The 229,431-nt window shown below is 42.2% G+C and overlaps 7 protein-coding genes across 9 annotated transcripts; 4 read left to right on the forward strand and 3 right to left on the reverse strand.

Annotated features, from left to right (window-relative positions):
* The first annotated feature begins 13,387 nt into the window (after window positions 1-13,387).
* On the forward strand, window positions 13,388-96,245 carry LOC128770371 (potassium voltage-gated channel subfamily D member 2-like). Of its 2 annotated transcripts, XM_053884737.1 has the most exons (7): window positions 13,388-13,792; window positions 13,971-15,148; window positions 80,460-80,622; window positions 80,961-81,059; window positions 81,942-82,040; window positions 83,847-84,067; window positions 89,029-96,245. In XM_053884737.1, the coding sequence occupies exons 2-7, from the start codon at window positions 14,037-14,039 to the stop codon at window positions 89,204-89,206; spliced, it is 1,872 nt and encodes a 623-aa protein (XP_053740712.1). In that variant the 5' UTR covers window positions 13,388-13,792; window positions 13,971-14,036; the 3' UTR covers window positions 89,207-96,245. The 2 variants fall into 2 exon arrangements, with proteins under 2 accessions (XP_053740712.1, XP_053740713.1); XM_053884738.1 differs by lacking the exon at window positions 80,961-81,059.
* LOC128771383 (5-hydroxytryptamine receptor-like) lies at window positions 93,592-98,110 on the reverse strand. The gene is made up of 3 exons (XM_053886802.1): window positions 97,961-98,110; window positions 93,815-95,149; window positions 93,592-93,750 (listed from the first exon to the last, which is right to left on the reverse strand). The coding sequence occupies exons 1-3, from the start codon at window positions 98,108-98,110 to the stop codon at window positions 93,592-93,594; spliced, it is 1,644 nt and encodes a 547-aa protein (XP_053742777.1).
* A 1,298-nt stretch (window positions 98,111-99,408) lies between these two features.
* On the reverse strand, window positions 99,409-102,788 carry LOC128771191 (parapinopsin-like). The gene is made up of 4 exons (XM_053886423.1): window positions 102,446-102,788; window positions 101,026-101,354; window positions 100,655-100,900; window positions 99,409-99,561 (listed from the first exon to the last, which is right to left on the reverse strand). Exons 1-4 carry the CDS (start codon window positions 102,786-102,788, stop codon window positions 99,409-99,411), a joined length of 1,071 nt encoding a protein of 356 aa, XP_053742398.1.
* A 402-nt stretch (window positions 102,789-103,190) lies between these two features.
* nt5dc3 (5'-nucleotidase domain containing 3) lies at window positions 103,191-115,956 on the reverse strand. The gene is made up of 14 exons (XM_053886421.1): window positions 115,630-115,956; window positions 114,901-115,085; window positions 114,620-114,694; window positions 114,478-114,533; window positions 113,163-113,253; window positions 112,946-113,083; window positions 112,153-112,213; window positions 111,829-111,931; window positions 111,071-111,172; window positions 110,786-110,867; window positions 110,587-110,673; window positions 106,790-106,930; window positions 106,368-106,432; window positions 103,191-106,288 (listed from the first exon to the last, which is right to left on the reverse strand). The coding sequence occupies exons 1-14, from the start codon at window positions 115,898-115,900 to the stop codon at window positions 106,039-106,041; spliced, it is 1,707 nt and encodes a 568-aa protein (XP_053742396.1). The 5' UTR covers window positions 115,901-115,956; the 3' UTR covers window positions 103,191-106,038.
* Window positions 115,957-118,077: 2,121 nt separating this feature from the next.
* On the forward strand, window positions 118,078-132,945 carry hsp90b1 (heat shock protein 90, beta (grp94), member 1). Its single transcript, XM_053885234.1, has 28 exons — window positions 118,078-118,225; window positions 118,573-118,675; window positions 118,921-119,062; window positions 119,139-119,255; window positions 119,323-119,654; window positions 119,729-119,840; window positions 119,920-120,048; window positions 120,216-120,332; window positions 120,429-120,566; window positions 121,126-121,203; window positions 121,272-121,337; window positions 121,415-121,684; window positions 121,753-121,998; window positions 122,092-122,228; window positions 122,314-122,392; window positions 122,498-122,653; window positions 122,844-122,946; window positions 124,483-124,782; window positions 126,326-126,361; window positions 127,339-127,391; window positions 127,516-127,599; window positions 127,763-127,869; window positions 127,954-128,107; window positions 129,921-130,022; window positions 130,103-130,177; window positions 130,318-130,386; window positions 130,458-130,593; window positions 131,770-132,945. The coding sequence occupies exons 1-28, from the start codon at window positions 118,177-118,179 to the stop codon at window positions 131,901-131,903; spliced, it is 3,624 nt and encodes a 1,207-aa protein (XP_053741209.1). The 5' UTR covers window positions 118,078-118,176; the 3' UTR covers window positions 131,904-132,945.
* A 1,013-nt stretch (window positions 132,946-133,958) lies between these two features.
* Window positions 133,959-144,396, forward strand: hbp1 (HMG-box transcription factor 1). The gene is made up of 11 exons (XM_053886646.1): window positions 133,959-133,997; window positions 135,893-136,048; window positions 136,136-136,316; window positions 136,725-136,845; window positions 136,951-137,065; window positions 139,252-139,370; window positions 139,440-139,596; window positions 139,690-139,834; window positions 140,734-141,021; window positions 143,253-143,394; window positions 143,465-144,396. The coding sequence occupies exons 2-11, from the start codon at window positions 135,976-135,978 to the stop codon at window positions 143,480-143,482; spliced, it is 1,359 nt and encodes a 452-aa protein (XP_053742621.1). The 5' UTR covers window positions 133,959-133,997; window positions 135,893-135,975; the 3' UTR covers window positions 143,483-144,396.
* Window positions 144,397-213,289: 68,893 nt separating this feature from the next.
* Window positions 213,290-217,777, forward strand: LOC128770851 (G-protein coupled receptor 22-like). 2 transcript variants are annotated; one of them, XM_053885763.1, is made up of 3 exons: window positions 213,290-213,786; window positions 214,393-215,403; window positions 216,207-217,777. In XM_053885763.1, exon 3 carries the CDS (start codon window positions 216,211-216,213, stop codon window positions 217,525-217,527), a length of 1,317 nt encoding a protein of 438 aa, XP_053741738.1. In that variant the 5' UTR covers window positions 213,290-213,786; window positions 214,393-215,403; window positions 216,207-216,210; the 3' UTR covers window positions 217,528-217,777. The 2 variants fall into 2 exon arrangements, with proteins under 2 accessions (XP_053741738.1, XP_053741739.1); XM_053885764.1 differs by having other exon boundaries at window positions 213,290-213,715.
* Window positions 217,778-229,431: the final 11,654 nt, after the last annotated feature.

The raw sequence follows: 229,431 nt of genomic DNA on the forward strand, positions 1-229,431 counted from the left end.
TAATGTAAATAAAAAGTTGGGTTACGTTCTTTAGTCTATCTACAGAACCAGACTCACCACACTCTTTCTGTGGATTCTTCTTCTGCCTCGCAGTTCCTACCCACAGATAGCATTTTTTAACACTATGTTCCTCCTCCCTTATTGTTATTATCGCCCAGACTCTGTGATCTGTTCTTCCTTTTTCTTCCTTTTCCACAATCACATTTTACCCCCGGCTTCTCCAGCACTTTCCGTTGGGCATTTATTTCAATCTGTGTGTTTTTGGCGGGTAGGGTCAGTTGTTAAGTTTTCATTTTGTTTTACCTATTTGGACTTGAACTTTTCATTGAAAATATATGGACTCATTTTAATGCACAGCTTGGACAGCTTAGTCCTCAATTCTGGCATACATTAATACACACCCAGTGCAAGGCATGGGCAGACGGCCACTAAGCAGAGTTTAGGTGTCCAGTCGCTCGTATTTTTCCTTTGCGGCGGGAGAACCTTCGGCACACACATGGGTGAAGAGCAGCTCCTCAGAGATGGCGATGTCCTTGGTGGGCTGAAACAGGACGATGTCCCTGACTGCACACGGAAACTTCAATTGGACGGGATTCACGTTGAAATGTTTCCTCGAGTGGGTGGTCTGTCTCTGCATCTCAGGAAGGGTGGCAGACGTAGAGATGGCCAGGCCGTGATGCTGAGGCCTTTGGGGAAGAATAGGTAGCTCATCTCATGTGACTTGTAATCCATCATTTGCAGACCCTCTCAGATTTTCTGAAGGATGGTAACGGTGTCTCTAAGACATTTTCATAAGGCGGAGCTTCCTACAACACAACAGCATTATGCTGCATTATGCTTTACCACATAAACCACGACAGAAGTCACGACAGAGCTTCCCACAGTGTAACCCAACACCACAAAAACCTATAATACATGGTAACCTGAGAGGTGGAAAAATATTCTCAAGTCCCAATATGCGTTTGAAGTATTTGTCGGTGTTCAAAATTGGAGCATTAGCATAATCATAGCGAGAGCTACTGCATTATAGAGCATGTACATGCACGTGGACTCGTTGACCAGAAACCAGAAAGCGACATCAAACACTTAAACTTACTATTTCGAAATCTTTCACCATTTTCTTCCTCAGTCATTTGGTCCATGGCAACAGCAGTCCCAGGACCCGCCCACTAGCTTCTGTTACTTAGGTTGTGGTTGAGATTACTTTAGATCATATGGCCTTTATTCGTCCCAAAGTGGGGAAATTCAGCAATGCTTATGTGGTAATGTTGTGGTTTAATCTGGTTTCGTGTTTGCATACCTTGTGGCGTTTTGCATTTGCTGTGAGCTTTCCTGTAGAAATACATTTCTTTGGTTTGGGAGTGTTTGAAGTGAGAATTTCTTTGTGGCAGGTTGACTTCTGGAAGTTAAGATGCTGCATGGGATTATGAGTTCTAACACAACATTTCCAGGTGTTACATAATAATCTGAGGGATTTCCATTGTTGGCACACAGTGATTACTGACTTCCTGTTGTGCTGATCATAGAGAAAAAATAGACCAAACTGACAATACAGTAATTGTTTTCCTCTGACTGCCTCCAAATGAGGCACAGCAGCAGTAGCTAGGGGCTATCCCAGCTACATAGGGTGAGATGCGGGGAACTCCTCAGACTTCACAGGAGGGACTTGGGCTGCCCTGAGAGTAGAAAAACCCAGGTGTGCTTCAAACCCAGAGCATCCTCAAGGGGAAACCAAGACATTCTAACCCACATTTCAAACTCAAGGCCTTGGTGCTATATTCGTCTCGCCGAGCCTTTTTATGGTGCCTGCGAGAGCTTTAAATACACATGGTTAATTAAATTCAGTGGTAATTTAAAGAGCACCGAAAACTGGGTCATCTCCAACGCAATTCAATATTGTGACCCAACATGTGTTCAAGCTTTCGAAACGTGATGCAGATGGAAGAGAATTCTGTGAAAGATGGGAAAACATATTGTTGGTTCTGATCGTCCGGTCGCGGAGCAGCAACCATGGCCAGAGAGTTGAGTATTATAAACCTATATTTGACCAACAGCAATGATTCAGTAACAGCCAGTCCCAATAGTCCTGACAGAGTCCTCGAGCACAAACATCAGGACTCCCTCCCCCCTCACACCTGCAATGTAATAATGTGATAAAAAAAAAAAAAGAACAACATTATCATGAATATAAATAGCTGCACACATGGTTGTTTACCCACATGGTCACAGGGATAGAGACACAGACACCCCAGCTGCCTTGTGTAATGAAGAGCCTGGAAGACAAAGTCTATTTTACACATCCGCGGGGGGTCAATAACTCATTAGAGCCAAGGAAAGGAGCAGGCAACTGAGGGAGATGACGAGGTGGGAGATGGGCTTTGGGCGCTTCACCTGAGGAGATCAGCGTGTCATTGTGCCCGCAGGTCGTGAAGACGATTCATGGCTTCATTAGAAGAGAGCCATAAAGCAGCCCAAGTGTTAGCATCAAGTCTGATTTTTCTTTCCACCGCTAGGCCTTTTATTTCACTTCAGACTTCAGGGCTTTTTCCTTTCACCCTTTCATCATTTTACACTAGGCTGTGAGACTCACTCTCCAGTACATACAGTCTTGACTAGAGCACTTTCATTGTGTTCTTCAAAGAGATAAAAACTACATCGCAGGAGAGGCATCACAGAAGTGTCTTGCGATTCTTAATAACTGCACTTTCTGATGATTCAGGAGCAGGAGGAAGGATAAGCTCCAGAGGTCAAAAGGTCAAGATCAGACAAGAGCAGCGGAAGTGTAAAATGACAGACAACTACCTGGGATCACAGTGGGAGCTGATAACCCACAGTGAAAGTGAACACTCAAACTGAGAGCTACATGCAGCTGCATACTTACAAAACTTACTTACAAAAAATGCGTTTTTTTTTTTCATTTTGACTTCTGATTTTTGTCTCAGGTTTTGCAGTGCTTCCTTTACTCGCATTGCAGAACAAAATGTAGAAATGAACAAAAGTTCACCAGTGCAAATAAGAGTGTGGAATATCTGAAGGCACAGTGTTTTTACTTCACCAACAATGAAATGGCACCCTCATACTTTGTTTCCCTGGCACTCGACAGCCAGACCAACAAAGTCGTCTTTGCAACTGCTTCAAAGATGCGCAGTGACTAGGCCCAGGACCCGAGGGAACCGAACCTTCTCTGTGACTGGTCACCCACTCTGGAACGGTCTTCCTCCAGATAAAAACTGCACGATTACTAGAGCACTTTGAATAAAGACTGAAGCTCTTAGTGCAAAATGAGTGTCTATTTTATTGCTTCTAATATATCAGCATTTATTATTCTGTTATTATAATATTACTATTTGCTGTATTAAAGTTTCATTGCAGCTTCCATCTTTAACCTCTTCAGTCCCAAGTGTTTGTTGAATTCTGCTTTTTGCAATTTAGGTATGAATAACCTGGAAAGAATAATAACTGAGCAAGAAAGAGTGACCTTGTTTGTTATTACTATTAACAAAGCTGTTATGAATCATAATGCTACTATTGTTAAATAGTGTCAGATACCCGTAGTGTACGAAGCAGGTATTGTATGTGTACTGGATTCATCATGAAAACCTGAATAGAACTTTGTATCCTGCTCTGTTTTCTTTCAGGAGTCGTGTCTGTGCTATCGTTCCTTCCATCTTTTTTCTCACTGAAATGATGTGGCATCACGATCAAATGGTACAGGCAGTGTCCCTAAGTGTGGGACGAAGATTGATATTTTTTTCTTTTAGTATGGCGCTGAAAGGCAACATGTAATTTCCTTTTATGTGTTTTGAAGTTTAGTGTTACTGTACTCGACCTGGATATCTGTGTGTCCAGTTTGCAGACAAATCAGTGGTGGCACGGACAAAGAAAAAGTTCAAATTGACATTTGGTTAGACAAGAACAAAGTGCACGTGAGAAACCAACATTTGTGATCTTCTCAAACCCCAGCACAGAAAACAACAATGAGGATAAAAGAAAATTCAACACAAAGAGAAACAGAGTTGGGATTAGACGAATGACTCACACAGACGTTGCACAGAGCCCCGTCTGTATTTGCGAAAAACAGATATGACCAACAAAAGTAAACCATTCTTAAAAGAACAGCCCTAAAGACCCACTATTGATCTGGTCTTTTACCCCAGCAGGGGCAGCTAGCTGGGCATAGCATAGCTCCCAGGGTGATCGGGATGCTTGAATCCCTCCACCATGTCAGTTAGACTCTGATGTTGAGGAGTCAGCAAGAGTGAACGCTAGCTCTCAGGACAGTACTGAAGTTTGCCATGATGTTTTTTTAGAGACAGTGGCTTGGACATAAAAACAGGAAGTGAAGGTTTTTTTTTTTTATAATACAGTTATTCAAATCTATTCATTAAGTAGTTTCACCTCACATTAATACTCACTGAAGGAAATGTGTCTTATCATTACTTTAGCGAATGATATCCATATGGTTCTCATATATAATTTGAATACTATTTGACACAGCAAATATCGGAAACATCTGTTGACAGAAATAATCAGACAGTGAGTAAAAATAAAAAAACCTATAATCATCTGTAAAAGCAAATAATGACAATAATAATCATCAGCATCAGCATCATAATAATATTAATAGTACTGAATAAATAAATAATAAAAATGATTTTATCAAATTAGTTATTGTAGAAACCTGTCTTCAATAGGGTTCATGGATTTTGCTCTCAGTGGAATGTCATGAAATAAACTGCAGGCTTCATCGTCATACTCTCAAAACAAAACAGAAACATCTAAATTTGGGAAGCATTTTAATATGTACACGGAGAGCGACCTCAAATTGAACGCAGCAACAGTATACTTCTGAGGCGACATGAAACTTGAAAATAGAAGAAACAAAAAGTCATATTTTAGTAGCAGTGTATTCGTGTTCAATATCTGTTTTGCGTCTGACTTTTTTGAGCCCCTGGAATTGCTTTTAAAATTTCAATGTCTGTGTTGTGTCACTTGCTAAATAAAAGCGGGGACGGACAGGAGGCAATTGGATTGATTCCCATTCACTGGCTGGATACTGTATCCTGTCTTTAGGGCCCCTTTAGTTGGGTGAGGCGAGTCTGCCTGACCTGGCAGTCGTCAGACGACTGTTCAGAGTGACACAATAAATTGGTTCCCTCTTTATTCCCTCTACACCAAACTGATGGCAAACATATTATCCTGCGCTTTCACTACGCTTCTTCAATTTTACAAGAATAAAATTCAAGTAAAAACCTCAGCAAACTGTTGCAGATATTGAAGTAAAAGAATTTGCTGAAGCCGCTCTAGTCATGCTGTTTCAGTCCTTAAAGAAGTGAGGCGGGATTCCTCTTAGAATAACAGTAAAGTTGATGTACAGTGAAACATAATTACAAGTCATTTTACCAGGAATGTTGCTTCAAAGCCTCTTATTAGCTGCCTGGGTGATATAACAACTTCCTTCCCATGCTCTTCCACTATTAAGGCATCTGTTTTATCTTCTCACTCATTGAGCCCAACTTGACTAAATATAGAAATGTAAAAAGCAGTAGCCGCCCCAGAGAGGAACACCACGGCAGGCCTACTTACAGCGCATGAAAAACATAGTCGATGTTGCTCAGATCTTCAGCGCATGGATCAATGTCTAAAGCTTCAGTTGTTGTTTCAAAGTGTGTTTGTTTTCACCGCTGACTTAACCTTATAACACCAGGCAGAATTCAGATGGCTCCACAAAAGTCATCCTGTTATACAACCTAATCCCAAACGCTTTGGTGTCACTTCAGTGCTTAAATTCAAAATATCAGCAATCGGCCTCTGGCCTGATTATGTCTAGGGCCGAATTGCAAAAAAAAAAAAAAAAAAGGGATAATCTCATGATTGGATCAGAAAAGAAAATACAAATACTTCATGGGCACTTTGCTTGCCTCTGCTGCCCTCTTTAAGGGCACAGACATCCGCTCATACCTTCTGACTGTGTCTGGACTGTTTGTCACATTCAACACTGCTTCTCTCTATTGAAACAATTGGATCATTTTCCAACTCTTTATGCTTAATTATTTGTGTTCGCCACCATAGTTTATCTCCACACAGCTTTTCCCTTTAAAACCTTGCTCCTCTGGCAACAATCACTGGCCATGCAGAAATAAGGTTATATATTAAAGGTTGATGATGGAAATGTAGCTCTGCCAATGCAGCACTTTTGAGATCTGTTTAGTGCCCAAAAACTTAATCAAACTTAAAAGGTCATAATGTCAATCTGGGCTTGACACGATGGCCTGTTCATCTGGCTAATCCCAGTCAGATGGATATTCAACCGCTCCCTCCCATGTCCGGATTGCAAATCACATTGACCGTACAGCTGTTTTTACCTTCCAGCACGCCCTCAGTATACAACCTACCTCCACCTCAGCCCCTCCTTCTTCACAGATGCAGATCTTGCATCCAATTGGCTCCGTGGTAAGTAAGCACTGAGGCTGGCCAAATCTTGTACATCAGAAATACAAACCTTAATAACTCGAGATTAAGAAGAGCCAATACCCGGAGGAGGCGGGCGAGGATATGAACAGCCGTACTCTGGCACATTTCTGGTCAGTTCTGCGGTGCTGGAGTGATGGATAAATACAAAATAGTTAAATATAAAGGCATGCTGTAGGCCGTCTCTGCTGGCCAAACATCACCAGAAATCATGAGCATATTTATGACAAAAGTGAATTTCATTTTAATGTATTTCCCCCCCGCCCAAAAAAGTGTATATATATATATATATATATATATATATATATATATATATATATATATATATATATATATATATATATATATATATATATATATATATATATATATATATATATATATATATATATATAATACTCATGCCATAATATATCCAGTGTTGTTTTTCCAGGTTAGAGTTTTCATCCAATCAGAATTCAGCTAGCTTGTGTCGTCATGTACAACGCCTTCAGCAGCAACAGTGCAGGCGCAGGTGCCCTCAGAGGAAACGACACATATAGTTGATGGATAGTTGCGATAGCCCATCAGATCACAAGTTGGGGACAGTTTGGCCTTCTAGCTGGCCTCACGTTGAACGTGACTTGTACGGGCCCTGTAATTGGGTACTCATACCGCCATTTAAGGACTAACCGCGACTCACTCTTGGAAGCCTGTGGCTTAAACATATGTGGATATTTGTGGGCAAACTAGCTTCAGAGCACTCAAACCACAGATGTTTGGAGACATTCAAGCGTGTATCACACTGTTCTCTGCCCCTGTATTTCCCCGGCATCTACACCGACGAGATAACCAGGCGGAGAAAGTTCGCCACTTCCAATCAGGCGCTCAACGCAGGCTTAGCACTTGGTGAGTGCAAACGTTTGAGATATAAATTTTGTTCACCATTAACATGTTAATAATGTGGCGCACTGGCACAGCAGTATGATACTCTGACATGTTTCTTGTGCCGCTCTTGACAAACTGGTCTTTCTGATACGTAACTGAGACTGTTCAAACGAGAGTACAACAGGGCTTCCGCCACGCATATATAAATACAGTGGTACCTCGGTTCTCGACCACAATCCGTTCCAGACGGCCGTTCGAGAAGCAATTTGTACAAAATCTGAATCGATCTTTTCCTATTACAATGAATGGAAAAAGAAATAATGTGTTCCAAGCCTTAAAATAGTCTTTTGTAGGAGTGAATGTAGAGTGTCTGCTGCAGGTGCGCTGTTCCTCTATGTGTGTGGCCGCTGCATGTGGGAGGGGTTGCCGAGTGAGTGACGTCTCTCCAGAAGTGAAGAGGTGCCCGGTGCGTGTCCAGCTCTGAATGTGCGCTTCTGTGCAGTTTGGCTGTGACAAAGTCATAAACCAAGTAACTCTCTGTCCCAGACTCGCCTCATCCCTGTCCCAGCTCCAGCCCACAACAGGACATCAAACCCTGGAGTGAGCGCTCCAGCCTCTGAGGTGTGGAGAGCGAGCACCTCCCCTGTGACACTCTACCACGGTCCAGTGTGGAGACAGCAAAGGTTTTACACCTCAACAGTCAGTAAATGTAGCTAACGGGACACGTCTGCATACAGAGGCTGCGTTATACACAATAACAAAGTGGTGATCTCGCACGCTATGTTTGTTCCGGCTTTTTTCGGGGGTGTTCGAGTTCTGGATTTTTGTTCGAAATCCGAAGCAAAAAAAATCTCAAAATCTTTGTTCGAACTCTGATTTGTTCAAAGTCCGGGACGTTCGTATATATATATATATATATATATATATATATATATATATATATATATATATATATATATATATATATATATATATATATATATATATATATATATATATATATATATATATATATATATTATATATATATATATTTATATATATATATATATTTTATTTTATTTGTTTTTTGTTGCACTTTATTCCAAGGCACTTTCCTAGTCAGTGGGCTCCCCACTGACCATGGCAATAAATTTGATTCTGATTCTGATTCTAGAGAGAGAGAGAGAGAGAGAGAGAGAGAGATAGATAGATAGATAGATAGATAGATATAGATATAGATAGATAGATATAAATATATAGTGTAAAATGCATGGCCCGCCACTGCTATTAATAACCTGCTTTTGTCAAATAAGACAAATCTTATATCTAAAAGTTGAGGTTCTAATTTATGAACCACAGATAAACAATCTTTCTCCGCATAATAACAGATTTCATATTCTGCTTTCATCACACCATTTGAGTAACAGTGTGCGGTGTTTGCTTGTTCAGAATGCAGGCAGACTCGTCTATCCAAGGTAAATCCATAAACACATAGCTGATGTGATTAAAACGTCAGTGTCAACAATAATCATCTGAAATGACCTTGGCGCTTGATGCGAGGGAATTGGCTTATGATAGCTGGTCATCACCCAAAAATAGATCACAACACTGAAATGAAAAAATGACTGCTGTCTGTCACAGTAATAATAGCAGGAATGTTTAAGATATTGCTATGTTGACATTCTTATTTGACTCTTTACTTCTATAAGGCCACTGCCGCTTGTTAACATGCAGTAGCTAATGTGTCCGCCTATTTGAATATGTTATGTTACTTCTACTTGTTCTACTGTGTGCTGTCCTCACCACACGTGATACACAGCCAGCAAACTTGAAAAGAAACTCCGTACTCAAAGGATGCTTTTCTTGTTTTATGGAGGTTTCGTGGATATCGTAACTACAAATGTACAAATATAACACATTCAGAGTTCAACAAACACAACTTTACGAACATTTTTTTTTACCAAATACTCACAAAGACAAAAGATTCCTAAGGTTCAAACTAACGCACATGCAGTCTGATCTTGCAGCTTTCTACAGAGCTTTTCCTTTACAACTAAGAAAACACAACATAGATTATCTCGGTACAAACAGGAGCACCTACTCTACACACGTATTTGAACGATCCTTATTTAAAACGATGTCTCACCCTGACAAACATGCTCATTGTTTTTAACATTTACAAAACTAACTCGCCATATTTATTGAAACGTATTAACTTGAATGAATGATATTCAGATATTTTACTTTGATTTACCATTTGTATACCGAATGGCACCTTCTCACTTTCTCTGGGTGCCTCAGACCAACAGCTCCAAGAGACAGTGGACAGATGGAGAGATGACACATCAGCTTGCCTGAGGAAAGTTTGACTGACGTGGCTTGTGAAACTGGACAATCCATGATGTAATAGATGGTCTTGCGAGCGATCGATCGATGGCTGAAAATAAATGGATGAAAGAACCCACCTGCGGTGTTTCTCGTTTTGGCCGCCAAGGTGTGCATGGATGGCTTTGTCCCATGTCCCCTCACATCCATTCTATTAAAACAATTCCTCAATCCTCTCACTTGGAGCAGACAAGTGTGAGAGGGGTTGGGCATTGTGACAAATTACCTCCTGTTACATGAAGCGGGAGATATGTAAATACTAAAGAGGCTCTTTGACCCATTTAAATTAAAACCGTTCTGCTATCTGTGATGTGACAAGCTCGCAGCAAGTCTAGCTTTCAGCTCCATTGGGACCCATGTGTTTGGTGCCATTTGGCAACCGCTGGAATATTTAAATGCCCTGATGAATACATAGCCCCAGGGCCTGACTGCTCAAACTGAACACTGAGTGTACTCTGACATGCTCAGCATACACTAATAGGACTACTGACACTCCTGTGCATTCATCCAACAAAAGCTCTGGTATAGTGCCAGAGGCGGCCACACGCTGCCTGCGAGTGCAGTCGCACTGGCCGGAGATCTGAAGAGCAGAAGGCTGCAGGTTCAACTTGTCCAACATTGAACGTGTCCATCACTTTTCACTTATCCAGTGCCATTGTCCTTGAGCAGAGCCCCCTTTTTTCTACGCTCTCCTCGCAAATTACAGTACTTTGGATAAGAGCAACAGCTGCAGTACATTTACTGCAGAGAATGGATCTACACCTCATTTCAGATCGGGACAGGGGAGTCGGGTTAATGGTCAGAGAGACCATCTATTATGTTGTAGCTCAGCAGCTGTGTGTGCTTGAGCATGACACTGAACCACAGCTGACTCAGACAAGTTCTACTGCAAGCAGTGTAGAACACGCCAAGACGTGTAACCTGCTGCCACTGGAGACCAGCAGCTGCTGAACTGCTGTCCATGGTGCTGAAAGCCCAGACATCACAACAGCATTCTGGGTTTGATTCGCTGTGCTGCTGCTGAATGGAATTGACAGAAATAATAATAACAATAATAATAATAATAATAATAATAATAATAATAATAATAATAATAATAATAATAATAATAAACTATATGCCACTGAATAAAGTCCTCATGCAAGACATAATTTCACACCCACCAGTACTTCTATGATTAAATGTTCTGATGCAGGGGCACCAAAATTTAAAACACAGTCCAAGCCCTGTGGCGAACGCAGCACAAAAATTGCAAAGTATATTATGCAGTACTAGCAGATGTGATATCAACCTACATTTTACTTGTTAGCAATTTGTTTTAGCACTAAGTATCTCTGTGGTTCACCACCAACTCCACAACAGGACACAAGAGACACATCTCCGTGATAAAAAAAAAAAAAAACATTCACCCATGTTCCTTTCCAACTGGTTTTTGAAGGGTCCAAGTTCAGTGTTGACGTCTATACTCTTGCCATACCACAAAGCAGTTTGTCCAACAGAAATACTCAAACCATGTGGTCCTCATGTGTCACAAATACAAGCAACCACAAGAGGGCTGGATATAATCTTGAGCCAGCAACACATAAAAGCTGTTGTAGGCCACATTGTCTGACTTTGTTGGCCACCTATGTTCCACATCCATTGAGTTTTACACATGCTCTATGGGATACAGATAAACAGTACAATGCACATGTTCATTCATTGTCCTTTATCTCACTCCTTTCAGTCCAGGGCGACATGGCACAGCCTTGACCAGTGATATATAGACGTACATCCTCACACAGTCACAAATACAATCAGCATAATGCACCACACCACAATTTTGCACAAGCCTCAACGAGACAACACAAAAAAGAGAGGCGATTTAAAGAGGAACAAAACCTGGACCCTCACCTTTCAGACAAACATGAAAGGGGAAAGGGAGGAGCAAAAACCAAAACTACAGAATGACACAATGTGTGCATTGTTTGAGCAACACACTCAGTGCATCAGGTATAAGTGACCATGATGATGAAAATGTGTCCATTTTCATCCACATATTCTCAACTTTGGGTGAGAGACAGGGGACTCCCTGATCAGGTTGCCAGCCTGACACCAATGGACAATTTAGAGTCACCCATTCAGCGATGTATGTTACTGCACTGTGGGAGGAAACCCACGTCACGCACTCTCCAAGATGACGAAGACTAACCACTAGCACACCATGTCGCCAATGAGCATTTGTTCTTGTTCATGTTAAAAAGCCACACAAACATTACCAAAAGCAAATCAAAGGGAGGTTGACATCAGATCGCCTCTTGTTGGTTTGTGGCAAGGTGTTTCACCTTGCGCAAGACATGCTATCCAGCTTTACCTTTTAATCTCTTTAACAGTACCATGATATTGAGGTTGTTGAGCTGTAAAACTGTGTTGTGAAGCAATGAACAAAAATCAAGTTACACACCATCTGGTTGTAATGTGGAAAGCGCACAGATGTTTCTGCTAAAAAAAAAAAAAAATCTTCATTTAAGCCATCTTGAGGCAATAATGCTGACAGGGACAATCTTGTATTGTACTACATTCAAACGCCTGTTTTAGGCATTCGGTCCAGTGGCGTGGTGAGTCCTCATGTTTGTATCCCAATCCAAATTTGGTCCACGGTGTAACACATGCCTCAATGTTGACGCAGCTGTCTCGAACCCCCTCAGAGACCCGGCTGATTGTGTTATGGAAAATACGCCCGCAAGAGACATTTCATTGATTATGGTTGTTTTGGAAAATGTCAGAAGAGAAGTGTAGCCTGCTGACGTTGACCTTTCGCAGCGTAACTCAGTTAAATAGCGTCAGAGAAAGGAATTACAGCAGAATGATGATTGAGCATCATCTATACGCAAATATAAGTGGACAACATATTTCTTGTGAGAAAAAATGATTTGAAATGATTACGATCATTTTTAGAGTGGATGAAAAAAGCCCTTACTCCACTTTTTTTTTTTTACTTATATTGACTTTTTGATTTTGATGTTTGTGCTAATGAAACTACTACACAAATGCTGATTTTTATTTTATTGATTTTCATGGCTGGGTCTGAAAAAAAAAAAAAGGCTTTTCTCATAGAGCTTATAAAAGAAGTTTAGAAAAAAGAAGAATTAAATTTTCCACGCTCTCAGATGGGAACGCTGACACCCACTTATGAGTAGAAAGAATGTAGAAAGAATATGGTTGGTCTGTTCGCTACACATGATGAAATAAGACAATGCAGCAGCAAGGCAGCGTAGAGCCAGAAAACAGCTCAAGATGGTCGACTATGGTTGTCAAGTTGATCAAGTTTGCACTGCTTTTGTTTCTAGGTAATGGCACAGTCCAATAATACTACAGTTAAATTATTTATAATGTAATAAGTTGAATTAAAACGGATTAAATGAAATGTTTTCCGGATATATATATATATATATATATATATATATATATATATATATATATATATATATATATATATATATATATATATATATATATATATATATATATATATATATATATATATATATATATGCTTAAACCTTTATAGTAATTCATGCAAAGATTTAATGTCGCTAAAAACGTGCGTGAGTCATTTAGGACCGGGGCTCCGACAGAGACCCCCACGAGGACTCACCCGCCATCGCAGGGTGACGGGTTCCCTCACAGCAGCAGAGGAATTTGAGGGTGCAGATAGAGGACCACTCCTCTGCCCGCATATGATTTCCTCTCCTCTCCTCTCTCCTGTCTGGGCTCGCTGGTGAGGAGGGGGAGGGTGGTCTTGCAGTAGACGAGAGGAACAGGAGTTTATTGAGGAGTAGCTGCATCGGGTGGGAGGAATCCAAAACGAGCGTCGTCGCCTTGCGGATGATAGTAACATTCTAAATTGACAAATCATCACTTTTTCTTCGCGCGAGAGGCTGCGGAGCGAATTGTTTAACTTGTTGATGCGACGCTATTGTGCTTTTTTTTCGGGTCTTTCTCCGTCGTCTGGCTGCAGTGGCTGATAGATGGGTGGTGGACTATCTGAGTGGAATCTTTTTAATAAACTCCCCGCGGATGCTGTTTAAAGAGGTGGCATTTTAAGGTTGGTGTTATCTCCCCCCCTCTCACTTATATTCTCATAGCGCTGGTTGGTATTTTGCCGCAAAGAACGCACATGTGGTTTCTCCACTCCACTGCGCAGCTTGACTGGAAGTGTAGTGTGTATATTTGAAATAGTCATGATTCGTGAACAGCGGTGTCTCCATCTGTTCCCTCTGCAGATGCAATTCATCTCATAGCGCTGTGGAAACCGGAGCCGGGTCGCATCAGTTCTAACAGGTCACAGCATGGCAGCAGGTGTAGCGGCGTGGCTCCCGTTCGCGCGAGCGGCGGCCATCGGGTGGATGCCCGTGGCCAGCACCCCGATGCCCATCCCGCCGCAAGACAAGCGGAAAGCCCAGGACGGACTCATCATCCTCAACGTGAGCGGCACCAAGTTTCAGACGTGGAGAACCACTCTGGAGAGGTACCCGGACACTTTGCTGGGCAGCACCGAGCGCGACTTCTTCTTCCACGAGGAGACCAACGAGTACTTCTTCGACCGCGACCCCGACATCTTCAGGCACATCCTGAATTTCTACCGCACCGGGAAACTACACTACCCGCGCCAGGAGTGCATCTCCGCCTACGACGAGGAGCTGGCGTTTTTCGGGATCATCCCTGAGATTATTGGGGACTGCTGTTATGAGGAATACAAGGACCGGCGGCGGGAAAACGCGGAGAGACTTCAAGACGACGAGGAGATGGACATGAACAATGACGTCACGCCGGTCAACCTGACGGTGCGGGAGTACCTGTGGCGGGCTTTTGAGAACCCGCACACCAGCACCTTGGCGCTGGTCTTCTACTACGTCACCGGCTTCTTCATCGCCATATCGGTCATGGCCAACGTGGTGGAGACGGTCCCGTGCGGGAGCCTGCCCAACAGGTCCAAGGAAGTTTCCTGCGGGGACCGCTACGCGCTGGCCTTCTTCTGCCTGGACACCGCGTGCGTCATGATCTTCACCGTCGAGTATCTCCTGCGCTTGATCGCGGCTCCCAGCAGATACAAGTTCATGAAGAGTGTGATGAGCGTCATCGACGTGGTGGCCATCATGCCTTACTACATCGGGCTGGTGATGACGGACAACGACCAGGTGAGCGGCGCCTTCGTCACGCTGCGAGTCTTCCGGGTGTTTCGGATTTTCAAGTTCTCCCGGCACTCGGCGGGTCTGCGCATCCTGGGCTACACCTTGAAGAGCTGCGCCTCCGAGCTGGGCTTCCTGCTCTTCTCCCTCACCATGGCCATCATCATCTTCGCCACGGTCATGTTTTACGCGGAGAAAGGCTCCTCGGCCAGCAAGTTCACCAGTATCCCCGCGGCCTTCTGGTACACCATCGTCACCATGACAACGCTCGGGTAGGTGCCTGCCTCCGTCCGTAAGTCCTCCTCGGCGCATCGATTCCCGCCTAACGAGCCTCGTGTATTGACATATCTGAGGCGTGAATTAACGGTTCATGGCAAAAAAAAACAACATATTTCCTTTGTCTTGTTTTCTCATGGGGAAGTTCGTTTAGCGAGTTGCTAAGCGACCCAGGACCCAATTAGCTGGTCTCCGGTCAGCGATGGCGCTAATTGCACTGCGGCCACAGGTGTGCGTTGATTGACACGGAGCTGGCGCGTGCGCCGCTCAGCCAATCAGAGGACTCGGCTGTGCTGCATTCACTGCCTGTCAATGAGCGCTGCGCTTCTCCATCCTCCGCCTCATCTCTGCGCCGAGTGAGACTTCAGAAAGGCACGTTTAGAAAAATAACGCTGTCCATGACCATTTCATGACCCGACTTAATAGTTTATTAACGAGCCTGCTGTTACCTTTGTCGTGTCGACACAAAAGTGAATTTGAAAATGTCTATATGAGTGGATCAAAAAAAAAAAAATCTTATCTGCTATTGAAAGCACCGCAGCAGCATCTGCCAGCAGTGTGTTCTTTTTAAAAATGATCTGCCACAACATTGTGACCACGATCCAAATGGGTTGGTGCCACTTTTACATTGGCTTCCCAGTCTGCAGCAATCAGTGACAATGAAAAGTTAAATCTGTAAGATAATTACATGCTTATTTACTGCTAATAAGAGTAGGCTTTCAGTGACTATTCCAGGTCACAATATGGTCTTCAGGTACGAATGAACAGCAGGCTAGTATGTTGCTAATAGACGAAAACACGTTTTATTGATGGAAATATAAGATCCCTCATCTAAAGTGCAACCATTCTAATTTATAGAGGAGATACAAAGGACTATATGTGTGCAGCGACATCAGAAACAGCTTTATTCACCTGGTTTATTAACATACCTAACATGCAAGGACAATTTCTGTTGTTGTCTGTTTTGAAAATTTGCATTTTCCATGCCAGGATAAATGGACGTTGAAAAGAATATGAAAGAAATCCAATAATAATAATAATAGTAGCAAGAAGGCAATGGAATACACATAAATATGTGGGTAAGTATATACTGTATATATGCACAACCATAGTGAAATCAGTAGGTGTAAACCTGGGATGAAAGAGATGACAGTTGGAGGTGACCACACGCAAGTTGTCAGTTAGGATTGTTTCATTGTGACATGAATTGTTAAAACCACAAATAACCCATTTATGAACAACCAAATGCCAACAAACTGTTTAACATTACCGTCGAATCTCCGCCTGTTTTAATGTGTCCTAATGAATACATTCCAAATGGTTAAATATCAACCATAATTATAGGCAAACCATGTCTGTGTGAAAGCTGTGACTCACCGATGCTAATAACAAAATAACAACCTTTAATACATTCACTTCAGTAGGTCCAAATTAAGTGATCACTGCGGCATCTACTTGAAAATGCTGTTTATGCGTGAGTCTGAACTAATTATTACTGTTTTCTTTCGCGCATTTTAGAGCGGCCACTTACTGCAGGAAGCCTGTTTCAGGGTCATATATATTAGGCACGTCAAACTGCGACATAATTGAAAAATGTCCACCACTCTAACTGCATAGGTCAAATTGAACTGCGGTAACATCTGATGGCATAACTGGAGGCGAAGGTTTTAATTCGCACTCCTTGTTGACCCTGGTCAGTTTCATAAAACCTAATAATAAGCGCTAATCCGGAGACGTTTTTAGCCACGTCTGATGGAGTTTGACGCCTCTGCGCAACATTCTGACCTTCATTATCAAGTGCGGTGTGTGAGTTATTACAAACCAATTGGAGGATGAACTCACATGACACAAAGGGAGACAGTTCTAGATCAAGCACACGGACGCTTTAAAGTGGCCGCGAACCCTGATTCAATTATTCTGCCAGATTGAACTCCCAGCAACATCCCGCACGTTCCCGCCCACCTCTTCTGTCCCGTCCTGTACGGTAAATATTTCACCACTCCTGCATGAGCGATCCCTGCCTCGCTGAGAGCTGCTGATGTAGCATAAAATAATTAACCACTCTTAAGATGATTACATCAAATTAATTTGTATTGATGAGAGCACTCAAGTGCTCAGCAGCTCTGCGCTGGCGATGACTATGACTCTCATTGTTCCTGTTTTCTTTTCTGGGGCCTGCTGCAAACTGTCCACACTTCACATGTATCGGACTGTTTCAACACTATATGAGCAGACGCTATAATTAGACCACTGTTAATGTGTTTAAAAATATCCCCCTGCATCTTTCATATCGCGGATGCGTGCAGCCAGTGAACACGCCGCTGAAACCCTGACACTCTCTCCCCTCATTAATAAGAGAGAAAGGCGGAGCAGTGGAAATAATTTCTTTTAATTTGAAAGCCACACTGTCACAGATCAAACAGTGGGAAATAAGTCGCCACTGGCTGTGCGTGGGATTCAGTGTGGTCTGTAAACAGGTTCAACGTGCTTGTTTTGAGAAACTTTTTTCTTCATATTGGGCTTATTAAAACCGCAGGGATGCACTCCTCTAACTCATCTGTGTTTCTGCTGCAGCAGCACCACATTAGTTTAGTCGCTGTTTTCTTAATCACAAACAATGCTCACCACTGTTTCCAGTCAATACTGGTCGAACCAGCAGCCATCCTCAAAATGACAATGAGGATGCTATTTCACGAGGCAGTGATGAGAGCTGCCACCTCCGATGCAGATGCAAGGCGCCGATGAAAGATGAGTTGTGTAAGAGTGCATGTTGTTTAGCTTTGGGGAAAAAGAAAGACATCGGCGTATTCATCTCGGGATCCCCTTTGTGTTGCCTTAGATAGATTTGAAGAAGATGGTGTGACGCATGGAAACAAAAGCGAAACGTCCTCTGTAATGGCTACGTCTCTTTCACTCCATTGTGGACCGTGACAGCCCTGAGTTGATGGACTCACAAGCCTTGCAGTGGTGCAGGATGCTGCGTCGCGGACCACCGCTGGTGAGGCTGAATGGCTCTCACTGAAAGACAAAGTCGGCTCGTGCTAGTGATCCATCATTGTCCTGAGGTGTGCTTTTAAAATACATATCTCAAAGTTGCTGGCTGCAGGGTTGTATAATGGTTGTCACTGTGTCACAGATGTAATGAAAGTATAAGCTCATTCCCACCTGCCAACTGTGAATTTCAAAACTAAACAATGGTTTGTGTGAGAGTCCAACTTGGAGGATGATTGATCTGGCAAATAGTGTTTTAAGTATGAGTTTTAACAGGCAAAGATACTTTCTGAAGCAGCACAAGGCAGCATTTTGACAGAAGCTTCAAAGCACTTCTTTGGTTCCTCTATTAAGCGCAGTATTGGAACTGTTTTTCCTGCAGAGCTACCTTATCGCCCCGGTAGTGGACTACACAACTCAAATTGGGTTGAAGAGAGTGGCATATTTCTGCCTACTCAACGTTTGTCTGTGTTGAAACTGTGAAACCACTGGCTCAACATAATCTATGATGACAAAGCTTGATGTTCACAACAACTGGTTATAAGAAAAGTGACGTGGAAAATATTTTTCATGAGATTTAGATAGCCACTCACTGTGTTAAGTCAAATGATTTTTGTGAGTTTTGGAACTACAGAATGCAGTGTTTATCACACTGAGTCACCACATTTGTATGGTGCTTCATTTTTTCATTTATTTGCTCTGGTCGTGTAGATAGAGTCAATATTCCGACAGAGGGCACTTTTATAATAAAGCACTTTATAGAAAATATATTCCGATCACACCTAAGTTCAACATAATGGTTTGTGTCAAATCTCCTTAACTTGTCCCCATTAAAACGTTGCATTTAACTAATTTATTTCTGTAAATATTACTAAAATGTGGGAGGAACCAATCAAAAGACACCTTTTCATCTTGTAACCTGTTGGTTTTCAGTCTGATGTTGCTTGTTCAGGTGAAACCTCTTTGGTTAAACTGCGTGTGCTTGATCGGCTGGAACAAAAAACTGCACCACCCTGGCACTCTGAGGACCGGCTTCCCACACCCTCCATTAGGGTTTCGATAGTGGCCATGTTCTGCACATCCTGACCCAGAGAGAGAGACAAGAGGTTGGGGTTAGGGTTAGCTATGGGATGGTCCTCCTTTTCTTCTATATAGAGCTATGTGCCACTTCGTACATGGGTCAGTCACGCTACCATCAGTAAAGAGGAGGGCCACGGGGCAATAAATGCCAAGTGACATACGATATACTTCAGTGAGAGCTTCCTTTCATCTTCTGTGCACCACACCTTCCAAACACCCCCCAACAAGACATTTACGCACTGAAGGAAACACCTCCACATAAACAATCACCATGGAAAATCCACTTCAGTAACAATTTGTTATGCCATTGGAGAGATGATGGGATGACATTCATGGTGGTTTCAAGGCCGAAAAATAGTCTTTGTTTGGAGGCATTAGTGAATTCATAGCTAGCACAAGACATTAATATTGTATTCACCATTAAAAAGTTGAAATTTTAGAAATCATCATTGAGATATGAGGCCAAAATACATTTTCTATGAACTACCTTCTCCAGTTGGGTGAGGAATTTGTTAGTCAGTAAGAAGCGTAAATCTAAAGCCAGTGGTCTTCATCAATACATGCCAGTTTAGGCGGCTTGGCCGTGATGCGGCCGGAAGGCAGTTAAAGAGCTCTCATTCTTCCCTTGAAGAGTTTGAGGAGGTGTTGGTAGAAAGGGATTTGGGATCTGCCCTGATGACCCGCCCTTGACACTGTGAGGATGGCTGGATATGGTTTTTCCGATGTATCTTAGAGTCTTAGAACTCTCCTAATGGTTTATAAAACAAGTTAAAGCACTTCCCCTCCTGTAGAGGGACCTGAGGAGCCATAAATGTAAATCTCACCAACACAGCTTTAGAGCTTTAAAGACCAGCGGCTGCTCCTCTGCTTGGAACCAACGTCGGGCTCTTTAAGAGCCTTTGATTTCCGTCCGATAGTCAATGATGCCTAATGTCTGCATGGTATCATGATGCCTTTCCACTACATATATTTTCAATTTTCCCTGACTCACCAGCAGTGCCGGCAAAGAGTGCGGTGTGTGTTCTCTCCCCTGCTGATGGGCCATTGATTGTGCTTAAGCAGACGTGCAGACATTGGGAGAGCAGGGGTTCCTGTTCAGAGGCACTTGGCAGGCAGCCTGAATGAAGAGGAAAGGGTGCCTGGAGACCAGCGGAGAATCAATAGCAGTGTGCAGCTGCGTGTCACGCCTCTGTGTCTACGGCTCGGTGCCACCAAATGCAGGACAAGACCCACTTATCCTGCTTTATTTATTGAGTATAATCTTTGCGGCTCCTCGGATAACCAACATCAGCCCGAGTCATAACGCTCCTGGGTAGAAAATATGAGATTCCTATCTGGGATATTGTGTTTTGCAATATGCTTGATAAACGCATCAATGTTGGGAGGTGTAATTTTGTTTTTAATATGGGCGATTGAATGCACAAACAGTGGAATATAAAGATAGCGTTGGCCTTTATGAGATTGGAATCCGACGCTGCTGTTTGCTTGCACTTGTTTTTTTTCCAGATTATCCCCACAGTCAGGGTGAATTAGCTTCACGGGGACTTTTTTTTGGTGCTTCAGATCTTTTAAGTGATTTAAGGTGTAATGGAGTGCACTGCCGAGAGCAGCTGTGAAAACGGCGGAAGTCAAGCGCAACCCACGAGGGGATAGATGGGTCGAGGGAGGGGGGGGGGTGTTGGCTGTAGAGTGCCGTACAGACACGCGCTCCTCTGGATACCGACATGACACCACCGCTCAAATCCACAAACCACCAGTGTCCTCCTTTCAACAGTTGTACACATGATGAATGCTTCATATCTTGTAGTACTTGATGCTTGTTCAGACCCCATTGAGGTCAAGCAGGTATTTCTCCCTTTCACTTAAACATTTAAATTCTTTCCAACAACAGTGCAGTTTCCGAGCAGGGTTGGAGGCCTAAGTTAATAAGCTGACCTCCGTCATTCTCACTGTAAAAAACGCAGTGGTCCGTTTCAGTCACTCAGCAGAATTTATCACCATGTTGTTTGGCTGTTTGTGGCCGCTCCACCCATCAGGTAGCAGCACAAGGGTCTGACATGTGAGTCCTATAAAACCCTCAGCGTGGGATTTATACGACCAGGAAGGCAAGGTTAACGTACAGCTGGGTCAGCGTGAGGTCCATAAAGCAGCCTAAGTGTAACCATTATGAGGCTCACTAGCTTGACACGTCAACCCTGCTCGCTCATGTCTGATATTAAAAAGGCCATTAAAGTTTCTGCTGTTTGATTCCCCCACTTTCAGGGGCTTTTAATTAAAACCAATTGGAAGCCATCTCGTGCACACGCGCCGCTATCTGCACCCAAGAGATAACCAGAGATGATGAGCTCATGTGGCTCCCATGTCACCCGGGGCCAGTACAATACAGTGGATTTTCACTGTTTTTCCCCACTAACTTGAGACCATTGGTTCGATTATGCAGCGCTGTGGGTGTGTGAGATTTGTTTAGACTTGTCTGCGAGGATGATGAAAATCAAACCACCGTTATGAGACGGGCGAGTGTGACTGCTCTCCGATCGGCGCCATCCCAGTCGTTTGTTAACAAGGAAAGGTGTCGTGTTCGTAAAGCGGTCCTGAAGTGACAGGTGGCTTAATGAGGGGAGCTTGACACTGATGCCTCTTCCCAGAAAGACCATTTTGGAAATGCAAATCGCTGCAGAGTCTTCAACTGCACTCAGGAGGTTACAAACAAGCAGATTAGGATTTTATCATTTCTAAAACATGATGACTACAATATCCTTTTCTCTGAGCCAATTACTGCAATGTTCTATTCTTGGTAACAGTATCTGTTGGAAATAACTCGGATTGCCTTCCAGACATCGGCTCCTCACCCTGCGCCCTCAATCTCCTGCCTTCCTCCATTTCAGGATCTCGAGTAATTACTTGCAACAGGAAAAAAAATAAATAAATAAACATACACAACAATATCGCTGAAACAGAGCAGATTAAATCTCAGCAAATATGATGCATTTTGTGATAAGGACAATGTCATAGTAACATCCCCATGGTGTGTTCAAGGGAACAGAAAACTATCAATTTAAAGGTCCGGCTCTGCTCGAAGAGACCATGTCACATGACAAGCAACAAAGAAGACAACACATGGGGACTGTATGATTCACTTGATGTATTCAAGGTTTCAAAAAAAATTGAACCAAATTATGATTCTAGATTTGCCAAGAAGAGCTCGAAAGGCGAACTTGGAACATCCAGTTGCTAATCCAAGCCATTGGCTTGCTTCGGAATAAAGTGCTGTCATCAAAATAAATAAAATAAAATAAAATAAAATAACAAAGGCTGATCACGAATTCACCAGTCAGACGGCCGAGGGGAAGAAGCTGCTCCTGTGACGGGAGGTTCTGGTCTGGATCGACCGTAGCCTCCTGCCCGAGGGAAGAGGAACAAACAGTCCATGACCAGGGTGGGAAGGGTCGGCTCTGATCCGACCCTAAGCAAACGAAGCCCAACAAAACAATGCTCAAGAAGACATAGTGCCTTGATCACACCAGTAGTAGCCTCATCTTGCTCCCGCATCAAAACAAAAATGGCTGCAACAAGTGCAATGTGTTCCCCCCACTCTTCCTCTCATAAAGTTGCAGCTGTTGATTCTGAAAGTAAACATTTGAAAAAATAGATTACCTTTAGATGAGGCACAAAGACTTTTTTTTTTTTTTTTATTTGAGCTTACCATGTGTTGTTGGATTTATGATACTGTCATTGATGGCTATTCTTTCATCCGGTAAACAGTCACTCACACAACTAAGCTTTTACCGCACATTTTAGAGACAATATCTATAAATAGAAGGATCACACTGCTGAGCGTGACAGTGAGTTAGATAAGCTGTGGAATCCACATCAAACACCACGTTTGCTTCATCTGTTCCACTGAAAAGAAAAAAAAAAACTTTTCTTATTAGCAATTTATTTACCAGTCAGGGCTTCAAAGATACACACGTATTTGACAGGTTTATTATCCTCTGACTGCAAAGACGTCAGATTCTGATTTGAGATGGCCCCGACTGCCATCGTAAAACGTGAAACTGCTCCTCGCATAATGGGATGCACTTGCAAACAGACTTTCAAACACATTTTGAAAACTGAAAGAAGAATTATTATTAGAACACCGACATCATGTTCAAATGTATATTAAATTCAATAAACTAAGAAAGCTTCACAGTCATTATAGACTTTCAAAAAACATTTTTTTTTGGAATGTGCAAAGTTATCTTTTTGATGAAATGAAAAAGATGCTTTTTGGTTTCACCATCACTCCTGTTGCGGGTCTTGTTTGGAAAGGGTTTCCAGTCGTAAAGTGTAGATGAGGTTTCACGACACAGTATCAAAAGGTTGATGTGGTTTCATGAAGCAGTGTCCTGATTCACTGAGTCCACTAGATGGCACTGTCTCAAGTGAAACATTTGGACAACTAATTCAATGAAACCTCACATCATTTCTAAACCAAGAGCGCCATCTAGCAGCCTCTTATAATTTGGACACTTTTTCATCAAGCCTGCAATACTGTTTCGTGATACCTCATCTGCTCATTACTAGTTTCTAGCCACAGGTACGAAGACGGTTTCTAGATCAGAGCTCTGCGAGTTAAGCTATCTTAATTGGTTTATTCTATGAAAGGAGCACAATGCAGGGGCTTTAGGAAACATATGAACATATGGGAAGTTGCCTTTCGTGGAATACTCTATTTGTCATGGCTGTCTGAAGGTTAGACCCAGGTGCAATGTGTGCTGGATGACAGAAGGCACGGAGACGAGGTTAAATCAACAATTTAATGAACAAGACGAGGTTTTGCACAGACGAACAGGAACGATGAACAAAAGGTGCCGGAACCAGAACACGGACCGGGAATTGCACGAAAGAGAGGCGAATTATAATCAAGCCTAATAAAACGGGGAGAACACAAACACACTCGGAAGATACTCGCGAGGCACAATTTACATAAAACACACACACGAGGAAATAACTATATCAATGAGAAAAGAAAAAGTGAGATCTACAAAATACTCACACGCGGAAATCTACCATAGATTGAAAATGAAAGCAGAGACAAAGCGAGAAGAATTGAGAACTAAGGAAGCGGCTGAAAAGGAAATCAGTATATTACAGGTAGCTTAGACAAGAGAGAGGTCTTGGTAGAGTTTACCATGAGGAACGCAAAGAAACCATCTGGCGACACGAGCTGGTGTCGAGGAGTTGATATCCGTGGAAAGTCTGATGATCAAATGCATGCCAGCTGTGTCGCTCGGAAAGCTGGAGAGAGAACAGGAAAAGGAAACGAAGGAACAACCGGGAATCACAAGAATAAAAGCATGCAAAAGACGCGGACATTACAATAACAATACAGACATGGAGGAAGGGAACATGGCACCACTAAACCTTTCACCTGCCCCTTGAAAACACAATCCATTGGGTACTCTTGGCGTTAAATAGCGACTACATTCAAGAGTCCTCTGCTCCTATGTTGACGCTGAAGTCAGTGTTGACGCATCAGGTTTCCAAATGAAGCGCCACTTGATACTGTGGGCAGCGCGTCACATGATAGAAAGCTTGACAAATTGTTGAAATTGTTGAGTTAAGAGCACATGCCTCTGAGGAAGTGTCCACAATGTGATATTTTGAGCTTTAATCATCAGAATCTGGTTAATGGTGCGAGTTTTATTGACAAGTTGAAAACGTGCAAGCCTTGCGGTTCTTTCCATTTTTACTCTCATCGTTTTGTTCACGCCTGCGTTCATTTATCACAGATTTACAGCACCATATATATTTGTTTTACTATAGATTGAAAGATTTCATTTGCAGCCCCCATATTGCATTTTAGTGCGCGGCTATAAGTCCTGTTGAATAAAACAATGTCGTAAAGATATTGCATTTCTGGTCACTCAACCCTGAACTGAAAAACAGATTAGGGCCAGCTGCTAGGTTGATGTGGGGATATTGTGTGTGTGAACGGACTCTGGAAGCAGACACGCGTCACTGCGACTGGCCGGATTGATAAATAATCTATATGGCAAGGACAAAATGGGTGTCCTTCCTTTTCATTCGATTCCTTTGACAACCTGTCTCAGGAGCGGCACCAATAACACGCTGCTGCCGCACGGGAATTTTTATTAATTCACTCCGAATGTGCTGCATTAGACAGAGGAATGGACTCGCAGCCTCTGCAGTTGTGCAACGTAGTGTGGGGATGTAAAATATGGCACTGGTGTATTTCCCAGCGCTCAGCATTTTTTGTCCTCCTCTTTGTATCACGAGCCCCCGTCGAAGATTAATGGAATTTTCTGGAACAAGATTAAAGTTACTCAGAATGAATGCAGCATTACCGCATTAAGAAATAAGATGATATGTGAGAAAACACATCACCTCAATTTCATTGTTGTTAGTGGAGCATTTGCTCCGCCTGGCTTCACTTCCCTCCAATCTAATAGCATGGGGAGCTCGAGTGGAAAGGGAAATATTGTGTGACTGTGTCCTATCTTGAGATATGGGATGTGTAGATGTGCCAAAAGATCAGCGGATCAAACAGTGTACACATGATAAAGCCAAGCTCCGAATCTCCTCGTCGACTCGTGCAAGGCTTATTTACATGCTCCTCATTTGCATACAGATGAGAAAGGCTGGTCTGGTCTGGTCAATGAGATTGGTATGCAGATGCCCATAATGCCTTTTCATCAGTTTCTTGAAACGTACGACAAGGTATTAAGTGGATTCTGTTCAGTTTGTTAGCGTCACTTTTGAAAATCCGTTATCAAGATGTCTTTATCGTCATGAGATTGACTCTCAACTGTAACTTACCGGTGAAGTAACTGAAGTATGTATGAGTGTGTGTGTGAAGTATTTGTCGTTGTAGCACCAAGAAGGTCTGTAAGAGAACAAACGCTGCTCTTGAAGCGTCTTTGCACTCATCTAGAGTGCCATTCACTCATTGTAATGCAATGATTTATTCCATTTATCGAGGCGTGAGACCACACTCAGGAAATTGTTAACCAAGATTCCGAGACTGCACCACCAACTTCTGTAAATAAAGAGTTCAAGGAACAGAATCACTAACAATCCATGAAACTCCCCTCCAGCGCTATGAGTCATTTGCAAGCTATCGGCTCATTTAAAGGGCTCTCTGGATTATTGCCTGCCCTACACGCACAACTTTCATCATTTAACAAGAAAAATCAAACAAAAGGAAGCACAAAAAGACAGTGTGCTTATGAGTCCTTTCACAGAGTACTTGGAGAATTCATGAGAAGAAGTAGTCAATTCTGTTATTCTATTACATGTACATTGTACTACCTACTTGCACATAACTTCAGAGCACATTTCAAGCGTTTGAATAGTTACTGACAGTACAAATGGCAGGGGGTTGGAGGGTCTTGGACCCCTTGGGAGAATTCTTGTGAGAGGGGTACTCAGAAAGTGATGTGCAAATGAGGCATCATGAAACAGTATTGCAGGGTTGATGAAGCAGTGTGCTCATTGTCAGAGGCCAGTAGATGGTGCTCTTGGTTTAGAAAAGATGAGAGGTTTCATTGAACTAGCTGTTCAAATCCAAACAATTTACAGCAGACAGCGCCATCTGGTGGACGCTGAAAATCAGGACACTGTTTCGTGAAACCTCATCAACCCATCACTTGCTCTCAGTGGTTCAGTTTCAATTGCACACACACTTGAATTAAACTGACCCCTTGTGAATTCCCCCTAGTGTGTGACTCTGCCCTACCCAGCAGCACATGCTGGTTGTCTTTACCAATTTTAGACACTCATTTCACTCGCTATATTTTGGAGCTCAATTGGCTGTTCACAGTCATGAAGACGACATGGTGGTGTTCTCATATTTAGATTGGCGAAGAAAGGGAAGCCAAACGACTGACAGGAGCAGGAAGAGGAGAGTCATGTGATGCTAGTCACAGAAACGACTCTGAGCCACTGCGAGTAGGGAACAGATGGTGACAGCCATTTCATTTAGATTTCATTCAGAAATTGTCTTGATGTGAATCCAAAGTTTGTAATATGGGATGTACACGCGGTTACAAGGTGCAGTTAGGTACCTTGCTGTCGCACAGTCGTCCGCCCAATAGCTCCATTGTCCTCCTGTCATCATAACAGCAGGAGAACATTGGGATTTGTGTATTTCACCTGGGTCACTCCATTGAGGGTTTTCAATAATTTTTGCAATAATAAGCTTTTAGTAATATGTGGGGGGTGTAGTCAGTTAATTTAACTTGACCTTTGAGCACATGTTACATAGAATAGATAGTTAAAATAGTGCCAAAATTGTAATGCACTGTAACTGGAATAAGACACTAGTCTTATGCAATGAATCTATGTTAAAATGTCAGCAATAGCTTGAGAAGATAATTCTGTTTCTTGGAACCTTAAACATAAACATGGACTGGAATAAGAAGGTTCATTTCTTGCTCTGATTGGATACGTGCTTTGAGACTTCCCGACAACTGAATGCTATTTACGACTCAAATTGGTCGAGATGTTTACATCTGTGACTTGAGGGTTTGGTGTTGAATAACGCCAGTGCCTGGGCAGTGGTGACAGGATTACTCGATGATGTGCGATAAGGTCCAGGGCCAAAATGAAAGTGTGAGAGATTTGAGTTGTATTATGAGAGGGGTGACATGAGCTTAGTGTGACAGGTGATTTGAGAATGTTGTGGTCTTGAGCGGAGGAGGGGTTCAACGGTGATGGCACTGTGAGAAGAGCTGTGACACCTGCTGCGATTTTAACTGAAACGTCAAAGATGATGAAATAAGCAGTTTATTTCTATTCCCATTAGATCAGATTTTTATTTTTGTTGTTAATAGTTCTTCTGTGAGTCCCAGCATGCCAAGCGGTGTTGTTGTCTCTCGTGAAAAGTCGGTTTTAAATGTCATGTGTATTAGAATATCGCAAACAGAGCAGCTCATAATTTTACGGTTGGATATTGCCTGGTGGGTGGAGAAGGCTCATGAATGGGACAAACACATTAACAGTGTGTCGGGGAGAATAGAGCTTTTTGATGTGGAGCTGATGTGATAAGCTTCTTTAGCTTTCGGCAAACCTCAAAGTAAAATGGCAAAATATGTGAGTGATGAATGAGATAATTAATCAGATGGAAGTCTGTGGTCTCGATGCTTCTCTGTTGTTACGTAACTAATCCGTGTGAATGACTGAGCTGTGGATAGCAAATCTGATATGGGTTTTCTGTTCTTCGCGACGAAACCTTTCAAAATCATGCCGACTTGCTGAATTTTAATTTATAATATTAGTGGAGAACTCCTGGATCTAATGAAACCCCCCCAAAAAGAGAAGTATCAGAGTGTAAATGTGTTTGAATGTGTGAATAGAGAGCGAGGATGTGATCTCAGGCAGGCTCAAGGTTGCTCCTCTCTGTGTCTTCCAGCTGTTGTTCTGCAGCTTTGTTTCCCAGTGTGCTGTTTGAAGCTTGTTTCTTTTATAGGCCCTTTTTCTTCTTCTGAACCACCATCTGTTCCAAAACAAGATTCAATCATCCAATTCTCTATCGTCACAATAACTACACAACGTCGCAGCACGCGCTGCGATTCTAATTACTTCAAATATTTCCCCTGTTTTGTTGGGTCCGACTGCACTCTCTGAAATAAAAGTCTACCAACAGCTGGGTTGAGTTCAGAGCGACAATAGACTTGCCTGTAACTTTAACTTTTCTCTGGATTGTGTCAGAGCACATTTGTTGAGTTGTTCTCAAGAAATAAAAACTAAGATCCAGACTGAAAAAAGGTCAATTTGAAAGAGTAAAAAGTTGAAAATGTTCTGACCACGATTGCTCAAATATCAAGACTCTATGACTTGACAGCAGCTTGTTGTCTAAAAAGTGTTGCGGCGAGTGAGCGCCTCAACTACACAGCAAAACAGGGGACACCCTGAACAGGTTGCCAAGAGGTCACAGGGCTCTTATGGAGAGGCCACACATACACAGACAATTCAGAGGTCACTGTATTGTAAAATGTCAACGTACAAGCCATGTAGCTTTCAAAAGTTGTGGAGACCTTAAAACTCTGCGTGACGTTGCAGGCATTCAAGATTATTGTTCTCACTAAAGACCTAGTGTCTTTATAAATATATAGTGATGGAAAAAACACCTCGAGATTCAAATTCGATATAAATCTAAGCCATTATTCTTGTTATTATTATCATTGTCGGGATGAAGATCACTTTCTGTGAGTACAATCAACTGGGGAAAAGGGGATTGAGAGGGTCGGCGGGTGGGGGGTTGACAATAATCTCCTGCCCCAAAGCTAGGATTTAAGTATCTTGGGGGACGCTGAGGCAGAGCGCATGATTAACGGATAGCCGAGAGATTTGGGGAGTCACTGAAAGAACTCTCACCCCAAGATACAGGGTGAGGAGCTTGCTCACCCAGGAGAGGCTGAAGAGCGCAAACACAGCATTGAGTAAAGCTGGTTGAGGTGTGTACAAGGAGGTTTTTTGAAGAGGAAATCAGGAATTCATTGCTAAAAAAACCCTCCCTTGTTACACCTGGAACACAATGGGAAGCTGAATGGATGAACAGTTAGGAACTGAACATGCCTTTTAGAATAAAGGTGAAAGATCCAAAATCTAGTTTTGGGTACCGTTCTTCTTCAGAATACAAGGAAAGTGTGTCGGAATAACTTGCGAAAATAGAATTAAATAAAATAAAATAAAACCATGCTGTGTTCAAGGGAACAGAAAACTATTCATTTAAAGTTCCGGCTCTGCTCGAAGAGACCATGTCACATGACAAACAACAAAGAAGACCACACATGGGGACTGTATGATCACTTTATGTGTTCAAGGTTTCAAAAAAATTGAACCAAATTATGATTCTAGATTTGCCAAAAGGCAAACTTGGAACATCCATTTGCTAATTTACCGCTAAGCTATTTGCTTGCTTCGGAATAAAGTGCTGTCATCAAAATAAAATAAAATAAAATAAAATAAAATAAAATAAAATAAAATAAAATAAAATAAAATAAAATAAAATAAAATAACAAGGGCTGGTCACGAATTCACCAGTCAAACGGCCGAGGGGAAGAAGCTGTTCCTGTGACGGGAGGTTCTGGTCTGGATGGACCGTAGCCTCCTGCCAGAGGGAAGAGGACCAAACAGTCCATGACCAGGGTGAGAAGGATCAGCTCTGATCCGAATCTTGAAGCCCGTCATCCTTAAGACGTTATTGGGAATTGTAATTCAGCCTCACCGGAATAGTTCCCAGATTGATTTTGGAGCACGTGCTCTTTACCGGCTTTAGATGAGATGCAAGTGTCACCAAACGGTGAAGTATGACTCTGCATGTCATGCATCTGCAGAAGCCATTGCCCTAGGCTCAACCCAGAAACGCAGCTTTGCAGCGCAGATGTCAGAATAAGAAGTTGTGAGGAAGGTGGTGATCATCCCACCCGTCATGGTGAGGGTGTCAGGGAGGCGTGTATCACACTCACCCTCTCTGATTATTACTCGTCCGGCGCGTGGGCCAGAATAGCAAACACAATATCCTGAAACCGTGCCAGCGTTTAAAATCCCAGCATCCCTCCCCCTGACGTTCGTCTCTTTATCAAAAAATGCCCCACAGCCAGCGAGCCAACATCTGTGATCAGCAGAGATCCAGAGATTATAGCGAACAGCAATCACCAGTCGGCTGCTGGAACCAAACAGAATCGACTTCAAAGAATGATGCAACTTGGGCTTGTCTGACATCCCATCTCAGGACTGATTGGATATCAGAATCCTGGATTTAGGGGGGGAAGCTAGGCACCAGGACAAGTCAGTTCAAACGGAGGGTGTTGTTCAAATCTGGCACATCATTCTCCGCAGAATAGATAAACAGTGACATGATCTTATTAAGCGCCATTCAGCAAAGTCCTCATTTGACCCGAGAGAAATAGTTCTGCACAAGCATGAACAGAATGTTTGAGTTTCTCACAGGTTGTAATGTAATGCACCATACGGATCTGGGTTGTTAACCAACATTGATATTGGTTCATTTGAAGAGTCTCTCAAGCTGGCAGCACAGTGTTGCAGTGGTTTGTGTTGCAGCCCCATAGAAAGGCAGGTTATACAGCTTCAGGCAACTTGGGTTTAACTGCCAGTTTTGTAAGTTCCTCACATGCTTGGGTGGGTTTCCTCCTGGCCACACCCTTTTCCTCCCACAGTTCCCAAAACATGCTGAGATCAAATGGTGATGCTTAACTGTTTATATCTCACATGTCAAGGCCAGTTTATGTGGCTGGCAAAAACTTAAAAAAAAGATAAATTTAATATTATTCTGAAGCTCAGCAAAAACTAGGTTGCTGCCAAAGCGTGTGGTATGGTGACCTACAGCTGGTTTCTAGCTAACATATATCTTAAATTGATCTGAAACTAAAAATGTTTTGTTTTCTTAACTGATATAGATGGAAGGGAATTTGCTGGTGAAGTAAAATATGTGTGAGCTGTGGTGTAGGACGTAGTGTAGGTCATGTGTTTTGGTATGAAACGCAGACATGATTTATTCTCAAGTTCTCCTCCAAGAGACGACTTTTGTGAAATTCAATTATCATCTCCTAGAATCGCGGTGTCAATAACAACACATTCTCACTCCAGAGGTGTCGAGGTAACTATTTTCAGGTGGCAGTCAGCCGTGTGTTTCAGAGGAGTCAGATGTGCCCTCTCCCGCTGAGGTTGGGAGGAGTCTGGCATGAGAAAACATGGCGCGGAGTGACACAAGTGCCTCAACTGAACAACTAGTGCGTCAACATGCAATGCAGATGGCTGACTTTGGCGTCACTCTAGGATTTAAATTTCACCAGTATATACTTGTTATATGATGTATCAGCAGTGAGAATGTGTTTGGCTACTTTGTTTTGGCTCCTTTAACACCCCGAATCTGCCGCCCTGTGCGAGGTGTCCCTGCCTGCTGGACTACATGAATAAAGAGTTCAACTTCTTGAGATGGTATGTGTCTGACTTTGATGCTTTGAGTAACTGGTGATGTGAGCATGTAGGACATGAGAAGGTCCCAGCCATGCAAGTTGTGCCTCTTGGTGGTCCACCAGGGCAGCAGGAGGGTTTTTCTGGCCAGAGGTCTATAGGTCCAAAAGTCCTTTGAAAGGCTTTTAAGTGCCTGTCCACGGACCACGCTCAAACCATTGCGGGTAGTACATCACAAATGACTGTACTTTATGTAACGGCACTGTCTTATATCCGGGGAGCGTGTCGAAATCAATGTAAATGGTTGTGTAATACAGAAGGCGCAGCTTTTCATCAGTTTTACAGAGAACAGCGAATCACTGAGGTTAACACATTAGCTTAATCTTTGTTTACAGCCCATTCATAACACCTGAGAGTGAGCAGCTTGATAGAGCCGACAGAAGTATCAATCCAATCTCCTTTGCTTGTTTAAATCTCTGTTCAGCTCATTATACACCGGCTTTTTTTTTTTTTTGTCAAGAGCGAGGAATCCTGTGCCAGTTCACCGCGCCAGGATGCCACAATTAAAAGCTCCTCATGATCAATACCCATCCTGCCGGAATGAAAGGCGCGACGCCTCTTGTAAAGGCTGAACACAGATCCCAGTAAAGCAGCACGAGCGCGGCAGTGAATCACGCTGCCCGTCCTCGCCACTGTTAACCCAGTTTCATTGTCAAGTCTGTGCCGGAGGCGCTACAGATTATTAGTTTCTGTATGCAGCATGAATGATAAGGAGCTCTGTCCCATTTCGGTTTAGGTGTAAAGAGCTTCCTCCTGTCTTGGAGGTCCTGCTGAGATGAAGGATGTCAGACTGTCGCCCTGACGCATGGCAGCTGTTTCCTGCTTGGCCCAGTATCTATAAATAGACAAATACATCACCTCATGTAGGCCGTTTGGTCAAAGTGAAGCTGAACAGAGCCTGCGCTGGCGGCCACATTTCTCCCCTTCACCTTAAACTAATTTCTCAGCCACAGGTGTATCAGTGTCACCGCAGCAGTCCTAATATTTTCCTCTTTTTCAACTGTCGGCCGGTGGATTAATGACACCGTAATGGCCATCACACACTCCACTTCCATTATTCCATGTCAGCTCTAGACCTTCACACAACCTACGCCGAGGATTCCGGCGTCTCTGATGGGAACCTGATAGAATTTATAAATGAATCTGATAAATATTGTGTTAATATTCTGCCATCCGTCATGACTTGACAGCTGCTCATTACTATGCACTGGCGGCAGCGAGACACCACCACTTCTACATTGCAATCATTGTCACTGCAGCGCGCAATAAGCGTAGCTGGGGAAAGTTATAATTATGAATTGTCAGTGGAAATATAAGCCGCAAATAAACATTAAGCTGTGATGAAATTACAACCAGGCCGCACTTTGAAATCTATACTTCACAGCCCCAACAAGGAGTGAGTGATAAATCTTCACGTAGGGAAACGGTGATGATGCTTTTATTGTTGCCAACCCCCCTGTAAATCCACCCAAGTCACGTGGCTGCACATATAACTGTCTGTCTTTTTTTTCAGTGTTTCAGCATAATTTACAATCGGCAGTGATAAATCTGTTCTTCACACATTTCTGCGCGAACACCAAAGTGGTGATGTTTTGCTTGTGCAAGCGTAATGTTTGCCAGCTGGTACAGAGAATCAACCCTTGTTCTTGACAGCCTCCATTTGAAATGGCGATTTTACAACGCTGGCAAAACACTTTGTGAATACAACCATCACAAAAACAATTTCCAGCAGCGCGGGATAGACTTTTACACCCACCTTAAAAGAACCAACACATCACTTCCAATGAATTTTAGTAGCTAATTGTTCAGTCATTTCAAGTGCATATCTAATGAATGGAAAGTTGGATTTGACCCAGCAGCATTTCTGAGTTAGAATTCTGTAACACTTTAGCTTGAAGAACACGTATTCACTATTAATATCTAAATAGTTGCTTATTTACAGTTATTACTTGGTAAATAATGTGTTGTTTTGAGTGAACTTTCTTTGAGTATTCCAGGGTAAAGTTTAGTCAGTCTTGAACAAAATAATGGAAACACCTTAAAGCTTTTTTTAAGCTTTAAGGTGTTTCCATTATTTTGTCCAACACCTGTATTTTGGTGGAATTGCCATCAGGACCAGGGGACGCATTGCATTGATGCAATTACATTTATTTTGCATCATTTTGACAATAGCACAATAAATCACGATGGTGGCTATATTCATTTTTTTCATATCACCTTATTTAAACTAAAGCTCTTTTAATGTCTTGAATAAAATAAAAATATTTGTATGAGAATTTCAAATACTTTCTGAGTAGTGTTAATTAAGTATAAATTAAATTAAATGCATTAGTATTATTATTTTACTGTATATTCATTGTATTTTAAGAATGTCAATGTAGATCATAAATATCAGAAGATATTTTGTAGTGGTGAATATTTTTGTCATGAAATAATGGGTGACACATTTTAACATAGGATTAAAAAATATATATCTTTAGTTGCTTTTCAATACTTGTGATTTTATCTTGTACGGTACTTTTATTCTGAGCTCATGAGGGCTGCAAAAATACAGGTAAAGGTCTGTATGTGGCTCCCGGGCCCCACTTTGCCCACCATTGATCTGGACACATGATTTTTTTAAAATGAAAAATGAAATATAAAAATGTCTCTTTCTGTTGAGACTAGCACTGCAACGCAAGTGCTAACTCTTTTTCATTTCCTCTGTGTTGCTCCTCCGTCCTGCTGGACCAAACACATTTTTTCAAAAGCTAAAAAGTATCTGATAATGTGGACAGAACAGGTGCAGAGCTATAATAATGGGTATGAATAAGCAGTTTAGTGGACGTCTGTGTGCTGTGTTGTTGGTGCTGTTTTCACCTTTAACTAGTCATTTGGCTTTGGTCAGTTATAAAAGCCCTCCACTCACAATACAGCCAGAATTCAAATGAACCAGTATGCTATGTCCAGGTATCTTTTTGACTTCAACGTTGCTCCTGTGTCGTCTGAATGTACGAAGAAGAACGAAAGTCTGTATTAAACTGGTCAATGTTGCTGTTGTACTTATCTCTTCATTGTAATCCCATTGCTCGAGCTAACACGACATCTAAAATCATTATTATTATTATGAATTTGCATTTTATTACTGCGCTTTCCTGGCTTCCACTGACACTTCAGAGGCAACTCCATGCCAGTGTGGCAGTATAATCTCTCCATCTGGTTCTGGCTCTGACCGGTGCTATCAAAACAGCTCAGTGTGCCGAGGTAACCTCTAAAGGGGAGAAAGCAGGTGGCCTGGTCATTCATAGTTAAGTTCATGCTGATGGTGAGATTAAGCTTTATGGCAGCACTTGTTCACCATCACATCTCTTCCGGAATATGTAGCGCTTTTATTGTCCTACAGCAGCAGCACATCTTTCTACTTTAGCTTTACATAAAAAATATAATAAATAAACACATCATTGTGCTTGTTCACTGGAGTTCTCAGGTCAAAAGAGGCCGATACTCTTAAGAAAAACCCTAATCACAAATATTCTGGTTCATATGCAAACCATGGTTATTTAAAACAATTCTACATTTCTGTCATTTTTTTTTTTTTTTTACCCGACTGGATTGACTATTAAACTAACTAAGCTATTGAACAAATAACTGAAAACAAGTGGAACAAATTGATGTTTATAGATCACTTAAACTTTGAGGCATAACAAGATAAAAACATGAGAACAATAGTTTAAAAAAGTCTTTTGTTGAAACAAAAAAACATAAATTCAAAGTGAAGCAAATTCATTCTGGGGTGTTTATATGCAATATGTCCTTTTGGATCCAATTAAAATGAGGTGCCCACACTTTGTTGGCTGCGAACTACTTTTCAAAGGACCACGGTGTAGTTACCCACCCAGGTAGAAGCTTCGTCTTGAGCTTCATCTGAACCGCTACACTGGTTGTCCTGCGTCAGTCATGTGCCTTGTGTACGCTGCTAGGCTGTTGCTTTGAGAGAATGACTTTTCTGTTGAGTAGTGTTAGTTTTGCCTCAACAAATGTTCATCATGAGGGTGAAATATGTATCTACAGTATTTTTTAATACACGATCAACGACACACAGACCCCTGGTTTTACTGCCTTCATGACGTCCACAGGTCCCTCTGCTCAAGAAACTGACACCATTGTTAGGGTCTCAGGACTGGCTGAGATCAACACACAAGCAAGGGGCATGGCACGATCATCGTTTTTTTTTGTAGATTTTTTTGTAGATCTTTAATAATTGTGGGATGCGATTATCAAAATCATATTGTAATTGATCATGGAGGCATCCAGAAAGATTGTTGGCGCCACCCGTCTCTCCAGTCTCACCCAGCTGAGTGGGTTACACACCTTATGTGGTCACTCGTGAAAAGTGGGTTGAACAATGAATGACCTTTGAATTGAGCTCTGACAAAGTCCGACATCTGAGAGAACACAGGTCTAGTAGCTGTGAGTCAAGCAGTTCATCTCCAAAAAAAACTTGATTTCCCAGTTAGGCATGACTTTTTCTTACTTCAGTGCAGCAGCTACCAATTCATTGAATTCTTCTTTTTTTCATGAATAAAACTCAATTCACAGCACAGCAGGTTTGATGATTCAAGCTGAGCAACTGCGTTTAAAAAGTGTGGCGAGTTACAAAAAAAAAACATATCTTTAATTACTCAAAACAAGAAGCTGCATCGCAGGAGGTATTGTAAAGCTGAAAAAACATATTTAGGTATTAGCTTTTAAAGAGCAAAGTGGCTACTCCCTCTCCCCTTAGGAACACGCCGAGCATCCTTCCAATTAAATCTAGGAGTCTTCCCAACAGGAGAGAAGGAAACTGCTTCTTTGTGCTGCACATGTATTAAAGAAGAGCTTGTCTCACAGGCTCAGTGAGTTGACTTGTTAATCGAATAGGTTGATGTGTTTTCAGTCGTTCTCACATGCAAGCTGTATTTCAGTTTAAGCTCATACAAAACATTTAGAATGATAGTTCAGTCCGATCTGACTCTTGGATTATTAAGCAAAGCTGTTGGTGAAAGACCCTCTTGTTTTCATTACATTTCCACCAGCTATTCCACATGAATTCACAGTAAACCACAGGGCTTTATAGAAACATGCGCACGCTCAAGATGTACAAGCCTCTCACAATTATCCAGGTGGCTTCGAAGGCTGGACTTGAACCTGAGACCTCCTTGCTGCAACGCACAAGTCTCCATGTGTATCATAAAATAACCAATTACCGACACGATCGGTAACCTCAACTGGCAGTTGATTCAGAGGTCATGTGTCTTTTCACAAGCATATTTCCACACTTGAAAACTACTGCGGATCATTCAGAAAAGAATTCTGGCTCCAATTCGACGCTAAATGACCTGTGGAGACTATGGAAATAGAAGTCAGAATGAAAAAGTGAACTCAAGTGTTTCATACAGTAAAGCAACAGATCTTCTGTGCTTCTTAATCCTCCTCTGCTCAACAGTTTTATTTTCCATTTACACGTCTGCATTATTTTTATGGTGCTAGTCGGACCCTGGGGAATCTTAAGTGCTCTGCAGGTATTCAGACGCACGTAACAAATAAGGCATTGAAGGTACAGAGATACATTAAGACCAGCAGACAGAAGCTGCTTACATTAAAGCTGTAAATACCCAGAAAACAAAGCCATTAAAAGAGACAATTTAATTGCCGAAGCAAGGAAATAACTACGACTGATTTAGCATCAATGTAAAACTCTGAGTGGGTCACAAATATGGAACGACTTGTAATGTCTTTTACGCACATTACAGCTACTGAACTGAGCAGAAATGTTTCTCATAAAACATCGACTCATTTTTCAATCAAATAAGGAGAGGTATAACTGAAGTGAGAAAATAATTGTTATAAAATAGTCACTAAGATGCTCATCAGGAAGCATAAAGCATATATGCATTTTATTTTTTTGTTTTTTATTTTTTTTAAGATTAAGTTTCACAGCTGTTTTAAAAGCAAAAAGCGGTCCTGTTGGTGCATGACCATGGCAAAATAAAATATTTATTATGTTCATTATTTACGTTGTCTTTTTCGATGTTACAATTGATGTTGTAAGAACCATTGTTATACATATATACCGTAATTTCTGGACTATAGACGGCACCAGAATATCAGCCGCACCCACTAAATTTAAAACGGAAAATAGATCTTGTTCATACATGAGCCGCACCAGTCTATAAGCTGCAGGTTCAGTGGTTCTGTCTGCGCTGTGGACAGGTCAGTGATGCACTGGTTTAAAAATTCTTTTCAAAACTAGTTTTGACAACAGGGTCCAGCATGGAGAGTGAGGAAATAGCAGAAACAAGCTGTGTAATATGGAGCATCTTGATTTATCCATGCTGCTCTCACAATAGACAAGGTGTAGCTCTCCAGCCGGGATCAAGTCAGCGGCCAAAACCCCACTCGCTTGTGTTTACGTCAGTCTTTTGAGCCAAACGCACTGTCTCGAGACAGTGTCTCACATCTTTTAGTCACATTTTCGCCTGTGTGCCCTAAGTTCCGACACCACTGCTGGTCTCAGCGGCTGCTTCTCCAGTCCAGACCTCCAGGAGATTGACTCTGCTGCCGGAGCTGTGGACACACGGGCGGAATCAATGGATTTTGGGTGCTCTAAGGGTAAATAAGAAGCCTCTGATTTCATCGGCTCTGATCTGATTTCTGTAAAAATCCATATATTAGCCGCACTGTTGTATCAGCTGTAGGGCTCAGACCGTGAGAAAAAAGTAGAGGCTTATAGTCTGGAAACTATGGTAGTCTATATGCGTGCAAATGGACTGAAAATGAATTCATGAAACGTGTCAATGCTTTGCCAATAATTTCTTTTAAAAATTTACACTGGAGTCTCAACTTACTTTCCGGTTGTACTGCGTTTCACTGGCGCTGAAGACGTACCAAAAAATTGTGATGATCGTTGTCATGTCACAATAAACTCATCTCAGCTCACCACATACATAAAGTTTCTGTCCCAGCACAGATGGAGAAGGTCGTCCTCCTCAAAAGAAATCTTGTGTGGAAAGCAAAGTGGAACATTACAGCACGCAGAAAACACAACACGCAGCATGGAAGTGGACATGATGATGGTGTTTCCAGCAAAAAAAATCCAGAAACAAATACAACTAGTGTAAGAAAATATTGATGCTCTCAGGTATCCTGATGCTTGATTGTGCTACATTGTATTGTTATTTTTAGTGAAATCTTGCAGTACTTGATCGCATGATATTGTCTTGACATTTGTAGATGTTAAGTTGAGTTGAAGATGTTTTCAGTAAGAGTTATTTTGTTGATAAAGGGAGCGGTTCATTCCTCTGTTGGAGTTTAACAGAAAGTCTAAATGGACTGCTGTTATGCTGTAAAAATTGTTTTCATGCATATAATATTGTACTGCATTAGCTGAACTCTCCTGTAAGATGGTGGTTCTTCTTACAATATATTGCTGACTTTACAGTATCGGAATATATCATAATGAATCGTATCACCACTCCTGTATTGGTATATATATTGATACACCAGATAGCTGCCAATACACAGCTGTCTGTGGCACTAGAGTTTGAGCGCACTACACTTGACACCTGAAGGAACGGACCGAGTGAGGTCGGCTGCAGAATGGGGTGAGAATAAACATGAGTGTTTTTTATTGGAATCAATTCAATAGATGGCAAAACTCCCCCTTTGCTTCCCTGTTCTTCTCTCAGACTGCTAAATCTGGGCATCATGACCCTTTATTCTGTGGTGCAAACCAGCACCAGCTGATCCTTTTATTTAATGGCTCCGCATTTCTAATTCCATCTTTGCTCCTCATCACTTTAAATAAGTTTAATCATTATTTTCCAGTGTCTGGTGACAGACTGCCTGCCTCCTGCCGACCATTTTACGAGCAGTTTTTTAGAAGTGGCCAGCTTGAGATGCGAAAATAAAATGAAAGGACCGCAACCCATAGAAGGGATGACTGTACAAGAGAAAAAGACTTGCGTCAATATTTGTTTGATGTTGAGAAAGTAGGAAACCTGAAAGCGCTATCTGGAATGCCGCTAGAATATATTGATAGTTTCTCAAGGTGTTATTGAAGTGTGGGTTCTGCTTTCACCTTGAGGATTTCCTGTCTGCGTATATCCACCGGCGTCCGCAGCCTCTATCTCCACAGCTTGAGGATTGCATTCCCTTGCAGGGATTTAGCTTCTTTTTTCAAGGTATTACTGGAAAACCATAAACACATGATTATTATTTATGCTCAACCCATGAAAACCAATTGTGCCTAATCCCTGCGGAGGAGCTTAAGAAATAGATTTCCAGCCTGCATGGCCTTTTCATGCTGGAATGGCCACCGACAAATGAGACGTTCCTCGGTTTGACTCCGCCGCAGTTGGGACAAAAGGCGAGCGCAGCAAGTGGAGTGGAGACCAAAGCCACCTCAGACATTTGCTTTTATTAAGTCAGACACTGCATCAATTGAAGATCCAGCTTGGGCTCATTTGCTGGCGGACTCCGACGTTCATTCACATGCGAGCGGCGCACGTCATTTGGAGTCCTCGTGTGGAAGCATGTGCGCTGATGTGGGATCTCACTGTCCTCTGGAGGTCACAGGGGACTCATGGATGGTGCTGGTGGGAGACGCCGCCACCATCAACCTCTCGAACGTGACATTCCATTAACTCCTAAAGGTGAAGCTCCTCTTGTTCACTTCAGGAAATCAATCCAAATGGGCGACAGGAAACAGTTTCTGCATTTTAAATGGGGCTTCTTCACGGGAGTCTGACTTTGTGAGGAAACAATAAGGAATTGTTCATAAGCCAATGATTCTCTCCTTCTGTTTCATGCTGTCATATAAAGGCTCACTCTGATTGGCTGCTTAAGAAATTTTTTCTTCTTTAGGTGAATCTTTTATTTGTCACACAGTGGGGAAAGTCAACGTGTCACAGCAGCCAATGACAACAAAGACACAAAAAATACCCAAGACATTAAAGATACACAACAGACATAAATGCCCACAAAGCATCAACATACATAAAAACAAAACACATAAATAAGACAAAGACAAATAAATAAATACTCCTAATATATAAACAAATATTACGAATAGATAAATAAAATATAAGTAAAGTTAAGCAAATAGACGATATATAAATAGGTCATAATAGATTATTTAAATAATACATTCTATACAAACAAGGATAAAGTATAATAATTATCATTATTATGACTATTATTATTATTATTGTTATGTGGCAGCTTAGTGGTTAGCACTCTCCCCTTGCAGGAAGAAGGTTGCGTGTTGGATTCCTGGGTTGGACTGGTGGTTTTTCGGCATGATGTCTGTGTGTGAATGGTGCGGTCTTCCAGCACTCCCCGCAACCCGAGTTTAACTAACAATGTGTGGATGCATTATTATGCTGTTGTTGTTGTTAGAAAGGTTCATTTGGATTTACAAACAAAGATTTCTTCATTCATTTCTATTGGTACCAGTCCTGTGAACGACTGCAGCTAAAAGCAAGGACAAACATGGAAATCTGGCTTTGAAAACACACAAAAAAATGATTCACCAAAACAACTGGACTTTGTGCTTACAAATTGATGCTGAATTCAGAGAATTGAGATTGAGTAGATAAAGCTCCAGCAAAAAGGGCCCTTTTTTCTCCTGCAGTCCAAAGGGCCTAGTGCTTTGGGCACCACTGTGAGTCTGTGGGTGCACGTGATACAGGAATGATGTCCCTCATCATCGTGTCTTTACATCTGGTGACCTCCCTCAAACTATCCCTCAACATGTCTGAGCGGTTTCATCCCTTGTGTTGACCAACTGCAGTTGTTCAGACTTTCCTCTCATGGCAGAGTACAAAGATTGGATCACATGTCTCATGATACAGAAGCAATCTGCTCCATAGTAGACACCATGTTTATTATGAAGCAGGAGCATATCTGACCGGCGGTGGGTTCCACTGTGGACGCCTCTTCACTCTCCCTGACAAACCAATCTTTAGAACAGTTTTCAAACACTACAGACGGAGCCTATGTGTCCTTTGTCTGTGTCCTTGCCTGGGGGTGTTTCGCAGTTTTTATTTGTCTGTTTTATTTCACTATGACTTGTTACAATCCAACTTACATTACAATCTGTTCAGTTGCCAGCGTGAGGTTAGTCACTCTGCTGTACAAACTAGGTGCAGGGCTTGATAAAATAATTCAATCTGATTATTGAGAGGTTTTGAAAGTAAGTAGTGGCGATTCATCGCATTTTAATGTTTGACACCAGAAGGATGCCATTAAAGTTGAATCTGTGCTCATAAGCTAAAACATCAGGAAAGAACTGCTCACTTTACGAATGATTCACTTTACGATGTCTAGGCTATAACATCACGTTTTATAACATGGTGTACCTGGAACTGTTGCGCTATAAATGTTCCCTGTGAAAGAAAGGTTTGACAAAATAATTTTTTTGTTGCATCGATTGGTTATTTTCATCTGAAAACTATTAATCTAAATTAATCCTTTCAAGTTCCAACCCAAGTTCAAACACATTTAAAATAAGAATATACTGAATAAGAACATGGAACTGGGCAATAACAAACATGAGGAACCAATATGTAGCAGGCAAAAATGGTTGTGTTTCAGTAGACAGACTTTTGTTAATACTATTGTTTATCGCAAGGCACTTTTCTCAAACAGTATCTTGTACAGTATTGTTCCCTCTTTGATATGTTTTGTTGTCAATTCTCCTATCACTTCATTGAATAAAATCAACCACAATTGTTTTTCTTTTATTGTTTGTAGCCAAGTTTTGCCGGATATATGGACATTCTGACAAGAAATCAGAGCACAATTTGCATTTCAATGAGACGTTGAGATGTCGCACTTCAGTGACCCAAAAGATCCATCGTCATCGAGACGCTAACTCAATCAAATATCTGAGATCCCCTCGAACGTGACGCCCGCTCGACTTCACACCCACGGACTCCTCACAACGTTGTGTACACATGCTGGTGACAGAAAAAACAAGCTGTGCCACCATCGTTCCAAACTCCTGTCGCCTTCTCCTATGAAATGGCATCCATCAAAGTTAATGGGCTGTAATCATCGCCACAAATACACTGTCACACATCCCACTGCTCTCTCCTGAGTATTCAACTCCCAGTCAATGGGATGTAAAGAGCCACAAGCGCGGGGAACACAATTTGCCATGTCATTAACGGCTCCAAGTGAGAATTGCACGAAAAAGAAGATGATATTGAAAAAGTTTTTTCTCAGAGGATTTCAGACTCTCACCGGCTACGACAACAGGGAACCGGGCAAGACATTAGCATAAAGCCTTGTGAAATATTTAAGGTTCAACGTAGCAAGAGGAAGTGAAACATTCTTCTCTCATCGTTTTCTTCCTCTGTTGAAGCTCAGCATAACATGAAAACCAGAATCTGAAACTAACCACCTGTGGTTTCAAACCCCCTCCATGTCAGCAGTGAGGTGCAATTCACCGAGAACACTTTGACTTGAGCCTTTTCATTTACGTCACTAGAGACTCAAAACCAGTTCACTGTGGCTCAAACCTTGTTTTGATCGGAGTAGTATTCCTTTCCACACCGAACTATGTCTTCAGTTTTCGTAGTGTTGTCAAATCTGATATGATATTAAGTATTTCATTGACAAATTATATTAAAATTATCATCATTTGATCATTCTGATTCTCTGAATGATGCCAAATGGCAAATAGATTTCGACTCCTGAGTTTCATTCTATGAAGAAAACAATAGGTTGGTTAGCCTTTTGTGACACATTACAAACTACACACAGTAACACTAGACTTGGGTGCTGTCGATCATGGCTCCTGCTCGAGTTGGAGTGATGTCATCTGTTGTCTATGATGTCACTTAACTCACACATCACAGAGTAGTATGTGAAACTGTCAGACATAAATAATGATTTGTGGATGAGAAATTGTGTATACCTGCATACATTTAACAAAATGTGTTCATTGAATACTTTTAAGATTAAAAAAAACTACTACTACTACTACTACTACTGCTAATAATAATAATAATAATAATAATAATAATAAAACTATTACTGCTTCCATTACTGTGACACTTCTACGACCACAAATGTATTTTTATTAATTGTTTTATTTTATTTTTAAAATTCATATGTACTAATTCAATGCGGTACCTTCCGGACGTGAGGAAATGTCAAGTGACTGAAGAGGATTTAGCTTTAGAATGACATAGAAACTGAAACGACACCAATGAACAGTCCTTTTAAATGTGTTTTTGACATATTCCAGAGCTCGTGAAATTGATCCGACACAAAGGTCACCAGTTCAGCGAAATCATCTGAATCTAAATTAAATATTGATTTTAGACCAGAGGTAGACAAGTAAATTTAGGGGCCATTTTATAATGGTAGACTTAAATAGCGTGAAGGAAAAAAAGGATCTCGATAAGAATTTCAGTGTCACGACAGTGATGAAATATACTAACATTGTTGTGTATTGACCATCATTTACTTTGATCTATATTTTATTTAAATAAAAATTGTGAAAGAACAATGAACAGAACATGTTCATTGAACAGGCAATTGATTTCTTTTTTTTCGCCCTATTTTGAAAATCTCTGAAAATTTATTTTGAGGCATAAGAAGTCAAAAATGAAATGAATGAGAAAATTCAATGAATCCATTGTCTCTATTACGTTATTTTAAGCTGAAATGTATTGCTGATCACTTTTTCACTCTGACATCATGAGGGTTACTTGGACTTTTCTTTAACCCGATCCATACCAAAGATGTGCACTTGTTTTGTTAGTGCATGACTTGTTTCCCCATCCCATCCTCACTCCCGTAGCGTAATATATAGTGGACTTTTACACCCAGCGACAAAGTCACTGAATCATATTGGATGGTTTGAGCAGCTTGATTCAAAAGTCCACTTTCCCAGCATCAACATATAATGATATGGGAGTTGGGATCTGTTGGATTCCCTATGTAAGTTATTGGCGGGTGATAAGAGTCTACGTGAACAATATTGGTTCCTGTTTTATCATAAGAGCACAGGGGTCTGAGTAGTCAAATAAAAACTTGTGAGACATGAATCACGAAGGGTGTAACAATTCGACCAGTAGCATAATTTGAGGTAGCCAACACGACCCAAGCACAATATTGGTTCATTTAAAACAATATGTTTCCGTACAATTCTGCATTCCTGTTTTTTTCTAGTAAGTACACACAAATTCCTGATTCAAGCAAGTCCAACAATGAATGGCTAAATGCATTCACTTTATATTTAAAAACACCTCAGATTGAATTAATAGCAAGTTAACCACTACAATACTCATATATATTAAAAAAGTGGCTTGCACCTTGGTTTTTCAATCATATTTCAGTTATTGTTTAAAGTAAATATACAATATACATGTCACTATAGAATGGAACATTTCTTCAGGTTCAATGAATAGTGACTGAACCTACTACTCCCATTTTAATGACCAAACACCAACCTGCAGTTACAGTCTTGACGGTCGTAAAGATTGCCTTTATATTTACTTCACCTTGACATTTCATAACAATGGACCGGAATGCTGCACTTCAAAGCTGCTGTCGTGTTCACTGCTGAAGCGCGGTGATGACGTAGTGACGTCGGTGTCATAGTTACGGACAGACCAAATCAATCGAGCGCCGAAAAACACATTTATTTAGTTTCTGTCCTGATGAAATGCAATGTACTGTTTTCTAATATTGATACAAACGATTTATAACATTTTAAAACGATGTTAGATCGACATACGTGTTCAGAAAGTCAAGCTTCCGAGCACAGATTGATGTCGTTGGATCGTAGCGATATTAATCGATACATCGACCTACTGGTTGTATCCTAGTGAATCAAAACTTTTTTTTTTTTTTTTTGGGAAGAAATGGACCTTGGATAAAAGAGGCTGAAATAGGAAACATGGATGGCATATCCATACAGAAGGTGTGGAGAAGTCATCAGTCCGACACCCACAGTAGACGTGCCTTGAAAACCATTTTGCCTTTGACTTTTACACATGTAAGAGTCCAGGAGCCTTATTTATTCTGCACTATCTCTTTCCACAGACACATCTGCTTCATAGCACATCGGAAAAGTGGCCAACTGTGTCAGCCTGATGTCATTATGGGCTGTAGATCTGATCATTGCTGCTTAGAATGCTTCTGGACTAGATTATTTCATACACACGCACACACATGCACAGTGACTACGCACCGTGGCAGGGCTCCAAACAGCCTCTCCCTCATGTATTAGTGTGTATGATAGGATGCTTTAGCTGTCACATTCCCAGAAGACAATTTTTAGATCTCAGCAGATGGAGAAGTCCAATTAGAACGTAGGCGAAGGAAAGAGAGAAATGGATGGTGAGTGTTCCAACTCTCTCCCTCAAGATGGTAGATAATCCAGCGGAGCAGGTGACGAAGAAAAAAAAAAACACGGCTGTTTTATTTTACAAACATGTTGATAAGAACAAACCGTTGACTCTTGTAAGAATATCAAAGGAAGTGGGTGTTCCATTTTGAAACCCCCACAATCTTAACTTCTCATCTACAGCATGTAAAAATATCTCCTTCTGTTGTCTCATTCTTCAAGGGCAGACATCCCACAAAGCAATTGCCTTGCCACCAGCCAAGACCAAAATAAAGGAGACGAAATGAAAAAGTGCTTAAATATAGCAACCCCCAGGGAGAGAGGAGGGGATGGGGGGGGCGGTGGGGGGTGCTGTGGTGTGATTAAAATGAATAACCTTCATTCAGTCACGATAGTTAGCGGCAGATTGGACGGCGCTGTCTGTGGTTAAGGCGACACCGTCTTCACGGGGATCGCTTGAATCGCTGTTCGTCGCGTCCCTCGCGCTGACGTGGATAAAAGGAGAGATGTCATTACCTGAAGAGCCTTTCATGCTGCAGTCCAGTTGAATTCAGGCGTCAGCCTTCAGTCTTTGTGTTCGGAGCACAATTTTCATCTGCACAAATGACCTTTTCAGTCCTGTTGTTGCTGTTCTCTGCCCGTGGCTGCGCGTGATTATTTTCCCTGTCATTTCTCGATTTGACAAGAAGAAGACTCATGGAGTGAAATGGAAAAAGTAATCATGTGCCTCACAAGGTGAGAATTGGGAGTTTGACGTCGCCAAGGCCAGCACCTCTTCTGAGCCTGGGGGGAAGTAGGCTGTGACCGAGGGCTGGGCGCTCGCACCTGAGAACGGCCTCTAACATCACATAATCCACTTGTTTATTCAAAAAGACTAACCCCTGCTTCTTGGACTGGGAGTCTCCAACACAACAACATAAATGACTCTGAACTACGGTGGCCCTGACAGTCACAAATCAGCAACCGCAAAAACAAAAGCACTGCGACAAAAGTCGTATGAAGCTTGAGACAGTATTGTACACATTGTAAGTTCAATGGATTCATTCTCAAAATTTGAATACAATTTTCCTGCTGTGTTACACAAGTTGGAACTAATGTTGTATCAAGATCAAGATGGTGCAGGCAGTGGCCTTAAATGTGACAACTAGATCAGCATTTTGAAAAAACTAAGTATCATGGTATTGAGAGGCAAAGATGTATGGGGACATGAAGGGACCTAAGTGGATAATTTTGTCATTTTAGAAGACAATATGGTGACTTTTTTGTCTCCTAGTTTTTGCTTTTCTGAGAAATGAATGACATGTCAAAGAAATCGAGGCAATGCATAGCGAAATAATTGCATACTGTCAAACATCCACTTGACATCTCAACTGAATCAGTTGAATTAATATTTAAATTGAATCAGACGTTTCCTCTCCCACAGTATTACATGACATTAAAAAGGACGGTTAGGATGAGGACACGCTGCGGTGGCGGTTATAACCTTGCATTGTTGCTACATTTCAGATGTGATTATAGTAATATAATATAAGTACCTTAAACCAGTGATTCTTAACCATAGGGGCGGGGACCATGGTTGGGCAGTGAGCGCCACCTAGGGTCGCTAAAAGTTTTTTGTTTTATACCTTTGGGCCATGAGGGCTGCAAGACGCTCAGTTTTAATATATTAGCCACATATGGTGGCAGTAGTGTGTCATCGAATTGACTCGTTGCCAACTATGGAGAAGTTCTTGAAGAAAGTGATGCCGCCCCCAACAGTAAAAACTGTTCACGAAAGCACCTGTTGAAGCAGTTTTGAACACTTTTCTGATATCTTCTTTGGAGTTTAAATGAAATATATGACTTTCATTTTGTGATATTTAGATATAGTTTTATTATATTTATTTTATTCAGAATTGTTTTCAGTTTTTCCAATTTTCCCAGCAGTTTGCATCGAGTGTATTTTTTTTCTTTAGTAAATTTGTGAATATGAATATGGTTCTGCTGCTGGTTGGACATTTCGATGACAAACAAAGATCTTTGCGATGATCACACAGGCCAAAAAGGTTAAGAACCCCTGCCTTACACTATAAGCTTGAGTGACAGTACTGAGAGTTAAGGTGATGATCACACAAGGCACTCTATATACCAAGTGAACTGGACGTTTGAGAGAGGAACTGTAAGGAGCGCCACCCCATGGCTGACTCCAATCGCCCTCTTTTTGATGTGATGGACAGTGTGGTGATGCACTGGAGGAGAAACATGATTCAATTGAAAGCCACATGATCCAACAGTTGGCGCAGAAGTCGGACTTCCACATCACCCATGTGTAACAGTAGCATACTAGCTTGTTATTTATCTTTGTCAAGGAAGGATGTAGTTCATTTGTGCCAAGATCATGGTGTATGAGCAGCATAGCATCTGAACAAAAGACTGTAGAACAGACAATGAAAAATAAATAAACTTGGAAAACTGTGAAGTGAAGCCAAATAAAACAAAACTAATACAGATCTGACCCAAATATCAATGCTCTCTGAGAAAGAAGACTTGTCTGGAAGTCTGGTTCTTAAAGCTGTACATTTCAAAATGGCTGACAAAACAATGGGAAACTCTTGCTGCTTCAGACAACAGATTTCAGTTTTCAGTGTTTAGAAACAAGTGTTGCTACAAAGAGAGTCCATGTGATGTCCAAAATGCTTTTGGGGCAATTTTCGAGCCAGAAATAATAGAATTCATGACAGACGCTGCAGGTCATTAAAACCCGATCAAGCGTTGCTAATGGCCCCCGGGGCGGACGATGGCCATGCGTGTGCTGGAGGATGCAGATTAGTTTCTGCATCAAGCGACAGAATTGTTCGAAAAATATACAAGACAAAAGTTTTGTGGAGTAGTCTGGGTGAACTCTCAGAGTTGAGTATTGATTTGAGCTGCAGGTTGATAGTCACATGTCACAGATGCATCTCCTTCCAAAGGATTATAAGGATTATATGGCATTCACTCCGGTTTTTAGAGCGTCAACAGATTAAGTTGATAAAGGAGGTGGTTCAATATGTGTGTGGTGGTTCATCAATGGCACATAACTGTAACTGCATCAAAATAAATGAGATTTGAAACGCGTAAATTAGTGGAACTTTTTGGTGCATGTCATTAAAAAAAAAGTCTGCTCTTTTTTGTGCGGTTCTCTTTTGAACCTTGGCTAAAATGAGAGCCGGCGGCAGGAAGAGGAGTCGGCAGGCGCAGCCGAGAGGAAGGCAGCTGCTCCCTGGTGCCTCCGCACAGGTTCTCACTGATTTCTGGTTGTTGCTGTTATCAGGTCTCACTGCTGCTGCCAGTCTGGCTGCCGTCCACTCACTCCGACATTGTGCGCGTGGAACATTTCTGCGCTCCGCTTCTGTCTCCTCCGCTGTTCTCCTCAGTTTCACTCGAGGTGTGTTCTTCCGTCACGTCGGCTGCTGGAATCAGAAGCTTGATGTGCATTTCAAAGACTTTTAAACGTTTCATTTACTCAGAAGAGGACCAGTGTAATGTCTTGTGTAATGTCACGATACTTTTCAGTGCATAGATTAATTAAAACATTGACTGGGGACATTAAACATAACTAGCAAGTGAAAAACTTCAGGCAAAGATCATTGGTTTTTCATCAGACAGACACTGTCCTTGCTGTCCTTCCCATGTTGCAGCCCTGACACAAAGCCTGCTGCTCCAGGTGTATCTCTCCCATCCTCTCTTGACTGGTACCTTACCACTTCTGTTGGTGTCTGTTTCACTCCAGCAGTCTCGGTCGCTGAGTTCACATTCCACCCTGCCTGCACTCCCCTCTTCGCCTCTTTCTCCATTACTTGACAGATGATACCAAATACTTGAACTGATCAGTTTTTTTTTTCATGAACTACCATCACATAACACAGTTTTGCACATATAAAACAATAAAATAGAAATTAAACACATTTTATTTAGTAAGAATTTAGGTAGTGGATAAATAAAAATCTAAGGAAAAATACTAATGTATGTATTGAAAAAAAAAATATATATATACATACACTTGCACACACACACATAGTATTTGTTTGTTGTCATGACTGTACAGAAAATCACATTACTGTTGAAAAGACTACCAACATGTGATAACCTTCACCCTTCCACCTTATGGTCCATGTCAGACTATTTTCATGCTGAATCACTTTGATGTGTTTACATGTTGTTTGCAGTGACTCTTGTTTGACCTGTACAAAGTGATTTCTGGAAAACATTATTATCTTCATGCAACTCAGCGTTTAAGTTTTCACTGATCCCCACTTCCCACCAAAAGTCTTTGCCTCACAACAAATTAATGAAAGCGCTTGCTAGTTTGTGTATTTGCCTACGGATGTTTTGCTAATTTTCCGCCAACCTTAAATCTGCCTCGTAACTGCTGAATTGAGGTGTGACATCTCATCATGTAAAGCCAAACGTGCGTCAGATCGGCCGTTTCCACGGTTCCTCCGGGGACAATCATTTAGCCTCCAGCACTGGTTGGAAGCTCCTGCGATGCTGGCCAACGCTGGGGCTTCAATTATTAATTTGCTGAACAATGATGTTTTTGTTTTGTTCCAGTGGTTCACCACAGAAGTATATCAAAAGCGGGACAGTCTAATCGCGACCTTGTCACGATTCAGTGATGTGGGTAAACAACTGACACAGCCATTGAAAAGTAATTGTCAAAATAGTTTTGAGTTAACACTTCATATCAGTACTACACACGACTCCACCACGTGTGTGTGCAAGTGCCCGACATCATCACAGTTGTCCACCCTGCCAGCTGGTCACTACTGCTCCTTCATTATTCATCTTTTTCCTCGTCCAGTGAGCCAAACAATCCTTCTCTCTCACCTGTATATTCCTACTCTAACTACATTTCTTTCAATGTATTTTTTAATTCCTTTATATATATTTCTTTGCTGTATTTCACTCCAAATTGGAACACAGCTGTGGGTGTTTGTCCGGTCAGTTTGTACAGAATAATGTATTTATTTTCCCTTTTTCAAAGTTTTATTTTGTTCCCAAGAACTCTTTCCCAGTGCTGCGAGCCACAGTAGTACAAAAGAGCGCTGCAGAGGGCTGGTGCATTACGACGATCACCACCACACAGACACAGTTCAAGCGCTCTAATACACACACCAGAGCTTGACAGTCCAGATGCATCCGCCGGTGTTGGTGACTGTGCAGGTCTGGGTCTTGGGCTGACACACATCAACACACACACACACTTCAAGATTTCAAGTTTCAGATGAAGGTCAGTGAAGCCAGAGACATGAAAAAAACTTAAAACTCTCATGAGATGTTCGATAAAAGTTTATTTTTATAAGTAAAGTAAATTAATTGTGTTTTTCTCTGGACACTGGGTTCCCCCGACAGTCAAAAAATATACATGAGTGGTCAAAGCTCTTATGAGTGAACTCAGACATTCAAAGTTTTGTTTTTTACTATTTAATTTTCTGTATTTACTTTTTTGTCTTTTAACTATATGAGTAGCGTTCAGGATCAAAAGCAGTTTTTCTTTTTGAGTCGGTTGTTGTCCTCATCTGCAGCTGCTGGCTGAACAAAGGGGCTCATCAGAGCTGCAATCCAAGTATTTCAAAATCAAAATCATCTTCCTCTTGCCTTATTGCTGCCCGAAAAAGACTCACATTTCTTCAGCCACTTACCTGTTCTTCATTGCTCAGCCTTGATACACAGAGATGTACTGTAGCTGAGATGCTGACAGATGAAGAGACTGCAAAATATGTTTAAAGTGGTACCTTTTCTCAAATAAAATATCATTATTATACCACTTTGAATTGATCATTTTGTCATCTGAGCCGGAGGGAAGATATGTTTACCCAAATGTTGAATACAGCATTAGCCAAAAAGCTGCTCTGCAGCTCACGTACGTGCACTTGTCGCTGTGATTTATAGGAAACCATCATCTCGCGAGTAGAAGAGACACAAATCCATCTCTTTGACACCTCTGTCACACAGGTGGAGAAATTCAGAGTGTAATTTGGTCACAAAGTCAAATCAAAGACACATTCACAGCTGTCATTTATAAGGCTTGGGTTATTTGGGGACAGGTTAAAGATAATTTAGATGACTAGAAGGCAGATTTAAAAAAAAATAAGCCGTCCGATCAGCTTTTTTTTCAGTTTCCTTTCATCTTTGATGCAGTGTAAACCCTGAAAATCAGGTTCTTATGCTCACAAACATTTGATGTAGTCTGCGGTTGCTGCGTGTCATTCTAAGTAAGTGCTCTGTTGTAAAGGGAATTCCATGAGTGTTGAATTGAAGCAGCAATCTGGTTCAAATCCTGGAGGATTTTCTTCTTTCACAAGTCTTTGTTTTGTCTCACGTTGAAACACAATGTACGGCTTCATTCAGATAAGTTGCTCGGAGAGGTTTCCAGAGTCCGACACACGAGTCAAAGTTAGCTAGTTCAGACCTACTTTACACATCAATGTGATCTGAACAGAACATGCTCAACAAACTTGTGTTTGTTGATGCACTGAAAGGTTTGACCTCTCCGTCCCTTTTGGCGCAATATTTGGCTCAATACAGTAACTGAAACTGACCTGAAGGCTTCACCTGCACTCAACATCATGTGCCATTCTGCTGTTTTAAATTACAATTCAGTTTCCTCACCAGAAGACCAGTCAGGCACTGAAGTCTTGTCTTCAATACCTTACTGGAATTACCCCCTTTACTTTATTTAAACTAGACTTTGTTTCGAATGCTTTTAGCTGGAGATTGCATGTTCATTCGAGGTGTTATATATACCATCCATCCATCTATCATCATCTACTTATCTGTTGCCGGGTCGCAGGAGCAACAGCTTCAAAAGGCATCTTTTTTTTTCAAGCTTCTCCCAGGCAGCATCCACCAGCTCCAACTGGGGGATGCCAAGACGTTCTCAGGCCAGTGAAGAGATATAATCCCTCCACCGGGTCCTGGGTCAATGTCCCAGTCTCTTCCCAGCAGGCTGTGCCTGAGACAGGGGTTGGACAAAATAAGGGAAACACCTTCAAGCTTTTTTGGCTTTAAGGTGTTTCCATTATTTTGTCCAACCCCTGTATACATACCAAGTGAACAAATACATTTGCAAAGCTAGAGGGGTTTTAACCCTGTATCCAGACACTGTCTTTCTTTTACATTGGACACAAGTAGTGGAAGGTGAAACATGTGTGCCAGGGCTGTTGCGGTATACCGATATTGATATTGAGAATAATGGCATTAAAACAAAAAAGAAATTATTGAAGTTTTCCATTGTGGTAAAAATTGAAACCAGACTCCAAAGTGGGCAAGTTTGGCATCGACTGTCACGTTGCACAAGTCAGATTCATCTGTTCCAACCGAATTTCCACAGAACGGTCCGCTTTGCTCCACTCCGCCGCTTGCTGGTTCAGATCGGTTTTCAATGGAAACTCAGTCGAAACAGACCAGATCAAGTCCGAAGTAATGGCAACTTTGAAACAACAATTACCTCGCAAAGTGTAATGAGGCACAGGAAAGAAGATCAGAAGAGGACTCATTAAAGTGCACTAAAAATAGATCACAACAATATGCGTTGTGGACGCAGTTTACAGTGCAGTTTGCGGTAATCACTTGGAGATGCTGGTGACCTGGCCTGGCCTCCACTTTAGAGACACAACTGGATCACACGCTAGTTGGCAAAACTGAGCGAAAGCATCTGCGAAATAGGGCGACACCCAGAACCTCCCACTTTTGTTTCCATCATCCTCAGAAGCAGAGAGAGCGAGTTGCAAGAGTAGGGGAAGTAACTGTTACAACCTGGACTTTTCTCTCCTTTGGTAACTCAAGAGAAAACACAAAACAAACTTCTTAAGATTTTTTTTTTTGTCCATATTGTGCTGATATCATTAGGGTTACATTTGTTTTTCAGTCCACTTGCAAATACTTGCTCTTTGACACCTTGGGAGTGAATAAAAAAACAAAGCAGTGACAGAAGTATCTGCATTTTAAAAATGAGGCTCAGAAAAGACAGCAACTGTTGCTGTTATATTTTACAAAGGACATTTGGGGCGGTTGCTCAGGGCGGTGTTAAAACATGCATCCAATTGAATCAATTATTCATGCTTAAAAATAAAGACACAAACACTGCAGTTATTTATGGAACTCTGAGTACTTGTTAAGTACCTTGCTCTGCAGTCCTCTCTTTGAGCCTGATTAAAGCGGAAATGAAAAGCAATATTAGTCTGTGATGGTTTCATTTACCAGGCGTCTGGTCCCACCGTGTAGATGCAGGTCGTCCCAGCAGCAGACCAAACATGAAAGAGACGGCGTGTTGGCGGCAGCCCTGGAAACTGCCAGCGCCTGGAAAGTCTGTCCCACAATTTACATTTGATCACTTGCTTGAAATTGAGGTCGCCACATCTTCAGATCTGTTGATGAAGTGGCAAACTGCCGAGTGTCATCAAGGTCGTTTCAATGTCACAAACCATCTGACTGCTCCGCTTGATTCTTATTACAGAGTGTGATATTTAGTCCCAGAATTATTTTTTTGCCACTGCTAAAATTGCGCACTCAGAATTCCGGGCCGTTTGGTGGCGGGAGCTGATATCCAGCGGCTGCTCCGAGTGGAATCTCACATCAAAGTTAATCTTGCACCGTCTGCTCCGGTGCCGGCGAGTGCTAATCTGCTGTCAGTGTGATGAAGCTCCTGGACCAGTTCCCTTCTCCAACATAGAGGCATTAATCTGCGAGACCTTTCACGTTTTTTGCTCTTCTTCATCACCCGGACGCATGGCAAAGGTCATGGCGCTCACGTCAAAATCTTTTTGGTAAAAGCAGGTGCACGTTCAGCGTGACTGTGAGACCGTGACCTTCATCGTCTTGCGATATGATCAAGCCTTTTTCATACACTGTGTAAAATATCGACATGAGTCGCGGGTTCGCTTTGCATGGCACAACAGAAACCAAAACCAAATAAACTTTTTTTTTTTTTTTTACGAATATCACAAGCGGACTGTTGAAAGAAGCTGCTCGACACGGACCCCAGCCTCGAGATAGTGTTCTATCCACCTTTAACTTCACCTCTGACACGTTCGGGGCTAAGCTGCACAATCAAAGTGCTGGCTGTTGAAATAAAAGCCTCCACTCTCTCCCCCACACGCTGACTTAACCTATGGTGAATACAGAATGAGCTCATTAGCATAATCGCTGGAGTGTCTGATGATTTCATTTTATTATCATGTTCCCTCATAAGCCACAGCTCTGGCACCCCGTCGCTTCCTCAAACCCTCTTTCATGTTCCCCCCGCCGCCCATTCAGCCGGCGAGAAGTGTAATTGCATTATCAAAGTCTGATTCTGACATTGTGGACGTGTATTTTTAGCCCCTGACTCTGAGGAGGACGAGGTGATGGTGGTGGCACCAGGAAGGGCAAATGAGCCACCGAGCATAGGATTAGTGAGGAACTACACAGGTCTCATTGTGGCAACACCAGCATCGCAAACGCTACCATCACCTCGTGCAGCAAGTAGCTGGAAATACCAGTAGTATTACTCCAGTAGGCAATACATTCATAAATTCTCAGTCACTGATATTTTCTATTAAATGTGTGGCTTTTTATCTGCTCAGTTTTAGTATTAGACCATAAATATTTATTTCTCTCATGTACTTAGTAGTAGTAATTCTGTTGACTCTTGACTCTGTATTGTTTGTATTTTGTTTTCACTTTCATTAAACTGCCAAATGTTTTTTTTCCTCATTGCTACGCTTCATTTCTCAACTTTGACCTCAAATTTTGTTTTCCTAAAATTATTTGACAATAATTTTTGATCTGTCATGTGTCTTTTAACCCCTTCCTCAATAATTTATTCATAGTTAAATGTGTTTATGTAATTATTTTCTTCATTTAAAAAACAAAATTATAATAATGTGCTTTTTGGGAATATTCCAGCCTACAGTAATAATTACTTTTCTTATTCAAATATAGTGGTACATCGGTTCTCGACCACAATCCATTCCAGACGGCCGTTCGAGAAGCAATTTGTACAAAATCTGAATCGATCTTTTTCCTATTACAATGAATGGAAAAAGAAATAATGCATTCCAAACCTTAAAATAGGCTTTTGTAGGAGTGAATGTAGAGTGTCTGCTGCAGGTGCTCTGTTCCTCTATGTGTGTGGCCGCTGCATGTGGGAGGGGTTGCCGAGTGAGTGACGTCTCTCCAGAAGTGAAGAGGTGCCCGGTGCGTGTCCAGCTCTGAATGTGCGCTTCTGTGCAGTTTGGCTGTGACAAAGTCATAAACCAAGTCACGCTCTGTCCCAGACTCGCCTCATCCCTGTCCCAGCTCCAGCCCACAACAGGACATCAAACCCTGGAGTGTGAGCTCCAGCCTCGGAGGTGTGGAGAGCGAGCACCTCCCCTGTGACACTCTACCACGGTCCAGTGCGGAGACAGGAAAGGCTTTACACCTCAATATGAAGAAAAAACAGTCAGTAAATGTAGCTAATGGGACACGTCTGCATACAGAGGCTGCGTTATACACAATAACAAAGCGCGTCGTGGGTCAGCTGATCGGTCCGCGCACGTTATGGTTTTTCTAGCTTTTTTCGGGGGCATTCGAGTTCTGGATTTTTGTTCGAAATCCAAAGCAAAAAAATCTTGAAATTTTTGTCCAAACTCTGATTTGTTCAAAGTCCGGGACGTTCGAAAACCGAGGTGCCACTGTATTGGCTTCAAGTTTTCGCTCATTTAAATGTCATAACATGTATTTTATAAAATTGCCATTTTGCACTTTTTCCTTTTTGCTTTTGGGTGTTTTTTTAACATACTGTATTAGGAAAAGTGATGTATTCCATTAGGTAAAGTATTTCACAACAGAGGTGTATTCAGTGCTGCACACCGTATTACTTCCATTAAGGAAATTACAGCGCTGAGCGTTGCATGAATGAACGAAAAAGCCATCAGATCATGAAGACGAGCCGCAGAAGTAGGGGTGACTCGACAAATAAAAGGAAAAAAGGGGACTGTTTTTTTGCATAGGACAGCAGTTGTTTCTCAAGTGTCAGCAGGTGCAGACTGAGGGAGCGGAGAAAAGAGAAATGTCAAGCAGGGCTGGTTTAGTGCTGCATGATAATAGAAAAGGAGGGGAAATAGAAAGAGAAAAGCGTTTCATCTTCGACTGGTAGTTAGACGCAGGCAGGTCCGGGCAGAGGAAGGGTGAGTCAAAGTCAGGGATGGAAGACGGCTCGAGAGGAAAGCTTTTTATCATCTCTGACTCTTAAGAAGATCTCCCAAATGAGAGAGGGCGTGCATGCTAATGTCAAAGCCGCTGTGATAACTAGCCGCCTGGTATGCGGGGCGAGGGTTAAGCTGGGATTTGGTGGGCTGAGGGAATACATGTTTGATATGTGAGCGAGAGAGTGCCGAGGTGCGGCAGCTATATGTGATGGATTATTCTATATGGCTTTATCTGCTGGAAGAGAAAGGATCCACCAGTCTTGTACCGCTTCTGTGTGGCTGCAGACATTCTGGGGTGAATGTTCAACTGCAAGATCAAAGGCGCTTCGACACTTTTCATTCACAAAAGTCTTCATTTACAACACATTTACATCAACTGGCATGTGGTAAAGATTGAGAGGAGGTCTTCCGCCGACCTCTGAGCGATGAGACTGCATTCTAGGGATGTAAGATTCATGAGATTCAGGCACAGGTAAATTCGCTATCAAACAGGGCTACACGCGCAAAATGAATACGATTGTTTCTCCATCACTCATAAAACAGCAAGAGGTTAAGATGCAAAGATATGACACGCTGCATGTTGGCCACAAACTGTATTTTTCTGAAAGAACCTAATGAAGCACACTGGTGTATTTTAAAATGAATGATCAACGAATAATGTGATAGCGTTGCCTTCACTGAGTTTTGTTTATTTTTGGAGTAATATGAGTATATAAGAATCAACTTTATTTTTCATATTGTCTTCATAATTACATTTCAGACTGAGACCAATTTTGCCTTTGTAGGTGGCGTCTCGTTTTTATGAAGTCTGTTGCTGACGTCAATATGCTTCAAATTATGTTGTGATGCTAATAAAATCTAGTTGTGGTCCATTTATCTGCAGCGGGAGTACACATTATCAGTCTCAGTTGCTCTAAAAAGCCTCAATGTCAGGTATAAAATCCCTCTTTTAACCCGCTTCTCCTAAAATATGCAGCCATTAAATGTTGTTACTTGGAAAAAAAAAAATCAATGGCATGCCTTCGGGGAAAAGATGATCTGACATGATTCCAGATGCCACCAATGAGGGCTACACCAACTATTGCTTGTGTATTGTTCCTCAAAAATGCCTATAGTGCACCAATTATCATGCAATGTTGTAATCGTGGGGGCGGTGTTGCTGTTACTAACCAATATGTAGCTCTAATGAGACACGAACAAGGCATAACAATGGCGGAAATCCTTCGTCCTCCAAGTCATGGTTGTTCAAATCGCTGCTGGTGCACAGAGGACTCGACACAACGAGGATAAGTCTAACAGAGGTTTAATACCGATACACAGAAAACAGGAAACAAACAGGAAACGAGGAAACCAAGGATGTCGCCACCAAAACGGGGAGCGAGGAAAACACACAGGGGCGGGTGAAAACCTATAACAGAAAATAGGCAAATAAAAGTCAAGCCTAGATAACGGGGGACAACAAAAACACACTCGGATAAACTCACAAAAAGCGCTGGTGGAATAAACACACAAGAGGAAGAAAACTAACAAGAGAAAACGGAAGGTGAGTTACAGAAACACTCACGCGAAGCACACAGCTAATAGCAAAAGGAGGAGAACAGTTTTAAGACGGTCGATAAGACATGCACGCAGAATCAGAAGAAGAAGAGTTATCAAATACGCTGGTACAATCCAAACACAGTTTGGAACTGAGGTGTTGAAATCAGTGAGCCTTGATTACCGGATAGGTTCCAGCTGTGCTGCTGTGAAGCTGAAATGAAAACAGAAACAAGAACAAAGCCGGAAATGACAAAATAAAAGCACAAGAAAACAGAAACATGACACTGCAGTCACGATATATTTAACGTCCTCCCCTACCGCCACCTCCAACGCTGCCTCCACTTCCATCTTTGGTGTAAGAAGTATGTTATCAATACTTCATCCGCAGCCGCCATGGTTTGGAATTTGTCTTCATAAACTCTTGACTGTGGGCTGATCCCGCTGGTGGTTATTTTAGTGAACAGTAATACCAATGTAAAGGACACTGGGAAGCTTGTGATCTGTGATGATAGCATTGTTTGAAAAGGATGGGTACAATTTCGTACGTGACGGGAACATAAATGGGCCTTCATCTGAGACACCTGCCGTGCGAAGGGTACCAGGCGAAAGTCTTTCAGTGGAACCAAGGGGTACCTGAGTGGCCCAAGTGTTTACATATGTTATACATATGTTATACTGTATGTAATATACTATGTATACAATGTCACCTATAGAGGGGCCATGTTTGTTATGTTGAAGGAGCAAAACAGAGGTACTACTGCTCAGCTAGTAGCACACAACCATAAAGAGATTCCTGCTGCATTGAGGCAAGAATGTGGAAAACAAATCCCCCACATTCACTCGACAATTCAGCAGTGCGAATTCCTGGCCGGTGGCGTGTTTCAATCCACCGAACTTTTTTTTTTCCCCCTGTAGCTATTGTTTCGCATACTGGAGAGCTGTTTTTCGGAGCACACGTATTATGGCAGCCGCTGTGGTCCTCAGGCTCCCTTCTATCTCTGCTCTCCAATCTGCCCATTATGTTGTGTAGTTCTGCCAGCCCCTTATCACCTGCAGTGAAAATCCAGCAGGCTAATCCCGATGCTCATGGGATCCCTCCCTCTATAATGATGATATCAGAGGGATAGCATCTGACCAGAGTCATATCGGCCCACACAACCTTAATCCCATCTGTCTTTGCCGTCCACACCCAAGAGACGAAGCACTTTGGATGTTGTGCGCCCAGGGTGCACGCAGTGATGCAACACTTGCGCGAAAACTAAGAGGAGGGATCACAGCTGGATCTTGTTCATCTGTCGTCCCGGACCTTTGCTGTAAACGCTGTAGCCGCAGTTTGATACTGTGCTTGTGTTTGGCATAACAAATATTTTATTGAGCCGCTTTTGAACAAGACAGATTGTACTCAATAATTAAACACAAAGCCAATTTACAGTCGCTTCATCAATAATACAGAGGTATCATCATCCACCTGAGATGCTTTTCTCACTTCACTTCTTTTTTTTTTTTTTTTCTATAAACGCAAAAGGCTCTTTATGCTGCATTTATCGTCTCGTACACTGCAGTCAGATCCTCCAGTCCTGTTGGCGCTGAGAAGATCAAAACGCTTTGGCTTGTTTTGATGAACTGAATCTTTTATGAGGGTTCTTAATATAAAATAAGTACCCTCAAAGGCTCTCACTATAGGTCCTCCATAAATCTGGTTCTTTCACAAATACAGCCCTGAAATTTATATCTCCTGTCGCTCACCTGAGTGTGCCACTGTGACACGCAGGCGGGATAATCCATTTCATTTGGATTCCAAATTCATGGTTCTATGAACATGGTGGAGAAAAATTACATTTTTCTTCAGTCCATCTATTATTTACCTGTCAGCAAGAATGAATATTGTAGTTTTTCTGCCTCCTGGTGAAGGTGCAGGGAGCTGCATTGTCAAGGAGGCTGGCTTTATTTGGCGACTGCTTCAAAGTGAATTCTCCTTTTTTTGTTGAGGTCAGTGTTCATCATCCGGATGTCATAGTCTGTCGGGAACATCTTGAAGTCACCACAGGATGAACGGATGTATTTTTGTAACAGTTGACTTGTGGTACGTGAAGAAGAGAACGATGGGTTCTTTGGCACATTCGCACCTCTGCCATACTGTGACAAAAGTTGCAGCAAAAAAATGGAAGACCAGATTTCAATCGCATTTTCAAGGTGCTCAGCTAAGGGCTTCATACTGCAGTTTAATCGTCGTGACAGGCTAAAGACTATAGCCAAATGCTCACGTTTCTGCCGCAGAAATTTGGAGACAAGTCAATTTCAACCCTGCTTAGTCTGATCTCTATGACAGTGTTGCCTCTAGCCAAAGTATTTCATTGAACATATCAAGACAGCGCTGCTTCATCTGAGTGAGCCTTGTCAACGGCGTGTAACAAATGCTAGCATGTCGCTAAATCGCTGTATCATTTTGGCTGTTATCATGTGGCCCTACTCCAGATTACCTTCCTGACCCAGGAATATTTTTGGAAGGACTCATCACTGACCTGTTTGCCTGTGCCTGCCGGGTAATTTAAAGAAAATTAAAGTCATGTTTTACTTTATGAAACACAGTGAACGATCAAATCAGTAAAACAAACTCCATGTTGTTATGGTGCCAAAATATATTTTGTTGTTTATTCAACATCTAATGGAGGCCAACAACCTATCGGGAATAATCTTTAAATGCAGGACAGGAAACTCATGCTATAGCTGGAAAGGGCCGTTGGTTTTCTTGCTCTTTACTTTCTTTGGTTATCACCTAACATGCCGTACCCTCTCAGACGGGATTTAAAAAAAAACAATTTTCCACAAATATGATCCCATTGAGCAACAACGTTTCAAAAGGAAAGGAATCAGTGGCCTCTTTACATCGGAAACATTGAACAGAATGATGTTGACAACTTAAACATAAACAGAGGCAGTGACGCATACTGTTGAATAAAGCTAGGATGCTTTCATTTTTACCTTCTATAACACCAGGCATCTTCATGAATATCTGGTTGCTTTCATTTAAATGAATAACTGTTTAATAATGACAAAGTCAAATAAACAATGATATGCTCTCGCTATTTATGAGATTGTCTTCCATGATAAGTCAATTAGAATCCATCTTAAATCAGTAAAAGCTCTCTATGGAGGAGACAGCTGTTTAATGCAGGCTGCCATTCGTCAAAATAAGATAATATACATATTTATAATATTTTAAATACCAGCGAATGACAATGTAATCAGTTTTAAGGCATATTTTTCGAGTCATTTTAAAGCCCCCAAAAAGCCTTTTATGCAGTGACTCTTGTTTAACCTCTGCGGCAGCTTGACGTTTCACTTCCTGCCTCCAGGCGATGTAGCTGCTTTAACGTTTTCAGATACTTTGCGACCTTGCCGACACTCTTGATGTTCAGCCCCTCCAACACCACCCGCTGTCGTTATCTGCCTTTTATTGGTACAGTCAATGACGATGTCAAAGATTCAGTATAATTGACAGGTTTTTGGTCTGGGAGGCGAGGAGGAGGGGGGCGGAGGGGGGGTGGGCGTATGAGCAGCAGCAGTCATTAAAGTGTGAAAGTGAATTACCTGAGGAAGCGGCGGTCGGGAGCGCGGCGTGTGGTTGGGGCGTTTGCTGAAGGTCAGACGGAGTCGTGAACGCAGCCAGGTGTCAAAGACACGCGGACGACTCGAGCTTTGACTCGAGGATTGATGTTTCCAAAGTGACAGGTGAATCTCTATTAAGGCACATCGCGTTCTCCAAAATTCCACCGAAAATATTTCATTAAATTACCTCAGCAGGCTTTGCGTATTAATAACACCAAATTTGATATTCCGTATTTGGCAGTGATGACGACTCTATCATCTATAATTGAAGCATCACAATAATAATTAAGAATTAATTTCAGGGCTGCCAGTGGTTCATGAATTATTTAGAGATGGTACGAAATTATTCACAGACAATTTGCATCCACGTTACGCTCATTGTTTTAGGTGATAAAACATTCCGTTGAACTCACAACGCAACCAATTACAGCACTCAGGTTTAGAATAGCTGGACGGCGCTAATAATTGGGTTGTTGAGTGTTTAGCGGTTCCATTACATTGATGGAAGCGAGAATGAAAACGCTCAAAATATTGCGGCCGTGGCGACTCATTTACTTGTGCTCTAAGACCTGTAGACCTGTTTCCGTGAGATAAAAAAATACCAAGTTATTTGTCAAGAATACACAAAGGTGTGCGTCTTTGAAACTCCAGTTAGCACTTTTGCAGCAAAAAAAAAATCAGGTTTGGGCAGATGTAAAGTCAAATTAAATAAAATATTTAATGTAATTAAAGCATGTGACATGGACTGTATGAGGGGATTGATAGTGCTCGTCCTGTGGAATGTAATGCAGCTGTGAATTTTGCACAAAATATGTAAATTAATTTGATAGTCTGACAAGCAATTTTTAAGGGAATTCGATTGCGCTTCACGGTGCAGTGAAGGATGATACACAAAGTGCTTTTTATTCAGGCCTTTAATACAATTGTTTCTATCTTCTTGTAACTGTTTTCAGGTTCGTTTCTTCTTCATTTCGTGTCAGGGCTTGTCACAGCAAGTCAGCCTCCTCCGCCGTGTCATGACCATCCTCCTGAGTCACACCTATCCTGTTCATGTCCATTTTCGCACCCAAGAGCCTCAATGTTAGTCTTCCTCTTCAGCTTTAACCTGTATCTCTATTTTTTTTTGTCTGAAATAATCCTCTTCAAACCATCTTATATACTGGTTTCCAAGTGTGTCCTTCCTGGTTTCTGTCAAAAAAAAAAAAACCCTTAACATCTTCTAACTCTGCAGCTTGTCCTTGTGCCAGAGCGTTTTCTTTCACTCGAGCTGCCACTCTTCACAAATGGCACTTGACTGACCACCAGCTCCACCCTGCCTGCACTCTCCTCTTCACCTGCCGTGAAGTCAAATACACGAACTGCATTTACTACCTCCACCTCCTCTTCTACTTACCTTCATTCCTCTCCTCACCACCCTGTAGCTCCACCTCTCCTGTACCTCCACCTTATATCCCTGTACAATAATCTAAATGCAATTGTTCTTATTCAATTTCTCACAAATTCCTGCAATAACGATTTCACTTGTGCCGTGTATTGGATGAGAAAGAGTTGAATGGTGTTATTAGTCTTGTTAGTATTTTCTTTTCAATTTTTTTGCCTCACTGCTTGTAGAGTGCTTGATGGTTCTGTCACCATTGGAGAAATGCAAATTCAATTGACAAATTATTATTGTGTAGTCAAATACAGAACGTCCCATATAGATTGACGGTTTATTCAAAGATAGGCGCATAAGGTAAATGTTAGGGGGATTTTTCTTTTGTATTAAGGTATATCCATCCATCCTCATCTGCTTATCTGTCGTGGGAACAGCAGCTTCAGAAGGCCTTGCCAAACACCCATCTCCCGGGCAACATCCACCAGCACCGACTGGGGGATCCTGAGATCCTCCCGGGCCAGTGAAGAGATATAATCCCTCCACCTGGTCCTGGGTCGACCCCTTGGTCTCCTCCCAGCTGGCCGTGCCTGAAACACCTCCAAAGGGAGGCATCCAGGATGCATCTTCATGAGATGTGAGAACCACCTCAACTGACTCCTCTCAACGCAAAGAAGCAGCTATATATAATGGTATATGCAGGATCAAATTAATTGCCAAAGCTGCACTGCTTCGACCGGTTTTCCTTTCATCCAGGAACAAGCAGTGGCTTGAAATTGTCTAATTCAGCAGTTTTACAATGTAATGACCTATATCCTATTAATTTGCTGTGCGCATAACATTCCCAAACACACATTTTTTTGGTTACTTTAGTAAAATGTTTTCTTGACTTCACTTCAGGGATTAAAACGTAAACAATGGTGCAAAACATTTAATTCAATCTCTGCTCCGGTCATATAACATTCTTATACACAGAAGGGCCGTTAAGCCAAAAAACAGATGGACAGAAGAAAAGTCATTTTAAATATTGCTACTCCAGCATTAGAAAATAGGAAAGTGCCGTTGTGTCATGACATTATGTGATTTAAGTATTAATATTCAAGCATTTTATGTACTGGACATTGTATTGAATGATTCTCAATATACAGTGGTACCTTTTTCGAACGTCCCGGACTTTGAACAAATCGGAGTTCGACAACAATTTAGAGTTTTTTTTGCTTCGGATTTTGAACGAAAATCCAGAACTCCAGAACATCCAGAACAAAAAAAGCTGGAAAAAACACAATGTGCGCGGACCAACCATCTGACAAACAACGCGCTTTGTTATTGTGTATAACGCAGCCTCTGTATGCAGACGTGTCCCGTTAGCTACATTTACTGACTGTTTCTTCTTCATATTGAGGTGTAAAACCTTTCCTGTCTCCACACTGGACTGTGGTAGAGTGTCACAGGGGAGGCGCTCGCTCTCCACACCTCCGAGGCTGGAGCTCCAGGGTTTGATGTCCTGTTGTGGGCTGGAGCTGGGACAGGGATGAGGCGAGTCTGGGACAGAGAGTTACTTGGTTTATGACTTGGTCACAGCCAAACTGCACAGAAGCGCACATTCAGAGCTGGACACGCACCGGGCACCTCTTCACTTCTGGAGAGACGTCACTCACTCAGCAACCCCTCCCACATGCAGCGGCCACACACATAGAGGAACAGAGCACCTGCAGCAGACACTCTACATTCACTCCTACAAAAGACTATTTTAAGGCTTGGAACGCATGAATTGTAATGGGAAAAATTGATTCAGATTTCAAACAAATCGCTTCTCGAAGAGTATTCTGGAGCGGATTGTGGTCAAGAACTGAGGTACCACTGTATATCATAAATATTGTATGATCTTTTGAAATTGATATCTTGGAAACTATGGCTAAAACACCTTCACCTTCACCTTCACCTTCTTCTGCCGCTTATCCGGGGTCGGGTCGCGGAGGCAGCATTCGGAGCAAGGAAGCCCAAACTTCCCGGTCCGCACAAACCTCCTCCAGCTCCTCCCGGGGGATCCCGAGGCGTTCCCAGGCCAGACCGGAGACATAATCTCTCCAGCGAGTCCTGGGTCTTCCCCGGGGTCTCCTCCCGGTAGGACATGCCCGGAACACCTCCCCAGGGAGGCGTCCAGGGGGCATCCGGATCAGATGCCCGAGCCACCTCAGCTGGTTCCTCTCGATGTGGAGGAGCAGCGGCTCCACCCCGAGCTCCTCCCGGATGACCGAACTCCTCACCCTATCTCTAAGGGTGCGCCCAGCCACCCTGCGGAGGAAACTCATCTCAGCCGCTTGTATCCGCGATCTCATCCTTTCGGTCACTACCCAAAGCTCGTGACCATAGGTGAGGGTGGGAACGTAGATCGATCGGTAAATCGAGAGCTTCGTCTTGTGACTCAGCTCTCTCTTCACCACGACGGTCCGATACAGCGACCGCATCACTGCTGCCGCTGCACCAACCCGTCTATCAATCTCACGCTCCCTTTTTCCCTCACTCGAGAACAAGACCCCGAGATACTTAAACTCCGCCACTTGAGGCAAGAACTCTCCACCAACCTGGAGAGAGCAAACCACCGTGTTCCGGTCGAGAACCATGGCCTCAGACTTGGAGGTGCTGATCCTCATCCCGGCCGCTTCACACTCGGCTGCAAACCGACCCAGCGCATGCTGAAGGTCCCGGTCCGATGAGGCCAGCAGAACAACATCGTCCGCAAATAGCAGAGATGAAATTCTGTGGTTCCCGAACCGGATCCCCTCCGACCCCTGGCTACGCCTAGAAATTCTGTCCATAAAAGTGATGAACAGAACCGGTGACAAAGGGCAGCCCTGGCGGAGACCAACATGCACCGGGAACAGGTCTGATTTCCTGCCGGCAATGCGAACCATGCTCCTGCTCCGGTCATACAAGGAGCGGACAGCCCCTAGCAGAGGGTCCCGCACCCCATATTCCCGGAGCACCCCCCACAGGACATCGCGAGGGACACGGTCGAACGCCTTCTCCAAATCCACAAAGCACATGTGGACTGGTTGGGCGAACTCCCATGAACCCTCGAGCACCCGGTGGAGGGTATAGAGCTGGTCCAGTGTTCCACGACCGGGACGAAAACCACACTGTTCCTCCTGGATCTGAGGTTCGACTATTGGCCGAAGTCTCCTCTCTAGTACCCTGGAATAGACCTTTCCAGGGAGGCTGAGGAGTGTGATCCCCCTATAGTTGGAACACACCCTCCGGTCCCCCTTCTTAAACAGGGGGACCACCACCCCGGTCTGCCAATCCAGAGGCACTGTCCTCGACTGCCACGCGATGTTGCAGAGACGTGTCAGCCACGACAGCCCTACAACATCCAGGGATTTCAGATACTCCGGACGGATCTCATCCACTCCCGGGGCCCTACCACCGAGGAGCTTACGAACAACCTCGGTGACTTCGGCCCGGGTGATGGGAGAGCCATCCGAGTCCTCAGTCCCCGCTTCCTGAGTGGAAGACGTGACAACGGGATTGAGGAGACCCTCGAAGTATTCTTTCCACCGCCCGACAACATCACCAGTCGAGGTCAGCAGTCTCCCACCCTCACTGTAAACAGCACTGGTGAGGCACTGCTTCCCCCTTCTGAGGCGACGGACGGTTTGCCAGAATTTCTTCGAGGCCGACCAATAGTCCTCCTCCATGGCCTCTCCGAACTCCTCCCAGACCCGAGTTTTTGCCTCCAAGACTGCACGGGAAGCGGCACGCCTGGCCTGCCGGTACACGTCAGCTGCCTCAGGAGTCCCACAGGCCATCAAGACCCGATAGGACTCCTTCTTCAGCCTGACGGCATCCCTTACTTTCGGTGTCCACCACCGGGTTCGGGGATTGCCGCCGCGACAGGCACCGGAGACCTTGCGACCACAACTGCGTGCAGCCGCACTGACAATGGAGGAGGAGAACATGGACCACTCAGACTCCATGTCACCTACCTCCCTCGGGATCTGGGAGAAACTCTCCCGAAGGTGGGAGTTAAAGACCCCACTGACAGTGGGTTCCGCCAGGCGTTCCCAGCAGACCCTCACAATACGTTTGGGCCTGCCCGGTCTGACCGGCTTCCTCCCCTGCCAGCGGATCGCACTCGCCACCAGGTGGTGATCGGTTGACAGCTCTGCCCCTCTCTTCACCCGAGTGTCCGAGACACGTGGCCGAAGGTCAGATGACACGATCACAAAGTCTATCATAGACCTCCGGCCAAGGGTGTCCTGGTGCCAAGAGCACTTATGGACACCCTTGTGCTCAAACATGGTGTTCGTTATGGACAAACTGTGGGTGGCACAGAAGTCCAGTAATAGAACACCGCTCAGGTTCAGGTCGGGTAGGCCGTTCTTCCCGATCACGCCCCTCCAAGTCTTGCTGTCATTGCCCACGTGGGCGTTGAAGTCTCCCAGTAGAACAATGGAGTCCCCGGTTGGGGCACTGTCGAGTACCCCTCCCAGTGACTCCAAGAAAGCCGGGTAGTCTACACTGCTGTTCGGCCCGTAAGCCGCAACCGCTGTGAGACACCTGTCCCCAACCCGTAGGCGTAGGGACGCGACCCTCTCGTTCACCGGGGTAAACCCCAACACGAAGCTGCAGAGCTGCGGGGCTATGAGCAAGCCTACGCCAGCCCGCCGCCTCTCCCCGCGGACAACTCCAGAAAAGTAGAGGGTCCAGCCTTTCTCAAGGAGTTGGGTTCCAGAGCCCAGGCTGTGCGTGGAGGAGAGCCCGACTATATCTAGCCGGTACCTCTCAACCTCCTGCACAAGCTCAGGCTCTTTCCCCCCCAGCGAAGTGACATTCCATGTCCCAAGAGCCAGAGAATGTCCACACGAACCAGGTCGTCGGGCCCCCCGGCCTCGACTGCTACCTAGTTCTCTTTGCACCCGACCCCTATGACTCCCTCTGTGGGTGGTGGGTCCGCAGGAGGGACGGCCCATGTCATTCGTTCGGGCTTGGCCCGGCCGGGCCCCATGGGCAGAGGCCCGGCCACCAGGCGCTCGCATTCAAGCCCCAACCCCAGGCCTGGCTCCAGGGTGGGGCCCCGGCTGCGCCATGCCGGGCGACGTCACGGTCCTCGATGTTTTTGGTTTTGTCATCGGGGCTTCTGAACTGCTCTTAGTCTGACCCGTCACCTAGGACCTGTTTGCCATGGGAGACCCTACCAGGAGCATAACGCCCCCGACAACATAGCTCCTAGGATCATTCAAGGTACACAAACTCCCCCACCACGATAAGGTTGCAGTTCCACCTCTGCAATAATGGCTAAAACAATGTGACATTTCAGTGGACTTCATTTCAAATTCATTTCAATGGATTTTTCTGAAAAAAGTCTTTCAATTTTGCTATTTGCAGGGACAAAAATACTGTTAAAATGAGCATTTATCGAGTAGAAGAACTGAATAGAACAAAGGGAAATAGACAGCTAAAAAAGCGTTTCTGTCTAGAGCATAAAAACTAGTGAATGATGAAAAACATGGACTTTGCAGTTTTGCTCAAAGGACAATAAACGCTGGCAAATGGCAGCATTTAGAGAGCACCTTTTGACCACCTCTGCAATAATGTGAATCCTTCTATTGAAATAAACATGTCATATCAGCCACCACTCCAGAAAGTCTCTACAACCAACTTTGGTGTGGAATCCAGATCCTAAGTTGAAGAAAAAAAAAACCTTTTGCACGACAATTGCATATTTTATGTTGACTAAGCTAATATTTGGAGCACACATTGATGATGACTCAAACCTACACGTGGGGGTGAATCACTGAACTATTTGTATTGAGTTTATAAGCCAGTGAGGCCAGAACGGTTTTGCTCAGTGCTGCAGGGTTGGTGGCCTCTCAACAACAGATCATTAAAAGCTTATTTTCTCTCGGCTTGTTTTCCATTTTCTCGCAGATGATAAGGAAGAGATAGTGGTGGCACTCAAAATTAAACCCAATCTCAGGACTGAAAAAGGTGAAATGAATTAGAGATTCCCATCATCACGTTGCAGGGTCCTTCAGTAATTGCTGGCACGCTTAATTCGTCCTGATCTTCATCAGCTGACGACTTTAAATGCTTAATGTATTAATCAAATTTGTTTCATTCCGCCGCTTCTCACTGAAATTTCAAAGCAGATCAAAGTGGCGTTTGATGGAATGGAGATTTAATGGCGTCGCCGTGACTGATCTAATCGTACGCCGCCGTACAGTCCAGCGGCTCTGCTATCTTCAGCGGCGGATTTCGCTTCACATCACTGGCAGTGAATGTCACCGACCCATCGGGTCACGAGTTCTCTCCCCATTTGTTCAAAGTTTAGTTTGGGAGAGCAACTCAGGAAGCAGGAGCCAGAAGATCCGGGTGATTGGATTTCCTCACTGTTGACAAGAACCCTCCCGGTCGAAAGCTTTGCCACAATCCTCCCTAGATCCCAATTGTCAGCCCCACTAAGCCATTTGGCAACTGTGTCAACCGGCACCGGGACAGAAGTCCATTAAAACATCTCTGACTTCACAGGGTTTGTTTGGGTTGCGAGGCTGTGATGGTGTTTCTGACGTACGCCGCAAGGTCACTGCAGAAATGAGACCATTTCATTGAATTATGCTTGATTTGGGAACAAGGCGGTCCTCGGCATAATCGAATAATAACGTGGTCCAGATCTCCTGTTTCTCTCCGTCTTCCTCCCGCTAAGCGGAGGGCGGCCAGAGCTCAGACACAGAGTTCTGGAGGACAATCAAGGAACAAGATTGCTTTCTTAGCGCAGGTGTATTGCTTTGACTAGATGTTAAATTAAAGGTCCGCGGCGCTGCTCACGTGACGGTGGCTGCAGTCAAACCTGTCCGTGAGCCGATGAGGTCATGTGCAGAAAGCTGTCTGAGAGCACCTCCTGATGGAATGTAGTCATGCTGTGAAGGTCAACATAAAAACAGGCCGATACCAGGACCGTGTTTGATCCATAATGTATGAGTGAAATCTGCGGCCAGTCCCTTAAATCCAGTTATCCGACTCTCAGCGACGACTCTGCACACATCCAAACATTTACACAATAAAGTGCCTTTAAAAAAAAAATAAAAAAACGCATGAGCATCTCAAATAGACCCTCATCTGTGCTGCATGATAAACTGAGACAGACGTATGTTATCATATTTTTAGTCTTAAAGCTCTGAGATTCATCTGTTTTATATTTGCAGCAGCTGCTGTTTGCATCAGCGCATCGTTCCACTGACGCTCAAGTGTTTTTACAATCATCGTGAATGTAGCTTCTGTTACTCAAGTGTGAGTTTTCCGTGACTTACAGCACAGTCGTAAATAAGAGTGTAAATTAGGTTTTACAAAGTCTACTCGAGGAGGAAAAACTATAAAGCTGTTCAAGTGAGCGTCTTCTTTGAGTGTAAATTAACGTTGACAATGACATACTCTGAAATATAGCTGTCTGTTTTGACTCATTCCAGGCTGGAATTGAGCTGACGTGTCTTGATACAAGAGCGTATGATCATACATTTTTTATTACACCCTTAAGAGGAAATTATTTTTCATCTCGGGCCCCAAGTCAAAGGTTTAAAAAAATGATAAAATGAAAGCAAAAATTACACTCGAAAAAATACATGCACAAAAAAATTGATATATAAATACCAGATAAAATAAAACTCGATAAGCATGCAATAGAGTGCAAATCTCTGACAAGAGGTACTCATGTTCGATCTTTATAATCTCCCTATATTTTTTACAGTAGCACTTGTTTTTGCATTTGAAATATTGCTATAGCAATGATCTCCTTGGTAAAGCAGGTGGCATTTGCATCCCAAAACTTGCTTGCTTAAGACACAGAGTGGGCAACCTCCGCACAGCAGTGAGGACTTTTTTAATGCCAGAATTATATTGTATATTAGGGTTGTTTTTTTCAATAATAAAAAGAGGGAGAGAGCTCTGACACAGGGGTGGTTAATGTCGTATTTGTAATTTATTTATTTATTTTGCAATGCAACAAAAGGTAAGAAAAACTGCTTTAGTATCTGAAACTATATTATTCATAAATATCCAAAAATGTGACATTTGTTATTACTATATTTTATCTTTTTTTTTTTTTTTTGTAAGCCCTAAATTGTCAACTTGAACCCACCAAGAAGAAATTTCTGGCATGTAGTCTTGGATAGATCAGCATGCTGGTGTCTCGCCTGTGAGGCTGCAATTTTGTGTTTTCTCTCCGTTTTCCGGGGAAGGTGCAGAGTTTTTATCTCCCCTGGCTTCATCTGCATTGCTGTCACCTCACCGTCGCGCAGACCAACAGATCGTGTTGGATTTGGTGCAACTTTTGCCTCAGCATGGTTCCAGGCGGCTGCAACCGGGGAATTGATACTCCGTCATTTCGACACACCACTTCCTTCTTCGGAGAGCGAGGATAAGGATCTGGTCATCCATCTTTGTGTCTCGCTCATGTCGGCTCGGTGCTAGCAAACGAGGGTACCTGGCACTTGCCGACAACAAGAACAAAGCAGGAACATTACTTTAATCTCTGGCTGCTGTTAATTCCTTCCTCTGCCATCATCCAGCCGGCAGAGCTTTGTGTATCGCAGCTTTCCCCTTATGAACAATCCATCACTGTTAGTGCTTCTCTCCCCAGCGCGTTTTTTTTTTTTTTTTTTTTTTTCACCTGCATCCTGACAATGCTCGCTGAGAGGACTGTAATACATTGGTTTCCACAGTTGACTTGCACTCTCATTTTTATATCCAGCAGCATTTTGGCATGCTGCAATAAACCAACACTCATCTTTATACGCATTCATATACAGGATGGATTAAGAGTTATATAATAGGCTTTAAACCGCACGTCTGTAATTGACACCTGGCCATGTGACCCGCGGTGAACCGAAAAACTAATGGTGTCTGTGTGAAATCACTCAAGGCAAAACAAACTGTAGTACATGAGCTCTCATCGGGCGGGATATTAAACCGTCCACTTGTACATATCAGAGTCCGGCCCGTGTAAATGCCCGAGCCATTGAGCCCGAAGTGATGGGAACCTGAAGCTAATGACTCAAGCCGACGGCTGCTGGCATTAGACAAGTTCATTTATGAAATAGTCAACCTCCCGTGTAGCGATACATTCACATTTCCTCGCCTCACTTGAGAGACGTGCAGCTGTCACAGGCACTGAGCAATGCTGATGTCCTTTTCCTACCTGCATTCATCTTACTCCCGAGGTAATGGTCTTCTCAGGTCATTTGCGCGTTTGGGTCTTGATCATTTGTCTCTTCCAGCTGCACTCTCCTTGTCTCGTTCGGTGATGCGGTGCTGGCCAACGCTCTGCTGAAACCGTCGGCAATTTTGGCAGCGGCAAAAGTTGAAATAACTATGTGCCTGTTCGGCTGTGCGGCAGACAATGACTATAGCTTCACCTTTTAGCATGAAAGGACAGAGCAAGCAAAGGTGGAGGAACAAGAAAAGAGGACTATTAACTGAATGTCTGACATCAATGGTGTTATTTAGCCAAACTCTCAAGCAGAGAACTGCAGGACAACGAATGTTGCAAGATTTCAAAACAGGTCTGAGAACACCTACAGATCCGAATCTGCCTTCTGCATTGCTCATTGACTGGTCTGTTTTATTTCCGCATGAAGTGGTTGGGGTTAGGAAGAGCCGGTAGATGAGGGGCATGAGCTCTTATGATTGGTCACAGATGTCACTTGGAATATATAGCACCTTATGTGGCTGGGTGTTTCACTCAAGTAGGTGCCAGGAGTGAAACACATAAATAGGCGCTATGTATGCGAAGAGACATGAATAATTGAATAGCTAAATCCTGACCAGGTCCATCTTCCATTTCCATGCGTGGCATCATGTTGCGGAAGGCAAAGCATGACTGAATGGCGTATGCAACTAATGGAGACTGGGACTTTTGCATCCGAGTAATGCAGAAGCTTGTGTTGCATGTTGACACAGTAGGCTTTCAACTAAGGCACATATTCCACTAGCTGCAGCATATAATGCAACCAGGCTTTTCGCTGGGAGGGCGTCTGGGCGTCTGCAAAACATGAAAAAATGGACACCTGATTCTCGACTGTAGCTTGGCCGCCAGATGCCGCCATATACCAGCATAATCTGGTCGAGAATCGGGCACCCATTTTTTCGTGTTTTGCAGACGCCCAGACGCCCTCCTAGCTAAAAGCCTGACTGCAACCCTGGGAAGCTCGGTTGTGGTTAGGATACAGCTGGATGACGACGTATATATAAGACCATCAAACGATCTTGTGCTTTAGCGTCAATAAAGCAAAGGGCCACATGAGAGGCCCTCCCATGTGCGTCACAATCTCCATCAAAATTCCCTCGCAACACAGCAGGGAAAGGGAAACTTTTTACTCCTCTGAAACACCTACGCTTCGACATGCCACGCAGAAGGCTGGCTGGCGTCAAAGGATTGAAAGTGCTCTTGCAACAGTCACTATTTGACACTTCCGGATGTGTTGCCTGATGCAATGGGTTGCATCTTGGAAGACTGCATCACCATAAAGCTTTGATTTGTCAACAAACATGAACGTCACATGCAAAGCCAAATACAATCTGGTGATGGAAAGTTTTGGATGGTTTTAGGAAAGTGTACTTTTCAGTGCTGACTTAAATGAGCGAGGATAAGTGGGTCCTGCTTTTGCTTGACTTGATGGCGTTGTGTTAACTCAGAGATGGTCTGTGGCGAACTCAGTGGTGGTCTGGCTGTGGATAGACTGAGCCAACACCGTCAGTCATGTAGTCAGAACCTCATTCATGATGTCAAGTTGTTCAGCTCAACAGAGAAAGAATACTGTCATCGCTGTGATGGACAGCCATTAAAAGGTGTAGAGGAGAGTACAGGGAAGGTAGAACGGGAGGAGACGACTTCACTGTGATCTGTGAGAGACAAGTGGCAGCCTGAGTGAAGAGGACGGAACAGAAGGGAAACCTGAACCTGCCATGATGCATGGGTCAGAGACAGTGGCTCTGACACTAGAACAAGAAGCTTAGGGGGAGTGACTCGGAAGGACGAGATTGGAAAAAGTACATCAGAGGGACAGTTCATGTAGTAAAGCGTGTTGATAAATGGTTTGTACATGTGCAGAGGAGGGAGTGTGGGCATTTTGGATGAAGAATGTTACAACTGGAAGCACTATGCAAAAGAGGAAGAGGAATAAAACCAATAAGGCTCATGGATCTAATGATGGAGGACTTGAAAAAAGATGGACGAAAGCAGGTCAGATGGACAAGACAAGCTGTGGCAACCCTGGTGGGATCATCCCAGATACTATCCCAAGTGTAACCACTGAAAATGCCACATTCTGCCCTCATTCTTCCTTCAGTATGGTGCCATTGTTGAATGAGCCGTTACTCATCTAGACAGCAACAGTTTGGTTAAATCCCTAAATTTACCTTTTACTCAGAACAGAAGCAAACTTATCATTGTCAATCCACTGACTTTGCTGCGTGATTCACAGATCCTTTGAAGATTCTCTAGTAGCAGGGAAACAGTCAACATCCGGCTCAGTTCAGAATTTTTGGTTTAAGATCGAAGGCTGGAACAGACATTTGTGTGCAAACTGGGTAGTGTAACCGAAAGGGTAATGTCAATGAACTGCTGTACAGTATGTTCAGAAAGACAGACTTGGAAACAAAAAAGAGATTTAAAACCCTTCAACTGAAAACAACATTTGCCAAACCTAATAAATACCTGCAAGGTGAAACAAAATGTGCTAGAATTTACTGAGATGCGTGAGCAATTTAACATGTGAAAATTGTCGGTGACATTATAAAACAAATGTCAGCCTATCATCTATTGTCTGTGGCCCGGTTCTATGGACAGAACCACAGTGCAAGTGCTTCAGTTTGAACACCAAAATGGTTGTAATATGCTTGCTGAAATATTCGTTTTAATGACGTGCTGTTTAACAGACACGGGACGTCATCCAGAGCGACATTACTGAAAATAAATCGACAAATCTGACAGGCACAAGAATCCATTTGCTGTAGGACAAGTTTATATCATTGATACTTTTTTATTCCACTTTTCTGGGCTTCGTAACTTTATCTGTCTCCTCACTGACCTTTCCTCTGAGAAGGGATAGATTAGATTTTTTTATTTTTTTAAATCAAATCGTATAATGTCAAATTGTTATTCTTCTCCCATAATGAGTAGGACTGGGGCCTATTAAAAACAATAATTGATATACACAGGGAACATTTTCCAGTGCACTTAGTTAAGATGCAACACATCATGCGATGTTATGATAGTTTACAAATCCATTCTGTTCAGCCAGTTCTCTGCAGAGACGTGCGAAAAAGAACAGCACGTTTGCCAGCCAGGATGTGAATTGAGTTTTTGTTCACGCTGCCAGCGCTGCAGTGAAGTGAAGACATCAGAAAGACATGCTATTAAGATCCTTCTTATTTGGAGGAGAATTGTGCCTGTGGCCTAATGCGTCTTCAGAGGGCTCTGCATGATCACGGCCGGCGTGCATTATTTGTTAGTTTGCCTTCGGTGCTATCAATGGCCTCAGAGAAGCGGAGAAGCTTTCTGGCTAATTGTGTCATTACGTTGACTGATAATCACCTCTCTGAAGTCCATTGTGGTAACAGCAAGCCTCAGCGTTTGTTAGCGCTGCTCGTAGCCACGCCGGAGGGGCCGGCGAACGTGGAGCGAAGGTTCATGAAGGACAGTTTGAGTGTAGCGTCACTGCTTCCTCAGACAGGTGCGACCACCAGATAGAAAGGAAGCACATGCATCTTTTTTAACGGAGGTGATTCTGTGCGATCTGACAGCTTCACAATGATTCAAAAAGCACTACATCGAGTTTTGCTTTGTTTTACAGCAAATCACTCCGACAGGTGTAAACAAAAACCAGCACTAGATCAATGCTGACGACTTTTTTTTTTTGTTTTTAATATTTTGTGAAATGTATTCTGAGGAGAAAATAAATCAATCTGACAGTGTGTGGACTATGGATGTTCTTATCCAGAGTTTTCTGCCCCTGGTGACTAGTCCCACCAATACAAACCAGTACAATCCATTACTTTTCCTACATATGGTTTAGTGAAAAATACGATACAAAAATAGAAACAAATTAAAGTCATGTATTCTTGTGAGAGCCTGTGTTTTACCCTCAAAAACGGTATTAGTTCTTTTTTGAAAAAGATGAGCTGGTGCACGGTTTCTCCTTCATGAAAGACAGAATTACGGGTAATTATTGTGACATAAGCGATGGCGTTGTTATTTGGTGATATTGGCAGAAGTGGTAGAAAAACTAACTACATAAAAGCCAAACAAAGTCCAGTTACGCTCTTATCCTATGTTTCCATTCCATTCTTGAGCAAGTTACGAGTGCGAGGGCGCACCAGAGGAAAAAAAAACAAAAAACAAAAACATGTTGCCGGGTTACGGATCATGAGGCGGGGAGAGTGAAAAACATACTTCCTTTTAGCATTTCAGCCGTGACGGTGGGGTGGGTTAGAAATGCCCTCTTCACTGAATCATACCCCAACCTCCATCTTTTTGTTTTCGTGTTGTGCTGCCAATGAATCAACATGGTTGCCTTTGTCGTCACTATAGGACACAAAAGGAAAGTTTCCCAACGGCAATATATGACACAATGGGGGTGAGGATGTGTTGGCCTAAATCCGATACTATTCCGATGTTCCACAAATAGCAGGATTGGCAGCCGATGCCGTTCCTGAGTCGGAAAATCTGTAGTGCCGACATGACAATAAAATCTAAATCCACCTAACTCTGGCTCCAGTTTCTGATGCAAAACAGGTGACCACAGAAAAACAAAACAAAAATGTATTTTACAAGTACAATACAGCCAGCATTCTTAGATGAAGTTTCTTTCTTCAATGAGATTACAATACAAAGCTCTGCTTGATACATTTTAAGCCAACTAGTCTTCCATTTTGGAAGAGTTCTCCATCCTCAGTATGAGTAATGGAAAGAGAAGTAAGGGTGACAGTTGTAGAAAAAGTTGCTGAAACTCAACACGAACAGCCAGAAACAGAGAACAAGTGATGAGTAATACAAAGCATGTGGAGGTTCAACAACATGCTCATGGTGGAAAATGAAGAAATGATCAAGCACAAGAGAAATGTACCAATGAATCACCGGGCGATCGAGAGGAGTCAACTTCACCAGTGTAGGATGATCTGACATCACAGACGGGAATCAGGACGCTTACCTGTCAAAAGAAACAACGGAAGAACAAACCAGGAAATACAGAGACACAGTAAAAGCGCCAACAAAACAGTCATGAATAATTCTCAACAACTCTGCACGGTTTAGAGAACTAAAAAGCAACATATATTATGCCTTTTCAAGTCGCGATAACCCTTACATTTGACTCCACCAAAGCAGCGTTTGATGTTTATTCACCGGTCCAATTTATTCCTAGCCGCTTATACGTTCACACAACTTCCTGCATCTTTCCCTACACCTTCCGTCATATTTCCTTCCTTCCGCATCAATTTTTCAGGTTTTGGGAGATTTATGATGAATTATTAAAAACTATGATCTCTGCTTGATAGAAGACAGTCTGGCGAATGACAAAGCTGGAACGCTGTCGTCTCATGGGTCATGACTCACAACATTCTTGTGATAATTATGAAAACACTCCCTCTGGCTGGATTTGGCCCCAGGCCGGGTAGATGAGGTATCATGAAACAGTATTGCACGGTTAATGACACAGTGTTCGGATTTTCACAGGCCACCAGGTGGCACTGTCTGCTTTTAAACGAATTCAATGACACCGCACATCATTTCTAAACCAAGAGCGCCATCTAGTGGTCTCTGAAAGTTAAGACACTGTTTCATCAACCCTGCGATACTGTTTCATGATACCTCATCTACCCTCATCTCACTAGTTCTCGCAGTACAAAAGTTTAAAACTTAATATCGATAGCCGATCGATAACTACTTGATACCATTTTCGATAGAGAGGGTATTAAAAAATGGCACACCTTACATAGATCTTCAGTGAACCACTGTTTAGTCCTGTTCTGGGTTACGGGGAGTGCTGGAGCCTATCCCAGCGGTCATTGGACCCTGGACAGGTCGCCAGTCCATAGCAGGACACACACCATTCACACACACACCCACACTGAGGGGCAATTTTAGAGAGTCCAACTAACCCAGTGAGTCTTTGAGCTGCGGGAGGAAACTCAAGCAGGTACAGGGAGAGCTTGCCAACTTTGAATCGATTCGAACCCTGAATGTTCTTGTCGAGAGGCGACAGCGTGAACTATTGCTCCACTGTGCTGCTTGCTAAATAACCAGTGGAATAAAATAAATAATTACAAGACTGAATCACCTTTACTCTTGCATATGATTGTGAATTAAGTAACTCAAATATGTGTTTATTTTCAAAGCTTCCGGAGTAATGGGATCTTATTTTTGTTGCCTTTTAAATTGGCAGTGGGAGAGTTGGCTGCAATTTCTTAGGATTGGTTGCAAGTCGACAACATGACAAGTTTCTATCCAATAATTTTCGGAGTATGAATATTTTGGACAGTTTGGGGTCCAACAAGTTGTTTGAGAAAGCTTTTTTGTGCTTCCTGAAGATAAACCTGTTAGCTGTGTGGTGAAGGAGGATATTTTAGGTCGCAACAACTTCCCTGTCACCACTTTTCCGTTCATGTTAAAGTTATGATCTGTTACACTTCCATCTGGTCCAGAAACCCACACGCTTCAAAGATCTCTCCAGGGTTTGGTGTCACGCTGCGGCCATCCACTTTCACTTTCCCTCAATGAGACAAGACTCGCTGTATCTTTCAAAAGCCTTTCAACAAATAGAGGTCACAGGGGACACGCGGTCACCACGTGAAAAGAATTAGCCGAAGCCAGCAGGTGAGTAATTATATATGAAACAAGGTTTTAAAAGTGGAACATCACGGCGGCGTGCAGAAAGTAGGCCAGGGAAAAGAGACTTCACAAAAGTCCTATTTATTGCTCACCCACTTCATGTCAGTGACTTCTCCTTTCAAGCCGTGGAGGAATTCAAGGACACGGAACTATTTTAGGAGCATTAAAAATATCATGAAACAAACAACAACTGAAGACAATTGCGATCCTTTCATTCGTTTCACTCACGGGGCTTTGTTTTTCTGTGCCGCAGGTACGGTGACATGGTGCCAAAGACGATCGTTGGGAAGGTGTTTGGGTCCATATGCTCTCTGAGCGGGGTGCTGGTCATCGCCCTTCCTGTCCCTGTCATAGTATCAAACTTCAGTCGCATCTACCACCAAAGCCAGCGGGCGGAAAAACGACGAGCCCAGAGGGTACTGACACTCACCTTCCGTCTGACTCTCGTCCAGTTCCTTTTGTTCTGTCCAAATTCAACAGAAAACAGTCCTTTATCTCTCAGATCCTTCAACTGTTTGTGTTTGTATCTACTGCCGGCTTCAGTATTTTGCAGTGGGAGATGAAAAAAAAAACAAAAAAAAAAAACGCATTGTCTTCACTTTACAAATGAAATATGTGAATTTCCTCCCTACAAGTGTTTGCTAATGGACGCGGTTCTTCTCCTTCTACTGGGGGCTACCAGAGGGAGAGTGAGCCAATTAGTGTGTCAGAGAAATCGTCAGAGGCTAAAACAGAGGTCTGTTTGTTCAAACAGAAAACTCGGCTTGCTAGAATCCGTGCTGCGAAGATTCGAGGCACTAATGCCTATATGCGCTACAAACAAAATGGGCTCCTGATCGACTCACTGGAGGAGGTAACGGGGCCAAGCGGCGGCTCGGGGGCTGACTGACCGGGGCCTCGCTAAATGCTTGCATGCCGCTCTGCTCGGGGGCGGGGGGGGCCATATCACCACACTAAAACGGGAGGGGGGCTCCTCATGCTGAAACACAGGGGTTTGCTGTCATTCCAGCGCTTGGTGTCTCTCGTACATCACGACATTGACATGCTTCCTCAACAGTCTCTTTCTCTGTCCACACAGCAGGTGGGCCAAGCCGACGTGCTGGCCTTCTGGTGGAGCTCAACCATCACACTCACACTGACTCATGACCAACAAGCTCTGCATGTCTGTCCAACAGGGTTTGGAGGGGACGGAGGGCGTCTTGGGGTGTCCTGGACAGTAGGTCGCCTGCGGAGGCCGCCTGCTCAGTCTGCATCTCCTCTAAACTCTGTCTTCAATCTGCTGTTTGTGTTACTTCTAGAGCATCCGGGCTGTAGCGCAGACTAACATGACACACCTTCCATCCCAGGGCTTCATCAACGTGTGTGGTGCTGTTGTGGTTTCTGTGCCGTGTTTGGTGTTTGATCTGTGTCGAGGTGTGCCACTGCTGTTGTTCTGGTTCCGATTTGTCTGACAAAAAAAAAAAAGAAAAAGAATAAGAAAAAAAATCCGATCTTGGGAACACGCTGTTGTAGTCTCGCTCTGCATCTCTAAGTCATGCCCGTTCGACCAGGTTGTCAGTAGCTTGGCTGCCGTGCTACAGATCAGCATTTTCAAGCCTTCTTTGCTTTGTGTTCTTTCCACTACATCACCGAACTCGCTGTTGCCTGCGACTATTTTTCTCAAACGACTGAACCGGAACCTTCTCAATTACACTCTGTTTCTCTTTTACTTTTTTTTTTTTTTTTCCAATCCAAGGCCTCCAAGGAGGCAGGACAAGCCCTGGTGGGGAAGCCCCCCTCCCCTCCTTTTGAGAGCCAGCATCATCACCTGCTGCACTGCCTGGAGAAGACCACGGTAAAAACCCCTCCAACCACATCAAGCATTTATCAGCAGGAAACACTCGCCGGCATCATCTGTTATCATTCTGCTCACAGAATACTCAGGATGCTCTGCCATCTTTGTAGAATTGCATCACTCACTCAGCCGTAGCTGTCCACTGTTTCAGTGTTTATTCTATACGCACTGCCATTTGTTTGTTCTCACATTCTAAGATAACAATACACACAGTGCTTTGCAGTGTTTCAGTCAGTGCTTCACGCTTAGATATGCGTGCACATACGAACTGTTGCATTCTGGGTGATCAGCTGGTCTCAGCTGGCTTTTTTTTTTGCAAACAAACTGCTGCATCTGTTTAATGTGCTGTTAAAAATAGCTCCAAATGGGACAGGAGATGTCAAGTCAGTTTGCGAACTCATGCTAAACATAACGTGAGCCTGGGACTTTATTCCCTCTAAACAAAACAAGCTTATTTGAGCTGGTGATATCTATAATTTACAGTTGCAAGAGGCTTTGCCTGTGGCATGATTTTTACAATAACTAAAGAGGCTGTCCTTGAATCTTCACCTTAATGGCTCAATGACATGCGTCCGGAGGAGTGGAGGAAGGAATGTGGCATTGAAAGTGAGTTTGTTTAATGGTTTTGGGATCAAACAACAAACTATTTTGAATAAAAACATGTGTGTGTGAACTGTGTGGATGCAAACACAGAAAGCAGATTATTGTTATTGTTTTCATTTCTGCGACCACACTGCTCTTCAAACAAGTTTTCACGTTCGCTATTGGCTAAAAGATCGTGGCTGGTATTTTTTCCATTAAATATGTGATACAGTTTGTATTTCTCTTCACAATTTCTCTTTCACTTTGAATGCAGCAGTTTAACGCCACAGTTTTAGGTAGATATACTTATTTAAATATCACAATAAACATCATCAGCAACAACAAAACAAAAAAATTTATTCAACTTGACATATATTTTGAAAGGCGTATGATCACTTTTTACAAGTTATGAATTCCAAAAGAATTCCTGAGCAGGAATTATGTAAGTTGTGGTGTCGGTCATGAAACATCACTATTCTACTTTGTGAAAGCTCCTAGATGGGATTTGTTGAGTTGAGCTTTCGTCATTATGAACACAAAGAGAAGTCAATACATTCTGTCTGGGTCAAGTGAAGCAGACAGATTAAATAATGAGTGTGCTTTTATCTTTTACAATTGGATTCTTTGTCAAATCCAAAAGAGAGACAGAGAGACGAAAACCTTATGGTTTGCTTGATGAGGTCAGATTCCTGCTCAGTTATTTGGATTTTTTTTTTTTTTTTTTTTTTTAGTTCTCCATAGCTTGTTGAGAACAAACAAACGCAGATGGTTCGTTTGAAACATTATGTTGGTCACACACGAATTGACTGGAAAGACATGGATATGGTCAGTTTAGATGTTTGAATGCGCCTTAACATCAACCATCTCTGAAGAGATTTCAGTGCAGGTCAGAGCAGGATGAGTCGCAGCAGGTCACCATATCTATGGTGGTGTAACTCTGCCACCTCCTGGCTGAGACTCAAAATCCGCACACGACCTTCAGCTCTTACTCATTCCTCACAGAAGTGTGTGAGCTCACAGATGGCTCTTAATATGGACATCTGGCCCAATATATTTCTATTCCCTTGATGATTCATTCTCCAATTATTCAACTATTTTGTTGTGGATAGTGTCTGTTTAGCCTTCACCGAGAAACATCTTTACTCACCACCCTGCCGAGCGAAGCCCCGGCGTAATCGGATGATTCATGGTGAGCATTAAAGCTCAAACTCTTTTCCTCACCAGAATCACGAGTTTGTGGATGAGCAGACGTTCCAGGCCAACTGCATGGAGATCTCTGTGATGAACAAGTCAGGCTCACGTACTTCATCACTGTCCTCCTCCCCGCATGGATTCAGCTCCTGCTGCTCGCGGCGCCACAGGAAAAAGAGCAGCTTCAGCCTGCCAAGCACAAACAACCAGGAGCTGAGCACCATCCAGATACGAGAGAGGCCGGTGGTCAACAGGTAGTCTGCATCTCATTCACTTCTGAAGCATCTGGCACGTGTCCATACGTGTTTTGCAAATACATATGCTGTCACTTACTGAATGTTTGGTGCTGTTTTGCTGCAACGTGTGGCATCTAGCAGCTCTACACTCCCAGAAGGCTCCTGATAGGAGATATTACAGACCAGTGTGGAATCTTTGAGGCAAAAAAGTGAGGCATTCTAAGGTGCTGTAAAATGTCCTTCTTCATGTAAACTATTCAACATTCAAATATCATCATATTTATTAGTAGCAAGTTTCAGACTCATGCTCATGACATCTGAAGTCTGAAGAGCACTCGCCACGAAATATTTTAAAACACAGAAATACAGGAAGTGTAATTTACATTTAAATGAAATAGGATGGTGGAGCGGGTCAGTGGAGGCTGGGAGGAGAAGTACAAAGTAAGATTCATCACGTCCTCTTTCAGGCTTCACATTTATTTTACTGTAATGAGATTGTTCACTGGAATAACAAACAGGTTTCTTTTCAGTATTACTTACAGCCATGAACGGTCACTTCACTTCTTAGTGGACAGTAGGTCTGAAGATGGGATCTACTTGACTGAACTAGTTAACTCACCCACTTAATTACTGTACTGGATCGTGAAAAACAACATACTATGAGCAAAAGAGGATTTAATCTAAGATGTGGGAAACATTTACAATAGCATCTTCCCCATCTGATCTTCGTTCATGCCACTGGTCCATGAAAACCTGAGCATCTTCATCGATGCCACTTCAAACTCAGCCTCCTGTCTGTGTCTGCTGAACACTGACCATGAAAAGTTGACAAATGTGCATTGTGTTTCTGCTGTACCACACAGCTATTTGTTCTGTAGGAGTTTTATTGTTGGTGAAACACATTTCTATTTCACCCTGACAATTCTGCATAATGTTTCAGTGAAGAAAGAGCTGAGTCAAAAAAGCAAAGAGTTGCACTTCAGTCTACATACAGCATCATCTTATTCCAGTGGTCTTGTCTGTCTGACCTGTCTCTGGAGAGAGGGGAGTCTGGGGCGCTTTACTGCAGTTGTTGCCTAGGCAACCATGTCTGGATGGATGGCTGGATGGACCAACAGGTGGACAACTGGATGGATTCATGGGTGGATGGATGGATGCATAGATGATAGATGGATGGACAGACGAGCAGACAGATTGATTCATGGGGAGATGAATCAATCGACAGACAGAGAAATGGAGGTTCACAGATGATGGATGCATTCATGGATTGTGATGGATGGACAGATTTATAGATGATGGATGCATGGATGAATGGAGTGATGATGCATTCATGGACTGACGGATGGTTGGACAGATTTATGGATGATAGCTGGATGAATGGATGGACCAACGGTCACACAGATGGATGGATTCATGGGTGGATCGATGGATAGATAGATGGATGAATGAGGGATGCATAAACTGATGGATGGATGGACGGATGGGCAGACAGATGGACGGAAGAATGGATGGATTCATGGATGAATGAACAGATGATGCACTCATGAATTGGGGTAGGTACATGCATGGACGCTCATCCTATGTATATGTGTTAGAATTTTGAATTTTCACGAGTGGAATTGTTTGCAGAAGATGGGAAATGAATGAAGCAAACAAATCCAAGTTAAACTGCTAAAATAAACTCAGACTTGGTCACAGTCTGGGGAAGATAGAACTGTTTCAGAAAAGGTCACGTCAAAGTCGTGGTAGGACTAACAGGAGTACCTGAAACAAAAAAATATGTATATTGAGTGAGAGTGAGGACGAAATATTTATTTCACTATTTCCTTAACTCCACATGAACTTACCATGTCATAAGTCATAAGTTCTGGCCATAATTCGCTCTCACACACGCATAAACTCAACAAGGAAGATGATCGGAGTGTTTTGTCATATTCTAAAAAAAATATCTGTAACTTGAACAGTCACTTCGTATTACTTAAATATGGATGAGACTTTATTTTGCGCACGATTCTTTCCTCACCTTCTAAACGCTGGTGAAAATAGGGAGCAAAGGAAGCACAAAAGGCAGCGCTGAATGAGAAGCAGCAGATGATAGAACTCATTACAAGCACGGGGGAATCGTCTGTTTCACATATCTGCCAGCATCACTGCTACTTAAGTTCCACTGGACGACTTATCACAAGACAGAGTTCACAGATATCATACAAGTCCTTAAAAAGGAGAAATGGGGCTTTAATGTCCTTCTTTTTGCACAATTACTTTCAGTCTAAAGCAGCCACAATCCTCTTAAATTGATTTTTTTAAAAGAGGAGCAGAGTCCTTTCATCTGGATTGGGGATTATTATTTTGCATTCATGTAGAACAGATAAAACAAAGTAGGCGGTGGAAAAAGTGATGGTTGAGATAATGTGGGTAAATTCTGCATATTAATATTTTAAAATGGTCAGTGCTCTGATCAAAGCTCCCTGCTCTGAACACACACACACACACACACACACACACACTGACAGACCAAAAAGATGCACCCACCTGCATTAAAGGAGCTTTATTAACACAAAATATGCAATTTCATACGCGAGTGACCACATTTTCATCTCCTGCAGCCTGAATTCAGGACAAAAACAAACTCCCCAAACTTCATGGCATCCAATTTAATGACTCTGAGCAACGTATATACTATTTTAAATAAGTGTGCGCTTCATTAGAAAGATAGTAAGCACCTGCTGAATGTCAATTTCACTTTTAAAAGGTACAGTTTTCTTCCAATCTCTCTTTGTGCTTAGTGTGTGTCGCATCAAATTCTTACCCGAGGTTTGGGAGAGAAAAACTAATGTTGACTTCCATGCTAATGTTGACACACTCACCCGTGCATATTCAGGTCTCTCTCTCTCCTCCTGCTGGGCCGTGTTGGGACTCGTGTTGTGTTTCACTCAGCACTGGAGTTTGTGTTTGTTTGACCAATTCTGATTCGTAAACAGCAGCGGATCCATCTTCTCAGTGGAAATACCAATTTAGCAACTTGGGTGAAATCAAAAAGCCTCAGTTTGACGTTCAAATTTAACAACTGAGGGTTTTAATTATGAGCAAAGATCCGTGTTTGTACTTTGACTGTTCAAGCACACAGACGTGTTCGACGGCGAGTGTTTATACTGCCTTGCTCTGGATTGAGTTTAACTTTTCTCCTTACATTCCCGTCCTGTGAACACAGCGTTATGGCTGCACTTTCACCGAGTTTGTCTGCGGTCTTCCCTCACAAATCTTTATTTCTACATTTCTTCTAACAAGTATGAGAAAGTTCAAGAACAACTTGCATATTATATGAATTTCTCAAGTTATATTTAAGCTAACAAATATAGTATGGGCGTGTCATGAGACGCGTAGATCTAATTCGGACTACAAACATGGTGGAATAATGCTGTAAATGCTGTAGTAACACCAGGATTATCCTGTTTTGCTATGGAATCTCTCCCTCATGACATCACTAGCTGGTCATTTCTGGTCATCACCACATTGTTTTTGGGATGTTACAAACATATCTCCTTCTATACATTAAGAATGATAAATAAACCATGAGACAAAACATCATTTATAACACCTCAATGTCAATACAGATTTATTTTGATCAAGATGGAGATGAAGTGATTTAAGGAAGGTGCTGCTTTTGCCACTGTTCGCTCTCGTCTGGCAGACTATGTCTTCATTGTTATTGTTGACAAGTATTACATTAACATTCACAGAAAGTCCTCTGAGAAACTGCTAGCCACAAGCTAACCACTCCAACTCATCACTTGTAGTGAGAGTTGCCGCCTTTCGGGCTGCAAAAATAAGGATGTCGCCCATTTTTGGTGTGCAAATGGGTAGAAACATAAACAAAGATATCTTAGTTACATCCCTCCAACCCCCCTACTACCACCACCCTTCACCAAAACAGAGCGGCAGAACTGTGATGTCCAGATAACAAAGTCAGCTATCACTATTTATAGTATGAATGTGAAGATATCATTGCATTATGCCATGATAGCTCCCAGTCATGTCTACAGGGTCTCTTCAAAGCCGCACAACTCGGCTTTGTTGCAGTTCACGCTCCTGTTGCAGTTCTTGGAGGCTTTGCTGCATAAACGTACAACACGGGCTCCTGTTCTCCTCCATCTCAGGTTCTGGTTCTACCTGACAATTGAATAAGTAAGGGCACTTCTGAAAACAGACAACATCACTTCCTGAATTAAATAGTTTAAAGAGGGTTCATTTGCGCGTCAATTCCATGTTTCCAGGGACAGTAGTTGATCAGATCCAGGACGAATCATTGGAAAGAAAAACTATCCACAGAGCCTACGTGGCAGTTTTGAGGACGAAAAAGTGTCTGTCTCCCTCAAAAACTCTGCATCCTTCAGGGAAATAAAAAACATAAATGAAGTCTTTCAATGGAGAGCTAGCTAGAGGACTGATCCTTTTGCATCATCTGCTAATGGTTCTTGCTCGTGCTATTGACATCAATGAGACTCTCAAGGGCATTTGTGCAATAAAGGTTTGTGGGAGACTAATTTTCAAAACTCCATTAATCTCAAATACATCGACCTTGACACCGCTAAGGTGAAATGTTATCTTGCTCGCGCTTCCAAACCACGTAAAGGCAAAGTAGGTCCCTTTAAGAAATAACTGTTGAGAACTGTTTAGTCCAGTAAAAACAGTTTTACTTTCCTTGCTCCCCTTCCGTTTAATGTGTAACCAGAATTAGCCATGTATTAAGTTGTGAATATAGTGGTTGTTGACTGCTTTGTTGACAATATTGAAAAGATGAAAGTGGATTGGTGTGCAAGCAAGGTCAGAATCAAGAGTGGCAGTTTTGGGGAATTTGGGGTAGGGAGCGTCACCCAGCAGACTCTCCGGCTGGTTTTCTCTGACTGTGTCCAGTGAGGCAGCGTTGGTGTGAAACATTTCCAATTTCCACCCGCTCATTTCACCCTGGTGTTTTACAGCCGCGCCAGCCTGAACGCCAAACTGGACATGACGGTGCCCTTGAAGTGTGACGAGTCCTACATCACCCCTGCCATGGTCAGCCTGTCCGTCCCAGTGGTGACCTCATCAGACGGGGACGGCTCCACCACCACCTCCTCGTACTCTCAGAGCAACATTGTCCGAGTATCGGCCTTGTAGACGTCTGGGCCAGTCAGCCGACGGGTCGGAACAAGCACCGGATGCTGAGGAGAGGGACCACCGAGCATCAACCTGCCATAATCTAGATGGATTACAAGATCAGCAGAGGTTTTTCCTTTTTCTTTTGAAGTAGTGATCTCATCTGATGTCAACCGCTGCATGGTGTTCCAGTCATGTGGACAGCTGATGGTGAAGCGACCAGCAGATCTTGCCTCATGAAGCACAGCAGAGCAGAGACACGCTGCCACTGGATCGTTGTTGCCTACACATTCTGAAAAAAAAAAGAAGAAAAAAAAAAAGACTTTATTTTTGAATCTGCGATGAAGTTGTTTTCCTCGTCTTCTGTGAGGGGCAGATGTTCAACGACGGGTCTTAATGGCCGCTGAAGCACACACGTTCATTAACCAAGAGGCTTCTCTGTGAATATTCAACCGCTCGCGCCGTTTTTTTGTTATGTTTTTTTAGAAGCCGGTTCCCAACGGTCACTGATGTAAATTCAGACATGCATCCTCTGGAATGTTGTGAATATTCTTTCATTCATTCGTTCATCGGTGTCATCGCTTGAAGAGTAAAACAATGTGCCGCGCATCATGCCATGTCTGTGAAACGTGCCAGTGGAAGTCAACAGTTTGTGTTTTCGCTTTCATACTCGACACTGACATGTGAGATCCGCCACCGCCAATAAGTAAATACTATCGAGAGACATGAAACGCTCCCATCGGCCTTGGAGGTAGGAGTACGACTAATAATGTTCAGTGTACGGCCAATTCCCAACCACTTCCTGCCGAAAAAGCAAGACGTCACTGTGTTCAATGGCCATTTTTGTAGTTTTATTTTTATCATGCTGTAAATATCTCAGAACTTTATCGACCACATTTGGATCCAGTTCTTTCTAGATTTAGTTGACAGTTGTTGACACACTATTTCTGTCTGTTAACGGGTTGAATTAAGGATTTGCATGCTGCCATCCGCCGAATTCTGTTTTTATTGAAAGTAAGCCTTTTGTCTTTGCTTCCTGTCGAGGCTTTGCCAGTCAGAATCAGACCATGGAAACAGGTGAGTGATGGTTGTGTAATGATGTCACTTCTACAAATCATGGACTTGATCTATGAGCGGATTAAAAGGGAAAAATTCAAACATTGTGCATTTGGTGCAGTGGATCAATAAATACTGTAGCTCAACTGAATCATCCACTCCAATGACCCATGTCTGTTTTTTTTATTTTTTTTAAGTCAAAAGCAACCAAATGCAGATGTTCTGAGGCAGATTTGCCCATTTAGTAGGTACCAAAACATGCAACTCATTGGGTCACTTAAATGTGGCCCTTATAAATTATATAAATAGTATCTCATTTTATCTGTTTGTTTTCTCTCCAAATGGCAAGTAACACTTGCAATGAACATTTTAAATAAATAATTAATATTTCTTCTAAAAAGGATAAAATACATTCCTTTCCCGGTCCCTCAAAATAAAGAAGAAAAAATACCTTGTATAAAGTGCTTTCATTATTTATGCATAATAAAACTGCATATAACATCACGGTGTAATAATCCCTTTTTTTTTTTTTTTTTTCTTGCAAAATTGAAGTAACATTTTTGCCTCGTTGGCTCGCACAACAATCACAGTATGTAATGTGGCCCCTTCAAAAAATGACTTGCCCACCCCAGTGGTACGTTTGCTAATGTAACTATGAAGTTTGTGGAGTTTACATGGTCTTGGATGAGAAGATGCAACAACCCATCCGAGTTATCAGTGGTAGGAATCGTGTCTATATTTAGTATGTTGTAAAGATATGTGCGCACATCTAGGTGCAATGAGAAGAAGTCACCCTCATTTAAAAATTGTTTTTTATGTTGCCACCAAACAGAGGAGAGCACTGTATGGATGTGCAGATCTGTCCATCTCTGATGTGCTTGTAAAAGTGATTTCTCTCAGGATGGATGACCAACGGTTTATTAATGTCACGTGATCAAGGAGATCGCAGGCCCCAAAAAGTTCTGGATCAACTGTCTCCATGTCAAATTTGACTACACCAGAGCACTCTGGGGTAAAACATTACTGAAATTAAGAAGAAACGTTATGCTTTTTCTGGTTAAAATAGATTTTTTTTTCAAGCACTAAATGCTGTTTTGGAGCTGTCCATGGTCCTGAGTTAAATAGTTTCAGACCACACTGGTAACAGATGCAGTGTGTTGAGGGAAAGCAGTCCATACTCTTTAATATGTACAAACAGAGAACTAAATAAATCTTCCCCCAGCTTCTCTCCACGGATGAGCAATGTTGCTGTCAGAAATAAATGGTGACGCCATACAATGAAGCGTAAAGCAATGAATCTGATGCTTGATCAAGACTTATTTTTAATTTTAGAACAGATTTGTCTGCTGGAGTCCAAGAAAAGCACGACACTGCTAGTCATTTTGGTGGTCACAAGCTCACTGGGAGGTCGGGATTTTGATAAAACCTGGAAAGCAGATGTATGTCAGCTATTCAAGGAGCAAAAGAGTCTTTTGTGTTGTTATCACTGACTCAAGCTAAAGGAGCAGAACTTGCTTTTCTTGTGCTAAACACACACAAATACTGCAAACTGTAAAACTACTAGAGATTTCGGTTTTAATTTGATTTTACAGGAAGAACGTACATTGATGGAGCTTGCATGCTTTCTGCCTCCCAGGGATTCTCTGGTGAATCATGGGCCACGTGACGCCCGTCAGAAAACAACTGTTTTCACTCCCGTTTTGAATTTTATACAGTGATCTTTGAATTATCGTGTCTGTTTTAGTCCTATTTTTGTCGTGTTACGCAACGTTGTAATAACAAGGTGCAGGATGGACATGTGGGGACGTGACTGGCCCTGTGGGGGGCTCTTAGTTGTGGTGTCCCTGGAGTGGAAGTAGCAGGCCTCCACGACGCCCCACATGCTGAGATAATTACATCCAACCGAGCCGCTCCGGAACCTTCCCACAAGTCGGACTGCAAGATAATACAGAGGCTGATGGAATTAAGACTCTTTCATCCCTTCAAACATGTTTACACTGACAGCAGACGACAAAAACACACATTATTTATTCAATTTACTCAAACTACAACTAAAAGACCACATAGTGGATAAAGTGAACAATTTAAACCAATGAACCCAAAAATAAAATCTGGACTAGAATATGGCTGCTCACTTTTGCCGGCAACATTCAGTGTGTCACAGTAAATTGAACTACTGTATATGGCAGCCATTGTTGGGAATATTATTGTCATCTTCTCAACAATGAAGACACATGAATGAGAATGTTAAATGGATTCCAAGAGTCGGAGTGAATGACATGGAAATCTAAGCCTTTAAAAGTGACAGTTGGACAAAGCTTCAACAGTCCTGTCCATTTAGCACTATTAGCATTATTAGAAATATATTATTAGAAAGCTAAAAATGATCATTTATTGATGTTGTAGTCAAGACTGTTTTGAGACCAACGCTAGAATAGACGCATTTCAGGCCACTGATAGTTGCAGTAGTTCTTGACCAACTTCAACAATGGAAACTTTGGTCTTTCGTCTTAAAATAAATAGCATGATTGAAAGTTAGTGTTGCTTTAAGACATTGCGGTTTTGTGCTTCCTTCTGTGTCCAGTACAAGAGGAGGTAGGAAATATTAAAATCAGTACAAGTCACTCGATCCGTTTAGATACGTTGGCTGAGACGTGCAAAACACATTTACAAACTCTTGGAACAAAATTAAAAATAGCTAAACAAACTTCTTTAGCAAACACATTTTGTGCAAGTGTATTTTACAGTGTATTTCCAAGTTTGTAAATATGTTTTCTGAGTTTGTAACTTTGTTTTTCGAGTCTGTAAGTGTGTTTTTCCAGTTTGTAACACATCTTAAAACGTCTTCCTGCATTTAGTTAACTCCCAATTGTGATCCTCCACAACTGGTACAAATGGAACATTCCAACACCTACTTCATGATCATGATCATAATTTGGTCCCCTCCCATTCGGTACGAGTCTTCGGAAAATTTGCACACAGTGGAAACATGTTTACGTTTTGTGAAAACAAATTTATAAACCGAAAACGCATTAACAGACTTGGAAATACACTTACAAACTTAGGGAAAATAATAAACTTTATAAATCAGTTTGAAACACTGTAAATGCTATTTGTAAATTTGTTGCAAGAGTTTGTCTTTTTTTTTTTTTTTAAATATGTATGTGATGCAGTTCTCTGCCACCGTAGTTACAACCTGCCCAAACCCAACATCCATGTTTACTGTCATGTAGAAGTTCAATTCTCAGCTAACTGTGCATTTAATACATTTCTCAGATATCAATGTGAAAGTGAACAATCTAACTGAAGTGACATCCAGCTCTGACGTTAGTTCCTTCAGTACAAAAACATCAAGATTCCTTGGTAAATAGGGATCGCACTCTCCTCTTGAGCCGATGGAACTCAGTCCTGAACTGAGGATTTAGTGCTGCATATATGATGGGGTCACTGAGTGAAGTGATGCAGGCGATGGACACAGACAGGATCTCCACATTCAGATCCAGCGTCATCTACGAAGGATCAGAGCAGATTAGAGGTGTGCAGCTCACACACCCACGTGCAGCACACACTTACCACTGTATATTTGTTTTCGTGAACGGCAAAATTGAGCAGGATGGTGGTGATCAACGGCAGCCAGAACAAGAGGAAGGTCAGGATGATGTAGCCGGCACGTTTGGCTAAGTTGCTCTCCTTCCTCTTGGTTGCTCGTTCCCGGCTGGACTTCGCCGGCATCATACACACCGCCCCGAGGACTTGTGCTTCCGTTGTAGTCGCTTCAGTTTGAGTCAGACCAGGATCGAGCGCAGCAACAGCCAAGGCCTCTCCTCCATTAATGAGGGAAAGAGGACATGTTTTGACCAAATCACTGTGGATTTTCACTGCCTGTGGTTTTGAGCTTGCAACACTTGCTTCCACCGTGGACGGTTTGCCCTCAGTGGCGCTGTCACTCTGCTCAGATTTCACTGGGTTCTCACCGGAACCTTCAGGCGATTTTGTTTCCATCTGGTTTCTCTTCTCTGTCGCACAGTTCTGTACAAGTTCCGGTTCTTGCAAGGCAACAGAATCCTTCTTTGACCCGTCTTTTGTCTCCAACTCCACCAGTTCCAGTGGCATTTGGTTTTTCTCTTCTTGTGGCACTGATATCTTCTCAGACACAGGGACAGTCCCCTGGTCAAATATCTTCCGATTGTGTGCTCGCACATGGGTAAATATCCGAGTGTAGAATCCGATAATGACGGCAAAGCAGGCCGCCCACAGAGGGAAAAGTGTGTAAAGTCCAAATGTATCATAAGAGGACGCCTCTCCCTGTGGGGATCTGCAATACACATGAACAGGAGAGTCTTTGAGAAACATCACGGAAGACAGCGCCAGCAGGACAGCTAAGATCCATGTGAGAGGAATCAACACGATAATCCTGCGGCGTCTCTGCACAGTTTTGAAAGGCTGCGCGATGGCTTGGTACCTCTCAGCGCTGATGCAGGCCAGAGTTAACAGTTGGACGCAGCAGCTGAAGGAGAAGGAGACGATTTGGGCGTCACAGATGAGCTGGTCCAAACGCCTCTGCTGGTGCACAAACAGAACAATTGTGAAAAGAACCGGACAGTCGACCAGACATCTGAGAATATCTATCGTGGCCAGGTTCACAACCAGAGCATTGTTCCACGTCCGCAGGGATTTTTGGTAGTAGACTGCCAGGATGACGAACAAATTTGCTGCGACGCCGACGACCGACGTGATCCCCAAGATCAAGCTGTTGGCCGTCACAAATCCTACATCAATGTATTGGTCCCAGATGCTGTGGTTCCCAAATGTGGCTGACAGGTCGCTTTTCATTTCCAAACTCAAAGGGCTGCCATGTTCACGCTGAGTCCCCGGACCTGAATTTTCACTAGAGCTGCTGCTGTTTGGCTGCAGAGTGAACATTAGTGGAAGAACCTTCCGGGCGGACAATTAAAGCCAAAGTGTCCGCCCTTTTCATTATCGCTCCACGGCTCCAGCAGGTCACCTGGGAGTTTCCCCTCTTCACATTCATTAAAATCTGGGATGCTGATTTACAGAAGAGGCAGCTGGAAAAAAAAAAAGTCTTGTTGTTAATTAAAAAAAAACAGTTATGTCACTGGAGTCAATCTACTTTGAAAAGACGGTGGGGTGGTTTAAAGGATGGGGCAGGTGTCCGTGTCTCGCCAAGGTGAAGCACTTGACGTCAACAGTGGCAGATGGATGACTTGGGACTTTTTGACTTTGGCTCAGGAAATAAAAGGGCGGATTAGAGCATTGTGTTGTGTAATCCTGTTTGCTGATAAAAGTGTGAAATGCTCTTTGCTGCAAATGTGCAAGCTTATGTACTATGCCAAATCTGGGATTACATCAACACCATATATTTCCTTGTACAACAACCAGGGATATTGAATTGACTGGGTTCCCATTAAAATTCAAAGGAGTTTGCAAAATAATAGTAGCAGCAGCCCAATACATTTAGAGAATTAGGTAGGATAACGTGGGGTGAGCCAGTACAAAAGGAGTGAAGAGATCTGAAACAAATACACATGATTTACGTCAACGTTGAAGCAAAACTAAACGTTAGTCCGCAGTCCATTCTCTTCATCCCCAAAAATAAAGAGGAGCTCATTTCTCTCTTGCACACTGATTCAAAAGAAGGCAACTGGGAAAGTCCAGTTTTAAAACATGTAAACAAACTTCTGGTGAGGAGCTGAACGGACGGAATTTTCTGTCTTGCTCTCAATAATGACCCTGTAATGACCCGTGATAACATCAGAACGACAGCAGTGCTCTGTTACATATTCATTTTCACAACAGTTTAATCTTTCTCTGATGTTCTTCTTCTGTTTTGGAAAATTAAATATAACATTCACTTGGTTTAGCAGCAGATTCTAAAGCATCTGTGTGAAACCTCAAAATGAACAAACACAAATACATCCTTTATAAGACGTGAACATATTACATTTAAGCTTCTTCTGTAAGTGTGTGCTGACCAGGAGTCAAACCTGCATCTGCCAGGCCACAGGGAACCTTTCTACCCACTGTGCTAACAGATCACATGAGAGATCCAGCCCTGTGTTTGCCTGCGTATCTTTTTCCTGCTCTTAAACAGGATACTGAGGCCAGTGAGGCAGTCCTCCTGGCACTCTGTATTTAGCTGGTGCCTACTCGCTGTGATGGATTTGCTTTCGGTTGATGCTGCAGGTGGGCGGCTCCCTCCCGCTCTGCCGCATCCTCACTCACCTGCCGCAAGTACCAATCGGCACAGCTGAAGGTCATTTGTTCAGTCCACTCAAGCAGCAAGGAAGATTGTTTTGCCGCTGTTTAATTCTTCCTCTTCTGAATAAACTCAAATTCATAAACTTCAGCTCACCTGAAACATCACAACAACCTTCACACAACATATCGATCATGTCCCCAACAGCTTCATCAGCTCTCTGTCTGACCTTGCATTAGTATTGAGTGCTGCATCACCTTGGGCCTTAATGCTTGGTGAGAAACTTCCAAAAAACTCCCACAAACTCCTCTGCACCAATGTCCCAACATTTACTGCCAAAACATTTATCTGTATTTTACTACGTTTTAAAACAAATTTTAGGAGGAGATTTTAGGAGGCTAATATAAAATACATTTGCTTTCTTACATTTTTAATATTTAAACCAAGGGGCTGTGCCCCATGCTGGAGGCATCTCACCTGGCTGAGAGAGAGAGTGTGGTGGAACTGTTTTCAGAAGCCAAATTTGGATTGCATTAACTTACTTTTCATTTTTTTGTTGCTTCTTCTGAAGCTTGTAGCTGCATCACTGACATCACTACTAACAAGAGACACAGAAACCTAAATATATATATATATATATATATATATATATATATATATATATATATATATATATATATATATATATATATATATATATATATATATATATATATATATATATAAGAAATGTGTTTCTTAGATCATGTTTAATGAATTCTCCAGTCAGTACAAACAAGTTACTGTGTTTCTAAGCAACACATCTCCAGAGTCTGGCGCAGAGACCTGTTTTGGCCCTTGATAGTTTTCAAGCACCCCTCAGCCTCTCTCATTGAATTTTTTTATTTACAGCTTCACTGCATTGTAAAATGTAAACTGTAAAACTTCCTAAAATTGCAACTTGAAGTGCAGGTTGAAAATATGTTGGAAAGCAATTTTTGTTAGTGTCTCTCCAAACGCCACTGCGACTGTCACAGTCGGGGGGGAGGGAGACCGCACGGCTGCTCAGTGACCAGATATAAACACCTGGACATTGCTCCTGTCACCTGGCAGAAAAACACAAATATAAAAGCTGAGGAGTGAAAGTTTGCAGAGATTCACCATCTCATTTTGTTTATTCTTGCCATGAGTTCTTATCCTGTTGTAACATGAAAATGTCTTACTTTTTCTCCAATTACAACTGTTAGTTTTATAGTCACAACCTCATAGTGATGTTAAATAACGCACCAACTATTCGAAGTGTAACTTGTCTTGGGCAGAAGCAGCAGATTTTTTTAACCCAGGTGACTGGAATACAATTGCAGTTATAAACAGGTTTGGAGAAACATGATTTAGAACTCTGGGTACAGTGATCCCGTTTATGAGTTGTAAACTGCTTTTATTTTTTTTAGATCAAGATGCCATAACTTCTATATAATCTAAATTTGCCTCAAGAAAGTCACCTACCACACAGCAGTGCTCACTTGGCACATCATGGGCCAAGCTTCGGCCACCACCCATGATCTGGCCGTGAACCTTCGAACCCATCCATGGTGGATGGTGGATATATCCTGCATGTTCTGTTGCTTCTCCAACACTGTCATTTCTATGTGGAGGATGTGAGCACTCTCCATACTGGTATGGCTCTGGTTTCCTCTCACTGTCCAGAGGGTGAATTGAAAATGTATGCGTGTATGACTTTGTGTTTCAGCCCCAAACCAGGACTGATGGAGGGAGTGGAGGAACAATGTTGACTGAAAGACCTGCCGACCCTTATGGATATGTAGTAACAGCTGTGGAATATTCAAGCAACTGTTCAACTGTTCCTAGTGTCAGTCGATGCCTTGGGAATCTTTTCAAATCCAAATCACTTTATTTAGACACATTTATTTACAACAGCAGGAGCAACCGAATACAATGAGGGATTAAAAAAAAAAAAAAAAAAAAAAGACACCAGACACCACCGATTTAAAATAGCGAAGAGCCACAGCCGCCTCATGTTACTGAGCACAGACCAGTGACAGAATGAGGTTTCACTCCTCATGCTAATCATGTTTTTACTGGCTCTTGGTGTCGGGGATTAGAGGACTGGATTCCGATCAGATCACTCAGGGATTAGACCGGTGATCTGAGGAAAGGAGAGCGGGATGAATCCTTGTGAGATAGTGATAGCACCATCATGAAGGCGGACAGGGTTACATCAGAACTCATTTGCATTTATTGGTGGGCGGATTCGCTCACGATAGTGAACTAACCACAGCGCTCACTTCTGAAGGGTCCGTGATGGACTTTTATGGGGAAGATTATTCTGAAGCTTATTTCATAAATCAGCTGTTGCAGATCAAGAATGGAGACTGAGCCTAGTCTTAGTAATAATCGATGGGGTTTAGGGAGCCTGGACCCAGGTGTGTGGGACGAGATGAAGGGACCAGAGGAGAAGGTTCATGGATGCAGTGAGGGACATATTTTGACTCACTAGGCTGAGGTGGAGGAACTGAATCACCATGGCAACCCTTTTAATGCCGAAATACAAAGACAAGAACGAAAGTGAAACTAAGCAGGGGTAAACAGTCGAACAACATATGAAAACCAATAAAAACTTTAACATCACCACCTGGGGAAATAATGAAACAAATGTGACTACATTTTGTGCAAATTGTGTTTCGTGCATTTATTTCTTGTGAAACGCACACTTGGGAACAAATAGGCATCTAGCGTGGCGGTCTTAAAGTCACTCATCTGAACACTGCTCGAAAAATACTTGCCATGTTGCAAACCCCACACGCAGGGTTTGTCAGGACTTTTTTCAAGGGGTGTTTTTTTTGCTGGGCCATGATACTGCGCGTCACACAGTCCCCTCTCTGTTGGGCTGCAGGGAGCCACAGGTGAACCCTGGCGACCAGGTCGGCTACTGGTCCCGCATGGACGAGAGTCACAGAGGCAGCACTTTAGCGTGGGTGGAGAAGTTCTTGCTCAATGACAGCAGCTGGCTCCTCCTGTTTGTGGGGCGCATGGGGACCTGAACTGTTGGGCCTCGGGGGATGTAGCGGCCGCAGGACAGCACCTCCAGGGCGGCGTCACGAAACTGCACGATAAAGATGGATGGTTGCGTGAAAACATCGTCCACGATTCAAGGATTGTTTTTGATCATTCAAACTCTGACACCAACAGCACCCATAACAGAACGTCCTAGGTGGAGGAAACAATATAGTTTCTGAATTTAACACTAAAGGATCTAAAAGATTTTGAATTTTCTATAATTCTACATTTCTGCTTCTAATTATACAGTACAAGTACATCACTTCCTTTCACCCCGCTATATTTTTATCAAAAGCTCATGATGTTAATGTTAAAATGCTGGTTTATGAAATAGAGGAAACAAGGCTTCAAGTCTGTGGGTCATGTGACATGGTGTCAGCCGATGTTTAAAAATAAAATGATAACTCCCAATGTAAAAATGCACTTGTATGTGACGTCATTCTGCCTTTCTAGGCTGAGGCGACTGAATGTTTCAAAGCGGATCATTTTGGTGTGAGTGTACGGAAGCGTTCGCCATTCACTTGAAGACTTGTTTTTTATGCGTGATTTATCTTTGGCTTTTTTGTGGTAATTGTTTTATTGTTGTCAAAAGGAATTCATTTTAATGCTTTGTTTTTTCGGTGTCTCCATCAGTGCTGCAATAGATGCGTGTGGCAGTTGCTTGGGAGGCAATTTAGTCCAGAAAAATGGGGAAGAAAATTTCACTGACTACCTCTGCAAACATTAAAAGTAATAAAAATAAATAATAAACAAGTTACCACAAAAACAAACCAAAATATCCCTTCCCAAACTACCCTTAAAAAGTGTCTTTTTTTTTCAACAATCATAACCTGGACTGTAAAATATCAAGCATACATCTGCATGAATTTTTCTTATTTAATATGAGCTAGAATACTGACTTCTTACCACAATTGTCTTATTTCTAGCTGTGACATTTCCCTTCAATATAATGTGAATGTCACACAATTGACATTTCACATTATATAAAAAGGAACTCTCTGTCTCCGACAGAGTGCAGGGTTTATAAAGCATCAAAATGTTACACCACAGTAGAGCAGAGAAACCTCTCCTGTTCTGACTACAGAGTAATTTGCCATCTATCTTTCACACCTTCTAGTCCAAACCAAAGAGCTGCTCACCTGCTTGTTGGCGAGAAAGTAGATGATGGGGTTGTAGATTGGACTGGTCTTAGCAAAGTACATGGGCATGGTGGCCAGCAGCGGAGGAATGTGAGTGTCTGGGTCGACCACGACCACCACAGACAGGATGGTGTAGGGCAACCAGCAGATGAAGAAAGCCGCGAGCATGGACAGTACCATGATGATGGCGCGATCGTTCTCCTTCTGGCTGCTGCGGCCCCCCTGGCTCTCCACACTGCTGTTCAGCTGACAGAGCCAAGCTTCATTACAGATTCAATTTCAGGTGCGCGTATGTATGGCAATTATTTTGAACATCATTTAATGACCCTAGTGTCACTCAAGTAACTATCTTAGGCTGGCGGAGCTGGTACCTTGCTCATGGACTTGAGGACTTTGATGTAGCAGAAGATGATGACGGTCACGGGCAAAATGAAGCAGAGGGTCATGTAGGTGATGAGGTAGCTGTAGTTGCTCCAAGACCGCTCCTCCCAGGACAGAGAGCAGGAGGTCTGGACCCCCTCAGGTCCGTAGCCGCTCCAGCCCAGCAGCGGAGCCACGGCCCAGAACAAACAGTAGGACCAGATGAACGCTAGAGCAGTGAGGCTTCTGCGCATGCTGAGCTTGAAACATGCCTTTGGGGTGCAGACCACCCTGTATCGCTCATAGGCAAGCAGAGTCAGCGTGCAGAGAGAGACCAAACCTGGAGTCAGAGGAAAGAAAGAAAAGAGAAAAAGAGAAAAAAATCTATTTTTTATTCATTTATTTATTTTTATTACAGATAAAACAAGTGCATATATATGTATATGTATATGTATATGTATATGTATATGTATATGTATGTATAGACTGAGATTAGACCAAGGCCGCGTGTTTGCGGGCCATGAGGGTTTCGGTAAATTTTCCTATATATGTATATATATATATATATATATATATATTTTTTTTTTTTTTTTTTTTTTTTTTTTATAAATAAGATTTAAATAAATGAACAATTGTCTATGTCTATGTCAAATGTCTATGGCTTTAATATTCAATGTTTGCCTTTAATGTAAGCTGCCGTGACAACCCAAATTTCCCGACTATGGAAGGAAGAAAGGCAGTCTAATTTAATTTACACTAAGTAATGCTTCTGATGCTTTCAATTTGAATTGCTGTTCACAGTGGCTTCATCCCATTTTTGACCTACTGTTCTGTCTCCAAACTATATCTATTAAGGTCATGTATCATCTCATGTTACACTGGTGAACATCACCGTCATTTAAACCACACCATATTTGAGCTATTTGTTTCCTACAGAAGTGTCTTCTGTTCACTAGCATTACACGCACCACGCTTCAGTTCAATGTTCAACTCAGGAAAATCAAACAAACAAAAATGAGTTTCATCGAACAGTTTTGTTCATTTTTCTACTCTTTATGTGGCACTTTTTAGTGTTTTAAAACACCTGATTTCAATCATATTATAGGTCCAGCTGTGACTTAGGCTGCGGCACATATTCCCATGTTGAACTATGACTTGCGGCTAAATTTTACAAATAATAAATGAATAGAATCATATTATTATCACGTCAAAACCTGCAATAATTGATTATAAACATATTTTCAGAAAGAGTATGCAACATAAATGTGTGACTGGAACTAAACTGTGAGTTTATTTAAGGCTTTGTAAAAGGAATATTCTTGTTAGCGAGAATAACAGTGGCTGTTAGTAAAGTTTAACAGTCAAGAGAACAATAATGAGTTGGGAAAGGTCAAGTCACGTCACGTCACAAAGCTGTGACTCGAAACTTACCAAAATAATTGACGGCAAATCCTTGAAACACACAGGCAGCGTGTCCGATAAAGAAAGAGCCCTTGTAGTTGGTGATGGTGACCACCAGCGAGCCGCACAGGCCGATCATGAGGTCAGACACCGCCAGGCTCAAGATGAACACATTCATCGGCTGCAGGATGGTCGGGTTCTTCAGCATCACGGTGATCACCAGCCCGTTGTTGAACACCGTGAAGACGGTGCTGATGAACATGAGGAAGGAGAGGATGCTGTAGCCAATCCGTGGGAAGATAGTAGGCACCACGGTCAACGACTCGGCCGGGACGGTTAGACTGGAGCTCCAGGTGGAACTGTTACTGTCCATGGTGCTGAAGTCTCTCTGCCTCTCTGGATTCTGGATGCCCAGATTCCAAGTCCTGCTCCCCAGTCACTGATCTAATCGCTCAGAATTCAGCAGCTCAGCTTTGCCTCCACGCTGCACCTGTCCCCACCACACATGCAATATGAGAAATGGGCTGCTAACAGGATTTGAATGGATTAATCCTCATAAACCTTCAGCTATAATGCTAATTGGAAAGTTGAAAAGTCGTCAATTGAAAACGATTCTTCAGCCAAGGAAGTTATATAATATCTTTGAAATTATGATCATGTGAGGACTGAATATCTACAGCTTCACAAAGCTCAACTCTAGGAGCCAGAGTAACAACACACAGCTGGAGAGAATCTTTCTTTCAGCAGACTTTTAATAAATAGTGAAAGTACAGCTCAGACAAAGAAATAACTTGCAACTATGTACAAAAGAAAATCATTTATTCTTGTTGCTTGGGGCAGCTGGAAACAACAGAAAACAACATTGTAGGGGATTACATTGGTGTGCGACTCAGACTGGCGGGAGGAAAGGAGAAACAGGATCATGACGTCAGTATTTTTACCAGTATAACCCAGAAATAAAACACTTAGGACTAATTCAAATATCTCATTCACGACTGACGCAAATATATTACATATTAGTACAGTTCAACTGCACTTCTATATTGCCAAAATGTCAACAAAGCACACAAAGCAACTCACAAAAACAGTGCTGCAAAGTGCAAATATAGCTGTTTCTGATCATCAAGGCAGTCGAGAACAAAGGTTTGGACCGACCTCTGACTGCATTTATTGGAAGCATAGTCCCTTTTTGCCAAACTTCCCCACAATAGGAAGAATAATAGCAGTGTAATATAATTTTGACAAGCCCCTACATCAATAAAACTTATTTGGAGATATTGACAATTTGCAATTTGGTGTTGCTACAGTGTTGTTAGTTATTATTTTAATAATGGCCAGGATGAAAGTGTTTCTAATTCTCAGCTTCACTCCAAACATGAAAAAAAAGTTCAACGTTTCAAAGTTCATTCAAAGTTCAATGGTATCAGTTGTAGGATGGTTAGCACAACACATGTGACTGAAACTCCTGACAACTTGAGATGGAAAGTTGTGACTGACTGTCAGCAATTTGAACAGCGAAAGCAGAGTGAAATCCAGAAAAAAACATTTATAAGCATGAGGCAAAATGATAAAATCAGTTGAGTCATTTAAATACATGATTCTTAAAATAATAATAACTATTATGTACCACATAATAGTACAGTACCACAGCCACATAAAACAATTCTCAGTATTCCCAGTGCAGATAAAACATACATTAGAGAAAAATACCGTATCACGGGTCAAGAAAAAGATTCACAAGGGAAGTGGTCCTGATGAGAATCAGAGAAATACATTTTCTGATTCTTAATATGATTCGGAACTCGGTATTTTGCTGCAGTGATCCAATACCTTTGTAATGGTCTGTAGAAACAGTGAATTCATGCACTTAGAGAGGCCAGTAGTGGTTAACTACTCCAAACACAGCAACACAGCACTGAGAGCTCTTCTAGAGAGCGAGCACCACAACAGCCAAAGCTTGAGAATCATGTACTACAGTTACCAGACTAAGGTCAGTGAGCGACTAAGGCAGATTAAAAGGCGAGTTGACAGCAAGTACTGTACAGGTGATGTGTTGCTTACGTTCAATAACCAGCCCGCCCAACATTAGCTATTTTGATTTGAGGCTAACATTCTCTGTTACAAAATACTGCTGCATTTGTATTTTCAGTAACCACACATAAACAGTGGATGGAGCAGTGCAGAGAAGGACGCCATTCCCAGTGAGCACGCACCACCAGGGGCCAGAAATATATTGTCTAAATGCTTTTCCTGCTACACAGGAGGTAGCAGCCCACGACACCGGACAGTTGAGCGTTCTATATTAGAATCTACTGGAGTTGTAAAGCACACACACACACACACATATATATGTCTCACTGAAAACATGACTCAGCAGTTCGTGAGCATCTAAATGAGATGAATAAAAGACTGAAGAGCAGAAATGTTTGGAATGCGACCAGATCATTTCATTCAGGGGGATTCATCCTTGAATAAGAGAGAGAAGGAGCCAGCTGTTGGGCAGCAGGCGAGTGAATCCAAGACCACTAAGCTGCTGAACAACAGGAGAAAGACCAAGTGATGTCATCAAACTGAATAAATGGTTGAACAATTTCACTTGAATTTGTGTTGCATAAGAAATGTGGATTAACAGGATGATTATGGCTGCAAGGTGCTGACCAGACAGCCCAGATGAGACATGAGGAAGCTCAAGCCGATCTCCATATTCAGAGGGACCATCTCTCACCATCACAAAAAGCCGATCACAAATCCACCATTCACACCGCAGAAGCCCAAAACACATCGACATGTGGATCACCATTGTCTCTGTGCTATTTTCTACCGTCCCCACTCCCATTCAGATTATCCCAAGTCATTTTTCCGAGTGCGACTTTCCAGGCTTACAGTCGTAATGAGCGTTTTATCATCTGCTGCCTGCCATCTGGTCCATTTAGAACCCTGCATAGACCAATCTCTGGGATTCAGAGCATGTTTTAGACTCACACAGAAACACACACCAGGACAGGGGAGAGAGCCACACTCAGCGAGTCAAATGTCGAATTAAAGGTTGTGGGGAAAAAAAGACAGTAATGAAAGGATGAGCATTTCAGGACTCATTTGGGGTCGGGAGTATAATTGTGGCTCTGGTAGGCACAACTCATTCGAGTGTTTGGTGTCAGGAAAGTCTGTTACGGAGCGCAGCATGCTTCACATTAAACATTTTCAAGGCTGTGACTTAAAAAGAGAGCCCACCTCCGGCATCAGCGAGCTGGCGCTGATGAAGCCATCTTGCAGGAGGCGACACTACCATTTGATGGTGTTTACCATCAGCTTGTAGAGTTGAAAGTCCAACTGCATAGGCATTTAATCTTATGGAAAATGATAAACTAAAGATCTCACAAAGATGCAGTCAGTGCGAGTGTAAACATGTTTTCTTAGTTTTGCATAAAGTTACTCACTGAACGTGAAAACACACTTGTTACTGAGTTCACGAGATTCCACTGTGAACAGACTATAAACAGCACATTAAACAACTGCATTGAAAAGTTTCCCTTTTGTGACTGAATTTGATCTTGGCGATAAAACTAACATGTACAAGAATGGTGATGTCATCAGCGAGAGACCTTCATGGCCTCCACTAGCCTCTACTCTCTGCCGAGCTGCGCTGAGAAGTTAGGACCACCTGGGCTGTGTTCGGGCCAGAACGGAGACTCGTGCTGCAGTGGCGTGCGGCGGGGGAAGAAGGTGTGTTGCAGGTCGTAGTTGAGCAGGCAGCTAATGGAAGCCATGTAGATGTCGGCGAAGCGCGACAGGCGGCGGGAGAAGTAGGTGGGGTTGTGGTACGTCCTGAATAGGCTCCCGAACTGAGGGTTGAAAATATCTTTGGTCTGCGGCCTGGAAATCAGACGTGAGGCTGAAGATTAGAGCATCTATGAAGCGATGATGAACAAGCCATGACAATACAGTAGCGCACCTCATCGCATCTCTTTCTGTGATCCACTCCTCCACCACAGCTCGGGAGGCAGGATCTCTGTGTACCTTTACAGAAGAACAAAATCCAGACACGTGACAACATAAGTAAATGTTTCATGCTCAGCTTAACAACACTTCAAAATAAAAATGTAAAAAATCATAATTGAACCAGATTTGCGACTAAATAAGTTGTCAGATATTTGTTTTCATTTCCTTTTTCAATTTTTTTGCAAGGATTTGTCAAAATAGACATCTAAAATATTCAATATACGATTCATATAATTTGCTTTTAAGTTTATACTTCCAGATTTTAAAGTTTAAATGTGTTCATCACAATATAAATGGGTTACAATGTCTCACTCTCTCATTTATATTCTGCTTCATGAGTCGGCAACCATTGTTTAAAGCATGGACTCTCCTCACCTGCATCTGCTCTATGAGTCCAGTCAACGCCTGCAGCCAGGTCATCATGTGACTGTACTGCTCGGTGTTCATGATCTTGATCTCTTTCCTCAGCTCAGGGATGATGGCGCCTGTCCTCCAGCCATGTTTCAGGGTCAGGTCCTGAAGTGTACAACATCCAAGGATCAACAAATCTTGTCAGAGATCTACAAGTAGCAGCTTCTTTCCAACACATAGGATGAGAAAAAGATTGAGGCAGACAGCTTAATATTTTCTGGTGTGAGGCCATGACACAGCTTAGAATCCCTCTGGTAAGAGCTTTCCAGGACATAACCTGTCATTCAGGTGTCTGCTGCACTTGATATGGTTGACCACAACATTTTCATTTCACACCTCCATCACTCTGCGTCCTATATAACCAGCAGGTCCATGACTGTGAAATTGGCAGACTCTGAATCATCCACTGCACGTTTCATGTGGAGCTCCTCAGGGCTCCACCTTCAGGCCGCTTTAGATCCTGCTCTATCTTCTACCACTTGGGGCTCCAGAAAACTGAGTATTGTTGCATTGTTACACCGATGACAGCGACATTATTACCCCCTTGAAGGAGGAAAACTCTTGCTCTTTAAATCTCCTCCTGACTCACTTGATGGACATTAAGAGCTGGACGGCTGAATTATAATGACAGAGGTGCTGGGACCAAGTGGCACTGTGTGCGTGTGTGTGTACTTGTATAGCTATATTTGTGGGGAAAGACACCTACTCCTGAGGAGGTTTTGCATTTTGGGGACATTTTTGTTGGTCCCCACAAGTTTGTTTTGGATGGTTAGGTTTAGGTTGAGAGGCTGGGGAAAGCATTACAGGAATGAGCGGTCCTCACAAAAATAATGAAACTAACGTGAATGTGTGTGTGTGTGTGCTACATGTCTCCTCCATAAATGGTGTTCCCTTTCATTCCTGTGCTACACTTATATTTTTGAAGGTCAGACTCCTGCTCTGATGGGAGTTTTCTGGCCAAATGGCCTCATTCAGCTTTCAGCTTCCATTTGTCCTTGGCATTTCTGAGGCGTTTTATCTGTTTTTGTGGCCCAGCACCTTTTGTTTTGCTTCTTTGACAGCTTTTACACTCTTTTATAGTTGTGTCCCCAACCATTCTAACCCTATTTGGACTATGGACTTTGTTTTGTTTTTGTTTTTACTTGCTTTATTTTGCGTGAACATTTAGCTTCGCATTCTTTCTCTGTCTCACACATCTTCCTCCCACCACTGACAATAGAAGATTTCATAATAATTATCATTTTAAGAGTCGATATTAAAGATGTATTCCCGATGGAGTGTGTCAGATTTGGGAGGTTTGATGCGTCTGTGTCATGAGTCGTAAGTAGACCTGAAACATAACCACTTACTGGGGCTGAAAAAATATAAAACTCAAAAAGAAAGTGTTCCTATTAGTGTCGATTTCTCTATGACAAACACAAACGCACTTATGCGAAAACACAATTGCCATTCCTAGAGTTGCTCAATGTTGTTTCTTGTGGTTTCATCATGAATTATATGACTCAAATCATGGAGGCAATAATTTGGGCTGAGGATACTGGGGAGCAGATTAATTATTTAAAAAGTAAAAACAACATAAATACAGTGTTCAGTTGCTGAACAAGAAAAGAGAAAGCAAGCCGCAGTCTTCAGCGACATGTATGATACAGTGGCCAGATTTTCTGATGAGTAGTTGAATGTGTGGACACAACAGAAGGACTTCTTTACTCCTGCCCACCTGTCCCCGTCTGTGGTGCTTTAGCTGTCCCTCATTGCAAGGATGGTTTCAGCCAAGTGTGGGAGGCAACACTTGCACACTCACAAGCCTTGTGACATGTTTGACAGTTGGCACGAAGCCACCAGCACAACGCTCCACTAATCTCACTCTGCTATAAGCATCACATTAAGTTGCTCATTTACATCCAAATTCAGCTTCCACTCACTAACAAAGTACACAACTGCATCTCCGCTGGTTAAGTTTGGCAGAATGACAGCTGATGGCGAGTTTCCAGGTCAGAAGTAAATGCATAGAGACTCATTACTGAGCGATATGTAGGGATTATACATCAGGAAACACAGACTCCTATTAGACTGGCTGTCAGTCGAGCGTAATGTAGAGCCAATTTAACTTTAAGAGTGGGGGTGTTTGTTTCAAAGACTGAGTCAATATTTCAGAAGGCGATATTTTACAGTAATTAGAATCTAAGTACCGTGGCTTTGCAAACACTCCGAAAATGATGCAATTTAAATAAAAGGCTAAGCCTCAAAACAGAAAACATATTTAAAATGCATGTTACTGTTTTTCTATTAGGACTCTGAAGGCAGAAAATATTTCATGTTAAATGTATTTTATATCTCATGTTTCTGCTCCTCAACTTCAGATTCAAAATAATTGAAAAATAACTTTTGCTTTATTAATACATTACACTTTTACATACAAACATCCTCTTTGCATCATCATGCAAACCTTCTTTTTTAATATATTGTCTTCCATTTTTTTCAGCTTTTATGATGGGCCAACAGGTTAATATTTATTTCAAATGATGCTGATGCTACTCTTGTTCTCAATTGATGCTCACTCAGTTTAAAGTTGCCCACCCTTCCTACTAAAATGATCTAAAAGGAGGAAATGCAAATTCATTTATTGACCACCATTTGAATTAATGAACTGGATGCAATTTTGTACAAATAGTGCCTTCTGTGCACATTTCAAATACATTTGCAAACTGTGTGTGTATAAACATGGCTGGAGCAAATGCAGACATGACATCATTTCCCATCCATTCACACAGACCTTTGATGGATTCACCGCAGTTTGGCACCAGCGGATGCAGAGAGGAGCAGCTGAGCACTGAACTGTCCAGTCTCTGGTCTAGTGTTTTGAAGTACTTCAATATATGGGTTGCATTGGACAGTGAACCAGGAGTGTAAAAAAAAACCCTGAAATCTTTATCTTTGCTTTATATTTTTTTTAGAGTACACTTTTTATTTCCCCGTGCTATCTGGGAAACGAAGGGGCCTAAAGGATTTAGTTACAAAATTCTGTCTCAGCAGAGAGAGTATTATTCTTTATCATTGTAAATGTTGACGTCTTTTGAAATTAGAAACATTATCGTACATGACTGGAGGATTTATTTCTAAAAATAGGGTAGACCGTTAATGTTATGTAAATCCTTGTCTGACAGCTGCTTATGTCACTAAAAGACGGTACAGGTAATGTTTTTATACACATAATAATGACAATAACTTTAGATAACAGGGCTGTCAACTTAGTGCTTCAAGGTCACCTCCAGCGAGGAAGATAGAAAACAGACTTGGAAATATGGTACATTATTTTAAATATCAAAAAATGTTTGCTGTTTTCGCTATCAAAGGGTGGCTAACCACACTTGAGGTTCAGTGCCGGGAAAAATGTAAATGCCAAAGATAAATTTTGTCTGAAATTCATAAAGCATCTCCAAATGGAATGTTGAAATAATAATTGCTTTTATCTTCAGGCATCTCTCCAGTAGTGGACCTCATGCTTATTAGTTTTTGCAGGAGCATATATAATATATACATAAAGCAATATAGCCACACATTCTCCAGAGTTTAAACACAGCTTTAAGGCAACTTAATTTAAGCATCACAAAATAAACTTTATTAGATTCCTCCAATTACTCTGACATTAAAGCAGGAAGTGGCTTATGGAACATAAAGTTTGGTTCAATTAATCACAACCTATTACTGCACTTAAACATGGTCCTGAAATGACCTTTTTCCCCGTAGACATTTCCACTTACTGCCAAGTCGCTGTAGATGTGATCCCCAAAGTAGAGCACTTTGGATCCCCTCCAGCCAGTCAGTCTGAGGAACTCATAAAGGTTTCCCTGCAGTGATTAAACACACAAACATTAAATCATCCATGTATTTTATGAGCATCCAGGAGTCGTTTGTCAGCTTGTTCAAGTGGATTGTAAGGGTAATTACTTGGCACCATACCTGCTTGTAGATTTGCCCTTTTTCCAGCCGGTGGATTCGGTCCCACAGAAGTGCACCTTTGTCCGTCACACGCCTGAAAGGTCTTAAGGGACAAAACACACAGCCATCGCAGACATTAATACTGACAGATTACAAATGACCTTGCAGCACCATACATTGTGTGTACAAACACTGCTCAAGCTCCTGCTGCGGCTGCAGGCAGGTGGCTTTTCAAGCTATGGGCTCAAGCGACTCCTAGTGGTCAGAATCAGGAACAGCAGAGACTGCACGCATTCAGCAACTCACTTTCTCCTGTCGTTGAAGAAACCAGGTTTGTCTGCTTGAACGATGACGACGTCAAAAAGATCCCTCCAGTCTTTCCCCACGATGTAGGTCATTCCTCTGTCACTGGAGAGGAGAGAGACACTTCACTTTATTTCCGCCGAGGTCAGCAGCATTACACTATTCATCAGGGTTGTGCTGAGAAGGAAGTACATTTTGGTTGCTACGCAAATGTGTTTCAGTTGAGTACAGGCATGCCTCATGTGCTTAAAGATGTTTGACTCGTCAATAAATAAAATCTGTGTTCAGCCTGGATTGTGTTTGACACCCATGAACTAAGGGAATATACTCCACGTTGGTCTTGTTTCATTGTTTTATTGCAATGGCAGATCCCACAATCACTGGCCCTTAGTACAAAGATAAAACTTTTTTATGAGAATTAAACATAAACAAAAATAAATTTATTAAAAAAATATGATTTGTAATTTTGCACAATTAGATTTATGTATAAATAAACACACACACTTGTTTGCCTTGAATGAAAGCGCACACACACACACACACACACACACACACACACACACACACACACACACACACACACACACACACACACACACACACACACACACACACACACACACACACACACACACACACACACACACACACACACACACACACACACACACACACACACACAGGGAGTCAAAGAAAGTACTTTGTTTGATGTTGAATACCGTATCAAAATGTTATTAAAGCCACTGTTAGCTCACACTTACACAAAGTCAAAGGGGCTGTTGGTAATGAGGAACATCTTTTTCCCGTGCTCTGACAGCTTCTTAAGCACAGCGTGACTCTGCTCGCCATAACAAATGTATTTCTCTGTGAAAGAAATCAAACAAAGGGCAAGAGAAATACAGTTAGAGGGGAAAGTGTTGGCATTGCAGTGGTTTAATTTCTTCATATATCAGCGACTTATTATTCCTGGATTAATTTTTTATGACTGGGCGACAGCATCGCCGCAGCCGTCTAATTGATCGTGTTTTCTATGCCGCTCTCCAACGTTAGTCACAAATGAAGTAGTATAAATCACAGAAGATTACCAATATCAGCCTCCACAGCGCGGTACATAATGCCCTTGACATGGACATCTCGAATGGCTTCCTGCGAAGAGGAAAAGTCAACAGCCTTGAGCAGGAAAGTCCTGACTTCAGAGAGAAAATGTTAGCATTCAACTGCCGTAGCGACACTTCCTCGGCACATAAACAGTTGACTTGGAAGCACAAAGAACGTGTGACTGTGAATACAAATTTCAACTGAAGGATAAAAGCCGTGAAGTTTTCCTCTTCCCATGTCAAAGAGAGAACATTGTGACACATTGTCAACAGCCTCATGTGTCCTTGTGTATCGAGGAATGGGTCGCTCTCTTGAGGACAAACTTCTTTTACCATACGATGATCATTTGATGCACACCATGATCTAAAGAAGATTGAAAAATGACAGGGGTAATATTGAATAATAAATCGGGCTCAGCAAGGAAGGAGAACGTCCTTGGAAATGTGTGAGCAGCAGCCGTGGAATGGCGAGTGCGGGTGAGGCTTTTAATGACAGCGATCCGTCAAAAATGTTGAGGTGTCACAGAAAACAGACAGGCCCGGTGTGACAGCTGCCCCGCTGATTTCTTGCACCCCCTCGCTCTGAAGTAACAGACACAGATGGCAGGAGGAAGGCTTGTTTGGCTAAAATTAGCCACGGGTGTGCAGATCTAAAATTAAGATTGCTGGCTGCAGTAACATTGCGCAACATGGCGTAAACATGTACATATGCAGGATTTACAACTCACACGCTGAGCTACAAACACGCAGGAAAAGAAGGAATAAAGACACAGTAGTTCACCTTCACATCTTTATACAGATGGACCGGCTCGTAGTCAATGTTGTGTCTCATGAAGAAATCGTTTACACAGGACAACAGGGTCATCTCCGGCAGGGAGAAAATGTCCATGAACTGCTTCATTGTGTGACCATGAGAACTCTGCATGACACATGAAAACATCACAATGAATACCTCACAAGATCGCAAGACTCTGGTGCCGTCTATGTTTTTAAGTCACCTTGCCATAGAAGTCGCTCATGATCTCTAAGGGCACATGGCAACCTTCATACATGGCAATCACTTCCTCTTCAGAAACAGGATGAAGGCCCCTGTGGAAAAATGATAGAGCAAGATGGATCACTCAGTTTGTTCGATATCATGATCCAATAAAATAAAATGTCCTCCACAGGCATCAGTTTGGACGCTGTCCAACTCTTTCACCCCACGCAAACACAACTCTGCCTCACAGGCAGCAACCTTTGAAGATATTTGCTGCCTGATCAGAACTATCATTTTACACCAAATGTCTGAAAAATGAAAATACTCTCTTAACCTGAATTCTCATTTTTGGTTTATCAATCATCTAATCTGAACTCTGCAATCTTGATTTATTCCTTCTACAAACTTTCGCTGGTTTGCCTTAGCAGCCATCTGATATTTTGGGAACATATAACCGTAAATACTATTGAATACCGATACACATAACGACACCATTTGTTTCTTGCAGTATCTTACATATTAGTGATGATGGGTGGATGAGGTATCATGAGACAGTATTGCAGGGTTAATGAAACAGTGACCTAATTTTCAAAGGCCACTAGATGTTGATGTTGGTTTTGAAGTGATGTGAGCTTTCACTGATGCAGTTGTTCAACTTGAAACATTTTACAAAAGACAGTGCCACCTGATGGCCTCTGAAAATCAGGACACTATTTCATGAAACCTCAACAACCCTTCAACACTGTCATGAAAACCTGCCCATGAATATTACAATGTAACTTCTCCAAGGGAAAACCCAAACTAGTGGAGGGTGAAAATGTCATGTGACTTCTAACTATATGAAATCAAATATGAAATATTTCAGCTAAATCTCCGCCACTTAAAGTGAAGTCAATATTTTCCTCATAAACATTATTTACTTTGATTCAGAAGTGTGTATCAAACTAGAGCCTTTCAACTCAGTTCCAAAAACACTTAAAACCACAATGATTTTTATATAATTTTTGCAGTCGTTCTTTTTGTGATACAAAACCATTAATAATGTGAATAACTTAAAAATGATTTAATCAAAAAGATGCGGAGGCAAGTACATAGTTTATCAATACAGAGGAGTGGCCAACCCTGGTTAATAATATCCATTACCCTTATAACCTGACCGGCTAACATTATTATTTATTACTAAATATATTTTCAATAATACAAACTATTCATTTTAATGAATGCAGACTGAGGATTTGTCCATAAATCTTATTAAAATGAATCTGATACAGGCTTTAGGATGCAAATTCTCTCACTTATCAGCATTGCCCATCCAGTGTCAGTCCCTCCAATACCTGTAAACAGTTCCCAACTGTATGTAATGAAAAGCATCAATCTTCATCAGCAGTGCCTGCGACATGTTAAGAGTCGATGAACAAAATGATCTTCGTACACTCAAGGGTCAATGTTCTGCATTTGCAGCAAAGTGTGTTGCACCTTCTGAACATCATAGTGAAGTCCTCTGACTGCAAAATTTGGAATATATTCATACTTTCGCAGATCCTCTGGATACTAGACAAGAAAGGGAAAAAAACAATTTGATGTCCACAACACAAAGACATTGTTGTTTTCATACAGTGCTGTTAGGAAGTTCAAAGTTTCTAGGCCTTTAAAAATGACAGCTCCTCAAACATATTGGAACTCGGCCAAGTCACAATTACTCACAGATTTAAGAATGTGAGCCTCTACTGTCAGGTAAAGAACAAATGAAGACACACCCTGTGCTTGGAGATCAGGATATCCCGAGCAATGTTGAAGATGAGGGTGTGAAGGTGGCTGGAGTAAAAGGCCAGAGTGTAATCATAATCAAAGCCATAGATCTCGATGTCTCGAAGGCTCATCTCATTGTTGGCAAAGATGGTGTTTGGGTTGGTTGTGTTTGTAGCCAAGGCAGGCATCATATCTGCCAACACAGAGAAGAACAAAGTTCAACCATTGTCTACTTTCTTTTTCAATGGAGCAATACATTTGTAAATCTCTCTCTAATGTCTCTTATTATTATCTCATTATTTTTGACGAACATTAGCACACAAGCCTCCCACAAGTTTGAACTGTGATTTCATTATTATTCGTCCACCACTGCTCTTCCGGTTGGTATCACAGCACCCATAGTTGTTGTGAATAACTTTTTATCCAACAGACAGCAGCAACATTGCTAAACATTGTGCTGAACAAACGTATTCATGTTTTATTGTTCCCAAACGCAATTGTGCATCCCATAAATGAGAAATAAAGAATGCTCCTCTGCAAGATAATCTATATAATTCACAATAAAAACTCATTATCCATGTCCAAGTGCTAACCAAACATCACCAAACTTTTTTGCTTGCTAGTTTAAACCGGTTTCAGCAAGTGCTATACTTAAAATAAATAGATATTGCATGACTCATTCCAGTTTTATGGCAGTGTTATTACCAGATTCTTGGCAAACAGTGGCATTGTCGTACCTGCGGTCGCCTTCTTAGCTTCATTGTACAAAGACCAAAGTCTATCTGTGCTGTCCGAGCTGCTGGACATTGATGCAGAGGAGCTTCTCTGTGCAGACCTGGAGGACAGGAGTGGACCGAGTCCCCGGGACACCGCGCCGAAATTCCGCCTCCACAGACCGGACTGCAGCGGCTGTCGCTGTAAACCCTGCATTAGACGACACAACATGTTCGCCTTCTGGAGAGCGTCCGCGTGTTTTAGAAGAGACAAGGGCGACAACAAGGTCGCCATAGTTAGGACGGACACAGAGCACTCATGAAGACCGCATGAGCCTGACAGTTCAGACAGTAAATAGTACGTCGCTGAAATCACCCTGCGTCACTTCCGGGTGTGGCAGCCAATCGGCGCGTTGCCTCAAGATGTCACAAAATAAGAAATGTTGAGTCGTAAAACGGGGGGAAGTGAGGGCAAAAAAGACCCTTGTGTACTGGATTCACTGCGAATAAATGCTATTAAGCCTTCAAATGAATAATGAAAATACAGTAAGTGTTTGTGAATGAGTAGTTATGAGTAACAGTATGAGCCCGTTTCCGGCTCGGACTGACATTCTGAACCCTCTATAAAAGCAATTCATATACTCGTATAGAATTCTGACTAAAACACACTGTATATTAACAGTTAACAGTGGACACTCAAAGTGTTAAATCTTTTTGGGTTTTTTTTATGATGAGATTGTGGCATGGTCTTAGGGTATTGGTAATGATGCCACATAATAATAATAATAATAATAATAATAATAATAATAATAATAATAATAATAATAATAATAATAATAATAATAATCTATGTTGGCGTGTTGGGCCAGGGTGCCTCTCAGTCTGTACAAGTCAACAATCCTTGCTGCATACTCATGGAAAAGAAATAGTTTCAGCCCTAACCTCAATAATGTCTTCATTCATTGTTGATGAGTTTTAGTCGGTATTTGCCGATCATACATTTTAATAATCTAAATTAAAATCAATTAGAAGGAAATCATCAGATATCATTTGCTCTAATCTAATCAAACAAAATATACTCCAGATTTAATTTAATTCATTCCTTGCAACAGGCTCTGTACAACAGCGCTCTCTTGAGGATCAATGTTTGAAGTGCAGAAGACGGACGTTTAACTCCAAATTTTGTTGATTTGGAGTTTGATTATTTGCTTTATTTTCTTCTATTTTGATTCAACATACATTTTACTAATTTCAGGAGTGCACAGTATTTTACGTTTTTGTTCTCAGGACATGGACAGTCACGTGCAGTTGAGCCTCAGATTTACACGGTAAATACTCGGCATATCGCGATCACTGAAAAAACGAAAACAAAATCCTTAAAAATGATGTCCGACCATTCAAGATATCTCGTATATAATCTTACTGTGCCAACATGAACCAATAGATAGGACCAATAGATAGGAGATCAGTGCAACGTGTAGTTTCAAACAAAATCCGACTTAAATCAACACTATTATAATAAACTACTGTGACAGCCATGGCGACCAGATTTTCCTGAAAGAGGACAGGAAATCTTTCAATAGCGGTAAGCAAGATTGAGAGCTGAGGTTACTGCACTGCAACGGCAATCTGGTTGTATGAACAGTTTCAACATCAAACATCTATCAAAAAGTGGTGATCAGTTAGAATTTAGGTGTGTGTGTTGGCGGTGGTGGTGGGCAATCTATTCTTATGAGGACCAATTCTTGGCAAAACTCCGCCTTGTGAGGACAGTTTGCTTAGTCAGGTGCTTCGGGCCAAGTTTAAGCCTCAGTCTGAGGATGAGGACTAATTGGGTTTAAGTTTAGTTAAGAGTGATGGTTATGATGGAATATAAATTGTGTCTTGTTAATGTGACAAAACAGTACTACTAACTCACTACAATGTGACTATTATCTATTGAAACCTACTTCCTGTTGAAACAAAGTCTGAGTCCGGTTGTGCCATTTATGACTCACGCCTAAGTGCTTTTTCTTGGTGGAGAGCTGAATATAAATATAATATGGGATTGTTGTATTGGTTCCAATGACACAAAATGTATTTAGAGTACAATGCAGACAACGTGCTTTCTCTTGGCAGAGAGCTAAATATAAGCATAATATCAGATCGTTGTATTGGCTCCAATAACGCAAAATGGGATGTGTTTTAAATGCATTTAGAGTACAATGCAGACAAAGGGATGGTCTTGAAGAGGGCAATAAACCTCATGGCATGCAACAGCTCTAATATAACTTTTGGGGAAGTGATGTGTGCCTTCATTCTCGACTTCTGTTTCAGCCAATAGAGTCGGGCCACGATTTTAGGGTAACGACATATGTAGAACAATGTGATTGGGCTACGTCTCTCGTATACCCGTCGCTGATTGGTCAAAGGTTGTGCGTGGTGCGCTGCCATTGGTCAGACCTCTTAGATTTAGCAGCGTGGGTTCCTGCGGTGGGAGCGGTAGCCTGTCATTCTTCCCTGTGAGAGCGGTGCGGCGTGCACTGAACCCCGGCTTTTGTCTGAGGAGGCGAAGACTCTTTAGAGGCGAAAATGAAACGAGCCTGGGTCGTTGGCCTGCTGTTTGCGCTTTTGGCGTTTGGTGAGTGATATAACATCTTTATTGGTGCAGGTATTGTTCTACCGTGTAGCGCTAGCTTTCTAGCTAACGTCCAGTTGACTTTCTAGTCTTGCGGCTGTAAATGCCAATATAAATTAATAGTCTCTGTCATGTTATCTTCAATTGATACAGATGCTTATGCAGCTACGTTGTCTTTTATTTCTACTTTTCCTTCCACAACTTTCTAATGTCTTGATAGGAGCCTGTGCTAAGACTGCCCTGATTCAATCGTCTATAAAACCATCGGTTCTTCCGTCTTAGCTTTTATTCGACCGTTATATGGACATAGCATTTGGTTTAAGTCAACATCCTTTTTTCCCCCTCGGTAGCTGCTGTTAAAGCTGAGGATGAACTCGACGTGGATGGGACAGTCGACGAGGACATTGGCAAAAGCAGGGACGGCTCTAAAACGGACGATGAGGTGGTTCAAAGGTAAGTGTCGCTCATAACGTTGTGACCTGCTGTTGTCCTGCCAGAATTGTTGGACCTCTGTGGATAGAAGAGCAAGGTCAATATGACCTCCACTGTGGACAAATGGCAACTAATGCACACCAGCTGCTGTGATGCTGCAGCTGGAAGATTAGGACTTAATTTGAGCTAGTTTTGTGTTAGTGAGCAAGTGTTGGACCCGACTGCGAAGTCACTCTCTCATTGGTGTTCATCTTCTGTTTCTGCAGAGAAGAGGAGGCCATTCAACTGGATGGCTTGAATGCTGCCCAGATTAAGGAAATCAGAGAAAAGTCGGAGAAGCATGCCTTTCAGGCCGAGGTCAACCGTATGATGAAGCTGATTATTAACTCGCTTTACAAGAACAAGGAGGTAAGTGGTTAAATCACACTGCTTTGGTATGAAGATTTTGTCTTGGAGAGCTAAGTTTGTTGTTGTTTTGGAACAGATTTTCCTTAGGGAGCTGATTTCCAACGCTTCAGATGCCCTGGATAAGATCCGCCTCTTGTCACTCACCAACGAAGATGCAATGGCCAGCAACGAAGAGCTGACCATTAAAATTAAGGTGAGAGTTTTTGGTTCTGATTATGTTCATAACTGTATCGCTAACCCATTTTCATGGTCACCTACAGTCCGACAAGGAGAAGAACATGCTGCACATCACTGACACAGGTGTTGGAATGACCAAAGAGGAGCTGGTGAAGAACCTGGGTACCATTGCCAAATCGGGAACCAGCGAGTTCCTCAATAAGATGACAGACATGCAGTCGGACGATCAGTCCACTTCGGAGTTGATCGGCCAGTTTGGTGTGGGCTTCTACTCGGCTTTCCTTGTGGCAGACAAAGTCATTGTCACGTCCAAGCACAACAATGGCACTCAGCACATCTGGGAGTCTGACTCCAATCAGTTCTCAGTCATTGAGGACCCCCGTGGGGACACCCTTGGCAGAGGAACCACCATCACGTGAGTTTACATGACATCAGAATACGTTTTGCTCTATTCCATTCAAGTAACAATGTCAACTTCTGTGCTTTCAGTCTGGTCATGAAAGAAGAGGCATCTGATTACCTGGAGCTGGAGACCATCAAGAACCTTGTCAAGAAGTATTCCCAGTTCATCAACTTCCCCATCTACGTTTGGGCTAGCAAGGTATGTTTCCATAATATGTGCATTGTCTGACAAGGCTGCATTACATGACTGCTAAATGTTTATTTTGAATGTTCATCAGACTGAGACAGTTGAGGAGCCCATTGAAGATGATGCTGAGGCAGCAGAAGAGCCAGAGAAGGAGGCTGCTGAAGATGAGGCTGAGGTAGAGGAGGAGGAAGATGACAAAGACAAACCAAAGACCAAGAAGGTGGGAACATCTCACTGGAATATAGTTCAGTTTTTTCCCCCCATTTTTATGCCGTAATCTGATCTAAAAAAACTACTGTAGTATTTTTATGTGAGAGAGAAAACTCACTTCAATGATTCCCATCAAAGTTTTCTTTTGTACAACCTGACAGCGACTTTTGTTTGTAGGTTGAGAAGACTGTGTGGGACTGGGAGCTGATGAACGATATCAAGCCAATCTGGCAGAGACCAGCAAAGGAGGTTGAAGAAGATGAATACAAGGCTTTCTACAAAACCTTCTCTAAGGTTGGTACATTGCTGATTCGCTGTTCACTGCAGTATCTGATCTATGTGCCACTGACTCACTTGGGAATCTTTTTTTTTTTTTTTAAATCATCTCAGGATAGCGATGATCCTTTAGCCCACATTCACTTCACAGCTGAGGGTGAGGTTACCTTCAAGTCCATCCTGTTTGTGCCCACGTCTGCTCCTCGTGGACTCTTCGACGAATACGGATCCAAAAAGAACGACTACATCAAGGTTTGTTTTGTTTCAAACTCAATTCTCATTTTGTTGTAGAGGGTCTTTTTAATAGAATTTCTGAGTGGCATATGGACATTTCTTGACATGCGGTTGAATAGAATTGGTCCTAGTGAGAGGTCTTATCTTAAATATTCAATGGGGCATAGTCTTGTCTCATGATTTTGTCCCAGTTACACAAATGCAATGTTTATTTACATATGTACAGTCTCAAGGTTTAAGGCAGCCGCAGCTACCTGCTTCCTCCCTTCAATTGAACACCAATAACTACACTTTCAACTTATCTGAAGTTGTCACATTCCAGATGTTATTGCACATTATCTCTTGCAGTTAGTGATTTTGTTTTTCCACTTCATGGCTCTTTGTATGAAATTACTAGCTACACACTCCAGCACAACCTTGATTAAAAAAAAAAAAAAATCGCGGGAAGCCCTGAGTCTTGTGTTATTCCATTGTTTTTGCAACGTCAGACCCTGACTGTAGATGTTTGAAAGCAAAGCATTAGTATAGAAGCATTTCAAACAATGACATTCTAATTCCTTGTTCTCTGCCTTCACAGCTGTTTGTCCGACGAGTTTTCATCACTGATGACTTTAATGACATGATGCCCAAGTATTTGAACTTTGTCAAGGGAGTGGTGAGTTTTTGTTTTTCTCTTGAAATGAAAATAATGGATTATGTTTAACCTATCCCCCCCATGTTCAGGTTGATTCTGATGATCTTCCTTTGAACGTGTCAAGAGAAACTCTGCAGCAGCACAAACTGCTGAAGGTCAGTCTTCAAATATCGCTGTAATCTGTCTTTGTGTTGAAAAATATTTAGGCTTTTTTTTTCCCTCTTTTGGTCAGGTTATCCGCAAGAAACTTGTGCGCAAGACTCTCGACATGATCAAGAAGATTGCCGAGGAACAGTACAATGAGAAGTTCTGGAAAGAGTTCGGCACCAACATCAAGCTCGGTGTCATCGAGGATCACTCCAACAGGACCCGTTTGGCCAAGCTCCTCCGTTTCCAGACCTCCCACAGCGACACTGAGCTGTCTGGGCTCGAGCAGTACGTGGAGCGCATGAAGGAGAAGCAGGATAAGATCTACTTCATGGCTGGAACCAGCAGGAAGGAGGTGAGACATTGAAATTGTGAGAGGTGGAGAAGTGCTGTAGCAGTATTAATGTATGTAAATCCTTGCAGGCTGAGGCTTCTCCATTTGTGGAACGCCTGCTGAAGAAGGGCTACGAAGTGGTCTACCTGACAGAGCCTGTGGATGAGTACTGCATCCAGGCACTTCCAGAGTTTGATGGCAAACGCTTCCAGAACGTGGCAAAGGAGGGAGTCAAATTTGACGAGAGCGACAAGGCTAAAGAGAAGAGGGAGGCACTAGAGAAGGAGTATGAGCCCCTCACAACTTGGCTGAAGGACAAAGCTCTGAAGGACAAGGTACATTCATCTGGTCTCTGGCCTCTTGGTTTCATCTGTGGTTGTCAGTGTTTTTAATAAACTAACGTCGTATTTGCCATGTCATGACTACAGATCGAGAAAGCAGTGCTCTCTCAGAGGTTGACCAACTCCCCCTGTGCTCTGGTTGCCAGTCAGTACGGCTGGTCAGGAAACATGGAGAGGATCATGAAGGCTCAGGCCTACCAGACAGGAAAAGATATTTCAACAAAGTGAGTTTATTTCTGGCACTACAGCATGTGCTGCGAGATTTAATCCAGTGTACACGTTTATCTGACTGGAACACGTCTCTTTCAGTTACTATGCCAGCCAGAAGAAAACCTTAGAAATCAACCCCAAACATCCACTGGTTAAACAAATGCTCAAGCGAGTCAATGTGAGTATTCCTGAGTGATATTTGTTGAACATGTGCAATGTGATTTCCAAAGTGCTGTTTGTTCAATAAGCAGATTTAATAGTTCAATTGCTTCTGTTTACATAGGACGATGCTGAGGATCAGACTGCTGCCGATCTAGCCGAGATTCTGTTTGAGACGGCAACACTCCGTTCTGGATACCAGCTGGCTGATACAAAAGCTTATGGGGACCGGATAGAGCGCATGCTCCGACTCAGCATGAACGTTCCTCTGGACGAACAGGTGAAGTTGTCAATGGAGGGATTCAACATTCCTGTTTTTAATTTGGTAAAATAAAAATATGCAGTAAGCTTTTTTTTTTTTCTTGGCATTTTTTATGATCCAAGTTGGTGGAGCACTCTCGTTGTGTATCAAAGCATCAGTTTCTTTGCACTGTGTCCAGTAGATTTTAATCCATAAATTTGTCCCTCAGATTGAAGAAGAACCCGAGGAAGAGCCAGAAGAGGCAGCTGAGGAGGATGCTGCTGATGATGATGAAGAGGAAATTATCGATGAGGATAATGAAGAAACGGTGAGTCTGTTATACTGTGAAACTTTGAAGTCAGTTCCTGGCTAATGTCTTCTGTTTTCTCTTGCAGACAACCACAGACAAAGATGAGCTGTAAAAACACTGAATCATGAGTTTGTAACAAATGCGTCCATGAAGTTGATGTTATCTTGGGTTGGGGTTTTTTAAACAGCGCTTTGTTTATTTCGTTTTTTTTTTTTTTTTTTATTACATTCCTCATGACTGTAAATTTGTTAATATTTAACTGACCTGTCTATGGAAAGATGCGATCCTGTCTCTTGATCGAATAAATGTTTCCTGGAAAAAATAACATGTGTTTTAACTCGACTTTCTGACAAAGTGTTGAGGTTGAACATGACTCCAGGTCGGGAACACATGAAGCATTTGGCCTCCTTTGAAGTTAATCTATTCCTCTTCCAAACTTAAGCAGATGCTGAAATGTTTAAAATCATTTTCTTAAATACAATCTAATTCCATGAATATGACAAATGTGTACAATACCAGTAGATGGCCATCAGAAAGAATGCTGACCTCTAGATTTTATTACAGCCATCTCCGTGCTTCTTGAAGGTCCCCATAAATTCTTTTAAAAAATATCTTTTTGGATGGAGCCCACTCGACAGACCCAGGGCTTAACTTTTTACATATCAAACCATAATCCATCTTCACCTCCGGACCCCTTTGCAGTTCCTCCTGATGTCGACTGGCTGCCATTTAACCAAAGCATTTTAATTCATATATCTGAATTTCAAACGCTCTTATCCTTGATAGAGGACAGTATTTTTATTTGATATGTTCAAGATAAAGAAAAAAAAAGTTTATGCATTGCAATGTGCTCAAGCGGACAGCAGGTGGCCAGTCACGTGACCGGAAATGATTACAAAAGACAGGCGGCATCTTCCGATGGATGTTAAATCCGACCACTCACCCCGTCTTTCCCTCACTTGGGAACAAGATCCCCAGATTCTTAACGTCCTGCCTGGACAGAGCGGAATCTCGTTTCTGGCCGTTGTGCAGAACATAGAGGAGCTGATCCTCATCCTGGCAAACTGCAGGTCTCCGCCTGAAAAACAACGAACCACCATCAAAAGCACAACAATATTTATGATCGACGTTTGGCCGTGCGTGATTCGACATGAAACCATGGTCCGTGACTTGCTCGAATTCAGAGCCGCCGTCGTGTTCTTGCAGTGCAGTGACATTAGTCACTCGCTCGCTGGCGCGTCACTCTTTCTGTTTCCCATCATTTGTATTTGGCGACCGCTCTGTGGCTCCACTGCTGCTGCTCATACGCAATCTCTGGATAGGTGGTTGCCATGGAAACGCGGGTCACATGCGTGGGTTTCCTGTAGCCAGAAGCAGCAGAAGATGCTTGGACTAAAAACCCAGAGCCATTTTCATTGAAGAAAGCCAGTCGGAGCGGTGGCTGCTTTGCTGGCGGCCACTTTGCATCACGCCGATCACAGGACTTATATTTAAAACCCCGTCTACATCTAACGGACCTCGTCCTTCAGGTTTCGTTTTTTTTTTAAAGAACACGCAGGCGGCTTTGTCCTCATCCATAGATTGACAACAGGAATGAGTATAGAAATCCCTGAAGGACTGACGGAGCTGTTGCAGAGCTTTACCGTGGAAGTGTTGAGGAATCAGCCCAGGGATCTGCTCGAGTTCGCCCTGCAGTATTTCACCCAGCTGAAGGACAGCGAGAGCACCGAGGCCTCCTTTGGCAATGAGCAGAATTCCGCCCAAAGACCCGGGAAAGCGGTCATTTTCCTGGACGAGGCCATGCAGATCGACTCGGAGAACGGAGAGGAGGATGACGACGATGACGACGAGTTCTTAGGTAGACATGATATCTGACGTTTTATGATGGAACTGTGGATTTTTTGTTGACGTGGTTCTGTGTGTATGGACGCTCCATCCACCGCCACTGCTGTCATTCACCGTCCATGGTCACACAGATGCTTTTACAAGCGTCTTTATCTCCCTCAATAAAAGCTCAATTGAAACATATTTTCTGCCCCAATTCAACAGGATGCTCTTATTCCAGGCCTGACACAGGCCGGTGTTGCTTCCTTTATAAACACATCGGTTTGTCTCGCACTTGTGTGATTGAAACATCGCATGTGACGGTGATAGAGTGAGGTGCCTGTGTAACCCCGGGTCAGGGCTTTTGCAACAGTAGCAGGATTTTGGTGCAGTAAGTAGCATAGCAACACAGGGCTCTGACACAGCATCTCAATGAGGAGCCCGGTTCTGCCAGGATGGCTGCAGTGCTCACGGGAGGACATTAGAGCTCGTCCAATCGTGTTCAGATGCTTCAGGATCAACACAATTAAGAAAAGTCCCGCAGTTGCTAGGCTCTTCATGGATGCAACATCCTGCCCTGGGTATCTTTTATTCCACTGCCATGGACCTCACTGTCATGTGAAGCCAAGCACATGAAAGCAGCTGGAGGCCGTGAGGGTCAGCTCTCAAATAAAAAGTTATTTCTTTATTGCTACATTGTTGATCGGATTAACCAGCTTCAGGATTGAGGATGAATGACTGAGTTAAAGGCGAGAGTTTCGGGCTGTTTTTTTAAAAGGCTTGTTAGAAGGTCAGATCTTAGTAGTAGTATTTATTGTCATATATTGTGAGCAAATAATATGATCAATAGTAGCTGTGTTTTACTTTTTCAAATGCAATGAAATGTCCTTTGTTGTTGCTAGATGACCAGCTTCCTTAAGGAATCCTAATCTTGTAAAAGCTTGTACAACTGCTGCTGCTCTACCCCGAGTCTCTGTTTGATGACTGTTTGAAAGACCCACCTCAATGGCTTGTATTTGTGGTTTAACCTTCTCAGTTATGGTTTGGAAACAAATGCCACCAGAGTGATATTCCTCGATGTCCACTGGATAACTCAACTTTGTGTACGTAAACATGAAGTACATAATAGCTCTGCCATATAGCCACATTATACCTCAAAAATATCACAACTCAGCCATCATTCGCTTCACAATATCCTCTTACTGTATCACTGGTCATCAAGCAGAAAAGCCTGAAAAAAAAAAACGTGTGGATTCAAGAACCCGCAAGTGTGAATGCTTTCCTGTCATGTAATGCATGTGAACGCTGCCCACTTCCCTGTTGATGATGTGACAATTGTCAGTTCACACTCCCATCGACACCTCTTGTGGATTTAACCACAAATGCTCAGTATTAATTATTATTTTTGTCTGTATGAGAAACACTAAGTGCTCAAACGATCCAAGGCTGGACACTCTATGTGACGTTTACATGAGTAACTTTCTCATTATTAAACCAAAAACGTGAATGACTGAAGCACCATGCTGCCGATGCTCTGAGGTTCGTTCTTGTTGATGTGTACCTTCTTGCTTTTGCAGCCCCGGTTATCAACAGATACATCAGAAGGGCATCTGGTGAGTTTGACTTTTCTGAGATTCTAAATCTAGGACAGATGAAGTGAATTATATATGAGAAGGAAAACTGTCTCATCTAAACCCAGTTCATTACACTGAAAATTATATGTTATGAGTCTGTGTTTTGCTACATAACTCTATGGTTAGGAAAACAAATATTGAGCATGAAATATGCACATAAATAATATTTCAAATATTACTTTCTTTGTTATATTCATTTACAGAATAATATGAGAGAGAACGAAAAATATAGTTGTGCATAACTGACTTATTTTTGGAACTGCTCAGAGAGCATAGACCTTGAGCTCCTCCTCTTCCGTATTGTGATTTTCAAATGAAGTGATTTGGCCCATAGGGGGCAGTGATGCCCTGAACTCGCTTTAGCAACCGAGATACGTTGAGAATGAAGAAGAATAGCATCAACAGTGTGGCGATGCCTTCAAAAGAGCCATGGGTCCAGACGGTCATTTTGAACAACACCAATATTTGTTCCTTGTGCCACTATCAATATTCTTGCAATTTTCATTTAAATGTGTCCAATTATTATTTATTTATTTTCGCTTGCAGCATGATAAACACTATAATAACCTTCTCCTTGGTGGGGATAATAGTTAAAGGACCAGATTAATGACAGAAACAAGTGTAACAATATTGTTTTAAAATACAAAATAGAATAAGATAGATTTATCAATAATGAATGACACAAATTTGCAGAGAGCATAGCTGAAAGATTTTTTAAATGGCATTCAAGCTGGATTAATTTAGCAATAACCGATGAATAAATTGACGTTTACCATGTGGTTTGCAAGTATGTCCTTGCTTGATGCACAAAACCCGGTGCGCCTGAGTAATCAGTGGCTTTTAACCCAAGGCTGAGCATGTTTTATAGAAAAGGAATGCACAATGTTATGCGCAGGAAAGTGGAAGTGTCTTTCTTTAAAAGAGGCCTGACACGTTGATCTCTGCCTCTTCTACAGTGTGTGCGGAAGCCTTCAATCCTGATGAAGATGATGAAGACAAAGAGCCTAGAGTAAACCCTGAATTTGTTCAAAACTCTTCCCACTCGAGCCTTTTTCCGTCCACGGATTTGTAACCGTCTTATGCAAAGCTTCTGCTGCCTTCCATCGACCTAACAAGAATATTTCCTCATGTAGGTCACCCACCCAAAAACAGATGAGCAGAGGCAGAGGCTACAGGAAGCATGCAGGGACATTCTTCTTTTCAAGAATCTTGATCCGGTAAGTAGGTTATTCTATAAATTAGTGCAGGGCCATCGGGTTCCCCTGGCTACACGAGAAACTGGGAGTCATGAGAAGGACATTATTTTTTATACAGTCAACGTTAATAATAATAATAAATTGATTGCTGTCATACTTTTATTTTTGAATTCATATCATGCAGGAGGAGATGTCCCAGGTGCTGGATGCCATGTTTGAGAAGTTCTGCATAGAAGAAGAACACATTATAGATCAGGACGACGATGGAGATAATTTCTACGTCATAGAAAGGTTCGGCGAACATCATCGATAACGTCTGCTGCGTTAAATCTCACCAGACTTCCTCATTCTGATTATAATTCTATTTTAATCCAGTGGGACTTTCAACATCTTCATGAGTGCTGAAGGCACAGAGAAGCTGGTCGGTTGCTACGACAACAGAGGAAGCTTCGGAGAGTTAGCCTTGATGTACAACACCCCGAGGGCAGCAACCATAGTGGCGACCTCGTCCGGCGCCCTCTGGTGTCTAGTGAGTAAACAAGCAGGCGAGAACATGGTCGGTCAACTGTATTACAATTGGATTTCGCGTTCATAAGCCGTTTAGTGGCTATGAAACAGAGGATCTTATTTCGGTGTCCTGTTATTACCTCTGGGTCGGTTGTTTATATTGAACATATTATCAGGTTGGCAGATGATCACTAGTGTGCTGAGTGTGAGTGTATCGATGTACTGCCAAGAACACATTCCTTCTTAGAACTCTCTCATTTTTAAATCTAGTTAGTATGAATGTTGAATGTTGTTAAGGATATTTGGTCTCTGTTGAGGTCACGCCTGCAGTTCCTGCAGCAAGTGTGTTATTAGATGAGTATCACTGAGGGATGTTGGTAATACTATTGCTGAAAAATGTCGACTGGGAGGAGTCAAAACCACCATCACATGCTCGTGAGGTTGCTTCAGATACAGGTTATCACTACCTCACATTAGAGCCAGTGAGAGCTAACCTTATGTTCACACTGGCTTAGTATGAGCTGGGACCTTTTATGGAAGGTGAAACTCCCAGTGATGTTTACTTAGTACATCGTGCAGTAAAGGTTGCTTTCGGACGGGATTGACGCTCTTTACTTTACTTCATGTCCCCAGGTGAAACTATTTCAAACTGAACAGAGCTCCATCCTCCCTGGTCATCTGTGGTCTTTGTGTGGGTGTTGAATTTCAAGCAGTTTATGATGATGTTTCACTCTTGGTAATTTTATAGGTCTGTAAAGTTGTCATGCTAGTGTGGTACTGCATCTTTGTCTTTATTTTGTCCATCACCACGTTCTCATTTAGTCTCTGTCATCATGAAGGTTTGGGTTGTGACATCACATTGTATAATGAGGAGCCCCTGGAATGGAGCACTGGAGCGCAAAAATGTTCATACATGATTTATCACGCTCTATTTGGCCCGTTTAAATACATATATTTTCAATACGATGAAAATAGAACCCCCATGCCTTATTTTGAAAAGCAACTGCGGCTGACTGACAATATTTTTGTTTGTCTAAAGCAGCTACATACGGAGGTTGTGTGTCTTCACCTCAACCTAACTCATCATTTTCAAAACATCCTTCCCTCTACATCCCAGCCACAGATGCTGCTGAGAGTACTTTGGTTCTGTGACGCACTTTGTATATTAATGAGTTGGGAAGGTTCATGTCCTCGAAGTACGGCGGCTAACAAGCTGTTATGTCACGGGAACACAGACTGTGCAGGTTACTGCTGTTTTTTTCCACAGATAGTTGTTGTGTGTTTGAGTGAACCAGCGGCAGTCTGGAACAGTCTGAAGCAGACGGCCTCAAATATCAAATATTTGAGGAGGAACACCCATACGGCTGAAGTGCCACTGAGCAAACAAATCTCAAAATACTAAGAGACTAAGGACAAACATGAGTTATTGTACACTGTATATATTGCAATGTAAAGAGGCGGTTCACTTTGTTTTCTGGCTCACTCTTTTGCTTTACTGTTGTCTGTCTAAAATTCAACTTATTTGTGAATAATAATCAATATGCTTATCTGCCTTCTGTAGGTCTTTGATCATCAGGTTTACTCATTACATAAATATTAAACATACGAAATAGTTGAATCAGTTACGAGTCTCCCACACATCACTCATCTCCCAATGATATTTACTTTGGTATCCAGACTTTTGCCTTTGCCTGTAGTGTCAACCGTTGCAGTGCATTATGGAATTTGTCGGAGTGCCACTGTTTTGATATTTTCTGTGTGTCAGATCTGAAATAGACTTGCCTGAAGTAGGTTTTGTAATCTCCCCTATAGATATATTTGTTCTTCTCTTCTAGGATCGTCTGACCTTCAGGAGGATAATCGTAAAAAACAACGCCAAGAAGAGGAGGCTGTATGAAGCTTTCATTGAAACTCTTCCCCTGCTGACATCTCTAGAGGTGCATATCCTTTTCTTCGTGTTGATAAGACACAGGTTAGGTGTTACTGCTGTCTAAATCCCCTTTGCTTTTACCTACAGCTTTCAGAGAGAATGAAAGTTGTGGACGTCATATCCACCAGAGTGTATAGCGATGCTCAGCAAATCATTGCTCAGGTAAACTAACGTCATCTTTTCTTCATTCTTACATTATTGCGAGTTATTTTTAACCTGTGGACACGAGTAGAATGTTATGAAGCTCCCACCGATGAAAAGTCATTTCAGGTTAATTCTTCCTTTGAATGTTTGTGTAACAGGGGGATTTAGCCGACTGCTTCTACATTGTTGAGTCTGGTCAAGTTAGAATCACCATAAAGAGAAGCAGGGTGAGTCTCACTGCTTCTGGTCGTGGTGATGCTTATGTATCTGATGTTGCGTGTTTGCTGTTTGTTCCTAGACAAAAAAGGACCAGGAGGATGAAGAGGTGGAAATTGCAAGATGCTCCAGGGGGCAGTATTTTGGGGAGTTGGCGCTGGTCACAAACAAGCCCAGAGCTGCTTCAGCGTACGCCGTGGGAAGTGTCAAGTGCTTAGGTATTCAGTCCAGAATAATGCGTTGTTGTGTTTCGATCAGCTATTTATGGCAAGATATTTGGGGTGCAATTATTGCTGCAGCTCCAGCACAGGCCGAGTCTCAGCTCGAGACCCTTGAGATGGGTTGTTTACCTTTCTGAAGGTGCTCATCATGTGTGACTCTTCAAGCTTGTTCAAATACTCCAAAAGAAGTGCAGTCAACAAAGTGTTAAATAAGCCAGGTCCCGTGAGAGCTGCACTGTTCTCCCTCTGGCTTGAATAACAACATTTATGGAACATTGTCCCTGATTTATTTTGATGACTTGCCCAACAACAACATGGTCAACCGAAGTCACCGAAGTCACACATTATTTAATTCAACATTCATCACATACATATCTCTCTATTTTTGGAACCTAAAAATGTCACAACACACTGATCCTTTTTAGATTCATAAAAAAGAACAACCCCATACATTATGGCGTTGAAGTAAATTACCAGTTATTCTTGTTTATTTACACCAGCTAGGTATGCATGCTATTTTCTGTGATATAAGAGTGATATAAAAAGTACTAATTGAATGAGTGTTGTGCTAGAGTTGGTTTGGAGTGTGTACATTTCGTCATGTTTCTTTATTCTTATCTCTCTTTAGAATTTTTATTTTAGTTTGTGAAACCAAAACGTCTCGCTAATGGGCTTGTCTTTTTGAAATTTATATTTGTAAACAATTGAGTCCAGTGTTTCATGAATCAGGCATGTTTTGCCTACATTATTATTATTATGATTATTATTATTGTTGTTGTTGTTATTTACTACATATTGTCTCCTATAGATATTGCCCCTTTGCCCCGATTTTATTTTTCCGATGTCCTCTATAATCTGACTCATTGGGTTGCAGATTATTTTCAGGGTATTGAGTTCAGGGTTTAGTCAGCATATTTTTCCTGTAGTAATTATACTTTTTCATATAATTTTTCTGTATTTTTCTCTTGAAATTTTTGCTTTACATGAGAAAAAATGTTTTATTCCGGTACTCCTCTCCTATTAGCTGTCCACGTGGTGAAAGTATAATTGTGTATGTTTTTTTCTTATTCTCCTTCTTGTTCATCCTTTTCATCTGTTAAAATTATGTAACCCTGGAGGAGTGAACCACCACTGGAATATCCTGTGATTATTGTGTTCATTTGTGTTCCCCAGTCATGGACGTCAAAGCCTTTGAGAGATTGCTGGGACCCTGCATGGACATCATGAAGAGAAACATCGCCAATTACGAGGAGCAGCTGGTGACGCTGTTCGGAAGAAGCATTGAGATTGAGCAACGCAGTGCATGAGATAAACGCCATGGACCATAAATTGTTGGATAAGATAAAAGGGTTTTTTTTTCTTTCCCCTGTAACCACTTATATAGCTTTTTTCTTACAAAAATGTGAACATACATTGTAACATTAGTGTGCCGGGTACATCATTCCGATTAAGTCAGTTTACTACATGAAACATTTTGCCACAGAGTGTTATGAGTGCAGTAAAGAAAGCCAAAGCAGAGTTGCTAAAAGCTTGATAATTTAGATTCCTCGACCCCGTCACCTTAATATGTACGTGTGCATTTTACCTGTAAGTGTCTGACTTTTGTATATTGAACATTTATTTTCACATTTTCAGTGTTCTAGTTAACCCACAGTATTAATAGTCTCGTGAGTAGTTATGTCACTTCTGTCACCGGCAGGAACACTTCCTTTGGCATCAACAGTACGTGTGCCCCGACTTGAAAATAAACATGGTTTTGATTGGAATCCATCACACGTTTCATCTCTACTGAATGTAGATTTCAACACTTATTTTCATGATGTGAAAGTTGCTCTTAAGAATACATAACTCAGCGTGTCATTGTTGGTAAACGTGTGGCTCTTAGCCTGGCACTATGCTTTCGCAAAAACGCAAGGAAAAAAACATTTCAGAGAGATAGTTGATAGTTTTGTAAGAAAACACGTGGTGTGCAAACTCATTGTATTTCAAGCTCTTCTCACTTTTGATGGGCTTAATCCACCTGTGGTTAGTTTAACAATTTCTCAACACTTACTTTGCCTTTTTTTTGTACTGTTTAATTTGCATTCACAAAGCAGTCCATTATTGCTGTCTACCTCTACCAACAATGGCTACCGTGTGAAAGCATTCATCCTCTATTCCCCCTTTTGATCAGGAAAGGGAATTAAAGTTGTCTGTAAATGGTTTGTGGCCGCAGCTGAGAACATTTTAACATTTATTTCATGTTTAAGATATACATGACTTGATTTGTGCAGGTAGTTATGGTCATTCTTTGGAAGTCAACTCACATACTAGGGGCTGGAAATACTGTATGTTCCAATTTTCATGTCAATAAAGAACATTTTTATACTATCATTGTCTGGTGTTGTGATGTTTGGACCTTGTTCAATGTTTTCACAGATGGACACAGTTGAAATTGATGTTGACAAAACGCAAAACAAGTGGCAAACATACGGTCGAAAAACTTTAGCTCAGATTCCCAGGTGTGAAACTCACTCACTCACTCACTCAAGGGGCCAACAGTTGAATCCACAAAAATTCCATGTATTAAAGAGCCATTAATTCAGAGCAGATCTCAATGGCTCATCTTTTTTACTGTTGTTTTTCATCAGCATATTTTCCTGTCAATATTTATGAGTCCCACTTGTCAAAGAGACAAACTTGAAACACTGTATCTTCATTTTGACATAGACTGGAGATGATCTAGTTTGGCAGCAGAACCCTGTTGACAATGGGATTGCATTGCTGTGCTATGGTAAAAGTTACATTTATTGTACATTAAATACTCAATGTTGCTTTGCCTTGTAACATAAGGACTTTTAATATATGTATTTAAGTCTCTTGCTGACACCATAAAATGACTTGGCAAGACAGATTTAGCTCCTGGGCTTTGAGTTTTTATAGCAAGGCAAAGCAAGTTATAGATGTTTGCAGTCAGCTAAGCATGACGGATCTATTCATTTAACTGTTGCTGCTAAACTTCCCTGGAGGAAGGAACCCAAAGTGACAACCCCCATGATCCTACAGCTGCATGACCATGGTCGTGTATGCACACTGTCGATGGCGATCCAGCTCGGTTCAACGGTCATAAATGTTTTGGTCGGTGATTTTACGATACATAACGACAAACGCGAACATGTATTGTTCTTGTTATTGCCAATCAGCTGTTACTGAATAAGAACAGACGTGTACTTTCGTCCAATCAAACGTTGATCAACAAACTATATCCCGCCTTATATATTTTTTCTCAACTATAGTAGCCAATAGAAATTGCAAACCATTTTGATGGATGTCCTTTTAAACCAATCATGGACCGCCTTTGAGAACATTCACTCCCACCCTTCTAGTGAATGCCAGAGAGTTTCTCGATGGCGACAGCTCTGGTAAGTGGGAAGTTGTCTACTTTTTTTCGTGTAAATAAAATACCAAAACCTAAATTTGCCACCAAGTATGTCAAGTTCAACACTGTGGGCTTCTAACGTGTCGTGTTTTCGAGGTTGTCAGTCGCTTTTTTTCGACACGCTTCAGTGGCGAGTCTTTTTCTCTCGCCATAAGGCTTGTTGTTCAGGCTGATAAAAAAGGACGGCAGTTTACTTCGGCAAAACCAGGCTGCGCGGCGACGAACTTCAACCGTTCGCGAGTAACGCCGTCAAAAGATTGCAAGAACTGTCCATGTCATTCATTTAAAACGGAACAGAGAGGTTGCGTCATGCCTCAACTTGTTGACATTCTTTTGTTTACAGTGTCGAACCGTCTGAGATGAGGACACTGCTGCTTGAGGTGGGGGAAGCAGTGGGCCTGTCATTCAACCGTACACTTTACTTCAGCGTTCTGTTTTGCACAATACGCGTTTTGTTCTCTTAAAAAAATAGTCTGCGTCTGTGTCCGAAACGACTTTGTTAACCATTCCTGACTCGTCCTTTCAAAGATTTACTGCTCGTGTTTTGCTTTGTTTTTGACGACTGTCGCGTGTTTTCGTATATACAGAAGAGTAATATCACAGTGTATAAAACTTGTTTGGCATTTTTTCTATACAGATTTAGGTAGTTTTCGTCGCTGCCGTTTGAAAGCCATTGCAGCTGTTTATCATCGGAGCTGCGCAGCTATGAATGAATGAGGAATGGTGCGCATGCGCGAAATCATTCTAAGTTTATAAACAAGGCCTCCACGCAGCAGGTCACATGACACCGCACTGACGTTGGCTCCCCGATCCGCAGACAAAGAAGCCCACTGAAATGCACCTCACCTCCAGGATCTGTAGTTCGACCTGATTTTGAAATGCGATTTATAGATAATCAGACGTCGGATTCGCTGTTTATTTCCCCTACTGTCACTGTACTCAGTGGTGGACCAGCAAAAGCGGATAGCGACGAATGAATGAGTAAATAAACAATTGAAATGATGAGGATGAGAATTAAATTCTGCAGTAACGTCAGTTACGAAGGAAATCTTGGGGGGAATTAACACTTGGATGTTGAAATTAAAAATGCTAAACATGGGCTAATAATATTAAAACCATTCAAAAGAAAATACTTGATAGAAAATCATGAGATGGACAAACATGTTTGATTGTAATATGAAAATGAATCAAGGAAAATGTGTAAACCTTTATTATAAGATAATATGAAATGATGGAAAGATAACATCTTATTGATCCTATAGCTATGATCAGTTTCTAGAGACTCACAGGTGCAGCAAAGCTATTTTGTCAACAAGGCATCATGTCCTCAGAAACTGTGTACAACAAAACCTGTCCTGAAAAGGTTACACGCTGTTATGGCCATAGGCACAGGCAAGCGTTGGAAGTGTTCAGTCCCGATTTAGGAGGTGAAAAGAAAAGAGGGAGTGAGAGATTGGACGTGATTCCCCTATTCTCCATCACCCTTCCACTAGCAGTTTCCTTCCAAACTTGAGAGGATTGGATTAAAAAAAAAAATGAAGCCGAAAGTGAGTCTACTGTTACAGTCCTGCTCCAGATTAAACCAAATAGACTATTATGATGTAACAGATGCATGTTGAACAAGCTGGAATTGCTGCTCCAAGCAATAAACACAGTAAAAACATCATTAAAGAAAAAGAAAATAATACAATATTGCTGTGAATGGAGATTAAAATGTCGTAATAACGAACAATGAACATTAAGAAAAAAAGGCATGTAGAACCATTAACTTTATTCAAAATGTTGTTACATTTCTTTGTGAATCTAGAGGTTTGCCAGTGGCTATTGTGCAGCAGTTTTCTTGTTTGTGTAATTATGTGTTTTCCTTTCCATTTGAAGCTGCTGATGTGGCAGGCTACGATGATGGGAGCAGAGTAACCTGCAGGCTGTTAGCGAACAAGAAACAGAAGCATATAGTGATAATGGACGAGTCCTATGACCCGCTGAAGTGTCATGAGGACCTGGCCTCTTCGCCAGTTTGCCACATGGAATATGGTAATAGAGAGCAAACTGATAATGTGTCTTTCAAAGGTGCAAGCGTGAGCAGCCATTAATCATTAATTACAACTGACCTTTTGCTAGATGACATGCCGGAGCTGCAGGAGGTGGAGGAAGATCAGAGGTCTCTGGGGTTGTTTCAGGTTGCAGCAGGTGTTTCTCACCAGGAGCCAGACAGCTCCACCAACACCAACTGGCTCGCTGAGTTGGCAAATATTGCCACCAGCCCTCAGAGCCCACTTCTGAAAGACGTCCCACACAAGAGGTTTGGATTTTTTTTTTAAATGAATCTGACTAGTGTTATTAATGGTAAGAACTAAAACTGCAACTGTGGTATAAGTTATAAACATGGGATGGAACACCTTTGGTTTGGGAAAATATTGCCAACAAGTATCAGTGTATCTTAAATGTAAACAGTTTGATGTTATAGATTTTATGTGTTGTTACTCACTGTGAATTTTTTTTGCTATGAAAGGTCATGTTTTAAACACAACAAAGTAAAATCACCAGGGAACTCTTCCGTCTCTGACTTCGAGGAGATTCATGTTTGGATGATGTGTTGCAGAACAGACTAGTGCTAGTGTGTCATGTCTAAGCAACTTCACGCATTTTTCATTGACACCTAACCCGTTGTGAAAATAATAAATGTACCAGCATTGTGTTTAATTTCCAGATCATCTCCAGTCCACATCTTTGGCAACAGCAACAGTTTACATTCCTATGCACGTCCACCATTAGCCAGTAGCGCCCCCAACCCTACCCGATGTCACCTCAGGGAGCGCAGGCGTGTCAGGGTAATCTGCCTGAAGAACACTAGCATATACCTCTGTAGCCTGAAATTATTCACTACAGAGGAACTGAACTGCATCCTGGATGACATATTTCTGTTTGCTGCGCAGGCTAGCAGCGAATCTGAGTCTGGCGTTTTCTCAATGTCATCATCATTTTCCGATGATGAAGACATGGCCTGGAGTCACACTTGGCCTTCCACTGCCTGGCATTGCTTCCTAAAAGGTTTGCTATAATTCACCTCTCACTGTATGCATGTGACCTGGTCCAGGAAGGCTTTTCTTTATCCGATTGTTAACCCGTTATTCATTCTAAATTTTAAGAAGTAGTTTTAGTACACCTACTGGTGTAGACTATATCATAAATGTCGATTTTAAGGCGGACTTTATGGTCCATGGTTCTGTGATTGAAGCTAAAAGCTGCTGAAAGTATAACCAATTAAATGAATGAGATAATAACTGTATCATTCATAACTAAAATCTGCTTTGCTTTGAAAAGTGTGTTTCATTTTCTTGAGCGCACGCTATGACGGTAAAATGGGTGCAAAATGGATTTGTAGTCTCAGAGGGGATGGCGATAAGTTTGAGTACGTGTAACTATAAACTTGAAGTCACAAAGAAAAGTATTCTAGGAGTTGAGCACTCGAAGAATTTAATTCCACACTGTTGAAGTTTTTTCCTGCAATTTAAAAATTAACAGCTACAAGTCCTCAAATGTATTTTTTGCAAGTGTACAAATCCACTGCTGCGAGTGCACAAATCACAATCTCTGCGCGCTCTCGCTTTTGCTCCTCCTGGACTGTTTATTGGCTGCAAAACCAACTTGAGCACTTGCAGGTCTGTGAGGCGGGGTCTGTTGGGAAATGATAGCCACTCTGGCCAGTCAGAGTTCTCATGCTTGCAGCGCCTCGGAGTGCACCGGAACCGGCAACAAATCTGAGGTGTGACAAAACCAAACTACTTCTGTCCACGGAGTAAATATGAGTACTGGCCGCTGTATGTGCAATGTTAGCAGCTAAGTATTAGGATACGGGAAGCTTTACATTTTCAATAGAAGCTAAGCTCGCTAACAACCCAGTTTCAAGTCAGCCTCCCCTTCACTGTGGTCACATTAGTTGGATATTGGATATTCGCTCCACCATAGACGGTGTTGTTTGCTCTGTGTCCCCGGAAAGCGGTTGCTGATCTTGGACAAGCTCTCTCAGCGTCAGGTCAAAGTTAGGGGACCATGCACAAATTCTCAATCATGAAATGATCAATAACGTCAGTGAAATCTTTTGCACTATTTCATCAATAGCATCTAGGAAAAGTGTTCAAATGAGTCCAAAGTGATTGTAACCAGTCGGAAGACGTGATACACATTATACACAGACACTTTTGCTTTATTACTTTACTGTTATGCTTTTGTTAATATTTGTATTCAGATTTTCACAGTTGAAAAATGTATTCTGTGTATTTAAAAGAAAAAAGAGAAAACAAACACAAGTTCTAAGAAAGCAAAGCACAATACATTATGACAATAAATAAATAAAAAAATGTTGAATCACATCTGTTCATAGTCTAGTGTGTCAGTTGTGGCGTATGATGGGTAATATGAGTATCACCCATCATGAGTCATGTAGTAAGTAGTTAGGGACTCAGGTTGAACGTTATTGAAGAAATAGTTTGAAAATCTGAACATATGAATGATAACAAAATCATGACAATAAAGTTATAAAACTAATGAGTCTAATGTTTCTTGTGTCTGTTGTCATGACTGTTTACAATCACTTTGGACTCATTTGAACACTTTTCCTAGATGCTATTGATGAAATAGCGCAAAAGTTTTCACTGACGTTATTGATCATTTCATGACTGAGAATTTGTGCATGGTCCCCTAACTTCGACCTGGCACTGAGAGAGCTTGTCCAAGATCAGCGACTGCTTTCCGGGGACAGAGCAAACAACACCGTCTATGGTTGAGCGAATATCCATTGAATATCCAATATCCAACTAATTTGATCGCGGTGAAGGGGAGGCTGACTTGAAACTGGGTTGTTAGCGAGCTTAGCTTCTATTGAAAATGTAAAGCTGTATGTAAGCCGTATCTTCTCCAATAAGAATACTTAGCTGCTAACATTGCACATACAGCGACCAGTACACATATTTACTCCTAGAGTACTTTCCTTTGTGACTTCAAATGTATAGTTACGCATACTTATCGGCACCTCCTCATAATTTATCGGCACCTCCTCTGTGACTACTAATCCATTTTGCGCCCATTTTACCTTCATACCACGCTCCCTACCTTGTTGAGGATAAATCATGAATGAATTCATCTGAAAGTGTGACTCTCTTTAGAAAGTCTGACGCCTAGTGTTAACACTGCAGTATTGCATCATAACCTACACTGCTTCTTCGGTTGAAACTCAGGAACTCGACTGCGCTTCCACCGTGGTTTCAACGTTGAGTGGCAGGAAGCCGATGAGCTCAGAGATTCGGATGATGACTCTGATGATGATACCATGATGTCATCCTCATTCTCTCTCAAGGTAGTGTATTGCATCTTTCCAAAAAGCTTTGCTTTTTCTAACTTGTTCTTCATGTGGTCCCATCACCAGCGATTTGGTGCAGACGGACTCAAGCTGGTGAGCCACGAGGAGAATATATCTTTTGGCCAGGCTGTCCTCAAGCTGACCTTTGAGCCCGACTTCACTGATTATGGCCTTGTAACAGCAGAGTGTCGACTGGATCACCCCTTTTTTGTCAAAAATAAAGGTTCCTTCATCACTTCTATCTCAACAAGCACAGATATTTGTGGGCAGCTCTGATGTTCTGGACTGTGACAGCCTGTTTGCAATTTCTCTCCAGGATGGTCCTCCTTCTATCCAAGCCTTACTGTGGTGCACCATGGGATACCGTGCTATGAGATGCAACTAGGAGACGTCTGCCTTCCACCGAATCACCCAGATGCCATCAAATGTGACGACTCCGTGGTCTTTGATACTTTCAGAAGGTGGGTTTGGCCCTCAATCTGTTGTCAGAATACTTCTGGTTTGCTTGAACAAAAATGACTGGCTCATGCACTGCCTGCACCTCTTGTTCAAGTTAAGGCAGTGTGTTAAGACAGCGATTCTTAAACATAGGGCTGGGGCCCATGGTTGGGGGCCGCTAGAAGTTTTTTTGTTTTACCCTGCTGGGCTGTGAGACGCTCAGTTTTAAAACACTTTCCACATATGGTGGCAGTTGTGTGTCACTGAATTCATTTGACAATTGCAAATCTGTGGTAGTTTGGAGAAGTTCTTGAAAAGAAAAAATGATAAAGAAAGTGATAGCGCCCCCTACAGTGAAAACTGTTCACTTGTTGGAGCAGTTTTTGTTTTAACATTTTTGTTTTTGGTGATGCTTTCATTTACACTTATCTTATTTAGAGTTTATTAATGAAAAGGGAAACATTTTATAGTATGTAGACGTTGTTTTATTGTATTTATTTGATTCAGAATTTTATACATGACATACTGTTTTTCCAATTTATTTAGACAGTTTGACAAGACAAGTTTTTTTTAATCGTCTTTTTTTTTCTCTAGTAAATTTGATGAATATGCACCTGGTTGCTGCTGGTTGGACTTTTCTATGACAAATGTCTTTGCGCTGGTCACACGGTTTCATGTCATTTCACATAGTTTCTGTTTATTTACATATATAGTTATTGAACACAAATGAAGTCAGTAATTCTGAAATCAGATATCAGCAATGATTTAGTTCTATTCCTTGAATGGGCCCCGGACCTACTTGTCCTGGAAAAGGTGGGCCCCAAGATCAAGAAGGTTTAGAACCCCTGCTCTAAGACATGTAGAGAAACGGGCAGGAAACGTGTCATGTCTCCAACCGTAACCATCTTTGGTCCTGCTGCAGTTACGACTTCACTCCGCTGGACTCGTCGGCCGTGTATCTACTCAGCAGCATGGCCCGACAGCGGAGGACCTCCCTGTCCAGCGGTGGCGCTGCAAGTCCAGACTGTGACAAACTCGAACGCTCCGCCTCGCCACAAGCCACAGGTGGCAAGTCGGGCCGAAGCCATGCCTCAGGAACAGCCGGCGGTGCCACACCCACTAAATGCAAGCGGCCAATGAATGCCTTCATGCTTTTTGCCAAGAAGTACCGAGTGGAGTACACGCAGATGTATCCTGGGAAGGACAACAGGTGCGCACAAGTCAGACACTTTCGAGTGGCTCCACATTTAGTGGTGGAGTGGAGAAGTATGTTCATTTTATTACCCATTCTAAATAATCACTTTATTTTTATTTCTTACCTTTAAATGAATGCTGCTGGGAAAACAAGAGTCAGTACTCGATTCCTTCATTAATTTAATAACAGAGAAAAATAATGAATCCTTCGAAAGTACACATATATATATATAACAAGTATAAACTTTATATGAACTTTAACAGTTTTCCCTGCAGCAGTTCAATGTGCATTATACAGTGTGAATTCATAACCAAAACATGAAACTGATGGATGGAAAATCCATTTGAAAAACAGGATGGAATCACAAAACATGTTGTTCTGTGCAACAGAACTAAATAACCGATTATCTAAACATTTTGTGTAGATATTCAATTCAAATTTGATCATTTTAGTGTGAAAAAATAAAAGGTGATTCTCTGCAAATAATTAATAAAATCTAATCAGATATGTATTTCAGATTGAGTCCTTTCCCTTTGTGAAGACACATTTGTGCCTGTGGCTTGTGTTTGTCATTTGAATTAGAATCGTAGGACTATGCTATGCTTCAGTGTCCAAACAACCGATTCATAACCTGTTTCGCTGAATATTATTCTATTTTGGTCAAGTAAGCTAACAGAACTTTGGTCAGATGGGCAACAGTTTGGCTTCAGTGGTCTAAAGCAGCGTTGAGCCATTCAATTTCCGAAGGGGTCACATTACATACAGTGGGTGTTCTGGGGCGCCACTGAGCCAGAACAACAAAAGAACGTGCTATTTTTTTTTTCAAGATAACACGATGAAAGTGGGGGAAAACAATGCAACTACACCTTGATGTAACTGAAAATATCTTGTTGGATTATTCTCAATATCTCTCAAAAACATTAGAATATCTTTGCCAGTGGTGAATATCTTCAAGACAGATTTGATGGCTTAGGGTCATGTGGCTCAAACATGTAAACATTATCAAAAAGCAATTTATTATGAATCATTTTTCCACTATATTTACCTCCATCAAGGAAGTTACGTTTCTGTTGGATTTCTCTCCGTGATCAAAATAACTTGCAAAGTTAGGGACAGATTTGGATGAAATATTCTGGGAGTGTGTGGAATGGGACAAATGATTCAGTTTTGGGAGTGATCCAGATCACCGTCTTGATCCAGGAGTGGATTTTCAAGCATCCTAAACTGCATGTACGTGACTCAGTCCACATGTATCTCACTCCCAGGGCATGCTGTCATCTGTGGGTGCTGAAATAGCTCATTTGTGGTGTGTTTTCTGCAGTTTTGGCAGTCACATGGGATCACTTTTAATTTTCTGGGATGAGCTCATTCCTTAATGGCTTGGCAGAGGGTTGCGCTCTCTGAATGCTTTTCTAGTTTATTTATTCATTTATTTTGTGATCCAAGAAATATTGTTGAATTAGATTCTTTAAAGGAGTAGCGCATTTTTATTTAATATTTAGATGCAACTAACTGGCAGGAAAACAGTCACATAAAATACAAAAAGACTACTGGTTTGTTTTTAGAGGTGAAATTGTATTGAATGATGAATTATTGTTTTGCTTTGTCCTCATGAGGGCTGCATAAATCCAGTTGCAATTTCCCTCATCTGGTTTCAAGCTATCCCTTCAGTTATTCCTCTGTGCTGCTCCTTGAGTTTGCAGCTCTCTGATAAGTTTGGCCCATCTCTCTTCGAATATTCGCTTTTTTGTTGCTGTCAAAAACATGTTGACAACTTCCGTATTTGTCCAGCTGAAGCATGACCTAAGTGGATGAAATGGATTAGATTCTAACCTGGCAACCCATGTATGTTAGCTAACACCTGTGAAGTGACAGTTGTTTCTGATTGACAGCTAGTTTAGGTGAAGCAAAAATGTGCTCTTCAAATGTCAAATGAATCCTTTACATGTATTCAAACCCCACTTTTAAACTGTTATTTGAAATGATATTCTATCTTTTGGTGGTCCCTGCACAGAATTGATGAGAATTCTGAATATCAAGCTGGATCTCTGTGGCCTGGGGGAAGCGCAAACTGTGGTCCTCTTGGCCTCAGGGCTCATAAACTGTGAAATACCGATATTTGCTTCTGACTCACCCACTGTTAGAGGAGTGTCGCCATTTAAATTCATGTTGGAGGAACAAACAGTTGAAAAGTGTTCATTTCTTTAGTGGACAGTCCATGTTGTTAAAGTGTCCTCTCCCTGCAGAGCCATAAGTGTCATCCTGGGGGACAAGTGGAAGAAGATGAAGAGTGAGGAGAGGAGGTTGTACACCATGGAAGCCAAAGCTCTGGCTGAGGAGCAGAAACGCCTCAATCCAGACTGCTGGAAGCGAAAAAGAACAAACTCTGTAAGGACTCCATCAGTCTGCCACGGTTCACTTCCTGTGCACTAAACCACTCCCCACCGTGTCTCAACAGGGATCCCAGCAGATCTAGATAATCTCCCAGCAGCTGCTCGTGTTTGACACCAGGAGGCGCTGCAACAACGACTCTCCTGGTGCCACTTCGCTCTCCTGCATTCTTGAGAATCAACTGTGATGTGGAACTCACAAGCTTTTTATAACCATGGACATTTATTGAACTGAAAGCAGTAAAAATTGAATTATAAACAAAGCATGTACTCTAGTCACTAACAATGCATATATTTTCTTATATCGTATCGATGCCATATTCCTCAGAGAGTTGACAGGATTCTCGCTGGCACCCATTTATATCAGGTGATCTCACTTCATAATGTTCAGAAAACAAACAAAGAAAAAAAAAACAAGGTGTCGTGGTGCTATGCTTCAATGTAGGGAGAAGTGTATTTATAATTGTACAAACAATGAGGTTTTTAGGTAACAGTCATCATGCTCACTATATTTGTAAGATTCCATGTATCGCACAGACCAGTTACCCTTTCATGAACTTTTATAGCAGTTTATATTCTGTCGCTGATCCAAGTCCAAGCCAAGTCTTAAAGATTGTACGTCGGCCATAAGACCAGTGGTGTTTACTCTCAGTCAAGCGCTTCAGACTTCACTGAATGTGCTTAATTCCTCTTGCACTTTATATAAATATGTAATCATTTACAGTCATTGTATACGAGCAGTTTGTTTGTTTTTTTTTTATCATAAAGCTGGTAGTTTGCTAGTTTGCAGCAGCTCAATTTCAGGTTGACTTTTTCAGACTGATGTTCATATTGTACAGATCTCACGACCCCTGTTGCACAAATATCCTTGTATCATATTATAAATAATTTTTAAAATTTGTATTTTTATCCGAGCAACTGGTTCTGGTGTGTCAGCCAGCCGTCTTGTATTGGTCAGCAGACGCTTTCTGTTGTGTATAAATGCATGTTAACCACTGAAGCCTGTCGTCCTTGAATCGTAACCTTCGACGTATCCTGCAGCGTGTGGGCTCCCAAAATATGTGCCTGGTTTTGGCCTTTGTTTCTCCCATAAATGGCGCAAGTTTGAACTCACAATAGATTTGCTTCCTGCATATTTAAACCTATATACTAAACCATTTTTAAGTGTAATTTCTATTGCGAATGCCAGGGGGTGCCATCGGCCCACATGTTAGAAAATGTCCTCATACACCCTCAAAAGCGGAGCGCACAATTACATTTCCCAAGGTGCTTCAAATACGTGACGTCAAAGCAAGGAGCAGTGAATAACAATCCTGAGATCAGATGGGGAAACGCCGAAGAAGAAACATGGCACAATAAGAGAGGACAAAGTCATTTGTTATTAAAAAAAAATACTATGTGTGATATTAGAAAACCAAGCTAAAAGCTAGTTATTTGTGAGAATTTTATTATTTAAAGATTCTCAGTGTAAATCAACATATTTGTCTGGAGGCAAAAGTGGACCAAATATGGGGGGAAAAGTGAACTAGGTAACATAATTAATTTTTAATTTCTATTTGAACAGAGTAAGTGTTGCTGCAGAACTACAGTAAAATATGTGGTACAATGGCCCTGGATTTAAACACCCACTAAAAGCTTTGGGAGGGAAATGAAATCAAAATGAAAAAAGTCAAAATATAAAACATGAATAGGAAATGATAAAATGTTGGAACATACTTGATCTGTTTGGAAATTTCACTCTGATATATAATAGCAGGTAAAGTGCAGCATGTGGCCCCCGGGGTGCACTTTGCTCTGCTCTGCACTATGGACCTAAGGGTTCTGGCGATTGAAAACATGATCACTATAACATCTGCATCCAACTCCTGCAAACAGACCAATGATTGCTTGAAAATTAGACGAGGAAAGGTGGTGGGGATGATGATAATAGGGTTTTACTTCAGATTAGGCAACTACAAAAGCATCTACAACACAGGCTAAGAATAATATCAAAATATCATAGTTTTTCTTCTATAAATATTGATCTGCCTCATGAAACCCTGTTTGGTGAGACTGACTTTTTGACCACTCCAGGCCACCGTAGATGAAGCTACTGGCACTACCTGCTTGAGCTGATGTAGGCTGAAATAAACAATCCATGGCAGCACGTGTGTCTGCGCTCTCACTTGTTTTCTTCATTTCTTTGTCCATCTCTGGTGAAGCGTTGACCCACGCATCTCGGTTGCGGGGAGATGGTGTGTTTTATACATTCATTTACTTCCATACATTGAACATACAGGCTTTGTGTGATGACCCTTGGAAAACAGTGTTTGTGTGTGTCGGCTTATTATTTGGTTCCGAACCTTCCTAAAATATGTTCCCAGTCATGCTCTTGCATATTGAAGCAGCCTTTCCTAATGATAGCAGGGAAGAAGTGGTGAGATCCAAACAAAGCCAGGAGGAGCTCAAACTAAATACGATGGTGCTACAGAGCTGAAGCTAATGAGACACATATTTCTGTATGCGACGGATCAACCTTTGAAGAAGTGGAATCCTAGATAGACATGCGCCCCACGGCTGACCTCAGAAGTGTCTGCCTCAAACTTAAATTCAAAGATAGACACGTCTTGTTCGATAACAATGACTGAAAATGGAACTCCGCTTTTGACTCACACACAGAAGGCGTTCACAGTGAGTCACTGCAAGGATAGTGTCAATAAAGAACCCTCCTTTCTTCCAGTTTGGAGTCAGAGCCGAGTCAGAGTGACGCTCCAGAGCCGGAAGCGCAGGTCCCACTGAGTGGGCTGCTTGAAGCCAGACTGCCGAGGATCAGGACGGTTGCTCAAGTGTAAATAGGAAGACAGTTGGTTAAAGATGGCATGCTCCAGTGTTCAGGAGAGGAAAGGCAGCGGGCGAGAGCGGCACGGGTGGATTTCTCTTGCTTCTTTAGGTGAACTGGGAAAAAATAGGGAGGTGTTGATCAGATAGATGAGAAAAGGACGACGGTCGGGAGCAGCAGACCGCGGACAGTGGGAGGGAACAGGGTCAAGAGGAGGATGAGAGGTTGAGACTTCGCGCAGGAGACAAATGAGGATGAAAAGTGGTCGACATCGTGGAAGGAAAAATGAAGAAGAGGGAGCAGGTGTGTTAAGGAGGCTGGAAAATAACAAATTATTTTTTTTGCCAAAAACAATATGGTGAATTAAACAGATATTAAGTGGTTAACAACAGATATTTTTTGACTCTTCAATCTTAGTAATTTCCTTTTCACAAGCTTTTTCTCAAAATTTCAGATCAATCATTGCATTTTTTTATTTAGTGTACTAGTAACATAAAGCGAGAAATGTGTTGCTAATATGGAGAAGCATCAGATACTTAAACAGGAAGCTGGATACAAATGAATTCACAGCTTCAAACTGACCTGCGGTGCAAGCTCAGAGACCAGCCTAATGAAATAATGGCAGGTAGCGTTCATGCTATTAAAGCTAAAATCATTAAAAACATATTGAGCTGAAAAAATGAAAGAAATGTTTCAACCAGTGTCACTTTATTGTAAATTAAAACAGTGGATCAGTGTCATGAGACGAGACAGTGAACACACACACACACGGAATAACCTTGTATTCAAAGGAAAACCTTCAAGACAGACATGTATTCAGCAGATGGTAGCGAATAAAAGTGGGAAAACTTGTTGATTTGCACCAAACCTGCTTTAACAACATCTTACATCCTGTAACTGTTCATCATTTATCAACCTTGTTGGATATTTCCATCCTGTCTTCAACTAAAACCTCTTACCAACAGCTCTGTAGCAACCTCTCGTGAAATTCAAGTAAAAAGCATAGTTCGCTCTTCAACACATCGGAGGCGGAACAGCATGTTCACACCGGTGAGACCTTCCTGCAGATCTAAAAAACTTTAACCTCCACTCCATCAGATTTCCAGATGGAAGAGCAAGAGTCATTACTCCAGAGAAGGCGTCTCCACTGCTCTATAGTCCAGTGGCGGCTGTTTTACACCACTGTATCTTGCACTTGGTGATGTATGGCTTGGATGCAGCTGCTCGGCCATGGAAGCCCATTCCATGAAGCTCTCTGCGTACTGTACTTAGGTGTACTGTACTGATCTGAAGGCCACATGAAGTTTGGAGCTCTGTAGCAATTGACTGTGCAGAAAGCCTCTTTGCACTATGCGCCTCCGCATCCCCTGACCTCTCTTGACCGCTTCATGGCTGAGTTGCTGTTGTTCCCCAACTTTTCCATGGTCCTATAATAAAGCAGACGGTTGACTGTGGACTGGATTTGTTGCACAGTTGGCATCCCATGACAGATCCACGCTGGAATTCACTGAGCACCTGAGAGCGACCCATTCTTTCACCAATGTTTGTCAAAACCGTCTGCAGGCCCTGCTGGGTTTGATACACCTGTGGACTGAGTGATGAGGTCACCTGACTATGTTCCTTTGGATGGATGAGGAACACTCATGAGCCCATCAGATGAAAACACATGGTTTCCACACATGTTCAGCTCATCATATCTGGTTTTGAAAAAGGTTTCTACGCCTCTGTCAAAGTTCCATGACCCCAGGCAGGTCTGCGTCAACATGAATTCCGTCTCTAATTGTTTTCGTCATCATAAAGGAGACTCGGGGATCATCGCCGCAGGGCCTCCGATTCACAAGTCACACTTTAATCAAGAACTCTTCATGAGGAGCAATTAGCCGCAGTGAATGACAAACAGATCACAGACTGCCAGCGTCGCCATGTTCGCGCTGAGCTGCAGCAGTATTTCACCGTCTACTGTATGTGAGGAGGATCCCACAGGCACAAGCGCTCGCTCACACAAAGCTTGATCAACAAGACACATGAAATGAAAAATCCACTTTTTAGCCTCCGGCGCAGTATGAATTATTCCAGTTAGCATAGCATGAAGGGGACACGCAGCATTTCCCTGCATTTTAATACACTGTCAGTCACTTTGTTTCAAACATTGCTCTCTGGTGAAAGCCAATTCAAGGATGACTTTGAAGCAGAAAACACATCAATGAAAACATCACCCAAACACTCACACACTTAGTATTTTTTTATTTTTTTTTTTCTGGATCCTTCAATAAAAGTGCAGCACTTTAATGGCACTTTGAATAAATCGCTCTTCACAAATAGATGTGTCTTAACAAAGCTGGAAATCAACATCAGCAGACACAGGTGACTCTTGTCACTAGATGCTGTTGGTTTCCAGCAACTGACATTTGGAAGTTCATTTATTTCAGTGAGTCGAGTTGGGGAACATGTTTTTTTTTAACATGTTAGTCAACTGACTTGAAGTAAAAGAAATGAATGTTGGTTGATCCAAACATACCCCAAAGTCAAATATGTCATGTTCAGTAATGACCAACACCAAAACACAACCATTGAAAACATAATTTTCTATATGTGTAAAAAATATATATGTATTAGGGCTGATATGTGTTTGGCCCGATTCAACTGACCCTATACTTGGGTGCTGATTCAAGTCACTGTATATCATGATTCTGCTTCACATTGCGATTCTTTGTCCAAAAAATGCACATCATGGTTACTCACGGTGGATACAAATGAATGAATGATATATACAAAGCAGTTTATGTGCAATAAGAAGGTGCCAGAACAGGTTCTGACAGTAATATTTTGGGGGCTAAATTGTTTCAGACAGACCAACGCGCAGATGCAGCAGGAGAGCGATGCAGTGGGAGCTGGATTAAAGAACCAATATCCAAGTACTTTCCTGACCCTCTCTTAACCAGTGTAAAACACTCACAAAAGAGACTTTTGTCAGGCCTCCCATTTGTCTCACCTTTCTAGCAAAGTGACCTAATATATATATATTAGGAATGCAGCCCGTAGTGCGCTCATGAAATGGCACAGTGCAGTGACAGGTGGCTACCATGATGCAAGCATCAGCTAAATGAATCCAGCAACGAATCCTTGGTCTACATTTGACAATAGCTGGCGTTTGAAAATAAAAGCGTGTCTCAAGTATTAAACGTGTGTGTTTGATCAGCTGCTCTGTTGAGCAGGAGACATGCTTGAGCTCGGTTTCCCAACTCTTCACCAGGGAATGACGTCACAAGTGGGGAAAAAAAACAATTCTGGGCAGAAATATCAATATTTAATGTCACAAAAAAAGAATTTTCTTCTTTTCCTCAGCCCTAGTACCAATGCCCTATTACATTGTTTCTCAAATGCATGTAGACATATAAAATAAATGCCCTTAAATGGAAGTGGAAAAATCAGAACACTTCTTAACAGTGACAGTTCAGAGAGTCACTATGTTCCTGCGTCACTTGACCACAGTCTGGTAATTGATTCAACCAGCCAAACCTATCCTGGCTGGGAACTCTCTACTATGGTTTGATTCAGTGTCTCAAATATCAAATGAAAAAAAAAAGTTGAAGGGCCCCTCATTTTTAGGTGTCAGCTGGAACACTTTTATTGACTGGAATTAAAGAGATGAACCGTGGTAGTTGAGTAGTGCCGCCGCAGCTGGTTTCATTGGAAACCAGGGTTCAGACTATTCCATGTATGTAAACAAAGTGAGTCTCTAGACTGACGCTTGGTGATGCCTAGTGTTCTGGAGAAGAACCGGTCAGTAACCGTTGCAGCTGATGACATAATATGATGATATAAAAAAAGCCGACTCCAGATTTCAAAAATAGTAGAATACACAGAGAACCTTTCGATGAAGTAAAGATGTGTGTAGGAGGATCATGTTTCGGTTACATTCAAAAACGTCCGCTTTCTTAGTTCAGCCTTTACAGAAATATTAGATGGATTATATTTTTAGACCCAGGGTGGAGTCGATACGTCTGACAGACATAAATAATCTCCACTGGGGGCTGAAGTGAGCGACAGATTTTGACAGGGTGTCAGTCTGAAATAATTATTGTATTTAATTTAAATATATGTGTATATTCTTGTGCATTGTATTTTCGGAGCAGCAGCTTTGCTATGAACATTCAGTGTCGGGAGGGAGATTATTAAAAGCCCCCATACAGTAAGTGAAGGGTTAGGCACGCAGTTCTCCAGCCTCATGGTAGGGGGCGCTCAAGATGCCAGAGATGCTCTTTGGCTCAGTGAGGGCGGCTCTGTGACAATGGTCCCAATCCCAGTGCAATAATTTGATCAACATTCTGTTGCATTCTGGCGGCTACAAGTGTCTGCAAGTTTATTGCGCACCCTAGGAGCATCTTTTTCCATGTGTTTCTTCTGTCACATTCTATTGCACTTTAGCTGAGTTACCAAAGGCGACGCCTCATTTAAGCACAAGAGTTCAAGCGGTGGGTGGCGGCAACACACTGGGATATAAGAACACAGAAAGACGTTCTGCTGTTGTTATCTCAGCCTGCAACACATTGTAAATGGTTGACTCTCTGTGATAAGAGAATGGGTGTTTATTGTTTGGGCCATTGTCTTATCAATGTTCCATTAAAAAAAATCTTATTTGGGGTCATTTTATCTTGAAGGAAAAAGATGGATGGTGAAGAAATTTAGTAACTGTGTGAGCAAGAGGAGGACAGGTTGCTGGCCGAGTGAGTGGGTGGAAAGCTAGCAGTCATAAGTTATGTACTTGCCTTGGAATGTTTTGGTCACAAGAAAACTGGCACAAGTAACATCCAAATTACGACCTGCCTGACTTACGTCCACCTGTTCTTACGACCACAGCCAGCAGATGCTTATTTCTTTAATGCAATGTCTGGCACCGGAGCACGTAGCAGCCCAGCAAAGCGTACGATAGTTACGACCGGTTGGTCGGAACCGATCCCGGTCGAAGTCGAACGTTACTTGTATTGGACTAAAGGCCCATTTATGCTCTACGTTACAAACGGATCCAGATACGGATGGATCCTTCTGTCCGTATTTCTGCACGTTCCCACAAAGCCGACAGTGGTTTTCAGCATCTACAGAAACATGCAACCACCATAAACCTTTGACTCTGGGCTGCTCCCCCTGGTGGATATATGGGTGAACAGCAATGCTAACGCACAGGACGCATGGAAGCATGTGATCAGTGACATGGTTCAAAATGTACGGCTACACTTTTTTATACAAAGGGAGCATAAAGGGGCCGTAATACACAGATTTGGACTGGAAGGCAAAGAACACAACAAATATATTCCTGCTAATCTCCTCTGTCACCCTCTTATTATTCTCTCACACAAAACCACTGCTCACATCCCAGTGTACCTGTTGATGTCCCTCCCCTGAGTCCCTGCTTTAATTAAACGGTGTTGGAGTTTGGTGGCTGCAGGAGAATCATTCCAGCATTCACAGATTTCAGCCGGCGGCAAACTGAATTGAATAAACCCCTGTTGATGCAATTTGCTCCTCTTGTCCGACAGATGAGCAGCAGAAGAGCCGAGAGGAGCCCAAATCAGCAGATTCAAATAAAGAGGAACCAGAGACGCTGCTGAGAATATTCATCCGTGATATGAACCCTCGCCCCTCATTATTAAAGCGCAGAATGTCTGGGCTGTGCCACAGCTCAGGTGGAGTCTGAGTGATTGAAATGTAGTGCGGTTATTCCACGATTGCGAATAAAGCTAATGAAACACGGAGAGAAGCGCGGAGCATCAGGGATCAGCGAGCTGGCCGGTTTTGCTGCCTCACAACGATATGAGAGCTGGTTGATGAAGTGAACAACGCTGCAAGGATTGGCTTCAAGGCTTCAGAGAAGCCTTCCTCGGCGGCAGCACCATTGTTGCATCAGTTCAGAACGGTACAGGCATGTTTTGTCATCCATGTTTCTGCAGATGCTGGTATCCTGCTGAGAACCACTGCAATCCCTGGTCTTTTACAAGCAGACGTTGCAGCTACATCACTGGAAAACAGTGTGTTGTTAAACAACTGAACTTATTGATTTCAAAAAAGGTGTTTGTAACAAATGAACTGCAAGGAGCTGAAGAGACAATCTGTGACCTGCAGCAGAACATGCAGAAGACATTGTGAATGAGCTACAGCAGAATACCAAAGGTTTACGTCAATCTACTCTGTAGATCTGTGGCAGAGCATTGATCAACACAAATACACCAGAACCATCGATAGTTATGATATTATGAGGTTTCGTCACCCTCCAGTTATCACTGCAGTTAGGTCACATTTATCACCAAACCTCAAACCATCATCAGGAAATTCTCACTGATAAAGGGCTCATCAGTTTCATTTTGTTCATCTGACAAGTCAAAATCTGAAGAAAAAGCTCTCAAACCTCACTTCTCTAGCGGTCCAAAGTGGCCGCTGTCGCACGCTATAAGCCAGCTCAGCTCACTTCCAAGTCAGTTCAATTCAGCCACATGGTGGGTTCTAGTTTTTAACAACAGAATGAAGAACATGAACAAGAGACTCGCCTCATCCCTGTCCCAGCTCCAGCCCACAACAGGACATCAAACCCTGGAGTGAGCGCTCCAGCCTCGGAGGTGTGGAGAGCAAGCACCTCCCCTGTGACACTCTACCACGGTCCAGTGTGGAGACAGGAAAGGTTTTACACCTCAATATGAAGAAGAAACAGTCAGTAAATGTAGCTAACGGGACACGTCTGCATACAGAGGCTGCGTTATACACAATAACATCGTGGGTCAGCTGATCGGTCCGCGCACGTTATGTTTCTTCTGGCTTTTTTCGGGGGCGTTCGAGTTCTGGATTTTCGTTCTCAATCCGAAGCAAAAAAAATCTCTAAATTTTTGTTTGAACTCCGGGACGTTCGAAGACCAGGGTACCACTGTACTTATTACCAGTACCTACAACATTCCAGTCCATTCATTTGTGGTCATGACAATGGACACCTCTCCAGCGTTTTCACAATTTAGAATTTCGATTGTTGTGATTCTGAATGAATGAAAATGTATTCCAATCCCACATCCCACATACACACAACATCTCTTCCATCATCGACTTGAACTGAGGGAAGCACAGTTCTTGTGATTTCTGCCCCTTTTTATGCATTTTCTTGTCCCAGACAGGTGGAACAAGTGAAGTAACAGCACAGATGCCGATCGCTTGTGAGTGAATCATGAATCTTTTTGATTTTTGTTACACTTCCTTGACTGTTCTTTAGGACTTCAGAGGGTTTCTGAGCGTTTAGCTCTCAGTCAATCATATTCCTCATTGCTGGGTTCCTTTGGTGAAGAGGCAGTGGTCATGGAAAAGCCTACTTTGGGGTTTGGTAGATCACCACATGGCTGTAACCCACCATGCTTTAGTCTTCAATTCCAGAAACCTCTCCACTTGCTCCTATTCTTCCTGTTGTCATAAACCTTCTGTGAGTAATGATGGTCGGAGGTTATCATGGTCTGATGGGTGAGTGTATCATCATGTTCTTGGCTCTCACTGTGGCTTCCAAGTTGGCAATTGTAGTCATTCAAAACCCTCCGTTGAGATCTGAGGCTGTGCTTTAATCAGACAAGCTCACTTTCAACACTGTGTTCTCCCTCATCAGATCTGCTTTCACTTCCTCCCACTGACTTTGAAGTTGAGCCGTCATTGCCTCCATCTTTAGCGCTTGATTCTCTATTTGTTTCTCTATTTCTTTCTTCATTTCCAATTATTGTGATCAATTTCGGTTGACACGATTGGCATGCTACTATTCTAATGCTACTAAAACATTGTTTCATTTTAGCCTTTTTTTCATACAAGCTATGTTATAATTTGTTCACTTTAATGTTCCCATACGCATAGAATTGCATTCTACTTCCTGGGTACAAAACGCACGGACTGCTCCTTTAAACATATTAATAGTAAATGGCTAATATGTCCTTGTCTGCTGCGCTAGCTGCTGCGGTGTGAGCAGTCAATAAAACATCTTTAATGGACGACTTGATCACCTGAGAGACGTTGATGACCCCGCAGCCTTGTGAGTGAGCGGCTCTGGTGTTGTACATCTCACACAGTCACTTGGATTTATGATGTCTCCGGGAGATGGCCTGTCCAGCCTCCATTACAATGCTCCGTCACTGCCACGGCTCCATCGCCACAGTTACCCTGAGCTTGAACCAACAGAGGCTCTGATATTTAACCTTGTCTGGGCTAAATAATACGTTGAAATTATAGGGTCCCCAACATCTAGTCAACAAAGACATAAGGAGACAGGAGAAACTGTGTTTTCATCCTGTACAGTTTGTTTCCATATACTAAGTGTAAAACCATTGAGATGCTTGGTCATGGCTCAAACACCAGCGCCATCTTGTGATGTAGCCGACCGTACCAACTCTCTAAACAACTGCGAGTTTAGAAGGCCTCACAAATGATAAAATAAGAACAAACGGACTCACTCTTTTCCCAGCGAGTTATGGCACTTCTGCTTCTCTCCACCGCTTTGATGATACGTTCATGTTTGTTTACATTGGAAAACTGTGGTATTGCAGTCAGTTTCACAACCTGCCAAAATGTTCCTGTGGAATTATCGCTCCGGAGTAGCGACTACCACTCACTCTGCATATTTTGGGGAGGAGAAAAAAGTAGCATGCCCACAGTGAGTCTTCAGTGTTGTTGTTGCAGAGCACGGTGAACACGCTCCACTAGAATATCTGGGCATCTGGTCGACATCACCTCTATTCTTCATCTCAAGTGCGATCAAGAAGAGAGCATTTGCTGCGCTCAGATATCATTACTCCTCCTAAAGCACCCTATGATGACATCGCACTTCTGCCTTCACCTTCTCGGTTATTAAATATTTTAAGAAGACTCTCCATTATTGCCTCATTTTTCAAGCTTTTGGACACCTTGACTTCAGATCAACACTGAATAATTGCTGTAAAAAGATGTTAAAATAACAAGCAGAAGTCTGATCTGAGCTCCAGTGATTCAATTTTTTGGCTTTTTGCTTGGGACACACCTGTGTTGTAAAGTCAATTATGCCTACTTTGTCTTTGTTCTCAACATAGACAATGTAATTTAAAACAAAATTGATTGTGCTGTTACGAGGCATACTATTTACCTGCTGTAACTCCAGTTCTATGAGTACATGCGGAGCCCTCTAGCAGACTGGTTTATCCCATATAAGGCATCACCTTTGCCCTGAAAGGTCCTTTTTTATGTACCTTTAGCCCCGTATATGAGCCCTGATACTGCGAACTGTTCCTTTTTTAAACCCAGCAACGAAGAGAAGCCCTACTATTTATGCTCGGTTCAGTAACGCTGCGGTGGTCCGGTCCCGATCGTCCGGAAGGGCCTGATCGCCAGCAGCCCAAAACTACGCTGAGGGAAGGAGACATAAACGAATAGTGTCGTACAAGCCTTGGATGGGAATTGATACTGCTTAGCGATTCTCTTATCGATTCTCAATGGGATAAAAAGAAGAGAGACAGGTGAAATAGTATCAATAGATTTGTGTATAGTTTTATGATACTACTAACTGAAACAGATGTTTTTTAAACAGAGTGGTCGGCTTGTGACTTAGAGGTGGCCGGTTCGACCCCTGCTCCTGACGTGTTTGTCGTTGTGTCCCTGAGCAAGACACTTAACCACGATGGTTCAGATGGTGCGCTGCGTCGCAGCCTACTGCTGTCAGTGTGCGAATGGGTGACTTAGCGTCAAGCGCTTCGGTTGCTGGATAAGCATGGAAAGAGTTTTTAAAAAGATGTGCGGATTTAGCATCAGTGAAACAGGAGTCCTACTGTCTGATCTGGAACAGAAATTAACCCTGTAAAGCCTGAAGCATAAAACAGTTGACCCCGTTCTTTTAAACTTCATTGGTCTGTGTGAACAATTTAAAACATCAATGTACATGTATATCATTTAACATATCAGCTCATACTTAAATAGTCCTATTTGAATATCAATATAAGCATATAGAACAACTAAAATGATTTGTTCAGCGTTCGGTTCTGGTTGTTGTTATTATCAGTGCAGGACATCGCACATGCTTCCCAAGGAGACAGACTGGGGACACTTTGTCATGGCTCTCTATGGGATCAGTTGCTCAATTGTTGTAGGCTGACAGAATACTCGGGAGGTCGAGGGTAGATTTAACACGGTTAATACGGGAAATAGTCTCAAGGGCAGGGGAAAAGCCTGAAACAGAAAAGAGGTGAATTGTAATCAAGTTTAACTAAACGCACTCGGAAATGAACTCCCGAGGCCCAAATAACAGAAAGTGCCGGGTGGTGGTTCTACACACACACACACACACACACACACACACACACACACACACACACACACACACACACACAAACACACACACATACAGGAAATAACTATGATGACAGGAAAGCAAAATTATACAAAGAACTCACACACAATCAAAGTGAGAAACAGAAAACTGAACAAGGAATATATATATAAATATATTTGGAAGTTCAAGAGAGCGGAGGTTCGAGAGAGAGTTTACCGTGAGGACGCAAAGCAACCATCTGGCAGCACAGACTGGAACCCAGGTGTACAAGAGAGAGAAGGAAAAGGAAAGAGCACTGGAACACAGGAAATAATAAAATAAAAGAACAAGAGAAACGAAACATGACACACTTTGCTACATCACTGTAAAAACAAGCACGGTGGTAGCACAAAGCAGACGTGTCGAGGTAGCTGTTAGCTCAGGGCTGTCCACTGTAACACAACGCTCTTTCATCATTACACCATGATGTCGAAGGGGTTCAGTCGTCCTAAAGCCGCATCGTCTACAAACACAACAGTTGGGAACTGATTAGATGAACCGAAATTTCTTCATGATTCTTGGTCCAATGGCAGCTGTCCACCATGCAGTACACCATATGCGCAGACCTATACTTTATATTAGGTGTGGCACTTCATTAAATCAAATGAATTAATACTGAGTAACCTTATTTTAGTATTTGACACCAGAAAGCTCAGAGTGCTCCAGTGACAATGGTCAGCATAGTTTGCTTCCATCCGCAAGTTCTTTAAACTGATATTTTCAATCTCATATATTCTCCCACGTCATGAATGTTTTGGTGGCCCTACTTCATAAGTGTCATTACTGTCATACGTATGGAGGATATATGGCATTATTATCCGCAGTGCTGGCGGAGAACAACAACAGTCTTACTGCAGAAGAGTGAAGTCAACAGCATGTGTCACATCTGGAGATGGATGGCTGCTGAGCCGCTGAGAGCTGCTGTTACCTGGAGGCTACAGGCTGCCGGGCAGAGACTCTGACCTGATCTGATCGTGATGGATGCTACTGTCAGCCCCACAGCGCCCCCCCACACCCATCAACAAACACCCAAACACACACCATCGAACCATATCTGATATTGCCCTGCGTCAGACTTTTTTCATTATCACGACCAAGAGATTGGGAAATACATTATTTATATATTTATATTAAACTGTCATTTATTGTTTTTCAAGCGACTTCCTCACCTCGACTCACCCCTAACCCACGACTGCACAGTAAAGATGAGCTATGGTTTAGGGACCCAGCCTCCGTCCCATATAGTATCGCGTGTCTTGACAACATGACCATGTGGCAAGATTAATGTCCCAGCCATCTGGGGTTTACATGGTCTCATATTGAGAGTAACACACACTCGCTCCTTGGACAGACGCACACACACACCAGCTCTAATTTAATGGTTTGAGAACACACAAACAGCACGAAGCTAAATTTCAAATGGGTCAATAGCAATGTCCAGGCTGGTGTGTCAACTGATGCATCACGCAGGAACTTCTCATTTCCACTGATCTATGAGAAAGCAATTTAGTTCCCATCAGTGCTTTGCTACATCTCTTTTTTGACCTTTAACCTCAGGTGATCAACCTAACATTTGCTGGTTCTGCAGTGAAGGACGACATGATGCATGAACACGCACGCACACCGACGTGCCAGCACTCGCTGATCAGTATTCCTATTATGGAAAGATATTCAGACTGAAAATAGAACAGGTGACAGCAGGTAAAGGTTCACACTGCATTTTTCACATTTTCTTATTGTAAAGAGCATGTTTTGTTTTGCTTTAACTGTGAACTCAGAATTAATTCCCACTTTTTAACAGTGAGTTCATTTGACTTTCGCTTATTGTCAGTTCAAGCTCTTGTTCCAGTTCACATTGTTCTTTCCTAAACTGAATGACACCATTTTATGACGCACTCATACTGTATAAGCACATATATAAGATGATAACGTCAGGTAAAAACTGAGAGAAATTCAGTCAAATGTTGGCCTGGATTTCATGTGCCTCCCTATCACGAATTGACTCATCCATTGTCACCTTATGTGATTTATTTCTTACTTTATTTTACACGTGGACCTCGCCTGTTCCCCACCCAGGTGAGCACAACAATGCAAAACAATGTCTTTGTTGACAAACTGAATTCTCATCGATGACTGTCATGGTTTAATCCACCAAGTGAACTGTTGTTTCTCTTTCTAATCTCTTTAGAATATCGGCAAACCGATAACAACATCAGAAAGTTTCAATACTCTGATGAGCTTCTGCTTCTTTTTCTTGTTTCACCTCTCTATAAATCAACTGTGGTAGTCATGGTCAGTGTTTATATCTGTGATAATGACAACAGAAATAACAGCCTGAAGTAACAAAAAGTACAGGGACAGTTAATGAGTGACTGAAGATGAGAACACAGAGAGGCACGAGGCGTCATGGCAACAGTCTAAATACGGCAAAGGTACAGTTAATTACCACCTCTACCCACAGGTACGATGCGCACAAAACAGGTGAGAGGACATCTGCGACAAAGCAGCAGCTAGTTAGCACCTCTGGATATTTCTGGAACTCTGCCTGGCTGAACCCAATTTCCATACACCAGCATCGCAGGACGTGTGAGGCCAAGTGCCAAGAGACCAGCTCCGCCGTCAGACTGTCAGAGACCCGGTTTTGACATGGAGTCTCTGCAGGATTGACCACACATGTTTGGAGGTCAACAATTGTACTGTTCTTACGATGTGGGTCGCCACTTCCCTCAGCAGTCCCGCAGGAGGCGGGATATCTGTTGATACACTGACTGATGTTTCTAACGCTGCGTGTCATTGTCGCCACGCTGTTGTTACTACGTCTCTCTGAGCAGGTTTTCCTTCTTTATTTCACAGACACCATCAGATCTTTTGCCAATGTTAAATGCTCACAGCTACTTTCATCAGTGAAACAAACCTCACATCATTTCACTTTGTTTTTCCTCAACTTCAGCCATTAGTTTGATGATACAACAGTGTTCAAGGGAATCTGAAAAGCTGGCCCTTTCCTCTGGTTTAATGGATAAATCCATTTTTTGGTTTGATCGTGAAACACTTGTAAAATCCATTTGATATCGCCACAATTAAAACTGTCGTGCCTCTAATACGATGATCAAGACAAAGTCAGCATGGTTGTCTATCAAGGGCACCACCTGGAGTCTCAGGGAACACATGACTAAACAGTTTGTTTTTAGCTTTTATATAGTGCTAAATAATGAACAAATTGTCAGTGCCTCTGAGCTGATTCTAAAGAATATTCTGTCATGTTGGCTTGTTGAAGTAACAAACGTAAAAGTGTTATTGGCCACTCTCGTCTCTATTATCTAATCGAATTCCATTAGTCACATTTGGAACAGATATAAAAAGTGCAATGAATTTGCAATGAATACAGAGTTATGTATGGCTATGAAATGACTGTGATTAAAAATGTGACTTTATTTAGCCCAATTTTCACGCACAACCTACGAGCACAAATTGAAATGTTTTGGAAGACTGTTAAAAAAATAACTTAAATAGCTAAAACATCTAATACAAATTGTGTTTCAACTGAAACTAAGATTTCAGTGTTAAAGGTTGATATTAATAATTCACACAAGCATTCAAAGCCACGGAGAGACTTTGGGCAGCTCTAGCTTTCTCAAATTCTGGAAGAGAATTGTTGACAGATCTTCTGAGCTGAGAGAAAAAGCGGCGTATAAGAACGTCAGAGAAGCTCCAGAGAAGTGACTGGAGCAAGAGACAGCTCAAATTTCCTCTGAGTCTGACACAGCTTCAGAACACTGGAAAAAGCAAATGCTCATAATGTGTAGCGACTGACTGAACTTCAGGTAAGTTACTGAGAATAAAGCTTGGCTAGGTCATTCTACTTTCTCTAATCTATGTTTGTTGGGGCCATCACCTCCCCACCCCTGAGGCTCATTCATTTTAAAAGAATTGCAGTGTCATGGCCGTCTATGGGAACAGACCCGGTTGCTGGATTGTTGCAGGCAGAAGACTCGGAAAATCGAGGGTAGATTTAACAAGGTTTATTAGCAATTACGCGAGAACACAAAAGATGAACAGGAACGCTGAACCACGGTCGCCGATACCAGAACAGGAAATACAACTCAAGGGCAGGAGAATAACCTGAAACAGAAACACACACTCGGAAATTAACTCACGAGGCCCAAATAACACAAAGCGCTCTGTGGTGGTTCTACACACACACACACACACACACACACACACACACACAGAAATAACTATGACGGGAGGAAAACAAAAGGTGAGTTTTACAAAGAACTCACAATCAAATAGCGAGAAGCGAGAAACAGAAAACTGAGCGAGGAGAACAAACTAAGGAGGCGGCAGAAAGGAGAGGAGCACGCACGGAATTTCGGAATATATAAACGTCAAAACGGAGGATGGAGAAAGAGTTTACCGTGAGGATGCGAAGCAACCATCTGGCAGCGCAGACTGGAACTCAAGTGTAGAAATCACTGGAGTCTGATCAGCGGAATGGGATCCAGCTGCGCTGCTGTGAGGCTGACGAGAGAGAAGGAAAAGGAAAGGACTCACCGGAACACAGGAAATGCACAAGAAAATAAAAATAACAAAATAAAAGCACAAGAGAAATGAAACATGACATGCAGTAAATAAAGTTTATTTTATGAATACCTTTACCATCTAGACATTCTATTTGTCCAGTTTTTTTTTTCCTTATTATGACTTAAGGTCTTCATATGTCTTTTGTGTATTCCTTAGCTGTGCCACTATAATAAAGTGAGTTTAGTCATTTCAAACGAAAGCTCACCCTTTTATTATCATTATTCACCATCGTTCATTGTTTTAATCCACACTCCAATGTGCATTCCTGCATTTCTGTTTGGCTTGATACAAAGAACCAAACAGATTGAAGAACACATCTATGTCTTGTCTGAAATGAAACGAACATAATATGGTAAAAAATCCAAGCTGTATTAGTAGTTCAGTGATGTCGTAGACGACAGCAGTGACCTCTGTGAACGTGAAGTAACAAAGAGAGACTCATAGTGAGCAGGGAACAAACTCTCTCGTGATGACAGAAGATGGTTCTAATTTGTCCTCAATTGCCCATCTCTGGCTTGAAGAGGATGATGACGCCTCCTGCTCTGGGGGACAAAAAAACCTTCCAATTTTAGCCAATGAGTCTGGTGACTCCAGGGATGGGGAAGATGAGAAAATTCAGAAGGCTCAGACGCAGACAAGGACACTGTATCGGCGCCTTTGTCTGTCATCTGACTCGAGCAAATTCTATTAACAAAACAAAAAGCTGTTTCAAGTGCTGAGCTTTCGAGAATCATGCAGACCTGAAAATCGTGTAACAACATCAGAGGTAAATATAACCGCCCGACTGCACGCTCCATCTTTGACCAGTCCGCGGTGAGACCCGGCAAGCTTTTGATCATATTTCATGGGAACAGATGGAGCGTCATGTCCGGACTTTGACGCTCTCAGAAGGTGATGATGCATCATCTCTGAAGTGGCACTTTCAAGTGCTTGCTGTCATGTCGTGTAAAAGACCAGTCGAAAGTAAATAGATGAAGAGGAACACGAAGGACGCCGTCTGCTACAAAAAAAAAAAAATTGACCTCACGTGGCCTCGCCTGCTGAGGTGAGATTTGTTCACCCGGCGGTGTGCAGAGAACCCGCGGCCGCATCCGACAATTCATCACCAAGAACAAATGTCTGTCAAGCACATTCATAAAGAACAAGAGATACGCCGTTCACCGTTTCTCTGGAGGTTCCAGGTCACCCTGGAGTGAAGCGCTCCTGATTAGCACAAAGAAAACGCTCAGCTTCATTTAGCTGACACAGCTGCACCGTAATTGAATGAATATGAAATGAGCAAAGAAAGGTGTGATTTCATTGTTGTTGAGGGGAAGATTAAAAGAGTGTGGCAGGAGCGAGGAAGACAGCGAGCGGGTGTTTGCCATCCCAAAATCCAGGGCGGCAGAATAGAGCACGTAACATTTGTAGTGCATGATTTATTCAGCGCAAATTTAAACACCATCAGAACTTAACACCACTGACTTGTCACTTTGGCTGGAACAATTGCAAAGAAATGATGAGTGACACAGCAGAGGAGGACAATGGACCGTCAACTGTAAACCCTCTGAAGTGATTCATCGGGCGGAACTTAATACAAAATATCAATTTCATATATATATATATATATATATATATATATATATATATATATATATACACACACACAGGGGTGTTGTCTTGGCGCAAACACACTCAGATAAAATTCACGTGTTTCAGTCAAAAGATGTTGTGACAATGACAACAACTACAAGACAACAACTGCAAGTCACTTGAACAACTGACATAAAACAAACAATTATTATATTCCAGGACACATGGACCACCATGAGGCATCAGTGAGACTATAGAAACACTACACAACCATGGCACCCCTGCGGGTTACTGTTTCATCCTCAATATTCTGTTATTTCTTGTGACCCAGGTTTGTAACTGCTCCTCTAGAGTAGAGGTGGCACTGGAATCTGCCCCTGGTTGCTCCCCCATCCCACCATTTTGGACCTTGGGGCGCACATCTATGGGATGGGAAGGGCATAGCAGCAGCATGTGCTGGAAAGGCCCATGGAGATCTGGTTGACAAATCGCATTGGAACATCATATGATTTAGATTTTGACTAGGAATCATTCAGTATAAAAATACAGAACGAGATTTTAGTTCATTGATTTGACTGTAACCATAGCTAGTGGAAGAACAAAAGAAAGAAAGTGTCAGAGGTGTAATATATATATATATATATAATAATATAGATCAAATACATTTAAATAAATTAAAAAGTGGCAATGCACTGTGGGGCGTGGTTGCCATGTTTACATTCACCGTTGAATGCATCAATGTCAGAGAGGATTATATCAATGCAACGGAAAAAAGATGGTCCATATCTACCTTCCAAAGGCTCAGCATCTTGAAATTGCCGAAAATGGTATGAGGTGTATGAGGTGACCTACAATGTGCACTCAAAATGAATGAGTAGAGGCTGTCAGATTTGCCTTTGGTTGATGCTACTTAATAAACAGCATCTGCTTTGATGAAATTAAGTCCATAAAGTCTGAAATGAATCTCTGCTTGTTGCCCTGATCCACATATGCTGGGCTGTGGAAGTGATGTTTTGGCATCTCCCAAGGCTATTTGGCGCATCTTTGTTTCTCCCCAGACCTGCAGTCCTTGGCTTTTCTTCACTTTTGAAATGAGAAAGATTGCAAGCCAATGCTTTTTTGTTTTGTTTTTGTTGTTTTCTGAAGCGGTCATACCGACAAGTGTGGCACGAGACCATGATCGAAGTATAACAAACAAACAGGCAACACAGAGAGCTGGCGTAAACAAGCTGTTCAGTTCACCTAAAAGCCCGCAATGCAATGTGTTTCTTCCACTCTGCGATGTCGCACTTTCTAGCCCTATGTCAGTTTGCCTTTCCTTCCTAGATACAAACCTTTGAACAGGTGCAGCAAGTGAGTGATCGGATCAGTTTCAACACTGAAAAGTTTCTAAATCATACGACAAATATTTCAAGCGTTCCTTCTGTCAAGAGAGTCATGAGACCTTAACAATTGGCACCTTGCTTTATTCATTCTAAAAACACAAGTGACTGAAGAATGATGGGACTGAAGAGTATTAAACATCTTAAATGTCACCCAGCTGCACTGTCAAGATCTAATTATGATATGAGCAGAGTATCATAATTGTATCAGGCACGTGAGGCTTGTGCTGAAAAAGCAGGACAAATTGAAGTCAAGTCACCAGATGAGCTGCTGTACAGTAGAAATAATGCAGTAATAGACTGCTAATGACAAAAGGAAGACATGAATCAGAATAAAATATGATACTGTCATTTACTTAATAGTGTTCAGTCACCAATGAAAAACAACACAGCTGGTGGTTTTCGTGTACGACCACACACCCAGATGTATATGCCTATGATAATGTTTGTAATAAGCCTCACAGAAACTGCTACCATTGAAAATATCCAGTCATATGTTTGGTGTACTATTATTTAATTGTGTTCCATCATTACTCCGACAACCTTCCCAGCACTGGTGGACCACGGACACCGTGGGCTTCCGCTGTGGTCCATTTCCTCTCAGCTTCTCCTCCGCGCTGGAGCAGCAGTGTTTATTAATGAGATATATAAAGCAATGCGTCAACACAAGGCAAGAAGGACTAATGTGCCATAGCAGCACTGCGCTGTGCCCGGAATTATTAACAGCCAGCCTCAAACCCAGGGCACAGAGGGGAGCTGCACTATTGGCTCATGAAGAATAAGACATGATCCATCTGCAGACACATCTCTTGAGATGCTTGAGAACCTGCAGCAGAATCATACGCAGCATCAGTTGTCTCTGACTGAACTCAGCCTCCGAACGGAATCTTCACGTGCATCAGTTGGATGAAAAGAGCAGTTGGAACCTTGTTTCATGTCCATCCATCATTGGTTCCATTCAGTTGTGGCATGGAAGGAAATAATTTGAGCCACAGAGACGCAGGAAAAAGATGGATAGCGAAAATGGCAACACTAATTTTGTATGACAAAGCTGCCTGGAAAACTCTGACACTCTGGCAGTGGGAACTAAACAAGACCACTGTTGTGACTGTACTGGACTGTTTAGAGTGTAAACAGTTTATTACATGCAAAGATTTTGACTGTCATTTGTTTCTACGCCTTATACAGTAATAATAATAACAATCCTCACTTGCTGAGGAATATATATCTTAGTTTAAATATTAGAAGGCTCTATATTGCTTTATCAATTACTTTAAAGCACTATATCCATAAGTGAATAATAACATTTTTAGTCATTAAAAACATATTCAAAGAACTAGATATACTGAATACAATATATTGATATCAATTTTATCCTGTTTTTTTGGTTATTTCTTAATTATACAATGTTCTATTGAATGGTTAATATTTAAGAGCATGAATACTTGGCGGTGCCTGTCGTGGTTGGGATCTCCTCGGGCAGACTGTTCACAGGAAAAGCTCTGTCACCTGTAGATTTAAGTCTAGGTCTCGGGACAGCAAGCAGTTTAAAAAATCCACTTTAAAATCCACTTTAAATTAGGATTATTTAGTAGCAGAAATGGTCTGCACCTATTCCCTGTTTTGAATTATTGTTTGGCACATCCGCTCCACCTCCCCTCCTTACAGTGTTTTTCGTTCCCTCTATTTTGTTGCATGAAAGGAAAAGTGTTTCATTTAAATATCGAGTGTTTAATGAAAAACATTGTTCATCCTTGATGCAACAATTTAATCAATCATTTTCTAAAAAGCTCCACGGGAATAAGACACTTAAAAACCTTCTGACGAACAGAATACGGGGCAAAAGTTTCCCTGTGTTTAGAAATGTTAATGCCATTTCATCGGGAGGAGAAAGACGGCCGATGACCTCAGTGATAGATTTGACCAGCAAAAGCATGAAGGAAACAGGATTCCCCATGAAATATCTCAACGGCTATAGAGATTTCATTCACTAATGGATGACCTTCATGACATCTCTCCGTGGAATCGCCCTTCTGCTGTACGATGCCTTCACTGAACAATACATGTGTCATGCTGTTTAAGTGAGGCTTTCCATCCAGTAAGAGCAAATCATTATATTGCTTTAATTATATGTCATTTTGTTCTTGTATTAATAAGTGAATTTCATGACAAGAGGATCACTTTAGGTCCATATCTGAGCTAAAAAAAACAAGACCTGTGTCATCTGATTTTTAAATGTCACATTCTGCTTGTGTTGAATGTTTCAAAGTTCAGCTTTATTGACATTTCAGCCCTTAAATCTATCACATCTTATCAATATGAGTTTGAAAATCATCATTATTATCGTGATTCGACTTGTTGAACAAAACATCATGTACTCACTTGCATTTTAAACAGGTTTGCTCCTTTAATTTCCGGAAGTTATTCAGATCACTTTACACCACAACAGGGTGCTGTGTGAGTCCCCAGACACTGGCCACACTGCGCCAACACCTGTCACATGACCTTTATTACGCACAAAAACAAGGGTGCGAAGACAATAAAAGAGGACAAATGAGCTTTTTCATATTTCAGTTGGCAAAACTGCTAAGTGAGAGTGTGTGTCTCAATGGTGTGTGGGCCCTGCGATGGACTTGCGACCGGTCCAGGGTGTTTTCCTGCCTCTAGATTAGATTAGATTAGATTAGATTAGATTAGATTAGATTACGCTGCCTTTATTCTTCTCACAATGGAATTTTGGTTGTTACAGCAGTACACAAACATCATAGACATATAGAAATCAGACAACAGAAAAATTTACATAATAAAAAGAAATATATTTAAATATTAATAAAATAAGTTTAAAAAATGCGATGAAAAAAAATGATGAAATGCTCAACAGTGAGTCAAAGCCAAAGTCAAAGTGAGAAGCCAGTCATTCTAAAAAAAAAAATAGACTACAAAGTTCAAAGTTAAAAGCTTACTTGACTGTTTACTTGATTTTAACAATAACTAACTTAGATTACACGTTACTTAGGAAGTTACATTAAATAGTATTGTCAAATGGAGGTTAGGAATTGTTGCAATGCTAACAAACATGTCTGTACATTTTATTCAATGTATATTGCATTACCAACATAGATAGAGTAGCTACAGCCAGCAAACTAGATTAGCTGTGATGCTAACAGAAAACAAGTCGAACCAATTCAATTTCATCAGGGGTGTTGCTCCAGTGACCGACTCACCATGAGACAAGGGTCTTCCATCACAACTGTCTCTCTGCAGGTCCTCAGTTTTGCTTGGGACCTACCAGGAGACGTGACCAGCATCACCATAATAAACACCATGGCTGGCAGTCCTTCCATAACGTTTTGAAGTCTGTCTTCGCTTTTGACTGAGAATAAAAGAAAGCAATTGTAAACAGACTCATGTGCTCCTGACATCTACAATAAAGAAAACCTTCCTCGTTGCATGTTCTTGCCCTTCCTTATAAACAAATGTGGACAGAGGGAGACCCAGAACAGTTTGCAACAGCTTTACACTCTTGTACCTGCAGCGGTGCCAAAAACAAACATTCATTTACTCCATAAACGCTGCTCACTAACTTCACACATGGGCTTGAAAAGGGTAAGAATCACTGGTTTAAGACAAAAATCCAAACTAAATTACAGTGCACCAACATCGCCTTTGGTACATGTGAATGCCCATGAAGATTAAGAGTGTTCAACATGGCTGTTGAAATCCCCCGCTGTTGCAGAAGAAGGTTTGCTGGAAGAGAGAGAGAGAAAAGCCAGAGCCTTTCTGGTGTTATGAATCAGTGAGGAGTGAAATCTGTGTTCTGACACCAAACACAAGGACGAGGATGCTAGATGGAGCTTCAAAGACTTAAAGGGCAGACTGATCTCACTTTCTGATACATATTTGTTCTGCCTGTGACGTAGACTGTCTTGAAGATCTTGCTCCCTTGTCTGAGTTTGACACCCTGCCTGGTCCATATGAACCCAAGTCCAAGGGCGAAAGATAAACTCAAGTCAACGTGCATGCTTTGAAATTCACGTGAAGAATATACGGATGACTAATATAAACACAGTTCAATTACACATTCACTTTGCCCCTCAGGTTTTTTCAGAATTAGGGTTGTTAACAGATGACATTTTAAAATTCCAATTTATCGCACTAAAGCTGAGTTAACTCAAATTAATCACACGTGTTGCATCTGTAAAATGTAACTGATATTTAGTGAACACAAGACTGGCCAACGCTGCTCACAATGTCATGTTTTTAGCATGTTTTCAGTGGATTATTCTAAAGAATGTTCTCCACACTATCAGTTGTGTTGGTTTGCTGTAGTACTTGCATGAGGAAGGCATTACCAGCCTCACTCCACCCACGAAGTGGATGATGCTCGATGGTCCACCTTGATCCTTGACCAACATATGTCAATACTTTCAGTTCACTTATTGATTGTTGCATTCGTCCTCCAGACTTCCTGCTTCTCCTTCATCCGGCGCTCGTGCAAACCTCTTGTTTAATTTCATTAGGAGCGATGTCTTCCTGTTCTAGCACCAAATCTAGCTTCACCAGAATCTTTTCTTTCCACACCGGAGTCGGAGGAAATATAACACCACACTGTTTTTGGCTTTTTCAGTGGCTGAACGCCTGTATTCCTCCATTGTTACTGTTTTTAATATAATTGGTTTCTCCAGAAAGTCAGGGAGCTTCTTAAAAGTCTCACAAAACGTCCTTAAATGTATGTACCCACAATGGCTCCTCTCTGTTCTCAACTAAACTTCACCATCACCATCAGCAGCCTCCAACTGACTTGCAGTTTTTGTTTTATTCTATTTTATTTATGTGTATTATTCTTGTAGGATTCCAGTTTCTAAATGGTTGGAACCTATCTAAGCCCTATTTCAGTCCTAGGTAGAGTACTTTAAGTAACTCTGGGTCTTGTTCATGAGTTAGGGAAGGATGACAACTTAGATCAAGAGATCAGTGCCGTAGCTTCAGTCATGGAGACTTGGTGTCCTGGTGAAGAAAGACTGAGCCACAATACTCAGCTTCCGATTGACTCAACTATCACAAGCTCTGGGCAGAGAGAGAGAGAGAAAGAGCAAGATTATGGATAGAAGCCACCAAAATGAGGTTCTCTGTCTGACGTCTGGACTCCCCAAAAAAGTGAAACAGGAGAAGACAAGTGGAAGACCTTGGGTGCTTAGAGTGCTATTCCAGTGATAATAAAACAATAATAAGGATCAGATATTTATTTCATTCAAGACTTTACATTTGTTTTAGGGATAAAGAGGCCACCTGTCATGAGGATGTTTTACTTTTCAGGTTGGTGAGGTATCCATGCCCCATAAAAAGAAGAGCCCGTTGATGTCACGTGCAGCGGTGAAGTTTCTTCAGATGCGCTTGAAGCCTGTGTACCGCTCTGCATTTGCATAACCTGCCAGTAAAGTGCCTGCAGTCAATACTGCAACTATTACCCCAGAGTTCCAGCGCAGCGCAGGAAAAAGGGTTTGGATTCCTGACAAGTTTGGGAGTTTAACACCATCATTTAGAGCTGACAGCCGAAAACATGTTTTTTGGCAATAAAACCACGAAGACAATTATGGAGACATAAAGTCGATCCTCATGAGTGTTTGGTGCGACGGCGTCAGAAAGCAGCTGTGGGGTTGGCACGCCGGCTCAGGTGCGTGAGAAGTGTCTGAAGTGAGGCGGTGGAGCATCTGTACAGCAGACTCCTTGAGGAGCGCTGGCTGAATGCTAATGCTCGGAGCTCAAACACACAAGGGCAATGCTGCATTAATCACAGATTCACCGCTCCTCCTTCACGCTCACCTTCTTCAGAACACTTCCACTTCCTCTTTCTTTCCAAACAAATAGTGAGTCTTCAGCCTTCAGTGTGATCGCAGCGTGAGGGAATGAAGCGAAATCTGCAAGATTTCAGCCCTTGACATTCTTAACACCTCGGTGGGACCTCATGAACTCCTGTCCTGAGGCGGAGCCGTCCACATCAAACCGCCATTTTCATCCCCTGAAACAGCAACTCCACGGGAGCAGGTGACAGAGTAGACTGCTTTCAAAACTCACCGACCACATTTCCATAGAAAAAGGCAACTTTTTGGAAAACATTGTCACCCCTCTCTCACCCTTCAACCCGCAGCAGACAAGAGGACAACAGCAAATCTTCAGCTACTCTTCCATTATATTGTGGTCTTGGTGAACACAGACTGCAGCACCAGTTGAAAAGGACGTGCTCAAGGGAAGTCGAAACAAGGACCCGAATTGATGTAAAAGTCATACAAATGACTTGAGCGTGCAGTGGGTGACTTGCTCACACTAATGTCCCCGGCCACTCTCTAATGTCTTTCATCGATTTGTAGTCAGGTGCGCCTCGAAATAACGGCTCTATCGAGCCGTTGGAGCGGACCAGCATCCCTGTTTACATGTCTGTGCCGTGTTCTTCGGCAGTGTACAGCACTCAAGCTTGTCATGTGCTGCAGGGAATGACAAAACATCCTATCAGGGTGATGATCAACTTCCTCCCGGAGAGTCAAGGATAAGCTGCAGCAAGCTAACTAGCAAGCAGGTTTGGTTCATGGAGTTTTGCTGAAATATTTTGGCCAAATTATCCATGGTTTTGCTTTGACAAAACTAACTCTAGTCTCAGTTTTCCACCATTTTCTCCATTTTAATGTGAACACTTCCAACTTGAAATTGACAAAGATCATACATACATAAAATTTTAATTTTGTACATATTTTTGTAAGGCAAAAAATATCTGTCTATGAGCTGGACTCCTGACAGCTATTTCTTTATTATGATCTTCTTCTCAGAAAAGATCATCATGTTAATGTTCAAATATTTATCAAATCTGCTCCATGCTTGTGTAGTCTGTCCAAATAAAAGTACACTAAATTGAAACTTCTGATAGAATCCAGGAGTCTCTTGTCAAGTCTTGTGCAGCGCAGTCAGGATATGAAAGTTATTTTTGTACTGATGATGAAAACTTTTATCTTTTATCTTTTAAAACAAAACAAAACAAAACAAAACAAAACAAAACAAAACAAAACAAAACAAAACAAAACAAAACAAAAAACTGGGGTTGATAAAAACTGTAACAGTGGTTTAGTAACATGATTATTACTATCACTTCCCACGTCCCCAGCCTGAATGACTTCTTTTTAATATAGTTAGGTAGATCTACCTCTTCTTCTTACATCATCAAAGTGTACGCAGTCAAAAGTAGCTGGCTGAGAGGATGAGCTTGTGCCTGAGATAAACCATGAAGACAACCACAAAAGAGACTGACGTGTTGAATATCTCGATTGAAAAACATAAAATGGAGGAATGACATACGTAACGCTCATCGAAGGAAACAAGGAACACACAGCGTCTCCCTGTCTCACTCTCACTCAGAAGCAAGCTCCGCTGTGGCACTGGCTGTTCTATATAAAGCTCAGTCTCTCATGTGAACAGGTTACACAAGTGATCACAAACAGAGCCTCGGATTGGAGTCACACAGCATTGATGGATTGAAGGCTCCAGCTGGGAAGGAACCTCTGTCGTGGCTCATAAACCAACCCTTTCCGCGGACATATAGTCTCACTCAACACTGCATTGTCATTTTACGGTTCCTTGAAAAACTTTTTAATACTAAACACAAGTACAAAATTCTGGGGAACAATTCAGGAGAGCATTAAGAATTCCTTTTGGGAAGCACGACAGTCCCAATATACACTGCCGCAAAAAGGTGCTGTCAGATCAAACAAAGAGGAGGCTGTGAATAGCAAGCTCAATAACCATGGGTGAAATCATGCTTTATTCATAATGAATAGATGCTGCAGAGGAAGATAAATTGCCACCTGCCAGACAATAGAAAGAGCAATTAGCTTTGTTAACCCAGACTTGACATGTTAATACAATCCAAGCCTCCCTGACTTATGAATACAGCCTGAAATAAAACTTTTTTGAAGGATGTCCCGGAAGAGAGTGCGATCACAACTTTTAGCCTGGGATGATGTCCGTCTGTCACTTCTTCAATGTGGTGAGCTCATCCAGGAATCTGGAATAATGGGACTGGCTTTTCAGGCACACACACACACACACACACACACACACACACACACACACACACACACACACACACACACACACACACACACACACACACACACACACACACACACACACACACACACACACACACACACACACACACAGCTGAAATACGTTTTGTCTGCAACAGTTGTTGGAGACAGGAGCTGAAGCTTCATGGGAGTTTGCCCATGTGTGGATTTCACTGGGTGCCTGTTGGTTTGAATCCAGAGGTGTGGGGCGACTGCCCTGTAAATGTTTGATAAACGCTGCGGTGCTGGACTCTGGTCAACATTCAGGTAATAGACAGGATCCAGCTTCAGCTTCCCCTTTACGCTCATTTGATCCCATCGTCGTCATCTCGTATGGACAAGTTTACACAGCACAGTTTTTGTTTTAGGGATCTGGGGCCTCATGTACAAAGACTGGAACCTGCTGTACGCTCAAGTCCAGCTAACGGTGTCCTCACAAATGATTGAAAATGTACGAAGCTGTGCGAACAAACAAATCCTTGTACATTTCCTATGTACATCCCAATCAACGAGGAATTGAACCCAGATTTTGGAGTACCCGCCCCTTAAATACAATAATTATTTTGCACTATATGTACCATGTGACATACTGAGCGCCAAACAATCAATAAATGAATAAATAATGGAATAAAAATAAGATAAAAAAAATAAAATAAATGGCACCCCATAGTGTAATCTTGTCCTAACTGTTTAATCATTTTAATTTTAATTTTTTATTTTTCCTTGACCTTTTGACCACGGTAACAAATGTGTAGCAAGCCCATCTTGTCAGTTTGTAGTCAGTTCTACACCTATGGGTACTTATATATCATGTGCTGAAGCACCTCACAATGTTGGTTAATTGAGATTATGCATCACATTTGATCTGCATATTGGTCAAATACATTTTTTTCCGATTGATGCTTGTGTGTTGTGACGTTAGTAGCGGACATGTTGTTACACTACAGCCCATGTTGACTCTTGAAGTTGTTGAAAATGTTCTCCGGTGCAGCTACAGTTCTGGACCAACACATGAAGAAACCTTGAGAAACTAGCTTACACCTGCTGTGTAGTTTGCATAGAACATAACATTTTTTCTACACCAGTTATTCATGCATACAGACGCTTTGCATATGAGGCCGTGGGTCTATCTCTCTCTTTTTTTTTTTTTGCAGATGTGGTGTTTTTGGATTCTGACAGGTGAGACAACGTTAACCTGAGTTCCATGTGTTGATAGCCAAATTGAAACATTCTTGACAAGAATCAGGTCCTTTAGGGTCAGAACTTTTGGCATTCAGAACAGGATGGAATGTCTTATTCAGGGTGGGAATGAGATCCTTCCCTCCTCAGCTGGAGAACTCCAATCTCACTGGGTCTCCTTCTAGAGTTAAGGAAGGGTGAGACACAGTAGTGCAATGTTTATGCTCAAAAAAGCCTCACTCCTTAGAGTGTAGAACACTGAGTAACAACCAACCCCAACTATTCTATGTGAACACCAGCCATGGAGCCATGGGGCCATGGGGAACTCATCTAAATGTAATGTCCAATTCATGTTCCTACCCTTCTATGGGCCCTAACTTTTCGCAGTGGCAAAGACAAGGGAAAGTAAGGTTTTATTTAAGCGTTACTTGGCCATTTCAGAGTGGCCCGCTGCCCCCTGCATGTTGGACCAGGAACAGATGTTCTTGGAACACTGAGTGTTACTATGTTAGACTATATATATGTTATATTATTATTAATGCAGGGGAAAGAAAAAAAAAAAAATAGGAGCCACATATATTCCACCTCAACTCAAACGCGTTTTCCGAAGCATGACTCATACCTCCATGTCCATTTATTGTAAGCAATTGAGGCAGGCAGCATGTTGAGGGAGCAGCAATTGATTTGGGATCTTGCAGATTTAACTTTTTTTTTTTTTTTACCTTTGCTTCTATATATATCTATTTAAAACCAAGTGCCTTGTTTTCACTCACAGGTGAGACTCATATTGCACACCAATAATAGATATTAAAAGATGTGTAGTTCCTCTCCTCTGCTAGACTGATACTGATCATGTTTTTTTAATGTGTAATATGCCAACCATCAATTCGTTGATGTGAAAACGGTCTCAGGAGAGTGAAGCGTGCACGTGTGCGTGCGTGTGTCGTGTCAGAGAGCAACATGACCTTTACATGAAGATTGATGAAGTGGCCTTCAACACACAGCTTGAACTTTTTTGTGACCAGACACTGACTTGACGTCAGGTTTCCTTCAGCACATCAGATGTGTGTACGCATGTGTGTGTCTGTGAAGCAGCTTTCATTAATGACAGCATAAGGTTTGTAATTTGTAAGTGACTTAAACTTCGTTTCTGATACAGTGCAGTCAACATTTCTTATTAGATTTTACAGAGATTGAAAAGGAGCAGCGTAAAGAACCGTTCTTGTAATTTCTGCCCCTTGTTCCAACTTTGCTATTTTCACAAAAAGTGATGCTGTGTAACTGTGTGAATGCTTGTGTCTGTGTGGGGTCCTTTATGTGGTGTTGTGTTGCTGTTGCTGTCCGTTCCTCCCGATCTTGGAAGTCTCTCCTCCACTGTAATCCAGCAGATTCTGTATCAGATGCATTTTCTTCATTTTCAACATTTTCATTTCCTTCCACACTGAGTTTCACATTTTCACTCCCACTATTGCGGTGTACGTTTGTCTCACTGTGGTTCTGGCAAATGGTTGAAGTTCCCTCTTCTTCTCTGCTCCTCTTCATCAGGAGTTAGTTTAAAGTCATCTTGACTACTAGTATTTCTATATATAACTGTTGCAGAATGTGTGTACATTTTGTTCAGCCACATTCACGCAGGGTATTTTGATCGTTTGTCCCCACCAAAAGTTTAGAGGATGTGATTTGTTGTTTTTAGAAGACAACATTACCAATACGCTACCAACCATTAGCATAGTTGCCCGGTAGGCAATATGCTAATAGGAAGACTGTACTCGACCTTCTGTGTGTCATCCGTTCAATACAAAGACAAAATAGTATCTATATATTATATTTATTTTATTCAGACACTTGCTAGTTTAATCCAGACATCTGCTGATGATGACATCTCTGTGACGGGTACAGCAGTCAACCATCTCTACGAAGCGCTCATTCATGCTCTGAAATTCAACTAGTTATCAGTCAGCACAATATCAGTGTACAGAGAACATAACAGTCTGAAACGGCTCCTCGCTACCTGTCAGCTTTGCCTCTTTTTCTTCTACTGACAGCAGAGCCAGAAGGACTGAGGGGATGACGCCACCCCTTGTCACAGAGGTGCATTACTCAATAATAAGTTGGGCTATGCTCTGCATATAACTGCACTCATTGATCAAAAACCACAATGTCAGATTTATGATAGATGTTGGACATAAATGCTTGTGTGTTATAAATCTGCATGAAATATTGCATCAGCAAATGTTCAAAAAAGTTGTAGCAAAAATCAAGATTTGGCTTGACTGACGGGCACCTTTGACTACAGTAAACACAGTAGCGGATCCAGCAACAGCTGCTCCGACAAAGCAGCTCATCAGCTGCTGCTCATACAAAGTAGGCAGCTATCAGATGAGCAGTGAGATCAATAGTCTTTCATTGCTTTACCAGGATCTGAGTGAGAGAGTCTATGTTTAGGCACTAATGCACTCCAAACTCGATCGATGCGCTGGGCTGCTGATTCGGACGAAGGAAGGGGGTGGAGGGGGGTGGACGGTCATTTGATACTTTCATTTGGAGTTTCTTTGGCTGCAATTACACTTCAACTATCAATCTGAAATCTATTGAGCTGTTCACAATTGAGGGTTTTTGGCAAAAGGTTTGGCTTTTTCTGGATGTATGGCATTCTGTCCAGGGCAAGAGGCTTGTATGATGGCAGTGGAGAGGACAAGTGGGACGCAGAACAGGGAGGATGATAATGGCAGGCAGAAAATAGACCACAGGAGCAGGATATTAGAGAGAAAACTGGAGTTGGGAGAGGAGACTTTCTAAATGTGCACAACTGTGTGTCAAACGTACAAATATATCGCTTGACAAAAATGACTTATAATTATAAAGTCTGTTACCGAAAGTCGAGATGAGAACCTGGCAATGTGATTTGATAATATCACAATAAAGTATGTCGTGATATACTGTATTGTGATGATCAATGGAGTTAACAAAAAAGGAGTAAGTATGCTGCGTTGCAATTGTACTCGGAACCCCACTCTCCAGGTGATGTTGGATTTCCCAGTCGGAAGATGGGAGAATTCGCACCACCTTGAGTTCCCAATCCAAGCTGCCTCCCCAAATGTAAACGGGAAGTAGCATATTTATCAAGAAGAAGCTTAGATTTGGACAACACATGCTTGAGAAGGTTTATGTGGACGGCAGCATCTTCTTTTCCAACCTGGACCAGAACATGTTGATCTCGGCTGAGACTTGTTTTTCAGCTGGGACTTCTAACTTCTGAGGTAACTGGAACAGAACATGAACAGTAAAAAAAGGGGGACAAAAGTATTTGATTGAAAACAAAATTACTGAATATCTATATCTATATCTATATCTATATATCTATATATCTATCTATCTATCTATATATATATATATATATATATATATATATATATATAGTGTTTGACTTACTTACCTATTCACCATTTTAAGTAAATACATATATATGTATATATATATATATATATATATATATTGTGTTTGACTTACTTACCTATTCTCCATTTTCAGTAATATATATATATATATATATATATATATATATATATATAAATCCACTCCTGTGTAAGTGTCGTCAGCCTTAACACTAAGTACTTTATATGAATTAATTACAGGCTAATATTCTGCTAATAATACATATAATTTATGTATGGTGATAAATGTCCTCTAATCGGAGGAGTGACCAAAAATCAATATTAACAGTCGAAATATCAATATAATATGGGAGGTCAAAGTCGTTGGCGTATCAATGGTTTTTCACACCTTTAATCAAAAGTCATTCATCACCAAGGACGTTCTGTTTTGTTTTTTTTTTTCTGACGTTTAGTATCTAAGTCTCACATACTCGGAGCAGCTTCCCTTCATAACACACATGACAATATTTGTATTCACCGGGCTATAATAAGTTAAAGTTAACAAAGTGGCAGCCTTGCTCAAAAAGAGCAACACGGTGTTCAAGGGATACAGTGCCTGAAAGCCTGTTCTGGTTTTAACTAGTCCTCAATATTATAGTTAAATGAAACCCATGTTGGTGCTAGAATTTCAACTAAGCTGTTAATGTATGTCAGTGACAGCAGCTTCTGTGAATGCAGATTCTGACGGACATGAAAGTTCAGGACCATCAGGATAATTCCTCAAACTTGGAATAGCAAAACAGGGAGCCTTGAACAAAATGCATCACATTTTTCAGAACATGTTAATATTGCCCATATTATGAACATGTCATTCAGCATTGTTGTGGTACTGGATCCTGCAGAATGCTCAGACAGAGAGCCCGATTCAGCGCCAGCTTTCTTCTTCACTTTCTGCTGGGTTGTGTGAGCTAATCCACTGTGTGCTGTCTGCCATGTGCCGTCCCATTGAGCAGGTTTGAATGAGACTATTCATGAAATATTCATCATTACTTAAGCACTTAGGTTCAATAAATGTTGGATCTGTCCTCTTGGCTTCTTGTCATACCTGTTTTGAAAAAACAAACAAACAAAAAATATTTGAAACTCAACTCAATTCACATGAATCTTGAAAAATGTACCTGGGAGCTCAAGGAGACAAAGACAAAAATGCAGTTGCACAATGATATCACTTATACACTACTGTATGGGGGAACATACTGTGCTTAAATTTGTCACTCATTTGTCAGTTAAATTTTATAGTTTTTCTTGACTATGATTACTATGTTTTCCTTCAGTACCTCTGAAGCTCAGACAATATTTCATGGCGGTATTTAAGTCTTAGGGATGTTTGTCAAAGCAGATTGAGGTCTACTGAACCGTACCCAGTGTTGTCTGGTTAACACATACTGATATCTTATTAATGCTCTTCCGTATCATTGATTTCTATAGAATGAATAATAGGGGACTCAACAACACGAACAAAATGGTCCGAGTCAGTGGTCAGAGGACGGAGATTGTGGGAGCCAGCCATGAAACTAACAGAGAAGAAGAAAAAAATCGACACAATGAAAAGAACAACTCTGTGACCATGTTCCCATTTCACCTCCAAAAAAAGGGGGAAAAACAGGTACACTACCTGTGGAGACTCAATTAGAAAGCCATTAGCCACTCACAGGCCGAGGGTAATTGCCGCCTCTGGGGCGTTCAGAAATTGGGTGATTTCATGTACAAGGACAAGTACACACCATGAAATCCATCAATCATCCGACACACTGCTCCGAGTACAGGAGGCTGCGTGAGCCGGGCTCAGGGGATGCGACCAATTTCACCTGCAGTCAGCAGAAAAGACGACTCACAAAATTAAAGTTGTGTGTTTAACTGTGCGAGCGACTGATGGTGTCAAAGTCAAATACAGTTACATACTGTATTAATAAACACAACACATCCAACCATCCGTGGGTGCAGGAGGTGCTGGTTTTTGTTCCAACCAGTGTCTAAACACTGTCATCAGCTGATTCCTAACTGTGTGAGCTTGTTTGGTTGGAACAGAAACCTGTTTTCTGAAGAGCTAAGGTGTCCATGGGAGACACAAGGTTGGACCCGCTGCTCCTCAATATCGCAAGAAGAAAGATGAGGTGGGACAGGCTTCTATTTCGGATGCAGCCTTGATGCCTCCCAGGTGCCACTCTGGGCATGTCCACATGGGTGGAGGCCAGGGAAACCTTGCTGAAACTTCCCAGAGAGAGTGGCGTCCAGGCCTCTTAGCTCCAGCTGCTGCCCCCACGACATGACCTGGATAAGCGGTGGGAGATGGATGGCCGTGGTTGGTTGGCTGAAAAACGACCATCTGTAAACTTCTGATCTGTGATCTGTTTGAACAGAGTTCTGTGCGGTCCAGAGAAACCTTAAAACTCTTCTTGCTGTTAAAGCTGAAAGTCTTCAGACTTCAAACAGCATTTTCTGTCATTCCTGATCTGTGAACAGACTACATTTCTTACTCGCTCAAGTTCTTCGGCCTCCAGCGCAGGGAAGATGACGTCAGCAACACCTAATCCCCCAAAACTAGGTCACATTAAAATCTTCCTTGTGTTGCTGACATCACTTGCAGGATTAAGCCTAATTATCTCTGGAGCAAGCAGAATGTGACAACATTTGCATTGATCCTACGACTTCCACAAAAGGAATATTTAATTCATGATGAAGACTGTTCTTTGAAGCAAGGTCAATGGACTTTATATTCATATCGGTTTACAGACATGTTTTTTCCCTTTGATGTTTATTTAGTTCCCTATTCATCCATATAGCTGCTGTTATATAGATCCCAAGTTACATTTATTTATAGCTCTTTATTTCCACGTGAACATCTTTGCTTTTATGTTTCCCCATTTATTCCCTCACTACGTCACTCAGGGGATTCCGTACTGGTGGCGAGGCAGCTGTTGACCACCAAGTAAAACTCATTGCCTCCAGTGCATCAGAATCATTTCATGCATGAGATCTCTGAAAAACGTGAGCTGGGAGTGAATGTCGGTTCAGTCACTTCCCTTTTGTGGCTTAGTCATCTTGCAGTGTTAATCTCTGGCTCATGTCAATAGGAGCTTAGACAGAAGGAAATCTGAGGTCAGGTCATGGTGTCAGCAGTCGTGTCCGGAACACTTCACCAGGGTCCAGGAAAGTTCTTCACTAGATGCCTGAGCCACCTCACCTGGCCTCTCTTGATGCAGAGTAGCAACTTCTCACACTATTTCTCGAGGAAAGTTGTTCAGCCTGGAAACCAGTTCCTCAGGGCCGGCACTTCTTACCACTTGTTTCCATCAAAGGCGTACATTACGCTACGCTGAAGCACCACGATCCAGCGGACATTTCTACCTAGCAACCTACGTCGCTGGGCATCCAGCCTCTCACAAGCATTGCAACACCGCACAAAATGCAATGCATGTGTACAGAATCGTGCTTTGAAAATGAACCAGATCCACTTTGCTTCTCATTCAACGGTACCCCACTACGCCTGGTGGAGACTCCCTCAACAACTGAAGGGGATCGGCTGCGAGACCGTGTTGCAGCAAGTACACTTTTGGTGTAATCGAGGGGTTAATAATTGAGACCTCAGTGGCCCTGGAGTATTTTGAATTGTTCAGTATCATAATTGTAAGTGTGTTTATAAGAAACAATAACAATATAAGCAACTACTGACAGTGATTCAGTCATTCACTGCAGCTGTAATAGATGGAGACAACATGTCCGTGGTCTTCAGTGCTTCAAACTTCTCAAACAAACTGCTTAAATGATTCAAGAGGACCAAATCTGCTCATTTGAACGCAAATATGAGAATAAAACTGCGCCTTGAAAATGTTGCGTTTCACTGGAGCTGAAAGCCACGCCCACCCTGCTGTGATTGGTCGGGAGGAAACCTTCAGCCAAGGTGACAGGCACGGTCCTGTCTGCTATCTACACCATTGTTCATTTTGACATGAACATATGGCGATTCTTTCATTTCTGTTCCCTTATATATTGAGAACCAAAATACAAAACGCCTTCCAGAGGCTAAAATCCGGCAGATCAACCGCTGAATAAAGATGGTTGAGACACTTAAGTTTCATTTATCTGTTCATTACATTACCATTGTGAAGCACTCTTTATGCAAGAGCCCTCCACAAGTTGTGTAACTTGTGGAGGGCAACACGTACGACAATAATGACGGTATCGCGTACGACAGTTACAGCAGCACAGTATCCCAGCATCTCACTCTCACACAGTGATCTACCACTACAGTAGCACCTATAACCCTCGCGTCGGCTATTTTGAATGGCATTCGACTTATGTCCAATATGACTTAGGACCGGCTGGAAAGTTGGATGTGTCTCTCTCTCTCTCTCTCTCTCTCTCTCTCTCTCTCTCTCTCTCTCTCTCTCTCTCTCTCTCTCTCTCTATATATATATATATATATATATATATATATATATATATATATATATATATATGTGTGTGTGTGTGTGCGCTTGAATATTTGGGAGCCTGTAATAAAAAAGTGTCAGCTCTATTCAGTTTCCAACAGTCAAAGCAGTGACTGAAAAAAAGTTCCTTCAATTGACACCCGAAACTCACAGCTGAAGGTTAGTGGAAAACCATCCCTGGAAAGTAACAGCCGTAAAACAGGAAATGAAAATGAATGCTCAATTGGTAGAAGAAGCAAAATGTAGAAAATGTGGATTGGCATTGATCTGCGCCGCGACAAGAATCTGCCCTAAATTTCCCGATAGTTTCTAATCTTGCTGAGCTCTCGCTGCGTATCCATTTCTGCACTTATCATTCTGCTAAAAAATCTAAGGTCACTTTCATTTATGTAATGTTCCGTGTCGCATCCTTCATCGTAAATGACGGCACGTTTCATTATTCTTGCTAATATTTATCAGCTCTAATAGGCAGCATGTTGCAGCGCTGTTAATCACTCGCCATCTTGCGAACATGAATACCTGTTCTGTCATTGGATATGAGATTTTAATTGCAGATTTGGATGAGACTCAATTATCCACGGCGAGGCAGATCAGAAGAGTCATTGTCCTCCCTCGCACGCTCTCTCCCTGTCTCTCATTCATGCCTTTCCTGGCTTGGTCCGCTCTCACCGAATCACCTGCCGTCTGCAGCAGAAGTCAGACTAGCATTACTGCGTAATGGTGCGACACAGAAAGAGCCAGCTGGTGTATTCTTGTTGTTCTGGTCTGTTTGAGAAGGTAATACAATTTGGCCCCAGAGTGATTAGGCCGCGGCCTGAAAACGGAGTGGGCAACTGATACGATTCCAATATGGTGGTCTCAGGACCCTCTCTGCGGGTGGCTGGGTGAAAATGAATGAACAGAGATGTGTTTACAGTCCTCTTTCTTTCATTTATATCAAGCCCTTTCCAATGTTTTCTCGCCAGCATGGGGTAATGCGTTGCGCTTGAGTTCCAGCCGGCGAAATGTAATGGCTCTGGCCTTCAATTTGTTCGCTTTGAGCGGAATAGGAAGATGTCGGGTGCTGAAAAAGGGACCTTTAATTAGACGAACAAGTGGACAGACTGTGCCGTGCAGAGTCGTTTAAAAATAGGATCAGTGCAGTCGGGGAAGTGAAGGCTGTTCGCAGTGGTTAGAAAGCTGCTAAATACATTTTCAGGATGCGATACCGACAGCTTGCACCAGGGTTGTATCAGCTGTTTCACTGTTTTGTTTTTCTCGCTGATCCTCGCTGATAGGAAAAAAAAAATTGAAAATAAAAAACAGGAGGAGGAATAAAATGTTTGCAAAAATCTCTGTACTGTAAGAAGTGTGGAACCTTATCTAATGTTTAAGGTAGCAGGTGAGTTGATGGCAGTTTCATCTGAACTTGGCATCTGAATCCACCAATGCTTCGAGGGATTTGTTTGTCTCTTCGCTGTTTGAAGAGTTGCATCTTTCCCAGCCTTTTCGATTGGTTAAATTAGTCCACTACTCTTAGACATTGTTGGGTAGATGAGGTGTCATGAAGCAGGACAAATTTTCTGAGACTAGATGAAATAATGTGAGGTTTCATTGAATGAGTTGTTCAAGTAAAACATTTCATAGCAGTTAAAAATCAAGCCCCTGTTTCATGAAGCCTCACCAACTTTTCCATACTGTGTCATGAAACCACAGCTACCCTTCACTACTCTAATGCTGTCAAAGATCTAAAGGTGTACTGACTAAATATTTGAGAGGAGTACTGGTTTTTGAAGGTAAAAAGGCTCTGTATTGTCCTGGTTTCATTCTGAATATTTGAATAGAATGTTAGTTTATTTGGTAACAGCTCTAGCGCTTGTTTGCAAACGTCCCTACAACTGTGAGTTCACTGAGATGTTGTTGCTTCAATAATAATAATTATAATATAAATAATATAATTTATATGGCGCTTTTCAGACAGAAAGTCCCAAAGTGCTTTAGATAAACACAGTATTAAGAGCAGGAGGAAGCAGTCAGACACTCAACAATAAAACCAGAGCAGATACACAGAGAAAAAAAATGCAGTATGAGATACAGAGATACGGATTCCCATAAACAGATACAGTAAGGCAACATCACCTGAAACCGAGTCTGTAAAAATGTGTTTTTAAAAGAAGGCACTGAGTCTTATTTCCTCGGGAAGACTGTTCCAAAGTTGAGGTGCTCAGACAGAAATGGTTCCCCCTTTGATTTCAGTCTCAACTTCAGAAAACTAAAAGGGATCTGCCTGAGGATCTGGACTGCAAGGTGACTCTGAGATGTAGGTGGGAGATAGACCATGAGTAGCTTTAATAGATATAATAAAATCAATTCTGAAATGCACAGGAAGCCACTGCAGCTAAAACTGGACTGATGTGATGCGTCTGTTGAAACCAGTTAAAAGCCTAGCTGCACAGTTTTGGTCCAAGATTCCATCCATCCATCCTCAACTGCTTATCCGTTACAGAGTCATGGGGACAACAGCTTCAGAAGGTCACGCCAAACGCCCTTCTCCCAGGCAACATCCACCAGCTCTGACTGGAGCCCGAGGCACTTCTAGGCCGGGCAACACGTACGACAATAATGCCGGCATCGCGTATTATTATCGGGCTGCTAGGAGATATAATCCCTCCACCTGGTCCTGGGTCGACCCCTCGGTCTCCTCCCAGCTGGCTGTGCCTGAAACACCTCCAAAGGGAGGCGTCCAGGGGCCATCTTCATGAGATGCCTGAACCACCTCAACTGACTCCTCTCAACGCAAAGAAGCAGCAGCAACGGCTCTACTCCGAGTCACCTTATCGCCAAGTTTCACAGTGTTGAAGGATGAAACTGTAAAACATGTTAAATGACATGTACTCATATAAGGAGGCAGGATCTCAGGTCAAAAAGGTCTAAAAAGAGAAGACGGAAGTGGGAAACATTTTAGCAGCCAACACGCTGTAATGCAATATCTGCTGCAAACAGTGGAAAATTCACCATGTTTACAGTTGAAACAGGCCTGTTATGCTTTTTGCCTCTAAGATCTATGCAGCACTGCCAGAGTCCATGCAGACTTTCATATCATCATCAGGTTAAACCTGTGTGGATGTCATTGACAGGGGTGTGTAGCTTCTGGTATTTTGTTTTTATGTTCGATCAACAAATGTTTAGGATGAAAGCTATCATGTGCTTTAAGTGTCATGCATCTCCCAATGTGTCTCATTTACTTCTGGAGGGTGAAGAAGAACAGTGCAACAACAGCCCAACTTTAAATTCCATTCCCATCCCTCACTCGTCTCACCTCTGGAGATTCCCCTGCTTTCTGTCCATCTGTTTCCCTCACAATTCATCCAACCATCTCTTTCTCTTCTAGCATTGTGTTGGCAAGATGAGTTGATGGAGACATGCATTATTCATGTGCGTGTCCTCTCTGTCATTGCAGAGCCGAGCTCTCAGCTGGGTGGGTGTGGGGGGCGCACGGAGCACAACTACAATCAATCACCCGGCGACTGTCACTCAACACAATGGCCTGCGTTGATTGGATGTCATGACATGTCCATGCAAATAGAGACGTGGCGCAAGTCATTCTGTACACGGGGATTGTGTGGCCCTCGCGACGCCCCTCGGCGAATGCCGTTCATTCGCAGTCCACAGCAGGCTGGGAGAGATACCCCAGCCAGCTGTTACCAAAGTGCTGGCTTCAATTACGGCATCAGTGTGGTCGGAGCACTTTCATTATGTGCGGAGGTGATTTAGCTCTGGTCATTTAAACACAATTTCAAGGTGAGGTGGTTTTTCTCCACATAAAAATGGATTGGATAGAAGAAGGGAAATGGCACCAAAGTTCAAAAACATCTCTCAAGGAAATGCTCTATCTATCTATCTATCTATCTATCTATCTATCTGTCTGTCTGTCTATCTATCTATCTATCTATCTATCTATCTATCGAGTATCTATCTATCTATCGGTCTATCAAGTATCTATCTATCTATCTATCGAGTATCTATCTATCTATCTATCGGTCTATCAAGTATCTATCTATCTATCTATCTATCTATCTATCTATCTATCTATCTGTCTGTCTGTCTGTCTGTCTGTCTATCTATCTATCTATCTATCCGTCTGTCTGTCTGTCTGTCTGTCTGTCTATCTATCTATCTATCTATCTATCTATCTATCTATCTATCTATCTGTCTGTCTATCGAGTATCTATCTATCTATCGGTCTATCAAGTATCTATCTATCTATCTATCTGTCTATCGATCTATCTGTCTGTCTGTCTGTCTGTCTATCTATCTGTCTGTCTGTCTGTCTATCTATCTGTCTGTCTGTCTTCTTAATTATTCTGTAATACTACACAGAGCAATGGAGAAATACAGCTCACTGTTTTATGAAATATTGTGTGCAACATAAAGAATCAGGAACAGCACCCATGAGTATCAACTTTCTAGCCATAAAACCAAAGTCAGAATCTTAAGTGCCAGACTACTTGAAGACATAACTGCAGCGGCTGGAGGCAGGCTTTAAAATGAAGGAATGCAAAAAGCACTTCTGGAATATGACAAATTTAGCTGGCACAGTACAAGGGGAAAGTTTCAAAACTTTACTTTGAAACTAGCTGGACAAAAGAGGACCAGTCACATAACCTGCAGACAGGAAGTAGAAACTATTCTATCAGTAGTGAAATGTCAATAAGCTCAATTTGACTCCGACCTCAGGAAGGCTCTTCTGGTCCAGGTCTGCCTCATCATGAGAGACATCTCTCAACATCCCTCTGTGTGTCCTGAAAATGATTTCGTGTTGAGATGCCCTTTTATTGATTGAACCAAGGAAGGAGGAAATTTTATTATGATAAGCAATATATTTATGTATTATTTATTTAAGTTCAACTTTAACTTGCGAGATAAAAAAAAACAAAAAACAAAAAAAAACTTGCAGTTCAGAGATAAATTCTTATAGCAATAAATGTAAATCATGGTTTTGGGAACTTGGGGCTGTGTTTGAATGAGCCTCAGTGTGTCACGAGTGAGACACAAATCCTGTCAGTGTCTCGGCTGTAGTGAAAAGCAGACAAAACTCCCCGATCAGAGCATTTTCATTCACAGCAGAATGACTAAAACCTCGCTCAAAGAGGCTGGAACAGTTTTAGGCTCACTGAATCATTGACTCGCACACCTGCTCCGACGTGAATCTTGTTTGCACCGAACTTTGATGAGAAAGTACATTTTCTCCTCACAAAATTGGAACCTGAAACTCGATTATAAAAAAAAAAGAAAAAGTTCTGGTGCAGTTGTTGAAAAAGTATTAATGTTCAAATGCAATTATGAATCTTAAACAAAAGAAAGCTGGCATGTAAAATTGGTCCTTTAAACTCTCATCTGTTTTCCATTTATCAGAAAAGTCAATTTCATGGCTAATAGGTTCATTACTGTGGTCATGCTTCAGAGGCAGCCCCTGATAAAATTCACTCAGGAGTTTAGGGGCTAAGCCGCTGACGCACAGGTCCTAAAACCACTCTTTCTGTGTCGCCGTCGTCTCCTGACAATATCCCGGGGCGGACGGACGCTCAACTTTCACCTCGGTATTAGACTGCGGTGTGTCCAACAGCCTGTGGAGTGGATCCAGCAACGCACGCAATCTCCTTGAGTGAAAAAGGGCAGCGATTTACTTCGGCTGCTACCTTCGCTTTAGACAATTTATCTGCAATTTATCTGGGGGAGAGAGCTCCAGCAAGGGTCCGGCTAAACAAGCGGCGTCCTTGCAGCATACTAATGTCAGCCGAGTGTTACTTCTGTGGTCTTTTGCTTCAGTATTCCACCAATGTATCTATGCTGTCGGGCTGCGGCGAAATGCTGCATTGGTCAAACGCTCCTGTCAGGAGTTTGATCCTCAAAATTCTATTGTCAAGCAGAAAAGTTCAGACAACCTGCCTCATACTGTTTGTTCTACTTAGCGTGGCTGTTTTAGTGAAAACGATGAGCACTAACCAGATGTTTTTATGGCGAAAAAGTATGATAACTACAAGTTAAACTACTGCCTCCAGTTTGAGTTCCATAATGCAGTGCGGCAGTCGAGCTCTTACAACACTGATAAATCCAGTTCAGCCTGCAACTGAGGCTGTTTTCTGGTCCTATTTCTGGTGTTGTCGACTCTGTGACTAAATTTGAAACAGTTTAATGCTCCCATCCAGCCATATTTTTTACTTGGTGTGTGTGGAGTCCCGGACTCTCAAACATGAGTCATAATCTCTCAGGCTCCGGGGCCTCCTCCAAGTTTGAGACATTCGGAATACAGCAGGGAGACGTCCAGTTAATAGATACATTCATCTACTCACTAACATACCGAGTCTGTACTCATGCATTAAAACTTAATTTATACCTTTGTTTATGGAGTCTAATCAACTTCAGTGACTTTTCAAGAGTGGGATATTGTTCTAAAGCTGAAATATTTCTACTTGAACGATGGCTTATTCTCTCATGTGACATGTTTTCAGCTCCTGGTCAGAGGCATGAGGGACAATGATTTACAATTTCTACGACTCGCTGAATGCGGCATGACAGATTCCAGAGCGCCATCTCAAACACATACTCTGTACTCACCACAATACTGTGATACATAAGACGGCGTGTTAGTTCGCTGTACACTATAAGGTGTATTCCGGTGTATGATTATTTCCCTCACAATACGATAGTGTTGAGCCTGATTCTGTATGATAATCCTGTCTCCCACCTCCCAATGAAGGTTGTCAGTCTGAGACTGAATAAATGTTGTGCCCATACGGTACAACGCAAGTGTTTTATAACAATGGTATCTCTCTGCAAGACGACAAGATCATTTAATGTGGGAATGTCTTCCCCTCTTCTTTGTCAACACGGAAGACTGTGTCCCAGTGGAGTTGGGGAAAAAAGATAGTGACGAGCATAAAAGCTACTGCCGTGCGTGCCTTGTATGTGGAGAGGAAACAGAATTTTGCTATTGTTTTTGTTTCTATTTACATATTTAGTTGATTCTAAACTTTTACTTACTGTTTTACGTTCAGGGAGGCCATCTTGGATTGCATACTTGTGTTCAGATTCTCTGACGTTCCGAGCGTAACTGAGAATTTCCTACGTCCAAATGGAACGCAACATAAGTGCTACATAGCGATGAGTACATGAGGTTTCATTGACACATTATTGAAGGGTTGGTGAGGTTTCATGAAACAGTGCCCTGATTTTCACAGGCCAACAGGTGGCACTGTCTGTTGGTCATGAACAGCTAATTCAATGAAGCCTCACATCATTTCTAAACCAAGAGCATCAACTTCTGAAAGTTAGGATACTGTTTCATAACCGTTTCATGATACCTCATCTATGAATCACCTGTACCACACAAATGTAACATGGTATGAATGCTCAAAGTCGTCTTCCCCTAAGCACCTGGGATAGGTGATAGGAGTTCACAGGATAAAAAAGCAAGTGATTTTCCTGTGAAACAAAAGAAAACCTATAGTTAGGAGGACTCACTGTCCTGAAACAGGCTCACTGCCCAGGACCGATTGGATAACTGTTAAAACCAACCTCTTTTCTCTTTTGGCTGTCCTCGAGTAAATATACTGCAAATGTTTATATGGGACAATCCCGCTTTCATTAATCTAATACTCTCAAGCAATATTCTCTTGAAGGCTCAGTGTTGATCCGAATGATCAACAAGGGCAACATAATCCCTTCTTCTGATTGTTTCCTTCACCCGTTTGCTTGGATCTCCTTCTCTCTCCTCAGTCGGCCTTCATCCAAGCATTTCAACGCCGCATGTTGAGCTTGACATCTATACACACAGGCGGCAGTGGCGACTGAAGCTTGAAATGTTGGGGTCAGAGTGACCAAATGAACAGAGCTCTGTGTGTTTGTTAAGCAGCGCTCCTGTGTAATCCAGTGGAAGTGACCGGCTGCTCCGGGTCCTATTGATTTTCAACTGAAGTAGAAGACAGATGAGAAAAAGAAGGATGGTCTTCATCTCGCTGACTGCCAATGAAATAGAGTTAAATATATTTAAACCTACAATCTAAACGGCCTGCGCTTGAAGCAGTGAGACGACAAGAGTTGAAATCGATATCTTTCCCATTCATCTCTCTTTTCCTCCCTGGCACACTGCAGCACTCCACCACAGGTCAAGTGTGTTTGAAGGGGGTTGACATGACTTCCCTTCTGTTCAGTCTGGACACAAAGAGGAAAAACATTGGCTGGAAGAATTTGTTCTCCTTGGCAAAACAGCAATCAAGCCTATAAATAGTCGCCACAGACGGCCAATTATTTATGAATAATAATGGAATGACTCGCATGGAGTCACATGTCACAGTTCAAAAAAACAACATCCATCTCTTCTTCCATCTCAGCTCTCTTTGCCCAAGGGAAGGTGGTGGTAGTGGGGGGCGTGAAGAGAAGTCTTGGAGGTAAACAAAGTGATGCAAACTCGAAAAATCTGTCATTTGGAGCAAAGTGCGACGTGAATGCCTCCCTGGGACCATCACCAGTGAGGGGGAATGGGAGGGACTCAAAATAGGAACGAAATCAAAAGGCCTTTGAGGGTCAAAAGAATTTTGAGGTGAAAGGAATTCCAAATCAGAAAGATCCTTTTGCAGCTTCAAGAATGGATATGGCTTTCAAACCTGCGCTCAATTTAACCAATTGTCAGGAGACAATGGCTCATTCTTGTTTTCTCCACTAAAAACATGTTTATGTTTCCGTCTGATGTGTCGCTGCACATTCACCAGGAAGACAACTTGCTGTTCCCAGCCTGCCTCAAGTGCATTGTTGTCGCAGCGCTGTCATTAAAAGTGAGCACAAGAGGATGCGCACTGTGAGCATAATGACCTGAGCCGCTGGAGCATGTCACATGCGGAGAATTGGACAAGCTTTGGCCATCAACAAACATTACTGAGCGCTAACGTTTTCTTTAGTGTAAACAGCATCGGCGAGGAGGGCACACGGAAAAAGCCTGTCCCCCTCAGGCCGACGGCATTTGCATTCGTACGGCAAATATTTTTCCCACCGCTGTGATTGGATCCTTACTTTTTGAGGAGTTTTCAAGACGCTGAAGTGTCAGCACACAGAGACGCAGCTAGATTTAATCAGAGGTTTAGTTGCAGAACAGCACATTTCTCATTCTAAATGCATTACATCGACTGATGTGAGAGATGCAGCCTATGAATTTACAAAGCCGGAGCTGTCATGATCACAGTGTCGGCTGAATTCAAAGATGGACAACAGGGGACCATGCTGGAATTGAAGCCCTCTGTCACATCTCCCACTTTTATTTGCCACCCACCCGGGAGACGAAACCAAAACCAATCTGAGCGCTGCGAAATCCACAATTGCTTTCTGAATGTTTGATTTAATACTGAGGCAGGATTAGCTATGTAACAAGGTGTCTGGTTAACCCTGGTCTTTTTTTCACTGAACACAAGGCCTCAACTGGAGACAACACGATCCTCATTCACATCTATGTCATCCTTTTTGTCCGACACAGACAAGAGATTCTAGACTTTTTGGATCAGCAATTCCCAAAACTGCGGCGGCTCCAGGCTCAACAGTAAACCTCTTCTCCAGACCCTGACCACCACTGAAATAGCAGTACGAAAATTCAGTCCATGCATATGCACTTACATTAGCGTCTGGCAGCCTGCTGCAATTGTTTATGAACATTGAGACTGACTCCTCCACTGTTCCAAAACTCTCTCTGCCTCAGCATGAAATACAAAGTTCTCTTGGCAGTAAGAAACTGAATGGTCATTAAAAAAATGAATTCAGACCAACCCTGTTATTGAAGCATAAAAGCTTTAGTGTTTCAGCTCAGGTTCTTGGCTTAAAGCATCACATCTCTGGAACAATGCATAAAGATGCGCTGAGAAATGATTGTGTAGTGTTTATAATGTTGGTTCTGTTGAATTACAATGCTAAATAACTGTAAAATTATGATGCAGTGTTGCAATAAGCAGGGACTGAAGACTTCAATGACAAAATGGGACATTGTCAGTTTACTTATGTGAATACTCTAGACATGTATTTTGAATATACTTCAATATTATTCAGTTTGACATATAAGTAGCAGATATATACATTTTAAAAACAATCAAAAGGAAGGGTTTTGTTTATTTATTTTTGGTTTAGTATTAGTTTTGTTAACAAAACTCATTCCTTAATCTGAATTTTGCAAATTGCAACCGTCCTGTCATTGTTTTAAATTTTTATAAACTAACCGCGGTCAACTGATCTCTAACAGTGGATCAAGGGATTTTGTGTGTTTGCTCAGACACATGGACATTTAGAGGGATCATTGTTGCTGACCTTTAAGAGAGTATAACATGCACTCCATTTTTACATCACATTACCTGTCAGAGTTTTGGAGCCATCCTTCCCCCTCGCAAGTCCTATTAAAAATAAAATCCTAGCCATGAACCTTCTCTTCTCTCACAAAAAACATCGATATTGCTGCGACGTCCTGTGTTTCATTGCACAGCACACTGGTGTTTGTTTACGTTTGGTACCTCTAGTGACATCATCCAATAAATGAGCCACTTTTTAGAACCCTGTCAGAATCACAAAGTAATTTATAGTAGTATAGTGAAACAAAATATTATTGTCTTTTTCTTTTAATACACAGAATGAAAACAGTATTTCTTCTTTCTAATTCTGTATTGGTTGTATTTAAATGAAGATGTGGAGAAATATAATGCTAAACTTTTCAGCCCTTTGTGTGTGGTGACGCGTGATATTCCAATTCCACTTCACTGGTGCTATAACTCCTTATTTGACCAGGACCTTTTAACATATCCCTCTATTAAGTTTGAGAGGGAAAGCACCACACTTGCTTGTGTTTCTTCAGATCCGCCTTAAAAATCTGCTCACAACATGTTTGAAATATTTCACTTGCCCTCCACCACCCAGTCACACAGCTCCCAGGTTTCCTCAACGCCCTATTTTAAGCCTAATTGTTAAAACCTAAGGTTGGCAGTGTAATCTACAAGATTTGCATAATGTATCAAATTCAGCACTGTCTTGGTGATTCCAGGCTTCATCTAATTCACTTTTATTACCATATTCATCTTGACTCTCTTTGGTTGGTCCTGCATATACGTGAACGAGGCAAAGCCCTTCTGAGTTCTCCTTGACTTTTCTAGGTCACTGAGATAAGAGCCTCTGGGTCTTATCTACAGTTCCGCAATTGTGAATGACATTCAGACTCTCACTGAATGTGATGTTCAGGTTTAAAAAAAAAAGATGTTGTCAAACTTGAGAGAGCAGGAGGATTTAATCATTTAACACCAGCCCCAAAAGAACAAACATCATCTGCCCACAATAGCAGTGACCAAGCGTGACCACATTTACATGCATGTAATAGCCAGGCAAAGCTCCGGCTAAAGGTGCTGTTTACACAGCGGTAAATGCAATGTTCATCTACACTACCCGAATCGGACAACTTTCGAAAGTAACTTTTGAGACACAAATCTCCTCTAATAATTCTCATCCACACACAAGAACGTGTTGACAAACTACATATACAGGAACTGTTGAACACATCTCATTGTCTGCGTATCTGCACCGCTCTGTGCAGGTGGATTTGCAACTGTCCTCTAGTGACTGCAGTAAACACGCTCTGCCACTCAATACCAAGGCACAGTTACTACAAAGGCAATGAACGACACTGTCACTCTGTAGGCGGGGTTTCACAAGGTGTACATTTTCTCACATCCAGTCGTATTCACTGTAGCCGTGTAAATGTGATCTAAACCTGTTAGTCCGACTGCTCTTTTTCTCAGTATACATGCAGGTGACAATATGAATTATTCAGTGTCTCAGTCAGTGGCGCTCTCTTCGCTGCGTTCTACCAAGGAACAGTCTCCTCCTGGTAGCTGTGGACTGCCACAGTTTTATCTTGTACCTCACCTGCACTGAATATAGAGGGGCAACTTACTATTTTCGAACCAACACTTCCTCACTCCCAAGGCGATATCAATTGTCGTCATGGCGACTAATGATTTCAATGTTGACTCCGAAGTCCACTTAAATTGAATTTCAAGAACGTTTCTTTAATGAGCGCCACCCCATGGCTGAACCCTGTTACCCCAACCGCTTCCTTTATCATACGCGACGCACAATCTGCATTATCAGGATTTGGAGCTGGAGGGGAAACATGCTTCAGTTGAAAGCCCGAAATACCTTGTCATGTGAAGCACCCGACAAACGGCCAAAAAGATTCTCACCCCTTGCTAAAACCTCGGAAATTACCTCAAGAAATGATGATTCCAAAACAATTCTCTAAACATGTTGTAAATGTGCGCACATTGAGTCCACACCGAGGAGACCATCACACACAGTACGCACATTGCAGCTACTAAGGGAACTAAACATGCTAGTACAGTATACATAGGGGCTGTTTGACTTATTTTATTTCAGAAGTTAAACATTGTAATGCGAGGTGTGACCAGGTAGTATAAATGCAGGCAACAAAGAAGGTTTTTTTTTTTCTTCTGTACGGCAGGAAATAAGTACATATTTACACATTTCCGTGCGGGGTCAAAGAGGCTGTGGGGGGAGAAGTTTGGGACGCTTCGGCTGAAATCATTACCTCTTGACTGGTAGGATATTCACCAGCAAAAGTGCAGTTCTAAGTCATGAGGCATGTCCCACCTAAGTGCATGAGATTTGCTCGTGTGTGAAGTGCACATGTGTGCAAATGAGTTTTTGCCATGAATAAGAACACAGTCTTTTCACAGCAGTTCACTCCATCAGTATGGAATGAAGTTGATGCCTATGAGACTCTAATCTTTTGTTATCCTGAACCTCTTATTGAAGCTCATCTTGAGTAGAAGGCAAAGAAGTTTCTCAAATCTCTGTGGAGGACAGTGCATGTTAGACATTACCAACTAAATGTCTTTCAAACTCCTGAATGAGCACATGCCAAAACACTGGTCCAGAAGGAGGTTCTACAGTTGACGTTGAGCTGCCCATCAACACGGCTCTTGTCAGTCACCATGAAAATGAAGACCACATCATCTCAAACTTTAGCAGCCGTGAATTCAAGGACCAAGTTAATAACTCTACATGCACCATATCCTGCCAATGAACAGAGGAGTGAGTTTCCGAAATAGTCAATCGATTCTAAATCTTGTTCAGACGGCTAGTAAATCACATTCGGTTCTCAAGTTAGATCTGGGACACAGACGGCCCCACTGTTATTGAAAGACTTTAGTTTAGGTCAGACCTCACCTGACTGGCTTCGATATCGGCCCAGGTGGAAAGGCACATCTAGTTCGAGCTCCTTGCTAACTGTCAGCAGTGAAAGATATTTGGATGACAACATCCCACCTGTGATCCATGCCAGAAAAAAATATATATTTAGTGAAACAACACCAAGAGAAACAGCTGCTATGATGAACTTTGATCAAAATTAGATTTATTTGTTTCTTGTCTTGAAAGCTGTGGGTGTGTTGGGGTGTTTGTCCACCATGTTAGCATTCCGTGCCAATATAGCGCCATAAAGCTTGTTCAAAGGCAGACAACTTTTTAATAAAACTGAATAGGTTAGATCCCAAAACCGTCACAACATTTTCTGTATGAACAATGAGAGAGAGAGCATCACTGTTATACTTGTAGTAATCGAAATCCTCTTTATAGCCGTAAACAATACCTGCTGAGCAATAACTTGTGGTGTTTCAATGAACTTCATAGTCTTAATAATAACTTGAAATATGCAGTGTTCAAATAGAAATTGTCGCTGATAAATGACGTAGCGTGGGGAAATCTTACTGAGACACTGTAGTAGGATGTTTGCCCTGGTAACATGAGGGTTAGGTTTCAGCCCGTCCATAGGGTGGGGTCTCAGCTCAGGGTCAGTGGGTCAATAAGAGGTGCCTAGTATATATATCCGGGTCAATCATGAGCTCTGACACTATGTTTATGACCTCACCCTGTCACACAACAGTGTTCATAATGGCACCCATGGAAGCAAAGGTCTATTGTGTAAGGAGAAGAGAGGGATGAGAAGATTTCAAAAGTGGAGCGGACCAGTCATAACAAGTTAATGACTTGCGTAAAGAGTAATGGGGGTCATCTGTGTGGGGAAATGACTTGTCGGATACACTCGTATTAGTTAAGGTCACCTACGTGTGACCAGCAGGTGTCGCCAGCAGTGTACTCAAGTGTTATACTTCTCAATCTTTGTTGACAAAATGTGCAAGCTGTCATGCAAACCTCCCGTTGGCCGTCATTCTGGGATGTACGAATCATATTGTTTTACCAGTTTAATTCAACCTCTACTAGGGATGGGTGATATGGACAAAAAAAAAGATGTGCGATAACAATAATTATCACGATAAATCCATTTTCATTTTATTCCATGTGTTGGACACACTACAGTCTCACTTGAAACTGTTTTATGATGAAACTTATTAGTGGAGTTTTTCACCAACATCATTATTTGTTTATGCTTAAATATAATAGTTAACTAAGTGGAGAGATGAGAAATTCAATGTTTCATGTCTCTGGTAGAAGCTGCTGGTGTCTGACAGACTGCTCTACCAGCTTTAGCTAGGGCTTAAATTGAGCCGTCTGTCTGCTGTCTCTCATGTCTCTTAACAGTTGACGTAGACTCGTCTGGACACATTACCTGGATGCTGTTGAAGAAATATTAGAAATAATGTGAATAAATGATCATTTAGTGAAAATCATTTCACAATTTTCCATTGCCTTCTTGGGGATTTTGCTAATATTTTGACCGCTTTAGAAGTTGTTGATGGTCCCTAACTGATCGTAACGTTAGCGTTGCCTGAGAGACTGTGTCCACGATCAATGAACCCTAATGGGGACGCGGAAGAGGACGCCGTCGCCAGTACCGGAGTGGAGCTCCGTCCAATATCCAACTATTTTCACCACGGTGTTCCGCTGACGCGCCAGCGGTGCTTGTGTTGATGTGAACCAAGGCAGACGACTGCGTCACAGAACCTATGAGAACCGTTCCATCTAATAAAACAAACACGCATCCAGAGACTCCAGAGAGTCGACCAGTGCCATTGTCAAAGGTTCCCTGCATTCAAAATAAGTTTAAAACTACGATCGTAAACCAAAGTCCACCCCGCTCTCCACAACTGTCACACACCGGTGACGTCAGTTAAACGCCGCCACAGTTTCGTCATGTTCACATATGCTAGTCCAATGCAGCAAGTGAACTGCATGTTTATCGAATTTATCATGAGGTGCAAAATTGTCATCGTGGAGATTGTGTTTAGCTGTATCATGTACGATAAGTTATCACCCATCCCTAACCTCTACGTAATTGTTGTTATTCAGCAGAGAAGATTGGTGAAAGTTTATTCAGCCCACACCATAGTGAGGTAGTGTTGTAGTCAAGCCCAGGGCATGCAGAGACCAAGCCCAATAAGGAGGGCGAGACAGTCCAAACTGGATACACAAGACACCACAAGTTTATTCCAATGAGGGCATTTCAGTTTTTGATTTATTTTGCAAAGATGACCATTTCCTTTGCTGTAAATAAATGTGTGTCTGTGTGACGAAGAGACTAGCTTCTGTATTCTGTATTAAATTTCATCCCCAGTTACGGTCTTGGTCATGTCCCCCTCATTACTCTTGCCCTCTGTATTCTATGGACTCGACTCTCCATTTCAAAGACAACAGTAAAGTCAGGTGCAGGCTCCCAGGCAATTTATGATGCTCTCCTCTCCAGGCTGCCTGCCGGAGGACAGCAGGGTTCAGGCATCATGGAGTCATGTATAAATTCATAGTGGGCGGCTACTTTTGTATCATTCATGGGCATGGCACATAAACTCAACTGTCCGAATTAGGGGAAGTTAAACTGTCAAAATAAGAGACGGGCTGAAAGGTGAGAAAAGGCCATTTAGACTAGGGCTAACCAAACCGGCCCTCACTGGGCCAATGAGGTTTACGCTGAAGCCGGCAACACCAGACCGACAACCCACCAATTACACTGATAACACACCTGATTGGTGAAAAGGTGTCCTCCCGAATGGTTGGAACGAAAACCTGCACCCACCGAGGCCCTTTGTGGAACCGCTTAGACACCCCTGTGTTGGACACTTGGTTGTCATGCTTTCTGAGGATACACACACTCAAGAATGGCCCAGGATCAGTTCTGTCCACCACCACTTGCACCAAGTTCCGTCCCTATGTCTCTATGTGTTTTTCAGCGCTTTGACTCCATACTTTTATTTTATAATGATAAGCATGTATAATTCCGTTGACTCTCCATTGTCCTGGAACCAGGGGCAATGGTGTGTACTTTCAGCTTTTATTGGAACATCTTGCTGTCAGTGAGAATGTGAAGCAATGAGCAGCATAGTCATGAAGGCTGGCCACCAGGTGGCAGCACGAGGACAGCAGCCCAAAAACTCAGCCCAAATTTGATGACATTTGAAGGGAAACAAGTTGCCTATCATTGGCATGCCGACCGTTCCAAGCTGTAAAGCAAGATGGCCACTGCTTCCATAGAAGCAGGGTTGACTAGGGTCAGTGAGACAACAACTTGTACATCCATGCATCTGCGCAGAAAATTATGGGTGCGGGTTAGAAACCACACATACATGCAACATCCGACTTTCGACCGGGATCAGTTCTGACTAACCAGTCGTAAGTCAGATTGGACGTAAGTGGAATGCCATTCAAAATAGCCAACACGAGGGTTCTAGGTACGACTGTAGTGGTAGATCAGTGTGTGGCAGTGAGATGCTGGGATACTGTGCTGCTGTAACTGTCGTACGCTTTGCTGCTACGTGCTGCGGTGCCAGACATTGAATAAAAAAAAAATAATAATAATAAGCTGCATCACTAAAATATAGTTCTGAACACATTTCTCAACAGTCTGTGGATTAACTGCACCCCTGCAATCGGATCAATCACTTTTGCTGCCACAGTAAATGTAAGAATAGCTGACAGCACCTTCGCTTCGCTGCCTACACAGTGTTTTATTGTAAACAGAAAAAAGTGCACCACCTGCTACAATGGAGAAAGCCAGCAGCATGGAAGCCGTTCCCAGACATAAATCTCCTGGTCTTTCAAGTGCGTAGGCGGACAAACTACCAAGCTGGCACCAACAGCCGGTGGGTCTCCCTACACTGGGGTGAACTTCATTGCCTCCTCCCTCCAGTGTAGTAGGTCTCTATCAATTTGGACAGGAGAGGACCTGCGTTTTAAGAGTCTGATACCAGAAGATTGAAAGGAAATGCCCCTACTCAGTGCAGCGCCTCACTTCTAAATATGAAAATGTTAAAAGCAGCACGGTTGCTGCTCCAGAAGTGTGGGATTCAGTTGCATAAAGAATAAAGGAAAAGGTGGAGGCACAATCCTGTGCAGGCTGCTCCAGAGACAGCGACTCTGAAGAGAGGGTAGGCGTGAGTGTTCCCGCCTCTTAGAAGCTGCACCTTGTTCAAATGTAGACAGATGGCCTGATCCCATCCATCCTAGCCTCTCGTCTTGCCTTCATTTCGCTTCCACAAAGACACCCCACCAACTCAAACCTCGGTGATGCGCTGGACTGTCAGGGACACGTTGTTTGCCATCTGCTCGTCATGTTTGGCTCCAGAATATTTATGTCCCACTTGAGTTATCTCTGAAAAAAGGACAGTATTGAGGAGTGTCAGACGGCTGACGTCTTCATCAGCTGGGCTCGGTTTCATCGGGGCAATTAAACCCTCAAACAGATCATTGGGGAATAGGACCAACGTCGCTGCTGGCAGGACAGCTGGGCGTCAAACTCCATCACGCCAGGGGCCACTATTCAAACACTGCCAAATAAGACACGTCTGTATTAAAAAGTGTCTTGTTTCACAGTCAAAGTGAATATTAGCATCAGGCTTCTGAGAGTTTGCTTCATCCACGACGACCCAGGAGACGAGAGTTTGCTTTTCTTCTGGAACATTCAGCCATTTCATCTCTCAGAAATAAACTTCCACCTGTGTCAATTTTGAGTTCACTATCGAGCAACTTTAACAATAACCATTGATGGACAAGCTTTCAATTAAAATAAGTTCTGTATTGGATGTTGACTCCATGTTTGTATTGCTCTTATATGCACCACTGAGAAGCAGGATATTGTTTGTGTGTGTGGCTGTCGCACAAACACAAATGCCTCCTGACATTTGTGTACTGGGGAGAAAGAAAATTGAGACCGTGATCGAGAGATAAAAGCTGCATTGTCAAGCGTGAAATTTAGGAAAAACAACTTGAAGCATTTGATGCTCCAATCTCAAACATGTTTTCCACTGGTGGACAAAAACACAAGGGAGCTGGGGAGGATTATCTGGACACACAGTCTCACTTGAATCTTCAGCACTTCGGCATGTGGTTATTTTAATTCAAACAGTGACAGATAACTGTTAATAATTTATAATAATTTGCATTAAAAAATAAATATATCAGTCCTCAACCACTTCCTGTTGCACATGTTTCACACTAGAAGCAACAACAAGAGCTGCATGAAACTTTGTTGGATTCACTCTGCAGAGACATATCCAGGTCACCTCTAGTCACAAAGCACACTCTCCTCAGGGGAGAATATTTATCATCATCATTTCTGCCTATGGTTGATCATTATTTAAGCCGATGGAAAGAAGGATGAATGAATGATAAGAAAAATTGTGCCTGCATTGAGGGGCTGTGCTGTTGCTGGATAGATTGATGACAGTGGGCGAGGTTTGGTGTTGTCACCATCTTCACCAAGTAAATGGCATATTTGATCAGCAGACCAAATAGGGAATGCCCTACTGGAGAATGGACTTGTTGGTGGCGCAGAATAAAATCAAAAGAATAGTTGCTCTTATAAGCACAGTTTATCTGGTCTTTGAATTGATGGCGGTCAGATTGGTTATGAATTACCAGGCTTCATTTGGTATATGCTATGGGCTGCTCCACAGTGTCTATGACCAATGACCCGGCGATACAGAGCACCAAATCATTCTGCTTTTACAACGGATGACGTTTTCAGAGGCCAGGATTTCATCAAATTTCTATTCTCAATGAACCAGGCCATCTAGATCACAGGTGTATGCTTTTCACTATTGCAGTTGTTTCAGTGTGAAGAGTCTTCACCACTTCAGCTCATAATAAAAGACACTTTGTTTCATTCTTGAAGCACAAACGTTGGGGGGGTGTAACTACAGATAGGCTTTTTGTAGGAGTGAATGTAGAGTGTCTGCTGCAGGTGCGCTGTTCGTCTATGTGTGTGGCCGCTGCATGTGGGAGGGGTTGCCGAGTGAGTGACGTCTCTCCAGAAGTGAAGAGGTGCCCGGTGCGTGTCCAGCTCTGAATGTGCGCTTCTGTGCAGTTTGGCTGTGACAAAGTCATAAACCAAGTAACGCTCTGTCCCAGACTCGCCTCATCCCTGTCCCAGCTCCAGCCCACAACAGGACATCAAACCCTGGAGTGCGCTCCAGCCTCGGAGGTGTGGAGAGCGAGCACCTCCCCAGTGACACTCTACCACGGTCCAGTGTGGAGACAGGAAAGGTTTTACACCTCAATATGAAGAAAAAACAGTCAGTAAATGTAGCTAACGGGACGCGTCTGCGTACAGAGGCTGCGTTATACACAATAACAAAGCGCGTCGTGGGTCAGCTAATCGGTCCGCGCATGTTATGTTTTCTTCCAGCGTCTTTTGGGGGCGTTCAAGTTCTGGATTTTCATTCGAAATCCGAAGCAAAAAAAATCTCGAAATTTTTGTCTGAACTCCGATTTGTTTGAATTCGTTCGACGTTTGAAAACCGAGGTTCCACTATGTGTGAATATATATATATATATATATATATATATATATATATATATATATATATATATATATATATATAAATCTGAGATCCATCCACTATAAGAATTAGTTGAGAATGTTTAGCATTAGCATTTAGTTTGACTGGCCAGCAGTGGTGGTTCTTGCCAAATTCCACTGCAGGGGGGGGGGCTGAGGTTCATTTAATGTAAGTAAGCTCTTTTTAATGAAAATATCGATTTGGACATAAAATAAAATGTGACTTGAAAAACAATTTGAATCACTTCAGGAGTCTGTACATGAGTGAAATAACATGGGAAAGACATTTCTTCTACTGAGGTTCGCTGCTAAAAACAGCAGTAAACTGCTTGGAACTTTGAAAAAGAAACACCTGGTCAGAGAATCATGCGTCATTGCAACAATGCAAGAATGGAAGACGCCATCGAGAGTTCACCGTGGCAGTGTCACGAGAAAATACTAGGCTTGGCAAAATTATTGTACTAAAAAAGAAATAAAGAAAGACTAACAAAATTATCTGTGGATTTGGGTGTGTTCAAATTTGAAACTTTGAAATTTGGGTATAAGGTCACCTAGATTGTCTTTTATATATATGTTGCAGTATTCTCTGTGACTGATGGGAAGTTCCTCTGCACCCCTAACAGAAGGTGTTTAATTGTTTGCATCATTTCAAGTGTATATTACTCCACGCGTTATTGGCAGGACTGATGGTCAAAACAAATAAAAGCGTTTCATGAGTCGCTGCCAGCTGCTCTGCTACCTACACTGTAGATTTGCTCCTCAAAAATATGTTTCAGTTCATGCAAACACAGTTAAAATTTATGAGTGGAGCACAAGTATTTGACTCAAAAGTTTGTTTTGCTAATGTTTTGCTTTCCTGTGAATTCCTCATTGAGCGTAACAGAAATCCAATCACTACCGATCATCCAGGCAGCAAAAGAAATTACAGTCAATTTGTCAAGTGGAAGCAAAATCTAATCTATTTGTTTAATGATACGAGGCTCCATTCTACAGGGCCCACTAACCAGCCTGCTTAGAAGTCCCTGTGCATCCATGGCTTATCACTCGAAGCATTCAAAGACCCCTGAGAACATGAACATCACCGTGCTCATTCATCTCAGATCCTGCCATTAACATTGGTCAAGAACATCAGTGTGTGCCGCCGGTCTCTCAGAGGAACAACACCATTCGTGTCCATCATGAGGTTCATTAAATGATATCTGTTTCTCTTTTCTTTAATTACATTTTAATAATTATTCTGAGCTGAAACTGCAACCTTTCCCCTCCCTGTGGCATTGAGTTCTTTGAATTATGGACAGACCAAATTCTGCCTGAAGAGTGAGGAACCCTCATGTGATGCTACCAGTAAGACAATATGTTGTTCCTTGCAAAAAAGATACCACTCTTGCTTGTTTCACCTGGAGACGACAATACAAAAACATTAGATGCAATAGATCAGGGGTTCTTCACCGTTTTTATCTTGGGTCCCACCTTTTCCAGAACAAATGAGGCCGGGGCCCATACGAGGAATAGAACTGATTCATAACTGTGAGTACTGATTTCTCATTTCAGAATTACACATTTCATTTGTGTTCGACTACCATACATGTATACAAACCAAAACCTTGTGAAATGACAAGAAAGCATGTGACCAGTGCAAAGATATTTGTCATCGAAAAGTACAGTCAGCAGCAGAAGCAGGTGCAAGTCATGTTCATCAACCTTTCTAAACAAAAAAGAAGGAAAAAACATACTTGATGCAAACTGTTGGGAAAATTGGAATGGCCTGAATACAATAAATACAAGAAAACAACGTCTAAATATATAAATATTTTATTTTTCATAAATAAACAAAAGAAGATAAGTAGAGTGTATTGCCATAAAATGAAACAAATTTTAAAAACTGCTCCAACAGGTGAACAGTTTTTACTGTTGGAGGCGCCATCACTTTCTTTATCATTTTTTCATTTCAAGAACTTCTCCATAGTTGGTAACTATCACAAACTTGCAGCTGTCAAGTCAATTCGATGACACACTACTGCCACCATATGTGGCAAGTGTATACAAACTGAGCGTCTCAGGCAGCCCAACCACGAGCCTTGGCGATGGCCTACAACACTATTATCTGTGAGAAATGTGTAAACTACAGCTACATACAGTAAACCAGCTTTGTGTGTTTAGAATTATTCACTCAGATGGCTGAACGAAATAATGATGTGCCGCCATCAGTCTATCTACCTTGTCCATTTTTCATACTTGGAATTCCTTCTTGGAATATACACATTAATCCTGTTGCAGGCTAATCTTCATGACCTCCTAATGTTCGAGGTGAGATATCCTTTATAGGTCCCACTGCGGGGAAAAGTCTCAGCAGCAACAGCAGAGACCTGAAAGACATCAAAGACAACAACAAACATCAAAGACACACACCATGAATATGAACAGTTTACTTGAAACATAACAGTGTCCCACATTGCATATTTAAACAAACAGAATACATACAAATATATCAATAAAAAAACAAGTAATGCGTTTGGTTACTTAGATATGAGTAAAAAAAAATAAGCTGAATTGCTTCAAAATGTTGACTTTATTATTGTGTCTTCATCTTCAATTTCCAGCTGAAGTTTTGCCAGAGAAGTGGAAGTTACAATAATAAAATGCAAACTTTCTCCAAAATTTGGAGCTTAATTGCTAGAAAAAAGGATGAAGCTTGTTTGATTAAAAAAGAAACTGCTTTAATGAGACAGTCAACCACGTCTTGTATAATTGGGAAGTTTCTCTGCTATAGATCCCTTCTCACCCGGTTTAATTACAAAATGACCTGTGAGCTTTCTGGGTTAGACGCGATCAATCGGCAATCGGCAGTGGGGAGTAAGAGCTGGTGAACTTTTTCAGCCCAGAGACCGACTCCAAGCAGAGTGGAGGACACATTATTTAGATAGGAGAGAGAAATTTCCTTCCAAGAAAAATGGCAGTCGCACACTTTTTTTGTCCTGAATCCGCCGGATAGACGTGTTTCAACAAGGGACAAGGGAGGCGTATGACTCAGCTGCCATGACGTCACCAAGGACACAGTGACTATTAAGAAATAGTTTGGCAGTCTACTTTAACGTGAGTCATCCCGATGCATGTGAGGAAAAAAAAAACAAAACCAAACCTGCGATCCACTTCAGCAGCACACATGCACTTCACCTACCCAGTGATTCATAACAGACAACTGCTCTCACCCACTGCACACACTCTGCTTCACTTCCTCCTCAGACAACCTCAGACCACAAGTCAACATGCCACTTGCACATGGTCCACTTTGTTATGATATACCAAACACTGTCTCTGTTTCATCACTAATGGTTCAACACACAAAACTATCATTATAAGATCAGAGACAACATCTTGTGCAATATTTATCCCCTTTTTCAAGAAACTACTGTATAGTAAACTACTCCAAATGATCTGTGACTGGTGCTCAGAGTAGTGGATGCAGCTGTATGCCCAAAAATAAAAGCATAATACTAAGATGGTCAATTTTTCATGTTTCAGATCAAGTTTAAACCTACATAGGAAAGATCCTCCTCCATAGCTCTGCAGCTTTCCAACCATTGAATCATCATTCGACAAAGTTTATGATTAAAGATTCATGCAGCTGCACTTCCAAGTACATGGGATGTGACAGCCAACTGTTTATGCCCAAAAATAGCTTTTGCCCTTGGGAGAAAGTTCCACCATCAAATTAAGGGACAAAGGTGACAAAAAAAATCTTTATGCTTCAATATCAAAACTCCTGAAAATCCACTTGATGATAGCATAACGTGATGTTTTTTCTTTCTTTTTCTTATCGTATCTTTGAATTGCCAAATTCAATTTCCAAAAATAAAACAACCCAGTTGATCTGCGGTGCTGCCACAGGAGCGTTGGACATCTTTTCCAAGTTTCTTTCTCCTGCCTTGTCACTCCTAATGGAAGTAACATCCAACTTACGACCTGCTCAACGTACGTCGCCCCGTATTTACAACCACGGCCAGCAGATGCTTTAAAAAAAAAAAAAAAAATTCAGTGTCTGGCATTGCAGCACGTAGCACCCCGGCATCGCATACAACAGTTACGGCACACATTATATATATATATATATATATATATATATATATAGAGAGAGAGAGAGAGAGTTATATGTATGTATTATCTTAAACGGAACGGAACTAGCAACCCTCCAGTTTCTTTACACATCATGCAGCATGGCCACAAATAGAAATGATATTCTTGACAAAACACCAAGCAATTCTTCTACAAAGTGTTGTTGATCAGTCACGCAGGCTCAGCGTCTGGGCAGGAGAAGCGTAGGTGTTGGAGGATACCCAGCTGGTGTGTCAGGCCCACAGAAGGTGCTGATCTTTGAGCCGGTGATGCCACGGGAAGAGCGTAATGAAGAAGCAGCAGCTGAGAGAGATCGGCTCATCCCACCTGTCAGAGCCAATGCAGCGGCCCATTAGTGTTGGACCGCCAACTGCAGAGGCCTCACTGACAAGGTGTGACAGGGAACAGCAGAAGAAGGCAGCTAGCAGAGGCTAATTATCGCGAGGTGCTACCGAAGAAAGGAAAAGAGAGGGGAGCCTGACAACTTGATCAAGAGGGGAAAATGAAGGAGGCATCAGCTGAAGACCCGTGTCATGGAATCTTTGTCTACATGTGTAGCACTGGAGATAACACAGTTTGTCACTATCACCTCTTACATACAACTTTACCCTTTCAGGAAATGCTTTTTATTTTTAAGGCAACATGAATTTGCTTGGCTACATTTGGGGCTCAAACCACTACACCATGGATCTTGTGAAAGGGAGATGAATAAAAATGAATCAATAAATGATTTAAAAGTTGAAAATTGTGTTTCAGCTACTGTCTTTTGGAATTAATGCATTGATCCACAAAAGGGCTGCACTGTGTGCAACACCAGTGAGTGTCTTTCAACTATAGTCTCAACTGTTGGAGAGCTTTCAAAGACCTCAGAGACTCTCCATTGGCTCCAGCAGTGACTCACAGAGCTAGATTGTCCACTCAGTGGCCCTGAAGTTCCCATAGTGAAGGCCGCCTTGGCAGCCTTCTCGTTTCCCACCACTCTTTAGTGAGTGCGTACCTCCAAAATAAGTCCTCAGGTGGACTTACAAAAGGTCAATGAGTGGATGGCCCTGCCCCGTACCGCAACAGTTCGTAGGTTTGGCTCCATTGGGAATTAACCTGTTCAGAGGAAATGTTACTGGTGTGGAGCCCAAAAGAGAGCAGAGCATGGATGGGTTAAAAATGATCATAATAATCTGACTTCTCAAAGGATATTACATTGTGTAACACATCATGGCTTGGCAGAGCATTTGATCCCTCAGGTACTATGCTAGAACCATACAGGGATAAGCAATAGAGGCTCTGGGTTTACTCACATCAATGTAACATTTTTCATTTGCTTAATAAACATAACTAAGAAATTGTCTGTGTACATGGCTTCACAGCTGAAACCAAAGAGCACGCTGTCAAAAAAGAGTGAAGCAGTGAACAACTGACTCTTGAAATGGTCGTTTTATGAGTCAGAAAACCAGATCTAAACAACCCCCCTGCAACTTCTTGATAGGTTGCGTTTCAGGCAGCAACGCTCAGGTTGAGGGTCGACGGCATGTGTAATAAAAATGTCCGTCTATATGCATATAACAGCCAATTGTCAGCAGCAGAGGTGGCATTCCACTTCAAGGCTGAACATTTCAAACGCCATTGAACATACAGTAAGCATGGCTGTTTGATGTTGAATGTATTTCGCTGTATAACACTATTTCCTTGTTTTATAGACTTGTAAAAATGACTTTTAAAGGACTGGTTCCGCCAGGCACAGTTTGTAATGTGACTGAGAGACAGTGATTCCTCCTCGTAGTGCGGCTTGGGGCCCGAATGGAGACTACATATCTCAGAGATTCCTTCAAGCAAGGCACCAGGCAGTGTGCTCAGAATGCACAGGTCAATCAATAGCAATTGGGTTTATTTGGAAAGGTTACTGACTCCTGCTGAAGGACAGTTTCGTTGAGACGAAAGCTGCATATTCTCCAGTAACATGAACTCCCAGGGGCAGCAACAAGACCACATGTGATCAGATAACAAACCCAGAGCCCTCCATTGGTCTTAGGCTACAGGAGGAGCAAAGAGAGCGTGCATCTGTGTTTATCTGGACAGTGTGTACGGTTGTCCGCTACGTGATTTCCCCCCCGAAAACTGCGCTCACATCTCCCCATGGGTGAGTGTAGACTCCCCAATGTGCTGCCTTTGCATTCCCACGCCTCGCCTGACACTTTGTGATTTAGCTAACATAAACAGATGTTGCGCCGTGACAGGAAGTAGCAGACTTCTGCGGCGGGTATGGGATAGAAGCTGTTGAGGGAGAAATGCGAGGAGGTCACTGTCCAGCAGGGAAAAAGTAAGACTCTGTTTCAAATGAGTGTGTGCTTGTGAGGGTGCTTGGGGTGGGATAAGGGGCATGGGCAATCTCTGGCCTCAAGGTCAGGGTTAAGCAGCTGGATTCACCTGGGTGAGCATCGTGGCCCCGACCTGAATGACCTGGAATCGCAGCAGGTCTGTAAATCACAGGCAGAATACAGAGCGTGTGTTCTACCAAAAACAAACAGAGGGATGAGGATGTAAGAGGGAGAGAAGGAGGAAAAGCAACTTTGGCATCCACCCAGTATTCATACTGCTGTGTGTATTTTAACTGTCGAAGTGAACCAGTTATATTGTGTTCATCTTAAGTGTAAATTAGTCAGGCAGTTTCCTGGTGCGACACGTGTGTAGTCAATGTTCTCGTGTTCTCATGCTGACACATCCAAACTGGTGGAGTTTTTTACAAGTTGTTTTTTTTTTAAAGTAGTTTTTTTTTAAAGTAGTTTTTTTTTAAAAGTAGTTAATTGACACATTTTATTAAATGTGGTCTGTGAAAAAACAATTGAATTTGAGTTTGGCATTGTTTTTTTGTTGTTTTTTTTCCCCCGATTACCTCATGTTTTAATTCACACCTTGTTGAATGAAAGCATATGTGGATTAACTGCGGTTGCCATTTTCGGTCACAGACTTTGTAGACATTTAATATATTGGTGCAATAAAAAATAAATTAATTAATAATGTTCTATATATATATATACTCGACGGACCATTTAGGAACAAAATGGACCCACATCCAAGATCCTTGAGAAATATAAACCTGAATTGATTTGGATGTGGTGAACTACAGTGTATACTGAAAATGAATGACCAGATGTGGTGAGCGCTTCCTTTGTAAAACAGCACAACACATGCTTTGGAATTGCTGGTTAAAATGTTCCAAGAAAATTCAAAATAAATCTCCTGTGTGCAAACAGTGATGATTGACTTCTGCCTCTGTTGGTTGCCAGCATCTCACTCGAGATATTAAAAAAAAAAAATCATGAAATCCAAAATAATCTCAGATGAGTGAAGAGCGAAGCGCTTTCTTTCTCTACTCTAAGCTGCTGTGATGTGTTAAGTGATGTTTGGGCATCACAAATATCAAACTACAATTGAACAGTGCAGAGAGCTGGTGACAGTGTTGCAAACCCTCTTGTGAAAAGAAACGTAATTCATACATTTTAATAAACATTGTAACCAATCAATCATTTTCATAATCCTCTTTACTTCCGATGTGTCTGCATATGTATCTATACTAAACACGCCATTTAGCAGTTTCCTTTTCCCTACAGTTCTCATTACGTGAGTATCACTGACATCTGAAAAGCCTGTTCATGTAAGCAGCAAAGGATTATGGGATTAATGACGCTTAGCAACGTAAACAGTTCCAATGAGAGACTTCAGGTGATTTCGCTGTTTCACTAACATGCGTGTCAAAATACATCATCATCTTGCCATTTTAGCAGTCCTTGTTGTGATAGCAAGGTAAATCGTAGCAGACATTTTTTCAACTTTAACTTGAAATAACTGAATTGTCAGCAAGGTGTAAGATTTTTTTTTTGTTGCAGAGCTACAATACTAGTCTGCGAGATTGGATTATCGGAGATTAAAAAAAAACAAGTAACGTGAGGATCTGAGCCCTCAAAATTCCGCTAAAGTCATCTTTTTCAGCGGCTAACTGTCACCATCTAATTTTTCTCATTATGAAAACATCCTTTTACCAAGGGATACCTGCCATCCCAGTCTTTGGAGTGCCAGATGTTTCTAGGTCAAACCGGCTTAATTGTCCCTCCAGCGTATTCCGGGTCTTCTTTGACTCCTCTGGCAAACAAGAGAATCGCCAACCAAACTGACAGCATTCAATCTTAAATACATTATTACACTTTTCTCAACTTCTTAAAATCATCTCTCTGAACCATTCCAACTCCTTTGCAGAGCATTGTGTCAACATGCCGTTGAAGCAGCAAAGTTGATCATAATCTTAACCTTCTCCAAAGTTGAAGACCAGATTGATGATCGAAACCATTTTCTCAACTGCGGCATAGAAGCATGGCGTTTAATTGCAAGGCTGTCGATGTTAAATATCCGCAGACTGCAGGGCAGGTAGCACTGCTAATGGACCTTTAGAGAGGAGAACACATTAACGGCTACTCAAGGACTGAAGGAACATTTTACCTTTCGCCGCTGCTCATCACTCTGGGGAGTGGCTCGCCAGAGAAAACCTGAAAGGCTCTTCCTTTCTCCTCCTAACACTCCATCCAGGTGTTTTCATTCAAACCAGTTGAAGTATATCTCCAGTGGGATCCTGCAGGAAGAACTCTTCCCTGTGGTTTTGCAAGTTTGCTGCTGTTCATGGAGACAATGTTCTGAGAGTGATTTTGCTGTAGAGCAGGTGTCAAAGTCGCGTCCTGGAGGCCTGGAGAATATGGCCGGCCAACTCATTTTTCCTGGGACTGCAGGAGTTATATTCAATAGAGTGGTTTAAGTCAGACATGTCCAAACCAGTCCTCAAGAGCCAAAGTGGGTGCAGATTTTCATTCCAATCCAACAAGCACACGCAGCTTCACTTGTGTCACTTGGTGCGTGGTGCACCTCATAAGATCAGTGCACCAACTTGAACTAGATAAGTCAAGCCCCATGATGCCCTCATCGTAAGACAATCTATTTTATTGAAGTCAGGAAAAAATGAATATGAAATAATTCCCACTTTATTTATTGATTTTTCAAAATGATTTTATTTACTATTTTAAATACCTCACAGAGAAGTCATAAAGCAGTAATAATCTAGGCATGCGGTGCCTTCAACTACTCTAAGAATGTCCCACGAACCACTCCAGGAATTAATGATGAAAATGGTCCACGTGAACATTAAATCATAAATCCAGATTGAAAATGATGAACATTCCTGTTTGGTCCTTTACAACCACTGCTTTTGTAAACGTGGACACACCAACGCAATATTCCATATCAACATGAAAAAAAAAAAAAAAAACTGTTCAAAGTTTTTTTTCTTCTTATTTTTAAATATAATGTGAAGTGATGGATTCATGCAGAAATGATCTCCGCCGCCTCTGCCGCCCCCTCACTAAATTTGGATTCATCTCATCAGAAACAGAATTGCATTTACGTTCCAGTTTTCTCAGTAAAATCTCAATATTCAAGATGCGAATGCCATTTTTGCCGCTCACGCATAACTGCCGTCATTTCTTTTTTTTTTTCATTTTAGCCTCCAGCAATTAAGAAAGGTAGAACACAAATGTAATAACTCTTCTGATCCGCAGCAACCTCCGTGGAGGGAAACGATACATCAGCTGGATCCGCCAGAGAAATGTGTATGTGATAGAATCATGGCAGCTGCAGGCTGTCATACATACCAGTGCAATATCACCTGCTGACTTTTGCTCTATGAAGTGATGTCAGCCTTATCTGATGAGTTCAGCCTGAAAAAAAAAATCATCATCTGGAGTCATTCATGTATTCAAAGGCTTATATATTCGCACATCCACGGATATCAGGATACTGAGAGTGAAGGAAAATATTGTTAAATATTGAGCCTCAACGGTGAAATGGATGGATGAAAAATTAATGGTAATGAAATATTAACACCATTCTTCAGCTGGACTTAGAAGTTTCGGAGGTGAACATTGTATCTGCAGCAAGATACTCTGCTGTTCATTGCACAAGTGGTTTTCCTGGTTTCCCGAGATAAATAAATCAACACCTCTTTGTCTCTGAAATACAACCTGTTTCACCTTCAAGTCAGTTTCATAGGTAATCCAAATCATTGGAGGCTTAGGGTGGAGCTGTTGTGCACAGCCTGGAACACGTTCTGCAGGCAGAAGAACCACTAGTTAAAAGGGTCTCAAGTGACTGCATCAATGTAAAGCAATTTAACAATGGAAGGCCTTTGGTTCTGAGTTAGAAAATTTGTGAATATAGTGAGGGCGGACATGAGCATGGTAAAAGCAGCTCTTCACTGATAGGCAAGCCTTCAAGTAGCTGGTCTGCTCAGGTTCTCCTTCACACAAGAGGGCACTACTGACATTGTTCCCACCTATGGAGCATCCTCCAGCAAAAGGAAGGAGACTGAAAACGTGGACTCATAAATCATCAGAAGGACGATGAAGTCCTTCAACGCAAACCTCTTGAATCTGAAAACACTGCTCGGGTTTCTGGGGCTGCAGAGACCATTAGGCTACGTGGAATGGAACCGTGGTAGTCTGTGCCGCGCTCCACTAGATGCGGAGCGATTGTTTTCCAGTTCACTCACACAAGGATTGACACGTCGCATGTCTTATGCTGTCTACATTACTGGAATCCAGCTGAAATATGCGGGAGATGTCACTCGCCTGTCAGCCACCAGCATCAGAGGAAACCATTACTCCAGAGTAAATCATGCCACATCAAAAAGTGGCAAGTTTCTGGATTAATATGACGCCCAAACAAACGATTATGAATAATAAACAAAAAAGCATGACACAAGTTTTGTACACATCATAATAAAGTGAAACTTTTGCTTAAAGCCTATCAAGTCAGACAACTGCTTGAATTAATAAAAGTAACACCGGTTCAGAGTTTTTGTGCTAAAAATACATTCAAAAGTAACTATGATGAGCAAAGGTCATAAACCATGGCAGGGATCAGTGTCAGCGAAACGGTGTGATTGTTTTTTTTTTTTTTTTCAAAGAAATGACGTGAAGTTTATGCTGCTTTTTTACAGCAAAAAGGACCGATTGCCTGTCTGAACGATCCTCTCTCATCCAACTTGAAGCAGTAGTGCCGCTACGTATCACTGATCATAGTGACTTGCAACAAACCATTGTTCCGGTTCTAAACAGCAAGAAGGTTGTCGGTTCAACTCCAGGTGTGAGGCAAATCTAAAGAAGAACTTTCTACTTTAAATTACTTGACACTTGGTTGTGTAGTACAAAGCTTTAAGACAACAAAAGGAGACTGACTTTGTCTCATATTTTTGGGAGGACCAACCAAGTTGTCACTTGTCAATAGAATGGTTAGGAGCTGAATTTCCTCGCTGACAGATTTCCATCGATAAAAACAGGCCCATAATCCTAATGATGCTTCGTTGTGGTGACAGGTTTATAGGAAACAACATTTGATTTTTATTGCATCAAGTCAAGCTTGGATGTTTGTTTGGTAATAAAGCATGGGCCGCTCGTGACAAAGAGGACTCATTAAATGGCCGACGCCAGGAAGACAACACACATGCATATGTCGTCTGTCATGCTGAATTATTCATTTGCACCGATGCCACGTCAGCAACAGTGTGCACTGTTCGTCTCTGCCAGGGGTCCCCAGACACGCGGGTGCCCTCTGGCATGAGTTGACAAATCGCACCTCAACATGGGACGGTCGAGCACTCGCCGATCTGGCCACGCACTTTAATTGAAACCATCAATTCAAGTCCCATCACCTATTGCTCATGAGCGTTCCTGCATTTTGCTTTCACGTAAGCTGCAAGAGTTCTCATTTCTTGAACTCCCACTGCCTCTCGTGCTCAAGTGTGAAAAAAAAAAAAAAAAAAAACTCATCTCTATCTGGCTCTGCAGCATGTTGCACATTCAGTCCACCGCTCAAACCCATAACTGTCTCTCTCCCTCACATGATGGCGCTACAGTTTCTAACTGTCGGAGCACATACAGTCAGAACAAAAGGAAATACCTTTCTCTTCCTGGGGAGAGAAGGGTTAAACCTATTACAGAAGACCAATCAGGAATGGGGGAGCACCGCAAACCTCCGCAGTAAGAGAGAGAGAGATCGGGATGAGGGAGTGAGAAAGAGAGAGAGGAGCGCAGAGCGGGATAGAGACAGCAGAAGTGTGATGGTGTTGCACTGCTGCTCAGACACTGTGGCAGGAAGGGAGCGCAACTCAGAGTTGCAGGGATGAAGAGTCGGCACATACCAGTCCACATGAATGGATGAGAAAAAGAAGGGGACAAAAGGAGGAAGGGAAGAGCCACTGTCGTGAATTCGTCATGACTGATCTCTTCGGACTTGTTATCCCCTGTTCAGGAGGTTGGAAGCAGAAGAAGGAACATCTGTCAGTGGTGTGACACTTGCATGTTCATCGATATGCACTTGTGATGCGTGGATTACTGCTGGAGGGACCAACAGTTTGACTCAGTCCACTCAGATTGTTGCCAGGCTGGAAGTGAGAGGGACAGCAGAGAGTATTGACCAGCTCTGGAGCATCTGTGTTTACCCTGCACGGTGAGCTTTGATGGGGCGCGAGACTTATTGCTTTGATTCGCAGGGCTCAGCCGGGGACAGTCTATGTGACGGTGAGGAAAACACAACTCACACTGCATGCAACTGTACTGCTATTATGAGACACCTGATGGCTTGACTTTCTCTCTTTTTAAGACGTATCTGTGATGTCTTTAGTGCTGGACTGGACTTATTTTATCAGATAGATCAATTGACTTATTCAGGCTAGGTCTTGCTTTCACACCATACATGTGCCTGATATGTGCAGCAGGATTACATTCAGGAATGTGGAGAAGTTTGGTGCCTCTTTACACCACACAGGCTATACGACCACCACAGAAGCTGGAAATGCACCGAAAGCAAACACAGTAGAATGAAGACATTCATCAAAATTGTTTCTTTGAATTCCCTTCTTCATTTTGTTGCTTTAAAAGGCAGCAGAAATCCATCAATATAATATTTAAAATGCTAAATGAACCAGGCAATGTAAAGACGATGCCGATGAGACTTTTTTTTATTGCCTCTCTACGGAGAACATGTTTATTTCTGACTACCTCATCCCCCACACTTTGCTCTCCCTTCTCTGTTCCTCTCTTTCCCTTCTTCTTTCCATCAATCACCCATTACCTTTTCACCAGCATCTTTTACCATCCATTATCTTTTCCTTTCTCTCTCTTCAGGTCACAGCGTGAGGAGGATGTGTGTTTGAAGGACAGATGGATGATACTGTATTCAAGTCCTGCCTCCTCATGTCAGATTATTGTCCGGTAAATCCCTGAGACATGCTCTCCGTCTGATGAACTGACTTCCCATGAGGATGACCTTCGCACCGGCCCCTCGCACATATAAACGCCGTTATCAGAAATGTCATGGTGGTCACATGTCCGGGTGATCTGGAAGTAATCTGCTCAGCTCACGCGAACTCCAGTGATTGAAGACCAAGCACGAGGAGGGAGAAAAGTCGGTGCCCCATTTACAAGTCAATGACGACTGCGTGGAGAAAAGAATGACAGTTGAACGCCTCTTCCATTCGTTCTCTTGCCGGAATTTCTCGGCACTGCTGGACGCTGCTCACGCCAACTGACCTCAAGTGGACGTTAGTCGAGGATATACTGAGGACGAATCTCTTGCAGGCCAAGGACTGGATGTTACTCTTTTTTATTCTTAGAGACAATCTTCTTAGGGAGGAAAAAAAAGACAGGATTTGGATCAAACTCTGAGCCGTAAATTACAACCCCTTGCTGAGGAACAAGTCTGTGTTTCTTTGTTTCGCTGGACGACTCTCCACTGTCTGGGATTATAAACAGAAGGTGTTTCTGACATCTTATCCCTTTTCCTCTCAGACCTCAACACTGCACATCACCCAAGTAAACGAAAGACTAGTTTATCACGGTACTTTCATCTCTGCCGACCAACGGCGGCTGATTCTCCGGTTTTCTAGCCATTGTGTGAAGAGAGAAAAAGCCTGGCAGCTCCAAGACACTCGGTGGCAAGACAAGCAGGTGCTTTTTGTGCTGTCGGTTTTCTGGCGTGGACAAGAAGGAGAAACAAAACCGGACACTGTAGGGCCTCTGCCGTGCAAGACACTTTTATCTGCTATGTTTGGGAACAATGCCCGTATTTATGGACCCACTATGGACTACATGGCCTAACAACAAAGACCTGATGTACAGATAGTGCTGGAGGGAAAGGTAAACACCACCTGAAATCATTTTCAGTGCATGTTTGATGACTTTCTTCCAACAAATATTCATCAGAAAATTTGGAATGGCAAAGAACTCTCTTTCTCCTGCCACCATTTTTATGGCAGTCTAGAGCAATCGAAAGCCCCAATCTTAAGTTGGGCATCATTGTTATTATTTAATAAGTGATATTTCCACTGTTTTTCCATGATATTGCTGCCTATATCGGTTGACATATTCCATGAAATATCATCACATTCACCACCCAAAACTGCTTTTTCCCGTCAAAGTATGCATGTAGCTGATGCAAAGCTGTTTCCTTTATCAAACCTTTATTTACACTGAGTTATTCTACTGGAAGCGATGCCAATAGTATTCTGTAAAACTGACACACCGCATTAATAGGTAGGAAAAGTGCTGTGTGAGCTTTAGAAAGTCATATTAAATTATAATGGATGAATGGTCGGACGGCTAGTGCACACACGGAACATCCAGCAATATAAAAAAAGTCATTAAAAACATTACATCACAGATAAAGGATGGACGAGAGGAATGCTAAAAATAGCTGAGCAAATTTAATCAAAGCTTTATGAGCACAGAGGAAAACATTAAATGGCAGCAATGATATATGCTATATATGAGGAGAATATTCATGCTTTCCACAAAGTGAATTTTTCACTAGACTGATTTTATACGTTTATTATCTAATAATTATTGATAATAATAATAGCATCCGATGTATCTATGCAGACAGATGTGTGTAAATCCAACAGTCTTTGTTTAACTGTGTGTCTCTTTCTCCTGACTTGCAGGATAATGCATATCCTTTCCTGTCCTAAAGGAGAAGCCACCATGAGTAACGTCACGGTCACCGACAACACGGAGCCCATCACCCGCACCATGAGTCCAGAAACCCAGAGTACATATCCCTACCCCGTCAGTTTCCAGGTCTCCATAACCGGCTTCCTGATGCTGGAGATCATCTTGGGCCTGAGCTCGAACCTCACCGTGCTTGCCCTTTACTGTGTGAAGTCCAACCTCATCAGCTCTGTCAGTAACATCGTCACGATGAACCTTCACGTGCTGGATGTTCTCGTCTGCGTGTGCTGTATCCCTCTCACCATCGTGGTCGTGCTGCTCTCCCTGGAGGGAGACACAGCGCTGGTCTGCTGTTTCCACGAGGCGTGCGTCTCCTTTGCCAGCGTCGCCACGGCTGCCAACGTGCTGGCCATTACCCTTGATCGCTATGACATTTCAGTGAAGCCAGCAAACAGGGTTCTGACCATGGGCCGAGCGCTTTCGCTAATGGCTGGAATATGGGTGCTATCATTTGTCAGTTTTTTGGTGCCCTTTATTGAAGTGGGCTTCTTTGCCAAGGGCCACTCAGACTTCAACCAGACAGCGGTCGAGAATGTGGTGCACACCAACCAGTACTACACGGAACTGGGCCTTTACTACCACTTGTTGGCTCAGATTCCCATTTTCTTCTTCACCGCTGTCGTCATGCTCATCACCTATTCGAAGATACTGCAGGCGTTAAATATTCGCATCGGCACACGTTTCCATGCATCGCAAAAGAAGAAGGCTCGTAGAAAAAAGCGACCATCTATGACGGCAATGACGACACAACAAGAGGCCACAGATGGATCTCAGAGCAGCAGCAGTCGAAACCCCACGCTGGGCATGCGCACCTCTGTCTCCGTCATCATAGCCTTACGCAGGGCTGTTAAGCGCCACAGAGAAAGGCGAGAGCGCCAAAAGAGGGTATTCAGAATGTCCCTCTTAATTGTTTCCACCTTTCTACTGTGCTGGACCCCCATCACAGTCCTCAACACTGTGATCCTCAGCCTTGGCCCCAGTGACCTGATGGTGAAGCTAAGACTGGGTTTCCTGGTCATGGCATACGGGACCACCATCTTCCACCCTTTACTGTACGCCTTCACCAGGCAGAAGTTCCAGAAGGTCCTGAAAAGCAAGATGAAGAAGCGAGTGGTGTCCATTATCGAGGCGGACCCAACCCCGAACAACGCTATCATCCACAACTCCTGGATCGACCCGAAGAGGAACAAAAAGGTGACGTTCGAGGACAAAGAAGCTCAGCAGAAATGTCTTTCCTCCGTGGATGTGGAATAAAGTCATTTAAGGACGAGCCAAGAACATTAAGAGCAGCTAACACTGACATCAGGAAATGGAGAAAAAGGGAAAATGATTATCCAAAGTAAAGTACTGTTTAAGAACAGACATGTGCAATAGAATGTACAATAAAGAGGTGGATAATTTATGACTATTTATTACATAGATTTCATAGGTATACCATAAACTGTGCTGTAGGTATTGCATGGCTTTTTGTAATGTAACTTAGAGCACATTGTTTACATAATGATTCTGTACAGTATATACTCTTTACTGTACATACTATATATATATACATATATATATATATATATATATATATATATATATATACATATATATATATATATATATATATATATATATATATATATATATATATATATATATATATATATATATATATAGTATGTGTATATATGAACTGTATTTATAAGAGAAGAAGTAGGGAACATTATATATGTATGTATATGTATATTTATAATAAATTTGTGTCCACTCACCAAACCTTACAACGACCCTGTGTTTCCTCCTCCCCCTCGCTTGAGGAAAAGCGTTTATGATTCTCTAACAGCGGCCAGATCCCTCCCATTTATCACCCCATATTCCCATGCGACCCATGGCTTTATTGAAACTGTAAGTTTGAGGACGCAACAGAGATAGATCAAACGTGGAGATTCAAGGAAGGAAGTGTTGTGTTCTGCGGCTGGAGCATTCCTCTGACAAAACAGAACAACACTGTCCTCACTATATCACTTGACCGAAGCCAGATGGAATCAAAACAGAGTCTGTTTCCGTTCAACTGTCACCTCATCGGACTAAATCAAACAATTGTGGTTTTATGATGGTTCGCGGCTGTTTATTTTCTCGTACAAAATATGTACCTCACTGCAAACAATCACACAGTCATAATGGTGCTGCCCAAGTAATGCTATTAAAACGTCACATCTCCAATGATTTATGCTCATACAGAGGATTACATCATATAAATTTAGACACATCTACATAGTCAAGACATTTTCCTGACAGTGCTGTGTTGAATTTTATTGGTACAAGTGAATAAACCTGGTCTTTTCAAAAGTGGGCTGTAGATATCGATTCTTATCTCTATGGCAAATTTTCCATATTTTTTAGGACTGAATTTTTTCATAGTGTATTTTTGAGCTAATATATTGTGTTGAACTGAAAATGATATAGTTATTCACAGCACTTGATCTTGTGAGACATGAAGACAGTGTCCTCGCTCTGTCGCTCCACGCAGGGTTCTGCAGACAAAAATCTGACAGAAACGGAAGGGTATTTGATGAAAGGCTGGAAGGCTATAGCAGTTTTAAGGTTTATATTATATATTCAACTGTGTATATAAATTGTTCTATTGTAGTATTAGGTTGGGTTGCTGCAGATGCAGCGCCATTTAAATTAGCCTTCAAGAATCTAACCCTGAATTTCCACCAGGTACGGTGGAGGCGGGAAAACGGATGAGACGCAGAACCGCAGAGTTTCCGATTTCCACATGGTCACGAGAATAGCCCGCAGCACTTTGTGGATCGAAAGAGGCAATGTCTTTATGGATTTTATGATGAGTGTCATAAACCATCGGCCGAATCTCAACCTCCAAAATGAATGACTCTCATCCATGTTGGCATGAAAGAAGCTCTCCTTCTGAGTCACGTTCACCGTTTATGACGTAGTGTTTACACTGCTCTTTCAGTAAGTAAAATGCGAATAACATATTTTATTATGAAAATTCACATCCCTCTTCACTGCCACTTATAGGAAAATGGTTTGACCAGACTGTGTTAAAAATGTTGGCCCCTCGTGTGAATATGTCATTAGAACTTAATTTTCACAGCTTTAAACTCTGTCATATTTGGAAAAGTATCGAGCTGTGTACAAGCAAACTGCGGCAGACTCAACATAATTTCTTCCTGGTTATTCCCTCAATGCTATTCAAAGACAATGGCACTAAATCCATTCAAATCCACCTCCAAAGGCAACAAAAACACAGTTAAAAGAGTCTTTCTTTCCCTGCACAATGGCAGATAATAAAGTTCTTCTCACCCGCTGGCATATTGACACATCTTCCTTTGTTTGTCATGGAACATGACAGTGAAATTGTGTTCCTCAAGTGGCAGCTGCTGGTAGATTACACGGCAGCGAGTATTTTTGGCTTCAACACTTCCATCCGCGGAGTTTGCCCTAAATAAGTTGCCATAATTTATTCATTAAGCTGCAGATTTTCTGTATGAGGGAACTACAAGGAAACACTTGATTCATTCTGTCCTTGTATTACGCTAAGCCTGGATTTATAATTGGTGCTGAACGACAAAGTCGTGCTCAGGTCGTCTTGTGCTCAGTTCATTTCAATCCCAAGGTCAAAGGTCATTTGTTCTGAAGGTCGTAGATGTATGGAATGAATTCAGATCCATGCATTCGGTTTCACACACACATAATGATCTCCACCTCTCGGAATTGAGCAGCTCTTTACGCTACAGTAGAAAGCTGAAGAGCCCTTGTTGGGCAGCGGGTGATTGTCTAGCCTTGATCAGTCAGTGTGTGGTTTGTCGGTTCGATATGGGATTATTGGTGCCGCTAAGGTTCTTTATGGCCGCACAGTAAACAGGCAGGCTGGATGTCATGGTGCCTTGAGGGCGTGTCTGCGATTGAGAGTTGAGATGGGATCACAGCCGGAAAGAGATTAGCCAACATGGGACGAAGGGAAAACCACAGAGGAGACGACACACGGAAAAAGAGAGCAGCCATGCTTTTAGTACTACGCCTACTGATTCCTGACCTTTTTTAAGAAGAACCATGAGCCCCCTGAACCACTTCTAAGATAGTTTCTAAAATATTTCCTCATAATATGTAATATATGTATCATAAAAAATGAAAAAAGGTCATCAAAGAAGACTTGATGAATTCCTCCCTCAATCCTTAGTCCTTAATCCTCAAGATCAATCCTCAATCTTCACCCTCAACCTTAGCCCTCAAAACCATGGACTATTTGTGACTTAGGAATGGGACACCCCTTAAATGCAGATATGTCCTCAGACTGTGGGGAGCAGCATTATGCCAAAGCAGCGTTCAATCTGTCAATGCAGAGGAAAAAGAACAAGATTCACAAAATATTGTAAAATACATTTAAATGTCATTTAACAGTGAGGTTAGTAATTCATAAAATTACATAAAATACTATTTATATCTCCATTAACAAATAAACTACTTATATTTGTAGCTCACTTTCTTCTTTGCTTTTGATGCTGTTTTTTTATTGGCTAAAAATACACAACGCATTCTGGGTCTGGGCTCAAAATTGAAGCAGATGCTTTTCTCAATCTGGCTCCTTCACTTCTTGAGAATGGGGACAGTCCTTGCACTTCATGGGAGTGTGCTTTTTGACGTTGAGGACTGAGGTTGAGGATTAAGGAAGGGACTGCAATTCACCTTTGGACTCGGGGATGAAGATTGCAACAAACATGAGGGAGCAGTAAATAGTCAAATTTCTTTGCTCCGACCTCAAACGTAACTGTCCTATCACTAGTCCTTCGTTCGCAGTTAGCCGTGAACTTTGTAGAAGACGAGCTGAGTAGTGTAGGTTTTTATCCTAACTTGGCGAGTTTTATCAGATGGTGAACCACTCTGGGATTGTTTTTATATTTTTTATGTTGAACAGATACATTGAAAATGGACATGTTTGCAAGCAGTATTTGCTGGTTTTCACAACTTCAATATCGATCTTAGCGCTAATAAACAGAGGTTGTGGTCTAGTAACTGAGTCCAGGCTCTCAAATGAATGAGCCATAAATCTGCATGATAAAGTGTGGAATAAAAGTTGATTTACGGAGAGAGAAGTCAGTCACCAACCTCAAATTCGAATGAGAAAAAAGGTAAACATTGAATATCAGTACACGTCCTCCTGAGTATTCCTTGATTTTCTCTTGTCTTCATCAATTGTACACTGTTAACAGCTAGTTGAGGGCCATTTAAACGATTTATTGTTCATCTGTTTGTCAAAAGCAAATTGTTCAACAAGTCATATCGAGAGAAGACAGAAGAAATTGTTGCTTATTTTCATCGATGTGCTGGCAGGTGAACCCATTAACAGTCTCAGTACTTTCTCCTTCAGACAGAAAACACTGCATGCATTTGATATTTGTATGTGCTGTATCGAGAAAACCAGACGGTGACCTTGACTACACTTGATGTTCTTTCAGAGCCTCCAAGGAGTTCATGTTCTTGACACTGTGGTTTTGTTGGGATGGCAAGCATCTGACAGATGGAATTTAATAAAACCTGCCGCTGGAGTGAAGGTACACCACGTACCCCTCGAGTGCAGGGCACGTTCCTGCTGAACAGCGATCAGGAAATAGCTTTAAGCTCAGAAAGTCTGCATCTTGGTGAAATTAAAGCACATTTCCTGGCGTATTTGCCTCCTCCTCTGTGTTTTCGACATTTCCTGTCAGCCTCTTGCACTTCCACCGATCTTGACCATCTAGTCCTAGTCACTCCGAGTCAATGAAAGGCTGAGCATCTTCAACTGTGCCACTTCTAACTCTGCTTCCTGTCTTTGAGTCAGAGCCACTGTCTCTAACCCAAACATTATGGCAAGGGTTTCTCATTACTGTCCTACACAGCTTCCTTTTCAGTCCAGCTGCCACTATTCTACTCTAAATTTTGCAAAAAGAGACTAAAAGGCGTAGATGTTGAACTACATTGGAAGGATTTTGAAGACATTTAAGAACACTTAAGACACTAAACAGCTGCAAATGGACCTGTGGAGGTTAAACAGGGTGCAGGTAGAATACAGACAAAAGGGAAAATACATACACGTTCGCTTGCACATTGTGAGCATTACAGGTCTTGTTTCTTGAAAACACTTACAAATCCAACAGCTAATTTAAAAACTGCATGCAAAAGGGTGAAAACTGTTCTGTGTGTGGGATCCAACACGGTTATGTAAGTGAGCAGATCCAACGTTGTTTTAGGCTTTTAACAAGGCGATCTGCTCAACGGTCAACCTTCATGTGGAGTCAACGAGATGCTGTTTCCTGAACACTGTAGGCTTTTGGAGGCAAGCCAATGAGAAGAGAGCCGCGGAATGAGTCCACTGTAGTTCTCGCTGCTCCCACAAACTTCATCTCAAGCTGCCTATAGCCGCTCTCCTTTATTGTTGCTAAGAAACACAAATGTGCGCATTGAGAAATGGAGCGCAAATCTCTGAAATTATTGTAGGATCTCTTTATGATCGGATAAAGTAGCGGTCTGTGAATAAACACGATGTGATCTGTCATATATCTGTCACCAAAACATGATTGATTGTATTCAAATGCAGGCAATGCACAAGGCAATAAAAACATTCAACAGAAATGATGTGTCTCCAGTGTTGTTCCTCAATATTTTGAAAATGCAATTCAACCCTATCCATGACCTTGAGAAGGGGTCACACATGTCTGCTGACCATCAAACAAAAATTCAACAAAAAGATGAACAGTAGAATGGAGGCATGTCAGGCTCATGGGCGTGCAGGCTGGATGAATCATTGATGCTGAATATTTCTGGACATATCATCATCATCAACGTACAGTAGGCCTTAGTGAATCTTCACTGTGACATTACTAACTGTGATATATATAGGGGTTACACTATGAATTGTGACTGTTGAGAGGGGTCGCCAAGCCAAAAGAAAGATGGTGATGACTACAAAACATGAAGGGTCAAATAAAAAAATATAAGGACAAAATGGAGCTAAAAGGCCTCAATGTAAGTAATGTGTTATATTACGTGTAAATATGCCATGACGCCTATAAAAATGTTTCATTTTACACTTTTATTTCAACATAAATCATAAAAGAACAATGGACCATAATAGAGCAATGGTCCAATGAATTGGACCACGGAAACATATTGAGCAATAGACTTGAAAAAGGCAATAATATCTACTTTTTTTAATGTATTTTGCGGACCAAGAAATACTTGCAAAAATGACAAATTAAACGGAAAAAAAGGGAATCTTCAGTGTTATATTTACTGTCAAACGAGTCATGCTGAAAAAGTGACCGGACAAAAGAATTGTAAGAAACATTCCTACAGATCCGTTATAGTTTTAATCTGACCTCATGAGGCAAGGGGACATTTGTGGCCCCTGATTGGCAGTTTGCCCAGGTATGCCGTTGATGGAAAGTTCAGCTCCACAGTGGTAAATAGCAATAAGTTTAGTGGCAATGTGAGAATGAAATAGTCTGTCATGCTCACAGAGAGCTGGATGCAGTCATCAGTCAGAGCCACATCTGACCTGTGAGCCATAGGTTAGATCAGCTGTGGGCAAACCGGTCCTGACACACGGCGTTTAACCAATTTGGTGTCCGCTGAACCAAGCGGCACCAGACTGTCAATCAAGTGATCACAGTCTTCGGACACCTGGTCGATGAAAAGGTGTCTTCTCGATTTGTTGGAACAAAAAAACTGCACCCACTGCAGCCCTATGTGGAACAGTTGGCCCAACCATAGGTTGGATAGTGAGTAGTAGATATATTAGTTCACATTTTCACACCAGAATCTCATATTCATCATAGCAGAAGTGCAAAGTTGTGTACACTCTTTGTACCACCACTGTACCATTGTCCATTCTTTGCACGTGTTTTATTAAGCTGCCCCATAATGCACTGACACAACACAGTAAATGAGTCTTCAATAAAGTACTGACTGGCTTACAGTTCCCATGATGCCATGCTCTGCCTTTCAATAATTTAAAAGTGTCGATTACACACCACCAATTGCTTGAATTAATATTTCAAAGAAGATATGTTTAAATATTCTTATTGCTTTATTCATTCAAGTCTTCAAGCAGCAGCTATGACTGTGGTCATGTGTAATTAAAAATGGAATAGAGAGGAAGGAGGCTACAGTTATTTTGAACTGAATTTGTGACTTTTGGTCCATGAAAAACAGGCTATACGGAGCCATTCACGGACCATTGTTGCTGTTGTTGACAGAAGAATCAAGGTCAGACTGACTGAAATGCTTTGTAAAAGGCTGGGAGTCGCATTAGGACCTAAACCAAAACCAAATAAAAGTGAAGGGATCAGTGGTCTTCGATGTCACCTCACAAAAAACACATTCACCTTCCATGTGTCCTACTTGGTCTTCCTCAATACTCTCCTCTACTTACTGCTGTCAGTGTCACCTTCATTTCTTCTCCTCGTCTCCGGTTCATTGCTGCCGCTCAGCTATGGCCAATTCAAATGCCATCTCTTCTGGGTCCCTCTCTGTCCCGCCGCTGACACATAATAAAAGCTGGAGAAAATCACATTACTCTCTCTGTATGGAGCTTCCACCGCATTAGAGCTGCAAACACTCGGCTGCAATTCCGCTCTCATAGAACAGAAGGCGACTTAAATTGAGCGCAACGACAACAGCATGACAAATCATAGCTTGTGGTCTTCTCAGATAGACATTTGCTAATACAGGTGTTTGATGTATGCACCAGCACAACCTTCGATGGGAGAGGAGCTAGCTGGATGGGGAGTGGCCTCTGCCTGGAATGACCTTATGGGTGGCTGGAAGAAGACGACCAGTTCAACCTTTGTCAAAATCCTGGAGATTACTGGTCTGTCAACCATCTAATATGGTGATAAATGACACAACCACTTCGACTGCAAGCCGTGTTGATAGCTCGCCTGCAGGTCAGAGATGAGATGATGAGAAAACAAGCACGCATTAAAGGTAGAACAGAAATCTAATGGTTATTTTCTTCACCGCTGGAATGAAAATGGACTAACTAGACTCACTGTACAGTTCCTGTACTGTGTACTGAGTCTTCGAAGTGTCATGGTAACGCAAGTGCAGTACCCAGGAAAGTACTCGGATGGACTTTTGTTTCCAACAAAAGCACATGGGCCTTCAAATGTGTCTCTAGCTGTTGAGAAAGATAAAACACTCAAACACTCATACACATACCGTTCACCACAAACCTCCAGTAGCTTCCAGCCTCTGTGGAAGAGGTCGGCATGAAAACCTCAACGGTCCATTGAGGTCAGCCAGAATCCCCTGGTGGCCTCAGCTTTCACCCCCCGACAGCATTACAATCACCCAAGAAAACAAACACCTAAATCCATAGATCTTCTAAATGGTGGGCGATATTAAGAAGCAGGAAAGTCTCCTTAGCTTTCCCGGCGTTTGAGAGCGCATCTGGCAGCATGGTGCTCCCTGACACCCCCCCACATCCAGCGCTAGCTCCAGACAAGAGCCTCCCCTGAGATGGGTCATATAACACTCCTTCAGTTTTAATCAAATCCTCAAACCCGCGCCTCTTCTGTCCTCTCAGACCTCTCCGTCGCTGCTCTCCGGGTCAATGACAATCCCAAATGTCTCCATCATAATGATATTGATGCTTCTCTAAGGTTGTGTTGGATGCATGACAGCGGAGGCTCCAGTGCTCCAGCGGCTCCAGAGGAAGAGACGATAAATCCCCACGGGAGTTGTCATCCCCCCACCTGATAAATGTATCCAAAGACATGCATCCTTTAAAAGGTTGGCAGGATGTTTGTAAGAAGTCATCTGAAAAGAACCACCAGAATGTCAAACCCACTTCTAGCTGATGAATAGTTAATTAATCAGCTCGAATGTTTTCAGATGTACGTTGCGAGATGGAAACGCAAGCATGAATTGGACCCCGGAAACATGTCGAGGTGCTTAATGCGCTGCCAAGCAGTCGCTCTGCGGAATATTTGGTCAATTCATTTCCCATTTTTTCCACATAATTGCGTAAAAATAAGATATGTGAAAGTAGATACTGTAGATACTGATGCAGAGGTGACAGAAGTCTTCATCAGGGAGCGGTGACTCAACCACGCCAGGCTGTGAAGCCGAGGCACTGAGGTGTTCAGTCGCATTTACCAAGATATGAAGCCAATAATTTCACATTTAACTGACAGTTTTCCTCCAGACTGTTGGTCAAGTGTCTCATCTCAGAGCAGCAAGTACAGTACACTCACTAAAAGACCAGGAAACTTAAATTTACAGCGGCCCTCAAACAGAGCGCTTTTATTTAGCAGTTGCCACACAGCACCCTCACAACCAAGGAGCTTGAGGTGGGCTTCCAACAGACTGGGGAAACCTAGAGTTCCCATTCCCACCCAAGGGCTTTGTGTACCCCTCAATAGCAGACTTGACACCTCACATCCCATTGACGCCGTTGTGTTCTTTAATAGGGTGGGGTCCTTTAAAGTGAGCACCCTCTCGCCATGAACGACTGTAGCAGGTGGAGACTTGTCACTGTTTGAACCATTCCAATGCTGCTTTCACTTTACATTCGACTGCGCCCAAAAAATGAAACATATACAAACATTTGCTCAGCAAATTTTTTCACTACTGGTTCACCACCAGTAGGTTTTCTTGGGTACCCAAAAGTGGGTCGTGATACTGCTATTTTAATCCAGGGAAAAGTCAAGAGCCTTTCCCTTTGATTTCACTACAATAAAGATGGAACATTTTCATGTGTGAGGTCGTCCTGAAGGAAGACCAGTAGAGAACCAGTACTCTACTGGATAAGTGATACATAACCAACCTACTGAAGTATTTGGTAGGTTATGTTCAAAATGTATCCCACTACAGATGACAAAATACATGCCTCAAAAACTATTTATACTTGGATTACTTCACATATTGTCATTGTTTTACAATTGGCTCAGTCTTGGTTCTTTAAAATGTGGTGCGTCGCGATCATCTCAACGCACCACACATGAAGACACTGTCCCGAGAACGATCAAGATGCTTGTCCTCCAAACCAGTAAAAGGAAGTAAAGCCTCACAACAGGCAGAAAACACAACACGCAATGTGGAAGTGCGCTGGGTGATGGCAGTTTCATGACAGGAACACATCCACTACTCATGGAACTAAATTTCATCCAGTGCGAAAACTGCACGGACGTCTGAAGGAACAGACAGAGTGAGGTTGGCTGGAAGCTTGAGTATATCTATATCTATCTATCTATATATATATATATATATATATATATATATATATATATATATATATATATATATATATATATATATATATATATATATATATATATATATATATATATATATATATATATAGGATGACCTTTGTAACCTTGTTCTGGCTGGAAGCGATAGTCAGTATATTGTGCTCTTTTGAGGTACCTGAGCATTTGTTGTGTGAAGCCAGCGGTGTAGTCAGACAGGCCTGTGTCTGAGTGTGGATACAGAGTGTTGAGGTTGATGCTCTCTAGCTCTTCAATGACCGGTGATGCGAGAGCTCCTCTATTCATGTTAGAATGAATACAGTCAGAGGTTAAAAAAAAAAAAAAAAAGCTGATTGAATTGAGACATTAAAGATTATTTGAAGAACATAAAGTATCCTAAGTCCTTTTTAGTGACTGTGCGACTCCCAGTGCACATGGGAAACGTGATATCGTGTTGCTCGGAAACAAACAAGGACGGAAAGGAGGCTGCGGGAAGAAACAACAATGCAGAAACAATGCTTATGTCATCTACATTTAAATATCACTTTATTTAAACCAGCCCCTGTATAAACACCCACTGTTGTTTCTGAGTGGAGATATGAGCGGTCAGAGAGATCACCACTGCCCACATCCTCCTCATCGCTTCAGAATGAAAGAAAAAGGAAAATGCCAAGCCATGTTTTATGCAGAAGACAAGAATGTAAAATCGGTTTTGCAAATAGAATGAGCAAATCTGAGTTGCAGAAAGTCACCAACGTGCTGCCACCTGCACAGCAGCAGCACAAATAAAGTCTTGAAATGAAGATTGGTGTCACCAGCGAGGTGACACACCAAACCCAGTGTTATTGACGGATGTCATTTCTACTTAAACTTGGGGTGTCATTCTATCTTGGACGTTGCCAGAAGGTCAGAAAGGATCAAGAATGAAGGTGCTCAGTAAAACGGCCACTGTAATATCATGCATGTCCATCAAACGTTGGAAGAGATCACACATTTGTGTTGGTGGCGCCACCTGTGGAGCCTTGAGGTCATTACACCAGGAATAGCTGGGTGGACAGACAGACACATTGATGTCCTATAACACCTCTGTATGGCCATCAGCTTTGTCTTTATACTCCTACAAAAACCCCACATGGGCTTATGCTTAGTGTTTGTGGTATGCAGAGTCCAGTGGGACAGTCTGTAAGCATCTGGCTTGGGATGATATGAAACAGGTTCAATTTTGGCATGAACAATAACATGGTGCTGAGGCTTCCAATAGTGATGATCCACCATGTGCCACACTGCGATAGCCCCGAGAAGATGAGTGTGAAAATTCAGTTTTGAGGGGGATTGGTGGATACATTATACATACTGGATATACGGTGAATGGACTGGATAAAGGAGCAGCAATACAGTACGACGAGAAAGCATAAAACTATGGACATAACTGGAAGAAAGACATTAACAATAAATATTGAATCATGCAGGTAAGTGCTAACTTTATGAGATGATGTAAGCTAAAATGTTTTTTTTTTTTTATGAAAAAATTCTGGTGACTGGAAATATGTTTCCAGATATATTTGTTTTTTTATATTTGCAACTGCTTTGTTACAGATCAAATTTTCCCTGAGAAATGATGACGTGTGTTTTTGACTGTAAGAGAGAGGGGCATGTATTAGGACAGCTGTTGCCGTATGTCCCTGCTGAAGCTCATGTCAGAGGCCCACCAAGTGAAATGACAAAGCACCAGCACTAATACCCTTGTTTCCTGTGTGTGCTCTGCAGGACATCAGCTTTAGGAGTTTCCTAGTCCCTCTGAAGCGGACTGTGTCCCTGGGGTGTGTCCAGAGAGACTAAGAACAATGTTTCCATGGCTTCAAACGTTGCTACGCTGCTTGTTCATCTGCGGTGGACTGTGTCTCTGGAAGGTGTC

Source organism: Synchiropus splendidus, chromosome 14 (genome assembly GCF_027744825.2).
Source record: "Synchiropus splendidus isolate RoL2022-P1 chromosome 14, RoL_Sspl_1.0, whole genome shotgun sequence".
In the NCBI taxonomy this organism is placed as follows: domain Eukaryota; kingdom Metazoa; phylum Chordata; class Actinopteri; order Syngnathiformes; family Callionymidae; genus Synchiropus; species Synchiropus splendidus.

Bases quoted from the DNA above. Each gene is read 5' to 3' on its own strand.
- LOC128771191 (XM_053886423.1), bottom strand. From the start codon at position 102,788: ATGGACAGTAACAGTTCCACCTGGAGCTCCAGTCTAACCGTCCCGGCC. The intron at 101,355-102,445 runs GTAAGTTTCGAG...CTCTGACTCCAG, and splicing joins ATTTGCCGTCAATTATTTTG to GTTTGGTCTCTCTCTGCACG. The intron at 99,562-100,654 runs GTGAGCAGCTCT...TTTATCGTGCAG, and splicing joins ACTTTCTCGCCAACAAGCAG to TTTCGTGACGCCGCCCTGGA.
- LOC128770371 (XM_053884737.1), top strand. From the start codon at position 14,037: ATGGCAGCAGGTGTAGCGGCGTGGCTCCCGTTCGCGCGAGCGGCGGCC. The intron at 80,623-80,960 runs GTACTGACACTC...TTGTTCAAACAG, and splicing joins AAAAACGACGAGCCCAGAGG to AAAACTCGGCTTGCTAGAAT. The intron at 81,060-81,941 runs GTAACGGGGCCA...TTCCAATCCAAG, and splicing joins TGATCGACTCACTGGAGGAG to GCCTCCAAGGAGGCAGGACA.
- LOC128771383 (XM_053886802.1), bottom strand. From the start codon at position 98,110: ATGGAGAGTGCTCACATCCTCCACATAGAAATGACAGTGTTGGAGAAG. The intron at 95,150-97,960 runs GTGAGCACTGCT...TTCACTCTGCAG, and splicing joins CTTGGCCCATGATGTGCCAA to CCAAACAGCAGCAGCTCTAG. The intron at 93,751-93,814 runs GTAAGTGTGTGC...GATCCTTCGTAG, and splicing joins ACGAAAACAAATATACAGTG to ATGACGCTGGATCTGAATGT.
- hbp1 (XM_053886646.1), top strand. From the start codon at position 135,976: ATGGACGAGTCCTATGACCCGCTGAAGTGTCATGAGGACCTGGCCTCT. The intron at 139,597-139,689 runs GTTCCTTCATCA...ATTTCTCTCCAG, and splicing joins CTTTTTTGTCAAAAATAAAG to GATGGTCCTCCTTCTATCCA. The intron at 139,835-140,733 runs GTGGGTTTGGCC...GTCCTGCTGCAG, and splicing joins GTCTTTGATACTTTCAGAAG to TTACGACTTCACTCCGCTGG.
- LOC128770851 (XM_053885763.1), top strand. From the start codon at position 216,211: ATGCATATCCTTTCCTGTCCTAAAGGAGAAGCCACCATGAGTAACGTC.
- hsp90b1 (XM_053885234.1), top strand. From the start codon at position 118,177: ATGAAACGAGCCTGGGTCGTTGGCCTGCTGTTTGCGCTTTTGGCGTTT. The intron at 121,338-121,414 runs GTCAGTCTTCAA...TCTTTTGGTCAG, and splicing joins AGCAGCACAAACTGCTGAAG to GTTATCCGCAAGAAACTTGT. The intron at 124,783-126,325 runs GTAGACATGATA...TTGCTTTTGCAG, and splicing joins CGATGACGACGAGTTCTTAG to CCCCGGTTATCAACAGATAC.
- nt5dc3 (XM_053886421.1), bottom strand. From the start codon at position 115,900: ATGGCGACCTTGTTGTCGCCCTTGTCTCTTCTAAAACACGCGGACGCT. The intron at 114,695-114,900 runs GTGTGTCTTCAT...TTTCTTGTCTAG, and splicing joins TCCTGATCTCCAAGCACAGG to TATCCAGAGGATCTGCGAAA. The intron at 106,433-106,789 runs GTGAGGAGAGTC...TCTTCTGTAAAG, and splicing joins GACTCATAGAGCAGATGCAG to GTACACAGAGATCCTGCCTC.